Source organism: Orcinus orca, chromosome 1, assembly GCF_937001465.1.
Source record: "Orcinus orca chromosome 1, mOrcOrc1.1, whole genome shotgun sequence".
Taxonomy (NCBI): domain Eukaryota; kingdom Metazoa; phylum Chordata; class Mammalia; order Artiodactyla; family Delphinidae; genus Orcinus; species Orcinus orca.
Window position 1 is genome coordinate 154,254,481 of NC_064559.1, and position 288,358 is coordinate 154,542,838.

A 288,358-nucleotide genomic window follows, 5' to 3' on the forward strand; every position below is an offset into this window, starting at 1 on the left:
CTCAGCATAAAAGGGAGAAAAAAAAGAAAGAAAGAAAGAAGAAGATAAAATAAAATAGTTATTAAAATAAAAAATAATTATTAAGAAAAAAAATTTTTTAAGTAATAAAACAAAAACAGACAGAAAGAATCCTCGACAAACGGTAAAAGCAAAGCTATACAGACAAAATCACACACAAAAGCATACACATACACACTCACAAAAAGAGAAAAAGGAGAAAAAATATATATATCATTGCTCCCAAAGTCCACCTCCTCAATTTGGGATGATTCGTTGTCTATTCAGGTATTCCACAGATGCAAGGTTACATCAAGTTGATTGTGGAGATTTAATCTGCTGCTCCTGAGGCTGCTGGGAGAAATTTCCCTTTCTCTTCTTTGTTCGCACAGCTCCCGGGGTTCAGCTTTGGATTTGGACCCGCCTCTGTGTGTAGGTCGCCTGAGGGCATCTGTACTTCACTCAGATAGGAAGGGTGGGACGGAGGGGTACACATGCGGGGCGAGCCTGTGGCGGCAGAGGCTGGCGTGACGTTGCACCAGGCTGAGGCATGCTGTGAATTCTCCTGGGGAAGTTGTCCCTGGATCACGGACCCCTGGCAGTGGCGGGCTGCACAGGCTCCCGGGAGGGGTGGTGTGGATAGTGATATATGCTTGCACACAGGCTTGTTGGTGGCTGCAGCAGCAGCCTTAGCGTCCCATGCACGTCTCTGGGGTCCGCGCTGATAGCCGCGGCTCACACCCATCTCTGGATATCCTTTAAGTGGCACTCTGAATCCCTTCTCCTCACACACCACGAAACAAAGAGGCAAGAAAGAGTCTCTTGTCTCTTTGCCAGCTCCAGACTTTTTCCCGGACTCCCTCCCGGCTAGCCGTGGCACACTAGTTGCCTTCAGGCTGTGTTCACTCAGCCAACCCCAGTCTTCTCCCTGGGATCTGACCTCTGAAGCCCGAGCCTCAGCTCCCAGCCCCGCCCGCCCCAGCGGGTGAGCGGACAAGCTTCTCAGGCTGGTGAGTGCCGGTCGGCACCGATCCTCCATGCGGGAATCTCTCCGCTTTGCCCTCTGCACCCCTGTGGCTGCGCCCTTCTCCGTGGCTCCAAAGCTCCCCCCGACTCCCTGCCACCTGCAGTGTCCACCCGCAAAGGGGCTTCCTAGTGTGTGGAAACCTTTCCTCCTTCACAGCTCCCTCCCACTTGTGCAGGTCCCGTCCCTATTCTTTGTCTCTGTTTCTTCTTTTTTCTTTTGCCCTACCCAGGTAGGGGAGTTTCTTGCCTTTTGGGAGGTCTGAGGTCTTCTGCCAGCGTTCAGTAGGTGTTCTGTAGGAGTTGTTCCACTTGTAGATGTATTTCTGTTGTATTTGTGGGGAGGAAGGTGATCTCCGTGTCTTACTCTTCCGCCATCTTGAAGCTCCTCGCAAGCATCTTTTCTGACCACAAGCGTAAGAAAGTAAAAATCAACTACAAGAAAAAAACTGGAAAAAACACAAACATGCGAAGTCTAAACAATATGATACTAAACAACCAATGAGTCATAGAAGAAATAAAAGAAGAAATTAAGAAAATATTTTGAGACAAATGAAAATGGAAATACAATGTTCCAAAATCTATGAGATGCAACAAAAGAAGTTCTAAAAAGGAAGTTTATAGCAATACAGGGATAGCTCAGGAAATAAGAAAATCTCAAACAGTCTAACCTTACACCTAATGGAACTAGGGGGAAAAAGCATTAGTAGAAGGAGGCAAATAAAAATCAGAGCATAAATAAAATACAGGCCAAAAAACAATAGAGAAGATTAATGAAACCAAGAGCTGCTGCTTTGAAAAGATAAACAAAACAGACAAACTTTTAACCAGACTCATCAAAAAAGAGAGAGAGAGAGGGCCCAAATAAATAAAATCAGAAATGAAACAAGTTACAACCAGCACCACAGATACTGCATTTTTACAACTTGAAGGTGTGTGGCAACCCTGCATTGTCAGTTGATGGTTAGCATTTTTTGGTGATAAAGTATTCTTTAATTAAAGTATGTTGCACCCTTAACTACAGCATAGTGTAAACATAACTTTTATATATCCTGGGAAACCAAAAACTTTGTGTGACTTGCTCTATGGCAATATTTGCTTTATTGTGGTGGTATATAACCAAACCTGCAATATCTTTGAGGTATACCTGTAAATAAGTCAAGGGGATATATTGTACATCATAGGTAATATAGTCAACAATATTGTAGTAACTTTGTATAGGGACAGATGGTTGCTAGACGTATCATGGTGGTCATTTTGTAATGTATTTAAATGTTGAATCACTGTTTTGTATACCTGAAACTAACATAATATTTTATGTCACTTGTATTTCAATTAAAAAATAATGACTTCATCAAATCTCAAAAAAAAAGAAAAAAAAAAAGAGAGAAAGAGAAAGTATTAAGTGTCCCCAAAACACCTTTAGGGTAATTAGACCACGTCACCTCTGTGCCCATATGTATTATAGCCCCTGAGGGCAAGAAATTGCCTGTCTTATTTACCATTCAATCTCCTATGCCTAGAATAGGCCTGGCACAGAGAAGGCACTCAATAAATGGAGGCATTGAAGGAATATGTTTATATTATCTGTGTATTTCATCCCTGAAAGTCTGAATTGCATGAGGCATTGCAAGAACCATGCTCATCAAAGGGAAATTTAGTTAGGTTAATTTTATTGTGCTCAATAAGGCCTGAGCAAACTGTTCATCCTCTACAGAGCCCCAGAGTTATATCACTAAAGGGAAAACCCTACAGTCCCTCCTACACCTTAAACTCTCTAATACTTGTCTCAGGCCTACAAGCATAAACTCTGGAGCATTATACACACAGCTTTCCTGCGCCCCTGTGCCCCTGTGCCCCTTCTGATCACATATCCTGCATCTCCCCAACCCTCACATTAGGTTCCAGAAAAATGGCTTATGAGTCCCTAAATATGGAGGTTGTTTTACTCCTCTGTAACTTTGCAAGTACTGTTCCTATGTCTGAAATGCCATTTGCTCCTCCCCTTAGCCACTTAAAAATTTCATCTTCAAAATCCAGCTTAACTGTTAACTCCCCTGTGAAGTTTTCCCTGATCTCACCCAGCTGCTAGCCCAGTCCTTCAAATAATCTCTCTCCTCTGAACTGTGCACATTTGTGAGTTGCTGCATTCATCACATGTTGCTGTTTTTTCTTTTCTTTTTTTTGGAGTATAGCTGACTTACAATGTTGTGTTAGTTTCAGGTGTAGAGCAAAGTGATTCAGTTATACATAGACATATATCTATTCTTTTTCAGATTCTTTCCCCATATAGGTTATTACAGAATATTGAATAGAGCTCCCTGTGCTATGCAGTAGGTCCTTTTTGATTATCTGTTTTATATAGTAGTGTGTATATGTTAATCCCAAACTCCTAATTTGTCCCCCCCCCCGACCTTTCTCTTTTGGTACCCATAAATTTGTTTTCTAAGTCTGTGAGTCTGTTTCTGTTTTGTAAGTAAATTCATTTTTATCATTTTTTTAAGATTCCACATGTAAGTGATATCATATGATATTTGTCTTTCTCTGACTTACTTCACTTAGTATGATAATCTCTAGGTCCTTTCATGTTGCTGCAAATGGCATTATTTCATTCTTTTTTATGGCTGAGTAATATTCCATTGTGGGTGCCCCCACTATTATTGCATTACTGTTGATTTCTCCTTTTATGGCTGTTAGTATTTGCCTTGTTTATTGAGGTGCTCCTATGTTGGGTGCATATGTAATTACAATTGTTATATCTTCTTCTTGGATTGATCCCTTGATCATTATGTAGTGTCCTTCTTTGCCTCTTCTAACAGTCTTTATTTTAAAGTCTATTTTGTATGATATGACTATTGCTACTCTAGCTTCTTTTGATTTGCATTTGCATGGAATATCTTTTTCCATCCCCTCACTTTCAGTCTGTATGTGTCCCTAGATCCGAAGTGGGTTTCTTGTAGACAGCATATATATGGGTCTTGTTTTTGTATCCATTCAGCCAGTCTGTGTCTTTTGGTTGGAGCATTTAATCTGTTTACATTTAAGGTAGTTACCAATATGTATGTTCTTATTGCCATTTTGTTAATTGCTTTGGATTTGTTTTTGTAGGACTTTATTCTTCCCTTCCTCTTTTGTTCTCTTCTCTTATAATTTGATGACTATTTTTAGTGTTGTGTTTGGATTTCTTTTTCTTTTTTGTATGTATATCTAGGGTAGATTTTTGTTTCAGTTACCATGTGGTTTTGATATAGTAGTCTATATATAAAAAAGATTGTTTTAAGTTGCTGGTCTCTTAATTTCAAATGCATTTCCAATATCCTGCATTTGTACTCTCCGCTTCTCATGATTGCTGGTTTTGATATCATATTTGTATGTAGATTATTTCCTACCTTTACTGTATGTTTGCCTTTACTGGTGAGCTTTCCCATTTGTAATTTTCTTCTTTCTAGTCGGGACCTTTTCTTGTCCACCTAGAGAAGTTCCTTTAGAATTTGTTGTAAAGCTGGTTTGGTGGTGCTGAATTCTCTTAGCTTTTGCTTGTCTGTAAAGCTTTTGATTTCTCTGTCAAATCTGAACAAGAGCCTTGCTGGGTAGAGTATTCTTGGTTGTAGGTTTTTCCCTTCCATCACTTTAAATATATTGTGCCATTCCCTTCTTACCTGCAGAGTTTCTGATGAAAAATCAGCTGATAACCTTATGGGGATTTCCTTGTATGTTATTTGTTGCTTTTCCCTTGTTGCTTTTAATATTTTCTCTTTGTCTTTAATTTTTGTCAATTTGATTAATATGTGTCTTGGTGTGTTCCTCCTTGGTTTTATCCTGTATGGGATTCTCTGTGCTTCCTGAACTTGGGTGACTATTTCCTTTCCCATGTTAGGGAAGTTTTCAGCTATTATCTCTTCAAATATTTTCTCAGGCCCTTTCTCTCTCTCTCTTCTCTTTCTGGGACCCCTATAATGTGAATGTTGGTGAGTTTAATGTTGTCCCAGAGGTCTCTAAGACTGTCCTCATTTCTTTTCATTCTTTTTTCTTTACCATGTTTCACAGAAGTGATTTCCACCATTCTGCCTTCCAGCTCACTTATGCATTTTTCTGCCTCAGTTATTCTGCTATTGACTCCTTCAAGTGTATTTTTCATTTCAGTTTACTTATTGTTCAACTCTGTGTTTTCATTCTTTATATCCTCTAGCTCTTTGTTAAATATTTCTTGGGTCTTCTTGGTCTGTACCTCTATTCTTTTTCTGAGATCTTGGATCATTTTTACTGTCATTACTCTGAATTCTTTTTTGGGTAGATACCCTAACTCCACATCACTTAGTTGTTCTTCCGGAGTTTTATCTTGTTCCTTCATCTGGAACATATTCCTCTGCTGTCTCAGTTTGTCTAACTTTCTGTTGCGTTCTCCATTTCACAGGCTGTAGGACTGTAGTTCCTCTTGCTTCTGGTGTCTGCCCCCCTGGTGGGTGAGGCTGGTCTAGAGGCTTGTGCAGGCTTCCTTGTGGGAGGGACTGGTGCCTGGCCCCTGTTGGGTGGAGCTGGGCCTTTTCCCTCTGGTGGGCAGGGTTGTGTCAAGTGGTGTGTTTAGAGGTAGCTGTGGGTTTAGGAAGACTTTAGGCAGCCTGCCTGCTGATTGGTGGGGCTGTGTTCCTGATTGGTAGTGGCCTGAGGCATCCTAGCACTGGAGCCTACAGGCTGTTTGGTGGGGCCAGGTCTTCGTGTCAAAATGGCAGCCTCCAGGAGAACTCATGCCAATGAGTACTCCCTGGTACCTCCACCACCAGTGTCCTCGTCTCAACAGTGAGTCACAGCCTCTCCCCACCTCTGCAGGAGACCCTCTAAGACCAGCAGGTGGGTCTGGTCCAGGCTCCTACAAAGTCACTGCTTTTTCCCTGGGTCCTGGTGTGCATGAGACCTTGTATGTGCTCTCCAAGAGTGGAGTTTCTGTTTCCCCCAGTCCTGTGGAGTTCCTGCAATCAAGCCCCACTGGCCTTCAAAGCCAAATGCTCTGGGGGCTCCTGCTCCTGATTCCAGACCCCAAGACTAGGGAGGCTGATGCAGGGCTAGAACTCTCACTCCTGTGGGAGAACGTCTGCAATATAATTATTTTCCAGTGTGTGGATCACCCACTTGGTGGGTATGGGATTTGAATATATCATGAATGCACTCCTCCTAGTGACTCCTTGTGGCTTCTTTGTCTTTGAATGTAGAATATCTTTTTAGGTAGGTTCCAGTCTTTTTTTGTTGATCGTTGTTCAGCAGTTAGTTGTGATTTTGGTGTTTTTGTGAGAGAAGGTGAGCTCAAGTCCTTCTGTTCTGCCATCTTGTCTCCAACCTCTCTTCACACGTTGCTGTTCTATAAGCTTGTTTGTCTTCCCTTTTAGCAGATGAGCCACTTGGGGATAAAGGTCATGCTTGTTCATCTGAATAGTTGTGGTAACTAGTACCTAGTTTCATCTAACCAGGATAAGAAAAATCCCTCTAGGAGTTTCAAACAAAAGGACTGTAATGCCAGGAACTGGATACATGAGTGATAGAAGAAGCTGAGAAGCCAACCAGGAACAGTGAGCATTTTAGTTTGGATTTCCAAGAAGCAGCCTCTGAGACAATATTCAAATGCAGGCAATTTATCAGAAAATGCAAGGAATATAGGTAGATGGGGAGAAGTGCTACAGGAAAGGAAGGCAAGGCAACTTGCCCACAAGGGCATCTATTTAGCCAGATACCAAAGTGGGCAGCTGGAACTTAATTCCACATGGACACTCTAGAAAATAGCACAAAATACACATCTCAGAATTATCCTCACCAAGGGGTAAGGGAGCTGGGGTATTTACACTAGTCAGTCATTGGTTAAGGGCTATCTCCTGAGGAAATGTTAATAATTCTTAGGCACTTACAGCCTGCTATACACACCAAGGGGGTGTCAGCTGCTTGGGGGTAGCTCTCCAACAAAGATGCAGGCAGGAGATTACCTTTGGAAGTCAGGCTGGCTGACTAAAATGGTAAGTGGATTCTTAGAGATGTGGACAGAGCATTGATAACATCAGCTATAGTGAGGCAACTCAGAAGTTAACAGAATCAATAGCTGACCTTGATGTCCAGAGTCTGGGGCTGGAGTACTGGGTCCCAGAAGCCAGGAATACATGTAGAAGCTGGAATGCTCATTGTGGGCTTGTTCTTGTTTGGCAGACACTAGAGCCATAGAGGGCATTTAGCCTCTCCCAAAGACTCCCACAGGAGGCAAGCAGAGGCTTCTTCCTTCCTCCTGTCCTGCAGTCCCCACCAGTGCCTCCCTTGGCCAGAACCAGCTGGAAACCACTTGACAGGAGCTTGGGAAACTAGCCTGCTCTCCAGGATGCAGAGCAGAGTGGATCAGAGTAAGAGCAAACTGGCCCCAGGACTGGCAGGCTACCGTGACACTGTGACATACAGAGCTGTGTTCCCCCCCAAACCACCAGCGTCACAATTACCTGGGCAGTTTGTTTAAAAGGCAGATTCCTGGGCCCTAGTCTTGGCCTGATGAATCCGAACCTCACTGATGAGGTTGGGGTCCCAGGAGTCTATATTTAACAGGTCTCTGAAGAGGTTCTTATACATAACTAAATTTGGGAACTACTGTAGAAGTGACTCAACAAAAATGTTTTGGAGATGTAAAAAAATTAAAGTGAATGAAATAGGTAACAAGCTGAAAATTCGATTTCTTGCCAATCCAAAAAAATCAATTAACAAAAATCGTCCTTTCCAGTTAATCTAAGTTTAACGGCTTAAAAGTAAGTCTTTGATTTTCATTTTACAAAAAAGTAATCAAAGTCAAAGGATACTAGAAAATATATCCGTAAAAGCCTGAGGTAGCACCAGGGAGCAGGATCCAAACGGTAGATGCTTTTGTTGACACACTTACACTATATTGCTATTATCGTTGTTGTTGTTATTGTTGTTGTGTTGTCATGGCCACCTACCCTCTACTAGACTCTGAGTTGAAGGGGTGTGTCTTGCTACTTTCTGCACACCCAGCACAAAACATGGCTAATTACACAGGAGGGGTCTGAAAAATGCATGTAGAGTTGAGTTCAGAATCTAAAGCTTCCCCTTAGCCACTAACGTCTCTGAAGCTGGCTCTTTCAGCTACAGGTCAACTCAGAATGTGGCCAAAGGATTTCTTTTTTTCTTTAAATTTCCAAAACCCTTTCAGGTTTTCCATAAAATTGGCCTTTATAAATTTTTCTCTTGGTTTCAAACATTCATGTGGTAAATTTGTTCAGTGATGCATTACACATGATATATTGTGTTTATTTTGGAATAATTAAGCAATTGTTATCATAGAAATTGCATTACTCAGTTTTATTAAGAAAAAGCTCCCCTTTCCTAAAACAGTAATATATTCGATTAAAAAATATTCCAAGGCAAGAATCAGACAAAATAAGCATTCAAAAGCACAAATCCAAAATAAGAAAAAGATTAACTGTGTTCCAAAATGAGATGAACAAAAACAACTTATCAATTTTACTGTTTCAAGGGAGTGGATAAGAGGATGAAAACTGCATTAAAAAAATTTCCATTACCATAAAAACTCATATAGGGACAATTTATTTACAAGGAAATAAAATAGAAACACAATGCTGCATGTAAAATAGGAAGCCTGTGAGCATCAAACTAGATTCACTTAGGAGACAGTTCCCAGAAAGTAAGAGGACACACTGAAATCAGTCAGACATGGGTTGAAATCTAGGACCCAGCATAAAACACCTACATGAAATTATAAGATCTGTACCTTAATCTTTTCAAAAATAGTAACAATAGCACCTACTTTATAGGGCCGGTTAACCAGTGAGCTGTCTCTCTATTAACTGCTGTCTCAGTATCTATAAAGTCTGGAGCTAAATAAAAATACAAATTTCCCCCATAGAACTGGCTTCTGGCCATCTAACATACCTAATGAAATAATCTGGCATGGAAAAGGAACTTCAGGGACACATGACAGTGAAGGAGCATGGGTTTGGGGTCCACCACAGAGAGACATCAACTAAGGGGCAGAAGGGACGTAGGAAGGGAAGTTATTCCCAGATCAAGCAAGCTAGGGGGCTTGAGTTTGTGTATTGGTCTATACTGGGCAGTTACAGGATAGTGATGGGGATCAGGGACTTTTAAGTTACTCTGGGTCCTAATCCACTAACTAGCTGTGTGAAGTAGAAAAAGTTATATATTCTCTCTGTGCTTCAGCTTCATCATTAAAATAAAATAACGTAACTCATTGGATAGCTGTCAGAATTGTGTGATCATGTGTGTAATGTGTTTATCACAATGCTTGGCACATAATAAATGTTCAGAACATGCTAGCTAGTAGTAAGAGATGTAGTAGAGTTTGTTTCCTTGGTTCAGGAATAGAATGCCTGCTCCAACATGAATGAGAACTGAAAAGGAAAAATTACAGTCACAGTTCTACATAGACCGTGTTATCAAGGTATGCACTCCACAGATACAGAAACAAGGTACATGTGGGAGATCAGGTCATAATAACAGGGTAGAAATACAGTAACTAAAACTGGGACAGATAAGCAGCTTTGAACTAGCAGCAAGTGTGACACAATGGTTGGACCAAAGCTACTCACAGAGATCAAGTTTTCAGCTGGTGGTAGAGAAGACATCTGGGAAAGGCAGACAGGCAACTCATAAACATATCAAAACTGAAGTCAGTAACTCCGTATCTATCCAGAGTAGTCTTATTCAGTAGTCTCTTTGGCTCCATAAGTAAGCAGACAAGGCTTCTGAGCAATCTTATTCATTGTCATAAAGCCCGTGGAAAAAATGCTTATCTTTTACTCATAGGAAATTTTTCATCCCCTCATTCAGACCGTGTTTACTCTTTTTGAAACTTCTTAAACTGAAGTATAGTTGATTTTCAATATTGTTTTAGTTTCTGGTGTAGAGCAAAGTGATGTAAAACAGACCCTATTTACTCTTATTTTACATGCAATTTTTTTTTAAGAATCAATTTTATTGATTTATTTATTTTTGGCTGCATTGGGTCTCCATTGCTGTACTCAGGCTTTCTCTAGTTGTGGCGAGCAGTGCCTTCTCTTGTTGCAGAGCACGGGCTCTAGGCACGCAGGCTTCAGTAGTTGTGGCACGTGGGCTCAGTGGTTGTGGCTCATGGGCTCTAGAGCGCAGACTCAGTAGTTGTGGCGCACGGGCTTAGTTGCTCCATGGCATGTGGGCTCTTCCCAGACCAGGGCTCGAACCCGTGTCCCCTGCATTGGCAGGTGGATTCTTAACTACTGCGCCACAAGGGAAGTCCCTTTACATGTGATTTTAATGAACAGTTGTATTTGGTTTCCTAGCCCATGACAGGTTTTGGGAGAAAGGGGAAATTTCTTTGGTGGCAATCCTGTCCAAAAAAAGTACTATAAAATTATGTAAACTAGAAATAGCCTTATTTTTAATTTTGTTTTATAGTTTTGTTAGCTTAAAAACTTTGAATTTGTCCCACTTAGAGTATTTTGACTAAATACTGTTTTTTTTTTACATCTTTATTGGAGTATAATTGCTTTACAATGGTGTTTAGTTTCTGCTTTATAACAGTGAATCAGTTATACATATACATATGTTCCCATATCTCTTCCCTCTTGCATCTCCCTCCCTCCCACCCTCCCTATCCCACCCCTCTAGGTGGTCACAAAGCACCGAGCTGATCTCCCTGTACTATGTGGCTGCTTCCCACTAGCTATTTTATGTTTGGTAGTGTATATATGTCCATGCCACTCTCTCACTTTGTCACAGCTTACACTTCCCCCTCCCCATATCCTCAAGTCCATTCTCTAGTAGCTCTGTGTCTTTATTCCTGTCTTACTCCTAGGTTCTTCATGACTTTTTTTTTTTCTTAGATTCCATATATATGTGTTAGCATACGGTATTTGTCTTTCTCTGTCTGACTTACTTCACTCTGTATGACAGACTCTAGGTCTATCCACCTCACTACAAATAACTCAATTTCGTTTCTTTTTATGGCTGAGTAATATTCCATTGTGTATATGTGCCACATCTTCTTTATCCATTCATCCAATGATGGATGCTTAGGTTGTTTCCATCTCCAGGCTATTGTAAATAGAGCTGCAATGAACATTTTGGTACATGAGTCTTTTTGAATTATGGTTTTCTCAGGGTATATACCCAGTAGTGGGATTGCTGGGTCATATGGTAATTCTATTTGTAGATTTTTAAGGAACCTCCATACTGTTCTCCATAGTGGCTGTACCAATTCACATTTCCACCAGCAGTGCAAGAGTGTTCCCTTTTCTCCACACCATCTCCAGCATTTATTGTTTCTAGATTTTTTGATGATGGCCATTCGGACTGGTGTAAGATGATATCTCACTGTAGTTTTGATTTGCATTTCTCTAATGATTAATGATGTTGAGCATTCTTTCATGTGTTTGTTGGCAATCTGTATATCTTCTTTGGAGAAATGTCTATTTAGGTCTTCTGACCATTTTTGGATTGGGTTGTTTGGTTTTTTGTTATTGAGCTGCATGAGCTGCTTGTAAATTTTGGAGATTAATCCTTTGTCAGTTGCTTCATTTGCAAATATTTTCTCCCATTCTGAGGGTTGTCTTTTGGTCATGTTTATGGTTTCCTTTGCTGTGCAAAAGCTTTGAAGTTTCATTAGGTCCCATTTGTTTATTTTTGTTTTTATTCCCATTTCTCTAAGAGGTGGGTCAAAAAGGATCTTGCTGTGATGTATGTCATAGAGTGTTCTACCTATGTTTTCCTTTAAGAGTTTTAGTTTCTGTCCTTATATTTAGGTCTTAAATCCATTTTGAGCTTATTTTTGTATATGGTGTTAGGGAGTGTTCTAATCTCATACTTTTACATGTACCTGTCCAGTTTTCCCAGCACCACTTATTGAAGAGGCTGTCCTTTCTCCACTGTATATTCCTGCCTCCTTTATCAAAGATAAGGTGACCATATGTGCATGGGTTTATCTCTGGGCTTTCTATCCTGTTCCATTGATCTATCTTTCTGTTTTTGTGCCAGTACCATACTGTCTTGATTACTGTAGCTTTGTAGTATAGTCTGAAGTCAGGGAGCCTGATTCCTCCAGCTCTGTTTTTCGTTCTCAAGATTGCTTTGCCTATTCGGGGTCTTTTGTGTGTCCATACAAATTGTGAAATTTTTTGTTCTAGTTCTGTGAAAAATGCCAGTCGTGTTTTGATAGGGATTGCATTGAATCTGTAGATTGCTTTGGGTAGTAGAGTCATTTTCACAATGTTGATTCTTCCAATCCAAGAACGTGGTATATCTCTCTATCTATTTGTATCATCTTTAGTTTCTTTCATCAGTGTCTTGTAATTTTCTGCATACTGGTCTTTTGTCTACTTAGGTAGGTTTATTCCTAGATATTTTATTCTTTTTGTTGCAATGGTAAATGGGAGTGTTTTCTTAATTTCACTTTCAGATTTTCATCATTAGTATATAGGAATGCCAGAGATTTCTGTGCGTTAATTTTTTATCCTGCTACTTTACCAAATTCATTGATTAGCTCTAGTAGTTTTCTGGTAGCATCGTTAGTATTCTCTATGTATAGTATCATGTCATCTGCAAACAGTGACAGCTTTACTTCTTCTTTTCCGATTTGGATTCCTTTTATTTCCTTTTCTTCTCTGATTGCTGTGGCTAAAACTTCCAAAACTATGTTGAATAAGAGTGGTGAGAGTGGGCAAACTTGTCTTGTTCCTGATCTTAGCAGAAATGCTTTCAGTTTTTCACCATTGAGGAAAATGTTGGCTATGGGTTTGTCATATATGGCCTTTATTATGTTGAGCAAAGTTCCCTCTATGCCTACTTTCTGGAGGGTTTTTATAATAAATGTGTGTTAAATTTTGTCAAAAGCTTTCTCTGCCTCTATTGAGATGACCATATGGTTTTTCTCCTTCAATTTGTTAATATGGTGTATCACATTGATTGATTTGCATATATTGAAGATTCCATGCATTCCTGGAATAAACCCCACTGATCATGGTATATGATCCTTTTAATGTGCTGTTGGATTCTGTTTGCTAGTATTTTGTTGAGGATTTTTGCATCTATGTTCATCAGTGATATTGGGCTGCAGTTTTCTTTCTTTGTGACATCCTTGTCTGGTTTTGGTATCAGGGTGATGGTGACCTCGTAGAATGAGTTTGGGAGTGTTCCTCCCTCTGCTATAGTTTGGAAGAGTTTGAGAACGATAGGTGTTAGCTCTTCTCTAAATGTTTGATAGAATTCGCCTGTGAAGCCGTCTGGTCCTGGGCTTTTGTTTGTTGGAAGATTTTAATCATAGTTGCAATTTCAATGCTTGTGATTGGTTTGTTCATATTTTCTATTTCTTCCTGATTCAGTCTTGGCAGTTGTGCATTTCTAAGAATTTGTCCATTTCTTCCAGGTTGTCCATTTTATTGGCATATAGTTGCTTGTAGTAATCTCTCATGATCCTTTGTATTTCTGCAGTGTCAGTTGTTACTTCTCCTTTTTCATTTCTAATTGTATAGATTTGAGTCTTCTCCCTTTTTGTCTTGATGAGTCTGCCTAATGGTTTATCAATTTTGTTTATCTTCTCAAAGAACCAGCTTTTAGTTTTATTAATCTTTGCTATTGTTTCCTTCATTTCTTTTTCATTTTTTTCTGATCTGATCTTTATGATTTCTTTCCTTCTGCTAACTTTGGGGGTTTTCTTGTTCTTCTTTCTCTAATTGCTTTAGGTGCAAGGTTAGATTGTTTATTCGAGATGTTTCCTGTTTCTTAAGGTAGGCTTGTATAGCTATAAACTTCCCTCTTAGAACTGCTTTTGCTGCATCCCATAGGTTTTGGGTCATCGTGCCTCCATTTTCATTTGTTTCTAGGTATTTTTTGATTTCCTCTTTGATTTCTTCAGTGATCACTTCGTTATTAAGTAGAGTATTGTTTAGCCTCCATGTGTTGGTATTTTTTACAGATCTTTTCCTGTAATTGATATCTAGTCTCATGGTGTTGTGGTCGGAAAGGATCCTTGATACAATTTCAATTTTCTTAAATTTACCAAGGCTTGATTTGTGACCCAAGATATGATCTCTCCTGGAGCATGTTCCATGAGCACTTGAGAAAAATGTGTATTCTGTTGTTTTGGGATGGAATGTCCTATAAATATCAATTAAGTCCATCTTGTTTAATGTATCATTTAAAGCTTGTGTTTCCTTGTTTATTTTCATTTTAGATGATCTGTCCATGGGTGAAAGTGGGGTGTTAAAGTCCCCTACTACGAATGTGTTACTGTCTATTTCCCCTTTTATGGCTGTTAGTATTTGCCTTATGTATTGAGGTGCTCCTATGTTGGGTGCATAAATATTTACAATTGTTATATCTTCTTCTTGAATCGATCCCTTGATCATTATGTAGTGTCCTTCTTTGTCTCTTGTAATAGTCTTCATTTTAAAGTCTATTTTGTCTGATATGAGAATTGCTACTCCAGCTTTCTTTTGGTTTCCATTTGCATGGAATATCTTTTTCCATCCCCTTACTTTCAGTCTGTATGTGTCTCTAGGTCTGAAGTGGGTCTTGTAGACAGCGTATATATGGGTCTTGTTTTGGTATCCATTCAGCCAGTCTATGACTTCTGGTTGGAGCATTTAATCCATTTACATTTAAGGTATTTATCAATATGTATGTGCCTATTACCATTTTCTTAATTGTTTTGGGTTTGTTATTGTAGGTGTTTTCCTTCTCTTGTGTTTCCTGCCTAGAGAAGTTCCTTTAGCATTTGTTGTAAAGCTGCTTTGGTGGTGCTGAATTCTCTTAGCTTTTGCTTGTCTGTAAAGCTTTTAATTTCTCCATCAAATCTGAATGAGATCCTTGCTGGGTAGGGTAATCTTGGTTGTAGGTTTTTCTCCTTCATCACTTTAAATATGTCCTGCCACTCCCTTCTGGCTTTCAGAGCTTCTGCTGAAAGATCAGCTGTTAACCTGATGGGTATTCCCTTGTGTGTTATTTGTTGTTTTTCCCTTGCTGCTTTTAATATTTTTTCTTTGTATTTAATTTTTGATAGTTTGATTAATATGTGTCTTGGCATGTTTCTCCTTGGATTTATCCTGTATGGGACTCTCTGTGCTTCCTGGACTTGATTAACTATTTCCTTTCCCATATTAGGGAAGTTTTCAACTATAATCTCTTCAAATATTTTCTCAGTCCCTTTCTTTTGCTCTTCTTCTTCTGGAACCCCTATAATTCAAATGTTGGTGCCTTTAATGTTGTCCCAGAGGTCTCTGAGACTGTCCTCAGTTCTTTTCATTCTTTTTTCTTTATTCTGCTCTGCAGTAGTTATTTCCACTATTTTATCTTCCAGGTCACTTTTCCATTCTTCTTCCTCAGTTATTCTGCTATTGATCCTATCTAGAGTATTTTTAATTTCATTTATTGTGTTGTTCATTGTTGCTTGTTTCATCTTTAGTTCTTCTAGGTCCTTGTTAAATGTGTCTTGCATTTTGTCTATTCTATTTCCAAGATTTTGGATCATCTTTACTATAATTATTCTGAGTTCTTTTTCAGGTAGACTGCCTATTTCCTCTTCATTTGTTAGGTCTGGTGGGTTTTTATCTTGCTCCTTCATCTGCTGTGTGTTTTTCTGTCTTCTCATTTTGCTTATCTTACTGTGTTTGGGGTATCCTTTTTGCAGGCTGGAGGTTCATAGTTCCCGTTGTTTTTGGTGTCTGTCCCCTGTGGCTAAAGTTGGTTCAGTGGGTTGTGTAGGCTTCCTGGTGGAGGGGACTAGTGCCTGTGCTCTGGTGGGTGTGGCTGGATCTTGTCTTTCTGGTGGGCAGGTCCACATCTGGTGGTTTGTTTTGGGGTGTCTATGGACTTATTATGATCTTAGGCAGCCTCTCTGCTAATGGGTGGGGTTGTATTCCTGTCTTGCTAGTTGTTTGGCATAGGGTGTCCAGCACTGTAGCTTGCTGGTCATTGAGTGAAGCTGGGTTTTGGTGTTGAGACGGAGATCTCTGGGAGATTTTCGCCATTTGACATTACGTGGAGCTGGGAGGTCTCTTGTGGATGAGTGTCCTGAATTTGGCTCTCCCACCTCAGAGGCACAGCACTGACTCCTTGCTGCAGAACCAAGAGCCTTTCATCCACACGGCTCAGAATAAAAGGGAGAAAAAGTAGAAAGAAGGAAAGAAAGAGGATAAAAGAAAATAAAATAAAGTAAGATAAAATAAAATAAAGTTATTAAAATAAAAAATAATTATTAAGAAAAAAAAATTTTAAAAACGGATGGATAGAACCCTAGGAAAAATGGTGAAAGCAAAGCTATACAGACAAAATCTCACACAGAAGCATACACATACACACTCATAAAAAGAGGAAAAGGGGAAAAAGTCATAAATCTTGCTCTCAAAGTCCACCTCCTCAATTTGGGATGATTCGTTGTCTATTCAGGTATTCCACAGTTGCAGGGTACATGAAGTTGATTGTGGAGATTTAACCCGCTGCTCCTGAGGCTGCTGAGAGAAATTTCCCTTTCTCTTCTTTGTTCGCACAGCTCCCGGGGCTCAGCTTTGGATTTGGCCCCACCTCTGCATATAGGTCGCCGGAGGGCGTCTGTTCTTCGCTCAGACAGGACGGGGTTAAAGGAGCCACTGATTCGGGGGCTCTGGCTCACTCAGGCCATGGGGAGTGGGTGACATGGAGTGCGGGGCGAGCCTGTGGCAGCAGAGGCCGGAGGGACGTTGCACCAGCCTGAGGCGCGCCGTGCGTTCTCCCGGGGAAGTTGTCTCTGGATCCCGGGACCCTGGCAGTGGTGGGCTGCACAGTTTCCCCGGAAGGGAGGTGTGGATAGTGACCTGTGCTCGCACACAGGCTTCTTGATGGCGGCAGCAGCAGCCTTAGCGTCTCATGCCCGTCTCTGGGGTCCGCGCTGTTAGCCTCCTCTTGCGCCCGTCTCTGGAGCTCCTTTAAGCCTAAATACTGTGTTGTTGTTTTGTTTAATTTTCTATTTTAGATTAGGAATAGTCTTATAAAGCATAGCAGTCTTGCACTATTCATACTAGGGCAAATTACCCCAGGTGACTCATAAACAAAGAAAGCACAGTGGATAATTTTGAGTGCCCTCATCAAAATAAACGGTATCACCACCACCCGGTGGATCAAGCCAAAAAACCAAAAGTCACCTTCTTTGCCTAATTCTATAAATCCAATCCATCAGCAAGTCTTATCAGTCATAAGTTCAAAATGTGTTCTGGGTTTGTTCACACACCTCTCTTTACTTCCACTTTCACCACCCTAGTCTAAGCCACCACAGTCTCTTGCCTGGACCGTAGCAATGGTTCTGTTTACAATAGCCAGGTCATGGAAGCAACCTAAATGCCCATCGACAGACGAATGGATAAAGAAGATGTGGTACATATATACAATGGAATATTACTCAGCCATAAAAAGGAACGAAACTGGGTCATTTGTTGAGACGTGGATGGATCTAGAGATTGTCATACAGAGTGAAGTAAGTCAGAAAGAGAAAAACAAATATCGTATATTAACGCATATATGTGGAACCTAGAAAAATGGTACAGATGAACTGGTTTGCAGGGCAGAAATTGAGACACAGATGTAGAGAACAAACGTATGGACACCAAGGGGGGAAAGCGGTGGGGGGCTGGGGGTGGTGGTGTGATGAATTGTGTGATTGGGATTGACATGTATACACTGATGTGTATAAAATTGATGACTAATAAGAACCTGCTGTATAAAAAAATAAATAAAATTAAAAAATAAGATCAGGACTAAAAAAATAAAATAAAATAGATAAACAACAAGGACCTACTGTATAGCACAGGGAACAATATTCAATATCTTGTAATAAACTGTAATGGGAAAGAATCTGAAAAATAAAAAATATATATGTAAAACTGAAAAACAAAAACACACCATCCTGTAAGTCAGAAGTCCCACACAGCTCTCTGGGCTAAAACCAAGGTCCAGGCAGGGCTACTTTCCTGTCTGTAAGCTCTAGGGGAGAATACATTTCCTTGCTTTCTGCAGCTTCTAGAGGCTGCCCACATTCCGTGACTTGTGGCCCCTTCCTCCATCTTCAAAGCCAGCAGTGTTGTGTCTCCCTAACCCTAGTTCCATCATTGAATGTCTCTCTCTGACCACAATTGGAGAAGGTTCTCCACTTCTAAGGACACTTGCAGTTAGATTGGGCCCACCCAGAGCAACCAGGATAACTCCGCATCGCAAGGTCCTTAACTTAATTAAGTACATATGCAAAGTCTCTTTTGCCATGTAAGGTAATATTCACAGGTTCTGATGGTCGGAGTATGGACATCTTTGGGGGGCTGTTATTCTGACAGTTACATGAGATATCCCATAGATATTATCTATTAGAAGTAATGTTTTAAAATGGTGCCTACTCCCTGTTTTGTAGCTGGATTCTCCTAGTAGCTACTCAGTCATGGGAGGAAGAGAAAAATCAAAAACTTGACTTAAACAATTTTATTTTTAACTTTTTAGAAATGTATTTTATTGCATTTATGTATATCCCCAACTTGTTCTAAGAGGAATTTAAGGACCCTTAAGGGTCCTTAAGAATATGATAAGGTACAGGAATGGTAGCCTCCTGTCTTTCCCTATTTTCACAGAAACCATCCTGCACGGTAGAGCCTAACAGTTCAGAGCATAGACTCTGGGGCCAGACTGGGGCAGGGACTGGACCCATGCCCAGCTCTGTCACCTAATAGCTGTGTCTTTTTTTTTTTTAACATCTTTATTGGAATATAATTGCTTTACAATGGTGTGTTAGTTTCTGCTGTATAACAAAGTGAATCAGCTATACGTATACATATATCCCCATATCTCCTCCCTCTTGTGTCTCCCTCCCACCCTCCCTATCCCACCCCTCTAGGTGGTCACAAAGCACCGAGCTGATCTCCCTGTGCTATGCGGCTGCTTCCCACTAGCTATTTTACGTTTGGTAGTGTATATAAGTCTATGCCACTCTCTCACTTCATCCCAACTTACCCTTCCCCCTCCCCATGTCATCAAGTCCATTCTCTAGTAGGTCTGTATCTCTATTCCCATCCTGCCCCTAGGTTCTTCATGACCTTTTTTTTTTTTTTTAGATTCCATATATATGTCTTAGCATATGGTATTTGTTTTTCTCTTTCTGACTTACTTCACTCTATACGACAAACTCTAGGTCCATCCACCTCACTACAGATAACTCAGTTTCATTTCTTTTTATGGCTGAGTAATATTCCATTGTATATATGTGCCACATCTTCTTTATCCATTCGTCTGTCGATGGGCACTTAGGTTGCTTCCATGTCCTGGCTATTGTAAATAGAGCTGCAATGAACATTGTGGTACATGACTCTTTTTGAATTATGGTTTTCTCAGGGTATATGCCCAGTAGTGGGTTTGCTGGGCTGTACGGAAGTTCTATTTTTAGTTCTTTAAGGAACCTCCATACTGTTCTCCATAGTGGCTGTATCAATTTACATTCCCACCAACAGTGCAAGAGAGTTCCCTTTTCTCCACACCCTCTCCAGCATTTATTATTTGTAGATTTTTTGATGATGGCCATTCTGACCTGTGTGAGGTGATACCTCACTGTACTTTTGATTTGCATTTCTCTAATAATTAGTGATGTTGAGCCTCCTTTCATGTGTTTGTTGGCAATCTGTATATCTTCTTTAGAGAAATGTCTATTTAGGTCTTCTGCCCATTTTTGGATTCGGTTGTTCGTTTTCTTGATATTGAGCTGCATAAGCTACTTGTAAATTTTGGAGATTAATCCTTTGTCAGTTTCTTCACTTGCAAATATTTTCTCCCATTCTGAGGGTTGTCTTTTCGTCTTGTTTATGGTTTCCTTTGCTGTGCAAAAGTTTTTAAGTTTCATTAGGTCCCATTTGTTTATTTTTGTTTTTATTTCCATTTCTCTAGGAGGTCGGTCAAAAAGGATCTTGCTGTGATTTATGTCACAGAGTGTTCTACCTATGTTTTCCTCTAAGAGTTTTACAGTGTCTGATCTTACACTTAGGTCTTTAATCCATTTTGAGTTTATTTTTGTATATGGTATTAGGGAGTGTTCTAATTTCATTCTTTTACATGTAGCTGTCCAGTTTTCCCAGCACCACTTATTGAAGAGACTGTCTTTTCTCCATTGTATATTCTTACCTCCTTTATCAAAAATAAGGTGACCGTAGGTGCATGGGTTTACCTCTGGGCTTTCTATCCTATTCCATTGATCTAATAGCTGTGTCTTAGCACATGTTCCCTAATTCTCTGTGACTTAGCCTCCTCATCCATAAAATGGGAGTTCATTCATTTAACCAGTATTTATTGAGCACTTACTATATGCCAGCATAATTCTAGGCACTGGGGATTCAGCCAGAATACATATATACAGTGTCACTTGTTATTAAGAAATTCACCCACCCTCAGCCCCAACTTCATGTCTGCCTCAACCTCTACCCCAAGACCCTCTGGACTTCCCACAATCTAGTGACTAAAAGGATGAGCATGGTACAGGTTGGACCCTCCAGAAGCCTGCCCCAGTGCTTCTGTCAGCATCTTTGGGTACCTGTGTGGGAGAAATCGTTAATTGTGTTTTAATATGGCCTCTAGATTCGACAGTGAAAAAGGAGTAGCCAAAAATGCCTTTAGGATCCTGATAGAGAAGACAGAAAATAAGTACGGAATATAAGTGTGTCTTTATACGTAAGGCATGTAAGTGTGTGTTTATAAGTAAGGCATATAAGTGTGTGTTTGTCATATATATATCTTGCATGGTAATAAGTGCTGTGGAGAGAATTCTAGCAGGGAAGAGGAGAGAGAATGTCAAGTTTAAAATGTAGCAAGAGAAGACTCACTGAGAAGGAGACATTGGAGAAAAGACCTGAGGAAGGTCAGGGAACAGGGCATGTGGGCACACGTAAGGAGGAACAGAAGAGCAAAGACTTTCAGTGAGGAGCAGGTCTGGCCTGGCCTGGGCACCACGTGCAGCATAAGTGAGCCTGGAGCGATGGGAGATGAGAAAACATAACACTAGGACCTGCCTTAAAGGATAATTATGAGGATTAAATGAATTACATTTAATTAATTAATTGAATGACCCTAACCCTAACCCTTAGAGCAAGGACTGGCATATGAAAAGTTCTAAATTATATATATATATTTTTAAAAACCTATTATTTTTACCATTATTTCAGAAGTATGTCCCATTGAACAAAGTTCAAATGTTTTCCTCCCAGGGCTATAAGTTCATTCCTCAAAACACCCTCCAGGGGTGTTTCAGTACCTCAGGGTTCCACTGTGACCTGCGTGTCCTCATTCCTGTATGGCCTCGGCGTTAGCCTGTATCTCTGGAGATGTCCAGACTTGGAGTGGCAGAGATCCTTTCACACCCAGGACCTACAACATCAGATTTTGCTTGCTCGTCCACCAAGGAGAGATTTCATGATATTTAGAAATTAAGTTTGAGCGGGAATCCTTAATAATCACCTTCCACGTATTGTCTTGGAGATTGAAGTTAAAGCTACATCTTCTACCACTCTAGTTTGCTGTTCTTGTCTTTTCTTCTTCCCTAAATATCCTGCCCACCATTCTCTATTTACCCAGGGGTTTCAGAGCTTTCCCTAGGGCTCTTTCTAGGCTGTGCTCAGCACAGTACCCTGGAATCCTCCCTGTCAGCCGTGCCTTTTCCATGATAAGAGTGGTGGCCCTTATCTCAGTCACTAGGCGGCTCCATTTCTAGGAGAGGGTGATCAGTTTGTGATGCAGATATGGGGTGTCCAAAGAGTTGTAAAATCCCAGTTGAATCCCCCAAAACACACACACACACACACACACACACACACACACTGCAACTAGTATGTCCTATCCCACAAATTCAGAGTACAGATATGGTCACATCACCTTTCTTTTTTACTTGAAGACACCCTCATGCCCGACTAGCAAGAAGTGATATATAGGGATATTCTCAACTCTAACTAGTCCAGTGATCTCCCAGGAGCTTACACGAAGCAACAACAGTCAGACCTGCCCCTCCATACCAAGTTGAAACAAGTGGACGGATGTGTCCAGAGCTGCCATGTCTTCTACCCAGTGTCACCATGGGGGCTGGTTCTGCCCATTCCTTCCCATGCCTGCCCCCTTATTTTAACTCTGAAGTTACGGGTCTTTCCAATGACACCCTTGGTCTCAGGAATTCTCTCCTATATTCTTTTCACTGTGCTAGGATAGTTAGTCCAGAAAAGCCATTTGATGCACTGTGTAAGACCTAGCCCTATGTCACAGACTGTAAGGTCTTGGTCCCAGGTCATCAGCCTAGACGTCTCCTCTCCATAATGTTGATTTTATTTTAGGAATCTCATAGCCCTTCCCTGTCCTGGGTTAATGGGAGCCCTCTACCCACCCTTCTTCAGCAGCTTACCCAACCAGACCTCAGGGAGCAGAATTTGGAAACTTGGGCTCTTGTCTTCCAAAACACCTTGGGCTCATATGCAAATCAATTGTCATCTTCACCCCAAATCAATTTCCCCAAGTAGCAGGCTTACTGGATTGACAAAATTCAGACATGCCCAAAACCCAGAACAATGTCTGCTTCTTAGCTCTATATTAAACCACTAAAGGGGCCACTCAAGAAACAGCACAGCAGACAGACAAGCCTCGCTTGCTAATACATATATATATCCAGACGTTTCAGATGAAAGAGCAAAGGCTGAGGACAAAATCAGATAATGCAGTGTGAGCTATTTGTATCTGACACATTTTTATTTGATCTGTCTAAACATCATAATACATTTCATTAATCTCCTCTTTTGTCCAATTTGGGTGTGCTCTAGAAGGCTTAAATAATTAAGATGTGCAGATAGTAATATAGATAGTGTAACTCTTCTTTAAATACGTTGGTTACTGACAGAGTTTTCAGGAAGATATTTTGATATAGAAACTCTAAACTCTCCTTGGTGAAAAATATTTGTTAAAAGCCAATTGCTGGCAGATGGAAGCCCTCAAGACCTCCTGAAGCAAGAGGAAAGCATTGCTACTGTGGGTAAGTGATGCGCTAGGTCCAAAGACATCAACCTGTTTCCTCTCTATGCTGAAAGGAAGCGATAGCAGGATGTGTCATTACTCTTGATTGAGCATCACAGCACAGAGATGTAATGCTTTAAGATGTGCAATTTGAATAAGCTGGGAGAAACACATTCCACTCAGCAGAATTGTTAAACAGTTTACGAAACAACACTTTGGGAGAGTCTGATCCCTGGCCAACAATATCCGTGGCCGTCTTAATCTTCAGATCCGTCTCTGCATGTCTTTTAGTCTGGAACTTATTGAAAAACCTCAATTTCCTCTCAGAGGGAGAACTGATTAGGAGTCAGCTCTGTCAGACTCTGAATCATGTCTGCCTGAGCCAGGGAGAGCAAACAGATTTTCATCTAAAGGGCCAACTCTGATCAATAACGGATTCTGCATCTACCTCCAGCCGACAGCCAGGAGTAATGTCTGCGTAGGCACAGGAGGGACGTGCGTAGGCTGTGGTCTGACTCATTCACCTCCGTGCTCCCAGGGCCTCAAACAGTGCGTGGCTCACAGAAGGCGCTCAGTCACAATGTGTGAATGAATAACGGATGAACCAATTAATCTATCACCTCCGGCTCCTATCTTTGAAAAAGTGCAGGGTTGTAGAAATCACACTGAAATAGGAGATGTTAGTTGCCAGGCTACCAACTACCTGGTTAAGTCTCTTTACCATTGAGTCTCAATTTCCTTCCCTATAAGATGAACACAGCAGCATCTACCGTGATTAATAAGCAGTTGAAATAATGCACTCTGCTGAAAACAACCCAGCACCATTTTTTTGTAGCTGAATCCATCAATTCGCCACTTTGCCATCAACGTCTCAGAATGAACCTGCCTCTTTTAGCCTGTCTGATCTCAGGACCTCCTGGAGACATGATTATCTTTCAGGCGCAGCCCCCTCTGGGAAACCAGCCTCAGAAGGATGGAGAAGGGCTAACAAGAAGAATAGGGAATTTGCAATGAATAGATGCATCGGTGATGAAATTGTTAACTCCTGCACAAAATTACATGGTGAACTTTACAATAACATAATAAAAGGAGAACATGAAAAATCTAAGTGCTACATCGTGACATTTAGATACAAGAGGAGAGGTTTCCAGAGGTATCTCCTTGACAACCAAAGGCAGAGTGGAGGGAGTATAACCTTCTGTAGCTTGTTTCTGTCAAAACAAACCATCACATCATTACACCTGTTCTAGGTTGGGGGGCCTCTCTGAGTTCCACAAAAAAATCATAGTTATTCATTAGAGTAGATTTCATACTCTGTTTAAAGATCAGAAATGAACATTGCAGGGACATTACAGAATCACATTCAAACTTCTTAGAGCAGCATTCCAGCTTCTTCATGATCATGCCCCATCTATCTCCCATTCTCTCTCCTCTGCTCAGATCTTCCCAAAGGCTTTCCATCCACGTGGAATAAAACCCCAAACCCTTACAACACTGATAAAACCTGCAGAATCTGGCCAGGCATCACCTCCCTACCTGCATCTGCTGCTGCATTGCCCCATACCTACTCTGCTGTAGACGTGCTATTCTGTAAACAGTGATCCCCCCTCCACATGTTTGCATGTGCTGTGCCCTCACCCTGGTACACTTTCCACCTTCCTCCTTTCAGGTCCCTGTTGATGTGTCACCTTATCAAAGAGGACTTCCTTAGCCATTCTATTTGAATTAGCAATTCCCACCCCATCATCCTTGGTTCTCTAACCCTTCTAATGTTTTTTCTTCATTGCTCTATACCACCTGACATTTTGTCATATGTGCATACATACATATGTATGTGTGTATATATATATATATATATATATATATATGCCATCATGCACTGTTGCCCCTCCACGTAGGATACCTTCTCCCCTGTTCATCGTTCCCAGGGGGATTCTGTCTACCAGATACGAGTGGAACTGACAGGGAGGAAAGGACAGAAGGTGGGAAGGAGGAGCCTGCCAGAAAAAGGTTGCAGCAGAAAAGAATTGTGATAGGAAATGCAGGGAGAATTGGAAGAATCATTTACTCTAGAGAAAGAGAAGGCAGTGAGGAGGAGAAACTGAGCAACCATCCTCACTAACATCAGCCTCGCTCCTCAGACATGCGTTTAAACGTCTGCTTTGTTGCCAGCATCTAGAATATAGCCTCTCATCTCTCCTCTCTTCCATCTTTCCATCGACCAAGATCTTTCTTTTTTTTTAATTTATTTTTTATCGAAGTATAGTTGATTTACAATGTTGTGTTAGTTTCTGGTGTACAGCAAAGTGATTCATATATATATATATGAATATATGTAGTGATTCATATATATATGTATATATACATATATATATGCTTTTTCATATTCTTTTCCATTATAGTTTATTACAGGATATTGAATATAGTTCCCTGTGCTATTCAGTAGGACCTTGTTGTTTATCCATCCTATATATAATAGTTTGCATCTGCTAATCCCAAACTCCCAAGATCTTCCTTACCCTTTCAGCATCAATTTAGATGCCCACACAGAGGCTCCCCTGCCCAACCCCTCAGAGTTCATATAGCCCGGAAACCTTGGTTAGATCCTCTCTCCAGCTTTAGGGAGATTTTTCTTTTTCCACTTTTTTTTTTTTCCAACCAGATAGTAAACTTCTAAGGAAGCAAAGGTGTATAGACTTTTGAGATATGTTTGAATCCTAACTCCAAAACTTAGTACTGTATTTCATTGACTCAAAACTGACGTAAGACACAGCATTATTTTATATACCAATAAAAACAAAAATACTGCCCATTAACTACAAGACACCATCAACTGTAAAATGCATCCCGATTGCAGAGATCTGAGAACGTGAAAAGGGTGCATCAAAGAATCGGTGACAGATGGAAGCTGTGAGGTCTTAAACAAGAGGCTAAACTTCTTTGAACTTCAGACTTTCCATTTGTGAAATGAAAACCAGGCTTTTTCATTTATTCAACAAATATTTATTTGTGCTTACAACTTTTTATTAAAAGGAACAGGAACTGGCTCTGGTTAACTTAAACAATTGGAGATTTACTTAAGGGAGGGTACTGGGAGCTCAGGGCACTAAAGAGAGGCTGGAGAAGCAGGACCCAGAGGAGGACGAGGCCCACAAAACAGGAACCATGGCAACAGTCTCCCACCAGGAGGGGCCTGGTTAGGACAGAGATACTGGTACTTAACACTTGCTCTTGCATTGGGTAAACTTAGGAGCCTCTGATGGATGGAGCCTGCCCCCTGGTGTAGGGGTCCTGGCCAGCTTCTGCCCATTTTGACCTCCAAAGTAGGAGACAAGCGCCTGAATTTGCCATCCTATCAAGGCTACACACAACAGGACAGAGAGAATTACCCAGAGAGATATGGGACGCTAGGAGGAAGGCAAGAAAGGAGGAATGGATGCTTTGTGGCAAAACAAAAACCCAAAGAAAGATACATTTCACAATGAGTTCTTAATATGTGCCAGCTTTCACAGGAGTTACTATCCAGTGAAACAGGCAGGCATTACCATTTTTTTTTTCCCAATGGAGAAAAGAGACTGCTATGAGAGAGGATAACTCGGGAGACCTACTGCCTCATTTCACATGAACTGTCAACAGCTTTTTTTTTTTTTTTGGTACGTGGGCCTCTCACTGTTGTGCTGTTGTGGCCTCTCCTGTTGCGGAGCACAGACTCCGGACGCGCAGGCTCAGCGGCCATGGTTCACGAGCCCCGCCGCTCCACGGCATGTGGGATCTTCCCGGACCGGGGCACGAACCCGTGTCCCCTGCATTGGCAGGCGGACTCTCAACCACTGCACCACCAGGGAAGCCCTGTCAACAGCTTTTGACACAAGTGATGACTCCCTCTCTGTGAAGCATTTTCTTCACTTGGCTTCGAGAAGATCATGTCCTTGTGGTTTTCCTCCTTCCTCACTAGCTGTTCCTTCTCCTTTGCTAGATCTTTCATCACCCCAGCCCTCAAATACTGGCAAGCCCCAGGGTTCAGTCCTCAGACCCCTACTCTGTCTACACTCCCTTGGTGAGTCCATCTAATCTCAAGATTTTAAATAATATCTATACACTGAAGACTGATATATTTATTTCTCCAGCCAGAACCTCTACATTGGACCCCAGACTTATATATCTAACTGATGTCTCAATATCTCCATTGAGATGTCTAATCACAGGTTAAAACCTATTGGGTCTAAATCTAATTCCTCATCTTCCCTCTGCCAAGCCTGCCCATAGTCTTCTCCATTTCAGGCAGTGGAAACTCCATCCTCCCACAAACCATGGTGTCACCTTGGACTCCTGTCTTTCTCTTATACCCCACAACTAATCCATTGGCAAACCCTACTGGCTCCAGATCCGACCACTTCTGATACCTCCACCACCACCCTGGTCCGAGCCAACCTCGTCTCTGAACTATTGTAATAGCCCTCTAATTGGCTGGCTCATTTCTGCTCTTGCCCCCCTACATTCTAATTTCAGTACGATGTGTTGAGTAATCCTTTAAAAATCTAGATCAGATCATGCACCCCTCCTCAAAATCTTGTGACGGTCCGTAAGTCCTCACACAATGTTCCTTCTAACCTCTCTAAACCTTATCCCCTGGCTCTGTCTCATTTATCCGCTCTGCTCTAGCAGGATTTCTTCCTCCAAGTTTTGCAATTGCTTGTCTACTTCCAGAATGTTCTTTCCTTTAGGTTTTCACATGGCTTCCTCCCTCACCATTTCAGGTATTTGACAAAACACCATCTCACCACCAAATTTAAAATTGCAACACCACCACCCCCAAACACACACCCACACACAACCCCGTGCCTGATTCCCCACTGGATTTCCTCCATGCCTCTCATCACTATCTGGCATATTATATATTTTATCTACATGTATGTTCCCCATTAGAATGTAAACTGTGTGAGGGTGGGGCCTTTTGCTCACTGCTTACAACATTGCCTGGCATATAGTACGCTCTCAATAAATATTCATTTAATGAATCAAGTTGCCTAATCTATCTGAATATCACTTGAATAAATGTTAGAAATAACCCATGCCTACAATATAAGATTAACCTAAGAGGCCAGTGAAATACTGTGCCTTGTAAACTGAGCTATGCTGTATAAATGTAAGGAAGTATGAGAACCTGAGTTCCACGTGGCCACGCTTTGACACTCTGCTCATTTAGCAGCCTTTTACACGGACTGAAAACATAAAAATTGGTTTTGCTACCTGCAATACAAGTTAGAGACCAAAAAAATCTTTTCCTTCCCTCCACAAAGGTATATTTCCTATCCTCTTCTCACTACACCCTCATTACCTGTCCCCCCCAAAACCCCATATGAAATCAAAAGAAGCTGACAAACACCTATAAAGCAATGTTACTGGATAATAATAATAATAATTGGTAGCATTTCTGAAAACGTGTTTTTAAAACACACAAATATTTTAGGCTTTTATAAGGGAAAGTGAAGCATCTGGCAGGCTGAGCTAGAAGAAGAAGAAGATGAATACAGTGGGGGGTGGGTGCCTGGCTGACCCCTGCCAAAGAAATATTCCCTGTAGCTGAACCACAGGCACTAGCATCGTGCTGGCTTCCTTCCAAGACAAATCGGAGCTGCATTCATATTGTGTCAGCCTCCAAACAAAACGAGTGCTTGGACTTATCCCACCTGGCAGGCTGGGAATATATAATTATAAGTCCTCTGATAGCAATTGTACATGTTTCAGTAGATTAGGAAAAGCAACTAAACAGAGAGTAATTGAATTCAATGCAGCGTGTTAGGAAGGGGCTGATTTTCCGGCATTTGTGTTCCGTTCAGGCGCTTCCTCCCTCTCCATCTTGGTGGCTTGCCTGTCCAATCAGACAAGTCAATTACAGAAGGACTCTATCTTTCTGTAAATGCAGTGGGGAGGAAGGATTATCAAAGAGGAGCACCTGCCATGAGGCAAAGCTTAAGAGGACCTGGAAGGGAGTCTACCATCTTGCTGGGACTCACGTGCTTCCCTTGTGAGTTCATGCCTGGAAGCCTGCCCATGACCGAGGCTGGCAAAGGGTAGAGCCTTGAGGGAGGGAGAGAGGGGGTAAGGGTCACTGTGGGGATAATATGATAATGATTTGTACCAGGACTGTGCTAGGCACCTTGTAGGCATGCATTATATAATCTCATACTCGCCCTAACCTAGTGAGGTTGGTACTAATATGTTCATCATTCTACAGATGAAGAAGGAGGCTGGGAGAGGTGATGTGAGGCTTCCAATGTTACTCATGTGCTAGCACTTAGGATTAAGGGACTGTTTATGATACGAAGCACCTGGTCCCAGTTAGCCCAGGCGCCAGCCCGCTCACACACACACACACACACACACACACACACACACACACACACACACACACACACACACACACACACACACGTCTTTGTCTCCTTTTAAGAGGCCTCAGAAGGATCTGCCACTGTCTGTGCACATTACTAGAAGTCAGCAGGCAGGGCTTCACTTTCAATGATTTGGACAAGACTCTGGCTCTGTGCCCCCCCAAGAATCTACCTTGATGTAGTGGTGGCGAAGGTATGGTTTCTAAATCTGGGCTTTTATAAAGAAATATTGCCATCTGGTGGACACCTGCCCACACTTTAAAAAAATCTCCATGAAAAAAATGTCAAAAGCAAGGGGAAGGGCGAGGATGTATTTTGAACTTGAGTTGTTCTCTTTTAGCCTCAACTCTTTCAGACTCAGTTGTAGGTTTCTTGTATGTGCTATGCTATTAAATAGGCTTATTCTTTTTGTAGACACACACCAGTCTTCAGAATTCACATGCATCTAAAAGGAACATGACCACCATCCACTGCCTACCACCCCCATGCAAATCAAGTCCTCCTCTTGTTTTCACCATCTTGGTAAAGTCACCTCCATCAACCTGGAAGTTATTTTTGACACCTCCTTCCTCCTCACCTGTTCTCTCTGCCCCCCAACATACAGTCCCTCACCATGTCTCATCAATCCTATCTCCAAAATATACTTCAAACTATCTACTTCCCTCTCCATTCCCTTGGTTACAATGCTGATTCAAACCACCATCTCTTGCTTGAACTATATAGTAGTCTCCTAACTGATTTTCGTGCTTCTTATCTGGGTCCTGCCTACGTAGCTAAACTCATCTCACATTACTCTTCTGCTGTTGCTCTGTATCCCTGCTGCACTTGCCTGCTTTTGGAGTTATACAACATCCTCAGCTCTCTCCTTGCCTCAGGACTTTCCCACATGCTGTTCTCATGGGCTTAGTTGCTCTTGGCCCCAAAGTACTTGAATATCACCCATTCATTTTTCAACTACAAATTGGAAATACTTGACTCTCAATGTAAATTAAGTCTCCAGTATTCTTTTTTATGACATCTTTTTTTTTTCTTTTAGGGCACATCATTTGTGTAATCACACATTTGTGTATTTGTTTTTTAAAAAAACTTTTCCAATTCCTCACCCACCTGATGAGTATAAGTTCCATGAAGGTAAGAGCCAGATCTGTTTGGTTAACCTTTGTATCTCTGGTGCCTAGCATAGAGTTTTATGCACAGGAGGTTTTTTTTTAAAAAAAAGAAAGATTGAAACTTATTGTGACCAATATTACTACCATTGTTAATAAAAATATCCCACTTTCCTTTAGCACATGGTTTATTTAAAATGCTGTTGCCACTTCACTGAAGAGGATATACAGATAGTGCTATGGACTGAATATTTTCGTCCTTCCAAAATTTATATGTTACATCCTAACACCCAATGTGATGGTATTAGGAGGTGGGCCTTTAGAAGATAATTAGGTCATAGGATGGAGCCCCCATGATAGGATTAGTGCCCTTACAGGAAGAGGAAGACAGTCCTTTTTCTCTCTGTCATGTGAGGATACAAAGAGAAGATGGCCCTCTGTAAACCAGGAAGAGGGACTTTACCAAGAACCCAACCATGCTGGCACCCTAATCTCAGACTTTCAGCCCCTAGAACTGTGAGAAATAAATGTTTGTTGTTTATGCCACCCAGTCCCTGTTATTCTAGTATAGCAGCCTGGACTAAGACAAATGGCAAATCAGCACATGAAAAGACATTTGACATTAGGTGTTAATAATCTCTCTAATCTCTAATCTCCATATCTACTCATATCTTAATTGAATTATCTTTCACAGTTGTACCAAACTACGTCTTTGTCAGCCACTCATGTCCATTCTAGTCTCTAATTCCTGTCTTATGTGTAACCAAAGGGCTCACTGAAGCGTTCTACAAATAAAAGTCGTTCTTTCTTACAAAATTGTGTCAACAAACCTCCCAAAACAATGTTTTCAATTTGAGGGTCCCAACCCATTAGTGGGTCAAGAAACCCATTGGGTTGCAGCTAGCACTGATATAAGAATAAAATAGAAAACCTAGCTACAAGTGATGTTTAAAATAGTGGCATTTTTATCTCCACTAAACAGAAACATTGAGAAGAGAAACTATTTTTTTCTTCTCCCCACATTTCCACCTCAACCCACAGCAAAGAGAATGTTTTTTCCTGGCTTCCAGAAGAAAGAACATCTCCACCCACACTTCCAGGCCATTTCACAGTTGTCCTAAAGGAGGAAACCAGCAGGTGCTAATGCAAAATGTTGGAGCCTAATTCACATTGGGCCACTTCTTAATGGCTGCCTGATCTGTTACCAGCATTCTCATCTACGTTGTGTGCCCTTGCACGGTGGCAGTCACACCCTGGACACAGCTGTCCCCATTGGAGGTAGGCCGAGCAATACTTGTGCTTTCTGCCCAGGTTTTTGGTCTGCAGTGTGAGGGTGAGGCAGCCAGCCTTTCTCTCCTGCATAGCAGGTTAGGTGAGTGAATTAGAACCTGCTGCACTGGCCTCGCCCTTCGAGACTCAGCCAGTCTCCACTTGCGGGACCAGGAAACCCCTTGTTGGTTTCTAGGCCCAACCCTCCATCACAGCTAACCAGACATCCCTGCTCTTTTATTAGATAAATCTGGTACTTTGTTTTCTAATTGGCTATTGATATGTGGTTCCCTCAGCAGGGAGCCTTAGAGGTTTGGGGCACCAAAACCCCACTTCCGATTCCTAATAAAGGACTTCCCTGGTGGCGCAGTGGTTAAGAATCCGCCTGCCAACGCAGGGGACACGGGTTCAAGCCCTGGTCCGGGAAGATCCCACATGCCGCGGAGCAACTAAGCCCGTGTGCCACAACTACTGAGCCTGTGCCCTAGAGCCCGCGAGCCACAACTACTGAGCCTACTCACCTAGAGCCCGTGCTCCACAACAAGAGAAGCCACCACAATGAGAAGCCCGCGCACCGCAACGAAGAGCAGCCCCCCCTGCTCGCCGCAACTAGAGAACGCCCGCGTGCAGCAACCAAGACCCAACACAGCCAAAAGTAAATTAAGTAATTAATTTAAAAAAATTCCTAATAAGGAGTACCTGTGACTTTGATAATAAAGAAACCAGATTCATTTCATGAATACTTAAAAACTTCACTCATTTGCTGTTAAGACTTTAGGCAAGTTTTTAATCTCTCTTAGTCTTCTTTTTAATCAATTTTTATTGGAGTATTGTTGATTTACAATGTTGCAGAATCTCTTAGTCTTGCATTTATAAAATAAGGTGATAGAATCCAATATCTCATCCATAAAGTGGAGATGATAATAATATCTATCTCATAGGAGAATAGTAGAATTTCATAAGATAATGCATGTAAAACTCTTAGGACAGTGTCTTGCACACATTAAGAACTTCATAAATGTTAGCTACTAGTCTTCCTATTACTTCCTTCCAACTTTAAAAAAAAATACTATTTTACTGTATAACAATACATATATGGGATAACTAGGAATGTAGTCTGAAGTACTTTCTCACCATGGGTATCAAAGCAAGGAAAAGGTGATAGTCAAAGATAAGGGACTTCCCTGGTGGTCCAGTGGTTAAGACTTCGCCTTCCAATACAGGGGATGCAGGTTTGATCCCTGGTCCGGGAGCTAAGATCCCACATGCCTCGCAGCCAAAACAAAACAAAAAAACAAGACATAAAACAGAAGGAATAGTGTAACAAATTCAATAAAGACTTTAAAAAAAAATGGTCCGCATCAAAAAAATCTTAAAAAAAAGATAGAAATAAAAGAAAAGAAAAATATGATTTGAGGAATAAGAAAGTTAAATGAGACATGTTCTAAGGGCCAAGAGAAAAAGAGAAAGAAAATGAGCCATGATAATAGAGGCCTAGAAACAGTGTGTGATCTCATTCTAAATTCAAGCAATACAGCTTCACAGAGATGTGACTGTCAGAAAATCTAAACGTGATACTGCCACCGTCCAGGGTAGCACCATTTTTACCTGTCAAGCAAGCAATTTTATGCCTGTAGAGAAGAGCTGAGAAGAGTTGCTGGTATGTGACTAAACAAAGTTAGTCAAACACAGAATTATCTCTATTCCTTCCCAAAAGCCCCACTAAAATAATATTCAATGAAAAACAAGAAGGTGTAAGTCACAAGAAAAAGGAAAATGGGAGAGAAGACTAAAGCAGACAAGAAATAGAAAGTAGATGAACAAGTGACAAGGCAACCGGCTTAGCAGAACCAAGAGGTGGAAATCTGAATGTCTGTGAAGGGTGGAGGATGTGAACCTAAAGCTGGTCCATTCCACCAAAACCTAGAAAGGCTCAGAATTGGAGCCACTGAGCACTTTCGAAGATAGGGATGTGAAAATGGGACTGAAAATAGGAGGACTGGTTGAAAGTCTTTATAAGGAGCACTTAGACCTCCAAATCCCCCCACTTCCTTTTGCAGCCACCCTATCCCCACCCCCACTCTGACAGAAGACTGGAGATGTTGTTTCTATTAGAATGTAAGCTCCATGAGGGCAGGACTTTCATCTGATTTGATTACTGGTAGATCCCAAACACCTAGGATTATGCTTGGCACAAAGTGCTAAGGGGGTACTGGATAAATATTTGTTGAATGAATAAACGATCAGGCATCCAGAAAGTATGACATGAGTCACAGTTGAGGACAGGGTACTCAAAAAACAAGGTCAACTGAAAATCTAGATTTAAAAAATAAAACAAAACCAAAAAAAACATGATGAAACTTCCAGGCTCCTAGAATGATGGCAGCCAGGCTTAAACCTTCCCCACCCACAAGTGCAGTGTCTGATCCTTTCTGGTGTATCCGACTAGCCCAAGAAAAGGGGCCTACAGAAACCAATAGAGGTCTGTAGGCAGACAAAAGAGGCAGATCTACACTACATCACCTACTCCCCCTATGCAACAAGCCCTGCACACACACACACACACACACAGACGTTCTAATCAGAATCAGCTAAGGATCAGTAGACATTTGAGGAAGGCTGCCAACACAAAAGGCACAGATTTTAAAAAGGAAATAGAAATTTTTTTAAAGAGAAAAGAACAGAGACAATGAAAATAATAGAAAACACTCAAAAAAATCATTAATACTCTCAAAGAGATGAGCAGATATTGCATCCTTATAACCAAAACATTTATTATTAAAAAATAAGTGTGTATGGAAGGGGACAGGGTTGGGAAAGAAGACAGAGAATAAAAGAGTTTTTTTTTTAATTCCAAGAAGACAAAAATAACTGTCAGTAACAATGGACATAATTAGAATGTATAATTCTTAGAGGGGAAATTTATAACAGGAGATGCATTTTTGGAGAAAACTATGGCCCATCATAACATCTAATTGGAAAAACTTGTAAGTATTATTCATATATAAAAGAGTATACAATACCATCAATATACCACAGTAAAATACATGTAAAAAAATACCAATATATATTTTATAAGGACACATACAAATAAAAAGAAACACAACAGAATTAGAATGTTTGCCTGTGAATAGGAAGGGAATGGGAGTAGGAGTAGGGTAAAAAGGGTATGAATGAAAATTCAGTCAATCAGTCAAGTAAGAAGGCCCTTGAACGATTAATGATGAGAGTAAGTCAAGAACTGAGAATTATGATTAGCTGAAGCTTCTGCACCTGAGTGAAAAGACAGAGTGTCACTGTATCATTCACAATTCTCCTGACTGGAAATGACAGAAACTCAACATGTACTAGCAAAAACAAACTAAAAGGAATGTACTGGCTCACTGCAAAATTCAGGGGTAGTTCTGCTTCAGGCAGAGTTGGATCCAGGTACTCAAATGATGTCTACAACTCTCAGCTCTCCTGTGCCAAAACTTAACAACTGAACCATTTTACTCTGTTCATAAGCTTGTATGTTAGGAATTCAGGAAAGGCTCAACTGGACAGTTCATTTCTAATCCACTTGGTGTCAGGTGGTATCTAGCCAGGGCCAGAAGTTCCTCTTCTACAATAGCCTTCTTCATTCACATGTCTGGTGTGTTGGTAATCCTTGTCCCCCCTCCTATGCACTCACACACGTGTGCGCACACACACACACAAACACACAATGTGCTGGGCTTGGTTTCTACTCAGTTGCTATTTCTGTATACTTAGCACGTCTAAAGTTCATTATTTCCATCATCTCTTCAGTAATTCAGTCTGTTAACACTCACTGATGGAGTCTCGGGAAATATTCATGGCCTTGCAGTTATTGTTCTGGGTCCAGTCTCTAACTGGGCCTAACAGGCTTCATAGAGTAGAACTAATTATACACAAATCTTGGCTGAGAGCAGACCCATGTTCTGCTGAAATCAGAAGGCCTGTAGGCAAAGTTCAGTGCATTTAAAATTACGTGTTGTACAGATGTGAGGGCTTATTAACAGTTGTGGACTGAATGCGTCTCTGCATAGAAAAGCTCCCTTCTTTTCAACTGTCACTTACTATAAAAATTGTTTTCTTATATTGAAGCCATAGAACATTTGGGGGTTTTGGGTTTTGTTGTTTTTATTTGTTTGTATTGGTAGAGGAAAGGAGCACAATTAGAGGTGCCTTCTAGGAAGAGTAATCTGGCCTCACTTAGGGTGGATTGGGAGAGAGACTAGATCTGTGATCTCTAAACATTTTTATTGTGCACTCCATCAGTAAATATTTTGAGTATGCAGTCCAATATATGCGTTACTTATATATTTATCCCTGAACTATTGTACTAACAAAAGGAAAAAACACAAAATAAGTGTAGCTATAATTTCTAATTATTTATTTATTTATTTATTTTTGTGGTACACGGGCTTCTCACCGTTGTGGCCTCTCCCGTTGTGGAGCACAGGCTCCGGAGGCGCAGGCCCAGCGGCCATGGACCACGGGCCCAGCCGCTCCGCAGCATGTGGGATCCCCCGGACCGGGGCACGAACCCATGTCCCCCGCATCAGCAGGCGGACTCCCAACAACTGCGCCACCAGGGAAGCCCTAATTTCTAATGTTTTTATCCTGCCTCCAGCAGACTGTCTTAAAGACAAGTCAGAAAGACCAGAGGAGAGACTTTTACAATTATCATGTGAAATTTAAGAAAGTTGCTTGTCAAGCTTATTGTTAGGACACTAATTAATTTAAGGATGTTGGTAAAGATAGTACCCTAACCTTTCTCTTTTAGGAAGGAGGAATAAGCATGCTATTATGGGACAGAAGTGCTGAACACTGGTCTCGGTGATAGCAGCCTAAGAAAAAAGGTCAGGGTGGCAACTCCATTGTGAGACATAATTAATATTTGTAAAGGGCTTAGAGCCAATCAGATTAAGAGGCAGGGTCAAAGGCAAGATTCATTATGACTGCCAGGTTCCTAAGTTCCAAGCAGATTCCAAAAAATGTGACCTAATCTACCAAGAGCTTGGGCAGATTTACACAGAGAGGAGCTTGAGTGAAGTCACCAGCATTGCACCCCACAATGTCCTCAAATTGCAAATGAATAGAATTTTACTTATGTCATTCTAGTCTTGGAATAAGAGCCTCTGCGCTCAGCAAAACTTGTTCAGTTTCCTTGCTGGGCATTCAAAGCCTCCCATGATCTGGCTCTGGTCTAGCTTTCATTCATTCATTCAGTATTTAATGAGCATTAGAATACATCAGGCAAAGTTATTATAGCTGAGGACACAACAGTAAACCAAACAGACATAGTAAGTTCCCTCATATAGCTTATGGTCTGATGAGGGAGACAGACACTAAACAAATAAATGTGCAAAATAATGTGATATAATGATAAGTGGAAAAGAAGAATAAGGCATGGTTTCGAGTGACAGGGGAGACTGCTGCTTATAGTCTAGATGGAGTAAAAAACTGGTTTTATCCTCTTACCTGAAGTAACCTAAAAACAGACAAAATATATGAAACAACAATTTGCAAAACACTGTATATCAGGTGACAAAAGGACAGTGATCCCTGAGAGATGGAAAACAAATGGAGTCTTACAAGTCCCCTAATTGACTGCTTCGAAGGAGTTTCCAGGCAAAGCAGAGACGGGGGAATTCAGGAAGAGCTGGTGGGCTCCTTGGGTCGAGGAGATGGGGATGCAAGCTCAGGGAGATCAAGGCAACTAGGATTCACTGGGAAGAGCACCAGACAGAAGAGAGCTGAACAGAAAGAGAACCCAGAGACTAGCTGAGTGTCCCCCCTGAGTATGATGATGTGTATGATGAGTAAGGATGAACTCGTGCAGGTAAAGCAACTACTCAAGGCCAGGGAAGAACCAGCTGGAAGGGTTAGATGTAACGGTACCCGATGCTGACACAGGACCAGGACCAGAAATGCTGCCTCTTCCCACCAGCCGGACTGGAAAACCTCAAGATTTAGGGATCATTGGGTAGACAAACAATTTGCCTTCAGTAGGGGGAAAAATTAGCCCTAGAGTGATAACTGCCCTAATCCTGCCGAATTATCTTAAAAGCAAGACCTAAAAGGATAAATTTGGTTCCAGTAACTTAACTATATTCCAGAACAAAGATCAAGGCTATTTATAGCCATACAAAAATATCGAGCACAATTCATCAGAGACCTCTGGAAGTAGATCCGTGCCCAAATTGGTACTAGGACCACACATGACTAATAAATACAAGAAAAGATGCTCAGCCTTCCTAGTAACCCAGGAAATAGGAAAGAAAATAACAATAAGACACCTGGGGAGTGTTTAAACAGGAGAAGAGTGTGGTCAGAACACTCTTTAAATGAATGCACCTTTATTACATTCAAAATTTGAAAGTGTATGTAATTCGCAGGTTAGTCTCAGGATAGAAACAGTTCATATTTTTATTTTTAGAAATACTGAGATAATGGAATAATACCAACAACGATGCCAGGTTTTGTATTTAAATCCTGGTATTGTTGTTGGTATTATTCCATTATCTCAGTATTTCTAGAGTAATACTGAAATACTAGAAAAAAACAGCATTTTTATCACATTTTTCTGAGATTCCCCCACACTCTGAAAAGAACATTTTAGATATTTTGACAACCATGCAGTGTAAATTGGAGTCACAGAGGTTGCAGGCTTGGTTTTTTCCATTCTCACCAGAATATAAAGCTAAATGAAATTAACAGGTCTGTTATCAGAGTGCCAGAGAAAATACTTTCCATTCCCATCACAACTTAGCTCACAGGTCCACAGCTATTAGACTGTGTCTGAATCAAAGCCCTGTAGCATAGGCTATAGATGGACCAATAATCTAATCATCTACCAGGCTGCTTCTCTTTCTGACACTGCAGGGGCTTTATATTTTCTTCAGGGAAGGTCTGGGGCGAGTGGTTGACAAAGGGAATGTTTCTGTTGAACCATTTAATTATTTAGCATCTGAGCGCATCCCACATCAGGGCCACCATCCAGCTCTTCTGGCCAAATTCTGGCAATGAGCAAGGGCCTGGCATGGCCAGATTGGCACTAGCTACCCTTGCTTGTGTGATTTCAGTAAGTGAGAGTATTGATGCTGGGTACCACTGACGGTGAAGGAGAAACATCCCAAACCTCCTCTGTGTACCTGGAGACCAGATGGATTACGCAGGAAGGAAAACTGGAGCAGAGTGTGACGGAGGAATGTGGGGAGAGAGAGAGGGGATCTGCTCCGTCCAGTTCCCAGCCTTTCCCCTTGGAGCCTGGTAGTCTCCTATCCTCCACAACTCCCCTGACTTTTTTTCCTCCAAGTCTGGGTTGATTCTTTGGGAGCTTACCCTCCTCTCCCAGGATAGTTTATTCTGTCCAGAACTTCCTCAATCATTTTATCTTGGAGATACCCAGCCAGAAGGAGAGAGGAACCTCAGTCCTCTACCTAGTCCTCGCTCAGGCGGGACAGTGTCTGAGGGCAAAATGGAGAACACGTTGCTTACCCTATCTCATTGGAAGAATGGGAAGGAACAGCAAGAGGAACAGACAGAGAAAAAGGGGAGCAGAAGGAAAAGAAGAAGGAAAGGAAGGAGGGGGAGGAAGAAGGAAAGTATGTGTCGTCTCTTTGCTGCGCTATCCTAATCACTACTCAGAACTGGGAGGTACTTTAAAATATACAGACCATGTTTGGGTTTTGTCAGATATGTTAAAATCTGAAGAACTAGTAAGATCTAGGCTGCAATTTGCCATACTGAAAAAGTTTTCTAGTCTAATTGTCTGCACCAGGGGTTACCACAACTCTAACGAGGCAGATACATATTTTAGGCCTTGTGACCCATAAGGTTTCTGTCATAACCATTCAGCTCTGTAAGTAGAAACAGCCAAAGACAATAGATAAATGAATGGGTGTGGTGGTGTTCCAATGAAACTTTATTCACAAAAACAGATGGCCGATGGTCTGCCCCCCTTGGCCATAGTTTGCCAACTGCTGGTCAACACAATGCCTTTTTTCTTCTTTTTATAATACGAAAAGAGATATATTTCTAGTATGGGGAAAAACCTCACATTATTCAAAGAAAGGCTATACTTTCCTGGTAAAAAAAAAAAAAAATTCATGCAATATAAAAAAAGTGTAGGTTACCCAAAACCCTACCACCTTGATAAAATCACTTTTAACATTTTGCCAAACATCACTGCAGATATACTCATACAGACATTTGTGCTTGTGTGTGTATGCTTTTTTTATACATGAGTGGGAAATTCTATTCATGGTCTTCTGTAACTTGCTTTCTATGCTCAAAAATATATTTGGGGCATCTTTTCATGTGAATATATTTAGATCTACCTCTTTTCACAGAGTGCTTTAGATGGAGGTAATATATCTCCCCTGGTGAACGTTTGGGTTGCTTCCCTTGATAACATCTACATCTCTACTTCCTAGTTGACCACTGGTTGAACCCCTTCAATGATGGGAAATTTGTTCATTCTTGAGTCCACACATTTGACCTCTATACAACAGTGTCTGGGGATTTCCATTCTCCAGAGCTAGAGAGCCTAGCTCTGTAATAAGCCAGAAAGCTAATTTTGAGTTAGTAATCAACTAACTTGAGTTAGTGACTCAATTTTGGGCCACTCCCACCCAGGCCTCTGGAGGCTTCCATCCATTTGAGGGTGGAACTGCATTGAACTAACTACTGATCTGTAGTCGCAGTTTGGGTCATAGCTCCTGTCTCTGCTGATACGTGTTTCAACAAGTTACTTGGGGATTTCCAAGACTGTGGGTGCTTTTCCCTGACCTAACTTCTACATGAGAAGATGACAGCCTCTGACTGAGCAGAAAAACCAGTTTGTGAAAAACTTACCCAGGTAACCTATTCAAAAAGAGGAAGCTCTCTTCATAACTTTTAGGGCAGGTTCAGGCAAAGAGTGTGGCCATGTGCATTAGAAGAAATAAAATCCTTAGGAAGTAACGCTGATATCCCAGATAAATTGTTGTGAAGTCTGTGGAGACCTGATCGCCAACAGACTGATTGATTTGCCTCATTTCTTTCATTCCTCTTTCCCCATCTCCTTCTGACCGAGCCTTTAGTTAGGGTGTTGTTATTGACTATCGAGTAGAAGTTCATAGAAGAGCTTCACCAACGAATTGTAATTAATTTAAAAACAATCAGCTGTCCTGAGTTCTAAAACCATTTCTCTTGCTTGCTTTATAAGGGATTATATAGCAGAGAAAGCCATCTTTTAAAAAACGTTTAAATTTCATAGAATTGGGACTTTAGAGACCATTGTAAATCTCTTTATTTTAAGGACGAGCCACAGCCCAGTAAGGTGAAATGATTGCTCCAAATTCACACAGATTGTTAGTGGCAAAGCCAGGACTTAATCTCAAAGGTCTTGCCTCATGCATAAAATTTTACTTCACGACACCGTCACTCTTTCATAAGCAACTGATTGATTGATTGATTTGTCTCAAGTGCCATGGGAGGGTGGAAGATAGTTGGAGCAGAAAACAGAAAGGGAAAGAAAAAAGAATTTTGAAGAAGTCTGGAGAAAGAAAAAATTGGAAATTAAATAGATTCATAGTATAAAGAAGGCAAAATGCAACCAAGCATTGCCCAGGTGCTACATGGAAGACCAAGGGGTCAGGTCCTCCTGGGATGGGCTGAGAATGCCAGTTATGACTGACTATAAGCCCAAGTGAGACCTTGGAGATAACCCACCTATAGTGTATACTCTGGAGCTTCTCCCAGACCCCCTGTTCAGGGGTGACACACCTGTTCCCGAGTTGCTGGGAATATTGGTTCCTGACCACTCACAGCTGTGTCCATCAGTGCGCATTACCCTTAATGAACTGCTTTGCCTAATGCAACACCTCTTCCCAGGAGTACAGGATATGGAGATACAAAAGTCCAATACACTGGACTCAATACGGTCCATTTCTAAAGAACCACCTGCCTCCAGTCCCCCCTGGACTGCAGGTCCAGCTGTAACCATGTTGAGAGGCATCCTTGTCCTCTGCCCTATCCTGCCGGCCTTGCTTCCTTACAGGTGTATCTTTCTAACCACTCGCCCATAAGTCTTCTTCATGCAAGGTATGTTTCCAGGTAACTCAATCTAAGATACCACCCAAATTCACACTTTGTGTATCATTCCATGTCAGAATTGAGAAGAAAACCCACGTTTTCTGCCCCATCATTTGTTAACCTAAACCATTCTCAACGGCTATACCTCTTCCTGTAGCTCAAGCTCTTTTTGTTCAACTTGACATGACCCACCCTTCTACAAGGTGGGCTCCCAAGGTGTGGGATGCTGACCACCAGTGTATTATACAAGATAATTTTGGTAGTACTTGAATGCGCTGGCTTTTACTTTAATAGTTGTTATCTTAGCTTGGGATTCTCCAGAAGCAGACCCTGAGATAAGAACTTAAGTGAGGGCTTCCCTGGTGGCACAGTGGTTAAGAATCTGCCTGCCAATGCAGGGGACACATGTTCGAGCCCTGGTCTGGGAATATTCCACATACCGCGGAGCAACTAAGCCCGTGCACCACAGCTACTGGGCCTGCACTCTAGAGCCGGCGAGCCACAACTACTGAGGCCTGTGCGCCTAGAGCCCGTGCCCTGAAACAGGAGAAGCCACTGCAGTGAGAAGCCCATGCACTGCAACAAAGAGCAGCCCCCGCTCGTCCATCTCAACTAGAGAAAGCCCGCTTGCAGCAATGAAGACCCAACGCAGCCCAAAATAAATAAATTTATTTTTTTAAAAGAAGAAAAGTGAAAATGACTTACTAGCATCCAGGCCTACATCGTTGTTGTGCAGCCTGTAAAGTCACACACCTGTGTAGTCACACATGTCCCCCATACTTGGTTTAATAGTTGTTGCCATCTTGAAATTCTTAATGATTTATGAGCATTTTTAAATCTTGTATCAGGCTCTGCAAATTATATAGTTGGTCCTGATTAGGATGCGTTCCTAGGTGGGGGAGTGGGAAGTAGGTCCCGGAAGGGTAAGAAGGACAAGCAAGAATGTGGCATCAGTTCCCACAGAAGTGGGAAGAGAATTTCGCTCAATCTCGTAGGGAGCCCTGTAGACAGTGGAGATTCACCCTGAAGTTGTTCCAACTGAGAGCAAAGGAACTGGCGTATTTATGTGGCCATAGTCCTTAGTCACTGGTTAAAGGTTGAGGCGGGGATGGGGGAACATCAATTCCCAGGTACTTCCAGCTGCCCTGTGAGCCAGCAAAGTAAATCCTGCAGCTGAGGGTGGTGTTCTGACAATGACATGCAGGTGCCAGTCGATTCTGTAGTCTGTGGCCAAAAGATACAAACTCCAGTGTGTGATGGTCTCAGTCCCAGGTGCCAGGATCAGGTGATGGGAATGAATGCACACCTGGAGCCAGTGTGCACGAAACTGGAGAAGGATCAGAGGGGATATGGCAGAACACTGACAGCAACTGCTGGTGTTAAGCATCTACTTTGATGTGATCTAGAGTAAGAGACTGATGCTGGCTCATCAAAGTCATGATTTCACAGGTGAGATTACTAACAGCAAGCATCCTATGTGTAAGAAATAACAAAAGTAAGTCAATCAAAAATATAAATTAAAAAAATCATATAGGAGGCCCAGTGATATGTAGATGAAATGTGAATGACTGAAATTTGGACACAGCAGAGCAGAAAGAACGACTGGATGCAGGGTCGTGGGTAAAAGCACACAGTCTGGAGTCAGACCCCTTGGGTTGAATTCTGGCTGTGCCACTTTTGGATTGCATGGCTTAACCTCTCTGAGCCTACCTGCTAGGGTTGGATTAATAGAGTTAATATATGTTAAGCACTTAAAGCAACATCTGCCATGAAAGTGTTAGCTCTTATTGTTCTTGCCTTGCTCCTGACTAGATCAGTGCATCTCAAACTATCTGTGGGATTTTCTTTTCAATCTGTTGCAGGCTGATGCTTTTATCCAACATGATAAATACAAAATGGATAACGAGAAAAATGAACGAAACATACAGAATACAAGGCCATCTTTCAACAGGCAGAAAATTACTCAAATTGCTATAAAAGTTTTTACATGCTCACCTTCAATTTCTGTGCTTATCCCATTACATATGGGTAACAGTTCCCAGATGGTCATTGTTCCGTGGACCACACTTTGAATAGCACTAAATTAGAAAAGCTTCAATAAACCCCTTCAATTCTTGGTGCCTCAGTTTCCAGATGAGAATTACATACATGAAAGCATTTACTAGACGATAAAGGGCTCCAGAAGTGCAAATCAGTGGTGGGGCTATAGGAGTCGATTCTGTAGTCTGTGGCCAAAAGATACAAACTCCAGTGTATGATGGTCTCAGTCCCAGCTGGCATCAGGCTGCTCTGTTTAGAGTGTATTCCTGGAACTGTCAGTGTCTGTGAATCAGTCAAGCATTTCCTGCTACTGTACCAAGCGGGGAATAAAGAGCTCCCCTGGCAGCCTGTGGCTTGCACACCAACAGCTACCGCCATCCACAGGTTGCAAGAATCACAGTCCTGGGGCAAAGCATCCAACCACAGACTTCCTATACCCGCAGTACCCCTTCTACAGCCTGGTCAAAAGATTTCACCGAGAATGATACTTGAGCAGGGGTCAGGAGGGAAGAAAGTGAAGATAATGTCCTCACTGCAATCCTTGGCTCCTGGCTTCCCTAGGCCTCACTTCTCCTCAGTTGGTGAAACTCAACTCACAGACATCCTTCACCAACGCTTTAAGACTCCATTTCAAGTCTGGACTCTGCCCACACTGGTTTTAAGTGAGCTACTTTGGCCTTCTCTTCTCTTTTATCTCCACCCTGTCAAACAAGAAAGCAGATACCTAGGAACCTGCAAGAAGTCCACTGAGTGGTAAGATTTCTGCACATCCAACTTTTTGACTCTTTCTGGACTCTTTCTGGACTTTTTGAGGGTGAGTCCCCCGTCTGATTCATCGTTGTGTCTCTCCAATCACCATTATTGCAATGCTTGGCACACAGCAGGTGCTCAATGAGTGTTCGTTGAATGGCTCTATATACGAATAGTCAGAAGTCTGTGGAAACAGAAGTGGCTTTTCAAACTACCCCACCCTGAATCTATTCATTAAGCAGAACTCTACCAGGTACTGGGCGTTCGGAAACACAAATCTCACGGCGAGAGATGGAGGGGATGCACATGATGAGTGGATGTACTAAAAATTCAACAATCCGCAGTTATAGCTCCATTTTCTGGAAAGCAAAATCTCTCTGTGGCCCCAGGGCCCTTTAAATTTTACTGTGACTGTTTTCTTAAGAAATTCCTGGAGCAGAGCCTAACTTTTGTGTAGGGGGTTGGCGGCGTGCGTATTGGCGGCCTAAGGGACGGCTGGCTTAAGAGTTGCCGAGCGTTCGAGCGTTCGCACGCGAAGGAAACTTCTCAGGAGTCAGAGCGACCCGGTGGAGGGCTGTGAAGTGGGGCGGCCCGAGAATCCTTGAACTTCAAGGCTACGGGGAAGTCGGGGAAGGGAAACTGGGGGTGTCCAAGGCAGCCAGCCGTTTGCAAGACTTCAACGCTCCCAACTCTTGCCCTCTGCCGGCCCAGACCTGACGCGGGTTCGGCGGCCGAACCAGGGAACAGCCAGGGCGTCTGGGCAGGAGGGAGGAGGGCCGGGCCTGGAGGAAGGAGTCCGAGGCTGCCGCCGCCCCGCCCGTCGGGCTGTCCGCCCCGCCTACCCGAGCGAGGCGGAGCCGGCGCCCGCCCGGAGGAGCAGCAGGAGAGGTCGGAGTCGTCTCCAGGAGCCCTTAGAGACAGAGTCCCCGGCAGCGGCGGTGACGGCAGGGGCAGCGCACCGGCAGGCGAGTGAGCACCGAGCGGCGGGCGCAGGTGGCGGGTCCGGTCCCCGAGGGGACAGGGGCGCAGCGCGGGGCGTCGGCTGGCCAGTTCGGGAGCCGCCTCCGAGTTCCCGGTGCTGGGAAGCGAGATGGAGGGAGGGAACGGAGGAAGGAAGGAAGGAGGAAAGAGTGTCCCGGAGGGCGGGGACTGGTCGGGGCACTGGGCGCCGGAGACCGGGATGGGGGAGGGAGGGCAAGGGACGCCGAGACCCGGAGACAGACGGCGCTCTCGCCCTCGACGGGCGGCGGTCGGAGGGCGCAGGAAGCCAGGGGCCCTGCGGGGCCAGGGCTGGGGGCGCGGCCCCCGGGATGAGGGCGGGAGTGGGAGGAGAGGTCTCCCAGCTCGCTTGCTTGCTTCCTGGTCTGCCCGCGGCCGTGCGCCCCGCACCGGGTTGGGGCTGGAAGGCTCCGGCGTTCCCCGCTCGTGCTTGCGGTGGTGCCAGGTTCGGGAGGAGGGCGGACAACTGGGGGAGACCGGGGCGCCACGCCCCTCTTCCCTACTTTCTTCCGTTCTTTCTGGGGACTAGGCGGCGTGTGCGCAGACCTGGAACCCGCTCGGCGCTGGGGGTCTGGCGGGGAAATAGCGGGTCACAGCGACGACTCAGATCACACATCCCGCGAGGGACCCCCGAGCAGTGAGTGGCCTGGAGACTGTATTTGCGGATGGTATGAGGCGGTCAAGACTCAGACGTGAGTCTTGCGTGATTTTAAAAAGTACTGCCCTGACACTTATTGCGTGGATCAGAGTGACTTTTTTTTTAAAATTTTAACTAGGGCATATCAATTAAAGCTAATTCTAAAACGCTGTCACTGAAGTCGTCCGACACTCACTTGTCCCTCGCCTTCCGTTTGTGTCTTGTAAACTTGACTTAAACCATTCATAACTTTCGAAAAGGACCCCGTGATTCTCGTTAAAACCCCGCCGTGGAGTGAAACTTTGGGCAACTAGAAATCTGAGTGAAGGAACTGCTGAGGCCTGTCATCTTGTGGTCACCCCTGTCCGGGCGAGGTTGTATACAAACAAGTGCACAGAGAAGGAAATGGCCAAAAACCGGCGAGAAGGGAGGTCCCCCGCGCCCACGTGTCAGGGCACGTTTAATGGCTGCTTTGAGTGGAAACAAACCGGAATGTATTAGACCTTGTGGAGTTGGGCAAACTTCACATGATTAGCTTCCTTCCCATCAGTTGTTTCCTCCCCCGCCCCGCTACTGTCTTTGTGGACACTTTATATTTCCTGGGGCTGTTGTAGCTTCGTCTGAATAGACTGTCTATAAGGAATCTTTTGGACCTTGTCAGAGGTAGGGACTGTGTCTGTGTGTTCTCTACTTTAAAAGCCGAGTTTGGCTTTGTTTTGAAAGTGCTAGTCACCACACTGCACCATTGCTGGTGCTTCGCAGCCCTGCGTGTAAATTATCGCAGGATGGCGGCCCTCACCTAGGAGAACCAGGAAGGCCAGCAGCGCTAGAATGACGGGGTTGCGTTTAACTGTTGCCAAAACAGTCACATTCAAGTAAGGAGCTGTTTTGATTCTTTAAAAAAAAAAAAAAAGTATATGTGTCAGCAAGACCTGTTTTCAATAAACAAACATATGATTCACACATAATTTTTTAAAGTAATCAAACGTTTTACAGAGACTTAAGTGATAAAAGGACTTTGGGATCAACCGTTCAGTCTCTTTGCCTTCTCTAACGGTAAACTAACACCATAAAACCCTGGTTTAAGTCCAAAAAATGCTGAAGAATCTAAGGGCTGCGTCTTTAGGCCTTATAAAAAAAAATGCAGTTGTATTTTTACTGTTTTTAACCCAGGTAATTCAGGAAGGTGTTGAATCTGGACAGCATTTAGCTTTGTGTAGAAATACATAAAAATGTGGATCTGTGTTTCACAAGAAACCGGACAGATTAATACTCTAAAAATTTTCAATGTCACAAGCTCCAGTCTCATTTGAAAGCTCTCTAATGAGATTTGCGGTGTTGGGCTTACGTTGTCACTTGTTGAAGGACGTGGGTGGTCGTCATGTTGTGACAGCAAAATCTGCGTAGTCGAAACACTTGAAGAACTGGCTAGCTAATATCAGATTAGTTTTGTTTACCTCTTTCTGAGAGAAGAAAATTTCAGATTTGGAATTATGTCATTTATTGTGTTGGATTTTTATTGGGTGTTTTTTTTTTAAGTTTTATATGTCAGCTTAAGCTTAATTTAGGGAGGCAAGTTGTGGGAGTCAAATTTTTCTGGAGTCTGATTTGGAAGAGAAGCAGCCTAACGGTGGTTTGAGGTATGGTTTTGGTGTGACAGATGTGGATGGGAATATTAGTTATTTAACCGTTTTCAGTCTGATTTGTAAAATGAGGATGATAGTGGTCTCTGTCTTGATGGTTTTTATGAAAGTATATGAAACAGTATTTGGAAAACATTTTGCACCTAATACACAGATAATGTTCAGAATTATTAGATATTTTATCTACTGACCAGCAGCCGGCTATTGGATACATTAAAAGATGGCAGTTTGAACCTTCTGGAAACACTGGATAGAGCAAGTAAATCAGGTAAAGAAGGTACCTGATTTTATAGATAGATGGATAGATAGGTAGGTAGATAGATTGGTAGGTAGGTAGATAGGTAGGTAGATAAAGCTTCTGGAATGCTAGAACAATTAAATTCCAAAGAAGTTACCTGATTTTATAGATATACAGAGCAAGATGTCTATCCATCTATCTGTCTAAAATATCTAAAATAGTTGTTTACATATGTGTGTCATGTTTCTACCACAGTGGTATGAATAATTATGATTACTGGAGTAACAGTTTTAATGCGTTTTTAGTGTGAAGTTACAGTCGTATAATATTTTTAGAGCCAGACAATCATTTCATTACTCATATTTTAACTTTGAAGAGAATTTATATTTAAAATAGTCATGCTTATTAGCCCTGGGTAGGACGTTAAACAGAAACAGAAATATTTGTCTTTTACCTAGTATGATTTTTAATTAAAGTATGAAAAAAATGTGACCTGGAGTATACAGTTATTTTTCACGTACTGATGTCCAGTGCTAACAGATAAGCCTCAAGAAGTGTTTAGGGGGACTTACCTGGTGGTGCAGTGGTTAAGAATCCGCCTGCCAATGCAGGAGACACGGGTTCGAGCCCTGGTCCAGAAAGATCCCACATGCCGTGGAGCAACTAAGTCCGTGTGCCACAACTACTGAGCCTGCGCTCTAGAGCCCACGCCACAACTACTGAAGCCCGCTGCCTGGAGCCTGTGCTCCTCAACAGGGGAAGCCACCTCAATGAGAAGCCCGTGCACGGCAGCGAAGAGTAGCCCCCGCTCGCCTCAACTAGAGAAAGCCCGCATGCAGCAACGGAGACCAAAAAATAAATAAATAAATAAATATTTTTAAAAAAAGTGTTTAAGAAAGGACTAGCGGCATTTCATAAACGTATTGTAAAAGCGTTGTGACTGATGGTAAACTTTTGTGAGACTGGGTGTTCCATTAATTCAGGGAATCTACTCATCATGTCATTGACTCATTTGCAAAATTTAAAAAATGCTTCCATCTTGAAAACAAACCCTTTTAAGTGTCTGTTGTTTTCTTAATGCATGTCAGGTGCATAGGATTGGGCCAGTTGGAATCGTGGCTTGTGCCACAGATGACTTCTCATTTACTAATTGTTCCACAGGGACTCAGATCATGCTTATAATATTTTTAAATAACTGTAAAGGGTACAGTATTATTATGAATCATTTCTTGCCTATGACATTATACTCTGAAGCAGCGGAGGACTCGATTGAATAAATTATTGATTCTTTTCTCTCTTAGAACATCATAGCATAGTGATGGATTCCAGGCTCATGCTTCTAGGTGTGTAGCGTGTGGGCAAGTTACTTAATACCTCTGTGCTTCAGTGAGGTGTTGGGAGGGATAAACGAGTTAATCTCTCTAAAGCATTTAGAACAGTGCCTGACACATAGTCTATGCTCAACAAATATTAACATTAAATTGTTACTTACTGAAATTTTCTAAATGTTATGAGCATACATTACTTTTCTAACAGGAAAACAACTATATGAAATTTTAATGTTTCCCCCAAATCTAAAAAGGCTCAGTAATTTATATAGTCCTGTCAAGCAGTGCTTAAGAAGTAAGAGAATACAATCAGGCAATTCTCATTGTGTCTTTTAAATATGAAATGGAGTGCAGTGTTCATTTGTTCAACAAATTAATTCTCCTAGATCTCAGTCCCATTTTCCTTTCTTATTAGAAACTTGAAAAAAAAAATCGATAATCCATGAAGTCCACCCTAGGTTAGGTTAAGTAGGGGAAGGGTGGTGTGCCCAGTTACAGTGCATTATTACACTTACAACTAATAAAAAAAAAATTTATGGGCTTCCCTGGTGGCGCAGTGGTTGAGAGTCCGCCTGCCGATGCAGGGGACACGGGTTCGTGCCCCTGTCCGGGAAGATCCCACATACTGCGGAGCGGCTGGGCCCGTGAGCCATGGCCGCTGAGCCTGTGCGTCCGGAGCCTGTGCTCCGCAACGGGAGAGGCCACAACAGTGAGAGGCCTGCGTACCGCAAAAAAAAAAAAAAAAAAAAAAAATTATGCATAGAAAAGAAAGTACAGACAAATGGATCGTGGGATTGTGGTGCTTCTCCCCATATTTTCGCCAATGAGCATGTATAGAAAATAAAAGATAATCCATTGGTGTAACAATTACTCAGTAAAACCTGGTTTTGTTAGCTTCAAATAGCAGGATTTTGGTTTTGTTTTAGAAAAAACACCAGCTTGCATAGCAATCGAAGGTCTTTGAGTTACATGTGAGAACTATTTAGCAGTAAAAGAGAGGCCCTTTTGGAAGTTTGCAGGTTTATCTAATTAAGAGATGTTTGAAATTTGGGTTTGCCTGCAGACGCAGTTCACCAACCTTGACTTTATGGAAACTGTCACTTCCCAGATCCCTCATGTCCCAGCCCTGCATCGAGGAGCTGTGTGTATACAGCACCTGCCGCGTGTCAGAGGCCTCTAAGACAGTCACAAAGAAGACATACCTGCCATTAGTTTAATGGGAGAGTTCAATAGGTAAAAAAATATACCTTCAGCACAGTCGTGTGACTCCATTTATGGAGCTGTTCTACATCCTAGGCCCCAGTCTAACCCCTTTACATTTATGATCTTGACCAGTCCTCACAGCAGCCCAGGTGAGAAAGCTGAGGCTCCCTAAGCGGCAAGATGAGGATGTGACCCAGAGTTGTTCTGACTCCATATACTGGGCACTAAGAGCTCTGCCAGGGAGCTGCAGTGGAGGTGCTTCCAGCTAAAGGTGCTTCCTTATGGAGGAAGTTTCGTTTAGAAGCTGTAACTCAAACCAACAGAAACAGGAGGAGAGGGCTCCTCTTGGGGGTGAGATGGCCGGCCTGAGGAGTATTACCAGTGCCTTGCCATTGGGCTCATTGGGCTTCTTGCCCTCTGCAGCCATAGAAGTCAAATCGAAGCTTCCAGAATTGCCTCAGAGACCCAGCAGGCCTGAAGGGATCTGTAGAGTCAGTCTCTCCCATGCCTGGATTCCCCAAGAGGGCCTTGAGCGGAGATGGGGCCACCAGCTGAGTCCTGCTCTAGAGCCAGCTCCCACCGACAGGTCCTGTCTCCCTGCTTCTCTCTCAGGAATAAAGGGAAGAGCGGTTAGGCCGGTGCTTTGGACCCAGGGCAGAGGGTGGAGGTGATTTGACTGAAGATTACTTCTAGGTGGATTATTACATTTAGTGCCCAGTCTCTTGAAAATCATTTCTAGAGTCACTTAAATGTCTGGTTTATTGCGTCAGGCTTTATTGGGTGTCGTAAAAGTGAAATTTTTTTGCAAAATTTAAAAAATTTAAAATTTTTTAATTTAATTAAAAATTAAATTAAACCATGTCTGGTTGCCATCCCCTGACAAGGGGGGTTTTTGTCTTCTCTTAATGGGTCTGTATTTTGGAGGATTACTGTATAATAAAAACCAGGGTGTTGTAGACTGTTAAAAGACTTCTGATATTTTCACCTCTGCTGGAGAATTAGTAGCTCAAAGAAGATTTTCTTTTAGGTCTGCTTTAGTGAATCAGTTGCTAAGAGTCTTTTGTAATTTTTCACATTCATTGATTGTAAGCACGTGACTTTGGGGCCAGAGGGTCGGGAGGCCTTATATTCCATTTGCTTTCTTACAGAATAGACTACCATTCCTCTTGCAGTCAGTGTCACGTAACTGACATAGTATCCCCGTGGTTGACTGAGAAGAGGAGCATAAGTTCTGATTTAACTTGGGTTGCTGTCATCACAAATGCTCCCTGGGTGGGCTCTGAATCAGTGGTCATCGCCGCGCTTGCGTGCCACGTAGAGAGCATTGCCTTCATCCCCAATGGCCGTGTGCAAACCCACATGAGCCCGTGGGGGTAGAATCTTAACTTCACCCATGTAGAATAATCAGGCTTTTACTTAGATACAGATGCTACCAGCCAAGATGTCCCTGAGCACTGGACATGAAACCTTTAGCCCCCCTGCACTGGAGCCCTTTGACTAAGATTCCCAAGCTTGCAGTGACCTCAAAGTTTGCCTGCTTTTCAGAGACGAATGATGGCAGTTTAGCTCTCGGTGTGAGCTAAACAAATCTAAGGATGGAAAGAGGGATCAGGATCCAAAAGCTGCTTGGCCTTTATCGAGGCGTAGTGAGGACTTTATTGATATGAAACCATCACACCAGGTTTATTCAACCAGAACCTCAGGCAAATTGGAAAAGTGTTGAAGCCAGCAGACTTGGTGCCTGTCCTGTACCTGAACTACCCAGACCTTTTGCAATGTTAGACCGTGACCTGCACATTAGACCATGAGGCTTCATGTGGGCATGTAAGGTCATGATTGGCTGCTCAGACAAGTTGTCAGGGGAAGGTTGAATGTCTGGCCAAGAAGCAGAAGAGTTGGATTGTGACTTCTTGACAGGGCTGCTTTGAACTCTTGTACAGATTGTTCACTGCACAAGACTAGCTGGCCAAGGAAGTTAAGTGGGGCTCAGATCTCTCCAAAAACTATGTGTCCTGGGCTAGAACTGCCTCTGCCAGGAGGAGGGGGCACTTCATTCTGACTCCGTCAAGCCTGCAAGGCTGGGTGCACTTGGAGGGGTGGCCTTTTCCTAAGTCACACAAAGGCACAGTCTGGCAGCACAGATTAATAAGCAGCCACAATAACCCTCAAAATGACATGAGCCGGCTGAGTCTGGCACGTAGTAGGTACTTAATAAACGCCAGTGGAATGAAGGAATAAAACCACATTCTCTGTAGTGTGTGCCAGTGAAGTGGATGAGCCAGTGTTCTTTTTAATCAAAAGTAAAAGTGATGGTATCTACTAGGAAAGGCACATTCAGTGGTGCGTGTTCCCTGTGACAGGCTTCTTCCTCTTTAGTTCATCATTTCCTAAGGGGCGGGTAAAGCCCAGCACTTGAGGGGTCGTTGGCGTTGTTTACTCTGAGTCCAGCACCAACAAACGTGCTCAGCATTGCCTGGTACCTGCGGGGCTTCTGCAGTGGTGCCTCCTGGGAATGGACAAAGGGATCCATGGTGTTTATTGACCAGCTGTGGGCCCTCCTCTTGGGGACAGGATGCAAAGGACACTGGCTGCAGGAGCCTTTGGAATTTACCTATGAGTGGCTGCTTCTTGTGTAGAAAGACTTTTCTAGTTTAGGGTAAGAAGTGGGGAGCCTCGTTGCTAAAGCCACTGACAGCTGAGGAAGGGGGTTTGTCTGTGTCCCTTGCAGTGCCAGCTGCTGCTTGCATGCCTCTGTTTCAGGTTGATCCTTTAGAAAGCAGACTCTCAGAGTTAACCTCCTCTTGGCTCCCCTCCTGAGGGGCAATCCGCACAGCAGGTAGGATCAGCCATGTTTAGTGGGTCAAACTGCTAAGACAGTGGTTCTGTGCATAGAGGTGCTGGCTTGCACTTAGGACCTTGGCCTTCTGCTGTTTTATGTAGAGGCCACACCTTGTGAAAAATGCCCAAAGGTGCAGAAACGTGAACGCCTTTCCCATTTAGGCTGGTTAAATGCAGCTTTCTTCAGGCAAACTCAGATTCCCAAAACAGGACTAGCAGGAGATAACAATTCCTAATAAGGATTTCCCACAGAACTTCTTTCGTTCTTTATTTTGGCTGCGTTGGGTTTTTGCTGCTGCGTGCGGGCTTTCTCTAGTTGTGGCGAGCAGGGACTACTCTTCATTGCGGTGCGCGGGCTTCTCGTTGTGGAGCACAGGCTCTAGGCACATGGGCTTCAGTAGTTGCAGCACGTGGGCTCAGTAGTTGCGGCTCGCGGGCTCTAGAGCACAGGCTCAGTAGTTGTGGCACATGGGCTTAGTTGCTCCATGGCATGTGGGATCTTCTTGGACCTGGGATCGAGCCCACGTCCCCTGCCTTGGCAGGCGGATTCTTAACTACTGCGCCACCAGGGAAGTCCCTCACAGAATTTCTTGAGAGAGCAAACTTACCTGTTGCATTTATGATATGATTTGATTTTACAAAATTCCAGGATTCTCAACTTTTCAGGAATATCTCTCTGTTGAATTAAGCAGAATATTCCGGCACATGCTTTGCCCTCTTTTTTGACATAAATATTTGATGAGCAGCATGCTTCAGCCATTACTGTCCAAATCCAGAAAGCAAATAAATGTGCCTGGCATGCTGCCTGGGAGGGAATCCTCATGTTTCTGCCTTTGCCTCCCATTCACCTCCAGTTCTCTGACTTCTCCTGCTGTAATAAATGTCAAGGGGCTCAGGGACACCCACACCCAGCAGGTGATATCACACAGGGCAGAGACCACCTCTCCATGCGCGCCTCCTGAGCTCTGGATCCAGGTTCCTCTGATTTACTGATGCCAACGTGAGAATTCACCTGCCTCAACCCAGGTTTCCCAGAAGCCTCCTCAGCTTTGTCTCTTCCAAGCTGGGATTGTCCTATTCTTCACACTCCTGTGAAAAATGGTTTATACAACCTCTTCATTTTTAAAAAATTGGTAACGTATTTATATGGTTTACCCCCATATAAAAAGGTAAACACTGAGAAATCTTGCTCCCATCCAAGCCTTTTCCACATTCTCTGCAGGCTGCAACTTGTAAATACGAGCAAACGAGAGTGTGCATGTGTGTGTGCGTGTGTGTGTGTGTGTGTGTGTGTATTTAATGCTTCCCCTTTCTTTCACAAAAAGTGGTATATATACTGTTCTGTGTCTTGCTTTTTAAAATTAGCAGTCTGTCCTGGAGATCTCTATCAGCACGCTCGTTTTCCATTGTGTAGACGTAGCATGGTTTATTCGACCAGTCCCCTAAGGCTGGACCTTTGAATTGTTCCCAGTCTTTCGCTATTACCCACGGCACTGCAACAAATAAAGGTTTCATCTTGCTTTTGTGCGGGTGGACCTAGAGGATTGATTCCCAGGAGCGGGACTGCTGACTCGCAGGGCCCTGTCAGCCCCTTGGGAAGGGTTGGCTCATTTTGCCCTCTGCTCAGCAGCGTATCAGATGGCCTGTCTCCCCATAGCCCCAACGCACGGAGGGTGTCAGCTCTTTTTATTTTTGCTAATCTCATTGATGAGAAATGGTAATTAGGGTTGGTTAAATTTTTCGAATTGTGAGTGAGTGAGAGGATTGGGGCTGTTTGTACATCTTCTCCTGTGGGCAGTCCAGGCCTGCCGATCCCCCCGTGGGCGTTTATTGACCTTTCCTCCTGAAGCTAAGCCTCTTGCCTACACCACTGTCAGAATCTCTAAAATACAGACTTAAGAATGTGATAGCTCTTTTGGGCCCAAGGGTAGAGTGGGCTGCCAGATTGTCAGTGCAAATTCGAGAGAAGTGGAAAGTAGGGTTTTATGCCAGTTGCTAATGTCTGATTTATAAATAGTTTTCGGCTAATGGTATCATTAAACTGCGGCTTCTCCAAAACCATTATGAAGATGACCTTCTAGTCTAGAATTTCTCCCTCTCAAACAAAAACAAGAGAGATTGAGAATATATAAACTCCAATGGCATTTCCTGCAAAATCTTCTAAGAAATCTATATTTTTCCTTTCATATGCATCTCCTGAAAGGTCATACATGCCACATTTTTTTGTGTGTGTACCTGCTGACCTGCTGAATAGGGCTCCTGTTCGCCCTTTGATTTAACCATCAGAGAGCTGTCTACTCTTATTTCCAGGGTGAAAGAAAAGAGGGAAGTAAAAGTACAAGGTAAAGAGACTGGCCAGAGTTCAGGGTTCGACGAAGGGTGCAGGGTTGGAGTTCCACAGAGTCATCTTTCTTTTTTCTTTTTTTTTTGCGGTACGCGGGCCTCTCACTGTTGTGGCCTCTCCCGTTGCAGAGCACCGGCTCCGGACGCACAGGCTTAGCGGCCATGGCTCACGGGCCCAGCCGTTCCGCGGCATGTGGGATCTTCCCAGACCGGGGCACGAACCCGTGTCCCCTGCATCGGCAGGTAGACTCTCAACCACTGCGCCACCAGGGAAGCCCAGCCCCTTCTTTTTGAGGTGCTCTCTCAGTCAGCTCTTGGGATGCTTTTTTAATATAAAATTAATTTTCATCTTCTTAAAAATGAAATCCACCGAAAGAGAAATTTTGGTTGAGGGAAAAGATGACTGTGTGTGGCTTATTTTTTTATTTTTTGCTTTTAGAAATTCAAATGAGGCAGTCCTGTATAAAGTTAGCCTCCATCTCCATCAAAAAAAAGAGAAAAAAACCAAAACAGGCAAAACCCCAGCACCACAACAAATTCTCCTTCTCAGAATTCCCACATTTAGAAGAGGCCCATGAAATCTCTAGAAAGGACGCTATGATCTTCCACCCCCAGTGGAAGATCAAAAACCTCTCTTTTGAGCTCCAAAATGTGTGGATTATTACCTTGTGAAGTTGGGTTTTCAGCTCTCTGGATGCTTTGTTTTCCTTCCAGTGCTCCTGTCGCTGTGGTGCTGAGCTCCTGCACTGTAGTCTCAGCTCTGTAAGAACAGGCTCTTGGTCTGTTGTTCTAGCCCAGGACCTAGAAGGGTATCTGCACCTTGGAGCGCTCCATCAGTGGATAAATGAATGCTGCTGAGGGTAGCCGCCTTATGGACCTGGCTGGGTCTTTGTGGTCAGCCATGTTAGTGATCCCATGTTAGCCAGGGGCCCGGTCTGGGGGTCACGTTAGCCATTCCTTGGCCTTTGGGCAGGATGCTCCAGCCCTTGCGCACCCTCTGACGGTGTGCGTGATGGCTTAAGAGCTCAGGCTTGCAGTCTGATTCACCTGGGCAAGTCACCTGACCTCGAAGAGCCTCTGCTTTCCCATTTGCAGAATAAAGGTAATGACACGATATTTCAACAAATCTAAGGTGCTGTCAATTATGAGATGTGCCGTTATTTTATGAGCCGCTAAGAAAGAAAAGGGAAATTGCCGCCAATTCAGCTGTGGCTCCCATTAATCCTAAGAATGTGTTCGTTTTCTATGGCTGCCATAACAGATTACCACAAATTCAGCCACTTAAAGCAACACACATGTATTATCTCACGGTTCTGACATCACAAGTCATCACGGTTTTAGCTGGTTTCTCTGCTCTGGGTTTTACAAGTCCGAAATCTTATTGGGAGGTTCTGGGAAGAATCCATTTGCAGGGTCGTTCAGGTTGTTGGTAGAATCCAGTTCCTTGCAGTTGTAGGATTGAGGTTCTTGCCTCGTTGATGGCTGTCAGCGGTGGGCCACCCTCAGCTCTCAGAGACCTCTCCTGGGTCCTTGCACTTGGACCCTACATCTCAGGTGATGAGTCCTTCTCATGCCTGGAATCTCTTTGACGCCCCCTCTCCTCCATCCCTCTGCTTCCAGCCAGAGAGAGTTCTCTGCTTTTAGGGCTCATTTGCTTCGATTGGGCCCACCTGGATATTCCAGCCTACTCTCCCTTAACTACATCTGCAAAGTCCTTTTTGCTGTGTAACATAACATATTCATAGGTTTCAGAGATTAGGGCAGGGACAGCTTTGGTGCGCCATTCTGACTACTGCAGTCATCCTACTATCAGGGATGTTAAAATGTGAACAGAATATGTTTCTTAGAATTGATTAAATACTATCTTTGGTTTAAAAATTAAAGAGCTAATGTATGTAAAGCATTCAGGGTGTCAATAGTAAGTGCTCAGGCATTAACTATTATTATTATAATTAATAGTATGATCACAGTGCTCATATAATGCCCATCACCTTTAACTTCAGTTGAAGTTACTCTCCCAGTTAGATGCACTTGACAAACACTAATTGAGAGAGTGTAGTGTGCGGGCAGCTAATTTGATGACAGTGATGGTGATAGTTACTCCTTGAGTGACATCTATGTGCCGACATGTGCTAGGACCTTTACACACTTCTCAGGCCTTGCAGTAGCCCTCTGAAGTAGGCAGTACTGGCTCCATTTACAGGTGGGGAAGCAGGTTCAGGGAGGTTGAATACTGCTTAGGAGCTCAGCAGTAGTAAGTGGTGGTGGCGGCATCTTGCTTTGAATCCAGGTCTGCTGGCTGTGCAGTCAGTGCTCTTTGTGGCACCATATTACCTGTCCCGGTGTCCACCAGGTGTGTGGGCTGGAGGCGGTGGCCTCCTGGAAGGGAAGGGAACACAGGGGAAGAGGCATTGCCCTGAGATGTGTCTCTCTTGTACTCAGATGTTTCTTTGCTCTTAACTGTTTAGCTTATCAAGGAGAAAGGTCCTCTCTCTTCATCCTTTTTTCCAGTTTTCAATAAACACAAAAAAGATCTTTTTTCATGCAACAGGTATTTATCAGTTACCAACTCTGTGAGGATACAGCTGTGAACAGTATTGTGACTTACAATGAGAAATATATATACGATCTTTGTATAGTTCCTGAAACCTTTGGAATTTCCCAAGTGATGAGAGCGATAAAGGTGTCTTTTGATCTGTTATTGAGGTGACTTTGGGACCACACCTAAGGATGGGGGATGTTTTCCTGGGACACAACCATGTGATTAGAAGGGTGGAACTTTTGGTCCCACCCCTCAGACCTCCAGGGCAGGGAGAGGGGCTGAAGGTTGAATCAGTCACCCATGGCCAGTGATGTAATCAGTCGTAGCTATGTAATGAGGCCTCCATAAAAACTCAAAAGGACAGGGTTAGGAAAGCTTCCGGTTAATGAACAAGTGGAGCTATGGGAAAAGTGGTCCCCTCCGAGAGGGCATGGAAGCTCCGTGCCCTTTCCCTGCACCTTGCCCTCTGCATCTCTTCCATCTGGCTCTTCCTGAGTCATATCCTTTTATAATAAACCTAGTGATCTAGTAAGTATAATGTTTCTCTAAGTTCTGTGAGCCGCCCTGAGCCCTTAACCTGTGGAATCCGATGCTATCTCCAGGTAGATATGTCAAAATTGAGTTGAACTGTGGGACACTCAGCTGGTGTCAAGAATTGCTTGGTAGTTTGGAAGCCTCCACCACAAATTGGAATTGGTGACCAGAACACTTTTATATACTGTGTGTGGCTTTCAAAGGGAGGAGAGTTAGCACTGGGGAATTTCTGCTTTTTAAACTATTTTAAGTGTAACTGGGGCAAAGGGGAAGGGAGAAGAGGAGGAGAGTGGTTTAGCAGAACTGGAGTAAAAATAGTAGCTACCTGAATGCAGTAAACTACTCTAAGATTGCAGTCTGCAGCATTTTCCCAAGACACAACTGCAGATTATCTTAGGCTCTTCAGATTCAGGTAGACATTCTTGAAAACCAACCTCATCATCTTGCCCTCAAAGCCTGCTTTTCTTCCTGCCTTCTTTAAGTCTGTAGACATCCCCATCCACCCAGGATGCCAAGCTCTGGACCCCTGAGTCCTCTGAAACCCCTCCCTCCTCTTCCCCTCCCTCCAGCTCAGATGCCCCTGGCCTCCACCATACCCTGCCACATCCACTTCCAAACTAGTCCGCATGCCTGGTCTGCTCTCCTCTACCCCCACTGCCTCCCGTCCAGATTGTCACCGTGGCTTCCTAACTGACCTTTCCCCTGCACGCTGCCACCAGGGTGATTTTTCTAAAACATGGGTTTGAATATGTCACTTCCTGTCTGGCAGCTCCCCAAAGGCATCACAGGCTAGTGGTTAAGGCTTCACACTGTACAGGTTCAAGGCTGCCTGTGCTTCTTACGTGCTCTGGAATCTTGGAAGAGTTATTTAGTTGCCTTGTGCCTCAGTGTCCCCATCTCTAAAATGGGTGTAATAAGCACCAACCTCACAGATAGGTTGTGGAATTTAAATGAGTTATATGCATGGAGCACTTAGGACAGTGCCTGGCACACACAAAGCCCTCCATGAACATTATTAACCCACAGTCCTTGATACCACGACTGTAGCTCACCTTCCCTACTGCTCTGCACCTCATCCTCCCACCCTCTCAGTGCCGCACAAAGCTTGCTGTGCGGACAGACTCTTCGCTAATGGTCCGACGCTAGCTAAGTACCCACGTGGAGAGAACACATTTAGACATTTTCATAGCAAGTTTTACATCTCCTGAATCTAATGAAAAATTTGGCTTGCATTTTATATTTCATTTTTCTATCAGTTCTTTTTATTGCATCTTATAAAAGTATTGGTCGATGGTGAATTAGAAATAAAACTGAAAAGCTGATCTTTCGCCAAGGATAGTTTGAAAAGCACTTCCCTGTTCCCACACATCCCAGCTAGTTGATTCATCCTGGCCAGGTTACCCATATTCACTGTGTAGCCTTAAATCTCTCTGGATTTCTTCACGCTGTTTCCTCTGCCCAGAGTTTATTACACATTTACGCAGCACCTATAAGTGCTAGGTTCTGGGGATATAAGAGTGAGTAAGATACTGCCTCTACTTTGAGGAAGTTTCCCTCCAACTACCCAGTGAGTTTTTGCCTGTGTTTTGAAACCTAGAATAATTTTGTTCTTTCTTTCACCCATTAAGAAAACATTTATTAAATACCAGCTGTTTACGAGGCACTTGATGCATTCTGCTCCTGCCCTTAAGGACCACCAAACTAATGGGGGTGCGGGCCACGTGTGAACAGACACAAAAACAATGATAATAGGATGGGAGGGTTAGAGAGCTGTGTGAATAAAGACGTGTGAAGTACAGAGGAAGGTGTGTCTGACTTTCCCTTGGCCGGGCAATGACTTGGGAGCTGGGATATGGTTTCACAGGTACAATGGAGGAAGTGTCATCAAAAACTGAAGATCCAGGTCCTGAGGTCAAGCCCAGGTCCAAAGCCCAGAGCTACCACTCACTAGTCATGTGACTTTGAATGACTGACTCTCCGTCTGTCAGGCTGCTATAACAAAATACCATAGACTGAGTGGCTTATAAATGATGGAAATTTATTTCTCAGAGTTCTGGAGGCTGGAAAGTCCAAGATCAAGACACCTGCAAGTTCAGTGTCTGATGAGAGCCTACTTCTGGGTTCATAGACAGCAGTCTTCTCACTGTGTGGGGTCTATTTAATTTTTATTGAAGTATAGATTTACAATATTGTGATGATTGGCTTAAGAAGGTGTAATGTACACACACGGGAGTATTACTCAGCCATAAAAAAGAATAAAATATTGCCATTTGCAGCAAAATGGATGGAACTAGAGAATATTATATCACTTGTATGGGGTCTCTTTTATAAGGGCAGCAATCCCATTTATGAAGACTTCACCCTCATGACCTAATCACCTTCCAAGGCCCCACCCCCAAATACTATTACATTGGGTTTAGGATTTCAACTTGAATTTTGAGGAGACACATTCAAACCATAGCACTCTCTGAACTTCAGATTCCTCATCTGTAAAATGGGGATAGCAATACCATTCTACCTCACAAGACTGTTTTGAGGCTCGCCTGAAATTACTATATACATAATGTGTTTAGAACTGAGCCTGACATATACAGCTCCATAAATGTTAGACCTTATCACTCTTGCGGTTACCTTTATTCCCCTACCCTTCCTACCCCTATCTCGGGGACATATTTAAACTTTCCCTTGTCTGGGTTTCCCGTGGCAGGCTTTTCAACCAGCACACTGATTATTACATTGAATTGTGTAGTTTTACCTGCATGTCTCTGCCTCCCCTCCAGAATGTACTGTACCTCTTGAAGCCAGTGACATTTTTTCCTCTGTCTATTGCCAGTGGCAGACAACGTTCAACTCATAGAAGACTCAATGAATATTTAGAGAATTTATATTGTATTTAAATTTGAGCACTTCTTGTCAAAAAGCTTTGTGAAGAGTCTGGTTGTTATGGACTGAATGTTTATGTCCTCCCAAAATTCGTAGGTTGAAATCCTAATCCCCACAGTATGAGGATATTAGGAGGAGGGGCCTTTGGGTGGTAATTAGGTCATGAGTGTGGAGCCCTCATGAATAGGGTTACTGCACTTACAGAAGAAGCCCCAGGGAGCTGCCTTGCCCCTTCCGCCATATGGGGACACAGTGAGAGGATGGCCATCTGTGAACCTGGAAGTAGGCTCTCACCAGACACTGAATCTACCAGAAACTTGATCTTGGACTTCCAGCCTCCAGAACTGTAAGAAATAAATGTTTGTTGTTTAAGACACCCAGTGTATGGCATTTTTGTTATAGCAGCCTGAATGGACTAAAACACTGGGCAAACATTAGTTTCCACTTTGCAGATGGGGAAACTGAGACTCTAAAGTTTCTGTTACTTGCCTAAGGTCAGGGAGCTAGTGAAGGGCAGAGGTGAGATTAGAACCTTACGTCTCTTGTTTTCCTGTTTTGTGCTGCCTTGTCAAGTCCACCCTGTGAGCTGGGGGTATGTCTGGCTGCCGGCCAGACTCAGAAGCTCCTATCACCTGGTCCCACCTGTATCAGGATGGCTGAGTAGGCAGGAACCAGGCCTGGAGAGACCTCTAGACACACCCTCTCTCCCCACCCATCTCGCTCACTGCTGCCCCAATGGTATTTATGGGTCACACCGTTGGCAGTGAGCGTCCACCTAGAAACCTGGGGTGGAAGTGGGGGACAGAGGCAGCCTGTGGCAGGCAGGAGGCTGCTGGAGAATGGAGGAGAGAGGGAGGGCCTTGTCTAAGAGTGAGTGATTTGTAACAAGGCTACAGGGATGAGTCAAGGAGGAGGAGCCCAGTGAAGTCAAGAGGTTGGAGAGTTGGGAAAACTCTTGTAAGGCTATCCAAAGGCAGTGAAGCTTTCTTAGACTTCTTTTTCCCTCCAGAAACATCTTGATGCGTCTCCCTTCACACCCTCTATGAAAGGGACACCCTTTACGCTCTGCTGAGGAATATCTTCTGTGCTCTAATCACTTCGATTGGGTTGTAGTCTTTATTGTGGAGGCAGGGCAGGGTGGTGAATTCACAACGAGGACTCTGACCTCAAACTTTCTTGAGAAAAGTTTAAAATTTATGACTTCGTACATTTTTTTTTTATTCTTTCATTAGGAAAAAAAGGAAAAGAATTCACAAAGGGAATAGGATCTAGTGGCTCAGGTAGCCTGGAAAGCAGAAGAGCCCAGGGTCATGGTTTGCAGACTTGTCTGCATATTGGCATCAGCTGGAGAGTGATTTTTAACAATCAGAGAGGAGCCCTGGCTGCACCCAGACCTGTGAAGTCAGCCCCGCGGGCAGGGGACCCAAGGGTGGCCATTCCTGTAAAGCTCCCAGGTGGCCCCAAGTGCACAGTGAAGGGTTGGTAGGGGTGCCCCGAGGGTGGCCTTCTTGATGCCCGAGGTAAGGCTGGTTCTCTGCAGTGCGGATGATTGACGTGAGGAGAAGCCGTGACTTGGCTGTCAGTGAGTCTTACGGCCTCTGGCTCATTTCCTCATCTAACTATGGGGTCTGGGAGCAGCCTTGGCGATAAATCCTCTCTCCGCATCAGCTCGCAGAGCCCCTTCCTTGAAACATGCTGAGCTGTACCCTTGAGCTGTCTAATCCAGCTCTTCCCACTAATGAACAAATTATCGGTGTATCCTGTTAGGTGAAAACAGAAAGGAGCATCTTTGAAGGGACAGTGTCACCATTCCCATTTGGACACAGTCACCCACAGTGGAAGAGCACGGCACCTCTGGGTGCGAGAGGGCTCTCGGTCCAGGCCTCTCTCTCTGGCAAATCACACCACCCCATGGATAGTTTTCTGGAGAAAGGGAATCCGCTCAACTCATGTTACTCACGAGTCATGTTCAACGTGTGTTACTCATGGCCGGGTTCGTCACGTGGAGCCTAGGAACAATTTAGTGTTTTTGAGGAGCATATTGCAGGCTCTTGACTTTTGACTGGAAATGGCTTTAATGATCAACATTCGTTCTGTTTTATGTCCAGTAGCATATTTTATTTTTATCAGGGATTTAGTAAAGGAAAAATTGTGAGGGAAGGTGACCTGTAAAATTCACATTCACAGAAATGATTTGTGGGTTTGTTTCGCTGGATACAAATACAATTTCATTTTGAGAGAGAGGTTTTTTTGGATTGAATGTCCATTCCCCATAGATTTCCCCATTCCCCCTTGAGAGCTAGAAGCCTTCCGTATGGTAATGCTTTCCAGAAGCATCTGAAAGTGAGAGTCCCTCGGGAACTTTTATGGTCACGTGCCAAATTAAAATGAAAAATGGAATCTCAGGAGTGCTCCTTGGTTTTGAAACTAACTTCACTTTTTACAGCTTTGACAATGAGAAGGAGAGGGAAGTAACGTTCTTGTGTGCCTGCTTTTGACCAAGTGTTACAACCTTATAAAGGAGGTATAATTAGTTCACTTTACGGAAGAGGAAACTACAACTCAGAGAGGTTCAGTAATTTGTCCAAGGCTGCACAGCTCATGAGGAACAAAGCCAGAATTCAAACCTGTTTCTGTTAGACTATACCATGCTGATCTCTGGTACTAAAAAAAAAAAAAAGCAACAACAACAAAAAACGCACCTAACTCCTTAAGTGTTAATTTTCTAGTACCTTTCAGAGACTTTTCTTTTATCGTCCACAGAAGATTGTCCTGAGAAGCATATAAAACATAGAAGTGCATAAAAGCATTGTAAAACCTGAGGCTTAACAGAGTCCGCATGTATCGGAGGACAGAAAGTCCAGAGAAGAGAAAGTGGAACTGCTTCCTGGCAGGTACCATGTTTATAAAGAGCCCAGCAATCACTCATGTGAATTTGTTTTTAAACTGACTCATGACAGCTGCAAAGACTGGAATTATCAGTTCTCAGCTCAATTGTCTTTTTATTATCTGGGACTTGCCCTTGTTAAATATGGCGTCGTAATAGGTAGGAACAGCTTTGCTGATTGTTAATAGGCTTTTGGGTGACGGTTGCATTGAATGCGTGCGTTTTGGTTCTTTCACCAGAAAACAATGCTGAGGAAGTTTAGAGTAAATGTTGGAAAAGGACAGAATTAAAGTGTTGGCGTTCTCCAGAATTTCTAAACAGGAAAGGCTCAGGGCTGGCAGGCTACAAGGGGTATGAGGGGACAAATCTGGAAGTTGTGTTTGCTAAACAAGAACAATTTTTTTTTTTTTTACTTTGCATGTTTTTCTAATGTTTTCTAAAGATGTTTTAAAATTTATACTTTATAAAGTGAGACAGTGTTTACTGTCCATATTGAAAAAAGGGTTCCTGCAGTGGCAGAGAGGAGGAGCCTGACTGGCAGAGACTAATCCCAGCGCTGCCACTTGCTACTGTGTGACCTTAAACAAGTTACTTCACCTTTCAGTGCCTCAGTTTCCTCTCCTGGAAGATGGAGATGATATTGCACCTTCTTCCTGGGGTTGTTGTGAGGCGTAAGTAAGTGAACATATATAAAGTGCATAGAACTGTGCCTGACACTGAGTAAACTAGACGCCCAATAAACGTTTGCCATTGTTCTTTTAATTAATTGGAGTTTAATCTAATTGGAAGGTCTGATGGAGACAGTGGTAGGGAGGGGGATGTTAAAGTTCTTCCAGGCCAGCCTTTTGAGAATCCTGCCAGAATAGGTAATTCTGTTCAGCCCAATGATTTGAAGTCCATGTTTTTAATTCTCACAGTACTCCAAATTTGTATTTCTACAATATAGTATAGTGGGAAGATCATTAAGCTATTTATTTTTTAAACGTGTTGTAATTCCAGCTGTACTTTCAAAAAGTGTTAGATGCAACCTCTGTTGAAACTGTACAGTCAGTGGGGCAGAGCAACAGCCGGAAGCTGTCAGGACCTCTGTGCAAGAGACGTCATTGATGCAGGTGCTGGGCGGAAGGGCCCCAATCATCTGTTGCTCTGAGAAACCAATACCTCGCCACCAGCTCCCCCCAAGTCAGAGTGAACAATGTAGTTTTCATTCTGTGGTGCAATGAAATGTTTTCTGGAGAAATATGCTTTTTTCTGGCCCTAAACGCCAACAGATTTGCCATGTAGGTCCTTACGTGAGGAACACTGGAGATAGATTCCCGAGTATCTTCAGCAGTTATTCCTGGGGAACATTTGGAGAGACTGTTCTTGTGGCCATTTCTCCTGTTAACCCTTGAAGTAATTAGAAGGATGTTATTTAATTCTCATTCAGTGACTGTGCTTCTACAAGAAATAATTAAGTCCAGGTCCATTGTTCTCTTGCTCTAATTTGATACAGGTTCAGCCAGGAGGTCCTAGGGAAGAAGAGTGGGGAGAGTTAGGAGCCTACCATCGGGAGTTTTTGGTACAGAATTAAGGAAGGTTACAGTGGAAATGGGCCATGGTGATCGTGGAGCCCAACTCCTGCTTTTTACAAATGAGGAAACTGAGGGCCAGAGGTTGGCCTGAGTTTGTAGAACTAATTGGTGGCACCCCCTGGGACTCTTGGCTCCAGGTCCAGCTGCCTGGTCTCCCCAACTACACACCTGTCATAAGTGTGTCTTTAGAGCAACTCTGTGCAGTAGGACTTTCTGCAGGATGGAAATGTTCAGTCTGTCCAGGATGGTAGCCACCGGCCGCATGTGGTTCCTGAGCACTTGAAATGTAACTAGTGAAACCGAGTTGTATTTTTTTTGCTTTATTTCATTTTAATTAATTAAAATTCAAATGTTTATAGCTGCATATGGCTAGTGACAACCATTTTGGACAGTCCAGCCTTGGAGACATTGAGGAGGAGAAAAAGGCCTGTCCTTACCTCCTACCTTATTCTCACAGGGCGAGAGGCTCACCTTTCCGGTGGCTCAGGTGCACTTGGTCTTGTGCCAACCCCGGAGAGTCAGCCTTCGCCAGTCACCCCCTCTTTCTGGATGAAAGGTGGGTCCTCTGTGAAGTAGTGGCTTGGATTGTATCTCCCTCCAAAGTCTCATCGTGTGCAGACGTGGCTCTCCACTGATCAGCAGTGTGACCTTTGGAAGGGTACTTAGCCTACCTCTGCCTCAGTTTCCTCATCTGTCACCTGAAGTTAGCTGCTCCCTCATCTCAGTAATATCGGGAGAGTCTTAGAGTAGGAAGTCAGTGAGAAGAAATCCCTTTGAAAGCTTTCTTTTAAAAATGGTCTTTGGTGTCTGGAAATATTTTTGGCTTTGACACAAGTCGTGGGTGGGTTTTCTTTTCTCTAAGGTGCCGCAGGTGATGAACTTACTGTGTCGAGGTGATCCTCATGGCCAGAGTGGAGACAAATACCACGCAACCCCTATGAAATACAAGCTGGGAGACATTGTCCTGATGACAGATGACTGATTTGATCAGTGGGTGCTAGTTTTTCCTAATAATCTTGCTGAACGTGGCATTCCCTCATCTGTCTCTGCATAGTCAGCTGTTTCATCTGAGAAAACGAAGTGGATCCCCTCTCTTGGGAACTGTGGCTCCCCTCTCGGCTTCTCTTCCTTGTGCTCCTTTTCTCACGGCAGCCTACGTAAGCCCCGTGTGGAATATAATCGTCAGTAAACAGATAAAACCCTCTCAGGGCTCCTTAGTGATAGCCTCTCCATCAGTGGTTCTCAAACCTTGTTCCCAGGTGGTGATTCGCCACTGGCACGCCCACAGCTCACTGGCGGGCCTCGAGTCTCTTCAGAAGTGTGCCACCACATTTTGATCAAGGCATAAAATGTACTTGCGCTACCACGGGATAAGTAGGTCTTCTAGCCTGCTGTGAGTGGAGTAAAACTTGCTCTGAGTAGCAGGCAGTGAAACATGAAGCTGGGGCCAAAGAAAGACGGCTAGGTTGGTGATCGTGGGAAGTTTGCCCCCAAGCACATGAGACAGCCGGGTAGGGCCAGCAGTGCGGTCAGTGTTGGAGGGTGACTCTTGCGGGGGGGTGACCCAGGGCGAAGTGGCTTAGCTGCAGATGCCGTGGAAACCCCGGGAAGCATTATTTTACTGCAGCTGGGTGTGCCTTGTGATTATGGTTGAATGGTTTAGTGTCGTGTTGAGTCTTTTAATTCTTTCAGTGGTGCCACCCAAAATTGTAGCGTCTGTAACTAAGCCAGAGACCCCTGTTTCCCGCCCCTGAGGTCCCTCGGGATGGCTGCGGGGAATGAGGCAGGATCTTGTCGGAGCTCTCCCTACCCAGAACCTTCAGAGCTGTCTCAAATATTCATATTTGGGGTTTCCCTGGTGGCACAGTGGTTAAGAATCCGCCTGCCAGTGCAGGGGACATGGGTTCAAGCCCTGGTCTGGGAAGATCCCACATGCCACGGAGCAACTAAGCCTGTGTGCCACAACTACTGAGCCTGTGCTCTAGAGCCCGCAAGCCACAACTACGGAGCCCGTGTGCCACAGCTATTGAAGCCCGCATGCCTAGAGCCCGTGCTCCACAACGAGAGAAGCCACCACAATGAGAAGCCCACACACCGCAATGAAGAGTAGCCCCCGCTCGCCACAACTAGAGAAAACCCACACACAGCAACGAAGACCCAATGCAGTCAAAAATTAATACAAAATTAATACATAAAAATAAATAAATTTTTTAAAATATTCATATTTCACAAATCAACCTGCTGAAGAACCTTTTGTAGAAGGGATTCCTCGGCTTATTTTTTTTTAAGTTGAAAACCAGTACTGTAGAGCAGTGTTTCTCAAATTTTAGCACCAGAGTCACCTGGAGGACTTGTTAAAACACGTAGTACTGTGAGTCAGTGCGTCTGCATTGAAAATTGCATTTCTAACCAGTTGCCAGTTGGTGCTGATGCTGCTGGTCCAGGGACCACACTTTGAAAACTGAACCACTGGTTGATTGTAGAGAACTTACGTAATCATAATAACTACCTCTTCTGTGTCAGGTACTGTGTTACATGTGATAAATTCAGTCCCATTTGAAGCTAAGAACCTTATACGACTATCCCCATTTTACAAAGGTGAAAACCAAGGCATTGCAAACTGAAGTTTCAATCACTTACCCATCATTAAATTGCTGGGCATCAGAGAGCTGGAATTTGAACGGAGGTCTGGGTAATGCCAGACCCCTTCCCCATCTAGGATGTCACGTGCCTTTCTTGTAGACCACTTGTTCCCAACCTGTGGTCCAAGATGGGGATGGGGTTTGCAGATCCAGTCTGCATGGCCCGCAGACTGAATGTCTCACATATTGGATGTCTGTTGTACACATGCATTTTTGTGATAAAGGCACTGTGAAGTCATATTAAGTGTCTCAGCTGGACACAGTTAACGTGGAGCGAGCATTTTCTCACACAATGGGCCCTGGAACGACAGCTACTATTACTAATGGCCTGGGAAGTTGTTTTGTTTCTTGTTTCTGATGGCAAGAAGTCATCTAGAAAAGATTGGGAATTATTTCACTAAAGCAAGGTGTCCTTTTCTAAATCTGGGCCTTGAGGAAAGAGGAGGGAGACATAATATGAACAGATTCTCATTCGAGAAGATTGCTGCAGAGAGTAATGCAGTGGTGTGGATTGATTCCGCCAGGGACTCGTGCAGTCTGCCCTCAGCTGCCGGCCCCGGTGAGGACAGGATTTGTCCACTCCTTCTGTCCCCCAGGCCCTGCCCCATCACCTCCCCCAGCCCTGAACCCGCTTTCTGCGCTTCCTTCCTCCCGCCCTGCTCTGCTGCCGGAGGCTGTCACGTCCAGTCACCTGGATTCCTTCCCCGTCAATTGTCTCCTCTCCCAATTGCGTTTTCGCTTCTCCGCTGTCTCATATCAAATAACATTTTTTTGGTACACTCACCATGTAGCAGACACTTCTTCCCCTCTCCGCACATATGTGTCCAGTCCTGCCAGCTCTGCTATAGTTACAATGTGTCCAACCTGGGCTACGGACTAAACTTGCATCATTTACCACTGACCACTCATGGGTCCTTGGATAAGCTACCTACATTCTCTAAGCATCTTTAAAAAGGGAACATAACTTCAGAAGGCTGTTGTGAAGATAAAAGTAAAACACTACAGGTACAGTACTTCCTGCAGGGCCTGACGTGTTTAAGTACTCTGTGGTTATAGATCAAGAGGCTTACCCTCTTGATCTATCTTGAAGGGAAGGAGCAAAAGGGCATTATCACTGCAGTTTCCTCCACCGTTCCCTTCTGCCTTCAGTCCTTACAGGGTGCTCTCCTCTCACCCCTTTCACTGAATCACCTTCTAGATCAGTGCTTCCCAACCTTTTTTCATTATCACCCCATAGCAGAAAGAGTAAAATAAGTTTAAGTTCATTGGTTTAATTAAATTAAATGTTAAGGAACACACATTTTATTATGTAGGGTTGAGGTTTAGAGGGCCACAAACCATTGTCATATTAAGAATTTTTTACTCCCCCCCAAGAGCCAGTTTGCACCCACATTGGGGAGGGGGAGTGAGCAATACCCCTTCTGATGAGAGTGCATGCTTTAGATCCCTAATAGTCTTCTACTTGTGAAACCCACTAGCTTCCTCTGGACCTGCCATTCTTGGTCTCTCCCCACACCTCTGGCCTGTGGTATCCCGTCCTCTGCCTGCGGCTCCTCTAATGGGACCTTCTCTATCTGTTTTCCTGGCCCACTCAGCCAACTGAGTGGGACTGAGCATCTGAGACTTCCAGGACAGGGTCACATCTCAGGGAAGAGACACACCTCTTTCTACTACAGCAGAAGAGTGGTGGGCAGAAGGAACAAGGTCCAGCAAACCTAGGAAACGAGCCAGGAGAGGCAAGTGTGTGGTGGGGCTCAGAGGACACAGCAGCAGGGCGGAGAGAGGCAGGACTAACCCAGGGGGTGATGACGGAACCAGAGCTTCAAAAGTACCACTCTGAACACTGCTCTCCGTAATTGTTTTGTTTTTAATATTACATATGTAATATTAACATATGACCTTAAAAATCACAAGTACCACTCTTCGAGAAACTATGCTTCTGGGGAAGAGCAGTGAATGCCTTTCAGACAGTGAGGACAGTGTATGAGAAGTCTGGTGTTGTGAACGCGTCAAATGTCAGGTTTGACGGAGCGGGAGTGGCGGGCTGGAGATGGGAGAGCCTAAATGTGCCTTGCAGACAAGGGTTGGGAGCTGATGTGTGTTTTAAAGCACGTGCTTCCTTTTTGTGTCTCTGATCCGGTTTTCTCCTTTTTCCCCTTTGCCCTCATTTACCGAGCCGCATGTCCCATAGACATTAATCGATCCTTTACTCTGCCCTTCCCTGACTGTCTGCATCTTTCTTGGAAGTCTGGCCCTTCGGCATCCACAGAGCCAGCCTCCTTGGCACCTCCACTTGGATGCCCTGTGGTACCTGCCTATCAGCTCATTCTTATGGTCCCCCAGGCTTGAAACCGTAGAATGATCTTCTTTCTTATTCTCTCTTATTATTGTCTTAAGAAACCACAAGCAGGGCTTAATAGATTCTCTCTCCCTCTGGCACTGCCCACGTTCACTTGGGCATTCAACAGATACTTCCTTCTCCTCCCTGTTTTTTCTTCCCCTTCCTTTCCTCGCCCCACCCCCCGCCTTTTTCCCCTTCTTCCTTCTTTTCCTGCACCCACCCTCCCTCCCTCTCACCCTTCCTTCTTTTTTTTTTTTTTTTTTTTTGTAGCTAATACGGAGCCAAGAACTGTGGTGTTGCTTTGTGTGCTTCTTTTTCATTTAACACTCAAGATCACTCTGTGAAATTATATATTATTATTGGGTTGGCCAAAAAGTGCGTTTCGAACATGTCATGGAAAAACTCGAAGGAACTTTTTGGCCAACCCAACATTATTCCATTCTGCAGATAAGGAAGGTAAGGATCAAACAGGAAGAGTAACTTTCCAAATTCACACAGTTAAGTGTCAGAATTAGGTCATGCTTTTCACGTAGACCACTGAAAGAATCCTAATGTGTCTCTCCTCCTGTCCCTCTCCACTCCAAGCCTTCCCAGATCCCGCTGGGCTTGATCCTCTACAGCACAAATGTGATCATGTAAATCCTTTACTAAAAATCCCTCAGTTCATAAACCACTAGTACTGACATCCAAGCTCCCCATAGCAGCACGGCCCTGGTTTTTATCACTTTGAAGGCCTCAGGGTATGGCGAGAACAACGTGGAGTTTGGTGCCAGAAGACCTGGGTTCAGTCCTGGAGTCACCACTTTCCAGATGTGTGATCCTGAGCAGACAGTTCATTTCCCTGAGCCTCATTTGTTTATTTATTCAGTGAATATGTATTGTGTGCCTTTGATGTGCTGGTCACTGTGTGGGTTTTGAGTATTATTAGTGAAGAAAACATACATGGTTTCTGCCTTCAGAGAGCTTCCAGACTGACCTCAGTTTCCTCATCAGAACAAGGACGATGATGACACTTAATCTCACTGGGCTGTTGTGGGAGTTGACAGACATGATGGGCGTGAACATGCTTTGCTACATGGGAGGTGCTGGTCATCTGAAGTTCTATTTTCTTCTGCTTCTGTTCCAGGAAGGTTCCCTGCACATTTCTAGCTCTGAATCTTTGTTTGTACTCCTCCCAACCTTTAAACCTCCTATGTGGTCTTGATTGCCCAACTGAAAAGGTATCTTATCCAGTAAACCTTTCTAGAACCTCCCTGCTTAATATGAAGTTTTATTCATTCATTGATGGATTCAAGAATATTTAATCAAACACTTTTTAGAACGGTGTTTTCCAAGGTGGTCCATAGACCCTGAGGGGCTCAAGAATCTTTCAGGGAGTCCACAAGATCAGATTTCTTTTTGTAGTATTAAGATGATATTTGACTTTTTTTATTGTATTGACTTTGAAATAATGCTGCAAAAGCAGTGGAGGCTAAGACTCCTTGTGCCTAATTATTAATCAAGACAGTGGCACCAAACTGTATTAGAACCCATATTCCTCACCACTACACACCCACAATAAAGAAACAAAGCAAAATGCCATTTTCACTGAAGAATGTCCTCGAAGCAATACAAATTATTATGTTTATTAAGTCTCAACACTTGAATGCATATCTTTTTAAGATTCTGTGTGACACAGAAGGGAAAATAAAGCTCTTCTGCTAAAACTAAAGTGTGATGATTGTCTCAAGAGAAAACACTTGTGCAATTATTTGAGTTACAAGCTGAACTAGCCGCTTGTTTGAAAGAATGTCTGACAAACTATGGCTATCTAGACTTGAGTATTTGGCAGATGTTTTCTCAAAAAAAGAACAAAGTCAGCTTGTCACTTGAAGAAAAATGACTGGCAGTATTTGTTGCCAGTGATAAAATTCTAGCTTTCAAGAGAAAATTAGGATTTTTGGAAAACTTGTGTCTGCCCCCATGAGCTTGACAACTTCTCAAACATACTTTTAAGAAAGTATACTTAACGACTTCCCAAATGAGATCTGTGGTAATGTTAACGAGTATTTTTTCTTGGTATTGTGTGATGAAATGTGTCAAGATATGGAAAACCTGCATAACTCAGTAAACTGATGTTTTTCAAAGTCCAGTGTGTGATGTTACAAGCCCTGTATAAAGATCTATTCAAATGCAAGATGGACTAAGCAATTTTAATACAGCAGAACATGAAAAGTTCATTGAAAGGGTTTCGGCTAACCTTTAAGAAATCATCACTTGTGTAAGTCTTGGTGTAGTCAAAAGCATCCACCATTACCTGAAAAGGCTGTCCATCTATATCCACGTGAGGCCAGACTTTCTTCATATACTACAACCAATACAACATATCACAACAGATTGGGCTTAAAGGCAGAAATGAGAATCCAACTGTCTTCTATTAGATTTGCACAGACATGACATTAAAGAGATTTACAAAAAGGTAAAACAGCTCTACACTTCTCACTATATCTTCTTTTATTTTGGAAAACATAGTTATTTTTCATAAAGTACTGTTTTTGTTAGGATCTAATGGATTTATCATTGTTATATTTTTAGTCCATTAATAAATATTTTCAAAATTTCCGTTTTAATTTCCAGTAGTGTATGTGTGTGTGTGTGTGTATGTGTATCGATAGAGTAAGACAAATAAACAAAAGCCCTTTGGTTTTTTATTTATTTTTGGCTGCGTTGGGTCTTCGTTGCTGCATGTGGCATTTCTCTAGTTGTGGTGAGCAGGGGCTACTCTTCATTGCGGTGCGTGGGCTTCTCATTGCGGTGGCTTCTATTGTTGCAGAGCACGGGCTCTAGGCACGCGGGCTTCAGTAGTTGTGGTGCACAGGCTCAGTAGTTGTGGCACACGGGCTTAGTAGTTGTGGCTCACTCAAAAGCCCTTTGTGATCCTCAGTTTTGAAGACTGTAAAGGGATCCTGAAACCAAACAGTTTCGAGAGCTGCTGAATTAGAACAGTTCTAGTCGCTGGCATACATCAGTGAAAACTTAAATCCCTCCTACAATGAAATTTATCCATGAATATCACTGTGGTTCTGGGTTTTCTGGCACGATCTAACTAGGTACAAAATCACTTCAAATAGGCATGAAATGATTAAAGACTAGTATACGGTGCTCTGTCATCCATACCATGCCTGGAATGCATGTTAATATAAGTACATTAGAGATGTGAAGAAAAGCAGTTCACCCGAGACTAATAAATGTGTCTGCCATGCCTACAGCTCCTTCTAAAAATTCCAGTTTCGGCTGAGGGAAGCAGCCCGGACTATTAGTTAAAAATGGGTGGCCATGTTTCTAACTAGTATGACTTCTTCTCCCCCAGCCCTTCTTCCTTATTAGCCTCAGATGATTGGGTCAGGAAGAGGCCCTGATCGTAAGGCAGCCAGTCTAACAAGCATTCTGGTCTGCTGTGAAAATGTCAGCCCAGTTTAAAGGCACCATGTGCCCAATTGGGTTCTTTATAAGAATTTGTGAATGAAAGACACATAGGACTGGGAGAGTTGGCAGTTGGTACTCTAACCTGTGGCTGGGAAGACAGTCACAGAAGCCACATCACAAGCTCTGAGTCAGCAGAAACTGTGAAGAAGCAGAAGCAGAGAGGAGACCTAAGGTGCATGGCAGGAGCAATCCAAGCAGAGGAAAAAAAGGCTGAGTCATCAGTCTGGGGGATCCCATAATCGCTGCCGTCAATGGGAGACCAGGGAATTCAGTCCCCAAAGCTGCCCTGGCTCCTCTCAATTCTTGAACTGCTTTTTTTTTTTGGTCTCAGGGAGGCCTGTCACCATGGTCCTTATTGTTTTGTATATCTTTACAGTAAACCTCTAATATGTGAGGTCACCGGAGGGAGTCTGTTCCTTTCCGCAGCAGAGCTTAACGTATACGCAGTTGATTGGAAGTCAGTCGGAGTGGTGGGGTAGGGGAGACGCCTTAGAGGAAATGGCATCAGCAGGGCCTGACGGGACTTGAGTGGACAGAGGGCATTCCGGGCTGGGGCACCAGCATGACCGAGAGGCATGTGTGAAGAGAGGAAGAGGATGGCAGGGGAGGTCCCCAAAGTAGAGTAAGGAAGGGATTGGTTGGTTAGTTCAAGCTGGTTAGCTCAAGTGGCCTCATGCAGACAGCACTGGAAAGCACCAGAGGAGGGCAGACTGAGGCAGAAGGTGAGAGGGACCTCCTGTAGGTTCTTGAACAGAGGACTAAAAATGGAAGTGGGGGAAGATTAGACTGGCCTGGTGACTGGGGAAGGGTCTGAGGAGAGAGCATTTGAGTCAGGGACCCTGGTGTCGGTGCCATTGCGGTAACCCTATAGTGTCCGTGGACGTGCTGGTCGCCTCAGCCCTGCTTTCAATAGAACTTGAAGAGCCTGGCCTGTCTGGTCACCCGGGAAAGGTCTTGGTTCTGAGGGACTGGTTTTCTTGTTCAAAAGCCTTGTGGCCACGTGAGGAATATCCCAGAGACAGCACCCACGTTGACTGGAACGGGGCTGATCCTCCTCTTTTCCACCTCCCACCCCATTTTCTAGGTAAGAACTTCTTCGGGAAAAGTATGAAAAGTTTAATGGGGAATCATTTGAATACAGTCAGTTGGAGATTTTCCAAAAGGCAGAACGGTGACAGCAAGGGGTCCTTGGCCCGAAGCCGCCTACTCCCGGTTGGGCTCCTTGAGATTTCAGGCGTGAAATGTTAACGTTTTATTTTTGTGTTATGTATACTTGAGTTGTTGTTGTTGTTTTCACAGTCAATTTAATTTATGGTTTTGCGCTGCCTGACTCAACTGTGCTTATGAATTTAAGCGCTCAGCAAGCGGCAGGACTACCTTCCTCTATCTACGTGCTCCTCTTGTATGCGGTGACATCGTAGGAGAGCATTTCATCCTTCCAGTGAGGTTGAAAGGGTAGGGGGTCCCTGCCTTTCAAGGGCCTGTATTTTAATGGAAGGACAAGCTGGAGATGAGTAGAAAAAGAATCTTAGAGATGATTCTGGTGAGCATGACTTTTTGTGTTTTGCCAGTTAGTTTTTAACTCACAAAAGTGTGATATTCCAGGCTTCCCTGGTGGCGCAGTGGTTGAGAGTCCGCCTGCTGATGCAGGGCACACGGGTTCATGCCCCGGTCTGGGAAGATCCCACATGCCGCGGAGCGGCTGGGCCCGTGAGCCATGGCCGCTGAGCCTGCGTGTCTGGAGCCTGTACTCCACAACTGGAGAGGCCACAACAGTGAGAGGCCCGCATACCACACACACACACAAAAAGTGTGATATTCCAAGTTAGAATGAGCTGGCTTTTGAGTTGGGGTGAGCTGAGGCAGGAAGCTAACTATTTCATTTTATTAACCTTAGCAAAATGTTAGCTACTAAGCAATTGACTTCTCTGCATCCCATCTATAAAAAGTTGATAATTATAATACCTCCTTCTTAGTGTGGACATAAGAGTTAAATGAACTAAAGTGTAATTCAACTAGTAAACAGGTATTTATTGAGTATCTGCTATATGTCATATACTCTGTTCTTGGGGTTATAGTAGAAACCAAGATTGAATTCAAATGGGGCTCACAGGAAAGTGCTTACAAGTGTGCCTGGTACATACTAAAATGTTCAGTAAATGGTACCCATTATTATTACTGTTATTGAGGGAAGTGTACCCAAGTTCAGAAATTCTTGAACAAGCCAGAGTTAGCCAGAGGAAAGGTACAGCAATCCAGGCCTCAAGCAGAAAGCATCCTGAGTGTGCCAGTCTCAGCAAAGAAGGGCTGTCCCTGCAAAGAAAAGGCTGGGTTATCTGAATGTACAGTTTGGAAAGAGTCATGTATTATGCTTTTCACACACATACACACAGAACATTGTCATGTGGCCTTCAGGCACCGAGAACAATGAATATGTTTAAACTGGCAAATAAATGGGTGTCTTTTATCACTAGGGCATTCATTTTCATGATAGGAACCCAGAAGGCATGTTTTTCAAAATTGGTCACGTGTTAAATTGTGAACATGCATTTTGTAAGAATTCTGTAATATGGATCTTAAGAAGGGCTGTGGAGATAAAATAGAAGAGCCAATTGTGAGTGGTTTTATTAAATTCTGAATCTTCCTTGGACGCGTAAGTCCTCACATTCTAGTGCCAGTTTTCCCAACGTGCGTATTTTTGCATAGTTGGGTCAGTATGTACTTCTTCTTTGTTGGTCTACTTTTGCATCTAACCTTGGTTGATGTCGCCCTTTTCTTGTGTCCTTACACTCCACCTCTTTCTCCTTGGGATGGCAGTAAAATGATCTCCTCTACTGATAAGTAGCCGTGGGTTTACTTTTGTATCCAAACACTAGACATTTGGGTTGTTGCCAGCGTTCCACAGGGAGGAACATACTTGCTATAAACAGTGTGCAGATTGCTTAGTCAACGACTTATTATGTGCCTTCTGGAATGGCACTCTCTGGCAAGGTCTTGGAAGTGATATCAGCTCATTAAACTAAGAGTCCTAAGAACTGGCACTCAGGAATTCCTGAGACAGCATGGCTTATTTTTCTTTATATAATTAGGAGATATGTAGGGAGGACCTGTCATGTGCAATGGAGTACCAGGCGCTGGTAAGCAAGGTAGAAAAGGTCTCCAGCTGATGGTGCATACAGTGGCCAACAGATGCAAGATGAGTGCTGTGGAAGCAGGCGTCATCATGGTGACATTGCCATCCTGTAAGCACAGTGTCAGACTTCAAGGCGAAAAGTGGATATTTGGTCTGGGTGGGTCTAGATACAGTATACAGTGTAACTACGTGAGATTAACTGCAGATGGTGGGGTGAGAGACAATCAAAATTGTAGAATATTAAAAAGCAATACAATGTTTTATTTCTAAATTGGGCTAACAAAGTGATGGCTAGGTTCGAAGCTGCATGGTAGAGTGAAAAGCACAAGACCTGTGAATTCAGACAGTCTCGGATTTGACTCTGAACTCTGCCACTTGTAGACTTGTGGTTTTGGGGAAAACATTTAAAGCTGCTGAAACTCAAATGTCCTTATCTCTAAAATGGGTATAGTATTTTCTGTCTTTTGGCATTGTTTATATTTCCAGTGCCTAGTGCAGCGCCCAGCACTGGATAGAGGCTCAGCAGTTGGTTGTTGGCAGAAAAAAAGAAAGGATGGATGGATGGATGGATGGATGGATGGAGGGAGGGAGCCATTACTCTGGATTGATAAAAACTGAGAGCCTCTGTGCTAAATAATATAGGTACATTCATAACAAGTCATATTTGCCCTGTTGGCTTGAGGTTTGCCAAGCAAATTTTCTCACTTCTAAGTTAGTGGGGACCAAATTTAGAAGCCATAAACCTCTCTTATGTCATCTCATGTATATCGAGGCTGTAAGTAACAGAAAAGAAAACATGACTAATTGTGGCCCTGACAAGTAGGGGGTTATTTTCCACATATTCAGAAAGTGTAGACGAGGTAGTTACTTCTGCCATTTGCCTCTAAAGAGCTGTGCTCTTTTCATTCATTGGATCTGCCTTCTTTGCTGTGTTGTTTTTGAAATTCAGACTTGCTTTCTCATGGTCACCGATGGTGATCACAGTTCTGTGCTTTACTACCAGTTTCAAAGTTGAGAACCAAGGAGGCACCTGGCACATGTCTCATGTCTTCCGTGAGGAGGCAAAATCCTTTCCCAGCAGACTCACAACATGTCCCCTCGGGCCTTACTGGGTGGACAGAGCACACAGCCTCCCTTAGGCCAAGGCTCCCACTTTTCCTGAGCTCACAGCATCTCCACCCAAACAAACTGGGGTTCTGTTAGCAGGGAAATGTTGAGGGCTACGTTCATTTTCACGTAAGTGAACTGGTTAAAAAAAAAAAAAAAAGTTCAAGTTTAATGGAGATGATTTGCTTGTAAAACTGTGTTATCTGCGCCAGGAGATTCAGGATTTGCAAGCCCCCAGCTGGGGTGTAATGATTCTGCTGGTTCTAAGCTGGGTAGAAATGTTTTTGTCTCTTGGTTGTGTGTGTGAGGGTTTTTGTTTTGTTTTGTTTTGTTCTCTTCTTCCTTTTTGAGTGGCAGACGCAAAGAGGGGTAAAAGAGTTAAACTAGGAAAGTATTTTCTGGAGTTAGTGCTAGGCCTCTGAAATGCTGCAACCCTGACTTTTGCCAGAAGCCCTGTGCTGAAACTGGCCAAAAAGACTGTTAACAAAATACTTCCCAACCAAGCTAAGTGAAGAGAAGAAAATATAAAACAGTATTGGGGCGGGGAGGGGGGCAGATATTCTGAAAGGAGGGTTGTACAAGTGAAGCTTTGCAGGAGAGTGTAGGAATTTGAGGGTTGTACGCTAGTGTGTGGTTTACATTGGCTCTGCCCAGGTTCAGTGCTCAGAGAGCAGAGGAAGAAAGGAAACCACTTGCCTAGCCTGGGAAGGATGTAAAGACTACAGTGGGATTAAGTCCAGAGTTAAATTGCACACACACACACACATTCTAGGAATCCAGATTTGTGGTTTAAAAAATATATATATCAAAGTGTTTTTGTGGGAGCTTTTGACTCAGATGACAAAATGCTTAAGAATCAGTATCGGCCATTTTCCTCTTTGGAGAAGCCACCCAACCACTTCCATTCCTAAACAAATATTCCTAAACAAATAGGATTTCATGTCGCAGACATCAAAACTTTTAAGATTTAAAGAAGTACTCACACATGTCAATAAAAGTTCACCAAAGCTTGCGTTTCATTTATTGCATTTCATTTATTGAGGAGGTAAAGGGGCAGAACTGATACTGATCAATGCTTTCTATTTATCTTATCTCTACTCTTAGAATTTGACCGTATCCTTGAACTGTGCTATTTCTCAAATGACTGGAGATTAATAATATCCTGTTTTTATACAAGAATTTAAAAGTCTCACATACAAAAGCTCCAGACAGATGATGCTTTAAGAAGAGGAGAAAAGACACAGTAGATAAATGCCAGTTGACTAGACTCTGAAGCTGAGGTTTGCTAAGAGGCCAGCGAAAGGAGAGAAAGGTGGAATTCAGAGAGAGATACTGGTCTCTGTGAGGTTGCATTCAAGGCCACGCTGGGAAAATGCCAGAGGGCTGGGAGAATGGCCGTCCCCTCAGAGCTAACACTGAGCACTTGGTGCCTCATCATAACTGGGGCTCATTCCTGAAGGAAACACTGTTCTTCTGAAAAGCACCCATATTGAAGAAGCAACCGGAAAACCCAGATGTATAGGAGATGCCTGGCAAGAAGGCTCTGTGCCTCCTCCTTCCCTCTGTCTCTTCCAAAGAGTTTTCTTAATATTCCACAGTATTTCCTGTGGCCGCTGGACCCAAGCTGACTGGAAGCATACAGCAAAAGTAGTTTAGCCAACCACTTGGCACTAAAATCCGAGCCAGCCGTATTCAGAATTAACTGAAAGAGACACTGCCACTGCCATAAATAAGGCAGACAGTTGCTTTATGAGTTGAATTCTCTGAGCATTTTTTGAAGGCAATAAAGCATTAAGGCTTTAGTAAGAGGCAAGAGACTGTAAAACATGTCAGATGCTTAGTAAAAACTCAGGGGGGGACCACACCATTGACCCTCAAGGGGATGGGACGCCCTAGCCCACCCCCTGGTGCGGTGTTTCAGAGAGGGCAGACATATCAGAATCAAAAGTGCGTGTGTGTGCAGGGGGGTCGTTGAAAAATGATGTCTTATGATTCATTTGGGAAAAGGGGAAATATTTATTTTCATAACACATCCGAAAATCAAGTTCAACAAAATACTTCTGGTTAGTTGACAATATGCATTTATTCAGTAACAAAAAAAAAGATTATTTTATTGAATGCCTCGTCTGTGTCAGGCGTCGCCTCGGGCACTGGGGTACAGCAGAGAACAAACAACGTCCTTTTCTCGCGGGGTTTACAGGGGTAATAATTCAGTAGAATAGAAAAGAGAGTGTTAAGTACTATGAAGAAAAGCAAAGCGGAGTAAGTGAAGAGAGAGCAGGGCCTCTCTGAGGAGATTACACTTGTCAGAGACCCAGAGGAAGTGAGGCCGTAGAGTGTGCAGGCCTGCGGTGTCTGTGAGAAGAAGTCCAGCAGCGGGAAGGATCAGTGTCATGGCGTATCTGAGGAGACGGGGAGGTCGGTGTGGCCAGATAGAGTGACCCGGGCTGGTTCCTGTAGAGCCAGGTAGGCAAAGGGTGGGTGCGCTAAGCCTGCTGGGAAGCCATTGGAGGGTTTTGAGCGAAGAATGAGGTCATCTGAGAGCACGAGTGCCTCCTGCAGATGGGGAGCAAGAGGGAAGCCCAGAGATAAGCATGGAGGCTGTTGATGTCCTCCAGGTGACAGATGCTGCCAGTTTGGACAAGGAAGCGGGGAGGGGAGGAATGCGGAGATGTGATAGAATTGGGGAGATGTTTTGGAGGTGGGGCTGACAGAGTGTGCTGACACATTGACTGGATGTAGAGTAGGTAAAAATGGAGCCAAAGATGACTGAGGATTTTGCCTTGAACAAGGGGCATGAATGGTGGTGTCCCACTTTTAGCCCTAGGAACCCCAGGGGAGGAGCCGTGTGAGGAGATTATTAATTTGGCTGTGGCCATTGTTACAAGTTTCAGATGCCTAATAAGGCATCACTGGGGAGATGTTAAGTCAGATAAAAGACTGGGAATGGAGATGTAGATTTAGGGAAGAGGAGAGGGGGTGAGAATGCGTGTGGTAGTTTCCCAAAACAACTGAGGAAGGGCACATCAAAATCTGGTTGGGGAAGGGAAGGGGAAGGCTTTATGGTTATCAGAAATGAGTGTGAGTTTTAAAAGGTTAAGAAAGACTGTCTTACATCGTCAGTATCCACAGCTCTTCCTAGAATTAAGGGAGACATATTCATAGGAACAAAAGCCAGCTTTGCCAATAGAAGATAAATAGGAACTGAATTTCTGAATTAGCTGTTCTGTTACTCTTTCGCTAGGCCACTGTGAACATCTTAGGTATAGATAATTAGATATAAACATGTACATCTGTCTAAAAACATGTACAGATTGTTTTTTTTAATTTATTGGAAGCCTGGGGTATGTTAAGAACTCATTCTTGTGGGAAGGAAAACAAATACCTGGAAGTTTAAAGTACAGCCTGTGCTGTCAGAAGACCTAATAGTCAAGTTGTCCATGCAGATACATGAACAAATGAGAAGCATGAGGGTCCAAGGAGAAGGCTGGGCGTGGAAATGACTAGCTTCACAGTTAATGCCCTGGGCTGCCTTTAAAATCCTCCCAGTGGTATGGGGAATGACAGATTTTTTTTTTTTTTCTTGGCTCTGGGTGGTGGTTGTTGGTTTTTTGTTTGTTTGTTCTGTTTTTTCCTGGTGCAGTGGGTATATATTTGTATATTTCCCTAAGGAAGGGTCAGCAGGTTGTGTCATTCAGAATGTATGTAAAACGGGAAACTCCCTGAGAATATCTGGAGGGGGTGCAAACTAATGTTAGAATAGAGGCAGCAAAGGTGGCTTTACCCAGGAAGCAAGTGCAAGTGGTAGGTTTAAGTACAGGAAGGTTGTACCGATTTTCTTAGGCGCTATCTTCTCGTTGAATTGTGGCATTAAGTGGCTATATTGAACATAGTTGGATTTGTTTGTGTGTTTGTTTGTATAAGCTGTTCACCTCTTTCTTGATGATACAGGAAAAAGATGGACAATCCTTAGAAGATTCTGCATGCGCAGCCTTGTTTGGGTAGCTGCAGTGAAAGACTCTACTGAACCATCCAGGAGAGTCCAAGTCCCGAAACCAGGGTGATATATTTCATAGCATGTGCTCTAAGTGCCTGTAAACATGTGGGACTTGGAGGGAGCCACTTGAGGACTACTATTCATTGCCTTCTGCCTCTGAGTCCAAGGCCTGCAGAAGTATGTTCATCCACAGCAGCGGTCTGGCAGAGTGAAAATAAAACCTCTCTCTTGTTTTTCTGACTCAGGCTCAGGGCAGTGCCCTTTGCTGCATCCTGCCCTCATTATGCTGCCTGACTCTGTGCAGCGGACATAACCTGAATATTTCTGTGATGAATCTCTCTGTCTCAGTGTCTGACGGAAAGTGTGTCATGGAAAGGAGTGATACGATTAGAGAGCTAAGCCTCGTGGACAAAATGATTATTTTCAACATAAAAGCAGAATCTCAGTTACCCAGAATGCTCCCATAAAACTGGACTTTTTAGAGGGAAACATAGTTCTAATATATATTCCTGGTGATAAATGCTACTAAATTTTACTCTTTTTTTTTTTTAAGTTTTCTGAGGCTAATAAAATTCAACCCTATTGAATAGTTTTTTTCCAAACATGATTGGATCTTAAAAATACTTTTTTCCTTGAAAACTAATCAGAAATGTGTTGGAGATCATTGTCTGTTGCCAGAAAAAGAGTCTAAGGTCATATCTTCATCCATTCCTGCTTCAGGAGTTCTCACAAAGAGCACTGAGCCTGGCTAACATTAGCTGAGCTTTGGGGGGTGGGAGGCGGGAGCAGGGGTGCCTTTGAATCAGGATTTAACGGTGGGCCCTTGGCTTTTACCACTTTGAAGTCTTTCTGCGTCTTCTGCTGACTGCAGGCCACAGGGGCTGTCTTACTTATTACCCTGTTGCAAGGAAAAGAGTGCCCTTGAAGAGCTTACATTCCCTTTTATCAGACAAGAACCATGTGCCGCAGCTGCCCGAGTCAACAGCACTGTAGCAAAAGCTCAAGGACTGCCATCATCTCATCCACAAGCCCTGGTAATTTTCTCTTCTGTGGTTCTCCATGGCCCAATTTTTTTTACCGTCAGTCATTCTATAAAGATTTATCAGCTACCCTCTGCCTGTCAAGTATTGCCATAGAGTAATATCCTATTGGGCCTGTAGTTATTGGAAACTGTGTTACTATTTTTGTCTTCTCAACTTTCTTAACTCTCTATTGACCAGTAGGAATGTAAGCCATTGCAATGGATATGGTCCCTAGTTAACAAAGATATGAAAATATGTTTACTACTCTGGATAGGTAAGTAGATTCACTTATTTAAGGATGATTTTCAGTGTTAAATTTGAAAGGTATTTGGTTAATTCTCAGTTAACAGCAAGAAGCACAGAAATTAAATTCAGACCCTCTTTTGGCTGATTACTGTTTTCAGTAAGCGTTCGGTGAGTGATTCCCTTCAGCGTGACAGCTAGTGATCACTAGGCCCTAAGCTAGTCTTTGTGCTTTGCAAATATAATTCAGCACGAATTATTGCAAATGATATAGGACCCCCAGACAAGCCCCCAAGGTACCCAGGAGGGTCCTGAAGCTCAAAAGGTCTAGGTTAGCTTCCAGGGAGTTGGATCACACTTAACTTTGCACTGGTTCTAATATAAAAACCTAGGGCATACGAACTCTGAGTAGGTGACCATCCATCTTGGTTTGTATGGCACTGAGGGGATTCCTGGGACGTGAGACTTTCAGTGTTAAAACTGGAATGTCCTAGCCATACCAAGATGAGTTGGTTTCTCTAGTCAGAAGAAGAGTCAGTTAACAGAAAGGAATATCAATAAATACTGTCTTCTAAAACCAGCAACTTATCTGTAGGATGGGGATGATTCTCTCTTCTGCATGGGGTTGTGATAAGGCCTACTCACTACTCCTCTCTGGGATAGGAGTAGGGGTTGGGTAGCTGGCTATGTGTTTTTCCTTGGAATTGGGGACAAGCATCATCTCTGACGGGCAGTCTCTCTCCTTGCCCTCCTCTAGAGGCCTTTTGCCTAAGAAGGCATTGGCTGTTCCCTCGGGGTGAGACAGTGCCAGCTCTTTCTGACGTGAGGATGCTAGAGATCCAGGGTTCTTTCTATTGTCTTTATGTTTCTCACTGTGGTTACCCCCTTTGGGTTTTACCTGCTACTGCCTCTTAGGTAATAAGGCTTCTCGCTGATTTGAAACTCTTTACTCATTTTTTTTTTTAAATATATGAAGTCCTTAAGTATTTCAATTTACCACATCACTTGGCATGTAGAGTTGGGTTGAGAAATGCTCAAAGGTTTTTCAGATTTTTTTCTCATTTTTTTTAAAAAAGTTATTGAAATATAGTTGATTTACAGTGTTTCAGGTGTACAGCAAAGTGATTCAGTTATACATATATATAAATATATATATTCTTTTCTTACATTCTCTTTCATTATAGGTTTTTACGTGACATTGAGTATAGTTCCCTGTGCTATACAGTAGGTCCTTGTTGGTTATCTATTTTATATATACTAATGTGTATATTTTAATCCAATTCGAAAAGATACATGCACCCCAATGTTCACTGAAACTCTTTACTTTTAAAATTGCAGCCCCGAGCACACACAGGTACTCGCTTCCTCTCCAGCATTTTGTACAAGGTGTGTCATCTGCCTCACTCATGCCTCCCTCCTTTCATCTTCTGGCTAACCCTGGTCACTCTTCACACTTTAGCTTGGATGCCACTTCTCCCTGGAAGCCTTCCATGATCATCCCAGACTGGTATTGGTGCCTCTCCTCTGTGCTCTCAGAGCTCCTCATACTTAGCACGATAGACTATGTGCCTCTGGAGCTGTAATTGCCTGATCAGTTGTCCGTACGACTCACTGTAGGCTCCTTGCAGAGAGGGACTGTGTTTTGTTCTCTGTTATACCCCCAGAACCTTCCACATTGCCAGGAACATAAAAGGTATAGAGAGGCTTATAAGGATCAGGATAGTGGAAGAGCCGCCAAGGAGCAGACCATCTTCATGTACAATTGGCTTTGGCTTTGCGGTGGCCCTGACTATCCTTGCAGTCCTGCTTGGGAGACATAAGCCACTCTAGATCTTTCTCAGAAGAGCTCCAGCCTCTTCATCCAGGGACCGCCATCTAATTTAGTTAGGTCTTCGTTTGCCCTGTAAGACACTGAGCACATTATGAAAACACACGTGCAGTAAGCCACCCACCTGCCCAGCACTGCATAAATATCAGTGGGGAGACATGGGACCCAAGAATATATGTAGGGTGAGAGCCTTCAATTTCATGTTTATTTGTATATACATGACATAAAGATATCTCTACTCTCTCAAGTTTTAATAAAATGTGAAATCTTCCCCTCAGTTCTGAAGATGTGATGATTTGCAGGCTATACTGTATTAAATTGTGAATTTTGGATGTTTCGTTTCATAATGTGATCCAGATTATTTTTCTTTCTCCCTAGTGGACATTAATCGTTTCCTGTGAGTTTTCCTGATATTAGGAAACAGATGTTCCATATTTTTATCTGAGTTTTTTCCAGATGCTGAACCAGGACTTGTGTGTGTGTGTGTGTGTGTGTGTGTGTGTGTGTGGTGTGTATGAGTGTGTGTACGTGTACACAGTGAAGTTTTGAGGAATGAGTTATATCAGAATTTGCAAGTAAAACCATAACAGATATATCTACAGAATTGTACAGATGTGTCCAAGGCTGGAAATGCTTTTGGACCTTCTGGTTAATGTAGTGTAGTATTGTTTAGCTAATGCAGACTGCTGGCTTAAGACTGCATTAGAACTGTCCCATGATAGTGTGCTTGCCAAAATAACGAGTGGTGTAGCAAAAAGCACACAGTTCATGCAACCTATGATATTTTAACCGAACTGGAATTGCTTTTACCATTGTCTCCCAGCTGTATAAAATTCTTCCCCCATCTCCCCATAAAACACTGACTGAGTGCCACCTGTGTGCTGAGCAGGGTGCTAGGCTCTCTGGGAGATACAAACACAAATAATATATGGACCCTTGGGACCTTATCATCCAGTAGAAGAGCTGAAACGCATTCTGAAGCATCTGTAGTGACAGGTAGAAGGTGGTAAAGGTCGTAGCAATTCAAGGAGAGGAGTGGTTTCATGGAGCCAAAGAGGAAGGGAATATTTGGGGGAAGAAGTGGTACTTGAGCTAGGTTAAAAAAAATAGTATAAAACAACACTTGCTTTAGGTCTAAGTTATTTAACTTATTGTAACTACGTAAGAACTGTGTAAGGGTGGTCCGTTATGTAAGCCATGGTTTTGGTGGATTTGCTAAAATCATACTAACATTTCTTGAGTGCTTCCAGTGCAGCAGGCACAGGGCCCTGATGCTCCATATAAAGGATTTTTAATCAGAAACAATGTGGAATTGGTGCTTTGTATAATAATCTGTTTTGCACAAAATGCATCTCTTCATTTTACCTTGTGACCTTCCTTTCACGAGGAGGCCTTGGGTTCAGAGAGCAAAGGACTGAGGCCAGTCTTGGCCAACTCCAGGATTCGGGGACCCTCTGCAAGTCACCTGGCCTGTCTGGGTCTCACTTTTCTCCTCTGTAAGGTGGGGATTGTCATTCTCCCCAGCTCACTCACAGGGTAGCTGGGAAAATCAAAGTGGGTGTAAATGGAGGGTGAAAAGCAGTCAAAAGCCAAACATTTTGGCATGAAGCCATGTCATAGCTCATGAGGTTTATACAAAATACGGCTGTTGCTTATTATTAAAACACTGTATAAATGAAAAGATGGTTATCTTTAAATTGCCAAATATCAGTAATATATTTGTAGCAAATACATATACTCTTGATTATCATGCACTATAAAGAACTCATGCAAATTCAAAAGAAAAATATCAAGACCCTGCTACGCGAATAAGCAAAGAATATAGACTTATTGTTTCTCAAGGTAACAAACCATTAATAAACAGGAAAAAATGTCCATCCTCACTAATAATCTTAGAAATACACATTAAAGAAGCATTAGGAATACCATGTTATGTATAAGATGTCAAGGTCTCAGAAATTCTCCATTATTTTGTTGGTGGTATTATCATACATTAATTAAAAAGCCCCTTTAAAAGCAAAACCTACTAATTCTACTGTTAGGAATTTAGGGAAGCTAGGGAAATAAGTTAAAGGGATGAAAAACGCTGAAGCATGAAGGTTTCCAATGTAATCTTATTTATAGTAATAAAAACTGGCAGTAATTTAAATATCCAGCATTAGGGGAGAGATTTAGGTCCCTTAAACAGTCATTATGAATGTGTGTAGAAACACACAAAAAATATTTGAAATTGAAAGTAAAATGGAAAAAGAAAATAACAGCATCATATATAGGGTTTTTTCCTGATGGCTCTATCCTAGTGTCCTCCCTTTTTTTAATCCTTAGAGCAACAATGTGCAAAAGTCATATTAGTCCTACCTTACATGTCAGAAAATTGAGGCTTAGGGGTAAATTGTCCCAGGACTTGCAGGTCATTAGCTGAGGACCCAGCATCAAACCTAGATCTGTCCAACTCCAAAGCCTTTGCTACCAATAGCATATAAACTATGGCCATAGTCATATGACACATGTCTATCGAGGGTAACAGAAAAAAATAAATAGTAGCACTAGTATGGTGGGAATATGGGTCATTCCAAAGAATGCTATCCTTTTAAAACTGCCATTGGGGGAAACAAACCAACAAAAAACTGTCATTGCCCTTTCAATAGAAAAGGAGAAACAAAATATGTGGAGTGTAATATTTCACAATTAACTGTTCAATCTGACTTCTTTATATTCTCTTAAAGTTTGGCAAACTAGGAATATATGTGTATTTTTAAAGATTTCTCACTGGCATTGACATTATGAGGATACTTTCTCTCCATCTTATCCACAAATTAGTTGAGGACATATACCACCAAGCTCCTCAATTAAAAACAAATTTTAAGTCACTAGAAGCTCTCTGAAGATTAAGAACAGTGACCAGGTGGAAGAGTTTCTCCCAGTGAACAGCCCAGACCAGCTCTTTTGACCGGGACATAGTCTCAAGGTGGGGAAAATGGTGTGGCACCATTTGGCTAAAATAGGCCAGTTCACCAGCTCCAGGCGTGCCCTTCCCAGGGACAGAAGCCTTGCACAATAAAGGAAAATGTCACCATTTTGGTGACTGTTTACTGTCTTTTACCTTTGGGGATCAACACTTGATTCTTGATGCTTTAACCCATATGGCATTACTTTATCAAGTCAGTAGCCCTGCCAACGTGTCAAAACACACGACTTTCTGTGGTGGATCAAGGCACAGGGCATATTTCTTTTGCTCTGTCTTGCCTTTATGGAACATGTGCCTTTTATGCCTCCTGTAGGATCCTTTATATGTTTCAAAGCCCTTTTATATCTGTTTTGCCATTTGAGATAACATCATGTCAGTATTTGCAAGTGAAAACATAATAGACCTGACCAGAGAGAACAGTGGAGCCATCTGGAGAGCTGGAAACATTCTCCAACATACTTCTCAATATAATCCATTCCAGATCACTCCCAGTTTTGTAGTTGGGGAAATTGAGGCACATAGAAGTTTAGTGATTTTGCTGGAAATCACTGACAGTGAAGACAGCTGGAAGCCAGGCTTATAAATCTAGTGTTCACTCTCCTCCAGTGCCTGTATTATGTTATTTTCTAGAGAGTTAAAATGAGACTAGGAACAAATATGTTCAGACAGATCATAATCCAATTGCCATTCAAAGCTAAATTAGGTCTCCGAGGACTATCATTTTGTATTTTATAATTGCAATAAGCTTTATAATAATGAAAGGAGTCTAGCAGGTTATCATGTTCATTCTAGACAAGTCCTGTCCAATAGAGCTTTTTATGGTGATTGAAACATTCTACACCTGTGCTCTTCAGGATAGTAGCTGCTTCTGTGTCCACCTGACCACTTGGACGTGGCTCATGCACTGGGGGAATGAGTTTGTAACTGTATATATTTACATTTAAATCCCTACATGTGCTAACGGCTATAGTATTGGACAACACAGTTCTAGACTTCTCAGTATTTTTTTGCCATCTCCACTTGGATGTCTCCAAGTTAACAGGGTCAAATCAGAGTTCTTGATTTTCTTTCCTCTCTCAACCCGTTTCTCCCTCAAGGAAGCCATCATTGACCCAGTTGCTTGAACCAAAACCTATGTGTCATCTCAGCCCCTTCCTTTTCCTCATTGGCCACATCCACTTCATCAGCAGGTCCTAGTTGTTTTACCTCCAGAACCTGTCCTGAATGCATCCGTTTCTCTCCATCTCTACTGCTACCATCCTAGGCAAAGGTACCATCATATCTCACCTGCACAATTGAGTAGCCTCAGAATTGGCCACCATTGATCCGTTCACTCACTGTTGCCTTTTTGAAACTCCTCCATTCAGCTGCCAAAGAGATATTGTGAAGCTCTCCAGGGGGTTGCATCACTCGCTGCTTGTAGGAAAGAATTTGTAGAACTTATCTAGAAGTTCTCTTATTTTTCTTCTTTGTATACTTGTTTATTTTCTGTTTCCTATTAAATGTACGGGCCCCTATGTCAGGAACCTTATTTACCTCATTCACTGCTGTATCTCCAGCACCTACAACTGTGCCTGGCCCTTAATTTGCACTCAGTAAACCTCTCAAGAATAATTAGATTACTGTTCATTGTGGAAGGAGATGAGATAGCAAGATCAAAAATGCAGATTTATAATGTGGTGGTTAATATCTGAGAGGATGCTGACAGCCATATCCATGGGAAGTTGGTGGTCTCTCTTCTATTCTGGATGCAAGTAGGAAGGGTGGGTATTATGGCTAATTGTATTTATGTCTGAGTAGGTGGGCTGGGCGCAGTCCTGATGCAGTCTCTGACATGAGCCAGAAGGAGGTCTCTTTTTCTCTAGAAGTCTATGCATGTCCTAGATCGTGAAGCTTTTTTCTTTCCTACTGTTAGAGAAAGAGGAGAGTGTCCTCCTACAAGGACTTTTATATCCATCCAAGGGAAGTGTAGGTAGTGACGGAAGGAAGCATCTTATGGAACTCTGGGGTAGAAAGTGGCACAACCACATCTGAACAGCAAAAGGAGATTCTCAACATGAGGCTGTTTTTTTAAAAGAAAAAAAAAAAAAAGATGTTTGGAACATACTCATAGCCAGTTATTGGAAACCAAGAAAACTTTAGGAAATAGCATTTTCTGTCCTTTTTTCCTTGAATATTGCATTTTTTAAAGGAAAGTGTCTTTTCTGGCATTTCTTTATTGTGGCCAGCCAAGGCATGTTATTACGTAAATCCATGTGCAGTGTAAAATGAAACTGATGAACTTGTTGGGGGTATGATCAAGTTAGCCATGCCCTGGCCTGCATTGCTTCTGTTTCCACTGGTATTAAACAGACCTAGGAAATGACCATTCCCTCAGCACAGGCTGAATTTAAAAGATGAAGTTAAAGCTTGCTTTGTTGGGCTTCCCCAGTGGCGCAAGTGGTTGAGAATCTGCCTGCCAATGCAGGGGACACGGGTTCGATCCCTGGTCCGGGAAGATCCCACATGCCGCGGAGCAACTAAGCTCGTGTGCCACAACTACTGAGCCTGTGCTCTAGAGCCCGTGAGCCACAACTATTAAGCTCGTGTGCCACAACTACTGAGCCTGTGCTCTAGAGCCCGTGAGCCACAACTACTGAGCCCGTGTGCCACAACTACTGAAGCCCACGCGCCTAGAGCCCGTGCTCCACAATGAGAGAAGCCACTGCAATGAGAGGCCCACGCACCGCAACAAAGAGTAGCCCCCGCTCGCAGCAACTAGAGAAAGCCCGCGCGCAGCAACGAAGACCCAACACAGACAAAAATAAATAAATAAAATAAATTTTTAAAAAACCATTTTAAAAATTAAAAAACAAAATGCTTGCTTTGTTCAAGTGCATATCTGGAGTCTCTTTCTCCTGGTGTGTTTTTATTAGGCCCAAGTTTGTACCCCTGACCCCTGTCCTTCCAGTGCTGTGCCAGTGTTTTCATGTGTGTGCCTTTATGGAGCACCTGCTGTATACCAAACACATTGCAAGGTCCTGGAAAGACAAAGATGAGTTAGACACATTCTCAACCTCCAGAGATTCTGCAAACAAGTGGACAGAGAGACCAGTAAATGAAAAACTGAAACACAGGAGCCACTTGGATTAACAGAGGGAAGTACAGGGGCAATGAGAGTAGAAGGCAGTGGGACACAGAGGGAGTCAGGCCCGGTATAGCGTTAAAGAGTCCAGGCTCTGGCACAGAAAACGAATTTATGGTTGCCAAAGAGAAAGTGAGGGGAGGTATAAATTTGGAGTTTGAGATTAACAGATACATACCACTACATATAAAATAAACAACAAGGATGTACTATATAGCATAGAGAACTATATTCAATATCTTGTAATAACCTATAATGGAAAAGAATCTGAGAAGAATATATGTATATTCTTTATATATACAGTATAGAAAACTGAATCACTTTGCTATATACCTGAAACTAACACAACACTGTAAATCAAATTAAGTCAACTTAAAAAAAAAAAAAAGAGAGTGCAGGCTCTGGAACCAGGCTGTCTGGGTTTACAGTCTGGCTCTGCCATTTATAAGCTGTGTGACCCTAGGCTACTGACTTGACCTCTATGCCTCAGTTTGCTCACCTGCTAAATGTGGTAATAACCCATTTCATGAGGTTACTGAGATGATTAAAGGAGCACGTAAAGCGCTTGAAATGCTCCATAAAAATCAGCTTTTATTACTATCAGTAGTAGTGGTACATAATTATCAGTTGAGTTGAGTGAATACTACTTTACTACTGTTACTGCAGAGAAGTTGCCCCTAAGCCAGCCGAAGGAGTTCACACAGGCTCCCCAGAAGTGTTGAGTTTTTAATTGAGACTTGAAGGCAGGCAGATACTGTAGGGAAAAGACGTGCTTGACAAAAAGAACACAATCTGCAAAGGTACAGAGAAGTGAGAGTGGCGGGGGGGAGCATTTAGGGACCTGTAAATAGGTTTGTGTGGGTGAAGGGCAAGTGCTCACAGGAGAGTGCCTGAGGGGCAGGCACGAGGTCACTGGGGCTTTGGAGACTGGGCTAAAGAGCTTGGACTTAATCCTACCACCTAGAGGAAGCCACTGAAGGATTTTCAGCAGGTTCGGGGGTCGCCTTGGGAGACTGGGAGGCAGCACCCCCAGTGGCCTCAACCCACAGCCTGTTGATTCTAAATGATGTCCCTCACCAGCCTCCTTCCCTATCATTTGGGCAGGAAATTCATGTGTGTGGATTTGATTTTGCTCATTGGGTATGATTTCTTTGGAGGGGGGCACAGATTAATAAAGTGAAAGGATATGTTTATGTAATTCCTTTCTACTCCCTACCCCTGCTAAGACATACAGAGATGTCTAGCTTACAGACTGATTTGAGAATCAGATGAAAGTGATAGACTCTTCCCTCAGAAAAATCACAAAGACATGATTTTCCAAAGACCCCACCTTAACCTCTCCCTGCACCCCCATCTTGGTCATCCAGAATGGCCCCCTACACGTGGTACAGTCTTTTTGACCCCAGGCTTGCCTGTGGTTTTTGTGGTCCCACCCCAAATTATTTTAAATTTAATTTGCTAGTACATCCCATCAATTCTCCATCTGCCATCAGTGCTATTATCTGACCATGTATGATGGGAGCAACCTTGGATCACTTGACAGTTATAATTAAAACTGAAAGTAATTATCTTATTTTGACCCGTTCAAATTTAATTGAGAGTATAGTGGCTAAGGGCATGGGCTCTGGAGACCAGCTACGTAGATTAGAATCCCAGCTCTGTCAGTATCTTATAACCTTGAGTAATTACTTAACCTCTCTGTGCCTCAGTTTCCTCATTACAAAATGGGAATGATAATATACGTACCTCGTGAAGTTATTGTGAGGGTTCATTAAGGTAACATGGGAGCTTGCCGAGAACACATAGCAAGTACTATACAGTATTTGCCATTATTATGGTTTTTTTTTTAACATCTTTATTGGGGTATAATTGCTTTACAATGGTGTGTTAGTTTCTGCTTTATAACAAAGTGAATCAGTTATGCATATACATATGTTCCCATATCTCTTCCTATTATTATGTTATTATTTCTACTAAATGACATCATGGAATGCGGTAATTAATGATGAATTCCTAAGAGCAGGAAAATAGATAAACAAAATCTCCATGTGCATTTCACTCACTTTGGATCCTTGCCAGTACCTGAAGGCCAAGGATAGGTTCCCTAGGCCCATGCTGTCTGATACGGAAGCCACTAGCTGCTGTGGCTGTTGACTACTTGGACTGCTGCTAGCCCGAGTTGAAATGTACTGGGTCTTGAAGATTTAGTATGACCAAAAAAAAAAAAAAGCAAAATGTCTCATTAATCATTTTTTTATATTGGTTGCATGTTGAAATGATAATATTCTGAGTAAATTCAGTTAAATAAATATTAAAATTGTCGTCTGTTTCTTTTTGCTCTTTTAATGTGGCCACTAGAAAATTTAAAGTTATATATGTGGCTTGTGTTATATTTCTCTTGAACAGCAGGGCTTTAGGCTCACCATTATCAATAAAATAAAAAGGTGTGGTTATCTGTGATCACTATTGAAAAGCCTGGTACACTCCTCCTATTGCCCTTCAAGTTATACTGGACCATCCGTTTTTTAATCGGTTCCATAAAGGGAGTCATGGCTTGGTGCTAGCAGAAGGGAGTGGAGGGACCAAAGCAAGAGCAACAACCCAGGAGGCTTCCGCTGACTTGGAGGGGTTTGGACAAAAACACTACCATTTATAGTTATACTGGCCTCAGACTTTGAACACTCCCTGAAGGAGATGAGAGAATGCTCTCTGTTCAGGAAGTTGAAATATGTAGGCAAAAAACTCTCCCTATTCCATCAGGAGCCAGAAAAAGCTTTGCTAATCTTTAACTAAAAGAATAAATACTCAATGTGATGGCAGTCACTGGGATCGAAGGCACACCTTTCCAAATGTGATTTACTTACGGAATGCTTGTTTCATTCTATTTCAGATTTATTCCATCACCTAAAAACCTGGTAACGGTGGGCCACACAGAGTCTTACTGGTAAGTGCTCTTTCATTTTTAAAACAAAGCGACCGTTTGACGTCACTTTTGAAATGATACTCACACTGCTAAGTTAGGTGCATCTCTACTAGTACTATGATTAGATGTCTATTTATTTACTTTTTTTTTTCCTCTGAAATGATTTACGATGTTTCCATGCCTTAAAAAAAACAGATCAATCCATGTCCTTTTGCTAAGAACATGATCAGGGAAAAGATCTATGATTGCATGCCAAATACTATTAAAATAAAAACTTCTTTTGTGTGTTGAAACTATTTCCAGGCCCCTGTTGATAGTCTGCTTGTTTCAAACAGTATCCAAAACAACAAAGTGATATTTCAGCCAAGGAATTCAGACAGTTCCTTGCAGTGTGTTGTAATGAAGACTGGCTCATAGATGTAACATTAGCTTTCTTATTGCCCTATTTTTTCTCTCATCTCTCTTTAAACCTAAATGTGACTGTCATGAGATAACAGTTCTGTAGTGGTAGAAAACTTCCTTTAGAGCTGGGAAAGTAATGTACTTCTGAAGTGAAAAAGCTTCTGTGGCTTCAGGTGACACCACTCCCTGATATGTGGCGATCATGTTATTTGCATTGTGTATCAGTTAGCTTTTGCTGTATAACAAACCTCTTCAAAATTCACTGACTCAAAATAGCGATCATTTCTTTATCCCATAATTCTGTCGGTTGGCGATTTGGGCTGGGCCTAGGTGTGTGATTCTTTTGGTTTCAGCTAGGACCATTCATGTGTCTTCAGTCAGCTGCAGGTCCAGGTCACCTAGGCTGGGGGGTCACCTGGCTGTCCGCTGGAGTGATGACAGTGACTAAGACATGTGTCTCACTGTCCTGCAGGCTACCCTGAGCTTGTGCACATGGCATTTGGGCAGGGTACCAAGAGACACAGCAGATGCGTCTTGAGGCCAAGGCTCAGAACTGCCACAGCATTGCGTCCACCACATTCTGTTGGCTAAAAGAAGCTATGTGGCTAGTGTAGATTCACGAGGTACAGGAATAGATTCTACCTCTTGGTGAGACGAGCTGCGGAATCACGTTGCAGGGAGGATGGTTACAGAGAGGGGAAGATTTGCGGCCATTTTCACAATCCACCCTACAGTGTTTATGGGTCTCACGGAAACAGCTGTGATGGGATGAAAAGTGCCTGGAGAGTGAGAGGGCTCAGGTCACGCTCCCATCTCACAGCCCGTCCCCTCGGCCCGTTCTGATCGACAGACCCTGGGATCCTGGTCTTGCTGACTGCCGCCTGGCATCCCGGTCCGTTCAGCAGCATCCTGGGTGGTCTTGCCAATACCAGCTTTCCGCTCCCAGCCTCGCTTCATGGTACGCAGCACCGCCACACCAGTCTTCCTTCAGTTCAACTTTCAGGAAGTTCCTCCTTTGCTCAGAGACTGTCAGTGCCCCCATTTCATCCACCACACCAGCCTAGACTCCTCTCTGGCTTCTCCACTTCCATTATCTGGCCCAGTCCTCTCTTGTTCAGCTCCCACTATTCCTTTTCCTCTAGCCAGACTAGCCTGTTTACCGTTTCTCCCGAGGACACCTCATGCAGCTCACCCCTTCTCTGCTTGGAAGTCCTCCTCATTCTGCAGGGCCCAGTAGAATCTTCCCTTCTCTGTAACGTGGCCTTCCCTGCCTCTTCCCACCATCTGTGATCTTCTCTGCTCCGAATACTTCAAAGCCAAACACTGTCTTCTGTCACGCACCCTTCTTCAGCTTCCTAGTCTTACCTCCTCAGTACCTTTGTCAGTGCCTTGAGAGCAGAAGGTTCCATGTGTCTCCCTTGTAGTACTCAGCACAGGGCCGAGAGGACAGTGGGTACTTAGTCAGCCAGGACCCTGCACCTGGTCACCCACCAGCAGCTCCCCAGGATCGCATGAGGTACCTGTTGAAATACAAGTTCACAGTCCCTTCACTGGGCCGTCTACGTTCATTAGGTGAACCTGGGGACCTTGAAGCACTCAGATGATTCTGATGTAATAGCTACAGAGTTGGCAACCACTTGTTGAGGAAAGAACAAGAAATTTATATGAGACTGGGGTTTGAGTCCTGGCTCTGCTACTTCTTGGCTCTAGGACCTTATAAATGGGACCTTTCTGAGCTTCAGTATCCTCATCTGTAAAACGGAAATAACATTTAACTTGAGGATTGCCAGGAAGATAAAAAAGGATGATGGAAAAGGGAATGAAGCACTGATACATGTTACAACATGGAAAACCCCTGAACATGTTATGCTAAGTGAAAGAAGCCAGTTACAAATGTCCACATATAATGTGAGTCCATTCATATGAAAATGCAGAATAGGGGAATCCTTGGAGACAGAAGTAGATTATTCATTGCTTAGGGCTGGGAGGTGAAAATGGGGGACGTGGGGAGATAGCTAAAGGTATAGGGTTTCCTTTTGGCGTGATGAAGACGTTCTAAAGCTCATTCTGGCAGTGGTTGCCCAGTGCCTGTAAATGTACTAAAAACCACTGAATTGTACATGAAAATGGGTGAATTGTATGGTATATGAATTATATCTCAATGAAGTTGTTTAAAAAAAGAATAAAAAGAAGTGTTCCCTCTTAAAAAAAAAAAAGGATGATGTATACGCAAATGCTTTATAAACCATAGAATGGAATTAAAATACATTAATTGATTATGGATCTGTGGCTAGCAGTTACCTCTGTGGTGGTAGTCGTGGTAGTGATAGAGGAATAGGCAGCGAGTAATCCAGTGGTGGAAGGATTAATAATTATAGCAACAGTAGTCATAATTGGTGTCTACTGTTCATTGAATGCCGACTGTATGCTGGCCACTGTGGTAACTGCTTCTCATAGAATTATTGGAAATTTACAAGAAGATCCCCTTGTTCAGTTGCATCTGTATCATAATTACAGCCTATTCCACCATTAGTGATTTAGTCCTTTGATTTCTCCCTCTTCATTCCTGAGAGAAATAGTTGGTTGAGCCGCTATCAGCCATTGACAGCTTACCAGTGTCAAGTACAGGGACCTGTAGAAGTGTGATCTGCTTTGATTAGTGGGAGAAGTTGGGGAAGGGAGAGCAAGCAACAGTACTAGGGAGAGAGTAGGTGTGGGACGTGCAGGAATGGACCACAGGGCACCCAACTGCCTGAGGAAGGATGGAGTAGGGGGAGGGGAGTGCAGGAGGGTTGGAGGGCGTGGTCTGAGACATTTGCTGACGTGACAGTTTGGCCCAGGGCTGTCTCTGGTCTAAGGCCCACCACATGCTCACGCTGCTTGCTTGGAACTTCCCTGTAACAGCTATCACAAGAGGCAGCATTTATAAAACTGTCCTCTGTTCACTGTCTGATTCGTTGTACATTATTTTGATTGCTATTGATCTAGTGTATGTGCCTGTCTTCTTTCAAAGAGTTTTGAGGTAGCTTTTAAATACACATATATTAAGATTCAGACAAAGAAGGAAGGAAGGAAATTTGTGGGGAAGGAAAAGTAAGGTGAAATCCGAGATTAGGTTAGGCCCCCAGTTCTTAAGTGAGAGCCTGTACGCACACTAGCAGCCCCCATGGTCTGGCCTCTGAGTTCCTGAGCAGTCAGTACTAGGAAAACGTGCTCAGTTGGGAGTTCTTGGTGGCTAGAGGATAAAAGCACTCTAGTTACTCAGAAGAAGCAAGGTTGATTGTGATTCTTTCGAGACGTAGAGTAATTGCCCCCTGGGTGCTCAGGAGGAGGACGCCACCTAAGGCAGCGAACAACATCCCTATAGAAGTGACTGATGAGGACTGCCCTCCATGTAGACCAACGATGTGTGACACCTGAGTGCTGCCCAAGAAGCGCCTTCCAGCCCAGGTGTGCATTTCTCTGCTGGCCTTGCTTCACCCAAGTATAAAATGTAACATTTTCAGGGCTTCCCTGGTGGCGCAGTGGTTGAGAGTCCGCCTGCCGATGCAGGGGACGCGGGTTCGTGCCCCGGTCTGGGAAGATCCCACATGCCGTGGAGCAGCTGGGCCCGTGAGCCATGGCCGCTGAGCCTGCGCGTCCGGAGCCTGTGCTCCGCAACGGGAGAGGCCACAACAGTGAGAGGCCCGGGTACCGAAAAAAAAAAAAAAAGTAATATTTTCCGCTGTAATAACAAGCATATATATTCATCCCTCCTCCCTCCCGTGTGATGCATGTCACAGACCGTCATGGCTCTTGATGCTGAGCCCAGACGTTTGGCTATGGCCCAGGCTTGGCACACGAGTTGAGATCTCCTTACCATCCCAGTTCTAAAAGAATAATAAACAACTTCCTGGGAAGTACTCAGTGAAAGTTATTTCTCCCAACTCCAAATCGTGCTATGCCCTGACTCAGTCTGCGGAGTGGCCTTTTGATGCACAGAATTTACACGGACCCTGTCCCCTGTGACCTGTGTGGCCCACTTCGCTTGCTCCACGTTCATCTCTCCTTCTGTTTTGAGCCCTGTGGCTCTACGTCATTTTAGGTACCAGAGTGTTCTGTACCTTTTGAGGGAACCAGGGCAGTTTGAGAAGCTCACTGGAATAAGATTAGTAGACTCCAAGGATGTATTGGATGGCAGCAAACTATAAACTGAGCTACTATTGTCCACTTACGTGATTTTCTTCTTCTAGTCGGTGACTTTAATAATTTTTGCAGCAGTAGTGTCTGAGGGGTTGGCAGCACTGGTAAGGGAGCAGAGGGTGATATGAAAGTAATGTGCATAGGATGAAAAAAAAGTTAATTCAGTAAGGATCATTGTCAGAGAGGAGCCCAGAATTCCACGAGGACTGTCCATAAATGGGAATTTCCTTTTGGGCTTTGTCTTCATTTAGATCAGGTTTCTTAGTTAGAATTATTTTGGTAGCAAGTAACAGAAGTCCAACTTAAACTAGTGTCTTGACTTAATGACTAACATGTCCGTGTTGGCATGGACTTCAGGCATGGGTGTATCCAGGTGTTCCAGAAAACATCAGGCCATTATTCTTCACTCTCTCCATCTCTTGATTCTGCTTAACTCTGTCAGCTTCATTCTTAGGCAGTCTCCCCCTCAGTACCTTGCAGAGGTAGCCATCAGCGTTACACTTCCATCATCTTCACAGCTGTGGATCTCAGAGAAAAGAGAGTGCCTCTTTTGTCATTGTTCTAACAATAGTACCAAGGAGGTCTGGCCCAGTTTGGACTCCTTGCCTGAATCAACCTGGCTAGAAGTAGGCAGTAGACAATAAGCAGTATCTGCTTGGCCAGGGCTTGTTCATGTGTTCCTTGAAAGAGGATGAATCGTACCCGAAGCACATGGCACAGGGTCCCTAGGAAAAAGGAGGAATTTTGTTACCAGAAGAAAGGAAAGAAAGAGCATGCCAAGCAATTAAAATTTCTAGGTACCAGAGTGCACTGATTTAGAAATTCTTAATTTGGCGTCCATTAAACTTGAAAGGTTTAAAATTAGATTCAGCTTCAGTTACATTGACTACCTATTCCAAGTTTAGTATCATGATCAGACTAGCAACAGTGAGCATACTGAGAGGAGGAGTGTGGGTGACCCCACTGTGGGGTCACGTAGGCAGCTTTTGGCCTGACGACCTCAGGTCGTGTCCCTTGGATCTAGATTATTAACCTGAAGATGATGAATAGACTTCAGTGGATCTGTAATCCATTGAATGAATCAATGAATGGGCTTCTCTAATTATTTGCAAAATGCTGTGTATGTACTTTTTTTTTTACTGGAGAAAGGGATCATGCTTCCATGATTTTTTCATAGGACTCCCTAGCCCCCTACTGCTTAAGAGAAGACTTACTCAAATTGTTTTAGATTTGGCTAGCTTAATCTTACGTGTTCATTTCTTTTCTTGGCTCAGTGAGTAGAGTTTAGCGTCCATGATAAACACAGCTCCCTATGGAACAGACACAGTGATGTCAGTGGCTGAGTATGTTGCATCAAATTGCATGTTGAGGGTTTTAGGCGTATATGTAAACTTTTCACAGTCGTAGTTGCCATTTACCTAATGCTTTTACTCTGGTGTTCACCCTGTGCTAAGTGCTTTATGTGCATTGTCTGAACTGTATATTTATACACATGACTGTAATTCTCTGAACCTCAGGTTTGTTTTGGTACCACCTGCTGGAACCAGCTCCTTCGGCTGCCTCTCTGGGAACACAGGACACAAAGTCTGGCTTTTCCCTCTTCCCCGTGTCCTCTTTTGTGGGTCCACACCTCTCCACTCCCAACCCCCACGTGATAGAATCCTAGAACCCCAGAGTTGGAGGAGACTGCTGAGATCGTGCAGTTCAGTGGTTTTCAAACTTGGCTCTCTGCTTTTCTAGCTCAGGGACTCCTTAGAGGGAAGGATGGAAAGATCCCAAGATCCCTATCCTGCTTTTGTCATCACTGGCTGCTGAAAACTACTCATCTGGGAGAAGAGAGTCCAGAGTTCAATGTCAGACTTGTGGTTGAGTCCGAGCTACTACTCTGCTCACCTCCCTGTGTGACTCTGGGAAAGTTGCCTTACCTCTCTGAGCCACAGTTTCCTTTTCTGTCAAAGGGGTGATAATACCTGCCTCACAGAGCTGTTGGGGGCCTGGATGAGGTCATGTCTGTAGAGTGCTCGTCCCAGTGCCTGGCCCACAGGCACTGCTGCAAAGGTTAGCTGTGACTAGGACACTGTACAGCGCAGCTTGTGAGACATAATTAAGACACGGCTTTATTCTTGTCTCTCACCGTGCCTTTAAAGTTGATTCACTGGGGTGTGTCTTTCCCCATTTCCTGATAAAAACTTGATCAGGCCTATGACATTTCTGGTTACTCTTAGGTAACAAAAAGTCCTACGACCCCTACAAGTGACACACATACACACACACACACACACACACACGCCGCATACTTTCTGGAAATTGGAAATGCTCACTTTAATCTATGAACGGTCAGTGTTTACTCCAAGAGGAGACTTCCCTCCATCTTGCCCACCATTCCAGGCCTGCCCAGGTGAGGCAGAGAGAGAGGAAAGCTCTTACCTGACCACTGTTGTCGCGCCTGACACTGGGTTCTGTGAGCCTGGCTGGTGGGTGAATGGACTCTCTTTTGCTTTCCTAGCTGTTTCCATGGCTGTCCTGAGGACTCCCACACCAGCACATTCCACCAGGACCTCCCAGGATTCGGGCAGTGCCTCTCCTTCTGCTGGTTGCTACCATCCTCCATCAGCTTCTCGTTCCCATACAGATTCTCTCTTTGGGGTTCCCTCATCCTCAGTCTGAAGCCCTGGTGGGTAGAGCCTGTTTCAAAGAGACCAGAGCTGGCATTCCTGGTGCCCTTTAACCCCCCCATCAGGGGAGAGGGTGAGCAGGCCCTTTCTTCTACTCTGTCACCTTATATTGCTTCAGCTCCCCTCCCACATTTTGGTTCCTCAAGCAGGTGTCACATACCAATCCCCAAACTCGAGGAGCCCTCCAGGTGCTGTCTTTTGAAACTCTTGTCTCCAGGTTTGAGATGAAAAGTGGACTCCCACCACTCCACCCACCTTGGGGAGGCCAGGAATCAAAGCATTTCTGAGGAATCTGCCCCACAAAATCCTCCATCACTTTCCACTGTCCTGAACCTGTTAATATCCTCCTTATGGACCTTTGAACCAGCTAGGTCAACTTCTTAGGAATTTCCATATAGTGGTCTGGCCCCGGCTTTGGAATTTCCCATCTGCTGAATCGTGTTGCCACAATGGAAACTTCCACTTGAGCATCTTGTTATATTAACTGTTGGCCCAGTTCGAGGAACTCCTCTGCAACACCCTGAAAAGCGGTCCTTTAGCCTGTGCTTGAAAACTGTCCAGGCATGGCAAGCTCCCTCCCTCCCTCTCTCCCTCCCTCCCAAGAAGCATCCCATTCCGATTTTCAGATGCTTGGAGTTGTTGGAAAGATGCTGCTCCCATGAAGCCACGCCTGAGTCCCTGTAACCTTGCCTTTGATGGGATCCGAAGTGTGCACGTGAGGCTCGTCTGAGTAAATCTGCCTGGGCTGCAGGGATTCGAGTGGCAGCCAGGTTTGCACCAACACTCTGTTCTCTAAAACCACAGGGAAGCCTCTGACCTTGTCTCTGGGCCGGTTTTCTTTGCTGTCGCGCCAACAGCACATAACCCCAGCAGAAAGCTAGTATTGGGAAACTCTGTGCTCAAGCACCATTTCTCATGCTCATTACCCTAACTAATATCCTTTCTCTTGATCTGAGAGCTGATTTGCCTTGCTTCATGGGGGCATCTGGATCAGGGGTCCATCCACAGTTGATGAACTCCCCAAAATCAAGCCTTGCCGAATGTGCCCTACTGTCCTCCAAAGACACCCCATCCCTGCTTTTTTGCAGTTTTTCTCGTATGTTTAAGTGTCCTTTGGACTCAGCTGGTTGGTTTGCCTTCTCCCCAGCATCGTGAACTGGGCCTCTCTGCCAGGTGACCTTCTTTGTCATGTGCAAGTTGGGCCACTGTGACGGTGGATCCCACAACAAGTTGATCACTCTGTGTTTATGTTCCCCACCCCATGGTGAAGGCAGCGTCTCAGATTAGCGAGCGACATGTGCTAGCAAGCCTCTTGGGTCAGCTAAAGTTGAAGTCACTTTGGGGACAGTGGCCTAAGAAAATACTAAATGCGTTTTGGGTCGTTCCATCATGGACTGGTTCCCCTGGCAAGTCTCAACCTTACGTATCCAGATGTGAACCTGGTTTACATGCTAGTGTTACTTTTCATGCTGTCTACAAAGATGTGAGGTGCAGCTCCCTCCCTGTCTCCCCCGTCCCTGTGCCCTTCCTCCTGCCCCACATGATGCTGGAGACAGAGGCCCGGAGGGCAGAATTCATCTCCCCTAGCACTGCTCACCTGTCTTCTTCTCTTGGCATGAAAGAATATAGTGATTTTTACTGGGCCATTCAAAAATCTCTATATATGAAATAGCTTAACGGGCTGTTACTGAAAACAAACTTTCTATTAATATTTGTGTGCATTTTACAGTAGGGAGGTGGCATAGTATAAGCAGAGAGACTAGAGTTCAGACCATTCCTCAGCTGCTTGAGATGCTTTGGGCAGAGTGGTTTAGCATCTTTGCGCTTCAGTTTCGTCATCTGTTAAATGGGGATGACAGTTGCCTTGCAAGAGGGCTGTATTAAAGGAACCAATGCATGTAATGAATTCAGCACAGTGGCCTGTCACATAGTATATATTCAATAAATGGGCTGTTATCATTGTTTGCATTTGACGGTTGTGATGATTTCTAAAAAACTTTTAAAGCCTTGAAAACAAGTGTCAATCCTCCAGCAACAGTTGAGCAAGTCACTTACTCTTAAAGTCTCAAATTTCACATGAATAAGTGGAGGATAATCCTGTACCGGGTTACTGAGAGGATTAAGTGAAATAATCTATATGAAATGCTCAGCACAGGCCTGGCACATAGTAAGCACCCCAATAATGGTGGCCATTAAATGATATATTCCCATCACAATATTAGCTCCATTTTACAGATGAGAATTTGCAGGACACTTTTCTCCTTGTGATAAATGGCTTCATGAAGACACTTTTATATGTAAGAAGTTGTTCTCACTGTTTTGTTCAAGAAAGAACAAGAACATTTAGCAGCTGGTTTGCTTATAAATACCAAACTGTAGCATATATGAAAGTAAGCTATATAACTAAACCAAATGGCTTTCCATTTTTTTAGGCTTCGCCTCATTTCCTTTTAAGTTTCGAGTAAGTGATTTTGCCACTAGATTAGGAGAGTTTATATATTATTTTTACAAGTCCCGTGGAAACATGCAAGCATAGCTATATTTAGCTAGATACTCTAAATTCACATCAATTTATTTTGTGCTCTTGCAATAAAGATGCATGGTGGGCACCTTCCTGGCATCCAGGGAGGTCTTGGAAGGGGCCATGGAGGAGAAGACAGGGCCAGACTATAACAAGATGACCCAAACTGGAGATCGCGGCTTGGTCAGGAGGGTGGCTAGCTGGCCAGGGCGGAGCAGGGATTCCTGACAGGGAGGTTTTCTCCTCTCACAGGGCAACACCTGCACTCCGTTGAGCAGTTCGTCCCTAGGGTCCTCTTGGAGCAATGGGCAGTCCTGAGCAACAGAGCTCCTGTCCCCTTGCTTCCTACTGACCAGGTGCCCGTGCTGCACCAAGTAGCAGGTTTGCGAAGAATGATGATGACATCATTGTTTGTTGGGCTGATACTGAAGTTTGTGTCACTCATGCCTGGACACCTTCGGTGAGGAATGGTCCAGGTGAGCAGGAAACCTGTTCATAGGTTGGGTCTGACTTACTCACCCCTGCAGACAGACAGTTCAGCAGTAATCTTCCTTGATGTGGAAACTTGAAATGTGGCCGGGAAGCCAGAAAGAAGGGAGGGACGGGTAGGGGACCAAGCAGTGGGGCCACTTGAGTTGGTGGGTCAGCAAGTGTGTACGGAGCATCTGCCACGCGTGCGGGCAGGATGAAGAGGAAGCGGAACCGAACCTCCTGCCTTCTTCCCTGCCCAGCTCCGTAGCCCACTCCCTGAGGCAGGGACTGAACCAACGCACGTGGCCTTAGAGAAACCCCCCATTGCCGTTTTGTGGGTAAGGCTCACGAGAGCCCCCTGCCGCCACACATGCTCAACTCCAGGGCCCACGAAGGAGCTGATGGCGGTTATGAAGCTTAAGCCTCAGGATCTCTCATCGGCAAGGACCCCTTCTGATGTCCTGTAGCTCATTCCTAATTTTGCATTCTTTTTTTAAAGAGGCCCCCAAATTGTACAAGGCTCAGGATCCACAAAAAACTGGATCTGTCCCCGGACCTGGGAGAACTAGCGCAGCGCTCCGCGTCTTTCCCTCCACCCCATTTTGCCTTCACCAAGACACTAAAACTCCAGTTTGCTTCTGAACTCAGGAACAGGCTTTGGCCCTGTGTGTGTGTGTGTGTGTGTGTGTGTGTGTGTGTCCTCTGCTGTGGCTTGACCCAGCTAGACCTGAGTTCCCTCCCAGAGCTCCTAACCCCGTGAGTGAGGGGGAGGGAGGTCCAGCCAAGAATTGCTGTCTGGGCTTCTTCCTGGCCACCAGACACCCTCCCCCAGGGTGGAAAGGTCCCACCGTTCCTGCAGGAAGGCAGGGCGGGTGCTCTCAGCCCTCCCGTGGCTTTGTGGTTGCCGGGAGGGAGGCCCTGCAAAGGAGCCGGGCAGGAGGGAACCAGCCCCGTGTGAGGCATCAGCTGGCTAAAATACGCCTGGTGGAAAATTCTCCTTTAAGGAAAAGAAAAAAAGTAATATCCTTGAAACTGTATCAGCTTTGGCAAAACCATAACTCTGATCTCAAGTTTTGGGAGAACGGGCCTGCCAACCTACAGGACTGTGCAGATAATGTGTGGCTGGCTCGCTCTCAGCCATAATCATGACCCTTCCCTCTCATGCCGCACAAGGGCTGGAGTGCTTTGCTAATCAGTCAGGATTAAATGTACTGAGAAGAAGCGAAAGGAGGGGAAAGGCCCTTTTTGTATGTGAGCGTCTTTCTACCACTATGCAAAAGGATACCCAAGTTTGAAAATAATTTTCTCTTTCAGTCAAATGCTGGCCAACTTCACCCCCTGGTGGAGAGATAGAGAACTGTGTAAAATGAGCCATCAGGCATCCTTGTCATGACTGATAATCTGGAAATTCTCAGCCTGTGATGAGTTAGGACAGTGAAAGGGGCTGGGTGTATAAGGTTTTGGGGTTTGGGGGTGGCTTTTTTGCCTTGAAACTAACTGTTTCTAAACTTAGGGTTAAATTTTTTTTAATATCTGTAAAGAGTGAAATGGTTAAAATGCCACTGGGTTTAAGGCTCACACCTATTAAACTGTAGTGGACTTTTTTGCCAAAGCTCTGCCACCAGTGCTAGTTATGGCCAATCCTTACCGGTCTGTAGGCTTCTTTTACTCCTTGAGATTGTGGCAGAGACATAGAACCAACCAGAAAACAGGGATTTCAGCCACCAACTGGATATCTATTAGTGATCCTGACTTTCAGACTCCAGCTCACCACGGCCCACGTTGACGTCTTTTGCTTTAGTGCTGCGAGTTTAAATTATTTGCCTTAGTTCATTTATACTTACTGCTAACAGCTTCCAGAAAGTCAGATTTGGGCTAACTAGGTGATAGCCATTTCACTACTATTTCCTACATATTTTTAAAAGGAAAATGCAAAACAGAAGGATAATGGTTGAAATATAAAAACCTTCCCATATATGTCATCTTCTGTTGAAATATGATTTTATCCTGACACCTTTATCAATCTTTTGTTAATTACTCAACTGCTTTTAAATACCAGAACTGACCTGACTGTTTAGCTTCTGTTGTGTCTTCAATAATAAGAGCCTTCCTGATAGAATCTCATCTGCTACCTTTCGTTCACCAAGTGGTAGTTCGTGTCCCTGGTGAATGTTTATCATCTCCATTGTCCTGGATCTCCATCCCCCAAGTGGAGGATACAATCGTAGTGTTTATATTAGTAATGCTTTTAATAGTTTTTTTTTTTTTTAAAACCTTTCTCTGCTCTCAGAAACCCTTAGGTGCACTTCAGATTTGAGAGCCTGGCATTGTAAGAGGCTGTTTGTTACTCATACATCAGATTAACTGCCTTGGGGCTGTTTTTCCTCAAAAGAAAGATGTGAAAGAAAATGAATGTGCACACACACCTTGTAGGTTCATGTAATTGTTTTCAATATTTAATAGAGTTTTCTAATGATTATTGATCATATTTTTATATATATTGTCTAATTTTTTATCTCACGAAATTTTTATGTAAGAAAAACAATTTTTTGATGGTATCATCTGTTTGCTTTTTCCCCAGGTGTATGGAAACCAGTTGTCCTAAGCACTAAATAGGCATTATTTGGAGGTGGGGGGGTATGTTTCTCCCAGGATTAGTTCCTGGGAGAATCCTCTAGTTTCTTGCCTTTTGACTCACTCTGACACAACCCAGAGGAGGGAATGGGCCTGGGGAGCTGGACGTGCTGCTGGCCCAGCCTCAGGCCACAGCACAGCACAGACTGGTTGCTTTTCTTTCCTTGCTCGTGGCTGCAGCCACCACCCCAGTTGTTTGAGGAGATCACACACACACACACACACACACACACACACACACACACACACACACACACACACACACACACACACACACACACACACACACACACACACACACACACACACACACACACTTCTCTCTTCCTGGCCATCTGTCCCCTTTCCACTGTTAAAACTGGCCATTAATCTAATGTTGAGACAGCCTGACTCATTAATGATTCCTTGATGTCCAGGTAACTGCAAGGCTGAGCAACGTCAGAATGGTTTGTAAGTTCCCTCTAATTTCTGGGCATTTTCAAGCTTTCATTATTATTCACAAATGGCCGCACCCTGAAGTTCAGACTCTGCTGACCAGGACGAACAGGAAGGAGAAGGGCACACTTTAGAAATGCATATTTGGGTTTGGTCGATCTGGGGGTTCATGTTTTTGGTAAAGGGCAGGTTTTACAGACATTTTGAGGATAGTCGTGATAAGTATTATGGGATGGAACTGGAGAGGCTCCCTTTTTCCTCTGTGCGTCCCAGCTGCAGCCATAGCGCCTCTGTGTCTGTCTCAGAGCACCAGGCTCTGGCCTGCTCCATCTGGAGCGCCCCCTCTCGTTATTTGATACCAGGGTGTTTCATAGCCCTTAGAATAATCTGTATTACCATGTTTATTTCTTTACACGAGAGCTTGATGTCAGCACCTAGAAGAATACTAGCACAAAGCAGACACTCTGAAAATTTCGAATGAATGACGGAACACACAAACAAAAGAATGAACAAGTGAACAAACGAACACATGTATTCAGGGTCAATCATGAGAGGAGCAGTGCTGTTTGTAACCATACTTTAAGACAAAGCTTATTGAAACAGCAGTGCAATATTATTTTTTGTCTCCCTAAATTAAAATATATCTTATAATATGCCAGTGTGCAAAGCCGGTTATCAGTTGTGGGACTGCACATTGACAGCAGCATCTTAGAACAAGTTGTTAATATCATATCCTTAAATATAGAAGTGAATGGAGAAAGGCCAATGGATAGTTGGTAGGCAGAAAGAGAAAGAGCTTCACTTTGCAATTACAGCAAAATTATAAAAGAGCCCAAGATTCTGCAATCAGGAAATGCCTATGTAAAATGGAATCTTACTGAAATCATTAAAAATTATGTGTATTCACTTCTATGGGCTAGAAGTGCAAAACCTGAATCTGATCAGGAAGAAACAGCTGACAAACCCAAATTGAGGAGCGTTGTACAACATAACTGGACCTTTACTCTTAGAAATATCAACTCCGTGAAATATCAATACAAAGACTTAGGAACCGTCCCAGATTAAAAGAGACTAAAGAGGAAAGACAGTTGAATGCCGCATAGAATTTTAGATTTTCTTTTGCTGTAAAGGACATTATTGGGAGAATTGCCGGAATCTGAGTAAGGTTGCAGATTGGATAATGGCAGTATATTAATTGTAGTGAGGTTGTTTAAGAGAACTCCTTGGTGGTGCAGTGGTTGAGAATCTGCCTGCCAGTGCAGGGGACACGGGTTTGAGCCCTGGTCTGGGAAGATCCCGCATGCCGCGGAGCAACTGGGCCCGTGAGCCACAATTACTGAGCCTGCGCGTCTGGAGCCTGTGCTCCGCAACAAGAGAGGCCGCGATAGTGAGAGGCCCCCGCTTGCCACAACTAGAGAAAGCCCTTGCACAGTAACGAAGCCCCAACACAGCCATAAATAAATAAATTAATTAATTAAAAAAGAAAAAAAGAGAACTCCTTATTTGTAGAAAATACACACTGAAGTATTTAGGGGTAAAAAAACATCATCTCTCTCTCTTCCACCCTGCCCACCCCGCCCCGCCCTCAGAGGGAGAGTGCAGGGAAATTAAACTAAATATAATAAAATGTTGACATTTGAGGAATCCAAATCTGGGTGAAGGGTATCAGAGAACTCTTTGTACTATTCCTGCAACTTTTCTCTAGGTCTGAAATTATGTCAAAATAAAAGTTTTAAAACAGGATGCTTATGAAGAGATTATAATCACTTCAGGAAATGTCACTGCTGAAAAGGAGCAAAACATAAAATTGTATAATAGAGTGTGATTTCAGCTACTTTAAAAACTCATAGAGAAAAGATAAGGAAATATAGCAACATGTTAACTTTTGTTATCTTGTATCCATGTTAATGTATCTCACACGTTTTTCTCTAAGTAGCATGCATTTCTTGAAAAATAAGGAGGAAACCAAACTTCTCAAGAAAGATGATGGCTAACTCTCAAAGAAAGAAGACCTGAATGGATCTTGTTCTTTGTGTCTTTACCACCATGCGCTTCATTCTGGTAGAAGGATGCCGTATATGTATGAATGTACACACATACTTTTTTAAACTTTTGTTTTTCTTTAATGACATTTCAAAGGAAATCCTATATTGGGCAGGAGCTGAAACGAAATGACCTCTTAAGCCCTGGAATTCCTTGCTCTACTTTCCAGTTCTTTGCAAGTCGGTACTTCTGCAATCCAGACAGGGTGCTGGGTACTGAGTGCATAAGGATGGGTAAGCCACCCAGTCCATATTCTGCGTTCACAGTCCACAGACAGACAAACCAGTGATTTTGATCTCGTGCTAGGTACTATGGGAGCATAGCAGCTCTTACGATGGGCAGGCCTGGCTTGCGGCAGGGGTAGTGGTTGGGCAAGGCAGGCATGGATCTCTAGACCTAGAAAGTTAAGTGAGATTTTGCCATTCGGAGAAGGGTAGCAGAGCATTGCAGCCTGAACATTTCAGTGTATCTAGCATATGTCCTCACTCTGGCCCACTGGAGCGTCATTCTGGAGACCCTGGCCAGGGAGGTGAGGGTTTTACAAAACTGGGAAGCTCCAGGTCCCACAGGGTCTGCTTTCCCAGGTTTAGGAGGAAGTGGTCCTGCTGCAGGAAGCAGGAGGAGGCTCCCTGTGGCTCTGGAGCAAAGGCCCCCCATGAACCCAATGCCTCCATTTGCAGAATCACTGTGGGAGTTTGCCTGATCGCTCCCACCACAGATACAGCATAGATACACCAGGGAGGACAGAAAAAAGGTGATGGCAATACCATGTTGGAGAGTTTGCTGATCTCTGATGTACTCAGTGGAACTGCTGGAACGTGCTTTATTCATTTGGTATCAGAAAGAAAGCCAAGGGGTCGGTCTGCCTGCACGTGGCCTCACAGGCTCTGCAACTGTTTTTGGAGTCCCAGAGTTACGCCGAAAACAGTGTTGCTGTTGAGAAGTGTGCTCCTTATTTTCCTGGACAGTAACTGCTCTTTGAACCATCTTTTGCTTGGGCCCATTTTCCATTCTAGTCCTCAGAGCCTGAGGACACCAGTACGTAAGTAATTTTAATCCACTGTGTAACTAGATCAGAGACAAAATAGTGGTTAAGAATCCTACACCTGGTTTGGGTTGGAAGCTTCTCTCCATTTATCTTGGAACCTTTTTTTTTTAACCATTTTAGATCATGATTTTTTTTTTACTCAGGTATTATTTCCATTTTAAACATATCTCATAGCTTGGAAAAGGGATTGCACGAGCTGATATTAATTCAGGATGTAACATAGTAAGTATTTGATAACTACCAGTTATTATTAATAAGCATTGATTAGCACTGTGGATGAAGAGAAAGCCCTAGATTCTTGGTTAAGTGACATGGTTTCTAGTCTAAGCTCTACCCCAAAAGTCCTAGAAGTAAAAAGAAACAGCTGGAAGGAGGCCTTAGAAATTTTTTAGCATCTAGTCCAACAACCTCATTTTCAGAAACTTAGAAAGGTTTATTAATCATAGCTTACATGTTCTCCCACTCATTTTTTAAAAAAATATATTTCTATTTTTGGCTGCGTTGGGTCTCTGTTGCTGTGCTTGGGCTTTCTCTAGTTGTGGCGAGCGGGGGCTACTCTTCGTTGCGGTGCGCGGGCTTCTCATTGGGTGGCTTCTCTTGTTGTGGAGCACGGGCTGTAGGCGTGCGGGCTTCAGTAGTTGTCTCCCACTCATTTTTAAAGCGAGAGTAATAATCACAGAATAAGTCCTTGATTTATATCAACTAGTGTTGTCATGTTGATTCCCAGTTTTATTATCTTCCTCTCTCATTAGACTATGAAGATAGACTTGTCCTCCTTGCTTATTGTCATGTCCCCACCATCTGCCACAGCAATGGGCACGTAGTAGGTGCTCAGCCAATGTCTGTTGAATGATTGAAGGAAGCATCTTGCTGAAGGTGGAATTTAGGCAAAGTCTGAATCAGAACCATGTCCTAACTCTAGGGTGCAGGTTTTCCACACTGTTCATGTTGGCTTCCTTCTCTCTTTAACTTTAGGCAACGTGCTTCATTCATTTCTCTCTTTCTTCACCTTGGATTTGACCCGTCAGATCCCTCCTGCCTTTTGGGAAGACCTATGGTTGTGTGCTTGAATGGCCACTAGGTGGCAGGGTTGGACAAAGGGGGAAAAAAAAAGGACCGGTTGCCCTACCAAGAGAATAATGGGAGTGATCTTATACCCTTATAGCCTTGGATGAGTTGGGGGAACTTACCTTGAGAGGCAGGCAGGTATCCCAGGGTTTGTGTGCATGGATTTAGGTTAGCTCTCCTCCCACCAGCGGACCTCAGACACCCTGAAACTTCCCCAGGGCCCTTGTTTTAGCTATGTCATGCGTATAACATGCTCAGCACTTCGCCAGGGTAGAGGAAGAGCTCTGTAAGGTTAGCAGCTGAGTCTACTTCTGGTGTTTGATACCACAGAACAGCACTTTGCTGTTCCCTGCCAAGCCAAGTGGACAGGCCTTAGAAGCATTTGCAGGAGAAGCACGTGTGCCTTGCTCCCTGTTTTACAAAGCCAGAATTTTAAATAGCTGCTTAAAGGGAAAAGTGGATGGCATGTCAGTATCAGGTTAAAGGGAAGCCTGGAATATTTGGAGGGACATCAGAACTCCTGAGAGAGTCACTGTGGAGCTTACTCAATACAAAGCACAGTGTTTTGCGCATAACTGGGTGGAAGGGGGTGATGGGGGGATAGTCACAAAATGTCCTTTGCTCAAATTGTTCAAAGAAAGAATTTCTTTGGTGTCTTATTTTTATAATAATTCGGGGAGGATCTTCTAGGAATAGCAATGACTAGTATTCATTACACAACTTACTATGTGCAAACTATTATGCTAAACACCATACATTCATTATTCTATTTAATCCTTACAACAGCCCTATGAGGTAGGTTTGGTTATTATGCCCATTTTATAGATGAGGAAATTGAGGTGCAAAAAGAGTATAATAAGAATAGCCAACAGGTATTGAGTACTTACTTACTAGAGGTCAGGAGTTACTCTAAGTGCTTTAAGTATCATCCTTACAACCATCCTATAAGGTAGATGCTATTATTACCTTCATTTTACAGATAAGGAAACAGGCACAGAGAGGTTATATAACCTTGTCAAGGTCACACAGGGAGTGAGTGGAAGTCAGAACACAAACCCTGGCCCACTTGATTCCAGAGTTGTTTGTTTGTTTGTTTACCTCTGTACTATGCTGTCACCCACAATGCTTTGTATGCAGTAGGAACGTGATAAGTGTTTATTGAATTGAATAGTTCTCAGACTATAATTAGCCAACACAGAGAAGCCTCCCTAAGGAAGAACTATACAGGCCTTCACACCCCCACTCAAAACCACACCGGCCTCCATTAGTATTATGGGATACATATGCAGCCCCATGAGCTGGATTTTGCTCCTGACTCTTCGTTGGTAGAAAGATACTCTTTCATTGGAACAGTGAGGAAAAGGCTATCATTGTGGCAAATGTTTCCAGGAAACACTTCCACAGGGAGCATCTCAGCGCATTTTATCTGCTTCACGCTTTTCAGGCAGGTGTTTCTTGGGCTTGTTTGTTCTGGTAGAGTGGTGTCTGGCAGCATCTCTTTAGCCTCAAAAAGCCAAGGCTGGAGGGTTGCAGGGTGTCAAGCCAGCCCTGGAGGTTGTACCATCAGTGTGTGCACCCAAGCAACCCTCGGACAGGCCCACTCCCTGGTCCTGACGCCTGGCCGGTGCCAGGGGACGTGAGCAGCTGAGGGGACCCGCTGCCTCTGTTAGTGAGTTGACCGCTGAGACCGGCCAATATTTTCGGTCATCACGGTGCCGATGAGGCCTTAGGAAGAAAAGCAGGACCCAGGCCTCATAAATTATTCTATGGTTACAATAATTCAGTCCCAGGGCTTTGCTTGCTTGTTTTTTTATGTGTCCCTGCAATAGGAAACCCAAAAGAAGTTAGACTAAAACCTCCTCCTCAGACCTGTGGCTCTGAGCACGGAGACTTGGTTTTGGAACCCTCCATCCGCTGCTGCTTCTCTGTACGTGAACTGTGCCGTCTTGAGTCTTCCTCAGAACTTCTCAGCATCTCTGTGGGCATGTGTGAACTACAGGCCCCGGGTTCAACCTTCTCGAGGAAAGCAATGATTTCTCTCTGAATATTTCTCCCTTGAAATAGAAGATGTTTTTTCACTGTAACCAAAAGTATGCATGTCAAAGGAGACACAGGGAGAGTTTGGAGCTGTTGGAGGGGGAGGCGGTAGTCCATAGAACAAATTCCCCGAGCAGGCAGAGGTGGAAGGTTGAGGGCACAGGTAGAAGGGCTCCCATCTGTCATTGCTCCTTCGGCTGCATGACTTGTCACGTTCTGGCCATGCTGGTCTTGTGCTCACCTTCCCAGGGTATAGTTGGAAGTGGATGGATGTCTGCTGTGTGTCATTAACAAAGCTACTAGACACTTTCAAGGCAGAAGAGGTGGAAGTGAGAGGCCGAAGGTGATGCTAGGTTCAAGTGGGTATTTTCCCGTCTCCTGTCTGGAGCAGTGCTTCCTGCATGTTCTCTCATAATGGCTCACCTAGAAACGTCATACCGTGGTAGGGAGGAAGATGGCCCCAGTTCGAGGCTCTGGACAGCCAGGCAGGGCATCAGCCCCAGAACCTTAACCAGGGGGACTGGCTGAGAGGCTCTCAGCTAGAGAATCGTCAACCTCCAAGTGCAGATTACCCCTGTGCTCGGTTATCCAGGACCCTTAATTTACCAAACCCTTTTGCTGCCCAAAGTTGGAAGTTCAAGGCAGGTGTTTGATTTTAGAGATTCTGAGGTCCAGCCCCTTCATGGGACTTTTAAAAAAACTGAGGGTCAAAGAGGCCTGAGCTGGGTCACTGTGTTGGGACCAGGATCGTCCCTGCGGTGCACGTGACCATGGGATAGGTGTGAATGAAGGGGCATGACGTCACACACTCACGGGCATGTGTGCACACATGTACATCCATATACACACACGCCAGGTTCAACAGGGCTACTCTGCTTCTTTTAAAGTATCAGTTCTCATATTTAATTCTAACAAAGAGTTTTACCAGCAGGTAGAAATTTTAAACCACTAGTCTGTGCCATGTTGCCTCCAACTCAAACCCATTCTCTGTCCTGAATTCAAAAGATGGGAGGCTTGGTATCCAGAGCTCTCACCCTTTGGGCAACGTCCACAGCACCAGGAGCTCTTAAAGACCCATGCCTGATGTCATTTGTCATCAACCTGTTTCTGGCCTGAGAGGAGACCTCTGTTATTCTGCAGTAAATTACTGCAGTAGCCTCCCAGCTGGTCTCCCGGAGTCCAGCCTTGCCTCTTGCACCCCATAATGTAGCCAGAACGGGCTTGTTATAAACTACAAGCCTGATCGTGCTCCTCCTTTGTCCTCCTTTCTTTGTGCCCCTTTGATTAACTGGCTCCCCCGCTGCATTCAGATGCAGCATAAATGTTCCTCTGGGGGGCCTCCCCGACTCACCAAGTCTGGCCTGGGCATCCCTGTGTACCCTCTACCTAACCTCTTATAACAGTGACCACACTGTTTGGAAGTTGTCTGTTTTTCTCCACCCACCCTGCAGGTGCAAAGCCTCTTAGGACAGCGGGCCTGTCTTATCTGTGGTTGTGACCCCAGGGCCTGGCACAAACAAGATGGGCATTCAGTGCACACTCAGCAGGCACGTCTGCTGCTTGCACTTTAGTTTTTGCTTCATTCTCCAATGCCTGGCTCTGCTTGTTGTTCAGTTTTAAAGCCTTAGCATCTTGGTGGGATGAAGGCTCTCATATAAACAAACAACAACTTAACCACTAGTGATGTCCCAGGACCAGGATATATTTAGCACAGTTTGTTCATAATTACTGTTCATCATTATGAGCCTAGGACACTATAAAAGTCTTAAGTGCCCTCGACTCATCAGAGGCAAATTATTCATTTAGCAAACATTTTGAGTGTCTACCTTGTACTAAGCATGTGTTCGGCACTCTAAGGTGTATAAGGATGGATGAGCTAGGTTCTGCCTCCTGGAGTTGACCATAGAACTTTTATATTTTTTGTTGAACTTTCGAAAAACATAAGCAAAAACAAAACAAATTAAGCCCCTGAGGAAGGTGAGACCCATGTGAAGGGTATTGGCACCTCACAGTATGAGGCCCAGAAGACAGTGCTTTTGCTCTTCATTCAAGCAAGGAGTGGGATAACCAAGCCTGCCTTTGGGGGCTACAAGGATATATCAAATGCAAACATGGCCTTTAAAAAGCCCATGGTCTCACAGGAGAAACAAGATTTATACCTAAGTGCCTCTAAGACAAAATAGAAAGTGAAAATGCCCTAAGAAGCTGTATCTGTTTGGGCTACAAGTAATAGAAAATCCAACTCAAAAGGGCCTAAACCAAAAAGGGGACTTAGTATCTCACCTAAAAAAAAAGTGTCCAGATGTAGGCTGTCCCCAGTTGCCCAATTTAGTGCTCATTGACAACATCAAGTTCTATCTATGTGTCAACCTCAAAGCATCAGCTAGCTCTCCTCATAGGTACCGAAAGGCTGCAGGCATCCTATCCTCTCACACCAGTGCCAAAGCAGATAAAGAATGGTTTCTTATGCATCCCTGTTTAAGAATGAAGAGACCTTTCAAAAGCCACCAACCAACTTCCCATTATGTCTTCTTGGCCGGAACTGAGACATGCTCACCCCTAAATTCATCCCTGACAAATAGGATGGGGTCATTTCCGTGCCCTAGCCTAGACCCATCTAGATCTGCCCTAATCACATGAGGAAATGGTGCCTTCGTTCTGCCGCGAGGAGGAAGGGGGAGATGGCCACTGAGTGGCGGGCTGGAGGGCCTGCCAGAGGGAGTGATAAAGTAGCTCATGTTGTTCAGAGGAAAGCAAGGTGCGCCCTCGGTGGAGAAGACCAACAGGCATGCTCCTACAGGCGCCGTGGAAGCATATCATCGAGGCTTCCGGGAGGAAGCGACAGCTACGTTGGGGAAGAAGTCTGAAAAGGGGAGGACACGATCAGATTTTTCTTTCAGGAATCAGTGGCTGTGAGGAAGGGATTGATCGGGATTCGGAAGGCAGACCAACCAGCAAAGCTGTCACAGTGTTGCAGTAATCCCGTGGGGAGCTGCCCGTGGTCCCAGCCAGCGTGGTGGCAATGGGGATAAAAGCGTACCCACCTGAGAAGTATTGGGGAGGTCGAGCGAGCAGCACGAGGAGCAAGAAGCTGTGGTGCAGAGTGGGAGGAGGCCCGGGTGACTCCCGAGCGGCTGCTTGGGCAGCTGCCCGGATGGTGGATGGTGACGCCACTCCCCGAGCGGATCCCGGCGGTGGGCGTGAAGGATGAGTGGTGCAGGTGGCACCCGAGCTTAGCGTGGGCGGCGGGTGGGGTCGGAAGGAGCTGAGAGGTAGTCAGCCGGAAGTCAGCGCAGGGCTCGGAGGGTCCCCCTGGGAGGCTACGCCTGATCCTCCTAAGAATCCGTGCGGAGAGGTGGTGAGGAGAGGAGGCGAGAAGACGCCGTGAGCAGTGGTAGAAAGGCCACAGCTCCGCAGGCTGGGGCAGGGCATGGCCGGTTCTCACGGGGGACGGTGGAGCGGGCTGCACAGGGACTGGAGGACAGCGGGCCGGACCCGAGGGGGATGGGGATGTGCTGGTGACAGCCCGGGGCCCCGTCCATGGGAAAGGAGAAGTGGTAACCTGCTTTTCACCTGGCACAGTGCTTAAAGGCACTATCACATTTTCTGGGTGCCGCCGGGCCTGCTGGGGCAGGTGTTCCCTCGTGAACAAGCGCAGAAACCGCGGCGCAAGAAAACTCCCCGCGCGGGAGGGGTGGGGGGCGGTCCCGGAAGCAGCTCCCTGCTCTCCCCACTCAGGCCAGTGCTGTTTTTACTAAAAATCTCTGCAAAGAATCTTTATGCAGCACTGCACAAGCATGTTAGTAAGTGCTAGGATTACAGAACTGAGGCGAACACGATCCCATTTGGAAGGCAGAGAAAGGCACACACAAAAAATTGCAGTGAAGAGTGAAGGTAGAAACATAGGAGCAGAGAATGAGGGACCGCTCAGAGGATAGTGAGGCCAAGAGCAGATGCTAGCAGGCCACTGGGGGCTGCCCCGGACCCTGCCTCATTTCTGCCCCCACCCCCCTCCCGCACCCGCACGCCTTGCTGTTAGGATGTTAAGTAACCACCAGAGGTAGCAGTTGTCACGGATCATCTGTTCAGTGTAGAGCATGAGTTGGAGCTTATTTGAAAACAGGAGCTTTAAAAAAACACACAGAAACAAAAACATTCTTACAACATATTTATCAAACACCCACTATGAACTCAGCCACGTGCCGGAGGCTGTGCATCCAAAGGTGACTAAGACGTGGGTCTTGCCTTCATGAAGTTGAATAGAGAAGACGAAACAGCCACATGAGCTTGCTTTTGTAATACAACAAGGGCAGTGCAGTGGTGGCACTGGAGGAGGCTAAAGGGAGGCCACCAGCTCAGCCAGGGAGTCACCAGGGAAAGTTGCTGGAAGCTGTGATACAGATCAGGTTCAAGCTACCCTTGCCTGCTTTGGGATTTTTGTAAGGACACACAGACATAAGTTGGCACTTAGGCATTAAGTGTCTGGCACACAATAAACATGCAGTGACCGAGAGCTAATATTATTTGCAGCTCAGATTAGCAGAGGGATAAGCTGAGAATAGAGAGGTTGTTGCTAAAATAATGATACCTTCAGTCAACTGGTGCATTAAAGGTAAAAAATTAAAGTACTAAATCAACTAGAACAGGACTAGCTAATTGTTTGCAACTTATGTGTCACCTACAATTGATTGGAGCCGGGTGTTGAAAAGGGTATTAATTAACTCATGTCTGGGCCCAACAAGAAAGAGCACTGCGATCTATTAGTGATGTCTGCCAGGGGTGCAGGGGGGAGGGGCAGCATGCATGCCAACATCTGCCATCCTCAAATTAGAGTGATAGTTCAAATAACTGGGATCTGACTACATAAAACTTATCAATCCCACCCACGCACACTTGGCATTTTTCAGAGACAACAGTACCCTGTTCATGTGTGAAATTTTTAAGAGTAAACAATCATACTTTCAAAGTTGTCTGTTGGAATTCAGGTTCTTTCAGCCCAGTCTCCTATACTTGTTAGACAGTTGCCCTCTTGTCACTGATCAGAGCTGGAAGCAGAGCAACATCCGGAAACACCAAGGAAAGATGAATATTGGGTAATTAATCCCTGTCCTGATTAAGTTATATTTTTCCCAATGGTGGAGGAGTAGAGGAACATGTGTTAGCTTTTCTTTAAGTACTGATGTAAGGAAACGGCTGCTAATAAGAACATCCAGTTATTCAGAGCTTCCCATTAAAGGGTCAGCCCAATCAATCAATCAAGGATGAGCCAGGCGCAAAGGGGTGGAGAAGAGACCACAGTTCCTTGTGTCTTGGTAATAACTCTTGCTGAAAGACAGATGTGATACAAATGCACTGGTACTTCTCACACTTCACGGTCATTAACCTGACATCTCTGCTGTGCTGCGTTAAATGCTGATTTGGGTTAGAAAGGCAGCCGTGAATTCTGAAACCTGGGGAGAGGCACATTTAGTACGTGAGTTTATTAGCATGTGCGGTTTGGGAGAGGTTCCTGTTTGCCTGTTGTTTTGGTTTGGCTCTTCTAGAGTGTCCACAGGAGAACCCTTTCTACCAGTCTCGCTTTTCGTGCTGGAAAATCAATTAGGTGTATCTTTGGGGGATGCTGTCGTATGAGAACAAGGGCCAAGGTGTGGCTTTTTTGGTTACCTAAGTGTCCAGGGAATATTTTCGGGAGCAATACAGCAGCAGGCATTTGAGGCGTGTACTTTTTTTTTTTTTTTTTTTTGGTGCATGTACTTTTGTACTCATGGTCCCAAACACAGCAACCCTGACTGGCTGGAAGGCCCCGTCCTGGACAGAGCTGCCCCAGAGCACATTCATATTTATACAAAAACATAAATGGCCATTCTTGGAGGCTGTGATTCTTACTACAAGGGTGTGTGTGTGGTTGAATGTTTGTGTATGTGTCTATGTGTGTGAATGGTTGGGTAAGTCCAGGTGGCCCAAGTAATAAGCAGTTAAAAACTGTTGAAAAAATATTTTAATACAAAAGCAAAAACACAAGTGCATGCATCTTTTTTTTAATGATGAGCAAAAATATTTCTTTCCCTCTTAATGTTATTTTTTTAAGTATCTAATGTGTTACCTGATGCTACATAAAGTGTCATATGAAATACATCCAGTCGAGGTGGGAATCTGCACAAGTCCCTGATGCTTTACTAAAATGAATCATTAAATTGAAAGAACTGAAGTTTATTCGCACAGGTACTTGCCAGTCTAATGTGAGTCTGAGACAAATGATGTGGCTCAATAAGGAAGTCTATAAATATGTGTAGGATATTCTGAGAAACGAGTGGGCCTAGAAACCTAACCCCCAGTTATAACACTGTTTCTATGGGAAAATATGCTCCCTAAGTGCCTTCTTTGAAACCAACTTTTGAAACCCTGCCGATTTATAAGTTGGGGGTTAATGATATAAAGCGGTCACCTACTGATGTGTAGAATTCTCAGCCCGAGTCCATCATCAAGCGTTTACTGAGTAACTGCTGGGTGGATTACACTCTGATAAGCATGGCAGGGTAAAACAAAAGAAATAAAGGGGCGTTTCTGCCCTCAAGAAGCTCATACCTAGCTGGAGAGAGAAAGTATGCATGCAGAGCAACCTGAGAGCATTCCCGGTGCCTGAGCCACAAAGCAAGGGTCCTGCAGGCGGCAGCGTGAAGGAGGGATGTGAGACCATGTGGTTAATCAGGGAAATGTGGGGCTCCACTGGCAGAGCATGTCCCTATTCATTTGTAATCCCCAGAGGCACACCAAAGACTTTCCCATTCTTCCCCGGAGAGCCTCGCACAAGCGTGAAGCGATGGCTGCAGTGAATGTCACGTGATCCCAGGATGCTGAGCAATTCAAAACCACAACTGGCATGTGGTGTTACCTTATTAGGAAAGGTTTGGTCTTCTTTCCTTCTTTTTTTCTCCCTTCCTTCCTTCCTTCCTTCCTTCCTTCCTTCCTTCCCTCCTTCCTTCCTTCTCTCTCTCTGTCTCTCTCTCTCTCTCGAGAACATAGGTAGGCTCTTGGCAATCTGGGCAGTGGTGTACCTCCTGTGCCCCAAATTCCAGTTCGGAAGCACACCCTAGTGAATCAGAGTCTTGCTGAGATTTGGAGCCTGACTTTTTGTGTTTAGTGTGTCATTTTCTGGGAGACTCTTACAAACGAGGCAGGCCCTAAGCAGTGATTCAGTACCAGCAGGCAGTTTCCTGGCCTTATTTGTGAGGCAGAGCTATTGCTTTTCATTTAGCGCCAGCCTCGAGGTCACCAAGAGGGAGAAGGGACATCAGGAGGGGGGCAAATTGACTGTAAAATTCCTGAGTCTGGGGCTGTGTTATATCCCCCTGGGAATGCTGACAGCCTGCAGAGAGGGGGCTATGGCTGAGGCCGGCCTGTCAGGTAAAGCATTCAGAGCAACCGCTGTGTCCTGATTGGAAATGCCTAAAAATAGGCCCGTTGCTCCCTTCTGTACACTTCCTCTGAGAACTGCTACCCAGGGGCTGGATCAGCAAATAATTGTACCCAAGCCTTCCTTATGGTACAGTTCTTTAGCTTTTAGAAGTGCTGAGTCCTTGCTACTCTTTATGCTTTGGGGGAAGGGGGAGTGACATTCCCATCCAAAAGGTGTAAGTAATAATAATAATAATAATAATACAGCAGCAAACATCTGTTGAGTGTTTACTGTGTTCCAGGAACAGGAAGCATTTCATGTGCTTTGTCTCATTTAATTCTCCTTATAGCCCTTAGCAGGGTTTTTACATTATTATCTCCATTTTGCAGATGAGAAAACTGAGGCTTAGGGAGGTCATGTAACCTGTCCAGAGCCTTACTGCTAGTAAATGACAAAGCTGAGATACAAACTCAGATCTGTCTACCTCCACCACGATTCTTGCTCTCAGACAATTTTCTATTTACAGTTTCTTACAGATCTTACTCCTACTTAACTCTCCTGCATAACTTGGGAAGGAGAGGAACTTTTTTTCCCCAGGGTGGTGAGAAGAGGGAGAGGCCTTGGAAAAAATAAGTTAGAGATGAACTTATTTTGAAAAAGGAGGGTTTGTGAGAGAAGTGTTGAGTTGGCCGGCAGAAAGGGAGAGGCTATTCTGGACTCGGCGTGTGTTATGGAAGAATGCATGGAAATGAGTGGGAGAAACAGAAAGTAAACCAGGATAGGGCAGGACCCAATAGAAGGAAATGTGATAGTCAGCAAAGAAAGGGGCAGCCCTGCCTTCAAAAGCAACGTGTTAATGATTAGCGCTCTGCGAACGTTTCAGGCCTCACGTGCTCTCCGAGGTATGCAGAACTCCCTTGTTTGGGGGAGAGTTTTGCTCTCCAAAAAACAAAAGCATGACATTTAATTCTGAGTTTCTGCAGGGACTGGATGAAATCACCACTGGAAAAACAAGAATGGCAGCACATGTTAATTATTTCAGGAACTCTTGGAGGGTGCAAATAAAACACCCGCCATCCCAAGGAGAGACGCTGCAGCTCTTCTCCACCCTCTCTCCTTGCTGTGAGCCCCCTGCCCCACCCTTTCTTGGTTGAAGATCCCACATCCTTTGAGTTTCTCTGAAGAAGAAAAAAATGCATAAAAGAGATTTTTGTAAAGCAGACTCCATCTTCCCAGAAGCCTATGGTATCCTCCCTGGCCTTCTCTGACCTTCCTGTGGCATCGATCTTTGATTGGCAACCCGCCTCCTCACACTACTTCCTCTGCCGCCGTTGTCTGAAAAGCCAGGGATTTCTTTATTGATCTTTAACCCACTCTTAAATACCCCTCTTCAGAAGCACCATTTTGCAAGCAGAAGAGTCCTTTGAAAATTGAACTGTAGTCCACTTTGCAGGTTTTCTCCCCGTTTTTTCCTCCCTAAAAGAAAGGCTCTTGGGCTTCCCTGGTGGTGCAGTGGTTAAGAATCCGCCTGCCAGTGCAGGAGACACGGGTTTGATCCCTGGTCTGGGAAGATCCCACATGTCGTGGAGCAACTAAGCCCGTGGGCCACAACTACTGAAGCACGTGCGCCTAGAGCCCGTGCTCCACAACAAGAGAAGCCACCACCATGAGAAGCCCACGCACCGCAACGAAGAGCAGCCCCCGCTCGCCACAACTAGAGAAAGCCCACGCACAGCAACAAAGACCCAATGCAGCCCAAAAAAGAAAGAAGAAGGAAGGAGAGAAGAGAGAGAGAAAGAAAAGAAAAGAAAAGAGAGAAAAGAAAAGAAAGAAAGAAAGAAAAAAAGAAAGAAAGAAAAAGAAAGAAAGGAAGAAAGAAGAGAGGAAGGAAGGAAGGATGGATGGATGGAAGGAAGGAAGGAAGGAAGGAAGGGGACTCACTCGTCTCTGGTTTTAATATACCAAGTTCTGTAATTATTTGTCTTTTGCAGATTAGGAGACTGAAACATTGCAGCCACTCTCCGAGGGATCCCACTTGGCCCCAGTGACTAAAACTATGCCCCACCATCCTTGTCCTCATGGCCAGCAGCCTCAAGTCCCACAATATCTCTGCCTTGGCACAGGGAGCCGACATTGTTTGCATAGCGTACATTCCTGGACAATTGAACTATCCAATTTAACCTTCAGAGCATCCCTGTCGGTTTGTGGGTGTTTGTTCCGGTGAGAGGGGGAGGAGATGGTGACTTTCATGGTTCACACATGATGCTACCCACACACACCCCAAATTCCAAATCTTTATTCTCTAGAGGTTAGCTGCAAATTGCATCTCTAAAATTCACAAGTGAAATCAAACATTTAATGTACTTAAGTCTTTTTGTCCAGAAGCAGATAGCATTAATACTTGCTTCTTTATAACACTCCCCGATCACGCCTGTCCCATTATATGAAAGTCTTTTAGAAATAACCCCATTTCACGTGAAATTAATCTTCGTTAATTAAGATGCTATAATGACACATCGTTCTTGAAATATGTTCTGGTTATGATTGGTGCCTAATCAGGGAAACTTTAAAACTGTTACCCCCAAAACCAAATCTTGTACCACCCAACGTTTGGAACAATCTTTATGCTTTTAAAGGTGCATTTTTGCAGTTTTGTGTGCATGAAGTTTGCTTCCAGAAATGACGTTAGGAAAGGTATGAGTAAGTTGAAATTCACCAGTTTTTCTTCCATTTATTTTGAGTGAATTATAGGCCCTCCCCGCCCCTGCAAAAAAAACTTTTAAAATATGTTATTTGCTTTAGGGTTATCCAGCTACCTTCTGCTTTCAAACTGGAATTTAAGCCTTCTGCATCCTTATCACCTTCCTCTTATCTCCTTTCACCTTTGGATTCTAAGAGAAGAAATGTTTAGAACCTTGAAATCAAAATAAAATTGCAACCTCCCTGAATTACTTACCAGTACTCACTAGGGTTCAAGCATGATCCTCTGCACATAATTTAAAAATCAAAACACCAACTGGCGGATTTAAGCCAAACCCCCTATTTTTAGAACAGTATTAAAAAAAAAAACGGCAGATTTTATTTTCGGCCACACAGCCGAGTAGCAACGGAGGAGGCTCCTGGGCATTCCTCCATCCCTCAGTGCAGAGCTGGGCTGACCACCTCCTGGCCCGGGCAGCTGCCTCTCTCCGGATGCCTTCCCCAGCACAGCTACTTCCGAGCCTCGGTTGAACTGGTTACTGGGAAGAAAGGATGTTGCGGGCTTAATTTAAAAAAAAACAAACCAAGGGAAAAAAGTGTTCTGTAACTTTCCTTTTAGTTGTAGTGGATCTGTGTGCTCCTTGAGCTTAGGGGTAACATGGGACTTTTTTTTAATTAAGAATGGAGGAGAAAAGTTTCCTTCGGTATTCTTACAATTATGCCTTTGTCAGCAGGTAGTTTATAGGGGAGTCAATTTTAAAAAAAAAAAAAAAAAAGGAGAAGGCTGTAGCCTTTAATTATCCCAGTTGGTATTCAGCTTTACAAAGTCAGTGTACCTGCTGAGTATGTTAATTTAACCACTTTATAGTATCTTAACTCTGCCAGTCTCTCCCACCCAAATCACCTCCTCAAAGAATTCAGAGGAGTCTGGAGATACATGAGAGCTTTGTACCTGCGTATCTTTCTTTCTGTTTCTCAGTACTTTGGGCTTTAATTAAAATCTTTAGGTCGGTATTTTTTCTTTTCTTTCTGCTCCTCATGCCACTTCAAAATCATTTATTCATTGATTCATATGTTCCCACTTTCTACAAATTCAGTCAAATATTTCTTAAGTGCTTACAGGGATATTGACAGAGATGTCCTGCCTTCATGGACCTTAGATTCTAGGCTGACAGAGAGACAAGTAAACAAATAAGGTGGGTTTATTCCAGGTCGTGGTAAATGATAAAATCGTTTTCACAACTATTTGTTAAGTGTCCATCTGCTAACCAGAAATGAGATGTTCTTGTAGAACCATCTATGGAGAGGGGCTCTCAAATTTGTTTTCTTATCTGTCTGTAACCCTGTAAAATATGGGGAACAGGTTCTGTTTTCTTCCTCTTAGAGGAAAGGAAATTGAAATTCAAAGAGACGAAGCTATATGTTGAAAGTTACAAAATTCCTATGCAGGAGAACCAGAACCCAGAGCATGTGGACCCGTTTCTGTCCCCTCTCCCCTGTGACAGGTCACCTGGTCTCCATGGGAGGAACCGAGGCCCAGAAGAATGAAATGCCTTCTCCAAGTCACATAGCTGATTCATGTCCAATCTGGGACTAAAGACTAGGACTTTATTCCCAATGTATTCTTCAGTTCAGCAATTCAGATCAAAAGCCAGCCCCACAGCCAGTGTTTGTGGTGGGCTCGCTCTGTCGGCCACTGCGAGAACTAATTTAGGTATTTCTTCCATTGATAATATATCCACCACCCCTGCCTGGTTTGTCATCTGTATATAGGTACTCACTTAAGAGAGAGATTTGTCTTTTTGTTTATGTCTCAAACACTTACGTAAATAAACATTCTACAAATATTAACTCATTCATTCCTCAATACAACCCGAGAGGACACGTGCAATTATTATTCTTATCTTACAGATGAGGAGAGAGGCACAGAGAAAATGAGTGACTTACCCTCACTTATATAGCTAGTAGGTGGCAGATCAAGCCCTGACAGCCTGTGAATGTAGCCACTGCTCCCTGCTGTTGTTTTAAATGGGATCACGTATTCCCTTAGGCGAAATGCTAGGAGGACGGAGTGTGATGCTAGAGAGGCGTAAATTCAAATCCCGGGTCTACCCCTAGCTAGGTGTGTGATTTGCTGCAAGTGATTGAACCTCTCCAGGCCTCATTCTTCCATCTGTAACATTGGACTAATGCACACTTTGTAGGGTTGTAGCGAGGAAATGAGACAGCACTTACAGAGCCCCTCAAAGACACCTGGGTCCTCATAGCAGCTGCCCGTTGAGTAGCGGTTACACATTCGTGATTCTGGAACTGTGCCTTGCCTATCCGTTTCCATAAACCTGGACTAAGATATGTGGTCTCTCTCGGCAGACCACAGATTGGCCCCCCTTCTCACGAACATTCTTTACATGTCTGAAAATCAGTTATTTAGAGAGGTGCCTGCAAGGGTGTGGGACACAGTGAAGGAACACCACGGGTAACCCCGAGAATTTCAGCTCGGACCCTACACTTGCATACAGCAGCTGGCAGTTGCAAAACCCTGCAGCTTAACCTGGACCCATCTTGCTTAGAAGGCAGCTAAGGGACCAGCGTTGAAGAGTGAAGGTTTGGAGTCATTCTGTCTAGGGTCAGATCCCAGCACTGTGGATTTCTAGCTCCAATCTACTTAGTTTGCCCATGCCTTAGTTTCTCCATACATCCAAGTGCAGATGGTCAAGGTTCCCCCCATGGGATTAGGGTGAAGAGTAAATGAGGTAGTCCTTGTACAGCACTTAGCACAGTGCCTGCCACTTAGTAAGAACCCAGTAAACACTGTTCGGATTATTGTTAGTATTATTATCATTCAAGCAAAGCCCTTTGATGGTCCTCCACCTCCCTTCCCCACCTACACGCCTTTCTCTTTCTCCTGCCCACCACTCACACACACACACACCCCAAGTGGCTTCTGACATTATTATACTACTCACCGTTTTCAGTACTCTACTTACAGATAAATACCATTTTTTCCATCTTGATACATTTCCAGAAAATTATTTAGCACCTGACTGATGTTCCCATGCCTCTTTGGAACCAATACCTTTGAAAAAAGCTAAATGACTGGCCTGCCTCCTAACTTATTAGCTCCTGTTTCCAAAAACAAAGAATTCAGTTTATTGATAAATAGAAATATAAAAATATCTTAAGCATCACAGCAGCCTTTATTCATTGCTCTTTGAGTTTTCTGAGGTTTAAAAAAATATATGTCATACATTCAAATAGGGCTTTTTTTGGGGGGGGGGCGGGTGACAGGGTCAAAAAGCAAATTCAAACATAGGCAGATGTGAGGAAACCTAAATGTCTTCTTTCCCCGGGGCCTCACCTTGCAAAGTGTCTTTATATCCAAAGGCATTCTGGCCTGTTACCCTCCTTATCTAATCCAGCCATATCTAGGTTTCACTTTCATTCTGTTGCCTTAGGCCTTGTTAGCAGGAAAAAAAAAAACCCAAAAAACAAAACTGTCATCTGCTATATAGAAACATTTGTGCCATGGGATTAGGTACAGTTTTATGGTTTGTTAACAAAAACTTGTTGCATTTTGTGTTATTTAGCTGTGTTTTGACATTGTTTTGCCTACCTAGCTGACATGGTCAAGAAGAACCTTGCTTCTGCTTCAGGTACTAAGTACAATACATACTAAATCTTGATGCTGCAAATCCAAGATTCAAATTCCTAAAATACTAGGCAGCATTTTGTTTTCACCCAGCTTCCCCCATTCCTTCCCTACTTCGGGTCCCAGAAAGTAGCTTCAGTGGTAATGCTCTACCCAGAGATGCTATTGTTAGTGAATCCCATGTGGCTGTGAATTTTGCACTAAGCAATCAGAGACCTTTGTTCTTCCTGATTAATAAATAGACAGCTTATATCTTTACTCTTCTAATGAATATAAAACACCAGTATTTTGCATACCACCATCAAGAGTATTTATCATACCTGTATATCATCTGACATCCTGTGTTTAATGTTTTTCTTTAAATCTATTTTTAAACTAACTCACTTTTTAGTCTTTTCTCAAACGATATCATCAGTAAAACCACTGGTCTGATGTATAATTATCTTTATTTTTTTCTAACAAACATTAAAATAAATACTAGCCATTATTATTAAAATGAAGAATGTATGTCTGCCTACTACCAAACATTATTGTAAGTTCCAAAGAGTTGAAAATAGCACTCTTTGATGTACGGACTGATCAAATGGTATAATTTGCTAGCAATCTCACTGCAATGACTTTATTTATAATAAAAAATATTTCTTTTTTTTAAGTAGTGTGTGTCACTTTGCACACACTGTTCTGCACTATTTTTCTCCATTCTCTTTGGACTCTACCTACCATTTAAGGCTCTAAAATGTATTCCTCTTTTGAGATAATAATCATACTTATCTCATAGAGTAATTGGAGGATGAAAGCTCTGAGCACAGTGCCTGGCACAGAGTTAGGGCTATTAGTTCCTCTCTGGTCTGTGTGGGTGTTTTCTTCCCAGCTGAATTTATCAAATCCTAGGGATCAAACAGTTCCTGAATTCTTTGTGAGTATATAGTATACTGGTTTGCCTTCAGTAAATACCCAGCACATATTTATCAAATGATTAAAAGTTGAGTAGTTGTAGACTAGTGGGGGAAATAAACAGACACTGGGGTCATGAGGATAACGCACTTCTTGATGTAGGTTTATTAACGCACATTGTTGTGGATGAGTCTTTTTCTGTGACTACCCTTATTCAAGTCATCTCTGAAAGGGTATTAGAGAATCTGTCTCTGGCTAGTTCCCCCTCATTCATGCCGCCCCTAAGTGGAGAAGGAGAAAGAACTGAAATTCAGTCTCAGGACTTTGAGGTTTTTGATTCCTAAACTGTCATTGGTCCCATCACCCCTTGAAACATTGGAACAACTTTCCAAAAGGACGTTTACCCCACGGTCACAGACTCAGATACTGAAGGGGCCAGGCCGGCGTAGCAGTGAATGAGGCTGGGCTCTACCCCGAATCTGCATCCACATGGGAATGTGCTCTCTCTAAAAAAAGCCAGAAATCTGGGTTTTTATGTGAAAACTCCCAATATCTAAATGTTGGCTCCGTTGCTGGTTTTGTTTTTGTTTTGTTTTGTTAAATAATTCTCTGTGAGCCAAATAAAACAGGTCTGCTGCCAGCTCCAGCTCTCCAGCTGCCAGTATGTGACTTTTGACTTAGATTTTGCTTCCTTGATTGATTTGAGGGTTTATCTATAGACATACAATATTTTTTTTCAGTAATTTATTCTCATGTCAAACAGCTAGTTTAATTATTTTAAACTCTTAAGAATGCTGGAATCAAAGGAGGATTTGTAACTTTGGTGGTCAGTTTCTGTGGGGGAATCCCAGCTCCTCCAAAACAGGAGAATAAGCTACTGACCCTGAAGCCTGGGCTCCAGTCTTTCCCCTCTTTGCAAACAAAGGAAACAGATGCCAGGCAGTTAACAGCACAGGTAACTTGGTGGGAACTTTGCTTAGAATATGGTGAACGCTCTTCCAGGGTCAGTGCATTTTTATAGAGCAATAAGGAACAACTTGGAAGGAAAGTCCATGTTGGCTGCACGTGTCAATGACCTTACACCCAAGGTAGTGGCCTTGAAGTCCAGGTGTGCAATCAGTCGGAATAACCAGGAACTCTGACTTGTTTATTGTTCCCAAAAGCCAGAGAAGCTTTAAAAAGCAAACAAACAGCAAAAAAAATTTAAAGCATAAGAAACGCTTTTTCAGTTCTCAGCACTAATCTTTAACTTAAGATGCATTTCTCTGTCTCCTTTCCTCAGTGTGTATCTTATAAAAATGAATTGAAGTCCAAATTAGATAATAAACTATATGATTAATACAGGACCTTCTTATCCAAGTTGAAGCAGAAACAAACAGTAGGGAGAAGTATTTGGGGAGGTAGTTCATTTTATTTTATTTTTTTTTTAAAGAACTAATGGGTGAAAGTATAAAACAGGCAATTCCCTATTTATTTATCCATATTCATGGAGTACCTGTTAGGTTATATATGTGGTAGACTTGTGAATGGAGCCATGATTTTTCTTTACTCTAGATCAGAGGTTGACAAATATGTTCTATAAAAGGCCAGATAGTAACTATTTTAGGTTTGGTACATCATCCATTCTCTGTCACAGCTACTCAGTTCTACCATTGTAGCACAAAAGCAGCCATGGGTGATACATAAACAAGTGGGCGTGCCTATATTCCAATAAAACTTTACTTGCAAAAATTGTCAGCAGGCTGCATTTGTCCCATAGGCTGTAATTTGCAGACCCCTATTCTAGGTAACTGAGGAAGAAGTATGGGAGGGATAATTTATTTGCTATATTCTTTTTTTTTTTAACTTGGAAAAGTACTTTATTATTTTTAATCATTTTTTTATTAAAGTATAGTTGATTTACAATGTTGTATTAGTTTGGGTGTACAGCAAAGTGATTCAGTTATACATATATCTATATCCTTTTTTAGATTCTTTTCTGTTATAGGTTGTTACAAGGTATTGACTATAGTTCCCTTGTTGTAGGTCCTTCTTTTTTATCAATTTTATATATAATAGTGTATATATGTTAGTCCCAAATTCCTAATATATCTCTCCACCCCTGCTATCCCCTTTGGTAACCATAAGTTTGTTGTGTCTATAAGTGTATTTCTGTTTTGTAAATAAGTTTATTTGTATCATTTTTGTTTTTAGATTCCACATATAAGTGATATCATATGATATTTGTCTTTCTCTGACTTACTTCACTTAATATGATAATCTCTAGGTTCATCCATGTTGCTGCAAATGATATTATTTCATTCTTTTTATAGTTTTTGCATATATATATGTGGTGTGTGTGTGTATATATATATGTACAGACACAAACACACACCACATCTTCTTAAGCCAGTTGTCTGTCAGTACACATATAGGTTGCTTCTATGTCTTGGCTATTGTAAATAGTGCTGCTGTGAACATTGGGATGCATGTATCTTTTTGAATTAGAGTTTTCTCCTGATATATGCCCAGGAGTGAGATTGCAGGATCATATGATAACTCTATTTTTAGTTTTTTAAGGAAGCTTCATACTGTTCTCCATAGTGGCTGTACCAATTTACATTCCCACCAACAGTGTAGGAGGGTTCCTTTTTCTCCACACCCTCTCCAGCATTTATTATTTGTAGACTTTTTAATGATGGCCATTCAGACTGGTGTGAGGTGATACCTCACTGTAGTTTTGATTTGCATTTCTCTAATAACTAATGATATTGAGCATCTTTTCATGTGCTGGTTGGCCATCTATATGTCTTCTTTGGAGAAATGTCTATTTAGGTCTTCTGCCCATTTCTGGATTGGGTTGGATTTTTTCTTTTTTTAATATTAAGCTGTATGAGCTGTTTGTGTATTTTTGAAATTAATCCCTTGTTGGTTGCATCATTTGCAAATATTTTCTCCCATTCTGTAGGTTGTCTTTTCATTTTATTTATGGTTTCCTTTGCTGTGCAAAAGGTTTTAAGTTTAATTAGGTCCCATTTGTTTATTTTTGGTTTTATCTCCATTACTCTAGGAGACAGAAACAAAAAACTGTTGCTGCAATTTATGTCAAAGAGTATTCTGCCTGTGTTTTCCTCTAGGAGTTTTATAGTATCAGGTCTTACATTTAGATCTTTAATCCATTTTGAGTTTACTTTTGTATATGGTGTCAGAGAACGTTCTAATTTCATTCTTTTATGTGTACCTGTCCAGTTTTCCTAGCAACACTTATTAAGCATACGGTCTTTTCTCCATTGTATATTCTTGCCTCCTTTGTTGTATGTAGATTAGTTGACCATAAGTGCGTGGGTTTATTTCTGGGCTTTTTATCCTGTTCCATTGATCTATGTGTCTGTGTCTGTGCCAGTACCATACTGTTTTGATTACTGTAGCTTAGTAGTATAGTCTGAAGTTAGGGAGAATGATTCTTCCACCTCCGTTCTTCTTTCTCAAGATTGTTTTGGTTATTCGGGGTCTGTTTGTTTGTCTTACAAATTAAAAATTTTTTCTGTTCTAGCTCTGCGAAAAATGCCATTGGTACTTTGATAGAGATTGCATTGAATCTGTAGATTGCCTTGGGTAGTATAGTCATTCTAACATTATTGATTCTTCCAGTCCAGTGACATGGTATATCTTTCCATCTGTTTGTGTCATCTTCAATTTCTTTCATCAGTGTCTTAGAGTTTTCAGAGTACAGGTCTTTTGCCTCCTTAGGTAGGTTTATTCCTAGGTATTTTATTCTTTTTGATGCCATAGTAAATGGAATTATTTCCTTAATTACTCTTTCTGATATTTTGTTGTTAATGTATAGAAATGCAACAGATTTCTGTATATTAATTTTGTATCCAGCAACTTTACCAAATTCACTGATGAGCTCTAGTAGTTTTCTAGTAGTGTCTTTAGGATTTTCTATGTGTAGCATCATTTCATCTGCATACAGTGACAGTTTTACTTCTTCTTTTCCAATTTGGATTCCTTTTATTTCTTTTTCTTTTCTGATTGCTGTGGTTAGGACTTCCAAAACTATGTTGAATAGAAGTGTCAAAAGTGGGCATCTTTGTCTTGTTCCTGATCTTACAGGAAATGCTTTCAGCTTTTCACCATTGAGTATGATGTGAGCTGTGGGTTTGTCATATATGGCCTTTATTATGTTGAGGTAGCTTCCCTCTATGCCCACTTTCTGGAGAGTTTTTAATCATAAATGGATGTTGAATTTTATCAAAATCTTTTTCTACATCTATTGAGGTGATCATATAGTTTTTATTCTTTAGTTTGTTAATGTGGTGTATCACATTGATTGATTTGAAGATATTAAAAAATCCTTGCATCCCTAGAATAAATCCCACTTGATCATGGTATATGACCCTTTTAAAGTATTGTTGGAGTTGGTTTGCAAGTATTTTGTTGAGGATTTTTACATCTATATTCATCAGTGATATTGGCCTGTAATTTTCTTTTTTTGTGATACCTTTATCTGGTTTTGGTGTCAGGGTGATGGTGGCCTCATAGAATGAGTTCAGAAGTGTTCCTTCCTCTGCAGTTTTTTGGAGTCGTTTCAGAAGGATAGGTGTTAACTCTTCTCTAAATATTTGGTAGAATTCACCTGTGAAGCCATCTGGTCCTGGACTTTTGTTTGTTGGGAGTTTTTTTAAATTACTGGTTCAATTTCAGTACTGGTAATTGGTATGTTCATATTTTCTGTTTCTTATTTGCTATATTCTTAATTGTTCTTATTGCTCAAACAATAGCAAGAGTATTCATAGTCCTAGCTAGCAAATAAGTTCATCTTTCCATGTTCTGACCACTGATTTATGTACATAGACAGTTGACCCTTGAACCACATGGGTTTGAACTACACAGGTCCACTTCTTCACAGATTTTTTTCAATAGTAAACACTACAGTACCACATGATCCGCAGTTGTGCAGGGCAGAGACCTGCTGACCTGAGGTCACCGAAGAGGTGGACCTGCTGGAGGGACAGAGGTCTATGGGTCTTGCTGCAGCCCAGCTGAGCCGTCTCTCAGCTTTGCTTAGACTGTGTGCTCCCTACAAGGCCTTCCAGTGTCTCGTTTGGCACATTCCCTGAGACAGCTGATCCCATGGAGGGCTGCCCTGTGCGGTGAAGAGGGTCCCCACGGGTGTCTCTGTTTGTCTCTTTGAGCTTGATACGCATGTTTCATTCCTGAGAGGACCCCCTCAGGGGGCCCTGATGGTGGTTCAGAACCCGCCCAGCTGAGGCCTAGACCCGCTGGCAGGGTCCTTGCTGGGTGCTGCCCAGCCCAAGCACGCAGCAGGGTGGCTGGTCGTATTCCTTTGGGGCACTTCCTGTGACCCCTTCCACCTGCCTGAGGACTGTCACTCAGCCCTAAGGAGAGCTGGCCGTGTGGTCAGAGAATGGGCTGTGGAGTAAGGCAACCCCAGCGCCTCTTTATTAATAAGGGAGAAAGAAGCCATCGTGAGTGGGAGCTTGCAGGACAAGAAGACAGGACTTGCAGGAGAACCTGCGGATGAGTAGACTGGTCCAGCCACGGGGCAGCCAGGAATTCAGAGTTCCGGACCCCACAGTCACCACCAAGTCTATTTCAGGAGTTATTCCTACTTCTTCAGTAGCTGCCAGAATAATTTCTGTGATCTCCTTCTCACAGAACGCCAGGATCCCACTAACTGCAGGCCCACCCAGCAGAGTCACTGAACTACCCAGAAACACTGCCATTTCCTTGGCTCACACATGCAGCCTAAACCCTGGATCAACCCCTGCTTCACCAGTCGGTGCCTGAGACGCTGCAGACAGTTTACATACACTTTCTGAGCACATTTCGTCATCTATGGAATGTCTGTATTATACACCTTGTCAGGTTAGTGTGAGGATTAGAGATAATGTGAAAACAGAAGCCGGCATATAAGACACAGTTAACGGTACTTAGAGTATTGTATCACCCAGTCCTTCATGCAACGTGTACATACCAGGCCTTGTTCTAAGAGCTGGGCAGAGAGCATTGAAAAAGACAGACCTTGTCCTCATGGAGCTCAGATTCTGGGGGCAAAGACAGACCACACACACGTAGACTATAATGTCATGAAGTGACCACCCCGGTTCAGAAGAAAATTGAAGCAGAATAAGGGGAAGGAAAGTGACAGGTAGAATAGGGTGTTGGCTGTTTCAGGCGTGGCAATCAAAGAATGTCTTCCTGAGCAGATGATGTGAGCAGAAACCTAAAAAAAAACAACCGAGTATTCCGTATGCACATATCTAAGGGAGGAGTATTCCAGGCCAGGGGAACAGCAAATGCTAAGGCCCTGAGGTGGGAGCAGTCTGACATATTTATGAAAAAGCAAGTAGACCTTAAGGATTGGGAGAGGAAGGTGGGATATTGGCCAGGGGCTAGATCTAGGGTGTCCTAAACCATGCTAAGATCCTGGAGTTATTCCAGGAAACGATGGAAAACCACCGAAGGGTTTGAGCAAAAAGAACAATGTGATCAGATTACATTTAGAAAGCTTCACTCCAGCTGCTAATTATAAAATAAACTGTAGGGTAGCAAAAAAGAAATAGGAAAGGACAGCAAAAAAGCTGTCTCAGGCATCTAGGAGAGAGATGAGGGTGGCCTGGACCATGCTGGGAGCATGGAGGTGATAAGAAGCCACTGGGCTCAGGGTGTGTTTCTGTAGGTAAGGCCAGCAGAGCTTTCTCTGGGATTAACTGTTGGGTATGAGATGAGGAAAGGAGTTGATGCTCCAGGTATTTTAGGTCTGAGCATTTGGATGTTGCCATTTCAGAGACAGCAGAGGCTGAGAAAAGATGGATTTTGGCAGGCAGGGGGACCTAAATCTAGAGGTTGCTTTACACATGTTAAGTTTGATATGCATTGTATCGATAGGTATCCAAGTGCAGATGTTGAGCAGGCAGGTGGATATTAAAATCCAGAAGTCCACGGGGAGGTTGAAGCTGGACATAAATAGAGAGGGCTCAGGATCATGGGAAAGACCTGACAGAGACCAAAGCTGTGTGAGGACAGGGACCGTGTCTGTTTCATTGAGTTCTGTATGCACAGCATGAATATTCAGTATGTGTCTGGTGAGTAAATTAATCTGTGGCTATTAAACTGTTACATGATGAATGTGGTTTCGTGCAAAACAAAAGCACTAACTGAAAATTTGCTTTATTATTCCAAACCAAAAATAGAAACCTGGTGTGTAGTTTCTTAAGAAATAATTGGCATATGATAAAATCAAAGCTTGACACTGAAAGGAACCTTTGAGGCCATTTAATGCAAAAGTTCAAAATTTGTGGAGGAGAGGGTGGTAAGGGAAGTAGATGGTTTATTGCCAAGGGTGAGACAGTGTATAGGGCCTGCACACTGACAATAAACTGAATAAATAATGTCTTGACCATCAATGCACTACTCTTGTTCAAGCATATGAAGATGTTGCAATTAGTAAAATAAGAGAGAACAACATAAGCTCCCAAAGACCAACTGTCTTGGGCGGGGAGAGAATTTAGTGAGTGTTTGTACATTAGAAGGAGTCTTTGTCTTGAAATGGGAAACTCGGATCTAATCCAAGCCTTTTGTTTTACTGATACAGAAAGGGAAGGGGAGTGGGATTAAGTGATTTGCATAAATGACACAGCTAATTAATGACTGTGCCTAGATGGACTCCTAGGTCTCCTTAACCTGAGCCCAAAACTCCTTCCACCACACATGTGCTCTGAATTTCAGCACCAACTTTCTTCAGACCAGTAATTGAGGTATTGCCTTAGAACGGAACTCATTTATTTTTGGCCATGGAATTATTTTAGTGATCTATTTTGCCGGCAATTTAATATGAGAATTATAATTAGACTTTGTTTTAGCTAATTTCAAAATCCATCTACAATTCCCTAAGCATGTTCCTTTTGGCAATGCGAAAGAAATAAGTAGTCCAAGGAGGGTCGCTGAAAGTAAAATGTTTAATTTGCAATAGATAATTTACCAAGTGAGTAATTCTCGTGTCGAAAAATTAAAACTTGATTTGAGCTGCAGACATCATTTTAAGGAAGCTGAGAAGCCCGTGTAGGCCTTCAGGAGGGGACACATCTGAATATCCACAACTCTCGGTTCAAATCCTGGCTCCACAGCTCAGTTACCTGTACAGACCGTGTTGGCCAAGCTAACTCACTCCTCCAAGCCTCAGTTTACACATCTGCAAAATGGGGAGGGAGACACTTCCTTTCTAAAGAGGACATTAGAAAGCACACCCATCTGATGCCTGCACGGACGAGGCCCTGGGGAAAGAGAGGAACCCTTCGAATCTTACATGTGGGGAAACTGAGGCCTGTTAGAAGTAACCCAAAGAAACCATTGTGAGTTGAGTCCGCAGTCCAATCCCCTAGCTTTTAACTAACTACCCTCCAGCTCAGTCACCGTCTCCTGATGTTCCTGGCTCCTGACTTCCTCAGGCTGCGTTTGCCAGGAAATTGCCCAGCCATACTGCCTGGACAGCTTCCCTGGCGGAGGAGTGCCCACTGGGGGCGCAGGCCCCCAGGGCTGGCATCACAGTCTGAGCCTGTGGGCTGCTCCAGCGGGTTCTGCTGAGAGGTTGCCCCGGTGGCTGCATTACTCACACATCCCTGCCACCCCGCGCAGCTGGCCCCGGCCTGAGCACAGGCTCGTTTACATTGTGGCACAACAGGAAGCAGGGCCGGTGTTCAGAGCCGCGTTGGCTCACGGAGAGCCGTGGCTCCAGGTGCTCTGGGTCCTGCAGCTGTGGCTGTGTCCCTCGCCTCACGTTTGCCCCGGGGTGGGGGTGGGAGTAGCAGTCTTTCTGCGGCAGCTTGGTGGGGCTTTAGTGGGGGACGGTTGAGTGTTTTGGGGGGTGAGAGGTTGGTTTGCTTTTTGTCCGCTATCACGTGCTTGGCAGGCATGACCAGAAGGCGGGACGGGGGGGTACCTTTTGTGGAGTCAGGGTTCCTACACAGTTCTCCCACAGCGGCTGCAAGTGAAATGGCAGAGGCGTGAGTCACCCTGTGAGACGGGAACAGGAAGACATCCTGTTGATGCCAAAACATTTTCAGTTCAGTTGTGAGAATTTACACCCTGCCCCCCCAAAAAAGACAAAAAATCAGCATTCGGCATGCGTCTCCCCGGGCACAGTGGTCTGGCACTGGCTGTGTTCCCTGTGAAGGACGGCCCGGGGCCCAGCTTGGTTTAGTGCTCAGGAAATTGGCCGTGTCCTTGGTCTGCTTTGTCTGTGACGGTATCAGAGAACCCTCTTTGCCAGAGAAACTTTCTGTCTGAGGTTTTGTTTGTTTGGTTTTTGATTCTTGTTTTTATTCAAATATTTTCCCTTGTTTCTCTTCTCGGGATGGTAATGCACTGTATGGTTTCTTAGGATTTTCTTTTGTGTAAACATTTTTCATGTTTTTCTGACAGGAACTGTTGCTTATGAAGATCAACTAAGAATTTATAATATTTGAGGGATCCTCTGCTCCTTTTAATGGAATTCTCATAACCCCCTTGTTCTTAAATTATCCTTATAATAATGTATTGAATGCTTAGAGGCAGGCACCCTTTTAAAAACTTCACATCTACATTAATCCTCACAAGAGCTCCATGAGGTAGAGGGACTGTTGTTATTCCCAGTGTGCTGGGACTGAGGCTTGGGTTGAGCAATTTCCAAAGTCACAGCGTTAGTTGAATGGCAAGTGCCAGCCCTTAAGCCCCGTTTCTAATCACCCTCTTGGCCAGCACTTACTCAAAGTATGGTCAGCAGAGCACTGACCTCATGAGATGTTCCTAGAAAAATGTAGCTGTGTTCAAATAATTGGAGGAAATGCTGCAAACCGTATGCCTCTTGCAGATCATAAACGTATCTTAGTGTGGGAAGACCCTGTGTAGTCCTATGTGAAAGAAGCCTACTTATCTTTGTTTGAACTAGGACTCTCCAAAATAGATGTGACATGGACCCTTATTTCCATGTATACCTATTAAGTTGTAATGCGTTTTGAGAAACACCACGCTAGCATACAAAAGCATATAGCCAGGTGATTGAGAGCTTTGGAGCCAAAGTACCTGGGTTGGAATACTGTATCTGCTACTTCCTCTTCCTCACTTTTCCCATCTGTACAATGGCAAAATATAATAGCACTCTCTCACAGGGTGATGGTGAGGACTAAATTAGTCAGTGCATCTAGAAGACCTAGGAGAGTGTTGTATACATGGAGAAGTACTCGATGTTCCAAATGTAGCAGGATGAATCAAAACATTTGCTACTACCTGTGGGGTCTGGCCGAAGCCAAAATGCTATTTCATGGTGCTTAGAAAACACATGAGACAGGAAGCATTGCCCTCCCTCTTTCCCTTGGTGCTCTCTCTAGCTTCCCTGGATTCTCTCTGCCTCTCACCATCTGGTTGGTCCAGATAGCTCAGAGCTGGGCTCAGGTCTCTGCCCTTGAGTCAGGATTAGCGTGCACTCTTGCTGGGACAGGGGACAGCTATCAGCATTAACCACATGCCTGTGGGTAGCCCCAGCAGAATCTGCAGAGAGAATGTGCTGGTAAGAAAGGAACTCAGGTTCCCTGTGTTTAAACAAGGCAGCTGCCCTTGCACACTGTTGGCTCCTGGACTTCCAGAAGGGGAAACTGTTGCAAAGCATTGCACTTTCACTGAATTTGCTGCTCCCCCTGTCACCTGCCACTAACCAGAGCAGCTTCTCCAAGGGGGTCCAACGCTGGATGAGAAGCCTTGCAATTCTGCAGGCTCGGCTTCTGGTCCTGGTGTCTCAGCACCCAGCCAGCCTGAGCCGCCTCATGCAAAGTCCTGCAGCAGACAGATAGCACTTGGTGGGGCCCGGTTCTTCCCCTCCTCTGCATGTTCCAAAGTTGGTTGTGCATTGACTCCCGGGAAGGGTCAGAGAGAAGTCCACTGGAGAGAAGTAGAGCAATTACAGGAACTTACTAGTTTTTAAAATGAACGCCGTATGTTTACATTGCCCTTTGTGATTTTTCTCTAAATTTTATTTTATTATTTTTTTAATATCTTTTATTTTATTACTTATTTATTTATTTTGGCTGCATTGGGTTTTCATTGCTGTGCGTGGGCCTTCTCTAGTTGCGGCAAGCGGGGGCTGCTGTTTGTTGTGGTGTGCGGGCTTCTCATTGTGGTGGCTTCTCTAGTTGCAGAGCATGGACTCTAGGCACGCGGGCTTCAGTAGTTGTGGCACATGGGCTCAGTAGTTGTGGCTCGCGGGCTCTAGAGCGCAGGTTCAGTAGTTGTGGCACACGGGCTTAGTTGCTCCGCGGTATGTAGGATCTTCCCGGACCAGGGCTCGAACCCGTGTCCCCTGCGTTGGCAGGCAGATTCTTAACCACTGCGCCACCAGGGAAGTCCTCTCTAAATTTTAAATGTCTCAAAATGAGAAATTCAAATTAGAAAAATGCACCAACCCTCTATGTGAGCAAGGCTGGTTGCCCGTAATATATTTATTATTGAGTGAAAAAATGAAATTTGCAGAACTATATGTAAATATGGCCCCATTTGTTTGAAAATCCACATATATGTGTATGATGTGTGTGTTTGGAAAGGCCAGAGGAAGGTGTGGAAGGAAGAAGGAAAAAAACTAGGGACAGTAGTTACCCCTTTGCCCTTTCGAGTGAAATTAGAAGCAAAGAGTTTTAACTTTTTATTCGATTCACATGCCTATAGATTGAATTTTTCAGCATATTCCTTTTGTTATTAAAAAGAAGAAGAAAATAATAAAAGGGAAACACCCCGAGGTAGACTCCAAAAATAGGGCTAGACTAAATAGTAGTGGTTAATAATGGGTGTTGTCTGCCTAGGCTGGGAGGCTTTGCAGTGAGAAGGAAGGAAACAGACCAGACCAGAAAATGGGCCAATTCCAGTCCCAGTGAGTATGGTATAGGCTCGGCTCAGCAGTGCAGTGGGTGGCTTTGGAGCCTGTGCAGTTACAAGTGGTGCTAAGTTTTGTTTTCCCTTTCCCACGCCTTCCCTCCTGTAGGCCACCCAGGCTGCCCAGGTCCTCAGGGGTTCAGCTCCCCCTGTATTGCCCTTGGCCATGATAAAGCACTTTAATCACCCAGGCCCTGACCAAACGGAGGGGCCATTGCTATCACTGGGTCACCTCTGCAGAGTCCTCACTCCCCGTGAGAGTTCCACAGCCAAACTTTGGAGCCCTGCCCAGCGGGGAAAGATGCGAGTGGGGAGAGGACCTTGACTCAAAAGTCAGGAACTGGGGTCTTTTCCCAGTTCTGAGGGGTCTTAGACAAATCAAATTTCCTTCTGCCTCAGTTTTCTCAGATGCTAGACATACAAAGTAATTTAATTACAGGGTGGTTGTGAGATGTGATAATAGGAGTGAAAGAGCTTCAAAAGGTAAAAGGTGGTGATTTGAAAAGAAAAACTGGCCCCCGGATGTTACCATTAGCAGTACTATGCTGGGGGTGGGGCAGGCAGGGTACTCAGTGCCTGAGCTGATTTCTCTCCCAACACAGCATTCACTTTCTGCACTGACTTGGAGGCAGAGCCCCTTCCTTTGCAGTATTCAGAGTACTTGCTGTCCTAGGAATCCCCTCTTTGTTGATAAGAAACACACACGAGGAGGGCCTGAGAGGGTGAATGGTCTGTCTCTTTTTCCCACCTTGCCAGATCCCACCGGAAGCCAGGGAACAGGGCCCAGGGTGAGGCTGGACTCTCGGATTCCACATTCTAGGTGCTAAGCATTTAACTGGACTGTCCTGCTTCAACAGTCACTTTATGGTGAGGGCACCTCTAACTGACTGATGTCAGTGTTTGTTGAAGAATGACACAGAGTGGGACCCCACTCCTCACATACACCTCCTCTAGGGTTTAAGGAACTTTAAACATTCTCCTTTGTGATGACAGGTTTTCCCTCCAGATGTCAGTCATTCAGTGTAGTGAACAACTGGGCCCAGACATCAAATCGTACAGGTGAATGGCACACCTGAACTTGTCCAGCTCATTTATGCTATGCCCTGTGGTTTTTTTCTGTCCCACCTTCCCACTCTCTTTCCTCACTCACTCAAAACCCATTTTAAGGAGACGTTGCATATTCATTTATTAAGTAAATTTTCTTTTCTTTTTTTTTTTTTGCGGTATGCGGGCCTCTCGCTGTGGCCTCTCCCGTTGCGGAGCGCAGGCTCCGGACGCGCAGGCTCAGTGGCCATGGCTCACGGGCCCAGCCGCTCCATGGCACGTGGGATCTTTCCGGACGAGGGCACGAACCCGTGTCCCCTGCAGTGGCAGGCGGACTCTCAACCACTGCGCCACCAGGGAAGCCCTATTAAGTAAATATTTATTGAGTGCCACGTGCGTATGACAGTACACTAGCACTGAAACCATATCTGTCTTTCGTTAGCTGAAGTCCAGTGGGGTGAGGAGCACCAGAAGATAAGCACACAGATAACCGCATTACAAGACAAGAGGCAGTTAAGTGCCAGAGGCAGGACAATGTGTTCTAGACCCTCAAAGGAGAAACAGACCATCTCCATCCATCTGACCTACCAAGGAGGCACATCTCTGTTCATATCAGCCCCTGCTTAAAATTTTTCAGTGGCTCTCAGTTGCCTCCAGCATAAAATCCAAACTCCTGAGCCTGGCAGCCAACCTTTTGACTCTATTCCACACCCCTTCCAGCTCTTCTTCATGGTGTCTCTGCTCTGCCGAACCTAACCGCTACCTGCCTTTCCCTGCACAGCACCAGGGCTTTCATAGCCTTTGCCCCTCCACTTGGAATGCCCTACCCTCCCAGCTCCATAGCCTGCAGTGTGGTGCCGCCTCTCCCATAAAGCCTGCCCGGATTTCCCCCAGCCAGGAGTCACTCCCTCTTCTGAACTCTCCTTGTACTGACCTCTCTGTCTCTCCTGATGCAGCTTTTCTGCTTCAAGTTGTTTGTGGACGCACCAGTTTTCCCTCTGCTGGATGGAAAGCTCCCTGAGGGTTTATTTGTACATGCTCAGTGCCTACCAAAGCATCAGAGCAGCCTCCTGACAAACAGCTGTGGGATGGAGGTGGGGGGAGCTTTAGGTTGGAGGATAAACAGAGACGTGGTGATAGAGGCAACCTGACAGGACCTGGAAGCAGGGGTGGCATCTCAACGGGGGGCCTGGGAAGGGCAAGTCAGAGTTCAATTCCAGGGGCCATTTGAGGAGCTACAAGTCAGGTTATTTTCTCCTACCTCTTTTGGGTTGTGGGTCCCCTTCGATTAATGCTCTGGACCCTCTCCCCAGAAAATGTACATACCCACAGCATTTCATAGAGGGTACCTGGACCTTTTCGGGGGAAAGAATCCCAAAGCAAAAACATAGTTGACGACTGGAAATGTAGATTACAGCCATATTGTGAAGGGTTTCTGGGCCATAGTGAAAGTTGCGTTCACTTCAACAGTTAATCGGGAACAGTTGATGTTTTTTGTTTCTTACTTTCTTTTCAAGTGTTATATCTCTCAGCTGCTGACCCAGATCGTATGCGTAATGATTTTTTTCACAAGCTAAACACACACATGTAGCCAGCACTTGGAAAAGTCCCTTTGTGTCCCCTTTGCCACCTTCCCCTTCAGGAGTAACCACTGGCCTGACAGCCAACAGCATAGATTAGTTTCACCTGTTTTTGTGCCTTAATGGCCTCGTACGGTAGGTACTTCTTTTGACTCTTTGTGTCTGGCTCCTTTCACTCAACATTATATTTGTGAGATTATCCATATTGTTATACAGTTCCCTGGCGGTCCAGTGGCTAGGATTCGGGGCTTTCATCCATATGGTTGCATGTATTTGGAGCTTGTCATTTGCTATGGAATAGTCCATCGAGTGAGATATTATTCTCCTGCTTGGGTCGTTGAGGCAGTTTCCATCTGGGGGCTGCTACGAACATTCTAATGCATGTCTTTTGGCCGATATAGGACTAGAATGGCAATATGTAAATGTTCTGCCCAAGTGACTGTTGCCATATTTTGTGTTCCCTCCCCCCATCCAGTTGATGATTTTTGAGGGGCATCATAAGATTAGAGTTGAATTTTAGGAAGATTTATTTGGCTGTGGTATCTTTGATGTCTCTGAGCAGTGGTTTCAGAGAGCCCTGGGAATCTGCAGAGTCGCCTTAGGGGCTGCCACCGGGCAGAGAGAAGGGAGGCTGAGTTTGTGGTAGTGCTCTGAGCTCCTCGTTCACAGCCACCCTCCAGCAGAGCAGGCGCGCTCGTATCTGTTTCATTAGCTTTTGCCATTATCTAGGATTACTGGTCCATGGCCAGCAGTCTGACAAGTTGACAGCTGTTGGGGGAGAGCTCAGGGAAACCAAGAAAAGTGAGGCGGTTGTAGTCATCTCCAAACACATATCGAGGGAGGGCCTTAATAAGAGGTTGATGGCAGGGGCACCAGAGAGGAAGGTGTGGATAGGAAAATAGAACCTGTAGGACTGGTCACCTCTTTGGATGTCAGGGAGCAAGGGGGTGGTCTCAGAAACAGAACTAATGTTTTGAATCTAAGTTACTGTAATAAAGGTTGCTTTCTTAGCAGAGAGTTTGAGAAGCCAAGTCCAGAGAAGGGCCCCCGGGGAGAAGAAGAGGGGGAGCCTGACTTCTGACAAGTTTAAGGAACAGGCAGGCTATGTGGATGAGAGGGTCCCGCAGACAGCTCCGGGACCAGACACAGGTGTAAGAATCCTCTGTAAGGGGCTTCCCTGGTGGCTCAGTGGTTAAGAATCTGCCTGCCAATGCAGGGGACCCGGGTTCAAGCCCTGGTCCAGGAGGATCCCACATGCTGCCGAGCAGCTAAGCCCATGCGCCACAACTACTGAGCCCACGCTCTAGAGCCCGCGAGCTACAACTAGCCCGCATGTGTAGAGCCCATGCTCTGCAACAAGAGAAGCCACCGCAAGGAAAAGTAGCCCCCACTCGCCACAACTAGAGAAAGCTTGCGAGCAGCAACGAAGACCCAACGCAGCCAAAAATAAATTAATGAATGAATGAATTTAAAAAAAAAAAGAATCCTCTGCAAGCCCTTGGAGGGAGATGGAAGGAGGGAGGACAGAGAGAGGAAAAATAAGCACGCAGGCCAAGTCTTCAAGGACAGCTGAGCTTGGAGGACTTGGAGAGGGAAAGATGTCAGCCCGGGAGACAGAGCGGGACAGTCGGAGGCATGCAGACGCGCCCAGGGGAGGATCGGGGCTCAGAGACCGAGGGCAGAGTCAGGAGGGTGGGACAGTCCAGCAGTGTCAGTGTCAAAAACTGGACTTGTTCCAAGAGTTCTTCAGCTTTATCTGGAATCATGACATTTCACGGAAGTGCCTTCTTAACCATCAGTAATGTTCAGGGTTATGTGCGTCCTGTGCTGTTATCTCTGAAAACTGGCAACAGCGTGCCCTTGCACATGATAACTCGCCCAGAAATTTCAATTCACTCTGATAGCCCTTCCCAGAACATTCTGGCTAAAAAAGCTTACTGTATTTGTGAGCATGGCTTTATTTTAAAACATCCATGAACCGTATTTTCTCCCCCATATGCTTGCTTGCTTCAGAACCCACTTGGTAAGGAAAGCTCCCCTGCCCATCCCTCCCCTATTTGGGCTGATCCCCACTTATAAAGTCTTCTGGGGATTCAGAAGCAGCTCTGTGCTGACCACACCCCCCCCTCCCATGTGCGTAATTCTTTCAGGGCACTAGATTCACCTGTTCGTGTCCCTACACGGTTTACTTTAGTGACTTTGTCCCTGCCGTGATCATTATGACAATATATAAATATTAAGTGCTTAAACCAATGATCTGAGGAATTCTAAAGAGCAGGAAAGAGAGGACCACTCAGAGAGAAGGTGCAGAAGAGGTGCAGAGCGTGTACATTGTTGTCCTTTGCTAAGGATGAGGAAGCTGAGACCCAGAGAGGACAAATGACTGGCCACCAGTTCGGCACATGAGGAGTCAGGGAGTCCCAGGTGTTGTGCTGAGCAGCCCTGATGTATTCTAGTCCCTGCGGCTCTTTTATCCGAATGTACATCCAGATCACCCGGAACTTTTTCAGAACGTACTTTTCCCAGGACTTACCCTGATGTTCTGATTCTGGAGGTTTGGGGGTGAAATTCAGACCTGGGTGCACTGAAAGAACTGCCCAGGTGATTCTGAAAGCAACCCTGTTAGGAGTCCAACGTCTAGTCACTTTGTGGTTTCTGTGTTTCACTCCACGCTACCTCTTAAGTGCAGGTATAATCTGCGTCTAAGAAAATGTCATTAAACGGGTTGTGTCTCAGAGAGGAAAAATTTAAGAAGTATACGGGGGCTTCCCTGGTGGCGCAGTGGTTGAGAGTCCGCCTGCCGATGCAGGGGACACGGGTTCGTGCCCCGGTCCGGGAAGATCCCACATGCCGCGGAGCGGCTGGGCCCGTGAGCCATGGCCGCTGAGCCTGCGCGTAGGAACGGGAGAGGCCACAACAGTGAGAGGCCCGTGTACCACACACACACAAAAAAAAGTATATGGAATTACTAAAAGTGAATGTTACATTAAATATTAAGAAGGGAAGCACCTGATAGGCTACTAAGAAATAAGAGTCTTGTAAGGCAAAGGATTCTGATACTTTTCCGGTTATCTGCAAAATATCTTACCTGTTGACCATATACATTTGCATGCTAAGTTCAAGAAGTTCAACAAGTCCATAAGTTGAAATTAAGTATTTAGTTGAAGCTATCTGATATAGATGGTATATGAGAAAGCACTTCATAAATTGGGGGCATTATTGGGATACCAGGCTTACCCCATTAGAAATAGAATACCAGATTTCGACATTGGGTCGAGGCAGAAGTGACGTACAAACATATGGCAGCATCTGTATGTGACACATAGGTATGTTTCCCCAGAATTTAGATGGGGATGGTTTTCATTTATAAATGAAGGCACAAGCATCTGTGATCATGTGATCACTGGGTCAGTTCATTTATCAGTGTTGACACTGACAGGTCATGGCTGCTTATAAGACTTGAATATGTTTATTTTTTCAATCGACTAAAATCAGTCTCATAATTTCTACATGTAATATAAACACGTCATTTATTTTGGCTTATATTATACATAAAATTGTTCCGAAGAATCTCATGTGCTTCTGAAAATACCCCAAGGACAAACTTTTGATAGAATCTACTTCAACCTTCTGAAACTCGCATTTGGTCACAGACAACTAAGTGCTGATTTCTTATGATCTCTCCCAGGAATTTAGTCCCTGGACTCATTAAGTGTTAGAAAAGTTTAACTTTACAGTTAAATGCCTGAATAAATAATAGGCACTAATGTTGTCATATTGGTATTAGCATTTGCTGGAAGGTGTATGTTACTCCCAGTGCCACTCATAAGATGAATTACCCTTGGGAAGCAGCCCCCTTCCCTCCACGGTAAGCACCTGACCTGCAGAAGCAGACTTAAGCAATGGAGGCATCTGGGGGTAGTTCTTTCTTTCCACAGCTTGCAGCATCACAACTGTACTTTCCTATATTCGTCCTTAATATAAGGGGAAAAGTGCCACCGAGGCCAGAGTCCAGATAAGGAGCTGCTTCTGAAACCAAGGGTAGCAGGTAGCCTAAAACCAACATCTATGTCACCCTCCTTTCATAAGTACAGGAATGAGGAAAGTATATGCCCTAGTGTTCACTTTGGAAACTCAAGTAAAACTGTGCTTAAGACATAAGAAGGAGTTGTGTAAAATGTTATACTTCAGAGATTTTTGTTACGGTTCCTAATTGATATATAATCAGAAACAGAGCTAATACAGTGAGTTTCTCTGACTTGACCTCTTCATCCGGAGGTAACGCATCTGGGAAAGTATTACCTGAAGGAATCCTTTTGTAATGTGACATGATCCGCATTTGTTTCAGAAATTCTGAGTTTTATACATTGGGTTCAGGCCCTTATCATCGCTCATCTAAAATACTGCCACAGATCCCTGTGTCATAATTTTATTGGAGAAAGCATTGAGTTCCTGCCGTGTGTCCAGCCCCAGGAATATATTGCGCCTTCTGTTTGCTGAATTAGGAAAAGGAAAAATCGCAAAGCCATTGCTTCCTGCCAGGGCTATCCATGTGTCTCGTAACAAACCAAATCAGTGTGTGTTTATCTTGTGTGTATTGTGTATGGAAGAAGTAGAGAACTGTGTAATACGGGGTGGCTGGCCTCAAGGGCCAGCCATCAGAGAGAGAATTAGACTTAAAGAAGGACTCTTGTGGGTGAAGTAGATGCAAAATATTTGTGAGAAGTATGATGACTGTAGTCGTAAAGCCAGCCCTTGGGACGTGTGGTCTGGTAAGTTACTAGAACACCAAGAGAAGCAGAATATTTGAAATAGTTCTGGCCTGGAAAATCTGGGGCTGAGAGTGGCCATAGAAATGCTTTATCTGGGCTTACAGGCAGCATCCTTTCCCACTGCATTCCATTTGATGTTCTCGTTTTGTGAAATTCTCGTGTTTAAGAGAACAAACCTTAGCAAGCAAGCTGTTGGTAGTAACGTGCTGTGTATTTAAATTGATGTCCTCTTTCCAGTGGTCTTGAGTGTCATTCTGTCATGATCGATCTTTTGCTTGATTCAGCCCTCTTTCTCAAAAGTTCTATATCTCATTGAAAGAAAAATTTTAATGGATTTGAATTAATTCATATTTCTGAGGAATTTTATATCCCCTGTTAAGAGATATTCTGAAATTTTACAGAACCCAGTGAGCTGCGGTAGAAGTGTGCCTTTTGAGTGCCAAATTATTTAAGTTGCATTGATGTTGCTGATGAGGTTTGGACCTTAAATGACTTGGCTTGGTTTCCTAGTCCATGTTTTCCCTCAAGTAACTTACTTATTTTTTTGGAAAAGGAGGGAATCAACAAATTTGCTTTGGAAGGGAGAGCTCTAATCCTTTTACATAGAGAATGAGTTAGAACTACAGGAAGCTTCCTTGGGGACCCCTTGTATCTTCAGTTCTTTCCCTTTGAAAATATATGAACTTTTAGGTTCCATGAGTCTCAAAACAAACAGGTACTTTACCTGTGTGGGCCAGCATGGAAAGTTCATCTTGCTGGTCATTCCAGGAATTCGATAGACACTGCTTTTCCCCAATGCAGTTATCAAGTCCAGACGTGTTGGAAAGGAGGTGGGGCATATTCCCTGGCTATCGTTTCATGGGAGAAGGTGAGATGAAGAAAGAAAGAAAAATTAAGTATCCTGTTATGTAGTCGGTAGCATGTACGAGTTATGGGACCAGAGTTGGGCCTTTTTTTTTTTTTTTTTTTTTTTGGTCAGTGAATGCAAGGAGGGTGCAAAGCTTCCTGGCAAGTTAAACTTTGGCACCTGTGACTCAGGGCCTGAGTGCCACGTACAGTGGGCAGAGGGCCCAGATCATGGCTGTTTTAATCCCCTCTGTGCCTCCTAAAAAGGCAATTAAATTACTTCCTCTGTACTGTGGACATACTTGCTAGATGGTAACCTGGAAGAGGAAACAGTAGATAATAATTAACGTATCTTCCACTCTTTCATGACAGAGCTCATCTTATGGTGTTGGTCATTATCATGTTATAGGTTATGAAGTGTTTAGGGTCATAGAATTTTACTCAACTTTTTATCCTTGAAATTTTCAAACATACACAAAAGTAGGATGCACTCCGTGTACCTGCCACCGAGCTTCAACAATTAGCAACAAATTTCATAGCCAGTCTTGCTTCATCTACCTCTTCACCCACTCTCACTACCCTTCTCGTTTGGCACCATAGATTAGTTTTGCCTTGAACTGTAAGAAAATGGAATCAGTATGCACTCTTCTGTGACTGGCGTCCTTCGCTCAGCATGATGCCTAAGGGATTTGCCCACGTTGTTGGTGCGTCAGTAGTTGGTTTCCCTTTTTCCTCGCCTATTAGAAGGCTTTCAGCCACGTTTCTCTCATATTCCCCTGCGCTTACCATTCCTGAATCAATGCTTCTCTCTTGGTCCCTTATCCTTCGACCTCCCTTCCCTTCACACGGTGGAAACCACTCACTCAGGGGCCCCCCCATCACCAAGTTCCATGAGCAATGCTTGCTCTCTCCTTCCTTTATCCCTGTAAAGTGACTAATAACTGCCCCGCCTCCTGGTTTTGTGAATAACAATTACTGGGATTTTTTTTTTTTTTTTTTCAATCATAAAAGCATCACTTGTGGTTGAGAGTACAGACTCTGGAGCCAGGCTGCCGGGATCGCAGCGCTGGCTCCTGCACTTACCTTTGCTCTGACCTTGGCTGTGTTCTAAGCGTCTGCCTCCCTCAGTTCCTTTAATCCTAAACTGGGAAAAACAATAGTAACAACCTCATAGTGTTGTTTTGAGGATGAAGTAAGTTAATATCTGTAAAGCTCTTAGAACAATGCTTGGCAAGTGTAAGTGCTGTACAAGTATTAGCTATTAAGAGCAAAAAAATAAAAACGTACCCACTGCAGGAGTGCATAAAAACACTGAAAATTCCCTAAAATTCTCACCACCTATCTATAGCTACATTGTGAACTATTCCAGTGTGTTATTTGGATATATTTTAAGTAAACATATTTATAACTAACTGACTAAACATATTTACACAGCATTAACGTGCCCTTCCTGCCTCTCTTCCCCTAGCTTTTGTGACAGTGTCGCCCTGCCCCTTCTCTGCTCCTTTGAAGCTGCCGTTATTGTCCCCCGACACACGGGGAAGGCCCAAGGGTGCGCCCTGCTCTTTTCTTCATGCTCTCCCTCCAAAGTCTAGCGCTCAGCCACCATTTCCGGGCTGTTGATCCCCATCCAGCCCAAAGAAAGAAGTCTTGTTCATTCTTACATTTCCTATCTCTTGCATCCAGCTTTTTCTTTACATTCCAATTGCCTCCATATATTTGAAACATTATGCTCTAACTCCTAATGGCAGTAATGATGCTGATAGATAACATTGAGTGGTTTCCGTGTGCCAGGCTCTTTTCTATATGATCCCATTAAATCATTACAGTCCTATGAGGTAGGCACTCTTGTTACCTCATTTTACAGATAGAGCGCCTCGGGGTTCAGTGAGGCTAAGTGACTCATTCCACATACACACGAAGTGGCACAGCCCAGATTTGAACCCAGTTCCATCTGATCGTAAATATGACCTATACCAGGCTTCCCTGGTGGCGCAGTGTTTGAGAGTCCACCTGCCGATGCAGGGGACACGGGTTCGTGCCCCAGTCCGAGAAGATCCCACATGCCACGGAGCGGCTGGGCCCGTGAGCCATGGCCGCTGAGCCTGCGCATCCAGAGCCTGTGCTCCGCAACGGGAGAGGCCACAACAGTGAGAGGGCCACGTACCGCAAAAAAAAAAAAAAAAAAAAAAAAGACCTATACCGTATTGCCTGCCCTCTAGCCCTTCCATGGAAATACTCTACTTGTCTCTCTCTGTCCCCCACTTCTATTCCATCCTACAAAAGGTTTTTGGGTTGTTTTTCTGATAACACTTCCTATGCCTGTCATTCTGGTCAGAAACCTTCAGTGGCTCCCATTTTCACATAACAGAATCAGCTTTCATCCACTCTCTACTGCTCCCCTCAATAACCGTTCTAAATTCTCCCCAATCCTTTGCCACCACCTACCCAGTTCGTATCCTTAAGGGACTGATCCATTTAAGAACTGTATCCTTCGTGCACGTGTGCTTGCTCAAGCCCTCACTGGCTCTGTCTTCTCTAAGCTCCTAATGCTTGCGCTTGGCCTGCCTTATGGGCCCACTGATATTCCTTATTCATATTCAGGGCTTAGTCCATCTTGTTGGAGTCACAAGCCCCTTAATCACCAGTGTAACAGCCCACATTCATTGTTTGTCGGCCATGCCCAGCCCAGCTGGTGACTGTAAATGTCAGTGTGCTGCACACACACGTCTCAGTCCTTCTCAGCCTTTTTCTCTCTCAACGCCCCCCCCCCCACTCCTACGCCTTCAAGCAGCTGTGCTGTTCAAAGCAGGAGAATGACTACTTAGTTGCTTCTTAATCGAAAATGGATGTAACGGCGTTTACCTGTTGCCTCACTTTCAGCTCTCCCGTTAGGTGTTCGGTTGTTTGTCTTAATTCGCTCTGGGCATTTAGGTGAGCTCCTCTCTGCTTAGCAGGATTAGAAAGCACGTCCTCTGCTCAAAGTCAGGGAGATGCTAGGCCTTTATGACCAGAATCCTAAATATCTCTGTTCTGCTGCTTTGTCAGCCCACTAGGAATGAGGGTGGAATGGCTGTGTTGGGGACAACAGCCCGGGTAAGGGATCTCATTGCAGACAGCATCCAGCCCTGCTAGGGGAGGTAGAGGGGGTGCAAGGCAGATCCCTCAGGAAGGCTGATGGGGAGGAGGGGGCTTCCTCACGTCGTATAGCATCGTTTGCTCCCCAAAGCAGTGAGCCCTTTGAAGGCAGGAATTCAGTCTTCCGCTTCTCTGATCATTCCCACTTCCTCTCTCCAGCCCCAGCAAGCTTCTCCTGTAGAACCTGCAGACAGATGTGATGTGTGCAGTGATGGCTAGGAACACCAGGGTTGATTTCAGCCCTGGAGAGCTTCAGTTTCCTCATCTGGAAGATGGGCTAATAACACCACCTTCACCATAACCCCCAAATATATAGTTAAAATAAAAAAACAGGGTACAGAGCAATGCATGAGATGCTCCCATCTGTATTTTTTGGAACAGGTATGTGGGTAATCACGTTTGTGTATGCGTGTGATGTCTTCAGAAGGAAACACGAGAAACTGGTAACAGTGATTACCTTGGGAAGTCTAGACTAGAAGGACAGCTAGTTTTTGTTGCCTACGCCTTTCGACTGTTTAAAATTTTGACTATGCACATATATTCTTTTCAAAACTAGTTAATGAAATAATAGTAATTTCTTTTTCAGAGGTGCTGTGAAGAGTAAGTAAGATAACTTTACATAAAGCCCTGAACACAGTGCCTGGCACAGGAAAAGCACTCTGTTAGTGTCAGCCTTTGTCTTCAGTATTAAATAGTTGTGGAATTCATCCATTCATTTATTTATTCATTCATGAATAAACAAATGGGACATGCAGCTGTCCTCAGCCAGCCACACAGATATGAGCAAATCATTTCTCAGCCAGTCTCACTATGCTAGGTAGAGAGTAAAACTTGTTTGTAAAGGTCACTCTCAGTCTTGATGGTAAACACGTGCCTCTGCATGGCTGGACCCTAGCTCAGCATACGCGGTGGGGGGAGCTGGACCCTGCACCTCTGCAGTGCACATCAGAGAGCTGCTCCCTCGGCCCGCCTCCACTGGCTGTGAACCTGTTTGGGGCACAGTATGGGGGTGCAGAGCAGCATTGCCCTCAGAACCTGGGCACCACGCAAGTGGCCAGCCCACGCTGGAGGTGAATGTTCACAGTCCCAGAAACTGGCCCTGATCAGGTGCATTGGAGTCCCAGGGACTCCAGCCCAGCTCTTCAGAGCTGTGAAGGGTAACCTTTGGCTTGGAACAGGCAGTCTTTTGCAGGGTACATGGGGGAAGGAGCAGCAAGGTGTATCCTGTTTCTAAGAAGACAAACACTGTATACAATAACACCTCAGGGTAATAGGTTCACACTGGCTGATGTGTTGTATTGGTTGCTATATTGAGTGTCTTAACCTAACCCAGGTATTTATTGAGGCCCCATTCTCTGCATTAGTCACTACGAGAGAGAAGATGGCATGGATAACGCACCTGCCTGGTTAAGGGCGTGGCTTTGAAGTAGGAGAGTTTTGGGTTCAAATCCTGTTTCTACCACTTTCTAGCTGTCTGATCTTGGCAAATGATTTAACCTTCCTGAGCTTCAGTCCCAATAGGTATAATAAATGTGACCTCTTACAGTTGCAGGCAGTATTAAGTGAAGTATTATCTTTAGAGAGTACTTGACATAGTAGCCGGCACATAGTAAGTAATGAATAAATGTACTTGCTATACTATTATTATTGAGCTAAACTTCCCACAGTTTAGTGGGAAGACGATTTTCACACACAAAGTCAGTTACATGACAATAAGCATTAAATAACATACAGTTAAGCATTGAAATAAATAAATGGTGTTGCGGACCCTTTTTGAGAGCTTGATGATAGCTATAAATCCTCACTTCAGAAAAAATAAACATAGGCGCACAACTGAATTTTGCATGCAATTTTAGGGGCTTCCTTCACATCTCCCCCTGCCTCTCCATCTCATGCATGGGCCATCCCTTAGGGGTCCTTGAAACCCCTGAGCTTCAAGCATATAGCAAGAATTCGTAAGGGGAATTAGTCACTGTAAGCAAAAGTATTGATAGTTAGGGAGCCCTTCCTGGAAGAGTTAAAAATGTGAACTAGCCTAAAAGAAGAGAGAATTTAAATTGGCCAAGAGAAGCAGGCGGAGAACTTGGGTGGAGATTTGTAGATGGGACTTGAAAACGCAGCCCACAAAGCCAGAGGATGGGGTGACAGCCCCCTGAGGCTACAGCAGTATACAGCAGGTGAGGTTCCAGCTGGACCCCTGGAGTCAGACTGCCTGGGCTCAAATCCCAGCCAAGCAGCCTGCTAGCTGTTTGACGCTAGCTACATAGTTAACCCCTCTGTGCCTCAGTTTCTTCATTTATAAAATGGGGGTGAAACTACATAGAATTTCTCACAGGGTGATTGTGAGGATGCAGTAGGATAACGTATTGACAGTGATTGGCGTATAGGCTGGTGTCTGGTGTAAGCTCTGTGTAGCAATAAGCTGCTTTTATGAGTAGGATTTTTATTATGGGGCCAAAATACTAGGGAGGATCTTGACTGCAAAGCTGAGCCCTCTGGACTTTTTCTGAGTTCCTGGCGAATCCCTGGAACTTTTTTGAGCCAGAGAGAAATAAACTGAAAATGGTACTTTATCTGAGCATATGCTGGTCAGGATAGATTAGACTGGAGGAAAATAAGGGACATAAGTGGTTATGAGGCTGTTGCAATAGCCCTCACTTGAGGTGCTGGGAGCCAAGACCAGAAAATGGGGAGAAATTTCAATGCGGGGTTTGTCAGTGTCGGAATCAAAAGAATTTAGAAAGTGCCAGAGTCTAAGGTTACGCTGTTCAGTAAAGGCCGCTGTGACTGCTGCGCACTTGAAATGTGGCTCATCCACATCGAGATGTGCCGTAAGTGCAAAATGTATGCTGAGCTTCAAAGATTTAGAATAAAATATCTCGATTTTTTAAACATTGATTTACGTTTTAATTCTGGTCATATTGGGCTAAATAAAATATATCAATTTCACTTTTTAATTTTGTTTTCATGTGGCTACTAGAAAATTTAACCTCACATATGTGGCTCACATTTCTGTTGGACAAAGCTTGGTTTTAGGAATTGGAAGGAGGGCTAATGCAAAAGGATGCCTCGTGACCAGGACAACGGTGGTGTCACTCATTGAGAAAGGGACATGAGAAAGATTGGGGGCAGGCAGCTGTGTTGCATCGGGGTTTAGGTGTGTTGTGTTTGAAGCAGCTGTGCGGCATTTGAGTGTAAATTGAAATAGGCTTTTTTATTTAGACATTGGAATTAAGGTAAAGGGTCAGGGCTGTATGCACAAGAAATGTGTTGGTCTTAGCTAAAGTCCTTAATGGGTAAGGCATCTGCCGTCACTGAGGCCACTGCAGGTCAGGCAGGTGCTGAGTAATTTACGTATGTTCTCTCATATCCTCCTGGTACAACCCTGTTAGGTAGGTACTATTATTATCCCTTCCCATTTTACAGATGAGGGAACTGAAGGTCAGAGAAGTGAAACAACGTGGGGTAGTCCATGATGAGCCAGGATTCGAATTTATCTGACTCTAAAGGCTCTTGTTCGCTCTGCTACACCAGCCCTCCAGGACTGGGCCCCTGAGAAAACCAAACTCAGAAGAAGGAACAAGAGCTGTAGAAAGGAAGAGCGTTAGACAGGCAAGAACATGATGGTCTGGCGTCTCGGAAGCCAGGGAGGAGACACTTTCCAAAAGGAAGTAGCTGTTAAGGAAAACAAATTTAGACTTGAGTTACAAAGGATGTTAAATGCTAAGAACTGTTTCAAACTGAAGGAGGGTTAATCCTGTAGGTTAAGGTCATTAGAAGGAGTTAGAATTTTCCAGGACTTGTCCAGAGCTTTGAAAAGTTAAGCATAGGTAGGAAGTGGCATTCTTTTAAACTGACCTGTTCTAAGACCCAGGCAGAAATAAACATGGGTCGAACCAAGAGGCAGAGACTCTAATAATCATCACTGGTATTTCTCAGGAGAACCTGTATCGGAATCCTTTAGAAAGCTTGTAAATACAGATTCTTGGGCTCTGCATCAGATATAATGAATCAGATTTTCTTTAACAAATGCCCCAGGTGTTCTAGATACACAGTTAAGTTAGGAACCAGCTGCTCAGGCTATGCAGCTCTCTCCTCTGGATTTATTACCCAGGATTGCCTCATTCTCATGGCTCCCTGCCAGCTTCGCTAGGGCACAGGAGGATGATGGGACCATCCTGCATCTTTAGCAGTAGTCCTACCTGGAATCTGGGGCAGTCCTTCTTTTAAATAAGAGCAACCAGCTCTCCTTCGCTTAGATCTTCTCTCAAGGCCATTGAACTCCCCACTTCTACCGTCATTGCTATGGAAACCACCTATCTGAAGGAGCAACAGGCCCTAAAGGGAGGCCTTGTCTTCTTTGTCCAGTGCTTCTGGCTGACGCTTGGCCTTGCTTTCTCCCGATTCCTTCCTTGTGTCTTTGATGTTCAGAGGCCTGCAGTAGAGAGTGGCGATGGAGAGGATGACCTTGAGAGTCAGGTGGCCCTGAGTCCCAGCTCTGCTACGTAAATCAGCGTGATCTTCAGCAAGATCTTTTAACCTCTCTGTGCTTCATCTATAAAGCAGAAATGATAAAAGAATTCATCTCTAAGAAGATTAAATGAAATGATTCTTGGAATTTACTTACCTGGCACATACTAAGTACTCAGTAAGCGGTGGTGGTTTTTTGAATTTTATCATCATAACGATAGCAATAACATCTTCATCACCATCATCATTATTCAGTGACATGTGCCCTGGATGTCAGGTAAAATCTACTAATCAAAGATACCAGACAAAGACTTCAAAGGGTTATTAGCAAGTTTAAAAGCATCTGCTTTTAGAGGAAGTGCTCTGTTGAGGTTGTGAGAGAGAATTGTTCTCTTTCTTTTTCACTGCTGATTCTGAGCCCACACATACTTCTCTTAGAAAGGAACATCACTGTCACTTCGCTGTCTCTTCCCCACCGCAAAGCACGTCTTCCACCGTTCTATGCAGCCCTCCCTCATCTGTCCGTCTTATTTTCCATCCTCCCAGGCCAGCAACTTGTTCCTTGCGCTCTGTGTTCTCGGAACTGGACAGGAGCAGGGCAGGACATGCAGCCAGCCAGTCACAGGTTCAACTACCCTTGACCTCATTGCCTGCGAGCTTTGTTTGGGGTCGGGGTTAGGACTACACCTTGTGAATTCTGGGGGGATACAACTCAGCTGATAACGCTGGGAGAGGTAGTTTACTTTCCCACTCCAGGAGGGGGGAACACGTCAGGGCCTGCGGGTGCTCAGAGGGCTTCCCACGGGCTGTGATCAGCGGATGCAGCTACCAGGTGCTCCGCAGGAGTGTCCTCTGTGTTTACTACACTCACATGCTCATTTTATCTGATGCCTTAACAGTCCTTTGAGATAGAAAAGTATTATTATCCCCATTTTTCCCATGAGGAAGTTGAGGCTTAGATAGGCTACAGGTCCCGCCCAGGGCGCCAAAGGTAAGAAGGGGCAGGGCCAGGGATGAGTCCAAGTCCCCTGGCCTAATCCTTGAGCATGTCCCAGGAACTAAATATCCGAGGCACAGTGTAAAGGCTGTGCCACAAGTTCAAATAGAGGGCCTGGCAGGTGTGCCTCTGCTCAGATCCAGCCCACTTGTGTAAGATTTTCTGATTTTTCCAGAAATTTTTCTGTTTAAGGTGAAATCTCTTCATTTTTCAAGTGTTGACAATTAAAACACACACACATTCTCTCTCTCTCTCTCTCTCTCCCCCCCCCCCTCCCTCTCTCCCTCCCTCCCTCCCTCCAACCATACACACACACACAATTTAGTTAACCCTCTGTGGGACCCAGCCAAACACATCTGCAGTCTGCATTCAGCCTGCAGGCTCTGATAGAAAATAATAAGTGTTCATGAGAATAGAAAACCGGTTCTTAGGGGCCTGACTGTCCACTCCCTGAACTCCTGCCAAGACCCTATCAGTAGATGTTGCTACCTGATCACATTACCTTGAAACTCTTCTTTTACTGTCTGAATTTTTCCCTTGTTTCCCACTGAACACGTGGTTTTCAGTATTAACCAGCCTGGGGGCCCAGCGCTGGTTACATGTCTGTGTGTACAGGGTGCACCAGTGCCAGGTGCTCCGGTTTGTCTTTCCAACAAGCCTGTGAGACAGACTGCTGTCCCCTTTGGCAGAGAGCTGGGGTAGGACATTGATGGTTGAAGGCAGGATCAGAGGGTAAGTGGTAGCCTGCTGGCTTTTTTTTTTTTGCAGCCTGCTCTTTTATTACAGCCACAAGGGGTGTGTTTGCTCAGAAAGTTGGCGTCACTCCAGTGATTCAGTTACTGGCCGGGCCATGATGACTTGTGATTCAGATCCTGGGGCTTCCTGGTGCCTTCCCCGCAGAGTGTGCTCTGTGACACACTTTCCATCCCCACCCTCCTCTCCCTGCTTCAGGCCCCACTAGACAAAGATTAAAATGCCCACATTTCCCTAAAGTGACATCTTGTTCCTAGGAATTTCTAGGAAACTGAGAATTCAGATGAATAATAGCATTAAAACCAATGCAAAGTATTTGAATAGCTAAATACTACTTATGTTTATTCAAATCTCTCAGCCACATGTAAAAGTGGAAACAAGGCTGCGGACGCAATAGCCAGAGTTTTATCAAACCTGGGTGTCTGCACAGGCAGGCACAGGCCTGGGCCCTTCTGGGTGGGTTATCCAGTGACTCCAGAAGTTGACCTCAGTCCTTGCCTAATAGCCACAGCGAGAACATTCTCACTTAGCTTATGGATATGAGAGGGGAGACCTGTCTTCCAGGGCACTAGACAGACAAGCAGATGCCTTCTGCACCAGAAGGGGTGTTGCACAAACGTGAAGCCATCAGCAAGGCCACAACTCCAGGTCATGGAGTGTCAAGGTCGCCCTTGATGAGAACCACATCGTAGACTGTTCAGTGATGTCCAGAGTGTTTGCAAATCAAATTAATTGGAATTGCATCCTTTCCTTGATACAATAGGAAGTGTGGCTTCTGGGGTGGAGAGGCCTAAAAGCTAGTTCAAGGCTCTGAGCTGGATTAACTTGGAGCAAGTTTTTCTAATTTTGGTTGCCTCATCTATAAAACAAGGATGAAAAAGTAATTTACCTTTCAGGTTGAGAGTGAGGCTTCACAGACGAATGCAGATGAAAGCATGTGTGTGCTCTAAGGTTCTATACATCGGGCGCTGTTTGTCTTGGAAGCTATTTTTGGAGTAAGAATAACGCAAGTTTTTTATCCAAGTAGTAGCACAAACAAACAGCCAGACATCCGTGCATTGAGGGAAGACCAAAGACACCCTCTGAGGGTGCAGAGAGGCTCAGAGATGTTTGTGTCCCAGCCTCTCGGTCTGGTTCTGCCCCAGCCCAGCTGTTGAGGCAATGCAGAGCAGCTGCAAGTGGGGAGGACGTCCTCAGCAAGACCTCCTGCTCCTGTAAACACCACCCACCGCTCAGACGTCAAGCAGCCGTGACCCTGCTTTCGTACACGTGAGGCAGCTCAGCCCACCGAGTTCCTTGAAGAGGTTCCTTAAGTTAAAACGACATGATTTTGATTTGACTTCTCCATTGGACGTGTGTTATCATAAGTTGTTTTTTTTAATTAATTAATTTATTTATTTTTGCTGTGTTGGGTCTTCGTTTCTGCACGAGGGCCTTCTCCAGTTGTGGCAAGTGGGGGCCACTCTTCATCGTGGTGCGTGGGCCTCTCACTATCGCGATTTCTCTTGTTGGGGAGCACAGGCTCCAGACGCACAGGCTCCGTAGTTGTGGCTCACGGGCCCAGTTGCTCCGCGGCATGTGGGATCTTCCCAGACCAGGGCTCGAACCCGTGTCCCCTGCATCGGCAGGCAGATTCTCAACCACTGCGCCACCAGGGAAGCCCAAGAAATTATGTTCTTTACCAGTGGCCCAGTGTACAACTTTCTCTAGAGGGATCCCCAGCAGAAGGGAGCGGGAAGCTATCTGAGGGATAGGGAGGGGGCTCTCTGTGAAGGAGCAGGTCAGAACACAGATGTCAGAAGTGGGGAAAGCTGTAAGAGCCCCAAGCTGGCAAGCATGAACTGTGAACCGCTGGCTGTTTATAATCGTGACTATAATACAGTCAGGAAGTAAGTCGTCCGTGTACCAGATGCAAAGTTTCTCACCAATTTTAGGAGGACCTACCCAAGCATTTTATAACTAAAGCCAAATTGTGGTCTATTTCCTTACAGCTGTGTGGGTGGGAGGAGCCATGGCTGACCCAGTCCTGATACGTGTGTGAAATGTTCTGCAGTTACAGGAAAACTTGCTCAGGCCTTGGAAACTTTATGCCCTAGAGGTTGAGAAGAAGAGACTGCTTGGCGTTATTTTCCTGCAAAGGGAACATTTAGAAAGTCCTAAGGGTGCAGCCTGGAAACCACAGGCCACTCAGAAAGGGTGTCACGTTCTCATTCTGAAGGCTGGGGGCCAATCCTCAGAACCGGCGCCAGCTGGCAGGGGAGCCCAGTTTAACATGCTACAGGGAACAAAACGAGGACCAGCGCGCTGTGAATCAGGGCACTTCAAACTGTTCGCAGAAAGGCTGCCTGCTGCCTTAGACCCATTTCAAAGGCTCTGTTAACAGGTGCTTGCTGGGAGCGCAGAAGGGCTGGGCCAGACTGCTGGGTGTGTGCAAAGTCACCGGGAGGAGACCCTCAGCCTCTCCTTTGGGTGGGGCAGGATGAGTGCGGAATCTGAGGAGGAGGCAGCTTGTCTGGAAGTGTGTTGTAACCGGGTCGCCCAAGGCAAGGCCAGCGTGCCCTGCCACACTACGGCTCCTCCCAGTTTCCTGCAGGGCTTGGGCTCCCTTATACTAGGGGAATCCTCAGAGGGCTGTTTCCAGCCATTCTATTCTGCCCTGACACCAGAGTGCAGCAGAATTGCCTGGGGCCCATGCCCACAGCCCACCCAGAGCAGTCGGTCAAGACGCCTGGAGGCCCATTGACCAGGTGGAGGCAGGTAGGTACACAGAGGATTCCCATTCATTGTGCTGGGTGTGACCCCCAAGGATAAATTCAATAGCAGCTGCTGTGTATGGAGTGCCTTGGTCCTATGCAAAACACTGCATGTGCACCAGTGAATTGAATCCTCAAAAACAGTAGTATCCCTATGACAAATGAGAAAACATGGGCTCATAGAGGTTCAGTAACTGGAAGAGGTAGGGTCCAAACCAGGAACATGAAGCTTGCTGATTAGGCTGGACTTCAAAGTTCCGCACGCAGTGAAAAGCACAGTTTTATTTGGGCATTTGATCCAAAGCTGCCTCTGACTTAGAAGGTACAAGCCCTACCCGAGTCCTTGAACTCAGCATTCTGAGTGCAGTAGAACTCCGTGCACACCGCAGGAGCTGTGGGTGGCTGTTTTCGGCAGCCTTGTCTAACGTAAGCCTTTATGGCAGATATGCCTTGTGCACCCGCAGCCCCTCCAGAAGGTTGAGTCAGCCTGCGTTTGCTGCTGGTGCCACGGCGCCCTCAGACGTTGCTGAGTCCTTGCCTGGCGCCGGCGAGGCACGCCTACTGTCCACCTGCTCTGACTCATAAAACTGCCAGGGCTGCCAGCTCTGCGATTGTCTTCCGCCACCGCGCCGAGAGAGAACTTAGCCACATATGGCAGGGGCACCGGGCAGTGCTTTTCTCCAGCCCGCCTTCCCCTTGGACTATGCCATTGGGCAACTAGACCGGTCGAAGCTCAAGGTCCGGGATGTTTCCTTTGTTTTCACCGGGAGAGAGAGGCAGAGGGCAGGCCCACGAACATGTGATGGGGGTGTGGGATTAGCCAGTGCCCTGGCCACCAGGATGAAGCCAGAGAGGTCAGCAGGGTGGGGCAGGGGGGGAGGTGCTGATGTAATTCCATTAAATATTTCAGGCTTGAGGCTGTATCCTATGTGACTTTTGCTGTGGATCTGTCATTGAGAGTCTTTCAGCTGAAAGGTTCCCACTTTTTCCTGAATAAAGGCTTCCTTATCTGCCTAACTTTCTCCAAACGACTGCAAATCTTGATAGCACCTAAAAATGCACCCTTTGTGCAGAGTTCTCCAGAAGCACTCTCTTCTGCCCTTTTCTGTTGCCAGGATTTGTATCAGTGTAATAGTTGGGTAAGAGAGCCAAAATGAAATGAAATCAAACCTTCTATTAACGTACAGGGCAGTAATGTTAACCTGCACGTGGAGCACGGTCCGCGTTGGCCGGAGGCCTGGTAACTACCACAGATGTGTGTGTGTGTTTGCTTCCCCTTAGAAAACGCTACTTTATGCTGTATATGGGGTGCATGGATTAAACTACTAGTACTGGGTTTCTGCAGACGAAAGATTCATGAAGGTCTCAAAAGGATTACAAGCTTAGAAACTGAGGCCGCCACTCCCATTGCGGAGGGGCTTTGTGGTAGCAGCCTCCAAGAGGCTGTGGTGACCGGGAATGCATCCTTTTCCCCTCAAAGCATTATGAAGGTCTAAGCAACTTAAAGATGACTGTTCTTCACCTTTGACAAAAAAGTTCTCTTCAGATTTCAGGTGAAACCGTAACTGAAGATGTCGACCAAGACAGCCAGCACCAACAACATCGCCCAGGCAAGAAGGACTGTGCAGCAGTTGAGAATGGAGGCCTCCATCGAAAGAATAAAGGTAAGAGCCTTGAGTGGGTCAGACGTGTTTTCTGACCGGCTCCCTCTGCCCTCCCAAGGCCGGGCCACATTTCTGAGAAGGTGGATGCCATGTAATTGGGCCAGGTGCCAGGCTGTTCCCTGAGCCAGCTGAGAGCCTCTGAATCTTAACTTTCATTTCAACGTAGCACTGGCGATACAAAGTGTCTGTGTGAGGCTCTCTGTGTGGACAGAAAACCTAAAGCCCGTGACAGGATTTCCTGAGGACCTGCCTTCCCTGAGCGCACATGGTCGAGCCCCCTCTGTCACCGTGTTCTCCCTCGGGACAGGGCTTCCAGGTGGACTTTATAAACACCCTCGTCATCCCTCTGGAATGTATGAAGTGTTCTAGAGTTATCAGTGTATCCAAGGTGGCCTTGCATAAGTCAACACCCAGGTGTCCTTTTTAGGAGAAGGTGGGCTTTTCAGTGTGTGCAGACTTGGACAACCACAGTCTGCAACCCGGGGTAAGTATCGCCAGCCTTAGTTGAAATCTGGAGGAAACCAGAAGGCATTTGTTGGGTCACCTGACTTTGACGTCTTTTCCCCCCAGACCCTCAGAGAGGGCTAGGCGGTGAGTGCCTTGGAATGTTGTGAGTAATGGCCGTCTCCTAGATACTGAAGCAGTCACCTGATAAATTCCTCTGGGCCTAGAGATAGTCACCTGTCTTCAAAACAGGAGGCTGAAAAAAAAAAAACAACAAAAAAAAAACAAAAAAGCTTCCCTGGTGGCGCAGTGGTTAAGAATTTGCCTACAGGGCTTCCCTGGTGGCGCAGTGGTTGAGAGTCCGCCTGCCGATGCAGGGGACACGGGTTCGTGCCCCGGTCCGGGAAGATCCCACATGCCGCGGAGTGGCTGGGCCCGTGAGCCATGGCCGTTGAGCCTGCGTGTCCGGAGCCTGTGCTCCGCCAAGGGAGAGGCCACAACAGTGAGAGGCCCGCGTACCGCAAAAAAAAAAAAAAAAAAAAAATACAGGAGGCTGCCTGTGCCCCTGGCCTGAGGACACTTATCTGATTATTCTAACGAGTCTCCCACTCAGACTTCTGAACAGGGTGTGGTATTTCCATTTTTAACTCATGCCGAAGTAAGGTACTGCATCTTCCCGTGCTGGCTTTGTCCCTCTTTTTATTCCCCCAAGTCCAGTCTTTAACAGTAAATCTTGAAGCTCTACTAGAATTTGGCTCCATTCTGAGTTTTGGCTCCAAGCCCATAATTCGGTTCTTTAACTCTGTTCTGCATTCTAATCGAGTTGTTATTGGATAGAAACTAAGATTCAACCTTCCTTTGAATCACAGACACTTTTCTTGTTCCCCTCCCCACCCCAGCTTTTTATTTTGAGAAATTTCAAACCTGTGGAAGAGTTGTAACAAACACCCATATACTGTTTACCAAGGTTCACCAATTATTAGCATTTTACCCCACTTGTGTTCTCTGTCTCTACACACACACACACACACTCACAAAACTGACATAATTTTTTCTTTAAATTTGTTGCAAGTTATTTGCAAACATCGTGACGCATCGCCCCTAATACCTCACCATCTGTCTCCTAAGTATAAGGGCATTCTTCTGCGTAACCACAGTACAGGGATTACATTCAGATCAGCTGCTCATAGTATCTAACACATAGTCCAGTTTCGAAGATTCCAGGCCACTCACTTTTCAGAATGGCCTTCACGTTAGATGGGATTGTTTGCTGACGATCAAATTCAGGCTAAAAGTTTGGGCAGAAATACTAGCTGGCTGGTGGCAAGTCTTCTGCACTCACTCCAAGAGACATCTGATGTCAGTTTGATCACTTGGTTAAGGAAGGCCTTATCTGCCAGATTTCTCCATTTAGAAGTACCTTTTCCCTCTTTAAGTAACAGATAATCTGGGAGTGATACTTTGGTTATCCTGTTCTCCAACAGTCTTCCACCCAGTGGGTTAGCATTCAAATACCTTTCAAGTTTGTAAATATTTTTTTAAAAAATTTTTTATTGAAGCATAGTTGATTTACAGTTTTGTGCCAATCGCTGCTCTACAGCAAAGTGACTCAGTTATACACATATAGACATTCTTTTTTTATATATTCTTTTCCATTATGGTTTATCACAGGATACTGAATATAGTCCCCTGTGCTATACAGTAGGACCTTGTTGTTTATCCAACCTATATAGTAGTTTACTTCTACCAACCCCAAACTCGCACTCCATCCCTCTCCCTCCCCCGCTCCCCCTTGACAACCACCAGTCTGTTCTCTATGAGTCTGTTTGTTTTGTAGATAGGTTCATTTGTGCCAGGTTTTAGATTCCACATATAAGTGACGTCATACGGTATGTGTCTGTCTGACTTACGTCACTTAGTATGATCATCTCTAGTTGTATCCTGTAAATATTTTCTTTGTTTGCTTTGGTCTGTCTGCGCACCAGGTTTCAAAGGCATCAGCGGACCTCATGTCCTACTGCGAGGAACATGCGAGGAATGACCCTCTGCTGATGGGGATACCAACTTCAGAAAACCCTTTCAAGGATAAAAAGACCTGCATCATCTTATAGAGGAGTAGTGAAGTGGTTCCTCCCCTCTTCTCAACAAAGCAAACGATGAGCAGCTCCTTGAAAAGATTTACCTTCGGCTTATTTGGTAACCACTGCTAATAACTAAAATGCTCTTAAGTGACTTGGAATCATGGACTCTGAAGTCTTTGTTTTCCAAGCTGTCCTTTCTCTAAAATGCCCTTTAATGAATTAATAGAGAATAACAATCTTGTTTTCCATTCGTTAACTCTGGTGTCATATTGGGTTACTGCTGAAGGAAAGTTGGTCTGGCCTTTTAAAAAAACAAATATGTGAATGATCCAGTTAAGACCTAAATTACCTAAGGACTCGTCTCGATTAAAATGCCAAGAATAACTTGTCCTAAAGCCTTTCTCTCATAGTATATTCTTAGTAGGGTTATGCCAAGCTGTACAGTATAGGTGGGTGAGGAGTGTTTTGTGTATATATATATGTGTGTTTGTATATACACATCTCAAAGCTTATTTCCCTATTAAAATGTCTCTCTCTCCAGACCATCAGTTCAACTCCAGAAGAAGTTATACCTTTATCTTGAGCTGTGTGTGGGTAGAATTAAATTCTTTTCTCATAGTTATTGTACAAAAAGTAAAGAACACCCTGAAGACTGCATTCATTGTCATTGAGTAATGAAGGCATCTCTCTCCTCTTGAAATCGTGCTGACCTCTTAGGCTACAGTAAACTGTGCCAATTAAAATTTAAAAACTGAACTAAAAGCCCTTTTATGATATGACTATTAATTCACCAAGGGCTTTCGGGCTTCAGTGATCCTGCGTCTAGAAAAGGGGAGGAGGCCCTTGGGGAGTACCCTGGGCAGCTGTGCCCCAGGGCTCACGTTCTCTGGAGCAGGGGTAGACACCTCTGAAATTTCCACTCTAACGATGGGAGCGAGACAGAGCAGCCGTGAGCCGGGCCAAGAGAAGAGCAGGAATGCGTGAAAAACAGCTGCTCTCCTTGGCCCAACTTTGTGATTTAGCTCACTTTCTCTGCCTCCCCTCTATCTTTCCTCTGCCACCAGAGCATGTCCTCAGAGGTAATGTTCACCTCCCAGCCCCAAGTGGGCAGAATCATGATGGGGAAGAAACATACATACAGAAAGAACGTAAAGGTATCAGACACTTACACTTACTTACTTAAGCTCTTTTCAAATACCTGCAGCGTCATCGTCATCCCTAGCTTGTCCTCACACCATCTGAGAGAGGCTAGGATCCAGTGGTTCGCTACCTGGGCCCACGGTTCCAGCAGCTGGGTGTTGGGCTCCTTGGTTTTCCTCTGGGCATGATGGTCCTGCCACACATCCTCAGAATTTCCAGTGGGGATGCCAAAAGAAGGCATCTCCTGTGGCCAGAGGGTATGTTAACTTTATCAAAGAGGAAGAGAGGGTCTTTTAAAATGCTTATTTATGGGCCCAAACCATACATTAGACCTTTGATATTTTAATTCAGCTTCAGTTCATTAAAAACAACTACTAATGAACGATTTAAAATATTCTCAGAAAGGATCCCTCCCCAAGAAGGAATTATTTACGACGGTTTTCCCTAGTTCTGTACAGTCCTGCCCTGTAGTGCAAGCCCCTTTTAAAATCTAGTGTCTGAGCTTTGAGTATTATGCTGATTGTGGGTGAACAAATGCAGTACTGTTTCCAAACTGCTCAAATATATTCCATATTTCTCCAAGTCACCTGCCTATTCAGCATTGTGAACGGCCCTCACTCTGCCAGGACCATGTGGAAATCACGCCACCGCTGTTACCCTCTTGTCATCTATGCTTAGTTCTGCAAAACGCCCAGTTTCCAAGTAAATTATAGGCACCTGTTGGAGAGAGAACGGTTTTTCCTTTCAAAAGGTGATATTTGAAATGTACATTAATAAGACGACAACTTTACATTTACAGCTTCACTTAATGAGACATTCTTTTTTTATAAGTATATTTTTCTACTGATAGTTTCAGAACACTAATCTTATTTTCACTCTGATTTTTACCATGTTTCTTTAAATATTTATAATGTAGCTTGTTACAAAATATTTTCGTGAAATTACTTTTATTATACTGCTATGTACACATTTTTGGTAGCAAGCGTAGTTTATGCTTTAGTACTAAAACATGTTCTTTTACCTAACAGAAAACAAATATGGTTTGCTGTATATTTGTTAACATGCCTGTAGTGGTAAGGAATGGACTTGAGGTCCCAGGAGATTTCATTTTTATTTTTGCTGGCCAGATATCATAAAGGCTACGAGTATGAAAATCATGTAACTTCCTAACCAGGTATAGGGTATGTTTAAGAAAAGTGATATCAAATCCTTTGATGCTGGACCCGAGGGGGAGAAAAATTGTAGCTAAATGTTGATTTACTTACAACTAGACATCTATGTGAGAAAAATATAATATATGTATACATATATATGATATGCAGAAGTCACTTTTATTTATCAGGCTTTATTCTACTTGTAAAGCCACAGTTCATTCAGCAGCAACTGGTTTTTGATAATGACAGACAAATGCCCAGTGTGTGTTATTTTTTCCAACTACCACTATAATGACACACCTAATCACTTACGTGCATGCAACTCCTTGCCTTCATATCTATGAAGCTATTTAAATAGGTTCACTCTACTTTGTCTGTAATGCTGCTTCTGTTAACAGTGATCTCTTCTTCCATGCTTATATCTTCATTAGCGCATCGTAAATCTGTCCAATTGAGGCCTTTGGGACCATGGCAAGATATGCTAGACAGAATTTCATGACTCCAAAGTATTTTACAGAAACACTTTTTTTTAACTAGAGAAACACTTTCTATACCGGGTGGTTCACAAGCTATAGGTTTTTTTCTAAATAAGAATCAGGTTTTTACATTTCTTTACCTTATTATTAAAATGAAAAGTGCCATGCTTACCCTTTAAAGGAAAGACCTGATTTGCTTTCTCCCTATTGGGACTACTTCTGTGCTTTACTAATCTTTCAACTATCAGAAAAAAAAAATTATACCAACAATTTAGTAATTTTGAGGCATAAGGTAGTTCGTTTAGGTAGTGCAGGATGTGCCAAACTTTCCCTTCAGATTCCTTCTTCTCAGTCAGTTTGCACCTAAGAGAGTGTCATCTGAGTGATTACTCCGAATTTTAACAGCTATATAGTCCCAAGAAGTAAATCACAGTACATGTCAGTCCTTTCTCAATAAACATAATACCAGAGTGTGTTAGGACTTGTATTGACCTTTTATGGTAGATCTGTTAATAGGAAAAAAAATACATTGAATCAAGTAGAATTATCTGTATGTTAAAATAGAACACTTACCTAGAGCTGGGTGGCCTGGATCATTCGTTGTCTAGCCAATCCTGTGTCCCTGTGTTGTGTGACTTTGAACAAGGCACTCCATCTCTCTGGGCCTCCATTTCACCATCTGTAAAACGGGGCTTGAAGTAGATGATGGCGGAGAGTCCCCCGTTCCATCCAGCAGCCTGTTACCCCTCTACTGGTCCTGCCAACATGTTGGTGCTATATGCTGCTTCAAATATAGAATTGGTTTGTCTATTGTGTGTGCTCATTTAATAGCTTATGAAAGGCCTTTTTGTTATATGGCTTTTTTTTCTAGTTTTATGGACTTGATTACTGTAATAATGTCTTGTTTATAGCCATGTAACTATAAACATACATTCTCTTGATGTCTCAGTAAATTTGCATTTGGTATATAGTTGATGGAATTGTTGTTTTATAACATTCTTTGACTACTCATCTGTCCAGCATCTTATTAACCTAAACATTGTGATTATTCTTTGGAAATCTGTTCTGCAGAAAGAATAAAAGCATTTACTTGATAGCTAACGTGTTCACAGATTTGAAAGAAGTTTCATTAAAGCACTGTTGCTCTCTTTACTGGATCAGTGCCTCCTTGAATCTTCCTACTGTATTTTGCTCAATAAATTAACAGAAGACCAATTCTCTTCCCCTTTTCCTGCATTCATTCAGTTAACATTTTCTGAGCACCTGCTGAGAGCCAGGTATGGAACTCAGGCTCTGATTACACTCAGATGAATAAGGCTCACACCAGCCCGTGAGAAGCTCACAGTCTAGGGCAAGGAAGGGTGGGAATAACCAATATATAAACTAATAATTATAGTACCGTGTGCAAAGTGCCTGAACTCAGGTGAACACACAGTGCCGTGAGAGCCCAGGGGAAGGAGGGCTACCTCCGTATCAGCAAAGTCTGAGAAGGCTTCCAAGGGAGGTGGTGTTTGAACTAGGTCTTGAGAGACGAAGAAACCCTGTATGTGTTGGAATGAAGTCTTGGGAGGGAATGACAGGAGGAGGAGAAAAGTGAGCTCAAAGCTAGTGTGCAGAGCATCTCCCATACCACTTACCCTGCAAGCAACCGGAAGGCAGTGGAAGTTGTTAAGGAGGAGTGGCGTAGTGATTCACAATGTGTGGAAGGCTCTTTCCCATCCTGAGACCCGGCTGTGACCACAGAAACAGACAACAAATGGAAAGGTCATGAGACTTGCAGACTCATATTCACCAAGTGTTTATTGAAGGTACCCTGCCTCCTGCCCAGTCCCTTCCTCCAGAGCTGGGATTCCCACAGAGATCAAGGGAGGGACAACGTCATCCAGAAAGCCAGGGAGAAGGCAGCCAACAAGGTTATGGGCTGGGCAAGCTAAAGAGCTGCCCCCTGCTTCCGAAAACCAGCACACACACACTACAAAGGGTAGGGGCAAAAGATAGACAGCCACTCAGCCCTTCCTAGGAAAGGACTGAAGAATTTAGACACGTTGGTCATGAAAAACAGGCAGCAGCAACTGACCAGGACTTTCACTGGCTCAGACCAAATTACCAGAAGTCCCTGTGACTTTCAATGGAAGACGGGCTTGGGGGTGGTAGATGGGACCTGGGTAGGGATAAGGGGATGGAGGACAGTGAAGCTGAAATGGGTAGACTAAGTAAGTAAACGTGGCAGATGAAATGGTATGCAACCTTAATGGTGTGAACAAAGAACTCAAGCCTGCTGGTAATGTGGCAGCTAAATGTGGAGATGCAGGTCCAGCTCTCCTGGACATGCGCTGTGACCAGCTTCTCATCGGCAATGTTACACATATACATAAGGACATTCACCATAAGCCTTCTTACTTGGGGCTAGGTGGACAGTCTTTTGAGTCCCTGTGTCTACATTTATAAACTTTGGGCTCACGGCTCTGACTGTGTAGAACCTGTCCTGCCATCAGCTCTAAGCCATCTTTGCACAACCTGACATGACTATTGCCTCTAGCTTGCTTTCAGAGCATGGCCCTGCTTGCTACTCTACCCCTTTGCCGCTGTGAGCAGCAAATAACGTTTCCCTTCAGATGCTTCCCCCATTGCTGTTTCCTTATCTGAGTCAATCATATCTATTAAAGGCCATTTAGCTATAGGCCAGTCCTGGGCAAACATATATATACAGTTGGTCTCAGGAACCCTCACCTCAACGATTAATTTTTTAAGAAACCAATATTTTCTCTGCACTGGAAGAAAATGCAGTCTAAATAAATGTATCCTGAAATGCTATATGACTTAATATATTAATCTGTAGAAGACAACTGATGCTATAAAATAGAACTATGGAGAGAGAATGCTTAGCACAAAGGAGCAGAAGTTAAAGTTTGAGGTGTATTGAGAATTAGTTTTACATACAAAGCATTTTTATACCCTATAAATCCTCCTAGGTAATCTATTCAATAATGAAAGCAAGTAATTGGACTGGCTGAGATATATAATGGTAAGGTCTCGAATCTGCACGTTAAATCTGCAGCTGAGACATCTATGTGCAAATTGCTACTCCTGGTCTCTAGATCCAATCATGCCATCTTCACACACACATACACACACACAGCTTAGTGATAGAAGAGAGAGCTCCAGCCACAAAAGACCTGAAATCTGGTCCTGACATAGGACATTAACCATGTGACATCACAAAGACCCTGTGGATCTGTAAGTTGATATGCTGGGGGCAGGGGAAAAGCAGTCACTCACTGAGCAAGTTGTGATATAAAGTTCCCTTCTAAAACAGATTTAAGTAAAAAGTAAGCCAATTTATATTTTCAAAAATGTGGGTATATAATAACACAGCTTATACTTGGATGTGGCAAAAATGGTAAAGAAGCTTCACAGTATATCTGAAGACAAGCATCCCTTTGGAGAATCGTCCATGTGCAGCAGATCCTTCCTACTTTTAACCTTGAGACATTTTCCCATGGCCAACGCATTAGAATTGCTTTATTGTAGATAAACCCTTGTAGATCTGACATCAATGAAGTACATTTCAATATAGCTCATACATCTGTCGATATATACAGACATCTGTGTGAGGCCCTGGGGAAAGGAGGGACCAAACACTGACACTGGGCTGGACACTCCACATGTATCCTCCCATTTAAGCCTCACAACAACTCTTGAAAGGAAAGTAGACTTTATTTAACTGTATGCTACAGATGAGGAACTGAGGCTCAGAGAAGTCAAGTGAGTAATGCAGGATCCAACAACTAAGAAGTACAGACCCTAATTCCACACACCCACGTCAGCTAGATTCTACAGCCCATAGTCTGTCTTCATAACTGTAGCATGGTTTGAATGGGGGGGGGGCAGCAGGGAGGCAAAATAACTTCGGGAATTTTAAAATCAATCAAGTGAGAAATAAAACTACCATATGACCCAGCAATTCCACTCCTGGGTATGTATCTGAAAAGAACAAAAATACTAATTTGAAAAGATACACGCACCCCAATGTTCATAGCAGCATTATTTACAATAGCCAAGATATGGAATTAACCTTAGTGTCCATCAACAGACAAATGGATAAAGAAGATGTGGTATATAAATATAGTCAATGGAATACTACTCAACCATAAAAAAGAATGAAATTTTGCCATTTGCAAGAACATGGATGGGATTTGGAGGGTATTATGCTAAGTGCATTTAGAGAAAAGCAAATACTGTATGATATCGCTTATATGAGGGGTCAAACTAGTGAATATAACAAAAATGAAACAGACTCACAGATATAGAGAACAAACTAGTGATTGAGGGGGAGGGGCAATATAGGAGTAGGGAATTAAGAAGTACAAACTACTATGTATAAAATAAGCTACAAGTATATATTGTACAGCACAGAGAATATAGCCATATTTTATAACAACTATAAATGGAGTATAACCTTTAAAATTGTGAATCACTATGTGGTACACCTGAAACATAATATTGCATGTGAACTCAATAAACAAAAAAATTTTTTTTAATTTAAATAAACTTAAGTAATGTAAAGTGAGCAAACTGGTTCCTTAGTAATCAAGAGCCTAATGTACTGGACCTTAAATAAAAATAAACAATACTAGACTCCAGGCACTTACTATGGGCAGGTACTATTCTCAGCATTTTGCATCTCTTAATTCATTTAATTCTCACAACAAACCCATGAGGTCGCTACTATTATTATCCCTACTTTACATATGAGAAAATGGAATTTCGCAGAGATCCAAAAGTGCATTCGATATGCTTTTTTTAAAAAACTGCATTTTTTCATGAGTTGTCAGTATGAAGTAAGAGAAAAAACATCTTAGACTCAGGAAATGTGGGTTCTAGTTGGACTGCCACTAATTTGCTGTGCAACCTTAAGACTTTTATGACTCCTGTTCCTGTTTCCAGAAAAAAAAAAAAAAGGAATTTTTTAAAGAAGGATTTAGGCTAGGTAATTGTTAACATTTCTTCTAGCTTTAAATCTTATACAAATATGGGAGAGGAGAGCAATTCACTTTGGGTCACTTTTTTGCCATCTTTACCCCCAGTCATTTTACATTTTCCTCCTTGAATCGAAAATCAGGAGGAAAAGAACCAAAGTCTAGAGTATGGGGTCAGAGAAGGGTATGTGGGTTTGCCGAGTATAATTATAGATATTTAAAAGATATTTTAAAAATCACTTCCTGATACTTCAGCTACTGACTCATTATCAGGAAAGGAAAGAATTTTTAAGGAAAAATGAATTGTAGAAAGGTATTTTGTATATAAGCAATTAATAGAATTAAATGAGCAAAGTTCTTCAACAAAGTATCAACAATGTCTCATGAGTTATAACTACAAAAAGAAAAATACCCTACTCGACATTAAATGTGAATAACACAGCATTTGATTTTTAGAAGCAGGACAAAGAGGAATTCATTCATTTGTTGAGCTCCTCCTGGGAATATGGTAGCTCCTACTAGCTAAGTATGTCCTAGGATAAACCCAGAAAAGACTAGGATCTCCCAAGATAGTGAGGGTGGGGATTGGGGTGGGCATTACTATGCAATGTGATCAATGCTATTATAAGAAGTCGCCCTGCCTAAATGAGTCAAAAAAGGTTTCACAGAGGCGGCACTGTATCAGTTGGGCCTTGAAGGATGAGTAGGAGTTTGTTAGTGAAGAATAGGGAAAGGTTATTCTCAGCAGCACAAAAAGTGTGTACAAACGCTAGGTTCTAAAGAAGTCTGGGTTATCAGATAACAGATCTCTGTGGCAGGAGTATGGGGAGAAGAATGTTGATGAGGCTGGGAAGGAAGTTTGAGTAAAGTCAACAAAGGCTAAGAGTTTCTACTGATTATAAAAGGCAAGGGGAGGGAGTTGGTAGAGTGGTTTAAGCAGGGTCTTGACATGATAAGCCTTGTTTTCTTAAAGACAGAGTGAAGAAGGAGAATGAACTAGTGGAGAAAAAGTGGCAGTAGTGTTTCTAACCTCTGCTGAGCCTCCAGCAGCATTTTATAATTCTTTTATTGGTCCTTGTTCAACTCCTCCATTCCAAACCTTTAACACCCTACTCAAACCCCCCTATTTATCTCCTTCCCATCAAGCAAATAATCCTGCCTTCCCCATCAAAAACATGCTGGGGCCATTTGGCCTGAATTCTTAAAACTTCCTACCTTTCCACATCCAAATGTCTCCATCACACCCAAGCAAATAACTTCCATCAGTCTCACAGGTGAGCAGCAAGTCCTCCAGCTATTCCTGAAGCCGCTTATCCTCTTTTCTCCTTTCTTATCAAAATGTCCCAAGAGTAGTCCACCTTCCCTGTCTTCTCTTCCTCACCTCCCATCTTCTCAATCGACTGCAGTGTGGCTTTACTCACACCAACAGAGTGAAACTGATGTCATCCAATAAAACGGCCAGTGAATTCTTTTTTTTTTTTTTTTTTTGGAGGGGAGCTGTGTTGGATCTTCGTTGCTGCACACAGGCTTTCTCTAGTTATGGTGAGCAGGGGCTACTCTTTGTTGTGGTGCGCAGGTTTCTCATTGCAGTGGCTTCTCTTGTTGCGGAGCTCGGGCTCTAGGTGCACGGGCTTCAGTAGTTGCAGCACACAGGCTCAGTAGTTGTGGTGCTCAGGCTCTAGGGTGCACGGACTTCAGCAGTTGTGGCACACGGGCTCACTAGTTGTGGCCCACGGGCTTAGTTGCTCCACAGCATGTGGGATCCTCCTGGACCAGGGATCGAACCCATGTCCTCTGCATTGGCAGGCAGTTTCCCAACCACTGTGCCACCAGGGAAGTCCCAGCCAGTGAACTCTTAATTTCGAAATTCAGTGGAACATTTCAATCTCTGCTTCAGGGACCCCTCTAACAGTGGGAATTATTCTCTCCTGTAAACTCACCATTCTGCCCCACTAGCTTCTGTGACATCAGACTCATTTTTCCCCTCTGTCTCCTCTTCCTATGTCTGCCTTCTAAAATCCCACCCTCAGTCCCAGGTTTCTATCCTTGACCCACTGCTCTCTTCTTGGAGAGCTCATCCACTCTCACTGTAAGTATACACTGAGGATTCCCAAATCCAAACATCCAGCCCACCTTTTATCCAAGCATCCAACTTACCTATTCTACTGGACATTTTTAACAGATAGTCACACAAGGACTTGAAACAAAATGTGTCCAAGACTAAAGCCATCTCCCCTTGCAAAACTTTAACTGACATCAGTATCATCGTTAAATTGCCCCAGCTGGAATCCTGAGAGTCATTCAAGAATTCCCCTTCATTCCTTACATCTGATCACCCAGTCTTGCCTATTTCATTTCCCAAATATTTCTAAAATCCACCCCTGACTTTCCTCATCAACTGCAAGTTCAGGCATGTATCACCCCTTGACTGAACTACTGGAAAACGTCCCATCTAGACTCCAGCCTCTGTGGTTGCCCCTGGTATTAGGATAGCCAACTGTTTCTGTTTACTTGGGACTGTCTCAGTTTTGGCCCTGAAAGTCTCGCATCCAGGAAATCCCTCAGTCCTACTTCTAGTTGCAAATAAAACTAAAACCCAAGTTTTAGTTGAAAATTAAATTACGCATAATAAAAAATCCATGGGGCTCCCTTCAGGTACAGCTGGATTTAGCTCTGCTTTCAAATGTCACCTCTGCCCTTTACTCTTTAATTGACTTACTCTCCGCAGCAGGCAAGCGGCTGCCAGCAAGCCTAGACTCATCCATTAGCTTGGTGGCACTGCAAAGAGACTACAGACTTTTCTACTCTGGCAGAAAATTCTCAGGAAGATTTCTGATTGGCCCAGCTGAGTCACATTATCTATCCCCACACCAATCACCATGGCCAGGAAGATGAGCCAGGCCTATATTCCAAATCTATTTTTGAGGCTGGGGTGAGGGGTGCTAACAAGAAAGAAGGTTCATGGAAGGAAGGAGGGGAGCAGGACAGACACGAACAATGAACAGTTGTCCCTTTACATTACACTCCCCTCAAATCCCATTGCACTGATCTGGGCAATTAAATGCCTCTGAGAAGAGTAAACCATAGACGACTGTTAGCCCATTTTACTTTTCTATATAAAATCCTCGGCGTCCCCTCATTGCCTGCAGGGCAAAGCCATGCTCCTTAGAAGGACATACAAGACCTTCTATGAGCTGGTCTCTGTCTACCTTTTCAGCCTACCTTTCTCCACTCCCTTCCTTAACAGTTAATCCTGTAGCAAACACCACAGACTGAAAGAATCCCTCATGCACCGCATTTTTCTCCCCTCTCTTCTAACTGTGCTTCAGGATTCAGGTCAAGCATCACCCTTTCCTGGAAGGCTTCCTCACCACCACCACCCTAAACACACACACACACCATGCCCAAAATGCCAAGGTACCACACCACCTTAAATTCTCTGTGTCTGTCAGCTCCCTACACTAGACTGCAGGTAGAAACTGCACCATAATCATCTTTCTATAGTAAGTTCCAGCACAGAACTTGGCACACAGTTGAGCTCAATGTTTGATTTTGAACAGAAACTGCTCTGATAATCCAAATGGGTGATAAAGGACCAAATTAAGTTAATGGTAATGGAGAGGAGAAACTGGATTCGTGGAAATTAACAATTTAATTGGATAATGTCTTTCCATATTCAGTTCTGTTCAGCTATGTAGTTGGCTGGAGGGTTTCTTTTTCACTTAAGTCACCCTCTAATTTACAAACATAGAATAATGATACAAAATACATACATAACATACATGCATAGAAAATTACCCACTCGTGGGAGATGTAATTATCGTGGGAGATGTAATTATCATGGGAGATGCAATTATCGTTAGGTTACATATATCCAGTACTTCCAGGAACTGAGCCGAGTGCTTTGCTTTCTCTGCATTGTTTCCTTTAATCCCCACAAAAAATCAATGATATAAGCCTTGTTTATTTTCCCATTTTCTGGGAGAAATAACTGAGGCTGAGAGAAGTTACACTACTTTCCCAAGCCCTAGCTGGGATCCAGGACCCAAGCTCAGCTCTTTCTGGCTAGAAAAGCCTATTGTCTTAACTGCTGAACTCTTATTCTTGATCTTCTGCCAGCTCTGTCCTTAACAGTTATACAAAGAAGCAAAAAAATCAGAAGGCTCTTCTACAGATGAGCCGTTTTGCAGAGTGCTTATTTTGATGGTTGCAGTGTGATTACAGTGTGGTGATGTAATCAGGTATTAAGTGGGGATACTAGGGAACTTTGCAGCTTTTCTGCATAATAAGTTCTCAGACACTTATTTGTAGAAAATACGTTAGCATAAAGTACCCAAGGACACAAAAATCACTTCTTCTGTGATGAGGTTACAGGATGAAAGAGAACAATTCTTAGAATTCTCTCCTTTAGTTTTCCGAGGGCTCTCTCCCATTTACCGGGTAAGTAAAAGATTAGATGCAATTAGTTTCAGCCTCCCGGGTTAACCTGTGCTGTCTGGTTGGTGTCTTTGAGAGATGGAGTTCACAGTAGAATTTTGATTTTCACCTTCCTCTCCATGTGGCTCTGGACGGGTCTCTTGGCTTCTCTGAGCCTCAGGTGCTTTGGCAAGGAATCAAATGGATTAATAAATGTGAAAGCAGGGCTTCCCTGGTGGCACAGTGGTTGAGAGTCCGCCTGCCGATGCAGGGGACACAGGTTCGTGCCCCGGTCCGGGAGGATCCCACATGCCGCGGAGCGGCTGGGCCCGTGAGCCATGGCCGCTGAACCTGCGCGTCCGGAGCCTGTGCTCCGCAACGGGAGAGGCCACAACAGTGAGAGGCCCGCGTACCGCAAAAAAGAAAATAAATAAATAAATAAATGTGAAAGCACATTATAAGCCGGAAAGTGCTAATGGCTATAACAAAAATAGGAACTCCACTCACTCTCCGAGCTCCTTACCTTGTGCCTGATGCCGAGCAACACTCTGTACAACAGGTTGTTTTTATCATGCTGTCAGCTCCTTGTCCAAGTGCCCAGTGCTGTGTCGGGCCCATAACAGGTCTGTTGATCGGTCAGTTCAAGGCAGTGCTAAGAGCCAACCTGTTTGTGGACCTCCCACCTTTTGTAGTTCTTGTAATTTGTACAGTAATCACCTTAGTAAACTAGTAAATTCTAACTCTGTCCACACGTAGCAAATTGTTCTGGTTATACCTCTTCCCTGAGAATCTCTTCAACCTTTGCAGAGAAACACGTATCCCTCAGCTCCTGGTGGGCTAACATCAGGGAGACTGGAAACTGATGTGAAAGCTGCTCGCTGCTCCCTGCCCCTGCCCCCGCACCAAACTTGTTAAGCGTGATTCTGCTCAATTTCAGCTGGAAGAACTCCAAGAAAGCAGGCAGTGTTTCTCTTCCCTGATAATAAGAATTACCTGAATTTACTTGTTAAAAAAATAAATTCTGAGAATTTTCCCAGCCCCACTTAATCTGAAGCTCCTGGGAAAGGGTCTTAAAGGTGTATTTTTAACACTATCAAAAATGCTAGGTCTTCATTATGATCGGAACAATGTGAGAAATTCTGGAGGGCAAATCCCTCACTTTACACAGGAAGAATCTGAGCCCCAGACTGAGAGATATTTGTCATTGGGGGGTGAAGTGTGGACCTCACATGCCTAAAAGGATTAGGAAGGAAAGCCTAAGTGAGTCCAGCAGGCTTAAGTTAACAATAGGGAGGGGTGAGGTCTGTGGCAAACTGGAAATCTTTGTCTAAAAGGGAGGAGCCTCCCTCAGCTGCAGCCAATTGCTGCCATGCAGAATGTGGGCCCACTGTTGCCACATACAGCAAATTTCCAAGCGACAACAGAAATAAAGATTTTTCGAAGAAATTTCTCCATGTTTAAACGTTGGCAAGTGATTCCTCCCCAAAATTGTTTTTAAACATCACGTGAGCCAAATTTCTCTTGGCTACCAGTTTCCAACCTCACATTAGGACTTTGTGAGCCACAGTTTCATCTTTTCCTAGCCCCTGTCATGGTGGTAATAGCACCCTGCCTATTTTCTCAGTTTTAAGTTTTTAAATGGCTTTCTATCACCTAATGAAAAAAAGGCTGGCTTGCAGGGCCCTTCATGGTCCTCCCTACCACCTTTTCCCACATTATCACCTGTCATTGGAGAATATGGATTGCAGGACCAGACTTCTTCAGCGTGCATCCTGGACTTGCCACTTACTAACAAACTCTGGGCAGATTTCTCTCTCTGTGTATCAGTCTCTTCACCTTCAAAATAGAGGCAATAATAGTACTGATACTTACTTCCATAGAGTTGTTGTGAGGCTAATGAGTTACCATAAGGTTCTTAGAGCTGTGCTCAGCGTGTAGTAAGCCCTATGTGAGTGGTGTTGTTGCCTCAGAAACTCGCCCCAAACATGCCTCAAACATACACTCGAGAGCTGCAGTTCCTGTCCGGGAAGACGTGCCCTTCACAGTCCCCTGGCAGATCTCTTCATCCTTTGGGTTGCACTGGTTGCACTGGATCTGGCAAACCTTCCCGACCCCCAGGAACACTTAGGCCTTGAACATAGCACATCATCGCTGATCACCCTGCATCACAGGTGTCAGTCTTCTACACTAAACTGCACACATCCTTGAAGGCAGAGACCTTATTTTTTCACTTTTGTAGCCCCGGGACCTAACACAGTGTCAGGTACATGATGGGCTTTCAATAAATAGCATTAAAGAAGTGAATGTGCTAACGTTCACAATTTCCTTATTTGATGATAAACTTCTTAAGGACAAGTGCTCTTATAGGCTACATCTGTGTATTCCCCACAGCACTTAGCAGAATTACATTCAATATTCAATCAATTAAGTAATTTGTGTGGTTGCAAAATACGATGCTAGCTTCTGATCAAAGAACTTACAGACTTTTGGGCTTCCCTGGTGGCACAGTGGTTGAGAGTCCGCCTGCCGATGTAGGGGACACGGGCTCGTGCCCCTGTCCAGAAGGATCCCACATGCTGCTGAGCGGCTGGGCCCATGAGCCATGGCCGCTGAGCCTGCGCGTCCGGAGCCTGTGCTCCGCAATGGGAGAGGCCACAACAGTGATAGGCCCGCGTACCAACAACAACAACAAAAAAAGAACTTAACAGATTTTTCTACTTGTCATCCCCATGTGCCCTCCAGAAATCTCTACCCTTTGAATTCTCATAGCATTTCTCTGGGCCTTTCTTATGTTACTGGGCACTTTTGCTTTGGATTACATCTATTGATGTGCATGCCCTAGTTACTTCACTAGGCTGGGAACTCCTTGAGGCCAGAGGAAGTGTCTGATTTTTCTTAGATTTCAATATAACCAGCATAGCCCCTTGCCCATAATAAGTTCTCACTAAGTACTTCTTGGTGATCTTCATGAATATAACGTTTTACACAGTTTCTTATGTTTATCTAAGTATTGTTAAAAAGGAACAAAAAAAGATTCAACTCAACTTGAGGGACACTGGCTTGGTGTTAAATCATGCCATTGAGAGTTTTGTTCATTTAAAGGAAACGCACCTCACTGCTTACAGCCTTCTACCACATATCAAAGAATAAAATTTAACGCATATAGTTGAAAATTGGGAAACTGATTTTAGAAGGGTTACAGTAAGGCATCTCAAAACAAGCTTTGAAAATACTTCCTATTAACAATATACAAACAGTTCTTTCCTAGTCATGACCCTTTTTTCTTTATTTGGGAAATAAAACATGTATTATGGAAGATTAGTTACCTTCATGAGTCCTTTCATTATATAAGTTTAACTTACTGAGGGCCTTGGTGAACTGTAGGCAGGAGAAGTCAATGCTATTTACGACACTGAGGTGAAGCTGCCAGTGGAAAAAAATAGGTATTTTCCACAAACAACACACCGTAGGTAGACGAGGGGATTTTTGTCCCTGTTGTAACATTTTCACCTACTCGCAATAAGTAGGCATTTAAAGCACAACTGAAAAGTATTAGCATCATTTAGAGGCAGAATCTGCCCTGGTAATTGCACACTTGTTTACAATTAACTCAATTGTTTCAGATTGGATTTTTCAATGCCTTGTTACTTTTGGGTTATGTTCAATCAGGAGCAAATAACAACAGTTAAAACTTAAAAACCAAAACAACAACACTGAATTAATTGTTGAGATTTTTTTCTGAAACCAAACAACCTGAAGGATGCATACTACCACTTCATATCTCTAAGTACTACGAATTGAGAATACAGATTCAAAACACTTTTCTTAAAATATATATACCATGTTATAAGCAACAGATTTCTCTGATGCCTTAAAAGTTTTTCTATTGCTATCGCCTAAGTTTTAGTAATAGACACACTGTATTGGCACCTATCAGATGCCAGGTAGTTTGCATCTATTATTTCTAAATCATTTAGTCAACAATTTTTTTTTTTGCCATGCTATGTGGGATCTTAGTTCCCTGAGCAGGGATTGAACCCACACCCCCTACATTGGAAGGGTGGAGTCTTAACCACGGGACAGCCAGGGAAGTCCCTAGTCAACAAATATTAATTCAACACCTACTGCTTGCTGAGAAGTGTGCTAAGTACTGGGCTACAATTATGAACCAGACATTGTTTCTTACCTTCAGGGAAGTTACAGTCCTGTAGGAGCGAAACAACTCTGCAAGATGGTTAGTTTTATCTCCATTTTGCTGATGAGGAAAACGGGATGCACTGGGACTGATCCTGGCTGTACCCCATGCTCTTTCCGCCAAGCAATGCTGCTTCTCCCCACTCTGCCTTCCTACTTTAATTCACTCATCTTTGCAGAAGCGTTTTTAATCAAGTAGTTGTGGGAAAGAATTGAAAATATTTTTACTTTAGTGGGAACGAAAAGAAATTCTGTTTAAAACTCACTGCTCTCAATCTTTTGATAATATAAGAAACAAAATATTAAATACCAGTTATGTTTTGATCAGGCACTAGCTTAAATAAGATACAAGTCTAAACAAGGCCTAAAAACCCACATTTCTAGTAGAGGTGAAAAACAGAAACTTAATTGCAAGGTGAAGGGCTCATGGGCCTATGTTATTCCTAAAATATGCAGAAATGTGGAGCTTTTAGTTACTGTTAGCTGGTTTTCTCTCCTCTGACTTCTACTTTTTCCTGATTGTATGTAGTCATGACAAGGGTGGGAGACAGATGGCAGGGGAGCCATGGGGGCTTATGGTTTGAGAAGGAGGCAAAGAAAAATCATGTAGACCAGAGCTATATTAGGCTTCGCCTCAGTAGGCATTTTTGCTTTCTTTGGCTGTATCTACAGGAGGTTATTGCAGTTAATTATCAAGTGACTGTTCCAAGTCAAAGATGACTGTTCTGCTGAAGCCTTTCATTTCTTTTGCTCTTTTCTTCCACCTCTCCCATCTAATTTAACCAAACCCCTCAGAACCATAGCAGACATGTTCAGCTGGAAGGCACACAGCTCTAGAAAGAGAATAAGAGTACCAGAGTATTTAGCAGGCCACTTTCCTGTTTGTTCCCTGAATATGCTTCTGCAAAATGCACAGCCTTGGACTGTTCCAGTCACTTTCTAATTGGCCTTGTTACCTACAGTCGATTATCCCAATAACCCGTCTTTCAGTCTCCAGTGTTATCTTCCTAGAACACTGATCACGTCACTCCCTGCGTGAAGGCCTCTGCAGACTGGCCAAAGTTTACAGAAGGAAGCCCAAAAGCTAAGGGTGACACAGAATGCCCTTTACAGTCTGGGTCTAATCGCCACTTACCTTTCAGCTTTTTCTCTCCCTTATCTTTCTACACCAGAGGTACACACAGAATCACTTTGTTCCCTGAACAGGTTTTGGTCTTTCGGGCCTCCACACCTTTTCAGAAACTAGTGTGCTGCTGCTAGCAATATCCTCTTCCTGTTTTAAGATCCAAATAAAATAATCTCTCTCCAGGAAAAACTTCACTGGTCTTACAGGTACCTTTGGTCACTCTCTCCCCTCTGCTTCCTTAATATGTTGCATATAATCTTATTACAGCACTAGTATCATTGAACTATAAATATTTATTCAGGTTTTGCAAGTGCAATTTCTAACACTCCTGTTCCCTAACTCTAACCCCAACTCCTCTTAAATCTTCGTTTTTCTGACTTTGGATGTAGGGTAGAGCAGGGCATCACTAAAATGTCCACTAAAGAATGAATGAAAAGCAATATTATGCCCCCATGTCTGCCCCAAATGTTTAAGAGTGGAAAAGAATTATATATACATACACACACACATCTATATATACAGACACATATACTATACGTATATGATTTCACAAGGGTTTTAATTTTTCCATATTAAAAAGAAACTTCTTTAAAAGAAAGTCCAAGTTAAAAGAAACAAAACACACACAAAGAAATGATGCAATTATTCCATACCAGTTTATTGTTAAGTATTGTGTTTCAAAAAATTTATAGCATAAATAACCTTTCATGTCATAAAATAACTTAGTACAATTTATAATAAAACTTTGAGAATTTAACATCTCATCAAAATACAATAAAATATGGTTTTAAAATATGATTAACCCTTTCTGCTTTTTTCTTTTTTACTTGAGGGCATATAAACCAAAATTACCCAAACTACTGCCGCACATTTAAACTTCAACAAAGCATATTTGGTTTATTTAAATGTAACTCAACCATCCTAAATTTAATACATAGTTTTGTTTTCCTTCCTGCGTGGTTCTTTGTAATTTTTGTTCCTTTTGACTTGTATTTCTGTTTCCACACAGCTTCCTTCTTCATTTTCACCTCTTTCCATCTGCAAAGTCATCTATCTCCGGGCTCCCAGAACATGTAGTTGAACTCACTCAGCCCCTTGACATCAGTTTCTGTAATCCTTGCATCAGTGTAGGGAGTAACTGCTTGAGTAACTACAAAGGTATTTCAAAACTTCAGTGCAATTTGGTTCAGTTATTTTCATTCAGATGCCATCACCGTTCAGGGAGATTAATCACTGGAACCCACTGATCCATGTAGCGACTTTCCCGGCAAAAACAAATAAGTTGACTTAAGGCAGGATCCTTCCACTGTGATGAATGTGGATTCTGGGAACAAATTTAGAAAAAATAAATTTACTATTAAAAAAGTCAGCCTTTGCTACTTATTACAGCACTTTTGAGGGGAAGACACTCGAACATTCTATACTTTGGCTGTGTGACACAGAGACCTGTTACAACCATAAGAAAGAAAATTTCTTCTAGGTAGTTGGGTTTCCTGCAAAATCATTCAGGGTAATTCTCTACTAAGCTGTGCTCTTCAAAGTCTGAGTATAGTCTGAGTACATGAAACCCACTGAGCCTTATACATATATATATGTTTTCATAATATTTATTCAGTTTTGCATGAAAGTATTATTCACAGGCTTGCCCTACCAAACTTGTACCTTGGCAGAGACCTGAGTGAAACAACTGTGAGAAATATTTCCATGCTGGGCTACCAGGAGGTGAGAGCTGCATAGCAGTTAACTAGAACTGCCACCTGTTATCCTCCCAAAAGAGACAGTAGTATTTTTTCAGGAGTAGCAAAATAATTAGGCTGCCACTTAAAGAGATCAGTCAAAAAGTAGTAAAATGTAAAAGACAAAACGATCACATTTACCTCTGTAAACACAAGTTATCTACCTACCAAAGGTTTTTATGGGGGTGGGGGGAGCTCCATTTTAAAATATGCAAGATTGCAAAGAAAAAATTTCCACTCTATCCTCTCAATACATTTCTAGGGAATTAATAAGGTCTGTCTCCCACACCATTTCTATTTTTAGCTCTGACTGGCAGAGAATGAAGCTGACTCCTTAATGAGGGTGAGCCAGGAATTTATTTGGCTTTATCTAATCTGCCCTGCTAAAGGAATTAGTCACGGGAGGTAGTGCAGATGTAGGTAGGGAGTAGCTGGGCTGACAATGCTGACTCACAAGGATCTCTTCCGCTTCTGGCAGCCTCCAACGTGCTTAGACACGTTCCGTACCAGAGAAAATCCCCAGGATGAAACTAGCACATCTCGGCTGAAAGTCCAGCCACACTCTTTGATGGGGCAAAGGCGCCCAGCTCTTGACCCTCAGCCATTCCAGATCTGGAGTCAGGCGACTTTCAGCCGTTGCGGACTTCCTGCCAGGACTCTAACCACGTCCTGCCCGCAGTCCCCTTCTCCCTTACCGTCACCAGCACGCAGTGCAAGTCCGGGGGCTGCTCCGCGCCCTCGCTCAACGCGGGGCCCGCGTCACTCTCCAGGAGCAGGAGCTCGGCCAGCCGGCCAGGGTTGCTGACGCGCAGGATGTCGATGTCGTTCTCGCAGCAGAACGCCTGGATCAGGGTGAAGTGGATCTGCAGAGCCACGTCCCTGTCGTCGTCCTCGTCCGCCGCCAGCAGGCACAGCACCACGTTGTCGGGGTCGCTGCGTGCGGGCAGGGACGGGGCTGATGAGCCCAAAGGCAAGACCCGCCGCGTGGGCGCCCGCATCCCGCGCCCACGTCCCGGGGGGTCGCGCCCCGGCCCGCTTGCTCCCCTTGGGACAAGCAACCTCAGGGCAGATGGAAAGCGGCAGGAAGTGGCACTGCTGGCCGAGGGGTCGCCCCTGGAAGGCGACCTCTCCGGGCTGGGGCGGGAAGAGGAACCACGAGGGACACGCGAGGGTTCCACTTACACGTTGAGCAGCTTGGCCGCCTCGTACACCCCGACGGTGATGGTGCGCTGACTCAGGGCTTTGCTGAGCACTTCCTCGAGGGCATCCCCCACCTTATCCATCCTACACGCAGGCAGAGCAAGGGGATCCCGTCAGCCCGCCGCCCCTCGGGGCCGTCGCGGCCCCCTCGCCCTGCGCCGCGACCCTCCCTCCCGAGTGCACGCGCCACGGCGCACCTGGGCCTTTGCAAACCCGGGGTTCCCGGCCTGTCACCCCCCCCCCCGCCGTAACCCCTCGCACGCCCATAGGCCGGGCGTCCAGTGAGAAGCCCCGACAGTGCCATCCGCCACCCTCTCCCGAGGGCACTGCCAGTCCCCGGCGCTGGGCGAAGCCACAGGCTGCCGGCCGCAGGAGCCGCACCGGCAGGGACGGTCACTTCTGCCCTTTGCAAAGGCTCGAGGGGCTCGACCGGCGTGGCGGGCACGCTCTTTCTGTCCACGCACGCCTCTAGTGTCCCGAGGAAGAAAGGCGGGATAGGAAGTACCCTCTGCAAACTTTTAACCGCTCGCTCCCCGCAAACCTTGCACAGCCTGGCAGCACTGGGGTGCGCGCAGTGGGCAAGCGGAGTTCAGGGAGAAGCTCCGGCTGACTTGCCTTTCGGTCTTCTGCTCTCCAGCCGAGAATTCCTCCAAAGTCATATTGCAACTGCAGGTGCCCTACAGAGAGAGAGCGGCTTGCGGGCTGCTCCTGCCACCGTGGGCGCGCGGGTGCCTGCTTTCTGCACTCCTTCTCAGGCTCCTCCAGCGCCCGCCGCCGCCGCGCCGTCCGCCCCTCCTGCCCCCCTCGCTCGCTCGCCCGCCGGCTCTCGGCGCCCCCCCCTCGCCACAGTCCACTATAGCGACGCGGCAGCTGCCTCACAGCCACTGAAGGACAAAGGCACCCCTCGCCGGAGTTATCCTGCCAACCCCCAGCCAACCACCACCCGCCTCATTTGCATGCGCGCAGGCATTGGGCTATGCAAATCAGCCTGCTCCGACAATTTGACCTCAGCTCCTGGAACCCGGCTGAGAGGAGCGGAAGAGGGAGGGGCCACGAGGAAGGCGAGCCTGGGGCGGGGGCGGGGATGGGGGGCGGGGTCCCGAGCCTACTCTCATCCTGCTGGCAGGGCGGGTAGGAGAGGAGGTCTTTGTGCGGGGAGTGGAGGGTGTCTTAGCTTGGGCGGGAGCTGGCTGCCAAGTGTTTTTCTAGTTGGTGCACATTTGTTTTTTTTAATTGTCGTTTCATGTCTTTTGTTTTGGGGGCCTGCTATTAAAATCTATTTTCAGGGTTAATGCACCCAAGTCTAGTAATTATTAGTAAGCTGGTTACATAAAAAGAGTGTGTCCAGACCTCTGGGGCAAAGTTTACCTCAGAAGTGTTGTTTATGTAAGTCTAGGCAAAGCTGCTTATTAGTAGTAGTATTATTTCGGTCCCCTGATGGCTGGTTTGATTTATTTTTGGAAGGTTGCAAGGGTTGGGAGCTCAAAAAAAGAAAAATCAACACATTTGTGTTTGGTGGTGGCAGGGAACCAAGTTGGAATCTCTTCCACAGAAAGCAGAAAGGCTTCCCACCTGCCCAGGGTAACTGGAAAACCGTGTGCACCAGGAGCTGGTTACCACATGTGTGTATCCTAGTGTATCCTAGCCGTACAAGCCCAGTTCACCTTTCTCAGACAGCCTTTCCCGAAGGAGGATCCTTCTGCAGGGCACCAGCTAAGAGACAATTGTCTGACACCCACACAAGCTACATATCTAAATTCAAAATGCTCTCAATATGCCCTCAGCTTCCTTTCATAAGGCAAGTATGTCACTACCTTCCACAGGGGGCCTGTGATCTCACTGTGAATTATTAATGTTAGATGCTGAATCATGAAGCAGCAGCTATCGGACCTTTTAGTCATATGCTAAAATTTCAGCTTTGAGATAATGGCAACTTGTGGGTGTAAAGAAAGCAGTAGTTATGCATTTTTGAAAAGCAAACTTCAATGCATAGACTTTCACTGAATAGGTTGAAAGTTCTTTCCTTTGTTTCATGAGTTTATGCAATAAATGCAAAAATATGTGTTAAACCTACTGAAGTCACCAAAAGTGGTAAACATGCTCCCATATGCTTGCATTCAAAACAATGCTTGCATTATTAAGGTTACTGTACAGACAAAGGTCACAGAAGTAATTTTTTGCTAAGCTACCTGGGAGTTTTTGCAAACTCCCGTATGTTTGTATCATTCTAGACCAAATATTCTCCAGCTCTCTTGATCTTAATTTAGTGGAAAAGAAAAGTGATAGGTCAGTTTTCTGGCTCATTTATTTGAGCTGCCATTTTGCACTTAATCCCTAACTGCGTTGTCAGCAAGGGACAAGGTTTGAGTAAAGGAATGGTGCTTGTCAATGCATAACTTACCCAGGAGTGTAAGGTATGTTTCATATCTATATTTTAAATTCTAACCTGTAGTGTCTTTGTTAAAGAATTCCTTTACATTGAAATTTAGGGAGATGCTGAAGCCCGTTCAACTTTGCAAACAAAACCTGAATTATGCAATCTGGCCTGAGTCATCATTTGGAGATTGTTGAACTGTGTTCTGTGGAACTCCAAGGTTCTATCCACTAGGTATTTCTTAGAAGCTCTTTGGAAGGAAGTGTGATCACAGCAAGCTGACGATGAATTAGGGAATCGAGTGAGTTTCTTGACAACAGGGACTGTGACTTCATCAACTTGGTGTTCTTGGCACGTAGCACCATTTCTGCATTTAGTAGAAGCACAGTCAATGTTCACTGAGTTAAACAGAATCTGAGGGTTGAACAAAAAGATCTCCGAATCCTGCAGTCCTGTGTAATGATTGAATTCTCTCTAAGGTATTCCATATTTAAATTTAATTCAAAGAAAAAACTTCTTTGATGTCCTACAATATACCAAGAATGGTACAATTCCTGGTCCTTTGCCTTTAAAGTGCTTACCATCTAATTGGTATGTCCATGCTTGAACTGGATTTTGGGACAAAATAGTATGCACTGTCATCAGCCAGCTATGCTGAAAGTCCCATGACTTTGGTCATCTGAACAGAAACTGTAGGACAGTAGAACCCCTGTATTGTTTTTCCAATTCAAACGAACCACAGCCCTAATAATGCCCCACCCAGGTCAACTACATGCAGTAAAAATGCAGTATAAAAGGATTACTTCTTAATATAGGCCTGGTCCCTCACTCGAAAATTATACTGAATTCTATATTTGATCTATAGGGAAAGTGATTTGTTCATGTGTTGTTCGGTTGTTCCCTATGAGATAAGCCTAGCCTTCCAGTATTCAAAAATATTCATTTGTCATACTTTCTGACTCAGATATGTTACACCATTTTGCCTCATTGCTGAGTCTACCTAGATGGTTTCATCAGTGATTATTTTCAAAGCTGGTGTTTCCAACTGGAAGTAGAAGCTGAATTTAGCTACAGCTAGATTGCAGTTATACAATAGGATGATCGTAGATGATACATTTCATAAGTGCTTATTAGTCCTAGGAGAGGATGGTCTCCAATGATAAATCAGAGGAATATCCCTAGATCAGTATATATGTGTATATATACTTTTTTCATGTGTTTTAATATATTTGTATTTTAAAAAATAATTCCAGCATAGAAAATCATTTTTAAAACTATCCCCGGTAACTCCAGGTACTTCAACTGCACAGGACTGGAATGACCTTCTAGTAACATTTATAAGGATGCTAAATGGTTATATTTGGAAATCAGATGAAAATATATACTCAGAAATTGTTAAATTATTTTAGCACTGCTACCTGCTTTGCATATTAAAAGGCTTTTTTGATATTTTCTTCACTATTATCATACATATATTCCTACTACTGGTTCTATAGTTTAGAATGATAACTTTTCTTTCTTTCAAAAATTAGTCAATCCTTTAACATCTGAAAGAAGTATGATGCTTATTATTACTGCATTAAACAGATCATTGTTCACATTGAAGGAGATCAATTAGTCTATGACGGGTGTACTAACTACCTATCTACAACTGTATTATATTTTATTGTTAAAGATCATAAGGTTCCTGATGTATCTTTTGTGTAAGTCTGGTGAAGTTAGTTTCTAAAGGCAGGCTCTAAATTTCCCTCAGTTTTTTTCTCAGAGAAGATCATTCAGACAAGATTGACTTTACACCTAAAAACGTGTCATTTCTTAGGATCAATACTTCCATTTTGGAATTTAACGTAAACGTTTAGTTTCTTGGACTGTCTGGTGGGCACATTCTGAGATGGCCTCAATGATATGTAAACCCAGGTGTTAAGCTCTGTATAATCCTCCTTCTTTGAGTATAGACAGAACCCATTCCTTGTTTTTAACCAATAGACTATGGTAATGGTTTTGGGCTATCACACGCACGATTATGTTACATTCTATGGCAAAGATAAAAGGACTTTGCAGGTGTAATTAAGGCCCCTATTTCATTGACTTTGAGTTAATCAAAAGGGAGATTAGGCTTGGTGGGCCTGACCTTATCAGATGAGCCCTTTAAAAGAGGGTCTTCTCTGAAGAGAGACTGGAAGCATCAGAGACTTTCTCCATTGCTGGTTTTGAAGAAGCCAACCTCCATGAAGCTGCAAGGAAATGGATTTTACCAACAACCTGAGGGGGCTTAGAAGTAGATCCTTCCCCACTCAAGCCTTCAGATGAGAATGTAGCCTGGGAAACACTGATTTTAGCCTTGGAGACCCTGAGAAGAGAGCCCAACTAAGCCACTCCCAGACATCTGACCTGCAGAAACTGTGAGATAATGGATAAGTGTTGTTTGTTTGTTTGTTTTTGCAGTATGTGGGCCTCTCACTGTCGTGGCCTCTCCCATTGCGGAGCACAGGCTCCGGACACGCCGGCTCAGCAGCCATGGCTCACGGGCCCAGCCGCTCCGCGGCATGTGGGATCCTCCCAGACTGGGGCACGAACCTGTGTCCCCTAGCATTGGCAGGTGGACTCTCAACCACTGCGCCACCAGGGAAGCCCAAGTAAGTGTTGTTTTAAACCACTAAGTAATTTGTTATTTGTACTTTGTTTCATAGCATCAAGGCCTAATACAATACCCTTAATGCCATCTTGTTGTGTGTTCAATAACTTCTTACCCTAAGGAAATTTTCTTTAGCTATTAATATTCATGGCAATAGCTGCGTGTTGTTGCTTTGAGCTTTAGGCTGACCTCCTTGTGTTGCCATCAGCTGTTCACATTTCACCAGCCATGCAGGGGCCAGCTAGTTGAGGTGTCAGATAAAGAGACTCACTAGGGCACTTTTCAAGGACCCCCTCACTCCATTTCCCCACCTCCCCACTGAGTTAAGTGTGTGTCAGGAGGTTTCTATTGTTGTAGGAATGTTCTCTCTGTGAATGTCTCTTCTTGGTGGGCTAATCAAAGGTGAAAAAGGGCTTCCCTGGTGGCGCAGTGGTTGAGAGTCCGCCTGCCAATGCAGAGGACATGGGTTCGTACCCCGGTCCAGGAAGATCCCACATGCTGCGGAGCAGCTGGGCCTGTGATCCATGGCTGCTGAGCCTGCGCGTCCGGAGCCTGTGCTCCGCAACGCGAGAGGCCGCAGCAGTGAGAGGCCCGCGTACCGCAAAAAAAAAAAAAAGGTGAAAAAGATAGGTGTTTGGGGTTGGTAATTGGCCCTTTGTAGTTTGTTCTGGTACCTTGACCAAGTTTCTAAATTTTCTGTCTCTGAAATAGAAGAGGTGATTCTTTTCACCCATCTACTTCATTGTAAAGTTCTCTTCTTCCTAACTCTTAACAGCTTAGTTCTTCTCTATCTACACTCACTCTCTTGGTGACTTCATCCAGTCCCATGGCCTTAAATATTTATATGCTGATGACTCCCAAATATACTTCCAATCTGGTCAGTCATCTCTTCTGAATCTCAGGTTTACTCATCATCTTTGTGTTGATATACAATAAGCATCTCAAACTTAAAATGACTTAAGGCCACTTAAAAGGTGGCCTCCTGATTGTCCTCCTATAGGTCAATGGCAACTCCATTCTTCCCATTGCGCAGCCCCCAAGCCACGGTGCATCCTTGACTTCTTTTCTTCACAACCTACATCCAGTCCATCAGCAAACACTATTGGCTTACTTCAAAATGTAAAATAATTCAACCATTTCTCAGGGCTGCCAACACCACCACCATCATCTCCCACTTGAAGAGCTGCAACAGCTGGTTTCTCTCTCTCTGCTTTTGTCCTTCCTCTAATCATCTCCAGCAGACGAAGTATTCTATACATTATAGAATATTATAGTACTTTATATACTATAGAGTACTATAGTACTATAGATGCTATATAGTGCTATATATACTATTTATACTATTTCTATAAAAAGCAAGTCAAATCATAGTCACTTTTCTGACCCAAACTTACTAATGGTTCCTTTTTTCACTTAGAGTAAAAGCCAACATCCTTACTAAGGTTTAAGAGACCCTGCAAAAATCTGTTCACTGGGCTTCCCTGGTGGCGCAGTGGTTGAGAGTACGCCTGCCGATGCGGGGGACGCGGATTTGTGCCCCGGTCTGGGAGGATCCCACATGCCGCGGAGCGGCTGGGCCCGTGAGCCATGGCCGCTGAGCCTGCGCGTCCGGAGCCTGTGATCCGCGGCGGGAGAGGCCACAGCAGTGAGAGGCCCGTGTACCGCAAAAAAAAAAAATCTGTTCACCATGATGAAAAGGTTCTAATATTGATGGTGGTGATAACTGCACAACTCTATTAATATACTAAAAACCACTGAATAGTACATGTAGGGTGAATTGTAGAGAATGTGAATTATATCTCAATAAACCTGTTATTAAAAAATATTGAATCCCTAATCCAATCTCTTCTTTTACTATCCTCTGCCATGCGTATTACTCTCAAACCACATTGGCCTTCCTTTTGCCTCTGGGCCTTTTTACTGACTGAAAGCCAGGAATAATCTTTCTCCTGATCACCACATTGCTCGCTCCCTTCAAGTTCCATTCTCAATGAGGCCTACCCTGCCTACTCCTGGCATTACTGATCCCCTAAACCCTGTTCTCTCTCTTTTTTAAAAACTTTCTAACATACATATTATATATATATATACATACATATATATATATATATATATATATATATATATATATAGTCTGCATTATCTGGCTCCCCTATCCTACCCACTCTACTCTCCAAGTATAAGTTCAATGGAGTAGGATTTGTTTTGGTCACTGGTTGATCCCCAGTAGTTAGAAGGGTGCCCTGCACAGGGTAGACACTCAATATTTATTGAGTCAGATATTGTTGAACGAATAAGTTGTACAGATTTAGAGACGTAATTAATGAACTAGAACATAAAACTGTACATCTTCTGGTCTCTTCTTATATAGAAGAGAATAGAAACCATTATATAGAAACCATTTTTGATTGAATCATAGTTTTGTTGGTTGTACTTTTTTAATTACAGAGGGTTATACACCCTTATCTACATATTATATTCTTCTTTGTACACCTTTCACACCCACCCCAATGATTTTTTTTTTTTTTTCCCCAGTATGCAGGCCTCTCACTGTTGTGGCCTCTCTCGTTGTGGAGCACAGGCTCCCGACGCCCAGGCTCAGCGGCCATGGCTCACGGGCCCAGCCTCTCCGCGGCATGTGGGATCTTCCCGGACCGGGGCACGAACCCGTATCCCCTGCATCGGCAGGCGGACTCTCAACCATTGCGCCACCGGGGGAGCCCCCAATGATTTTTTATATATTATTTTCAGGAGCTATAAAATGGCCCATTGTGTAACTACGGACTTGTGACCTCTACCAGTCTGTACTGTATACACCTATAAAACCCAACAGATGTAAAGGTGCTTAATTGCCAAGCTTCAAGTCTTGTTCTTTGGGTGTAGCATAGAAAGATTATAAGGATGAGGGAAACAACCTTGAAAGGTTTTTATTAAGGTGAGTTTTGAAGTGGGAGATTTAAAAGAGCAGAGATGGGGTGTTTTGTTATAGAAGCAACATATAAGAAACACAAATGGAGATGAAGTTGAAAACATTGAGTAATATTTAGGATACTGCAAACAAAAGAAATAAGGCACAAAGGAAAATAAAAGTCTTCTTTACTAGTATTTGAACTTTTACCTCTTTCTCTGGCTTTAGTGCTTATAAGCATTTAATCTCTGTTCACTGGAAATTTCTGCTGGGAGAGCTTATACTCTGAAATTGCTTGTAAGATCTATTCTGTGAATAATATGCATTTTATATTTTGCTTTGGTCCTCCTTTACTTTGGCAATGAAATGTCAGTCTCCAGGTCTGGAAGATATTAAATATTAAAAAAGGATAATTTACGATTAAACCCTATAAGGCTGTGATCTTTTGAAGAGGGTATGGGACACAGTCTTTTGAAACACCTATTTCTGTGGGCTGGTCTGGAGGATGTCTGACAGTACTCTGTCTGGCTACTGTTTGACTTTATATTCTAAAGGTCCAAAGTAGCCTCATTTTTAGTAACCAAAGAATGCAGTAAGCACACTGTTATCTGACGGTCCATTATGAACACTTTACTCTTGTGCTTCATGGACCATATCAGTTTGTGGCAAAGTGATGGATTGTGTTTAACATTCTGTTGTTGACCTATAAGGATTTTTGCCATATGTTGTAGCTCATCCCCTTTAAGATAGAGGAGGGGGAGGCCCTATTAGTATCACTGGCCACTAAGCAGAAATGTGTCAGGGATTTTGCTTTCTCAGCAGGAATATCACCCTTGGCAAGCCGTCCTCCCTATTTTAGGGAAGTGTCACCACCAAATATAAGTCCTGTGTATAGATTCATTTGACTGTTTATATTTTATGTCTGTATCTTAGGGATGTTTTGAAGTGATGCTATAAAATTAAGATCTATGTGGCTACTTTGCATGCATAGCCAGCATGATAAATCTAACTTGATGTCCTTCTAAGAATGTGGACTGAATGATGCATGATCTGAGGCAGGTGGTTTACCCTTTTTGTACCTCAGTTTCCTCATTTATCAAATTTTTTTTGTGGAAGAGAACTGCCTTTTCCGCAAAGTAGTAGGTATAATCCCACACATAGATAAATAAAAGCAGAAGTGTTCTGGCTGACATGGCCAGATGGGGGTGGGGCTGAGGGACAGAGGACTGCAGGTTTAGGCCTCCTCTTACCAAGGCCCCAACACCCCAGCTCAACTCACAGTCTTGGAGACACACACTGGTCACAACTGGAAACTGAAAACTTTGTTCTATAAGACCCTTCCAACCCTGACATTTTTTGCTTAATAATTTTTGTATTCTAATAATCATTCTATAATTTTCAGCAGCCACCAAAAAACGTTTAATATCTTATTTTACCACACAAAAACACGTTATTTTTCTGGGCCTTAAAAGCTTAGTCACCGGATAATCTGTCTAAAGAATTAAAAACACATTCATATCCCTCTGCTGTGGTGTCAATTTTTTAAAATCTCAATTCATTTCAATAGGTTAGTCGAGATTATGTTACAGCTTGCCTTATTAACCTTAATATATTGCCCAGTTACCAAGTGCTAACTAACCAAATGGAGTATGATTTGGCACTGTGTCTTAATAAACAGGTCGCACCTGGGAGCTAGTGGGAACTCTCCCATCTGAGAAGAAACAGCCACAGCAGATGGTAAAACGACTGAAAACCAGGTGGGGTCATTGTTTAATGACCATCTGAATTAAGTTTGGTTAATTTGGCGTGTCTCTCATTATCCCTAGCAACTGGACCCTCTACTCCATTTTATAAGTTTGGGTTTGTATCTTTTACATAAACTATCAAAACAGGTCCATCTGTGATCCGGAAGCTATACTCGCCCCAAATCCAACCACAATGTAAATCCTAAAGTCTTTGGGTCTGGCTGTGGGAGCTCTTAAACGCAGGCCTTTGGCAGTACTCTGCAATTAACTTTTTCTCAAATGCCTTCTTGTCATCCATGACATGGATAAATATCCCTTTACTGTTTTCTGAGTGTTTATTGAGAAAAAGAACCTCCTCGTAACCTAAAACACTTATTAGCAAGAATTTCCAACAACCTGAGATGTCAAGATTTCAACCCATGTGCAATGCTTTAGAATTTCTCCTAAACTCTGGATGTGACAGCAAGTTGGCTTCCGGGGATGTTTCAGAAGATTTCTAACTAGACTTGTGATTTATTAATAAAAAGAGCTGCTTCGTTAAATGCTTGTCATTTGCTTGGCACTTTTTATTTATATGATATCACTTGACTCTCACGACCATCTTTGAGGTGGATACTGTCATCTTTACGTTATTGCTGAAGAAGCTTTGGCCTATTGGAGGAGAGTTAAGCTAGTTACTAGCTCAGAGGACACACAGCTAAGGGGCAGAGTCAGGATGCAAATGCACGTCTGCGAGACTCCAGATCTCACCTCCTTAGCAGCGGATCATCTTCCTCTAGAACAGCTCTCAGCAACAGAGCATGGTATTCAGAATGCAGACTCTTGAGTCAGGCTTGGGCAAATCACCTAACCTGTTTTGTCTCTTTCCTGAGTAATCATAGTACCTATTTCATGAGTTTATTATTATGATGAAGTGAGATAATATAGACACAGCACTTATAGTGTGCAGCACAGAGAATACCATAAGTGTTAATTATTTGCCACCCATTTTCCAATTCCTTCATCAAAGTAAAATGTTGTATTTTCATTTTCTCTAAACTTTGGGGCATCGTTGCTGATGGTAAAAGTACTGGGCTTCCTGGTCTTCAACTAATGCTGTGAAAAATTTCACTGAATTTTATTGTAATACAGTCACAGATGAATCCAACATACGTGTTCCTCTCTAGCTACAGAGGAAGCAAACTTTCCCCGTTTGTGCACTTTAGATCTTTATGCAGTTTTGATAGCCTGAATGATGTATTTCTGCGTGCTAAGGAACAGGGCTTGATGTTGTTCAAAACCCTCCTCGTATGTGTGTGTATGTGTGTGCATGTGTGTGTTTTAATACAGAACAATGTGTTCCTCAAACTATAGAATACTCCTAATGTTTCTTTTATCCTCTGAGAGCTTCCTGTATTTGTGAACTCCTTTCAAATCAGCAAGTGCAGCCCCAACACCTGGCTCCTTCCTGCTGCAGGGAACATAAATTAACTGGTAGCGTCCTGTAAATGTTATGAGCGGGAGCTCGGGGAGCACACAGAGGCAGGCCAGGGTGCTTTCAGTATCTAGCAGTTGGTCCTGATGTAGTGCCTCAGAACTGGTTTTAGTTGACGTCAGATAACGCTGATATGCACCAGATTGACTTGTAGTACCAGTAAAGCTGATCCCTCCCACTTCCCCTACTGCCCCTGTGCTTGCCAGGACGCTGGAGACCATTATGAACTCACAGTTGTCATTTGATCTCCATCTGGCTGCTGTCACTAAAGCTGCCTTTTATCGCTTGCCAAAAGTGTAACGCTAACGACATTTCTCTTTCTCACAGATCTTTGCTTCTAGTCCTTGCTTTTCTAATTTTCTGGGTAGTTCCAAATAATTCTCCTTCTGTCTACTATGCACCACCATCAGGAAACTAACAAAGGACACACCAGAATATTTACCCAGATGTCTTCTTGGTGAACAAGATTTAGCAATAGATTTTTTAGGAAGTGTTAGAGGTGGGCTGTGGCTTTGTTGACTTCAGATATTATGTCTTAAGTTTGATGTGGTTTGAATTTCTGATATAAATGTGAGGTTTGTGTGTATGATCTCATGCTGTGGTAAATTTTATGGAGCTGTAGATCACAACAGTCTAGCCATACAATTATATGGGTCCCTGTATTGGATTAGAATCTACACAAATTAAACAATAGATATGAGTAACATGCCATAAATTGGATCTTGTAACAGCTTAATAATCTGAGGAGGATAGAAGAATGGATCCTGAGGTGATGTTTAATGTACTTAGTTACTAGACTGTTCTTAGTTAAATGATCATAAATTTGGAACCAGCTTAAAGATTTACTGTTAGTGATCGTCTAGCAGCTAAGATTTAGCAATCTTAGCACCACAGACTGAAGAACATTCTTGGTCAAGAAACCTCTTTAGGGATGGCCTTTCACATCCAGTAAGTGTTGTTGGTGGTGATGATGATGGAGTATCATAGGCTTTAAAAGTTTTGAAAACAAATTTAGGACCCTGATTTTTACTCAGTTTAGCAAATTAATCCTGTAAGAAGTAAATATAAAGAATCTTTTATGTTTGTTCTCAGTATACTGTTCATTAAAAAAAAACAAATTAGGAGGCACTACATTCTGTATGAATCCATCTTGTGTGTTGATGTGTAAAAAATGAAATAATTTGGAAGGACATATATCACAATGTAAACACTGTTCCTCTTACTGTCCCCTACCTTGTCAGTGAGGAGATAAGAAAAATAATAGAGCAAGAGCTTAGGAGAGAGAATTTAAGAGTGAAATCATGTAGCTCAAGAAATCTCAGAGAAGAGCAAGATTGTATAAGATTTTATAAGATCTTAGATCCATTATTTCATTCAAGTAGACAAAGGGAGAAAGTCTACTGGACTATAAGCTCTAAGAGGTCAGGGACTATATTTATTTTGTTTCATGTATCCTCACTGCTTTACACATTACCTGGCAGAGCTACTGACTCAAGAAATATCTGTGAGCTGAATAAGTGGATACTATTATTCAGTTAGTCAACAAATATTTACTTACTCTTCCAACAAATATTTATTGACCTCTTGCTATGTGTCATGGATTGTGCTAAGCTCTGGAGATAGAACGGTAGACAATGGCCCTTAAAAATGGTAGAGATGGTCCCTAACTTCACAGAGCTTACAACGTGTCTTGTCAGGAAGACTGATATTAACAGAGTTCTAGAGGCAGAGAAAATGACACAAGTGAGGGATTAGAAAAAAAGGAGCTTGGTAAGCTTGGAGACTGAGAGAAGGCCGTACAGTGAGGGGTGAGGAGGCAGGAGGTGGGGCTGCAGAGTTAGCCAAGGACCAGATGATACAGATAGGACCTTGCTGGTTGTCAGATGGATTGGGGATTTTATCCCAGGAAAAACAGGGAGCCATTGAAGGATTTTAATCAGGGGATGGACCTGATCGATTTTGTGTTTTAAAATATTATTCTGGGGACTTCCTTGGTGGTGCAGTGGATGAGAATCCGCCTGCCAGTGCAGGGGACACGGGTTTGATCCCTCATCTGGGAAGATCCCACATGCCGTGGAGCAACTAAGCCCGTGTGCCACAACTACTGAGCCTGCGCTCTAGAGCCCATGAGCCACAACTACTGAGCCCACGTGCCACAACAACTGAAGTCTGCACGCCTAGAGCCTGTGCTCCGCAACAAGAGAAGCCACCGCAAGGAGAAGCCTGCGCACCGCAACGAAGAGAGTAGCCCCCACTCATCGCAACTAGAGAAAGCCCGTGCACAGCAACGAAGACCCAATGCAGCCACGAATAAAAAATTAAATTAAATCTTTAAAAAATATATTACTCTGGATCTTGAACAGAGAGAGGATAGCTTGGACAGAGGCAACAGTAGACAATCAAGAGGCTGTTATAATGTTGTAAGAGGGAGTTGAGGGCCTTGGGGAGGGCGGCAGTAGAGGAAGTGAAAAGAAATGGAGTGAAGGCCTATTCAGAGACAAAACTGAGCCTTAACAAGTGATTGGCTGTGATGAATAAGTGAGTAGAGGTGTCAAGAGTGACTCCAGGTCCTGGTACGAGCACCATCTTGGTTGATGGTGGAACCATTTACTTTTTTTCTCTCGGATCATTATGCAAAAGATACCATGGTGAGGGTCAGACCTCTGTTGAGCAGAGCTCAGACCATGCATCTAAAATGTGTCCATTGCAGACCTGAGGCGCACAAGTAGTGATTTGGAATGGCTGGTGCAGGCAAAATGGTGATGGTGGAAGGATTTTGATGCCCACAACCTGTTCTCTTGGGTATCTTTTCTTGATCTTGTCCACATTCCTCCTTTTCTTTTACCAATCCTCATATCCTTTTCAGATATCTGATAATTCATCCCTGCTAAGGTGACTTCTGATAATTGTGGCTTTAAGGTGGGCCGCCTTTGTACCACCTCTTAAACTGCACATACCTTGAGTTTTTGCCTTTTAAGAGTAGTGGGGAGATCGGACGGGTCACAGTGTCAGTTGTTGCCATTGTAATTTCTTAGAAAAACGAGGCTGCCCTTAGCCTGTGTAGGCTGGGCCCATCCTATTTCTCTCTATTTCCCCTATTATTTTCTTCCTTGTCCTTTTCCAGTATTTTCTTTGCACTCCCTGTCTATCAGTTGTCTTTATTTTAGATCCTAGCTCTGTGTCTTTGGAAAGTTTACTTAAGGTCTCTGAACCTCAGTCTCTTCAACTCTAATTGGGGGATAATATCAATGTCAGTGGATTCAGTGTCTTCTACATGGCAATTTCTCACTGCTAATTGCTTTCCTCCACCACCCACTCATTGGCTCCATTGCTGGGAGTCATCAGGAAGTCACTCTCCGGTGTACTCAATTTTAATAGGCAAGCTTAAATGTGCCACCACAGTGCATTTAGAAGGTCTTTCTTTCATTTCTATTCCCCTCCTCACTTGCCCATTACATGAGGACATGCCAGATTTGTGAGATAGTCATTTGTCTCACCAACTTGTTAAGTGTAAGCCACTGGACACTACAGTTATTAAGGGGGAGAGTATGGCTGGAACTGCACAAATACCTCCCCACCATGAGAAAAGCAATTCAATAAGTGCACTGTACTGGCTGCCGCTCACAAACATCCTTAGGTATGAAGCCTAGTCCTCTGTTCAAGGTGTACACATACGAATCAAGCAAACTAACCCATATCATGTATAACTATGAATACTATTTGTGTTTATCAGTTAACAAGGACCCAACACTCACTCATTCATTTAGTCATACGTGGTTGTTAAGCACCTACTCTGTGCAAGAGGGTGCACTGGGAGCGGGCCCACAAGTGATGAACAAAACAGAGTTCCAGTGGAATCCATGTGCTGTTGAAGGAAATGCACATGAAACAACTAATTACAGGGTTAATTGCTCAATTATAATTGTGCTAAATTCTACAAAGAACCATTTACAGGTTGTTAGGCGAACTTATAGCAGGGGATCTGATGCAGTAGAGAGGTCAGGGAGGTGGGGGGAGACTTCTGGGGAAATTAATGAGCACTGAATGTGAAGGCTAGAAAGCAGTTCCTGGTAAGGAAAAAGAAGAGTTCCCAGCTGTTTGGAGGATAAAGATTCTGAGTTTCCCAGTGCTGCTGGTGGGTTGTCTCAGGTTCCACCCTGGCAGTGTATTCCAGCCTTGGTGACTGATTGGTGTTCTGAAGCTGGGATCTGTAAGGATCTTCCCACCTGGTTACACCCAAAGGAAAAAAACCTACTCAGGTATCCTCAGAACCAATCAATTAACATTGGGTAGAGAGGGAGTTCCCTGGTGGCCTAGTGGTTAGGATTCCGGGCTTTTACTGCCGTGACCCAGGGTTAATCCCTGGTCGGGGAACTGAGATCCCACAAGCCATGGGGCACAGCCAAAAATAAATAAATAAATTTAAACAAAAATAAATAAAATTGGGTAGAGAATAAAGAGATATTAAATATCACTTAATTTCCCTTACCAAACACACATACAGGCCACTCAGGAACCTCACTTTATTGAAGGTCTTTTTTGGGACAACCAATTTATACCTCCATGAGATCACTCAGTCCTCTATTAAGCTTGCAATGCAAATATAAACTCCACTTTACACCCCAGGTAACACCCAGGGTCAGGGAGATTAAATAACCTGTCTAAGATCACACCTGTACCAACCCTTGTCCCACGAAAGCCCATGTCCTTTCAGCTACACCAAGCTCCCCAATTGTTGGCATATTGTCAGATGATTGCTGTCCTCTCTAGGGGCACTTAGAACATTAAAGAAACATTTTAAGTGACAGTCCTGGAACTAGAGAGTAAACCCAAGTACAATCTGCAATGTTGCCATTTTAAAAAAATTGTTATTTAACAAAGATGATGATGACTCGTGAGCAGGTCCATGCTTTGACTACTTCAGTTTGTGTCTGCTGATAGTACGGTTCGCTAATTTTTATCAGCAAAGAGGTGAAAAGGAAGTTAACATGATTAGGAGAATTTCCACAAATGGGCTGAAAAACTGAATAAAAGAAAAGAGACTCAGAGGATTCAGGAGAAGCAGTGTGAACACATTAGTTCTGTGAAGCACCACCATCGTCCCAGGATCTGGGTGTTTTACCGTCTTCACGTAAATGAAACTGATATTGCTGTGTTTACATTGACCTTCTATTTCCAAATACTAATGTGTTATTTAATTTTATCCTTATTGTATTGGAGATCACATTCAAATAGTGCCAGAAAACCAAAGAGAACTCAGGAAGATTTGGGGAACAGTTTGGCAGTTGAGAAATCACATCAGCAGGGTTCAAGGATCATTTCTTTTAGTATTTCATAGGAAAAACTTGAGTGACCCAAAAAAGCCATGGTTCTTTGGAAGGAGATCAAGAAACAAATAAATAGACTCTTCATGTGCCTCTTTGCTTGTGGGAGTTGCAGAAGTGGAAATCTGCGCAAGGATTTCATTCCTTACAGTTTGTACAAGGATTGGGGGTGTCCCTGATATAAATGATGCAAAATAATTATATGAAGCACGGCTTTCAGTGGGTCTGGTAGGCCCAAGCACAACAGTGATGTGTTCTCTTGAACCCCACTCACTTGGTTGAGCCTTTGGTCCACTCCTCTTTCCTTACAGGCTCCTTGTGCACCGGGAGTGTTAACTCCGGCCAGCTGTACCTCCTACTCATCTCTCAGATCTACCTTTCTCAGACATCCCCACTGGAAAGGCCAAGTTCAAGACCTGAGCCTCTCAGGCCCCGTATAATTGCTACTGTTGCCATGCTTTTCCTCTCATCCTCCATCTGCTCCCAATAGGAGTCAGAAGAATCTTTTTGCAAATGAATCCAATCTGGTGGCATCAGTGCTGAGAAGCCTTCTCTGGCCTCTTGCTAATTATGGGGCAAAGTCCAGGGTGCTTAGCAGGGCATACCGTCTGACCTCTGCTGACCTCAGTAGTGTCATTTCCTGCCTCATAAAGTACTTCTGCCCCAGGTACTTCTTGTTCCAGCAAGGCTGAAGCATTTATGGTGCCCAGCAGTCTGGCTTCATGGGCAGGCAACCTGTGCCCTGCACTTACAAGGGCTGTTTGATTTAATGCTCTGCTATAACCATTTTGAAATTCTTAATAATTTGTGAACGAGGGGCCCTGCATTTCCATTTTGCTCTGGGCTCAGCAAATTACATAGCTGGTCCCGGCACCCAAACATCACATTGTTTCCCGCCTCTGGGTGTTGCATGTACTCTTCTCTCTGCCTAGCATATCCTTCCCTTCGTCTCCATCTCCTGTGCTCTTCTTAGTCTTTCAAAGCTAATTTGAGGGCTTCCCTGGTGGTGCAGTGGTTCAGAGTCCGCCTGCCGATGCAGGGGACACGGGTTCGTGCCACGGTCGGGGAAGATCCCACATGCCATGGAGCGGCTGGGCCCGTGAGCCATGGCTGCTGAGCCTGCGCGTCCGGAGCCTGTGCTCCGCAACGGGAGAGGCCACAGCAGTGAGAAGCCCGCGTACTGCAAAAAAAAAAAAAAAAAAAAAGCTAATTTGAATACCACTTCTTTAGTGAAACCTTCCCTGAACACCTGTCCCTCTACCCTGACCACATTAACCCCTCCCTCCTCTGTGCTACCCCTTTATGTTACACAAACGTCTATTATAATCCTTCCAAGCTATATGGTGATGAGTCACCTATCTGCCTGTCTCTCTACCAATCTTTGAACTCCTTGAGGACAGGGTCCATGCAGGGCCCAGGCAGTGGAACATAATGGTTAGGAACTCTGGAACCAGACTGTCTGGCTGGGGATCACCTTGGAGAGGTCAGCTGGTTTCTCTGTGTCTTAGTTTCCTCATTTCACAACAGGAGGATACTCATAATACCTACCTCGAAGGGTTGTTGCTGTGAAGTTTGAATAAGATAATCCACATAAAGTGCTTGGAACAGGACCTGGCGTATAATGATATTCAATAAATGTTTCTATTCTTATACCTTATTCTCTTTTGTGTTCCTGGAACCTGGTACAGTGGCTAGAATATTTGTTCTTTGAACATTTATTGAATATCTAGCGTGCACCAGGCACCAGGCTCTGTGCTGGCTGCCTGAGATACAAAGTGAAATAAATCATGACCTCTGCTATCAAAGAATTTAATTTTAGTCAGGGAGAGACACAAGCAATTAACAATCACAGTCCAACATGATAAAATCCTAGGTGAAAGTTACTTTAAGAGCACAGAAGAAAGGCATCCAGATCTTGACGTGAAGCTTGATCTGAATTGTGCAGAAGGGGTAGGAGTTAGCAAACACTGAAAAAGAGAAGATTATTCTAGGGAGAGGGAATAGCACACGCAAAGACACCCAAGTGTGGAAGTCTCACATGTTTAAGGAGCTACATGTCATGCGATGTGGCTGAAGCAAACGGTGTTTGGTGATATTTTGGGAGACTAGAGGGATAGATTGGTAGGACTAGCAAATAGATTTCAACTCTGGTCTATTGGTAGTGGCTGCCTGGAACATTGTATTAAGAAGGATTCTGAAGCCGTGCCCAACCTCTGTGGGAAAAAGTGATGGGATACAGTAGCTCTATGTGTTATGGGAGCAGACGAGGGGAGTGGGAGCCTGCATGTCACATATCTGCCATTGTTGATAGATTAGGTAGGGCCTCATATGCTGTATTAGGAGGTTGAATTTTATCCTGAAAACCATAGGGAATAATTGAAAGATTTTAAGTATGGGAGTGACATGATCGGATTACATAATAGGTGTTCCATAAGTGCTGGTTGAATTGAACTGACTACGAGCCCCACTTCACTTATTAATGATTTAGTGGATCAAATGCACTGAAATGATTGGAACCCAGCAAATAAAACATGTATAACTGAGCTGATCGTGCTCGGAGGCACTGTGCTAAGTGCTGAAAGAATTGGAGCAGCATCTAAAGGTGCTTAACGTGCTCCTATGGTATGGTTTACACAGTAAAACGGTCTGGTTCACACTGTAGTTTCAACAGAGGATTAAAGTGGTATTAATAATTTATGCAGCTATAATATTTCATGCTATAAGCTGGATGTTTCCCAAAAGAAAGACCTCCAGCGGGCTTTTTGCACCTTTAACCCTCCTGCTGGTTACAAATCAAACAGTACAGAAATGATTGGAACAGATTGGAATGTTTTAAAATATAAATCTACTGATATATGTTTTTATACATTTTTCTAATAGGTATTTATTTGTAGCCAGGTGAAAAGGGCTCTGAAATTTGGGTTACTGTAAAAAATAAATTCCCTGACCTATTAGTCTTATTAAGAAAATAAATTAAAATTCTATAAAGTTAGCGTTTGTTATTGCAATCATTGTCTTTTAACTGTGACAGGTGAAGAAAATCTTGCGACAAGAATACACAAAGAGGGGGGTTATCATCTACAAAGATAGTATAGTAGCCAAAGGCACGTATTTCTATTTATTTTTCCTTGATTCCAAAGGGGTTTAAGGTAGCATAGAATAATGCAAACAATATAGCAAGAAAAATGAATTTAAAATAACTACGAAATATAGGGCAAAGGGAATTTGAATGATTTGAATGCAACAAGATCCAATGGAGTCCACCTGTGGGATTAGAGCACAACACAAGAAAGCGTATGTATCTCAACACACTCAAACTGAGCAAAACTGGGGTTCTTATCATGGACCAAAAAGAAAACAGAAGTAAGTGACATTTCTGATTTAATGATTATAAGCAAAAAGACAAAAAGTAGATTTTTCAGATACTGCCTAGAAACGATGAAAAGAATCGATGAAGATATCGAGATTAAGAGGAAAATTTGTACCACGTTGACTCACCACGTCACTCCTTCTTGTGTGTCTATTTGTTTTGTCTTTGTAGCTTTCTGGTGTTTCCTCCCTTTGACTTCCTATCATTATAAAGGCTGACAATGGTCAGAGATCAGTACGGGAGAGTTTTGTCTTTGTATAAATATTCTTCTCTGCAGTCCCATTTCAGGGGTTGAGGGTAAGAGGAAAGGAGTTGGGCTGCAAACAAACTGAACATGCAGTGTTATGTCTATATTAGTGGGATCTAGGGTAGTTACTAATATATAATTGATACTCTATAACTGTGAGTTGAAAGAAGAAATGAAGCTTCCCAGAATTTATCAATCCTTACAAAAATGTATAACCACTAAAGGTGTATGCCTATATGATACCTTTATCATAGCTTCCAAAACTCAGTTTTTAGTTTGTATGGTCATCTTACCTGGACATTTTGTTCTAAAAGTCTAGGCTACAATGAAGGCTTAAGAAGAAGGTACATTAGGAAGACAGAAATGGAAGAGAAAAAAAATCAAAGAGAGGGCACACAGCAATTCGTCTTCCTTGCTACTCCGTTATTTGTTGCTTCCTTTTTTCATGCTTTTGTAAAAACAGGAAGACCTTCAGGGCCTCAGACAACACTCTCCCACTCCCACCCAGCTGCCCCTTATTCTCAAAAAGGATTTTTTTTAGCTTCCTTTCACTGAGACTTTAGAACACTTGAGAGATTTGGGAAGGAAAGAAGAGATCACTTTTTTTTTTTTTTTGGTAGCTACTTTGTGCCAGGTGCTCCACTAAGCAATTTAGCAGTGATTATACTGTTTAATGCTCACAGAAATTTTTATAGGCAGGTATATTCTCACTTTATCAATGAAGAAACTACTGCTCACAGAGCTGTCTAGCTTCAAGCATCATAAATAGTGGGATGGAGCTAGTATTCAACCACATGTCTACCCAACATCTTCCCCCTTTACTGTGCAGAAGTGCTTCTCCCACTCTCAAAACTTTCTCAGGGTCTTTCTTGTTTTAATTGTTGATCAAGATCCTCTATGCTCCATGATCATGGGGACGTAGTATTCTTCCCCTGGAATGGGCCTTAATGTTGTTTGTATTTCTAATACATTTGGCATTAACTGTTAACATAACAGATTAATCCAGTTAGCCAGGTGCTTTACAATGATCTATTGTTTGAGTAGAGGAAAAGGAGGCCGTGGCAAGTATATAGAAAAAATACTTTCTGTACTGTCACTAACACAGTGGATCTCCTGTTCCATGAGTTGACCATTAGAGTGTGTTACTCAAATTACCAATATGATATAATGATGATGATGAGAATGATGGTGATGATAGTAACACTCTTATTTACTGAGCATTTAACATGTGTCAGGGATTGTTTTAAACACTACTACTGTGTCATTTAACTTTAACAATAATCCTACGAAGTAGGTGTTATTGTCCTCAGTTTACAGAGGAGAAAAATGAAGCTCAGAGTTGTGACTTGCTGAGTTCTTACAGTACTAAATGGCAGAGCTGGGTTTGAACCCAGATTTGATGTTCATGCCCCTATTTTTAGTCATGAAGCCAAATAGCCTTCTACGATAACAACTGGCACTATGTTGCTATCCTTAGATTTTAGTTTTGCTTTCGTGTCTCTACCGAAATTGCATTTGCAGGACTTTTTTTCAAGTATACTCTGTGTGTGTGCATGTGTGTGTGTGTGTGTGTGTTGTGCGTGTGTGCACGTGTAGTATGTGGTAGTAGTTAATTCTGCCATAATGGATAATTTACTAACATTTCCACAGCTTCAAGAGTCTTCTTGGCCAGGATATGCTGGTTTTGTCAAGTAGCTTAATTTTACTATAATTTATAATTCTTATTTCCTATAATAGTAACAGTCTTCAGAACATGCTATTATATTACTTTACTTTCATACATATGTATATATATACACTCATATACAGACACACGTCATTTTATTGTGCTTCACTTTATTGCACTTCATAGATACTGTTTTTTACAAATTGAAGGCTTGCAACAACCCTGCATTGAGCAAGTCTATAGGCACCATTTTCCCAACAGTATTTGCTTACTTTGTGTCTCTGTGTAACACTGGTAATTCTCAAAATATTTCAAACTTCCTCCTTATTATTATATTTGTTATGGTGATCTGTGATAAGTTATCTTTGATGTTACTACTATGACTCACTGAAGGCTCAGATGTTTATTAGCATGTTTTAGCAATAAAGTATTTTTAAATTAAGATATGTACATTTTTTAGACATAATGTTATTACACACTTATAGATTACAGTATAGTATAAACATAACTTTTATATGCACTGGGAAACTAATTGTATGTGACTCACTTTATTATGATATACTCTTTGTTATAGTGATCTGGAATCGAGCCTGCAGTATCTCTGAGGTATGCTTGTATACAATATGAAAGACCTGTGCGTAAATCTCAGTGACATTATTTTGCCCTTAAGGTAAAATGATGTCCCCTCTCACAACCCAGCTTCTTCCACTTCTCACTCATCTAATATGTATTGAGTACCTACCATAAGTTTGTTACTCTGCTCTATATCCAGGACACAGAGATCAAAGGGCATGTTCCTCTACTCAAGGAATCCATAAAAATTTATTCTAGTTTATGTTTAAAGCACAGATAAGGTTGATCTTAAGTCAGTGGAATAGTCCAAGTATAATTAGTGAAATATATCCTGGTTGTCCCTCTCCCCACTCTCCACAGAAACTCTTTCATGATACGGCAACAATTTATAAGGTATCTCTCTTCAGTGTGCAGAGTAAGAGATGCCCAGTAGCCTATGGATACATTCTAGTTAGTTCCTGCTCCAGAAGTTCCCCCAAAGTCCTGGAACACTAGATAGTGAAGGGGTTCCAGGAACTGAGAGATCACCTTCATAACTATTGGAAGATTCTGTTATTTTAACTCTGTTACCCAAAGCCTTGAAAAACATGCCCTATAGTTGAATACTGGCTTCTTCATCCACTCTCTGTCTCATGTTGCTGTGTTACGTAAGCCTTCCTGAGCCTCTCCATCCTTATTTGTAAAACAGATAATAATGTCTTTTTTTTTGGTTTGCTTATATATTCATTCATCCAGAAAACATTTTAAAAAATATCCACTTGAGCTAGGCACTAGATAAACAATGTCCAGCACGATAGATGCTGTTCCTGCCCTCGTGAACCTTACGGCCTGGTGAGAGAAAGAGGCAATAAATGAACTGGGTGCTATGACAGAGAATAAAGAGAGGAAACATGCTTTGGAGTGGGTGGTCAGAGAAGGCCTCTCTGCAGAGGTGACACTTAGGCTGACATCTAAAGCATACAAAGGGCATGCTTTGTAAATGGCAAGTGGCAAAACTGTCTTGGGTAAGGGAAGTAATTTGTGCAAAGGCTCTGATTTGATAAAGAGGAGTTGAGAAACTGAAAGTAGCCTAGTAGTTCGAAAAATACAAAGGAGGGCATTATCCTAAAAAGTGGATATTGTCTACCCCCAAACCCAGTAATTCTACTCCTGGGTATATATCCTAGAGAAATTCTTGCATTTTTCTACTAGGAGACACATATAAGAATACTCCTAAAAAAAAAAAAAAAGAATACTCCTATTAGCACTAACCTTTGTGATAGTACAAAACTAAAGCCATCAAAACATTGACAGAAGGAAAGAGAAGTAAATCTTGGTACAGTCCCATGATGGAATGTTATACAGTGGTGAAAATGAGTGAATTGTAGCTACTCAAACCAATAAAGATAAATCTTATAAACCCTACTTTGAATGGAGAAAACAAATCATTAAAAAATAGCTTACCGTATTATTTATTTAAATAATCTTAGAATACCCAAAATATTTAAAAAATTTTATATACATATTATATTGTAAAAGTATTTTTAAAAAGCAAGGAAATTGAAACTTTTGTTTCTAGCCAAGGTGTTGGAATGGAGAGTAAATTTACCTTTCTGCCTTAAACAACTAGGAAACTAGAAAATTATATGAAACAATGGTTTTCAGAAATTGGACAACAGCAAAGCAGGGCTGTAATGCTTGAATGAAGGAAAACAAACAAGGTGAGCTCTGTAATTGTACCAGCTATCCCCTGGAAGGAATTGCCATGTGGTAGCACAGAAAGGGGAAACCCAAGCAGAGCCTTGTTGAATGGGAAGCAGAGACTGGAGTTAGGGGAGAGCAAAGCAGCCACAACTTGCTGGGCAGAGTACTGCAGAGGAGGGAGCTGTGCAGAAAGAGAGCTCCAGAGATCTGTAGAAGGGTCAGCTAAATGTCTATGGCTGAGTACTTACCTACGCTTGAGTGAGACAGACTTATCCGAGGCCAGGGAAAGACCACTCAGAAAAGAATAGGCAGAGCAATTCCTGGACCTAACAGGACTGAGAAAAGTTCTTGCTCCCACAAGTAAGAGTGGAAAGATCTCATAATATGTGGGGCATCAGGTAGGAACCTTAAAGATCAAACATCTTAGTAATGGGTCTAAAACTATACCAAAGGCTGCTGTGGACCCATAATAAGAAGCTTAAAAGCAAGCTTGGAGAGATCCAGGTGTGATCCAATAACTTAACTGTGTGTCAGAAAAAGCAGTACAAGAAAATCTAGCAACCAACAACATAAATTCACAATATCTAGTATCTAATAAAAACAAAAAACACTATAAGACATGCAAGACAAAAAAAAACAATCAATAGAAACATAGACAAAAATGATCTCAATGATTGAACTAATAGATAAGAACATTAAAACAGCTACTATAAATATGCTCCAAATGTTCAGAAGGTAGAAGAAAAGCCATGTAGCCATAATGAGAAGAGATTTTGAAGATATGAAAAAACCCCAAACAGAACTTCTGGAGATGAAAATTATAATATCCAAAGTGAAAAATCCCCTGGATAGCATTTGTGTCATTGAATTTAAAGTGCATCTCTGGTAGAAAACAGATACTGAATCTTGCTTTTTAAAGTATTATCTGGCAATCTCTGACTTTTGGTTGGGGTATTTAGTCCATTTATATTAAATGTAATTATCAATATGGTTGGATGAGGTAGGCCATTTTGCTATTTTTTTCTATTCATCTCATCTTTTTTTTTGTTTTTGTTGCTCTTCTGTTCCTCCTTTACTACTTTTTATGCTTAAAAAATATTTTTTGTATTCCATTTTAATCCCTGTTAACTTAATAGCTATATTTCTTTGCCTTATTTTTCAGTAGTTCCTCTAAAGATATAATATATATATATAAAAAGATATAATATGCATCTTTAACTTAGCCTAATCTACCTCAAATAAACACTTACGTACTTATGTACTACTGATAAAATATAAGAACTTATCACAAGTCTAGTAGCATGCCCCTCCCTTTTGTGCTATTGTTGCTATATATATCACATTTATATATGTTGTGAACCCTACAATAAAGCGTTAAAATGTTTGCTTTAAAGAGTCATATGACTTTTAAAGAAACCAAGAGAATAAAACAGAAAATACATAAATATGTATAATCTTTCATATATGTCCAAATATTTACCAATTCCCATGTTTTTCATTCTTTCCTGTGGATCTGAGTTACCATCTGGTGTCATTTCCCTTTAGCCCAATGGACTTCCTTTAGCATTTCTTATAGTGCAGATATGCTAGCAACAAATTCCGGCAGATTGTTTACTTGGAATTGTCTTTATTTTGTCTTCATTTCTGAAAAATAGTCTAGATATAGAATTCTTGGTTGAGAGATTTTTCTCTTAGCTTCTGAATCATCATTCCAATGTTTTCTGACTTCTATTGTTTCTGAGGAGAAGTCAACCATTAATTGCATTGTTTTCACCCTTTATTTATTTATATATGTTTCCTACCCCTTTCTCTTTCTTCTCCTGGAATTTCAACTACACGTAGGATAGACTGCTTCACATGATCCACACAACTCTGAGGTTCTGTTCAATTTTTATTTATTTTTATCTATTTTTTATTTTTGGTTGCGTTGGATCTTGGTTGCTGCGCACGGGCTTTCTCTAGTTACGGCGAGCAAGGGCTGCTCTTCATTGCGGTGCGTGGGCTTCTCATTGTGGTGGCTTCTCTTGTTGTGGAGCACGGGCTCTAGGCACGTGGGCTCAGTAGTTGTGGCTCACAGGCTCTAGAGCGCAGGCTCAGTAGTTGTGGCACAGGGGCTTAGTCGCTCCGCGGCATGTGGGATCTTCCTGGACCAGGGCTCGAACCTGTGTCCCCTGCTTTGGCAGGTGGATTCTTAACCACTGCGCCACCAGGGAAGCCCTCAATTTTCTTTCAATCTTTTTCTCTCTCTATTCTTCAGACTTATAATTTCTATTTTAAAGCTTGCTGACTTTCTTCTGTCAGGTCAAATCTTCTGTTGAGCGCATCTAATAAATATTTCCTTTCAGTATGATACTTCTTAGCATTTCTCTAGAATTTCAGCATTCTTTAGAATTCCCACTTGGATCTTTTTTATAGGGTCTGTTTCTCTGGTGTGTTTCCCTATTTTTTCACCCTTTTTTTGTTTGTTTGTTGTTTTTTTTTTTGTGGTACACGGGCCTCTCACTGTTGTGGCCTCTCCCGTTGCGGAGCACAGGCTCCGGACGCGCAGGCTCAGCGGCCATGGCTCATGGGCCTAACCACTCTGCGGCATGTGGGATCTTCCCAGACCGGGGCACGAACCCGTGTCCCCTGCATTGGCAGGCGGACTCTCAACCACTGTGCCACCAGGGAAGCCACACCCTTTTTTTCTTTTTTTTAGCATATTTTCTCTTAATTATTTGAATACAAATATTTTAAAAATCCTTAGACATATTTACATAGCTACTTTGAAATTTGTGTGTGTGTGCTAAATCTAACACCCAGGGCAATTTGGAATGATTTTTTATTGACTGGTTTTCATTTCCTGTGCATGGATCACACTTTTATGTTTCTTTGCATATCTCATAATTTTTTGTTGTTGTTAAAAAGCAAAGATTGTAGATAATATGTGTAGTGATTTCAGATTTTGTTTTATTCTTCTTATGATTGTTATTTTTGGTTTCAGTAGGTAACTAACTTGTCTGCCCTCAAAATTGCAAAGTCCACTTCCCTAAAGTGTGCAGCTGTTGATGGCTCTGCTCAGTTTTGCTGTTTTGTTTTGCTTCCCGGAGGAGGACTACTGGCTCCCGAAGGTCTCTCCCACACCTACATAACTTATTGGTACACCAGTGATTTGGGCAGAGGTTATGTTTAGATACCTCAAGCCAGCAAGGCCTTCACTCTCTGCTGTCTGAGTTGTGGGTAGGCCAAGGAGCACATTTAAAGGTACAGCAAATTCACAGATTTCTCCAGACTTTCCATTTTCACTGGGTTCTTTGGGGTGCACATGTAGTTTGGCACCCATCCAGACTTATGTGATTTTATTATGTCAGCCCTTCTATGGCTCTCTCGCTTCTAAAATTTCCCCATATTAGTCCTTCTGCCATCCTCCCTAAACCAAGACAACCATTTTATCCAGCAGATAAAACTGTAGGCTTTTGCTACTCAACACGGGAGTGGTGCATGGGAATGCCTCCTGCCCCCTGACCAGCATGAAGGCCACAAACTTGTTCTTATTTAATATGGTGAAGTTTTTGTTAGCAAGACTTCTTAACATTGCTGCCTGAGTTTGGTCATCTTCCAGGGTTATGAAGTGTTTGTTAATCGTTTTGTTCAGTTTTATATACTTGTTCTCTCTGGAGAGGAACTTCTCTAACTCTTCTTCATGCCACAATTATAGAAAGTAGAGTCTCCAAACTGGCTTTTTTAAAAAATAGAAATTGATAAGTTGATTCTAAGATTCATATGGAAATGCAAAGGACCTAAAATAGTTAAATGATTTTTAAAAAGTAAAAGAAACCTACTCTATATGACTCTGAGACTTATTATACAACTCATGTGGTATTAGCACAAGAAGAGGAATATAGGTCAGTAGAAAATAGACCCGCTCATATATGGTCAATTTGTCTTTGACAAGCGTGCTGAAGGAAGGGACCCGACAAATGTGCTACAACATTTGGCTGTTACCTCACAACACACACAAAAATTAACATGAAATGTGTCATAGACCTAAATGTAAGATCAAAAACTATTAAACTTAGGAGAAAATCCTTGTGACTCCAGAGCAGGAAAAGAATTTTTAGATGGGACACAAAAAGTATAAACCATAAAAGAAGAAAATTGGTAAATTGGATTTCATCAAAATTAAAAACATTTGCTCTCTGAAAGACATTGTTAAGAAAATGCAAAGGCAAGTCACCAACTTGGAGAAAATTTTGCAAAGCATATATTTGATCAAAGACTTGTATCCAGGATATATAAAGAATTCTTACAACTTAATAATTAGAAGACAAAACCAATGTAAAAAATGGGCAAGCAATATGAATAGATATTTCACCTAAGAAAAGATATGGGTGACAAACACATAAAAAGATGTTCAACATCATTAGTCAGTGGAGAAATGCAAATTAAAACCACAAGATACCACTAAATACCCACTGGAATGGCTAAAGTTAAAAAGATAGGTCATACCAAGTGTTAATAATGATACGGAGCAACTGGACTCTCACATAGTACTGGTGGTGATGAAAAAGTGGTGCAACTTCTTTGGAAAAAGCTGGGCAGTTTCTTATAAAGTTAAACGTGTACTTTCCGTAGAATCCAGAAATTCCATCCCTGGGTATTTACCCAAGAGAACTGAAAATGTATGTTCACACAAAAAAACCTGTACCTGAATGTGCAAAGCAGCATTAATCACAGTAGCCAAAACCTGGAAACCACACAAATGTTCCTCCATTGGTGAATGGATAAACACATCGAAGTATATCCATACAATGAAATACTATGCAGCACAGGAAATAAACAATTTATATATATATATATATATATATATATATATATATATAACAACATGGATGAATCTCAAAAGTATTATTCTAACTGCCAAACACAAAAGACTACATATTGTAGAATTCCATTTACAGAAAATTCTAGAAAAGGCAAGACTGTATTACAGAAATAAGTGGCTGGTAGAGGCTGAGGGTTGTGGTGGAGGTTGACTGCAAAGGGAAAAGAGAGAACTTTGGGGGTTAAAAAGTGTGCTAGATCATGATTATGGTGGAGGTTACATGACAGTATATATTAAGCAAAATGCACTGAATTGTACTCTTAAATTATGTGAATTTCATTGCACAAATTATTTGACAGCATATCCGATAAGGAAAAAAGCAAGGGAAGGATAAAAACAAAATTCAGATAGTGGTTACCTTTGAAAGGGATGCAGGGAGATGGAATATGAGAGGTGCACATAAGAACACTGAATGGTGGTGATTTTTTAATAGTTCTTCTGTATATTAAGTTAAAATTAAAAACAATAGGGGGGATGAGTGAATAGGGGAGAAGAAACGTGGACACATATGCAGACAACTTTAGAGAATTAAAGCAGTGGCTACAGAAGAATGTGATGTCAAAGCTTTTTGGTTGTTGTTTATTTTTAAATATATGACACATTAGAGCATGTTTTTACACCAGTGAGAATGACTCACTAGAAAGGGGGAGAATAATGATGCAAGAAGAAGGGAACAAAGAAGGAGCAAAGTCCTAAGGGGAGGGCAAGATGGGATGGCTTCTGGAGCCAAGTGGAAGGATTGGCCTTTGGTCATGGAAAGGTCTCTTCCTCCATGGTAACAAGAGGGAAGAAGATGGGTACAGATTCAGCTAGGCTTAGGAACTTAGTGGTGGAAAGGAAGCAATTTTCTTCTGAAAATGTCTATTTTCTCAATGAAGTATGGTTAAGACCATCAGCAGAAGTGGGGAGGAGCAGGAAATTTGAGGACAGCGTTTGAAATGGCCAACTGGAGAGTGCACTGAGGATCCCACCATGAAGTATATGTTTAATGCCTGCTATATACACCTCTTCCTGCTGCATCGTGTACCCACTTTGGCTAGACTCTGTGCCTCCATTGGGTGAGGGATATTTACTCCTGTGACTGTGGTCTGGAGGAGAGAAGTGCTCAGTAATGAGTAAGAGTCAGCAGAGGAAGCAGCTGCCCTCCTGGCACCCTCCTTGTCCTGGATCTGTAGTCGAAAACATTGCTAGAGATCTGTTTACAGCCTTTTGCAATCCATGGAGGGTGAGGGAGTCCTCTTCTGAATGTTTTGCTTGCTAATCTAATGTTTCCAGCTAGGCCCCTGCTAAACAGAATGTTTTCTAGGGTAGTTTTTGTTTTGGGCATTTGTACATGGTATTTTTGTTGTGTACTGAATCAATCAGGTGATTTCTCCTTCTGTTATGTTCCCACTCTCCATATTATACTATAATATAAATTATACATATGTGTGTATATATGTTGTATGATATACTATAATAGTATTTCCTACTTAGGATATAACTTGCACTTTGCCTTTCTGCCTGTCTGACACTGTACACATTCAATAAACGGGGAATGGACTAATCAATCAATCAAAATGTATTTATTGAATATTTATTGCAGTGCCCTGCGAGACAGGCTCTAGTAAAAAATGCAGACAGACACTGCCCTTATGTCACCTACAATCCGGTTGGTAAGACATATACTTGTTAAGGCGATGGCATAATATAATATCAAGGTACAGAATTTGGAGTTGAAGTCTACAGAAACCAACTAAATTTATGATTTGGGGAAAGTTGCTCTACTTTCTGGGTGTCAGTTTCCTTGTTTATAAAAAATGGGGACTTGGATTTTTGTGAGAAATAAATAAGATAATGTAGGTAAACTGACCAGCGTGGTACCTGAGTGTAGTCAGAACTCAATAAAACTAACCCTGCCATGGTGGGGCTCATATATCTAAGGCCTTAGAAGGGACAACTGGGCTGATTCGGCTCAGCTTCACACGGTCTCTCATCCTCCAAGAGGCTAGCTTATGCTTATTGGCATGACAGAAGTAGGCGTTTCAAGTAAGAGTAAAGGAACATAAAGTCTGTTGAGGACCAGGCCCATTACTAGTCCACCATCACTTCCGCATTTTAGGTGGTAAGGCCAGCCCAGATTTAAGAGGTGGGTATATAGGCACCATGTCTTGAATAGAGGAGCTGTTGAGTCACATTTTTAAAAATGTGGACTCAGAGGGGCTTCCCTGGTGGCACAGTGGTTGGGAGTCCGCCTGCCGATGCAGGGGACAGGGGTTCGTGCCCTGGTCTGGGAGGATCCCACGTGCCGCGGAGCGGCTGGGCCTGTGAGCCATGGCCGCTGGGCCTGCGCGTCCGGAGCCTGTGCTCTGAAACGGGAGAGGCCACAACAGTGAGAGGCCCGTGTATCACAAAAAAAAAAAAAAAAAAAAAAAAAATGTGGACTCAGAGAATGGGACATTTGTGGCCACTTCTGTAAACAGTCTACTACAAAGTATTACAACCATTCATCCTACACTTCCTTGTTTTTTTAGGACCTTTTTCTATTTTAACACTAGTTAATTTAAAAATATATATGTAAATTGTGTTCCTGTTTATCCAGATTTGAGAAATGGATCTAAGTGCCAAGAAGTCTATTAAAAGCCAGATTTTTTTATTGCTAAAAAAAGCAAAAAAACTAACCCTGCTGCATGAAATTATCTTGTTAATTAAACGCCACCTTAAAGGGCAGACAGTTGTTTTCTCATCTGTAAAATGGAGACTATAGCAGCATATACTTCTCAGGGTCATTATGGGAATTGTGCTACAACAATACGGAGTAGATTACCTGTAGCATTGCATTTGGTTCTTCATAGTAACTCTATGAGGTGGGAGGATTCTTATGACTACTTTACAGATAAGGAACTAAAATATAGAGAGATTAATTAATTTTCCAAAGAACATACAACTAATACATGGTAGAATCAAGGGACACAAACCCAGGCAGTCTTTTAACTACAGGCTAATAACAGTAATGGTAAGGGACTTCCCTAGTGGCGCAGTGGTTAAGAATCCATCTGCCAATGCAAGGGACACGGGTTTGAGCCCTGGTCCAGGAAGATCCCACATGCCACGGAGCAACTAAGCCCGTGTGCCACAACTACTGAGCCTGCACTCTAGAGCCCGCGAGCCACAACTAGAGAAAGCCTGTGCACAGCAACAAAGACCCAACACAGCCAAAAATAAATAAATAAATAAATTTATTAAAAAAAAAAGAAAGAAAAACAGTAATGGTAATATTAGAACGAGCAGTACTATCAGTAGGAGTAGTAGAAGTAAGAGTAAAGAGAGATCACTTTGAAGGGAGTGGGCACAAAAGACCTCTTGGCAGTGGGATCTGAGATTGGCTTTTAAATATGGCAAGATTTCTACAGGCAGAGAGGGATAAAGTCTTCCCAAAGCAGAGGGCAATTGCCAGCAAAAGCTTAGAGTCTGGGCAGGAGCAGACTGGCTCGTGAAATTAGGCCCTTTTGACCCCTGCAAAGGGTCTGCCTTACAGGGAAGTAGTGTAAAGTGAGGCCAGAAAAGATGGTTAGGGTCCGATATGGAGAGAACTCAATACTGAAATAAGACATTTGCTGGTCAGTTTCTGTGTGTGCCAGCCTGGAATTCCGGACACAGGCTAGGGGAGAAATAAAGATTTGGGATTTGTGTGCCCAAAAGTGGTAAAACTATAGCTTACATTTTCACAGAGCTTTAGAGTTTGCCTAGTGCTTTCACACCCCAGGTATTTGCTAATGCTCACAATAACCTTATCCTTGGGGTGGGCAGATAACTCCCATTAAGTACATTACCATGTGTGAAATGCCTACTTTAAAGTGGGTGCTTAATTAAGGTCACTTCCTTTTTTTTCTTTTAACATCTTTATTGGAGTATAATTGCTTTACAATGGTGTGTTAGTTTCTGCTTTATAACAAAGTGAATCAGCTATAGGTATACATATATCCCCATATCCCCTCCCTCTTGCTTCTCCCTCCCACCCTCCCTATCCCACCCCTCTAGGTGGTCACAAAGCACCAAACTGATCTCCCTGTGCTATGCGGCTGCTTCCCACTAGCTATCTATTTTACGTTTGGTAGTGTATATATATCCATGCCACTCTCACTTTGTCACAGCTTACCCTAGGGGTAAGACAGGAATAAAGGTCACTTCCTTTTGATAGACAAGACAATGAGGGTCAAAGATGTTAAGCAACTTGCCCAAGTTCACAGAGCTAGTACTGTTGGAGCTAGGACTGGAACACAACTTCTTTCTCCCAGCTTATTCAGTTTTCCAGTTTACGTTGTCAGCCCAGTTATCAGTTCTGTATAATTCATCCGACAAACAGTTGAGCACCTATTGTATGTCTCATAAAGTATCAAGCTATAGAGATGCAAAGACAAATATGTGTCATGCTCGCAAACCATTGGGGAAAATAGACTTAAATTTTTTTTAAAAAGCAATTTGACAAGTGCTGAGATGGCAGTGGGTGCACAAGTGTTACGGAAGGGGTTGCATGGGGGAGAATGGCCTCACAGAGAAGACCAAGTTTGCGCTGAGCCACGTATCCAAATTATGCTCTCACAGATGGTCTGAGTCTTGCACTTAACCCTCGTAGAATGTCAAGTGCTAGTGGACCCGCCAGAACCAGGGAGCCTCCAAGGGGAGGGACAAGAGAGAGTAGAGGATGTAGCAGCCAAGGGAGTGCACCCTCAGATCTCCCTCCAAGAGAAAAGGATGTGAGGACAACACAGCCGACAGCTCCCAGCTGCTGCATCCCTGTCCCCGGGGGGTGCACGCAGCATTCACATAGAGGTGACATTTCCCGGGCTGCTCCCTGCTACTGTCAGAGTATGGCAAAGGTACTACAGCCAGGACATTCCTGCCCAGCACAGCAATCCTCCAACAAATCCTCCAGAGCTCAGAGCTGCACAGCAGCAGCCCGGTCCTCCTTCCTTCCTCTCTGCCTTTACAGGTGTCAGATCTGCATCGCGCTATGTGCTACGGGGCTCTCCCACCTGATCCTGTTTCCTCTCCTTGAACTGACACACTGAGTTAGACAGGAAGAGACACCAAGGGCAAAACGATTGGGAAAGGCCTTCATCTTGAGTAAAGAGAGGAGGAGAATGAAGGAGACCATGGAAATAAGAGGAAACGCAGCAGAAAGCCCTGTGACCAAGCCTCAGAGAGCAAATGTCAAGAGGATGATCCCCAGTTGTATCCTGAGGAGAAAATAAGACTAGTGAGAAGACTCATAGCTGCCTGCCTGGTACAACAGTCTAGAAGAGTGTTGACTGAGGGCTTCCCTTCCCTGGTGGCACAGTGGTTGAGAATCCGCCTGCCGATGCAGGGGACACGGGTTCGTGCCCCGGTCCGGGAGGATCCCACATGTCGCGGAGCGGCTGAGCCCGTGAGCCGTGGCCGCTGAGCCTGCGCGTCTGGAGCCTGTGCTCCGCAGCGGGAGAGGCCACAACAGTGAGAGGCCCGCGTACCAGGAAAAAAAAAAAAAAGTGTTGACTGAACTTAGTGAATAGAACGGAGAACTATCAAGGTATTTAAAGTCAGCAGCTGCAACAGAAAAATCCCCAATTCTCAGTTGGTTTAACCCCATAAAGGTTTGTTTTTCACTCACAGCAAGACGGGTGCTGTGGTTTGTCCACGTAAGGCAGGAGTTGCTGGTGATGCCAAGAAAGGTGGGGTGGGGGGATTTTTGAGGGTCTGACTTCGGAGTGGCTGGCGTCACTTCTTCTTATACCCCGTTTGCCAGAGCCCAGATGCACGGCCCCAACCTAACAGGAAGCGGGGGGCGGCGGGGGCGGGGGCTGGAAGATCTGTTCCTGAGTGCCTGGGCAAACCCATAGCGTGATCCAGAGATGATTCCACGTGGACTATGCCAGTGTTTGTCAGTTAGGAGCTCAGCAGAAACCTTCAGAAACGTGAGTGCATACACGAGGGGCGGGGCAAGAAGTGCCCGGGGCATTTAAACCTGTGAAAGGTTTTAGCAGAGTGAGCAGACAGTCCAATTGCAAGGAGTGAGTGACAGGGGGGATGGGTGTGAGGAAGTGGAGGTAACTCAGCGCTGCCTCCCAGAATACTTCTGCTCACCTCCACCCTCCCACCCCAGGGTCGAGAGCTGCCCTCTCATCTCCCACGCACGTTTTGCATCTGCCCATCCTGCAGGAATTCACTTCAATGGGCCGAGAGCTCTGTAAGGAGCGGTGGTGTGTGCTGTGTGTCTGGACTCGCAGCCCCTAGCACGGTGCCTGGCACAGAGTCACTGTCTGTTGGATGAATGAGAAGTGTTCTCCACCTGGAGATTCTGACATCGGGCATCTGGGCTGGAGAAACGGCATCCTTCCTTTCATTATTATTATTTTTTAAATTGTGGTGAAATATACATAAAATTTACCATTTTAACCATTTTTAAGTGTACAGCTCTGTGGCATTAAGTACATTCCCACTGTTGGGCATCCATCACCCCCAGCCATCTCCAGAACTCCTTTCATCTTGCGAAACTAAAACTCAATGCCCATTGAACAATAACTCTTCCCCCTCCCCGCTTCCCCTGACAACCACCATTCTACTTTCCGTTTCTATGACTTTGACTATTCTAAGTACCTCATATAAGCAGATTCATACAGTATTTGTCCTTCTGTGGCTGGCTTATTTCACTTAGTGTAATATCCTCAAGGTCCATCCATATTATACAGCTTATGTCAGAATTTCCTTCCTTTCTAAGGCTGAGTAATATTCCATTGTATGCATATAGCACATTTTGTTTGTCCACTCAGCTGTAGACGGACTCTTAGGTTGCTTTGACCTTTACTATTGTGAATAATGCCATTATGAACATAGGTGTACAAATATCTCTTCAAGATCCTGTTTTCAATTCTTTTGGATATATCTACACTTTTTTAAGGTGGTTCGGGTGATCTGAAGTACAGCCAACGTGGAAAACCTTTCTTTCATGCAAAAGAGGAGAAGAGGGTTAAAGGGAATGATGAGGAATGTAGGAGTTTGGGAGAATGAGTGACCATGCAAGAGTCAGGAGGAGATGGGCATGGGTAGGATCCTGGCTACAGTGGAGGAGTTTATGTGGTCAGGAACCATGGGAAGACAAGGAGGAGAGTCACAGGACTCTGGAGAGGAGAGGATGTCAGATGACCTAATTCCTTAAGTACAGGTGATGTCATTTGCTGACTAGAGCAGGAACGGGGAGTGAAAGTGAGGCTGGGGCTGGAGGAAAGAAAAGATTCATAGCCATCGTGGAGAGGAGTGCAACTGGGAGATGATACAGGAAGATGAACAAAGGCCAGAGACAAGGAAAGGACCCAATGGCGTGTGTGTTGGAGGAGAGGGGCTGCAAGTATCAGGAATTCCTTTTTATTAAAGGCAGGGAGTGAAGAAAGTTGGTGGCAAGTGTGCTCAGAAACAGAGGAGAAATCTTTAGAAGGATGGCAGGATGTCTGTGAGGCAGATGGACATATGGCAGGCCAGGTCACATGGTAGGCTCAGGGATCCAGGGCAAGGTGGATAAAATGGATCATGGAAACCATCCAGGTTTGGAACCCGGCCAGAGGATGTGGCAGAAGGTCAAGGGAGGCTACACGCCAAAGAAGTGCTGAGCACTGCATACCTAAACAGGCCCATGCTCTTACAGAGGCTTCCTGGTACAAATAAGGAGAGTCACTGTCACACACACAGACAATATTATTTAATCTTATCCCATGAGATCTGTCGCAATGCACCGCAGAGCCTGCCTTTGAGGAGAGCCCTCTCTACCCCTAGACCGACCGTCTTCCTAAGCAGTGAAAACTTGTCGCATAGATCAAGGTCCTCCTGGCTGCATTCGGGAACCAGAGTTCTCCCCTTGTGCCTGCCTCATTGCTCCGTCACTGCAGCCAGTGGCCTAATCTGGGGCCACCAGCAGTAGATATCTAAGACCTCAGGGAGTCCCCTCAGTGAGTCAAGACAGTGACTTTGCACTTCTAGAAGCCCTTGCCCTTTTACTATGGCAGCTGTGGGCTGCTGTGACAATGTCCCCAGTGATCTCATTTTGAGCTCATCATTGTAAAAAGGAAAAAAATCAGAAGTTTTCTAAGCAATTGTACTAGAAAATCCATTCCCACCCTCCTCCCTTCCTCCCCCTCCCTTCCTCCTAGAGGACCCAATCTATCTTTTTGATCTGGAACTTTCTTTATCTGGTATCCTATGGCAAATAGGAAGCTTTGTTCATATTTCCCTCTGGTGCCCCCATTTACCCCCACGTCTTTGTCGGCATTGTTCCATCTCTTTCCCTGCTCTGTGGGTCTCCGCTTCATCCCTGTGTAATTGCTCAGACTTCCCCCCTGCCTGCCCCGAGAAACCATCAGTTGCTGCCTGCTGCTTGCTGTCTGTTATCTTTTACTTGCTCCACTGGGCTTCTGGCTGCCCTCTGGACATGGCCGCTGTTCTAGGATCAGATATGGATGTTTGTTTTTCTAAGCAGTCTCTTATATGAGCATTTTGCTGTCCACATTTTATAGCCTTTCTCCCTCCCCACCCCTTGCCTATTTCCTGTTGAGAGCAGGCATGTAAGAGGCTCTCCGGGAGGCAGGCAGCCTCGGGAAAACACTGTCCTACTGAAGTCCTTGGACGTGTCCAAAGGGACAGTGTCCTTCAATTGCAGATGTGTAGGCAGCCTGGCAAGTGTCCTGTCGACTCTGGTCCAACCCAATCATCAGAGGGTATGGAGGGAATAAACATCGTTTAATAAATAGAATAGCCAGACAAAGTTACCTCTAAAAGATGTGAGGCTGGGAAAGGAAAAAGATGAAAAGGAAGTGTCCCTTCATTCTTCTGTGTGTAGCATGAGGCTTCTGATTGATAATGGGAAATGAGGCCCCTCCAGGCTCTCTTTGAAATGCCCAGGACCCTCTTTGCTCCATTTCTAGCTTGCTTCTACTTCTTTCCAGCTCCGGCAGAGCTGCTGAAATTTGACCTTTCTGTTTGCCTCTAGAAACTAGCGCTGGCCCTTGGCTTCCTGTGTTTGTACCGACAGCATGCCCTGGGGATTTAGGCTGTTTCAATTCTTGGTTCTTCAGGCAGAACATCCCACACTAATTTTGGTCCCATTCTAACCTAACACCAGGTGTTAGAGTCGGGCTTTCCCTCTCTGTCCAGGCCTTCAGAGGCTGTCAAGTTCGGGAAGCGGACGGGGTGGTGGAACACAGTTCACAAGGAAAATTTTTTTTTAATAATTTTAAAAAATTAATTTATTTATTTTATTATTTTTTTGGCTGTGTTGGGTCTTTGTTGCTGCACGCAGGCTCTTCTCTAGTTGTGGCGAGCGGGAGCTACTCTTTGTTGCGGTGCACAGGCTTCTCATTGCGGTGGCTTCTCTTGTTGTGGAGCACGGGCTCTAGGTGCACGGGCTTCAGTAATTGTGGCATGCAGTCTCAGTAGTTGTGGTGCACGGGCTCAGTAGTTGTGGCACGCAGGCCCTAGAGTGTGCGGGCTTCAGTAGTTGTGGCTCATGGGCTCTAGAGCGCAGGCTCAGTAGTTGTGGCGCACGGGCTTAGTTGCTCCGTGGCATGTGGGATCTTCTCGGACCAGGGATTGAACCCGTGTCCCCTGCATTGGCAGGCGGATTCTTAAACACTGTGCCACCAGGGAAACCCCCAAAAGGAATATTTGAAGGATGCCCTGGGTGGCAGAAATGTGAGAGGAGAGAGTTTCAAGAAAGGAGTGGAAAGAGGTTTAGAATAAGTTCTTTGCAATATGAGTAAAAGAAATATAGTGGAAAAAATTAGAGCATCAGTCAAGTGGTTAAGAATATCATGAATACAAAATTGGCAAAGGCCTTAAGAAATAGGGATAAATATTAAGTCAAACATTTGAGTTAAATGTAAGAATCTGTATAAGAATCAGATCTGTGTAAAATGTAGTAATAATCATCTAGACCATCAATTCACAACTGGCTTACACTATTTAAGTTAATTACTGTACCACTCCATGATCAACATAGTGAGCATACCTGGCTTTGCTCTTTTGTTCTTTCACTGACCTATTCTACAGATTTTTTTCTGAACACCAGCCAAGTGCCTGCCTGGTACTAGATGCTGTGAGAGATACAAGAAGTATAACACCTCGTGCATGCCCTTAAGATAGCTAGATGCATATATATTTAAGATACAAAAAACAAAAGGTGCTGCAAGAGAATATAATTATCTATTGGATAAGTACCATAAGTCCTCATAAGGAAGCATCCCTGGGGGTTGGATGGAATCACAGAGGTTTCCTGGAGAAGGTGAGCCTCAAGGGACCTTGATGAATAGGACTGATAAAGGAAAAGCGGAATCCTTATGCTTGGTGATGATGTACTGAGTTCTCATGATATATGACAAACTATAGAAGAGCTGTCTCAGGTTAAAATCAACAAAGGACATCTTTACTATCTTCCAAGACCTAGAATAAGAGAAGGCGAAGAAAACTCAATGGCAAACACCTGCTATCTGGTTGTTGGGGTGACTGGTCGGGCGTGTGTTTCAGAGGCTGTATGGTATCTTCACCATGGTACACACCTGGAAAGCACGTTCTGTAATGTGGAGAATACATGTTTAGAATGCATTCAGCTTCCAGTAACAGGATGCTTGATTAACAGTGGCTTCAATAATAAAGATGTTTAATTATCACACAAAACAAGAGGTCCACAGTTGCTATAGCTGCCCACATATACCCCGAGGGGCCCAAGGTTTTTTTTTTCTTACTCTGCCATCCTCAGTGAAATTGTTTTGCATGTCCTTAGGCTAATTTCCCTATGGTCACACGATGACAGCTGTGACTCCCACAGAACTTTATTCCAAGCGTGAAGAAAGGGGCAAGGGCCAAGGATGCTCTCCTCCTGAGGCTTCATCTTTCCAAGAAAAAAGTCTTTGATAGAAGCTCTTCAGCAGATTTTCCCTGAAATCTCCTTGGCCAGAGCTGAACCATATGCCTATCTCTGTAGCCACTTACTGGCAAAGATTTAAGCCACTCATGATTCATCTCCTTGGTCTGGGGTAGACGCCCGTCTTCCATGAGATTAAGAGATCTCTACTCACTTTCTGAATAGACCCAGACTTCTTTTTGGCAGAGAAGGGAATGAAGATGGTGTATAAACAGACAGTCATTCAGCAGCATTAAGGGTCTCTGGCCCAAGTGTCTGCTCCAGTGGCTACGGCCAGCTTCCTGCTTTGCTAACAGCCAGCCTTTGACCTTGGCCTTCATTCACAACTCTGAATTTTTTCCCACTTGTTGAAAATTATTGTTCTTGCACAATAGATCTGACTGATCACCACCAACAGGGGTGGTAACTCAAAACTCCAAGCAGCAAACCCTTATTCAGAGAAAACCTCTTGACCATACCCCATAAAATTGCTGAATGAATGTACTTTCACATGTTTTAAATTTAAGAAATGTTAAAGTTAGGTAACACTCTCACAACTCCCTCCTTTACTAGACTGGCTACAATGGAACCAGCCAGTCTCTAGACCCAACTGCTTTAGATAACAGGGCTTCTCATACTGTAATTGTTAGGGTTTTTTTTGCCTGAATTCCCTACTGGATTGAAATCTAGAGGACAGGATTCAACGTCAAAGAAGTCTGCACCCCGAACCCTAGAACTCTGTAGTCCAATACAGTAGCCACTAGGCACACATTTGAAATATGACTAGTTTGAAATGAGACAGAGGAACTGAATGTTTAATTATATTAGACTCTAATGAATTTAAATTTAAAACTGAATTCAGTAACTGGAGAACTTTTAAATATGCTGGGAACAATTCAGGAATGTGAATCTACTTTTGCAACTGTAAATTTTATGAAATCTAGATATAGATTGACTACTTCCAATGAGAACATAGCATCTGAATTGAGAGGTGCCCTAATATAAGACATATACCATATTTTGAAGACTTAATATGGAAAAAAGGATGAAAAAATGTCACAAATAATTTTTATATTGATTGTGCAATACAATGGTAATATTTTGAACATATTGGGTTAAGTAAAATACATTGAAATTCATGTCACCTCTTCTTTTTACTTTCCTATAGTCACAGCTAGAAAATTTTAAATTACATGTGTGACTTCCTTTAGATTTCTCTTCGACAGTGCTGCTCTAGGACACAGGGATCATTCGAATGTTCCCCGAGTGAATACATGAGTTCAGTGACTTGACCAAGGTCACTCAGAAAGACTGAGAGTGGAGTCTTGGGTTCCCTGGATCCCCACTCCCTCTTTCTTCCTACCGCTCGCTGTAGCCTCCTTTTTCCCACTCCATGCTTGTGGCTCACATTCTCATGCCACCTGTAGGACAGAAACTTTCCTCGTGGGACTGAACTTTGCAAACTCTGAGGACGGGGAGGAGCATCTGTGTTGAGGTCCTGTAAAGGCAACAGCTTATGGGAAGCAGAGCCCTCTCTGATGGAGAGAGGTCAGTGATCTAGGATGCCAAATCTAGGAGAACCCTTTTGTTTCACATTGTGCCGTTTCTGGCTATCTTTTCTGAGGTCGCCAGGCATCTCAAGGTACCTTCTCATTCTGAAATTTCTTTCAGTAGAAGGACGGCTTTATACTTCTGGGCAGATCGCTTGCCATCCCCAGGGCTCTGGTGACACGAAACAGGCAGGAGTAACACAGGCTGTGTGCACACAACTGGAGAAGACCAAGAACTTCGGCCATCCACCCTGCTCGCCAGAGAAGCTCAGCACTGCCGTGGGCGGGAGAGCGGGGCTTTCTCAGACTCTGCGCCAGATGATTGGCTCCAGCTCCTCTGAGTCCAGTCCATCCTCCCAGACTGCAGTCGCTACGGAACGGCGCTTCTCCCGCAAAACATGCACAAAGCCGCCTGGGCCTGCGAATCATACACCGAAGTGAGAGCACTGTCATTCCACATTTTCAGTTTTACGTCCTCATGTTCATGCTGGAAATATCTTTATTTATAAAAGATTTCATTCAGTAGACAGTCATCCAACAAATATTTATTGAATACCTGCTATGTGCCAGGCAATGTGAGTTGCTGAGATAAAATAACACATACGGATTTACTGGTCGGAACTATACAAAAATTACTTATTTAGCTGAACTATAAATAAATTGTGTATAAATTTATGTGAGCTATCAGAGGCACAGATAATTTTTAAGGGCATAATCCAAAGATGCATCTTTACATAAAATAGTATACTCTCCATCCTGATTCAAAACCAGAATCTCTCTGAATGAATTTTTTGTCTCTGACAGTGACATTAAAACATTTGGTGTACTCCTAGGAATCTATTCTAATGAAATAATTAGATACATGGTCGAGATTATATACATCGGTGGATATTACACTGTTATTTAAAGGAGAAAAAAATGCAAACCCTCTAAATGTTGAATAAGAGAGGTTTGATAAAATTTGGGCCTATCTATATCATGACCAGTCATTACAGATCAAGTTTTAAAGAATATTTAGTGATGTGAGAAAATGTTTCCCTTTTATACTAAGATTTAAAACTCAGGATATTAAAATATACATGGTGGGGCTTCTCTGGTGGTGCAGTGGTTTAGAGTCCGCCTGCCGATGCAGGGGACACGGGTTCGTGCCCTGGTCCGGGAAGGTCCCACATGCCGTGGAGCGGCTGGGCCTGTGAGCCATGGCCGCTGAGCCTGCGCGTCCGGAGCCTGTGCTCCGCAACGGGAGAGGCCACAACAGTGAGAGGCCCGCGTACCGCAAAAATAAATAAATAAATAAATTAAATATACATGGTAAATGTTTTCAGTTTGGAGGAAGATCTATAAACGCAGGGAAAAATAAAAGACTGGAAAGATATATACTGAAATTAACAGGGTATCCCTGGGGGTGAGATTATGCATGGATTTTATTTTCTTCTTTACACTCTATATTTTTAAACTAGTCTACATAATTGTTTATTATTTTTGTAATGAGAAAAAAGTAAACTTTTAAAAGAAATTTGGTGTAGTAACATTATTTTCCTCTATGGAATTAACTTTTAAATATAAAAAAAATACTATCCCTCTAACATTTCTACATTTTCTTAAATATTCATTCTGGATCTGGCATGCTTATCTCTATTAAAACTTTTGAGTCAATTTGTAACACTGTGACAAATTGTGTTTATGACACATCCTATGGCAATTAACTCCATAAATTTACTTCTTGCTATCACATGGTATAATACCAATTACCTCCCTGGGCTATTGGGAAGACTGGATGATACAAAGAATGTGTGGAACCTCATCCAGTGTCAGCGCATAATGAGCCCTCACCACTGGTTCCATCCCCCTCTGCCTGGATTTATTCCCCTCACTACTCTCTGCCTTGTACAGTGTTAATTTTTTAATAATGAATAATTCACTTCTTTTATCATTGTGGTAAAATGTACATAAAATAAAATTTACCACTGTAATCTTTTTTTAAGTATACAGTCTGAGGCATTAAGTACATTCACATTGTTTTACAACAATCACCGTCATCCATCTCCAGAACTTTTTTCATTTCCCCAAACTACAACTCTGGACCCATAAAACAAATAAATAAATAACTTCCTACCCCCTTCTCTCCCCAGCCCCCAACAACCACCGTTCTACTTCCTGTCTCTATGAATTTGACTACTGTAGGTACCATATATAAGCAGAATCATAGAGTACTTGTCCTTCTGTGACTGACTTATTTCACTTAGCATAATGTCCTCCAGGTCCACCCATGTTACAGAGTGTGTGTCAGAATCTCCCTCCTTTTTAAGGCTGAGCAATGTTCTACTGAGTGTACATAGCACATTTTCTTTATCCATTCATCCTTTGATGGGCACCTGGGTTGCCTCCACTTTTTGGCTCTTGTGAATAATGCTGCTATGAACATGGGTGTGCAAATATCTGTTTGAGCAATTCTTTCGCTTGAAGTAGAGATTGCTGGTATGGCATTTTAAAATTCCATTTAAAATTTTTCATGGAATGGCAAACTGTTTAGTTTTGTTAGTGGCTGCGCCGTTTTACATTTTCTAGTGTCATTTTTATTCATGTTTCTTCCTCAGATTAGGTTGATATCATCCTGTGATCAAGTGCATTCACATCCAAACCACCAGGAGCAACTAAAAAATTGCCACGAGCTTTGTAGATACTCAATAACTACTTGATGGGCTCACAGATACAAAGAACAAACTAGTGGTTACCAGTGGGGAGAGGGAAGGGGGAGGGGCAAGATAGGGGTAGGGGATTAAGAGGTACAAAGTGCTATGTATAAAATAAATAAGCTACAAGGATAAATTATACAGCAAGGGAATATAGCCGATATTTTATAATAACTTTAAATGGAGTATAATCTATAAAAATATTGAATCACTCTGTTGTGCACCTGAAACTAATATAATATTGTGAATCAACTGTATTTCAAAAACAACTTACCATTAAAAAAGCTTTTTTTCTAACTTCTAGAAACTCATTTCCATTCTTAATGTGTTCCTTCTTCTCTTCCTCATCCTTCCGTCAGCTCTCATGTACTGTGATTGAGTAGACCTCTGCTAATAATTTCCATATCCTTAATGATTTATAAACTTTGGTCATGTTGCTCCTTCTTTTAGTATCATTCAGCCTTTAAAACCTCAGACAAAGGAGTGAGAAAGACCTGGCCGCAAGTCCTGGCCTTCCCACTTACTTATAAGTTACATGACCTTGGACAAGATGATAACCTCTTGTTTCAGATATTTATTGCTGTGTAACAAAACACTCTTAAGACTTAGTGGTTTGAAACAGTAACCATTTTATTATTCATTTCAATTCTGTGGGTCAAATTGGTCAATTCTTGTACAACACGGTGGTGTCCGCTAGGATCACTCACACGGCTGCATTCATCAGTGAGCTTGGCTTGGGTTCAAGTGACCAAGAGCGCCTCACTCAGATGTCTGGCACCTCAGCTGGGGTGGCTAGAATCGCTGGGGGCTTGGCTGGGCCTTTCTTTCTTCATAGCTTCTCATAAAAACTGGCCCCTTTTTCTATGAGGCCTTTCTCTCTCAACAGGGCAGTTAGACTTCTTTCCATGGCAACTGGCTTCCAAAAGAACGACGACACACATTGCCAGCTGTCTTAGAACATGGGCCAGAATCAGCCCATTGTCACCTCCAATGTATTCTAGCCATGACGATAGCCATGAGCCAGCCGAGACTCAAGGGGAGGGGAAATAGACTATAACACTTGGTGGGAGGAGGGCCAAGTGTGTCCTGGGAGGGGAGGAATTGGTGGCCATATTGGCAAAAACCCATCTCTAAGTCTCTGTTTCCCCATCTGTAAAACCGAAGATACTAATAGATGCTCTCATCATAAGATCATAGTGAAGATTCAACGTGATAATGCATGCAAGATGTACACTAATCATGACTCCAGTCATTATTATTATTATTGCTATTTTATTCCAATCAGGGTGGAAGTTGTTCAGGCTTATTCTGAAATTCACTTCTCTTTCTTTAATAAGATCAACACCATACTAATCATCACCACAAAGAGGACTGAAACCAACATAAAAACCTCTATCCTCCCTGGCACAAGTCAGACCTCCCTGGGAATCTTCAGCGTTTCCCAGTCTCCACGCCTGCTCCCCACTTCCCTCTTGCGGTGTGGCTCCTGGAGTGAAAGGTCATCAACATTTTGGGGGCCCACTTTCAAAATGCAACCGCTTCTGCCATTTATTTTTATGAAATCAGCATTTTGCTTCTTGGAAGATCTTAATGCCTTTCTCTCTTTGAACTCTGAGATTTCATTATGTACTTTCATGAAAGAAAAATAAAAAACAGAGGGTAGCACAAAATGCACTGACATCGTAACTCAGATATGCAAAGAAACATGTCATTTCCATGCTGATTTGGTGTTCCTCACCAAATCGTATCCATTGGTGAGTGGGAGGAAAGATTCACTCAAGAGTGCATCTGAATTGAAGAGTAGTCTAGTATGATCATTTAAACAGTTCCTTTTAGATGGGGTACCATGTCTCTTAGACACTCTTTCCCGCCTCCTGGTTTCCTCCCTAAACTGATCCCATATAGATATTGAGCCTTCCTGGACAAATGGAAGAGCCAAGGAAAAGAACTTGCCCATAAGCTTTTTGAGCCTGATGCCCTTTGCGGGGGCTGGAAGAAGGTACATTTTGAAACAAGTATTTATTTATTTACTTATTTGACTGTGTCGGGTCTTAGATGCGGCATGAGGGATCTTCATTGTGGCACGAGGGATCCTTCGTCGTGGAGCAGGCTTCTCTAGTTGCAGTGTGTGGGCTTCTCTCTAGTTGTAGTGCATGGGCTCCAGAGTGTGGGCTCAGTAGTTGCAGCACGCAGGCTTAGTTGCCCCATGGCATGTGGGATCTTAGTTCCCCAACCAGAGATCGAACCCACGTCCCCTGCATTGGAAGATGGATTCTTAACCACTGGACCACCAGGGAAGTCCCAAAAGGTACATTTTTAATAGTTCAATTTCTTCCATGGTTATAGGTTTAATGTTTTGACTTCTTCTTGGACAAATTTTGGTTACTTATATTTTCCTAGAAAATCATCCATTTCATGTGGGTCTCATATTCATTGGTATAAGTTGTTCATAAATGTTCCCTTCAAAAAGTATCCTCTATATGTGTACATTTCATATATTTTCATGGCTGATGTTACCTATCAAGTATTTTCTCTTTTTTATCAATCATTCTAGCCAAATAATTTTTAACCTTAAAAAAGCAAACCTGTGGCTTTATTGATCAAGTTTGCTGAGTTTTCTCCATTTCATTATTTCTTCTTCTATATTCATTAATTCATTTCTGACCACTTACTTTGGCTTCATTTTGTTTTTCTTTTCAATCTTTTTTTTATGTTCTAATAAATAAATGTAGGGCTAGCGTTTTCTTCTGAAAATTGCTTTGGCCATATCCCATTGGTTTTGATGTGTGTTTTCATTGTGGTCCAGTTCCAAGCAGTTTACTTCCTCTTTAAACCAAGAGATCTTTAGAAGTGTGTTTTTATATTTCAGGAGTATAGATTTTTTGTTGTTGTTGTTGTTCCCTGTTTGTTAATCTCTAAATTTATTGAATTCTGGTCAATGAATGTGGCCTGGATAATAACAGTTTTTAAAAGTGTGTTGTTATTTCTTTTGGGCAAAGAACAGAGTCAATTTTGCTGAGCTCCGCATGTGTGCTTTTAACTTAAAAAAAGGGCTTAATATTGCATTATTTTTACCTTCCAGTATTGTCATAACTTCTGAGAAAGGCAACAATTTAGTTGCGTTGATAGCATTGGACTCATTTGTTCAACAGATCTTCACTGAGTGCCTGCATATTCTAGGCACCATAGGCTTTGGGAGACAGAAAGATGAGCAAAAACAGACGCAGTCCACCCTTGTGAGTTCATGGTCTAGTGGGAGAAGTAGGTATGAACCACAGAGTCCCTTTAGTGAAACAGTGAGCCAAAGGAAAAAACATTTGGTTCTGTGAATGCATATCACAAAAGATCCCATCCTAGGGAAAGCTCTCCTGATATTTAAACAGAGAGCCAAAAGGGGAGTGGAAACTAACAAGGATAAGGACTGGGGAAGGGAGAGGAAGAAGAGTGTATCACAACGCTCTCTGTGGAATGTGATCAGGTATATGTGGTGGGGACCTGGGAGTAGGCCAGGGTGGCTGCAGCACCCATGGTGCAACGCAGTGGCCAAAGCTGAGAAGTGGTGTGTGTGTGTGTCTGTGTGTGTGTGTGTTTGTGTGTGTGTGTGTTTGTGTGTGTGTGTGTGTGTGTGTGCACGCGCTGGCAGGAAGGGTGCAGACCATATAAGGCCTAATAAAGAATATTTATCCTAAGGGACTTCCCTGGTGGCGCAGTGGTTAAGAATCCGCCTGCCAATGCAGAGGACGTGGGTTCTATTCCTGGTCCGGGAGGATCCCACATGCCACGGAGCATCTAAGCCCATGCACCACAACTACTGAGCCTGCACTCTAGAGCCCGTGTGACACAACTACTGAGCCTGTGTGCCACAACTACTGAGCCCATGTGCCTAGAGCCCGCAACAAGAGAAGCCACGGCAATGAGAAGCCCACTCACCGCTACAAAGAGTAGCCCCTGCTCGCCACAACTAGAGAAAGCCCATGCGCAGCAACAAAGACCCAACGCAGCCAAAAATTTTTTTAAAAAAAGAATATTTATCCTTAAGAAAAATGGGAAGTCAGTAAAAGAATTTAGATAGGCTTATGGGACCTTATTTGTGGTTTTAAGAGATAGTTTGTAATGTTTGCTCCAGGAGATTTTTATTCCTTGATGTTGTGCATATAGGGGTCCCACTTCCCTTCTTGCCCTTTAGCAACATTGATCTAAATATAGTTAAGAAAACTAATCCCCAGGTGCATTTTCTATTAGAGGCCTGCAAGTTACCCTGTACCTTGGGAAACAAGTCTGTACTGCTAGTATAATAGATTATAATAATCATAACAATAAGAATCATATAATAATAGCTACCGTTTTTTGAGCATTTGGTCTGTGCCCTAGTTCTGTGCTAGGTCCTCTACAAGTTTTATCTCATTTGATCCTCACAACAACCTTACGAGCTTTTTTTTTTTTTTTACCACATGTTAATCACCATGTCTGTCACCCTTTTTAAGGGAAACTCCCTGCCTACAACCTTCCTTGAATGGGGGATGCCCTCAGTGGTTTTGATTTATCTGATGTGATTATCCTCCAACACACACACACACACACACACACACACACACACACACACACACACTCATTTCTGATTGGATCAGGGGTGAGCCTGGGACCCACCAGCAACAAATCCAATGGCCAGCCAGCAGTTTTTAGGCCTTATCCAAATAGATTCTTGCTTTTAGACATTTCAAGTTGGGATGTATAAAGCAAATCAGTTAATTGCAGAAACTGAAATTGAAAGATGAAAGGCCAGCAAGGCCATGATGGGCCTGAGTAAATTGAGGGCATAAGTAATTCAAAGGTACAAAGAAGCAGAAGCTGGAAAAACTGGTTCATAGAGGGAGGAGAAGTAGATTCAAGAAGAAGCCAACTCTTGGACAACAGCTGAGCCACGTGAATGATGGGCACTAGAGAAAAGATCCACACATTCCTGCCTTGGCATCCAATTCCAGTCTCTGAAGCCCAGCTGCAGTGTGGTTCCTCCTCCCAGCTGTTCATGAGATACCTGCCTCCCCTGTCAGGCATCCCCAGAAGCTCATTACCAGAGTGCACCTGGAGGAATCTCCGCTCCATGAAACACGAGAAACTCAGCATTCTCGGGTGCAGATGAAGAAACAGAGGCTCAGAGAGGTTAAGTAACTATCCCAAATTGCCACAGCACATTGGCAGAGCAGAAATTCGAACTGAAATGAGCGTGACTGTAAAGCCCTCATGCTTAAGCATAGTACTGTTACTATTATAGCAGCAGGAATTATCTGCTTAAAAATATTTGCTCAGACCTTTAGCTTTTTACCTTGACAATAAACACCGGGGGTACACTACTCTCAAATTAGTAAACTAAGTGACCTGGCATTATTGGCCTATTGTTAAATACCACAGCTTAATAATATTTAACATGAGATGATCATTGCTTTTGAGTGGACTACACAAAAGCAGTGTTTTGACCTAGTCAGCTATTTGGAGAGTGGGGCTGGGGGTGGGGGAAGGGACACATCAAAAGATGGGTTTATAATTTCTCTTCCAAGAACTGTGTAGAGTCTTGCAGGTCTGAGACCTGATGATCCATTTAACTGGGGAGTGGCCATGTAGAACTGGATCATGTGAAAGAAACTTCTAGCAATCACTGAGAAGCAGACAGCTGCTAATCCAGTTTTTGGTTGTGGAGGAACAGAGCTGGGCACCCAATCAACCCTATTTGTGGTCCTCTAAGTGGAATGTCCTCTTCATTGTAAAAGGGTTTCCAGGCGAAGTGGCAAGGGGAGTGAGTCCACAATGAATTTACTGAGCGCCTAGTAAGGATGAGGCCTTGTCTTCAAGGAAAAGTTCAGAGTCATAGGTCCGCAAAGCCTTAAGTAGGTCACCTTTGCTGTGACACAGCAGGAACTCTCTGAGATTGCAGCCTTCTGGTAAACCACCAACACTTTCTCTCCCAAGACTCTTCTCGCATGTGTGCACTGACCCAATTGCCTCTCCAGATGGTCCCAGGTCCCGTGCTGAGGGCCGTGGAGATCTTCCTCTTTGGTGTCCCTTCTCAGCAAGGCCTTATGTGTCCTGAGCTAATTGCAGTTGAAAACATTTCCTTTTCTGACCTTTGCCAAACCACCTTTTACCTAATTCCTGGTGTTTACCCTGTCGAGAGGGGGTGTGGCCAGAACCCAGAGACCAGACAGACCCACAGAGGCAAGAGAGATTAGGAAAGTCCCAGTGGGATGCCGCAAGCCCCAGCTACAGGTCCCATGAGTGTCAGCCAACAAACTGAGTCACAGAGTCCAGTGGCAAAGATCAAAACCAAGCCTTGAGGGCAGCCACCGGATTCCACAGATTGTCCCTCGGGTCCACCTTCACTCATCTTTCCTTCTCCATATACCAACTATTACTCACCAAGTGTTTTTCTTTTTAAAATTCATTTTCATCTTTTATTTTTTTAAATAGGCAATCACTTTTATTTATTTTTTTAATAAATTTATTTATTTTATTTTTGGCTGTGTTGGGTCTTCGTTGCTGCATGCAGGCTTTCTCTAGTTGTGGAGAGCGGGGGTTACTCTTTGTTGCGGTGCACGGGCTTCTCATTACGGTGGCTTCTCTTGCTGCGGAGCACTGGGTCTAGTCGCGCAGGCTTCAGTAGTTGTGGCACTCGAGCTCAGTAGTTGTGGCACACAGGCTTAGTTGCTCCGCGGCATGTGGGATCTTCCCGGACCAGGGCTTGAACCCGTGCCCCCTGCATTGGCAGGCAGGTTCTTAACCACTGTACCATGAGAGAAGCCCCTAAAAGTCATTTTTAAACTTAAACAAGTAAAACTGTATATCAGTAGGGTAAATGAAGAATGAAGGTCACTTGTCAAAAATAAAAAAGGAAGCCTTAAAAACAGATTTAACTGTCAAGGTAGAAATCATCTGTCCACGTTTTACCTAAAATTGTAGGTCATGGCCATGGCAGAGTGCCTGCCTCACCTTGGCCTGCCTTGGGCTGGAGTGTCCAGGCCTGACCCAGAGTCAGTCTTGCACATGGGGCCTGTTTCCACCACCTGTGGCTGACAGACTGAAGTGACTTCAGCTAGCTGGACCTGTTTCCTTCCCCATCAATGGGGGACCACAATAGTACCTGCTTCGTAGGGCTATTGCAAAGATTAAATGAAATAATGCAACGAAAGCTCTTAGCACAAGGCCTGGCACACATTATACACTCCACAAATGCTGTCTATCTTTTCCAGAGCTCTCCCTATAAGTGCACTTGTGATTTTCAGACCGTTCATCCCAATGTTTGTTTGGGAAGCATGGTTTTTAATCAGTAAGACCAAAGTTCAACTTGAAATAGAAGGCATCTAAGTTATGAAACAGCGAGAAAAGTATAATTATAGTGCTATTATTGCTCAGGATGAGAAACAGTAAACTAGAACAATGGCTCACGAGGAGCAATTGGCCAAGATTAAACGCATCTTTATGAAGGCGGTCAGGACTGCCTCCAACAGAAGGGGCTGGCCCCGCCCCCTGGCTCCACCCCCTCACCCAAACAGCCCTGTGGCGGAACCTAACCCTGGTTTCTTGGCAGCACTGGGAGCGAATCAGGTCAGCCTGAGTCCAGAGTCCTGAGCCCCACTTGGCACAGCTTCAACCACAGGCAGGTCTGGGGTCACAGTCGTGCCCGCTCCAGGCCAGAGGCGTGGCTCCCTGCACTCAAGGTGCCTCTCAGCTCGGACCAAAGGGGCACAGCTGTGGCTAGTTCCCAGCCTCCAGCACAGCAGCTTCCAGACATTCTGCCCCAGAATTTTCCCAAATGAAACTTCCCCCCTTCCTGTACAGCTTGGCTCTGGCCACCTTGAACTCCTCTCACTTTCAACCACTTCCTTTCTTTCTCAACACGAGCTTCCCTCCACATGCCCTGAGTTTCTTCATCATGTCACTTCACCCACCTTCCAGGACACTAATCTACCTTCCTCCCCTCCTCTCCTCTCTCCCCTCTCATTCTCTTATTCTTTCTTTTTCACCCTACCTTCTCCTCCCCTCCCTTTCTTCTTTCCCAAATGTTTTGAGAGCATTTACTAATGGGCTAGGTATCGTGTTAGCGATTACTGTGGTAACAGGATCCTTGTCCTTATGGGATGCTTTCTCTAAAAGGAAAGACTAACACTAACAAATAATTTCTTGAATAATTATTTAATTACACCCATAATAATGCTGAAGATAAGGGATCCAAGTGGACCAGATCGTACAGACCTGACTTGACATTGTCCACAGCCAGCTGGCATATCTAACGTGCTAGACGGGGACTGCCCTGTAAGGCAAAGATTATGTCTGCTTCACATTATATCTCCAGGGTCTAGTACAGAGCCTGGCACGAACATAGTAGACACTCAACAATTACTTGTGGAATCAATGAGTAAAGTGCTTTTAAGTATAACCTGTTAGTGCTCATTTAGACATGGGAATCATGAGGGAAAGTCCCCTTTCTCAATCCCATCTCCTCCCCTCACCCTACCAACAGCCAAGTAATTAATAGCCAATTTGATGCTAAAGGACTGAGGTGTCAAGGAATAGAGGAAGGCCAAGTATTCTCCTAGATTCTCTGCCCTCAGCTCTCCCACTGAGGAAAATGTACCCAGAACCTCCCTTCCAGGAACCCCCAGCTTTGGGGACCCAAAAGGGGCAATGCCTCTGCCTGGCTTCACAATTTCTTTGGTGTGGAGTCATTTCGACTACCCTCACCATGGCCAAAAAAGTGTCTTTCAATTCACATCCACTTTGGGACTTGTTATTCCGACTGCCTCAATTATGTAGGAAGCAGTGGGTTACTGAAAATCATGCTAATGTGAACAGCTATGAAAAGATATTAATCCAAAATGAGGGGCAGGGTACAACTTCCAGTAATAAGTGAAAGGAGAAAATATCCAGAACACTTCTACTCCATCACAGTTTCACTTCAAAGTGGAAAATAATAATAAGGTGTTAAAAGATGGGAGGAAACAAACTGACAAAGTAAACAAACCGTCCAATTACAGCACAGGCACCACTGAGAGGAGGGCAGAGTACCACTGTGAGCCTCAGGCCCTCAGGGAGACGTGTGGAGGTCACAATGTGTGAGAAGGGAGGAGATGGGTCATGGGGCAAGAAATAACCAGCCTTGGGCTTGACCCGAACTTGACCTGGCTCTGATAGGAATCTGTCCAACTTGGCAGTGATGTGACAGTAAATTCCATGGATTTGAAAGCACAATTCACAGCAAAAAACTTGATTGCATTTTGGACAGAATTATCCTCATTGTTACTGAGCTGGACAAAAAAAAATGTGCAAGAGATGCAGCATCTCTAACTGTCTGGCCTGGGACACAATTGGTCCCTTTCTCGCTGGTACCCAGGGGAAGTAGGCTGATATAAGGGCTGGTGAGGTCACCTTCAATGCACCGTGTGTGTGCCGACAGGCACGTCAGTGCGGAAGAGAGACGGATGCTCAGCCTGCCTGCTTCATAAACTCAGAATTTAATAGCTGTAAAGGATGTTAGAAACTGCCCAGTCCAAAAGTCCTGAAGAAGTTCAACCCCATTGTTTCCAGGGTGAGACTGAGGTCAAGACACAGGAAATGACTTACTCAGAGAGCATTGCTAAATTGGTAGCAGAGCCAAGACCTGCTCACAAGGTGCCTTCTTCTACTTCAATTTCCTCATGTGGTAGAGGTCAGTAAATGTTGGCCATCATCACCTCTGTTACTGTTATATGCACTTTTCACACCCTGTGGCAATTAGATTGTACCTTCCTGCCTTGTGAAGGCAGAAACTGAGAGGCACACAGCTAACGAGGAGCAGCCCTGGAACCCTGGTGTTCGGATTCCACTGCTATGCTCCCCCTGGTCCTCACACTGTCTCCGTGCACGCTGTGTCCCGTGATCCGTATACTGCGAAGCTCTGAGCCTAGAAAGACCCTGTGATTGTTGGTTCTAGAAAATCGTTCTGCTAACTTTGTCTGCACAGCGGCTGGGCTGTTGGGATGCTCCCCAATGGGGACAAACGAACAACCTCTTCAGGATGACTCTTTTCTTTCTGGTGAGTGTACAACTGGGGACCGTGCCAGAAAGCAGAAGCAGTTCAGACAGGATGCTGGACAAGCAGTAGATCCCAGAAGGGCCCTGTCCAGCTTAGGGTGCTTGGATTTTAGTTTACCTATGGAAACGCTGGTGCGGTTTAGCGATCAGATGCCGTGGCAAGATCTGTGCTCGAGGTATTTCGTGCTGGCGGTTGGGCGAAGGATGATTTTGAGAGGGTTGGGGGAGCGGTGGGGAGATGATGGTTGTAGGGGAGCAGTGGAGGGGCAGCCTGAGGCCAAAAAGGGTGGAGTCGGGGTGAGCCTCCAGTTTGAAGCTTTGATGGCTGAGTGGGATGAGGGAGGAAGACACATGGCACCGGGGGGAAGACTAAAAGTTTGGATTTAGACAGTTTGAGATAAAGATGCCCAAAGGATATCTGAGCCTGGATTCCTCCAAAGCAAGACCTGGCACACAGATTCATGCACTGGTTGTTTATTTCAGAAGTGATCCCAGGGAACAGGAGTGAGAGACCGGGGAGGCTAATATAAGACAGGATGGAAAGTCAATCAAGGATGTGGATCGTGTTGGCCCCTCCATGGGACACTAGCACTGGATCCTCCCAGGGCTTCCTGGGGGAACTTACACTACATCTCAGGATTGGCCACCAAAGAGACAAAAGGGAGAAGCATTATCCACTGGTTCTTGTACCTCATTGGTCCAGGGCTTCTCCATGGAATGTTATGCCCGCCCTCTGCCCCCATATCTGAGTTGCACATGTGTAAAGGTCAAGCACTTCCACAGGTGGCCGGGATGAATGAATAGGTGTCCAGGGGCATCAGAGAGGCTCCAAGGCAGGAAGCAAGGTGTAAGCTACTTGCTGAGGTAAGTCACTATGTGAACTAAATCAAAGCCAGGGCAGACTGCCTGCCAGAGCTGCTTCTAGACTTGGAGGTGAGACCAAGGGTCTGTGAGATGGTGCACAAGAGGCATCCAATTCATGAGACATCTCGGTGGGACTGTCCAGTGGGCAGATGCATAAATCATCTAACCACTTCCCTGCTGGCGCAGTGGTTAAGAATCCGCCTGCCGATGCAGGGGACACAGGTTCAAGCCCTGGTCTGGGAAGATCCCACATGCCGCGGAGTGGCTGGGCCCGTGAGCCATGGCCGCTGAGCCTGCGCGTCCGGAGCCTGTGCTCCGCAACGGGAGAGGCCACAGCAGTGAGAGGCCCACCTACCGCAAAAAAAAAAAAAAAAAAAAAAAGCGATGCACTTTTAGACTGGGGGAGCACATGAGCTAGAACTGGCCATTTTTCTTTTCCGACTGTGATCTTCACACCTGAGGATCACAGGAAGAGTCTGCTCTAGCACTTAGTTATTGCTATTAGTCAGTTAGTATTTATGAAGCCTCGTGAAAGTAACTGAGGACAATACAAGAGAGACTTGGATCCCGTCCCTACTTGTCAGGAGCACTCAAGCTTAGAGCGTGGGAATTAGCTACACTCCAGAGGAAGTTAGAAACTGATCTGGGGTCCAGGAGTCTATTCATTCTTTCAACAAATTTGCTGAGGGTCTACGATTGGCCAGGCCTGATCTAGGTGCTGAGAATACATCAGACAACCAAACAGACCAAAATCTTGCTCTCGTGGACCTTATATCTTAACAAAATGTATTAGTCAGAAGGGTCTGCAAAGCATCAGTGGCTTAACCAAGCAATGCTTCATTTATTTCTCCTTCACACAAAGTCCACTGTGATTCTCCAGGGCAACTGTCCTCCAGGCAGTGATTCAGGGGCCCAGAAGGCTTCACCAACTCAGTCTGAGGTTCCTTGGTTGCTACGGCAGAGGAACAGAGGAGAGACGGGAACCTGCCATGGGCTGGTCGGTACAGCAGGAAACACCCACCACACTTTCCTTCAGGACTCGTCACATGGCCTCACCTAATGACACACGGGCAAGAAACCTGGAGGAGCAAATGGAATAATTGGTGAACCCTATCATTTCTGTTCCTTGCGAGGAGACAGCCTATAGACATAATAAATAAAGAAGTTATACACTATATAAGAAGGTGGTTAAGTACCCTGGGAGGAGAGCAGGGTAAGGTGGATGGGCAAAGTCTGGGCTGGGGGGGAGCATTTTTAAAGAGGGTATTCATGGTAGGTTTCATTGAGAAGGTGGCATTTGAGCAAAGCCTTAAAGGAGGTGAGGGAGCCATTTGAATATCTGGGAGAAGAGTGGCCTCAGCAGAGGGAACAGTCTGTACAATGGCCCTAAGGCGGGAAGATGTCTTGGGGAGGAGACAGCAGTAGTAGGAAGTGAGGTCAGATGGGTAAGGGGTGGGGGGCGGACGGAGGAGAGGAACAGTGTACAGATTGGGTAGGGCCTTACAGGCCATTTGTCAAAGCTTCGAGGGGAAAGGAAGCCACTTACAGGATTGGAGCAAAAGAGCGTGAAGCTTTAACGTGACCCCTCTGGCTGCTCTTTGGAGAATAGGCTGTAGGGCAGGGAGGCTTCCGGGAAACCAGACAGAAGGCCGTGCTAGTCACCCAAGCGGGAGACAATGGTGGCTGGGGCCAGGAGGGTAGCACCGATGAGAAGCAGTTCAATCCTGGACATATTTGGAAGTCCGAGCCATGGGGCGGAGTTTCCTGAGCTTTTGTGCTTCATCAGCTCTGACTGTGTACGTCACAACAATCCAGAGTCCCCGAGGTGAAAGTGAGTCCGGGGTCGGGGAGAACGAAGGTGGAGGGAGGGGTTAGATAGGGAGTCCAGTGACAAGGCTGAGAACTAACTGGACTCTAAGCCACGCCCTTCCCTGCGCAGGGAGCCTGCGGAGGGATTTGCCTTACGAGCACACGGAACCTGCTGACTGGATGGTCATGTCCATTTCCCACGAGATCCCAGCCCTGCAGTCTGGCCGCTTGTCAGTTATCACAGATACACATTAAAGAGCAAGGCGAAGAGCCTGAGGTCTGCACAGTCAAGATGACCTTAAAAGCCAGGGTCAGAGTCAGAAAAGGAACACTGGTGCCCTGCCTCCGGGCTTAGTGCAGCTGCTTCCTTCTCCTGCTCTTTTCTCTTTTACCCATTTTTACCAAGGTCAGAAGAATTGGGGCAGCGGGGAGAGACGATCAGAGCGAGTCTTTCCGACCTATCCTCTCATCCCACCTCACTCCTCTGCACTTGGCACAGGCTTTGGGAGTCCCCGCAACAGCAGAATGTTCAAGTCTAGCCCTGTGAGGTGGATGGAATGTATCAGGAAGCACAGCAAAACAGCCGCAGTCTATGTAGTGGTTGGAGGTGAAAAGCAAAACTCTGGTATTAGAACTGGTTCCAGTCCTAGTTTTGTCACCAGTTATGGTACCTGGGACAGTTACTTTAGCTTCAGTAAGGTTCAGTTTCCCTATCTGAGAAATGGGGATAAAAGCTATGTCATAGAATTGTTATAACAGACATTATTATATGTAAAGTGTCTGGCTCAGAATAGGAGGATATGACAGATCCAGTACGTTGGTTCACTCAAAATCTTTTCTCAAACATCTTCTGCCTTCCTCTACTAGAGACGGTAGAAGAGGGACAATACTCAAACTCCCAGCTCTTCTGTAGCTAGGGGTGGCCATAAAACCCAGTTATGGCCAATGGGATGTAGGTAGAAGTCCTTGACTTTTCCAAATAAAAAGTCAGGGCTTCCAAGCAGCAAGTCCTTACTCTTCTCTCCACCTCCCTCCCCAACCTTCTTGCCTGGAACTCAACTGTGAGAGTGGAGGTACAGCAGCCATCTTGCAGTCATGAGGTAACAAGACAAGAATCATAAGCAAATGATGATGGGGTGGCAAGACAGAAAGCACTGGGTACTTGATGACATCGTGGAGCTTCTATTTTAGTCCATGGCTACCTGCCCAGAAATTTATTGTTGTGCAAGACAAATACCTCCTCACTGGTATTCACCAGTGTTTGGTGGGGTTTCTGCTATGTGAAGCAAACACAATATCAATAGCTATCATCATTATCATCTCTGTTCTCCTGTGTCTATCACAACTTCCAGTCACAGATTTAGATTTTATTATCTAATTGGGGAGTCAATTAGGGTTTATTAAATGAACCTCTAAGGTATCATTTCCCAGGGAGTATTCCAAGAAACATTGGTTCTTCCAGATATTAATAGGTGTTCTGAGAAAAGAAAACTCTCTACTGTCAAGTGAACAAATGGTGGTACCTGGCAGAGATATTTTAACAGTGATTTCAAGTCGATGTACTATCTGAGGGCTTTCCAAAGGATATGTGTAAAAATAAATTATTTTAGAGAATCAGGTTCAGATCCTCAACTACCATAAGTACTCTTTGCAAAAATTAATATGTCTAAAGACTCCTCATTAGGGTTCCTCTCTCCCTCCTGTCTTTTCATCACGTCCATCTTCCCACCTTACAAGAGAAAGGTGCATCTCCCGCCCGGCCAGAAATTACCCTGATGCATTGCACTAAAGTTGTAGAAAGCTCTGTGCCACAAAGAGACGATTCCGAATATTGCTACTTAACTGGATTCTAATGGCCAGGTCATCCTTTTGCAAGCCTTGTGGTTCCCAATTCTTTGCTTTCAACAGAATTGAAGGACACCCTAATTGAACTGTCAGCTGATAAATCATTAAAATCTTTTCTTAACGATGAATCACCATGTGATCTTCATTTTATATCTTTGAAATAGAGCAGACGTGAGTGGCAATGCTATTAAATCTATTTTCACCTACTTATTTATGTGAACACAGTTTCTCAATGCCTATATCTGTAAAAATAATAAATAGGAATAGAATGGATGCTGCACCCTGTCTCATTCTAGCAATAAATAACTCACCCATGGATACAAAAAACAATTGAGAAAAAGGGATACTCAGCTTATTAATGAATGCAATTCCAATAAAAATTTATTTTTACGTTTAATAATTTTGTATCATAATGAATTGTAATATTTGTCTGTTGTTTTGACTAATTCTGTGCTAATGATAACTAAGTCCAGAAGAAAAACTTTTACAACACTTTGTAGCCCTCGACTTACATTTGTGTGTGTGTGTGTGTATGTAGGTACAGAAGTATGGTAGAGTGACCAGTAAAGGCCTTTAAACATTTAAACACTATTTTAGAATAAAATTCTGTGGGAGGGACTTCCCTGGTGGTGCAGTGGTTAAGAATCTGCCTGCCAATGCAGGGGACATGGGTTCGAGCCCTGGCCCGGCAAGATCCCACATGCCGCGGAGCAACTAAGCCCGTGCGCCACAACTATTGAGCCCGCATGCCACAACTACTGAAGCCCACGCACCTAGAGCCCGTGCTCTGCAACAAGAGAAGCGACCACAGTGAGAAGCCCGCGAACCTCAACGAAGGGTAGCCCCCGCTCGCTGCAACTAGAGAAAGCCCGCGTGCAGCAACGAAGACCCAACCCAGCGAAAAATAAACAAATGATGAATAAAAATTAAAAAAAAATTCTGTGGGAAAAGTGGAAAGGAGAAAAATGGTGACCATGTGTATTAAAGAAAAGCTTGTTCATGTACTTTTAAACTAGATGGTGGTGGATATCAAATTCTCGTAGCTGGTGTCAAATTGCTGTGGTATTTAGAATTCCTTGGAAAATATTTAAGAGAGCAATGTAAGAGCTTTATTTTTAAATGGCAATATTTATAATGTCAGAAATCATATCCTTTGCAACTATTTAAACTTATTGTGAAACTTTTTAGATGTTTATTTTTAAAACGGATGGGGGTATACAGTTTTCAGAATTTTGGAGGAGTATACAGGCAAAAATTTGAAGATCACTGCCTTAGAGGATCTGCTTTCATGGATAGATTAAAATGCCAAGTATTAAGAATGATATTGTGGAACTAGTGCTTCTATAATCATTTATTCTTCTGAAAAAGGCTAATTATAATCACTGCCTTGCATATTATACTGTACCCAGCATCCTTTACACATAGATAATGCAAAGCTAAACTTTACTCCTCTCTCTCTCCTACTTAATCACAAAAGACAGCTGTTTGGAATCCAAAGTTATTAATCTATTAATAAGATTTCATCTAAATTGTGAGGACAAGAATATAGTCTACAATGAAGTAGCTTAAAAGAGAAATACATTTGGAGGACAAAATACCGAAAAAAAAAAAAGAAGATAGGATTCATAACAAAAAGCAAATTAAATATGTTGTCAGTGAGGGCTGAGTAGGAAAAACAGGCAGTGCCAAGGGATGAGAGTTAACTGCTCTGCCCCAGCTGTCTTTTGAAGAATGTATTGTCTACTTTTATGGGATGCATATGTTGGGACCCAGTAGATCTAGAAAGAGATGGAAAAGGCAAAGAATAGCAATCAAGAACAATGAAGATCTGATTTTATTGAAAGGCCTAGATTCACTTTAAAGTAGTTAACTTATTAAAAGATTTATGTTTCTGTCTAAATATAACAGGAAGTCAAATGGTAACCCAGGGGATGTTTTAGAGTCAAACCTCTCAGAAGAAGAGAATTACTTAGGGTGTATTAAGGATACATTAATATTTTTTTGAAGGGATATTTGTTTTGGTAAAGAATCTTTGGTGATCAAAATTCCTGCTTAGATTTCTTCCACTGTATAAAAGGAAAAATGGGATAAAAGTGAAGAAAATAAAACTTCAGATTATCACAACTATTGTAAGATGATAGAATTGTAGCTTGAATCAGTTCTAATAACTAAAGCCAACTTTTGGTTAATAATCATAAGAGATGCTATGAATAATATTAACTCAATTTATTGGTTATTAACTAGTACTTATAACTGAATAAATTATTGTTTCATAACTAATTGTCAAGCTTCATTTAAGCCAAAAGTCCTAACATCTCCTCTGGTAGAGGTGTCAAAATGATCTAAAGACAGGAGAGATGTAGAAAAGACCTGACTGATTCACAGTAGGGACTCTTGACATCTGAAAATAAGGAGCCAAGAGAACAGGGCTGTTCTTGCCAGCCCACCCAGGAGAGAACAGAAGACCTGCTTTTAAGAAATCAAAACAACAACAAAACAATTCTCTCATTTTCAGTCCACTCCAACATCACATATCAAGTGTTAGTTATTTTGGTATGAAGAATAAGACTTTTCCCCAGTGAATTTGCTCCTTCTCCTGCATTGCCTTGCTCATTGTGAGTCCACAACCTGTACACCTGCACATGGTAGCCTTGATTCACCATCTACCATTCTCCCACACTAGAAACCTGGGAATCATCCTTGGTTTCCTCTAATATTTCCTTCATCCACTTCTCTCCATCTATCTGTCTCCTAGCAAAGAACTCAAATATGTATGGAATAAATGACCTGATTTAATATGATCTATGATTGATCTCTTTCTTCAAGGAGTGCTCTGTGAAAAATGAGGAGATGGATACAAAAACCCCTTGCCCTTTAGCTCTTTGGGTGCCACCTCCTCCAGGAAGCCTTCCAGATCCCCTTCCACCAATCAGACTCGGGTATGTGACCCTCCTCTGATCTCCCAAAGCACCCTGTGCTTACATTTGCCGAAGAACTTATAATTCTGTTTTGCAACCATTAATTTACTTGCCTGAGTCCCCCACTAGTTAGGAACTTTTATACCTGGATCCCCAGTGCCTAGAAGAGTATCTGGTACAAAATACAAAGACAATGAATGTTGTTGAATGAATGAATGAATGATACAAGGAATAAGTGCAATAAGAGGTAGCCACAAATCAGTCCTATAGGGAGACATAGGAAAGAGCAGCTAATTCTGCTATTAGGGTGAGTCAAAATATGAGTTGGAGTTTCCCTAGTGAATAAGGCAAGGAAAGGTGTTATAAGCAGAAAGAATAGCATGAACAAAAGCATGTGGGCAAGAAAGCACATGAAATATTTAAGAAAATGGGAGCCTGGCAAAGCTCAAGAACAGCTTTGAGTGGGAGGAAATGGGGCAGATGTGGCTAGAAAAGTTGTTTTAAACAAGTTGTAAAAGATCTGGAAGAGATATCAAGGGGATTGAAAATTATAAAGTCGAAAGTCACTGAAGTTTTTAAGCAGAGTAATAACATGATCAGATCTCTAAAAGAGAAAAAAATACTTTGTTTCCTTTTTGGTAACTAAAAGCCATAGATCTACCTTCCTCCATCTTTATATTTCTTGCTACTTCATGAAAGTAAAAAAACAAAGCCCAGCTGAAGCAATTCCTTTCCTGGTCTGAACTAGGCACTTTTTTTCCTTTTCCTTGTTTTCTGACCAGTTGCTTGGTGAAGTGAGTGCATCATACAGCTGGGAAAACACGAGCTTCTCGAGTTTGTTTGGCTTCAGAGCTATGTGGGTGAGCGTGAGTCTGGGCAGTGTGTCAGCTCCTTCCTGAAAGTCTGGGTCAAGGAAGTCCACGACACAACCTTGTTTACTTGATTTTGCTTTCAGTGTTGAGAACACTGGTTCTGATGACTACAAAGGTGTATGTGGTCGCTGTTGGCTCACAAGCCTGCAATTCCTTTGAAAAGATGATCTGATTGGGACAACTGTGACCTTATTTTAATACCTCAGTTCCTTTTGAAATGCCCAGATGGAACTCGATGCTTTATTTTCCTAGTGGATTTTGTTCCTGGCTAACCATCATAGTTCAGTGGGTCATTGGGAATAATTCTTCGGGACTGAATAGCTGGGCTTGCAGATTTGGAGGTGGGGGACTCCCACTTTGAGGGACCAGTCTGCTAGCCCAGATATACGGAGTTACAGTTAATTGACAAATGTTCACTGAGTGCCTGCTTTGTGCCAAGCACTGGGATCCCAAGACAATGAAACAGTTTCTACCAGAGTCCAGTAACTAGACTGAAAACTCATCAAAGGTAAAGCCAATTCTTATTTCTCTTATATCTCCCAAACTGCCTAGTGCAGTTAACTCAAGGCAGAGCCTCAGTAGAAATGAAGGTCTTAAATAAACAGGTATATTTCAATTTTTCCCAAAAAATATTTACTAAGAACCTACTGTGGGCGAATATCATGTTAGGTAGTGGAGAGACAAAGATGCCTTTACCCCCAAACTGCTCACGGTCTGGCGGGGAAGACAGACATTAAAACAATTATTCAGCCTATTTGAATCTGAGCCTCCAAGGAACCCCAAGGCCCCTAAAGAAACTTTTGCCACCTTGTCCCTCCTCTGGAACCCCAGGCCTCCCTACAAAAAGGCTGGCCGGGATGCTGCCCAGCACAATGTCCAGTCTGATACTTTTGCCTTTTCAGTTGGTATTTTACTATCATTCCTACAGGCAGTAATAGAGGCACAAGCCTCTCTTACTTGGGGCTCAGAGGAGGGAACAACTTGACAACATGACATGAGACGAGAGCCTGATTAGATCTAGAAGGGGATTATGCAATCTCCAGCAAAACCCAACACAGCAGGTGATGTTTTGCTTCAAGGAGTCTACTCAAACCAAAAAAAACCCCTACTCCCCCAAGCATGGGTTGTGCAATCCAGATAGAAGGGCACCTGACCATTATTTCATGTTGGAAATGATGGATTCCAGATATAGAAAATCATTTTGAAATGGTATTATAAAACATTTTAATTTAAAAAGTTAATTTAAATAGTCATGTCTTCCGATTCTACACCCAACATTATCCACAAGCCTGGTTTTGTAGCCATCTTGGTTCAAATAATCTTGCTACCTGCTGAATCCTTAGACTCACTCATGAGCCACAGTGATCCGGAGAACCTTCCAAGGACCAGTTTAAGAATCTCTAGAGCTAATCCTCCAGGCAGAGGAGAAAGGAATGCTTTTGTTTCCTTTTCATCCCTTGCAAAGCTGATATTTAGAGCCTAGAAATGTGGAATCTTCAACATTCTGAAAAACGAAAAGAAAGCGATGGAGAGAGAGTGAGAAGGAGAAAGGAGGGAAAGAAAAAAGGAACGAAAGGGGGAGGGAGGGAAGAAAAGAGAAAGGGAGAGAAAAGAAGGAAAACCATTTACCCAAACCTCTCCTCAGATTTTCAAAATATAAATTCATAAAATCCTAAAGCTGAAAGGGCCAATTTCCCACTTGTAAAAGCATCAAACATCACCTGAGCCAGTTTTTCAATAAGAACCACAATTATTCTACAGAAACATGTCAACAGTTCTCTGCTCAATTTTATGAGCAAAAAGCAATGAAGCGAATTACACCTGTCTGTGTTCTATAGAATTTGGCTTCTTAAAATTCAGGTGTTGGGGCTTCCCTGGTGGCGCAGTGGTTGAGAGTCCGCCTGCCGATGCAGGGGACACGGGTTCGTGCCCCGGTCCGGGAAGACCCCACATGCCGCAGAGCGGCTGGGCCCGTGAGCCATGGCCGCTGAGCCTGCGCGTCTGGAGCCTGTGCTCCGCAATGGGAGAGGCCACAACAGTGAGAGGCCCGTGTACCGCAAAAAAAAAAAAAAAAAAAAAAAAAAAAAAAATTCAGGTGTTGGACTGTTGAGCAGAACATGCTAGTTCCTTTGTTAATGCTTTTGTTTTTACCTCCTTTCACCCAAAGCAAGATTTCATAATTGGATTATTTAAAAATAAATTACTGGCACAAGACCAGACTAGTCTCTCGTCACTTTTCCAGCTTCATCTTTCTCCACTTCTTGCTGTGCCCACAAACTAGAGCTCTCGATTCCCATGCAGACACCACACCATTTCGCCTCCAGGCATTACCCACATCCCCTCTCCACGGAATGGCCTCTCCCGCAGTTCTCCCTGCACGCATGGGCTTCTCCAGGATGACCTTCCTCCTTGCCCTTCCTTTGCGCTCCTCTCTCACGCTTAGTGCATCTTCACCATCCCACTTACCACCTGGCATTGTAAGGACCACATTTGTGCACACACCCCTCTCCCCCTCTCCCCAAACACGGTGACTATGCATCACTTATTTTTCACGCTCTTATGGCCTAGCATACTATCTGAAAATAGTAGGTACTGCTATCAGTTCTTTATTGCTGCCTAACAAATTGCCTCCAAACTTAGCAGCTTAAAGCAACAATATTGATAATCTCACTTTCTGTGGGTTAGGAATTCAGGTGCAGTTGCAGCTTAGTTGGGTGATTGTGGCCCAGGGTCGCTCACGAGGCCACAATCAAGGTGTCAGCCAGGCTGCCATCATCACAGGAGGACTCTGCTGCCTAACTCGCTCCTCAGGCTGTTGACAGTCCTCAGAAGACCGACTTCCAAGCCAATCACGTGGCTGTCCTGCAGGCTTTAGGTCCCTCTGGGCTGTCAACTGAAGATAGTATTTCCTTATCGCGTGAGGCTCTCCACAGAGTTACTCAAAACATGGCAGCTGGACGCCCCCAGAGTAATGGCTCAGAGAGAGACAGAGACAGACAGAAAGACAGAGAGACAGAGAGTTCACGTGCGTTAGAGCACGTGAGCAAGATGGGAGTCTCTGTCTCTTTGTAACCTAATCTCAGAAGAGACATTCCATCACTTCTGCTGTGTTCTATTTGTTAGAGCCCAGTCGCTAGGTCTAGCCCACGCTCAAGGGGAGGGGATTGAACAAAGACGTGAATACCAGGAGGTATCAGGGCCGACCATAGTGCTTAGTAAATATGTTGAACAAATCGATGCATCTCTCTAGTCAGAATGAGTTTTTCCCTCCCTGGAGATGTACAGCATTGAATCTATGTATTAAGGAACACAGCACAGTGTGTGTGACTTTTTAGCTGAGCATATGCTCATACGCATCATAAGCAACTGCATAAAAACAGTGCCAAATATATGGCTGAAATGAAATAAATAATTATTGATCGGGTGAGTAAGGGCAAGAAAGGTTGACAGAGACTAGTATGTGTCCACCAATATTTGTTCTTCAGTAAAGGAATTGTCTTCCTTTTAGCTGGGCACATAGGTGTTCCACCGGAGACTATATTTCCCAGTGTGCCTCACAACTAGAGATTGGCCATGTTACCAGTTTTTGGCTAGTGGGATATGAGTGGAAGACTGGGTGAGCACTTTTCTTCCTTTCTTCCCCGGCTGACTGGGGAAGACAGAGGTTTGGGTGGGTTCCTAAGAAAGAAGATAAACAATGAGGGTGGCAGGACCACCCTATCAGACAATTTCCCTATGGACTAATACCTGAAGCAGAACTAAACTTTTACCTTATAAAAGCTATGTGCTTTATACATATATATATTACTCAGCCATAAAAAAGAATGAAATAATGCCATTTGCAGCAACATGGATGGACCTAGAGATTATCATACTAAGTGAAGTAAGTCAGACAAAGACAAATATCATATGATATTACTTATACATGGAATCTAAAAAAAGTGATAAAAATGAACTTATTTACAAAACAGAAACAGACTCACAGACTTAGAAAACAAACTTATGGGTACCAAAGGGGAAAGGTGGCAGCAGGGGGAGAGATAAATTAGGAGGTTGGGATTAACACACACACATTACTATATAAAAAATAGATAATCAACAAGGACCTACTTGTTGATTATAGGTCCCCTATAGGGACCTATAGTTCCCTATAATACAGGGAACTCGATACTCTGTAATAACCTATATGGGAAAAGAATCTGAAAAAGAATAGATATATGTATATGTATAACTAAGTCACTTGGCTGTACACCTGAAAGTAACACAACATTGTAAATCAACTATACTCCAATATAAAATAAAAATTAAAAATAAAATAAAAACAATGTACTTTAGGGTCTTGCTGTTATATCAGTACAGGCTATTACCTGTCTGGTACAGAGTCTTTAAAAAATCCAAAAAGAAGTCTCCCACGACCCCGCCCCCTACCCCAGAGCTTGCCCCATGCTTTAAGCATGCTCTAGGAACTCCACAAATATTTCTTAGATCAAATTGTGCCCGAAGGCCCACTGGGCTGTGCTGGTGAATAAGAGAGGAGTATTAAGGTCACCACCTTTCCCTATAGTCAGGCAAGTACAGGTTTCTTGGGTCAACTCTTGTAAAATCCAGGGGCTATGAGGCTTCTCAGTGAGGCAGCTAGAGCAGCATGGAGTGGCCTGAGCTTTCAAAGGTCGGAGGCAGAAAGCCAGCAGGGAGAGGCTTACGTCAAAATGGATTCTTCTCAAGGAAAATCTGTCCAGATTGAGGTTTCCTCACAGGATGTTGATTTGCTTTCCCCAAAAGGAGAAGAGTTCTCAGCCCAGCTCCTGCAGAGGGCCAGGCCAGCAGCTCCTCCAAACCCCACAGCCATCAAGGGCAGGTGTCCCACTGGGCAGCAGCGGCACTGTCAGCCTTGCTTCCCCCTCTGCTCTTGGAGAGCCAGCCAGCTCTCCCATCCTGGAGGAACAGGGCCTCTGCCTTAATCTGGAGCTGGAAAGGATCCGTGGCCTCAAACTGAATGTTTTTGTTCGGTTTGTGTTCTTTTACAGTATATGGACAGAAGGCTCCAACCAACACCATCCGCAGATGCCAAAATAAAATGCTCACCTAGCCAAATCATCTCTGCTGAGGCTGGCTCAGGGAGATGACAAACCCTTGTTAAAATACAGGAAGGGGAGAGGAAGGAAGTGGGATACACTTGCCTGGATTGAAAATCTGTTAATAAGATAGCTGTGTGCCAAGCGCAGAGTAATTTGAAGCTATTTCTCTTTTATGGGAAGGCAAATTGGAGAAACCAGAAGAGGAAGAAGGGCTGAGGAACTTCAGGTTGAAGTCTACAGATTCAATGGTCTTGAAACATGGGGAAGCCTTAAAGAAGCATTCAGGGTGCTAAAGATGACGGCCAGGTCCATTACCGAAGGTGATTCCGAGTGGGCAAATGTTTTCATGCTGTTGTTCTCAGAGGACGGAGATGGTCAATCTGACCGAAGGGTGGTTTTATGCAAGGGGACTGAAGGGACTCACCCTTGAAGGATGATTAAGGCTTTCCAGGTGGTCACTGGCATGCAGTGGAGGGCATGTCAGGCAGGGAGAGGCTTGAACCACACTCCAGAGGTCTCAAAGGGCAAGGTGTGTTTCTGGAATTCCCCATAACCTAAGAAGGTAGAATCATAGGACACCTGAATTAAGTCTTTGATAAGAAAGAATAGAGATGACTTCAATTAAAAATATGGAGACTATATATAAAATAGATAATGAATAAGGACATACTGTATAGCACAGGGAATTCTACTCAATACTCTGTAATGACCTACGTGGGAAAAGAATCTAAAAGAATCTAAAAAAGAGTGGATATATGTGTATGTATAGGTGTAGGTATAACTGATTCACTTTGCTGTACAGCAGAAACTAACACAACATTGTAAATCGACTATATTCCAATAAAATTTTTTTGATGTTAAAAAATATGGAGAAAATAGTGCAAAGGAGATGGGAGGGGATGAGGAAGGGTTAATAGAGCAGAGAGAAAAGAGAGACGGAATCCATTCCCTAGGATCCAGCTATAACAGGAGTAGGTTCAGCAAAATGGTTGTAAAACTTGGTGGTTTAAAAGTCAGAGGCTCTTGAGTCAGCCACTGCATTAGTGTCCTTGGGCTGCTGTAACTACGTACCACACACTGGTGGCTTAACCATCAGAAACTTATTGTCTCGCCGTTCCAGAGGCTAGAAGTCCAAGATCAAAGTGTTGGCAAGGTTGGTTCCTTTTCAGGCCTGTGAGGGAGAATCTGTTCCATGTCCCTCTCCTAGTGGTGGTTGGCTGTCAATCTTTGGTGTCTCCTGGCTTATAGATGCAGCACCCTGTTCTCTGTCTTCACTGTCACACAGCATTCTCCGGGTGTCCATGCCTGTGTTTGTGTCCAAATTTCCCCCTTTATAAGGACACAGGCATTTGGATCAGGCCCACCTTAATGACCTCATTTTAACTTGATTACCTCTGTAGAGACACTCTCTCCAAATCAGGTAACATTCACAGGTACTGGGAGTTAGGACTTCAACATCTTTGCAGGGACGGGGCACTCAGTTTAGCCTATCACAGCCATCTAGGTTTGAATCCCAATTCTGACACCTCACTGGCTGGGTGGTCTTACAGAAACTCTTATTAGCCCCATTTTATGGGACTGAGGGCATCCTTGGTGCAAGGATGAGCACGAAGCAAGCGCCTGACCAGCATCAGTGGTTACTACCGCACGCCCTGAAGGACCACATACGCAAGTCAAGCCCTGGCATCCTTCTACTTCAGGAATGGAGACTGAGGGGCCACAGACAGGCCCCTATTTTACTCAGTACTTTCCCCCCACCTCCACTGCCTATCCTAGTGCCTGGAATCTTAGGGGCTCAGTAACTACTTTCTGCAGTTTATGACTCTCTAACTCAGTTTAAATTTTGAGCCACTGTACCCCCAGGGTGACAGTAACAGAACCGATCAATCTGGGGTTTCCCTCTCCTTTTTCTTGGGATTGTGGCTCCATTTCAGTGAATCCCATGGTGCCGGGACCCAGGACAGAGGCGTGGGAGCTCGTTGTTGTCTCACTGGTCCACCAGGCCTCTGAAGAGGCTCGGTTTGTCCTGGTTGGTCCTACAGCAGCAGTCTGCACAGGCCTTGGTCCCATCTGAACACCCCGGCCTCTCCCATGCCCGGCCACCATGTTTCCTCCATACCAGCCCAGAACACAGAAGTCTTTCTGAGTCTGTCTGAGGCTTCATCTCTGCAGCCACCCACTCATGGGGTCTCCGTTTCCCCCAGGCAGAGCACTCCTGCCCCCAGGCTCCCCAAAGTTTCCTGAGGACATGCAGCCCCCCGACCCTGCGTCCTGGGACCCCCCCCACCAAGGCCCTCATTAACCCTCCCTCTACCATCCCAAAGCCAGCTGGACTGGAGGAATATTTTCTCTCTCTTTACTGTATTGTCCTCAGGCATTTGAGGGATACCCCCCCATCTTCTCCGTCCACTGAAGAACTCGGGTTTGGAAAGCAAAGCCAGGAAGAGACCTGCAGGCTTCCTCCCCACTCACCCTCCCAGGCATGGACCCAGACCAGTCTATTGACTCAAGGGGGAAATACCAGGAAAGGGGGAAAAAAAATAAATTAAGATTGAAAAAATATTATCCAAGCTTGTTTTGGTGAATCAATAAATGAATACATGGCACGGGCCCACAGAGCTTGGGGGAGATCCTAGGCCAGCTTCATGAAAATCCTCTCTCCTGAGGCTCCACTGAGGCCTCTGTTCCCAACGAGAGGGCCCAAACCCCCTCACAACTCTCCCACCCAGAGGTCTCAGCTCAGGGCTGAAGCGTCTACAGTTGAGGTGCTGCCTGGCCACGTGCCTCAGATAGAATCACAGGTTTCTTCCCCCCTGTGCCCAAGTGTGGCTGGCAGTTCTGATGAGCACTTAGCCCTGCTGCCTGGTATTATTACAGTTAATATTTGACATGGCTGACCTCCTTGCTACCTGGAACCGGTTCTTACTCAACCTATGCAGCAAAGTGAAAGTCTTGCCACTTACTACCCAGGTGACCCTCTCCCAGCCTCATTTTCCTCATAGGTAAAATGGGGATAAGAACTCCCACCTGCCGGATTGCTGTGAGGATTAAGTAACGTTACCTAAATAAAGCCCCAAGCCCATGGCCCTCTAGGCGATGTCTGCCTCTGCGAATCACTGTGGTTGTGGCTATGGCTGTGTTGACCGGGCTCTCCTGTACCTCACCTGTGCGGAGAGCGAGGGACGGTCAGGCTACCAGTGTTACCACAGCACAAGGGGCCCTGCCTGTGGACTTCACCCAACAGAAGGGCCATCACTAAAACCCACTCATGCCTTAAACCACCCCAGATTAAGATCAGCGTTGATCCACTCAATAGCTAAGCCCTTATGAAACATCAACTATGAGCCTGGCACTTGGATACATCTGAAAAAGGGCTCCACAGGGAGATAGATACACATGGGCAGAATAATAATGAAATGAGCTAAAACAACTGGGTTTAAATGGAGGGAAATCATTTGTTTGCTTGTGGTCATTGATTTATTCATACCACCTTCGGAGCCTCTTGTGTTTCCAAAAAGGATATAAGGAGGCCTGGGAGAAATAAGGAACTTTACCCAGGAAGTCATCTGTGAGCTTGGCCTGGAAGATTGTCACTGGATAGCAGTGAGAACAGAGATACTCTGGAAGCAGCAAGTGCAGGGACGTGGCTGTGTGGACACGCCAGGCCCAAGATGTTACTTTTCCCGGGAAGGAAGCAGAGTGTTCATCCTCAGATATCCACACACCTTCTCCCTCACCTCCTTCAGGTTTCTGCTCAAATGTCACGTTCTCTACCAGGCCTTCCCAAATCACCAGCGGCATGCTGGAGCCGGCAAGTACCAGCTCAGAAGAGCTGACTTAAATGTTCAGGAAACTTGCAAGCTGGTTAGTATACACGGTGATTAATGAGAATTAAATTATGTAAATGTATAATTAAATGAATTGTATTCGAAATCAAGATTTAAAATATCCAAACTCATCACTTCTTAATATTTTTTGGCTCGTTTATGCCAACAAACAGTATTCTTTACATATATATATACATATAGATATTCTTTTTCAGATTCTTTTCCATTATATTGAATATAGTTGCCTGTGCTATACAGAGGCCCTTGTTGTTCATCTATTTTGTATAGAGGAGTCATCACTTATTAACTATTTTACTATTATCTCTACTCAAAGTTATTTATATCTACTATATTGGTTTGGTAGAAATTGTGTATAATATTGTACTACTGTGCACTTCTTCCCAATTTCGTGTTTAATGATGTCACATTCATAGCATGCAATCTGCCATGACAAGAATATTTACACCATTGAAATTGGCCATCGCTACAAATCAGGACTTTTTCCACCCGGAAAGCCAGGTATTAGACATTTCCCAGCACCCCGCTGCTGGCCACCTTCCCGCTTCCCACTCCCAGCCGCATTTGCTCTGATTTGTTGTTTCCATAGACCGTACTACTTTTTAACATGTTGCACAATTTGCTCGGTATCGTTATTTTCTATCTCACCACATCAGAATTAAGCTCCATGAGGGCAAGGATTTTTCTTCTATTGTGTCCTTCACGTATTTCCACACCCAAAGAGTGCCTGCCACCTGGCTGGTGCTCACTAAATCTGTATCAAATAATGCTGGCGAATGCTGGACTCACCGTGGGGTAAGATGGGTGGGCATGGGGCTGTGGATGGGGCAGGAGCCCCTTCTACCTCTCTGCCTTCGCCCAGCAGCACACAGCCGCTGTTTTCCTGAAACTCAGGCTGACCTGAGTTTTGGAAGCTCTCTTTCCCTCCCTCCATCCCTGCAGTCCCTGTGCTGCCTGCAGCCTGAGGTGTGTCTTATGTAAATGTGTCTCCCAAGGGCCCAAGTCTGAGGATTTCTCTTCCCCCCCCACCCCGCCGCCAGCTCTAGTCACAGGCCAGAAGGTGCTCAGCACATGTTCCTTAGTGCTCTGGAGACCAGTGCTTTGCCATCTCTAGGGCCGTGGTTCCCAAGTGGCCCCGGGCCAGCAGCATCAGTAGCACCTCATTGGAAATGCAAATTCTGGGGCCCCACCCCAGACATTTTGAGTCAGAAGTTCTGGGGATGTGGCTGTCTTAGTTCGTTCAGGCTGCTAGAGCAAAATACCACAGCCTGGGTGGCTTATGAACAACAGGAATTTATTTCTTAGTTCTGGAGGCTGGAAGTCTGAGATCAGGGTGCCAGCGTGGTGGGGTGAGGGTCACAGACATTTCACTGCATCCTCATGTGATGGAAGTGGCAAGGGAGCTCTCTGGGGTCTCTTTTATGAAAGCACGAATCCCATTCATGATGGCTCTGCTCTCAGGACCTAATTGCCTCCCAAAGGCCCCACCTCCTGATACCAAGAGGGTTAGGTTTCAACATATGAACTTTGGGGAAACACATTCCAACCCTAGCAGAGGCCCAGCGATTTGTGTTTCCAAGATTCCAATGCAGTGGCTTGAGGACCACTGATCTAAGCCTGAGTTCTCTAAAGCAGTGGTTTTCAAATGGAGCTATGTTTTCATCTGCCCTCCTCCCCACCGAGGGGACATTAGGCGTGTCTGGAGACATGTTTGGTCAACAAACTCTGAGAGTCGGGGTTCTACTGGCATCCAGTGGGTAGAAGCCAGGGATGCTGCCCACCCTCCTACAATGCACAGGCCAGTCCTCCACAACAAGAATTATCTGCCCAAAAGGTCAATTGTGCGGGGGTGGAGAACACTGCTCTAAGGTAGCCTCACTCCCCCATATCCATCCAGCCCTCCTTTGCTTCTTTCCTATCACATGTTCCTAGCACCCAGCAGCTGATTAAAACCAAGATGCCAGCCTCTGACAGGCATCTGTGAGGAAGACAGATGGGACTGGGGACCTGCTTCATGCAGAGTCCCTGCACCAAGGAATACAAGCACTGCAGCTGACCTTTACAACCCAGCATGTAAGTGTTATGATCAGAGAACTATCAAGGAGATGCTCCCAACCCGAGCTTGGAGCATCAGGGAGGACTTCCTGGAGAAAGTGTCTTCTGTGCTGAGACTTAGAGTTAGGATTCATCAGGGAGGGATGGATGGGGGATAGCTTTCCTTACGGAGAACTTACTATGTTTCAGTCACTATGCTGTGTGTTTTATTATCTCATTTCATCCCTGAAACACTCTCCAAGGTTGATACTATTATTATCTCCATTTTATAGATGGGGACACTGAGGTCCAGCTACACTAAATAACTTGCCTAAAGCCACAGAGCTGGGAAACATTGAAGCAGGGATTTGAATCCAGGTCTGTAGATTTTAAAGCCTGATAGGAGGTGATTGCCTGACAGAGGGCAAAGAAGGTAGACTGGAAATTTTTTAAAAAAACACCACTAACTCTCGTGTTAAGGGGTGAACTGTGTCCCTCCCACTGCCCCAAATTCATATGCTGAGGTCCCAACGACCTCTAGTACCTAGAGAATGTGACTGTATTTGGAGATAAGGTCTTTAAAGAGGTGATTTAGCTAAAATGTGACCATTAAGGTGGGCCCTAATCCAATATGACGGGTGTCCTTACAAGAAGTAGAAACCTGGACACAGAAAGGGACATCAGGGACATGCATGCACAGGAAAGACCCCGTGAGGACACAGCAAGGCAGTCGTGCACAAGCCAAGGAGAGAGACCTCAGAAGAAACCAAACCTGCTGACACCTTGATCTTGGACTTCCAGAACTGTGAGAAAATGAATTCTTTTGTTTAGGCCCCCCAGTCTTCTGTGCCGGCAGCCCGAGCAAACTAATACACCTTGTTTCCTCTCTGGGCACATTGCTTTGAGGGTGAGAAAACTTAAGGCATGTTAAATCTTTTTGTGTTTTCTGTTGTAAGATAAAAGAGAATGAGAAATCTAGGTCTGTGTCCCCTTCTCTTCCCAACCTGACCCATGCATCCCCTGCCACAGGGACATCTGTTCAACCAAAGCGGCTAGGAGACACTTTCTCTCCCTGGCTTTTGTTAAGAGCCAACATTCATTCATCGAGGAGATTGTGCAGAGCGTCCTAGCAGGGGAGGAGAGCTGGGAGGGTCTTAAGTGGCAGAGGCAGATTCTCTGAGGTGAAGAGGTGATAGAGATCTGAGGGTGCCACCCAGGGGGACCCAAGCCCATTTCCTTGCAGTACCACAGGGAGTGGCCATTGGGCAGCTGACACGGCAGACCAGGCCTAAATTCTCATGCAACAGAGCACTGGCACCTCAAGGCATAGATCACGGACGTCTCAGCCGCAGCCAGGGTAGACCCAAGACTGTAGACAGGGACCGCTAGGAAGTTTTCTTTCCGGTTGTGAGCCCTAGAACTTATACTGCTTCTGAAGGATGTGGGGTGCAGTCAGCACCAACACAAGCTGAGATCGAGTCTTCCATCAGCCCAGAGGGATGGAGGGTCCAAGTTAGACTGAGATGAACTTAAATGTGATATTTTTGCACATCCAAACTTGTGCGTTAAGATCCAAACCGACTAAGCTTTATTTTCAGAATTGGGATACAGAAAAGCAGGGCAGAAGCCAATTCAAGGCAAACTGAAAACACTTCTGTCAGCAGGAGAGACAGTGAGCCAGAGGGGAGGAGTAAGCGACCCAGTGTTTTTCTTCTGGCTCTGCCGCTGTCTCCTGGCTCTGTTTTGTCTCCTGACTAGACCTAATTACGCTTGTCATCCGCATCAGAAGGATGGGGCTAAGATTAACAAGTTAATGTGGGTAAAAGCTCTTGGAGCTCAGTAGATGAAAGGAGATCTAATTAGCAAGGCCAGCAATGACCGCAGGCAGGCTGGCCAGGGTGGGCTCCACCCCTGTACTCACCAGAGAGCTGGTTATAGCTCCTGGGAGGGTCTTCTGCAAATTCCACCCAAGCCTTCAGCACTGAGAGAACTTTCTGCACTTTCTTTTCTTTTCTTTTTTTTTTTTTTGAATTTTATTTACTTTTTTTATACAGCAGTTTCTTATTAGTTACCTATTTTATACATATTAGTGTATATGTGTCAATCCCAATCTCCTAAATCATCCCACCCCCACCTCCCCACCACTTTCCCCCCTTGGTGTCCATACGTTTGTTCTCTACATCTGTGTCTCTATTTCTGCCTTGCAAACCGGTTCATCTGTACTATTCACACTTTCCTTCAGCCCTAGAATTCTGTGACTCTTCATGGGTAGAGGCAAAAATGTGTGCACCTCCCTAAACTGACTGAGACCAGGAAAAGGTACAACTCTCATCCTTTTTTTCCCTCAACATGGGCTGATCTGCCTGAACAGGCGTTAATGATTGCAGAGAAGTCGAGTGAGTTCTGTAAGGGGCATCAGAGGGGTGTGGGTTCAATCCCCATTGCCATTTACTAGATACGAGCATTTTGGCAAAACACTCAATACCCTCGAGGCTCCGGTTCTTCCCTTGCCCAAATGAGGATAATACTTCCTACCTCAGAGTTGCGAGGCTTAGATTTGTTCATGCTGGACCCAAATAAGTGCATTTTAAAAAATTAAAGTTAATAATAGTGGTGCCTGGAACATAATAGCTGCTTGAAATATTGGTTGGAGTTAACTCTTTCATTCAACAAAAACTTGTTGAATTATCTATTACGGGCCAGGGAGAATGGGCATTGTATATCCTGGGTGTACAATGATGAGCCCCAGAGACGACTCTGCCCTCACAGAGCGGATGTGTGTATCAGACAGTAACCTCCATAAACTCTCAAATCTTCCCCCAGTGCCTTGCTTCTACTCTTAAAAGGCATCACTTGAGAACTTTTTTAAATTAAAAAAAAATCCTAAAACCGGCTCACAGGTATATCTGCCTGAAAGAAAAAGACAATTGATTCTACCCTAAGAATTAAAGGGGATGATTACTTTAAAATACCCCAAATTACCCAAGAATTTTTAAGTGCAAATGCTGGAGCAAACCTTGTAACCTTTCCCCTTCAGCTGCATGATGTGTTACCCAGAGTTTCACCTGTTATGTAAATGGAAGCCTGGCAGGCTTGGAAATGGGGGAAGAGTTTGTCCTTTGACTGTGAAAAGGACTGGTTCCCACTGGTCTCTCTCCTTCTGGGCACTCACTTATCACCATTGCTGCAGAGCACAGGTCTGTGTAAATATTTAGTTAATGGCTATCTCCCCCACTGGCCAGTGACCTGCAGGAGGGTAGTGACCCTGATTGGGGTTCCTGGTTGAACCTCCTGGGCCTGGTGCTACCTTGTACACCTGGGCTCGGGGCAGGCAGTATTCCCTGAAGTTCTCCTGCAGGATCCTTATGAACTGGTACTCTTATCAGGTACTTTTTGCACATATAGAGTAATGTGGCATGGGAGGATTGCTGACTTGCTAGCAATTCTACAGCTAGGGAGGGGCAGAGCCACGAATCAGAGCATACAGGCACGCTCACCCACTCCACCATGCTGACAGATATTAGGTGGACATGTGTAGGATGGGAGGAGGGGTGTGAGGGCTGTCTGGAGAGCTGGGTGCTCAGGTGCAGCAGGGCCCAAGAACATTATGTGGTGCAGGCTAGTCTCTACCCATTAGCTGAGCAACCTTAGGAAAGTTACCTCGTATTTCGAAGCCTCAGTTTCCTGTTTGCATAATGGCAATTTAAAAACACAAACCAGGGGCTTCCCTGGTGGCGCAGTTGTTGAGAATCTGCCTGCTAATGCAGGGGACACGGGTTCGAGCCCTGGTCTGGGAAGATCCCACTTGCCGCAGAGCAACTAGGCCCATGAGCCACAATTACTGAGCCTGCGCTCCGCAACAAGAGAGGCCACGACAGTGAGAGGCCCGCGCACCGTGATGAAGAGTGGCCCCCGCTTGCCACAACTAGAGAAAACCCTCGCACAGAAACGAAGACCCAACACAGCCAAAAATAAATAAATAAATAATTTTTTAAAAAAACAAAAAAAACCCCAGCAAATCACAAGCAAATGAGATACTACCTCACATTCTTTGGGATGACTACTATTAAAAAAAAAAAAGGAAAAAGAAAAAGTATTGGCAAGGATGTGGAGAGCTTGGAAATTTTGTGCACTGCCAGTGGGAATGGTGCAGCCGCTATGGAAAACAGTTTGGCATTTCCTCAAAAAATTAAAAATAGAATGACCATATGATCCAGCATTTCCACTTCTGAGTATATACCCAAAAGAATTGAAAGCAGGCTCTCAAAAAGATATCTGTACACCTATGTTCATAGCAGCATTATTCACAAGAGCCAAGAGGTAAAAGCAACCCAAGCGTCCATCAAAGATGAGTGGATAAACAAAATGTGGTCTATACATACAATGGAATATCATTCAGCCTTACAAAGGAAAGAAATTCTGACACACACTACAACATGGATGAAAACTCAGTACACTATGCTAATTGAAATAAGCCGGTCACAAAAAACTAATACCATATCATCCCATTTATATAAGGTACATATAGTAGTCAAATTCATAGAGACAGAAAGTAGAAGAGTGGTTGCCAGGGGCAGGGGACAGAGGATGGGGCATTGTTTAGTGGGTACAGAGGTTCCGTTTTGCAAGATGAAAAGAGTCCTGGACATCTACAGTGTGAGGGTCCTTAACACTACTGGTCTGTACACGTAAAAATGGTCAAGATGGTAAATTTTATTTTATGTGTATCTTACCACAATTTTAAAAAGAAAGAAAGAAAAAAGAAACAAGCCTGGGAATCTACCTGGGAGGAGTAGATGAGATAGAGTCTAGCACATCAACCATCTGGAATGAAGAGGTTAAGGGCCCAGATACCTTAGGATCTCCCTCAGACTGCATTTTAAGAGAGAGTTTCTATACTTTTAGCCCTAAAGAAGTGACGAGCACTGCAAGACTTTCATCCGGTGTGGCGGGCCACACAGAGAGGTTTATTGTTGGTGGTTGTTAGGTTGTTTTTTTTTAAAGCAGAGAGGACTTTGGGGGCAACTGCCAATTACAAAGCAGACACCTCTCACCATCTGCAGCCCACAGGCCTAGGGAGGGTTTGGAACTAGCCTCCAGACAGGGTAGGGCAAGCACAGGGCCTGACGGGGTGAGGTCCCATTTTTATGTCTCTGCCAGACACTGGTGCCAGGTTGCTACCAGCTGCCGGCATCTTTCAGTGCTGCCAGTAAAAGTTTCAGCAACACTCACCAAGCCAGAACTGCCAGGCCTAGTGCCCCGGTCAGCACCCAGCACAGCCGTCTGCACTGACGCTGCACTGTCTCTCTCTGCAGAGCAGGAACAATAGATTCCATTTACAGAGCCCTGGTGTTTTGCATATATGATCTCATTTAATCTTTACAGCAACTCAATAGGGTGTTATTATATTCACTTTTTAGGTGTGCAAACTGAAGTTCAGAGAGGTAAAGTGACTTGCCCAAACTAGTAGGTGGAAGAAACTAGACTTAAACTTAGGTCTGGGGACTTCCCTGGTAGCGCAGTGGTTAAGAATCCGCCTGCCAATGCAGGGAACACGGGTTCGAAGCCTGGTCTGGGAAGATCCCACATGCAGCAGAGCAACTAAGCCCGTGCGCCACAACTACTGAGCCTGCACTGTAGAGCCCGTGAGCTCCACTACTGAGCTCACGTGCCGCAACTACTGAAGCCCATGTGCCTAGAGCCCGTGCTCCACAACAAAAGAAGCCACTGCAATGAGAAGCCCGTGCACCACAACGAAGAGTAGCCCCCGCTTGCCGCGACTAGAGAAAGCCCACGTGCAGCAATAATGACCCAACGCCAAAAATAAATAAATAAATAAATTTTTAAAAAGCTAAAGAAATGGCCAAAAAAAAAAAGAATCCTAACCAGTTTCCCGGCTTTCAGTCTAAGTCCTCCCCACAACAACACCTACAAATCTATTCTTTTAGATTGACTAAATAGTTTTAAAAATTATTTTTATCTCTTTACTAGATAGGAAATTATGCACTTTTTGTTTTAATGGTTATCTTTAAAATTTTAACATGCTTACTTAACAGTGTCTAAAGTTTATTAATATTTTTAACTTCTCAATATTAAAAAAACTTAAAATGCTTATATTTAATCACTCCCCTTCCATCTTGATATTGTTACCAATATTTTATTTCACCTTGTTTTGCTACCAGAAATTAGTAATTACTCATTTTTTAAAATATATATCCAAAAAAGATAAATAAATTAAATAATTAATTTAAAAAACTAAACTTAGGTCTGTCCAAAGCTGCCATCCATTTCATTATGCTACATTGGAACAGTGTGAATGAATGGATGGATGAGTGAATGAATAAATGAATGAAAGAAAACTGTAGGGGTTATTTCCAAATGTCTTTCAGCTGAGGATTTCAAAGCACTTCTCAAGAATTCAACAGTGATTTGTTGAATATCTACTCTGCAGGCACCTCAGAGCGCTGGATTTATAAAGTCAGGCCATGGTTGTCCTTGTCCTCAGGGAGCTTGCAGCCAGCTAGAGAGACAAACGTGTGATAACTAGTAATAGCTAATATTTATTGACATTGCTGGGCTAGCTTTCACAGGGGTTATTTTATTCAATCCATACTGAAAATAGCCTATGAAGGAGGAACTGTTATAACTCCATTTTTCAGATGAGGAGACTGAGGCTTTGATGGGCTAATAAACTTATTTCTGGTCCTATAACTCAAGGCTACTCAAACGATTGTCCTTGGCCCTAACTGCTTATCAGTGATCAGCTACAAAATTAGTACAGAAATAGAGTATTAGTGTATTGTATCAATCTAATAGAGCAATTTTATGTCTGCTGAATAAAATACTTTTTAAAAGTTGGTCTTGTATTTCATATATTCATTTCTTTTTATTTCATCTCATTTGTAATGAATTCCCCTCAGTATTTGAGGAGAATTGGCTCTATGACTCCCAAGGATACCAAAATCCACAGTTGCTCAAGTGCCTCATATAAAATGGTGTAGTATTTGCATATAACCTACACACATCCTCCCATAAATCATTTCTAGACACCTAATACATGTAAATGCTATGTAAGTAGTTGTAAATACAATGTAAATGCTATGTAAATACTTGCTGGCATGTTGTAAATTCAAGTTTTGCTTTTCGGAAATTTCTGGAATTTTTTTTCAAATATATTTGATTCACAGTTGGTTGAATCTACAGATGCAGAACCCACAAATACAGAGGGCCAACTGTACTTCATTTCATTCTATTTTACAAAAGCACTGATCTACTATGGACTGAGGAAAAACAACTGCTCCTTTGCCAGAGGTAGCTGGAGAAGCAATGAAACAGTTAAGCAGTAGCAGACGTGGGATTTGACTTGTGCAGTCTAACTTCATAGCCTATGCTTGTCCTCAGGGTTGAAAGATGGCTGCCGCGCCTCCAGGCTCTGTATCTGCATTCCAAGGAGGAGAAAGGAAAGAGAAAGGGAAAAGGCACATGCCAGCTAAGTCATATGGCTCCTTATCCTTTGTCTGTCAGGCCAAATTTACTCCCTAACTCATGGCCTTTGTTCTTCGTATTTCTCCTCTCCAGATACCCACATGGCTTGCTCCTTCACTTCATTTCCCATCTGCATTTGAATGTCACCTCCTAAGAGAAGAGGCTGTCTCTGGCCGCCCTGTCTAAAATAAGGCCACTGTCCATTCACTCCCTAGCTCTGTGCTGTCCAATACCATAACCACCTGTGCCTAGTGAGCACTTGAAATGTGGTTGGTCCAAACTGAGATGAGCTGGAAGTGTAAAATACACACCGGATTCAAAGGCTGTTTAAAAAATAGAATTTAAGAATCTCATTAATAACTTTCATATTTACTACATGCTGAAATTATAATATTTTGAACATACTGTACTAGGTTAAATAAAATATATCATTAAAAATGAATATCAGGGCTTCCCTGGGGGCGCAGTGGTTGAGAGTTCACCTGCCGATGCAGGGGACACGGGTTCGTGCCCCGGTCCGGGAGGATCCCGCGTGCCGCGGAGCGGCTGGGCCCGTGAGCCATGGCCGCTGAGCCTGCGCATCCGGAGCCTGTGCTCCGCAATGGGAGAGGCCACAGCAGTGAGAGGCCCGCGTACCGCAAAAAAAAAAAAAAAAAAAAAAAAGAATATCACCTGTTTCTCTTTACTCTTTTAAATGTGACTACTAGGAAATTTGAAATTGCAAATTGTAAACATGTGGCTTTCATTATATTTCTATTGGACGGAGCTGTTCTAGCCCCATGCTGCTTTATTTCCCTTCATAGGCGTTATTACCACCAGACGTTAGATGACGTATTTCTACTTCGTTTATTATTAGTCTCTCCCACTGGGATGTAAGCTCCGTGATGTCAGTGACTTTATTTCCTGTTCACCACTCTAACCCCAGTGCCCAGAACAGTGCCTGGTGCAGAACAGTTACTCCAGATCTGTTATATGAATGGATGAGAAATGAACAAAACCAACTAGACTAGAGAGTCTCTCAGACCCTTTCATCTTTGTGATTGTATCATTTGTATGTCTGACAATTGCTTAAAAATATGTTTTTGTAAAAAGTGGAATCTATGTGTGTATTCTAACTTTAATCTATACCCTCCAAGTGGTTAGATAATATTCAGTGTCCTACTTAGAAATCCACACTCTAGTGGAGACTGCTTAAGCTTTTCAAATACAGAAATCTGTATCAGGGGTTTCTTAATTAGCAACAGGAATGTCAAAGATAATTATTCATTGTTGGAGAAAGAGCAGCGCTCCAAGTAGCTTATCTAGAAAGACTATACAGTCCAGCTTGCTTGCAGAACAAAGTAGAAGAATCAGCAAGTTTGGCAGCATTGTACCATGCAGCGTGCTTGTGGGATTCACCCCTCCTACCTCTCAGAAGAATTGATTGTGCCTAACTTGCTAATAAATACAAGTCTGGCAGAATTTGGTCTCAGACCTGCTTTCATAATAGCATACCCCTTGGTAGCAAGGTAAGGGGGATCGAGTGTATGCCCCCAATCCCACCCTGTCTACCTCTGATCACTGGGGGCAGCTGACATTTATGAAAAGAAACTGACGGTCGTTAAACCAACAGACTGGCTTGGGCCTGGTAGTCAGAGACTGTTAGCCCTCATCCCAGATGCTATGTAAATACTTGCTGGCATGTTGTAAATTCAAGTTTTGCTTTTCGGAAATTTCTGGAATTTTTTTTCAAATATATTTGATTCACAGTTGCTTCATCTTCAAGCTCTCCCTCTGAGTAACAGAGCCCTGACCCTAGCTCAGACCATGCCTATCTGCACTTTGGCTGCAGTGCTTCTGGTCTCTTCCATGCCTGTTGCAACAAGCTGCTGCCAGGGTGGCAGGCAGCACGTCCACAGCATCAGAGGTCAGGGTGAGTTGCTCAATCTGAGCTAAATGTTTAAAGGCAGCCGACATTCACACGGCCAGGCCTCTGGAATTAGCTGTGGGCCTTTATTCCCCCTTTGGTGAACGCAGAGCTTCAATCTGTATTAACTCGGGATAGGCCTGGCTCCAGGTTCCCAGCCCATCTCAGGGTGTTGCAGGTGGGCTGTGAATACACACACACACACACACACACACACACACACACGCACGCACAGAGCATTGTCCAGGGGCTAAAGAAAACAATATGTTTCTCCCAAGCATTTACCATATTTTGTATGCATATAGATAAATACGTTTCCTTTTGATTGTGTTACTGACTTCATAAAAATTTCTCGTCAATATCTGAATCCATAGATCCTAAAGGAACAAATGCTATCCCTCAGGGTCCCCAGTACTCAAAGGCTGGGTGCTACTGAACTAATGATAAACTTTTGAGCTGGAGGAGAGTTTAAAGAGCGAAAAAGTCAGTGATTTTCAAAACTGGGGGGCGGGGGGCGTGGGGGTGGGAGGGAGGCAGCATCTTTTATAAAAAAACTAAAATACAATTTTAAAAAGAGAAAGAGAGCAATGACAGTCCCAGAAATCTCCTACACAAGCAGGTATATAGGGGACGGGCTTACCCCAGATGTACCCTTGCAGATCTGAGCTGAGATGTCCTGTCACTCATGCACCACAAATGTCTGCGAACCCTGCACCCCTTCAACATGAGGTCCGCTACCTATCGCTCTGGAGGAGCCATCGTTCATTCCATCACTCCACCAACATTCATGAGCACCTGTGTGCGCCAGGCAGAATGGTGGGCCCCGAGAAGAGACTGGCGTACAAGTCAGCAAGGTTCATCAGACAAGGGCACAGCGGTGTCATGGTGGAACAGGCAGCCATAGGAGTACAACGACAGAGCCTGTGATCCCTCAAGGGAGGCAAGGAAAAGAAAGGATTCCTTAGGTGACCCTGGAAGGTGGATGAAGGGAGAGGAAAGAGTGGGGATGGGGGCAGCAAGGATGGTGTGAGCTCTCCAGGCCAAGGGAATCACATGCAGAGGAAATAGTTATTACAACTAATCCATGTGACAGAGATCTAAGTGCTTTTGCATGTATATAACCCACTAAGGTAGGTACTATTATTTGCTCCATCTTGCAGATGAGAAAATGAAGGCACAGAGCAGTTAAATAACTTGTCCAAGGTCACAGAGCTAGGAAGAGGTGGAGCCAGGATTTGAGCCCAGATTGTCTAGAACTAGAGTCTTTGTGCAGAACCACTGTATTGTGCTGCCTAAGAGTTCAGAAGAGCAGAAAAAACAAGTCAGTCGGGTTCAGTCAGGTTCAGTCCGGTGCTGCAGCAGACTCAGAGGTAAGGCTGGGGAGGGAGGACTTTGCTTTTAGTGCTGAGGAGCCAGAACTTGATCCTAAGGGCGATGAGAGCCCTTAAAGGGTTTTAATCAGAGAAGTGAAATGAATAGATTTCACTAAATTTCCTGCTACAAAACCAGATTCTTATAAGATTATCAACACTGCTCCCACAATCTCCCACCTCCTTGTTCACCTCAGTCACTTCCAGAAGGTCAAGGACCCTTCTAAGTCAACCACCAACACCCTAACCCTTATCTCCATGGCGCTCTGCACATCTATTAATCTGACCAGTTGCCACCCTGCCCGTCCTTTCAGCAGCCTCCCCTCCTATATCCTTAATCCCTTCTCAGAAGGCTTCTCTCACCTCTGGCCCTGTCTAGTGCCTGAATTTGCCTGAAAACTTTGCTTCCATTGCTGCTACTTGAAAGTAGTTGGCTTTTTTCTTTCTCTCAAACCCTGCCCATGCCACACAACCCGGAGATGGGATGGGTATGTGCCTTGCTTCCCGTGGCCACTTCCAAATCATTATCCCCTTCTCCTTCAACCCTTCTTCCCTGGAAGCTTATTTCATTAGACTTTGCCCCACCTCTTCTGGACTGCCACCCTCTCCGGTCCATCCTGTTTCACCCTTTCTACTAATGACTTTTAGCGTCTTCTCATTTCCTTCAATTGTAGCCATCCTTGGTTACTTCAGAATTCCAATGGCTTATCCATCTAATACCTTGGCTGCTTGTTCTTCAGCCAACTCATGCTAATGACCCTTTCCTCCATCCTACCTAGCTTTCCTCTTCCTTGGTCCTATCCTTTCATGTTGCAAACCCCACTCACTGTACCACCTCTGAAATTTCAACCTCAAATATCCTAGTCTCTGTGCTTCTAGCTCACTTTCTCTGATCCTCCAGTCCTGTAAATCCTGAAGGTCATAAAGACCTTCAATGATTATTCACTTCAGAACTTTCTCATCAGTCACCTCACTCTCACCTTGCTCAGCTTAGATTCATGGTTCTTTCACTTCCCTGCAAACTCCCTCCCACAGCCTTGCCTGCCAAGTTCCAACTTGGAACTCCCATCTCAGGTCAGGCAATCCCTCCCCTCATGCCCATGTGGAATCCCCTTTCGCCTTCTCTTGTACAGCACTTCTGTAAGTATCTCCTCTCTTTCCTGCATCACTTTCTCCCTTTCTACTGGCTCACTCCACTTGCCCTTCCTCCCCTCCACAGAGGGTCAAAAATCAAGGTTCTCAAAAAATAAAAGGAAAAGCACAACAACAACAACAAACTTTTCTGAGCTCCCCATTCCCCTCCAACTATGGTTTAAAGCTCTATTCTCCTTTACTGCAAAACATCTTAGACGTGGTTCTCTACAGCTGCTGTCTCCTCTCTCCTACTTCAAATGTTCTACGCCACCCATTCCTTCTGAGGTTCTATCTCTCCACCTTGGTTGAGATGGCTCTCAAAGTGGCTGGTGACCTCTGGATGACCAACCCAATGGTCCCTTTGCCATTCTTACTAGAACTCTGCAGCAACATTTCACAGTTTACCAGGCCCTCCTTCCTGGAAATGCTTTTTCTTTTGGTTTCTGTGACACCAGATTTTCCTGGTTTTACCCCCACTTCACTGGCAGCTCCTTCTTCATTTCCTTTGCTGGCTTTCTTCTCTTTGATTTTAAATACTGGAGCTCTTTTCTATATTCATTCTCCCCTTTGGTGACCTAATTCAACCCCATAGTTCAAATACCAATTTAAGACTATGTTTCCTGAATCTCTGTCTCTAGAACCAACCTCTCAGCTGATTCTGAGACTCATATCCAGCTGCTTTTTTGACACCTCCATGTGGATAACAAATAGACCTTTCAAATTTGATGTGGTCAGAGCACGACTCTTTATCGCCTGCCACCCTGAGCTTCAACAGGCTTCTCAACCATGGTAAATGACACCGCCACCCACTTAGTTACTCAAACCAGAAACCTAGGAGTTATCTTGATTTCCTCCCACTCCTTCATTCTCACGAGCCAGTGCTCTTCACTTTCTTCTCCAAAATATTTCCAGTATCCATTCACTTCTTGTTCCCTCTACTATTACCATCCCCAACCAAGTCTGCAGTTATCTTTGAACTTGACTACAGCAAAAACATTCCTAATTATGCTCTCTGCCTCTTCTCTTGCCCCTCCCCTATAACCTATTCTCCACACTTCTGCCAAATTATCTTTCTGAAAAGTAAAGCATAATATGTCTCTTTGCTCCTTAAATCTTCCAATGTCTTCCCATCTGACTTAGAATAAAAGCAATACTTCCTGTTCCAGCTCACAGAGTCCTCCATGACCTGTTCCCCACCCACTCTCCCCTTTGCTCACTCTGCACTACTTGGTGACCTTTGTGCTCTGGACTTGGAAGGTTGTTCCAGTCTTAGGACCTTAGCTCTAGCTCTACTCTGCCTAGACTGTTCTTCCTCTAGATCTCTGTATGCACGGATCCTTCTCAAGTCTCAGCTGAAGTGTAGCATCCTCAGAGAGGATTTCCGCATCATCCAACCTAAAGAATCACCCCACCACCATATACATGTCATTTCTCTCACGCTATCTTGTTATATTTTTATCATAGCTGGTGAAGGAAAAAATAACACCACTTGACATTCTTATGTTTATTTGTTTGCTTATCTAGTGTCTGTCTACTTCCATCTCCTCACCCCTGTCACACACACACTCTAGACTGTAATCTACACCTTTTCCTGTTCACTAACCTAGAAGAGTACCTGCACTGGTTGAATAAATGAGTTATAAACTATGTGTTTTACATTCCAAAGTCCAGAATCTGCACCTGTAGCTAGATGTACTGTGAGAAGGAAGCATGACCAATCAAGAGAAAAATTTTCAGGTAAAATATGAAAAAGCCTGCAAATAAGTAATTTAAAACCTCCCAACAAACAAAAGTCCAGGACTAGACAGCTTTACTGGTGAATTCTACCAAACATTCACCTTAATACCAATCCTAAAACTACTGCAAAAAATAGAAGAGGAGGGAACACTTCCAAACTCATTTTATGAGGCCAGTATTACCCTGATAACAAAACCAGTTAAGGACACCACAAGAAAAGAAAATTACGGGCCAGTATTCCAGATGAACATAGACACAAAAATCCTCAACAAAATATTAGCAAAACAAATTCAACAGTACATTAAAAAGATCATAACCATGACTAAGTGGGATTTATTCCAGGGATGAAAATATGGTTCAAAATAGATAAATTAATCAACTTGATATACCACATTAACAAAATGAAGGATAAAAATCATATGACCATCTCAATAGATGCAAAAAAAGCATTTGACAAAACTCACCATTCGTTCATGATTAAAAACTCTCAACAAAGTGGGTACTGAGGGAATGTACCTCAATATAATAAAGACCATATATGATAAGCCCACAGCTAACATCATACTCAACAGTGAAAAGCTGAAAGCTTTTCCTCTAAGATCAGGAACAAGACAAGGATGCTCACTCTCACCACTTTTATTCAACATAGTACTGGAAGTCCTAGCCAGAGCAATTTGGCAAGAAAAAGAAATAAAAGGCATTCAAATTGGAAAGGAAGAAGTAAAACTGTCACTATTTGCAGATGACATGATACTATGTAGAAAACCACAAAGACTCCACCAAAAACTTGTTAAAACTAATAAAATCAATATATGGAAATTTGTTGTGTTTCTATACACCACTTCAGAAGGAGAACTATCAGAAGGAGAAATTGAGAAAACAATCCAATTTACAATTGCATCAAAAAGAATAAAACACCTAAGTATAAATTTAAACAATGAAGTGAAAGACCTGTACACTAAAAACTATGACATTTTGAAATAAATTGAAAAAGACACAAATAAATGAAGATATTCCATGCTCATGGATTGAAAGAATTAATATGTTAAAATGTCCATACTACCCAAAGCAATCTACAATTCATTGCAATCCCTATCAAAATTCCAATGGCATTTTCCAGAGAGAGAACAAACAATTCTAAAATTTGCATGGTACCACAAAAGACCCTGAATTGCCAAAGCAATCTTGAGAAAGAAGAACAAAGCTGGAGGTATCATGTGCCCTGACTTCAAACTATATTACAAAGCTATAGTAATCAAAAAAGTATGGTGTTGGCATAAAAATAGACACTTAGGTCAATGAAACAGAAACAAGCCCAGAAGTAAATCCATGCATATATGGTCAATTAATTTACAACAAAGAAGCTAAGAACATACAATGGGGAAAGGGCAGTTTCCTCAATAAATGGTGTTGGGAAAACTGGGCAGCTATATGCAAACGGATGAAACCAGACCACTATCTTACACCATACACAAAAATTAACTCAAAATGGATTAAAGGCTGGAATGTAAGACCTGAAACCATAAAACTCCTGAAAGAAAACAAAATAGGTAAGCCCTTTGACATTGGTCTTGGCAATGATATTTGGGGTTTGACATCCAAAGCAAAGGCATTAAAAGCAAAAATAAACAAGTGGGACACATAAAACTGAAAAGCTTCTGCATATCAAAGGAAACCATGAACAAAATGAAAAGTACACCTACTGAATGGGAGAAAAAAATTGCAGAGCATATGTCTGATAAGGTGTTAATATCCAAAATATATAAAGAACCCATACAATTCAATAGCAAGAAAACCAAACAGTCCAATTAAAAATGGGCAGAGGATCTAAATAGACATTTTTCCAAAGAGGTACAGATGGTCAACAGGTATGTGAAAAAAGTGTTCAACACTAGTAATCATCAGGGAAATGAAAATAAAAAACATAGTGATATATCACCTCACACCTGTTAGAATGGCTATCATCAAAAAGATACGGAATAACAAGTGTCTATGAGGATGTGGAGAAAAGAGAAGTCTTGTACACTGTTAGTGGGAATGTAAATTGGTGCAGCCTCTATGGAAAATGGTATGGAGTTTCCTCAAATTATTAAAAATAGAACTACTATACGATACAGTAATTCCACTTCTGGGTATTTATCTAAAGAAAATGAAAACAGTAACTTGGAAAGATATATGCACCCCCATGTTCATTGCAGCATTATTTACAATAGTCAAGATATCCTAAGTGTACATTGATGGATGCATGGATAAGGAAAATGTGGCATATATATATATATATATATATATATATATATATATATATATAAACTTCAGCCATTAAAAAGAATAAAATCTTGCCATTTGTGACAACATGGATGGACTTGGAGGGCATTATGTTAAGTGAAATAAGTCAGACAGAAAGACAAATATTATATTATCTTCCTTATATGTGGAATCTAAGAACAAAAACCCAAAATGCAAGCTCATAGATACAGAGAACAGATAGGTGGTTGCCAGAGGTGGGGGTCAGGGGTTGGTAAAATGGGAGTCAAATGGTACCACTTCTAATTATGATATAAATTTCATGGGGATATAATGTATAGCCCGGTGACTACAGTTAATAATACTGTATTGCATATTTGAAAGTGGCTAAGAAAGTAAATCCTAAAAGTTCTCATTACAAGGAAAATAAATTCTCTAGCTATGTATGGTGACAGACGTTAACTAGACATTTATTGTGGTGATCATTCCACAATATATACAAATATAGAATCATTATACTGTACACCTGAAACTAATATAATGTTGTATGTCAATTATACCTCAATAAAAATACACGGAAGAATATTTATTGCAATAAGAAAATATACTACTTATAATATAATTAAAAATCAGTGCATATAATGGCAGTGCAAATAATGGCACAATGGTATGGTAACTATCATTTTGTAAGAAAAACAATATGTAAGAAAATATTGTCAATTTTTACTATGTTTCAGATTTAAAAATATTTTTAGGGCTTCCCTGGTGGCACAGTGGTTGAAAGTCCGCCTGCCAATGCAGGGGACACGGGTTCGTGCCCCGTTCCGGGAAGATCCCACATGCCGTGGAGCGGCTAGGCCCGTGAGCCATGGCTGCTGAGCCTGTGCGTCCAGAGCCTGTGCTCCGCAATGGGAGAGGCCACAACAGTGAGAGGCCCGCGTACCGAAAAAAAAAAAAAAAAAAATTTAGTTTATTGTTTTCCTGTGTTCCTGCATCAAACTTAGATTCTCAGTGTAATAAGGGAAAAACGGTATTTTTTGAATGTTAAAAAAAAGGCTTTTCAAATAATTAGAGCTAAAAGGATTGGGCTCTTCTAGAAAGTGGAAAAGTTTCAAGGAACAATTATTTAGTACCTATCACAAAAGTTTCTCTCATTCTCACAAGAATGCCTTGAGGTACATATCATTATGTACCCCATTTACTTATGGAAAAACAGGTTCAGAGAGGTTAATTGGCCCAAAGTCACACAGAAGGAAGCAGGAGCTGAACCACGGATGTTTAATTCCATAGCCTATGCTTTTGACTACCACACTAACCTGGCCCCCTTACTTTATCTCCTCAAGTCTCAGGGTCCTCAAGTGCAAAATGATGACAATGACATGCTTCACAGGTTGTCATGAGTATTACAGAAGATAATGCATTGAGAAGAGTTTAGTCAGTGTCTGGCACATGAAGTACACTCATTACCTATTCGCTATTATCAGTATCAGTGTTGTCTAATATTACAGAATTAGTGGATGGGAGAGCTAAGAGGTGAAACCAGTCCTAGCTAATTCCAAAGCCTGTGATTTTCCCATGGAGTTGGGTGGGAACTAGTCAGATCTGCTATAGAATGAAAGGTATTCAAGGATAGATGATCTACATAGTCCCACCTGATTCCAAGAGTGTATAGTTTCTGCCTTTATTTTCATGGGCCAATAGCAGTTAGAGTTAGGCTGGGTAGGAAAGACATTCCTTCATCCTTCCCTACTTCCAAGTGGCCATGGCATTATGGGAGCACAGGTGAGGTCCCTTGGCTTCATCTCATTAGTCAAACCCAGCTGGGTGTGGATACCACTCCTATATCAAATTGGGTGAGCAGGCAAGTTCCCTTGTCACCTAAGGCCTTGGTTCTTTTATCTATAAAATGGGGATAATAATAGGAGTTAGCCTCATGGATGGTAAGGATTAAAAGGGTTAATACACGTAGAGCACCTGTCTCCATGTCCACAGAACCTGGCTAAAGTTCAGAGCGGCCTCCTCTAGCTGGTGGCTCTGTTTATTATTCTCATCCGGGAACCGAGGGTGAGCAGGGCATTGTTTAAGGACCCGGGAAGCCATGTTTTGCAAAATTCACTTCCTATTGTTGGACCTGTCCGACTTGTAACCGGCTGATTTAGCATTTGCTCACATGTGTAAAAGCCAGGACGTGAAAGGGCTTGGATCCCTGTACAGAACACATAATAAGGCAAACAAGTTTTGCTGTTCCTGTTTTTGAGCTGCAGGGAAAGACCAAGGGCTATTTTTAGCTGTGGTAGGTGTGGGTTCTGGGGAGGGCACTGGGGCCGTGTTTGTTACGTTTTAACATAATACAGAGTCACCAGGCTGAAGGGATCTGTTACGAGTTGTTTTTATTAATCAAAGAGTGGTTCCCCCCCTACCCCGAGTTGAGATGTTCAGACTTAATGGGCAGCAAGCAAACAGTGCCTGACACACAGATTTAACCTAACAAAAATAAATCCTTTGTTCTATCAAGTTTCCATGAGGTATCCTAAAAACAGGAAAAAGAAATATGTCATAAACACAGCATTGCCTTCATTTGAGTAAGTTGTTCTCTCAGTAAAAAAATATTTTGTAATTATACTATTGTGTATCTCACACAAATAAACTTTGGAAGAGGGTTCTGTGATTCAGGAACGAAGCACGAGCAAGACCTTCCCTTGGAATTTTCTTGAGCTCTTTCAGGTACAGACAGCACATCTATCCTTCTCCTGAGATGAGAACCAGCACAAAGTGGGGGAGGTGGGAAATAATTACATCAAGTACAGATAATTTGGGTTTGAGATATTAGAAACAAAATGCATATTGCTGGGGTATAATAAATGATGTCCTCCAAAATCAGACATCACGAATTCACTTAAGAAACATTAGCTGAGTGCCTGGGATGGGCATGCCGCGCGAGATGCAAAAAAGAACAAGACAGGGCTTCCCTGGTGGCACAGTGGTTGGGAGTCCGCCTGCCGATGCAGGGGACACGGGTTCGTGCCCCGGTCCGGGAAGATCCCACATGCCGTGGAGCGGCTGGGCCCGTGAGCCATGGCCGCTGAGCCTGTGCGTCCGGAGCCTGTGCTCCGCAACGGGAGAGGCCACAACAGTGAGAGGCCCGCGTACCGCAAAAAAAAAAAAAAAAGAACAAGCCAGATTCGGTTCTTGCCTTAAGGGAACCCGCAGTTCAGAAGGGAAAATATTATAGATAAGAAAACGGCTTGACAGGTGCTCTCACAGGGGAGACACCCTCCTAGACTGACTGGACCATTTCCAAGTTGCTTAATATTCCTGAATTTCAATTGCTTCATCTCTGACATGAGGCTAAGAATTCCTGTGAAAGACGGAAAGTTTGTGCGTATGTGGTGAAAGCAAACAAAAAAACGCCCGTGTCCTCTTTCCCACACCACAAAATGAAACATTAAGAAAGAGGTAAGCACAGGACACAGAAATAAGGAGTTTTAACCTAAGAGAGAGGCACAAGGAAGGCCCAGGATGACAGTGAAGGATCCTGGGATGACAGCTGTATACTAGGCCCAGGGGCTACCTGTCCAGGTCAGAGCCGGTCAGAAGGCGCCCAGAGGGATTGCTTCAAAAAGATAACACTGATAGAATCCCAAATGTATTTGAAATTTTTCAGAAAAGATTTATGCAACTGCAGACAAGTTTGAGGTTGAATTAGAGCTAAGTACACAGAAAATTAAGCAAGCTTAGATAAACAGGAAAATGACTCCATCGGAAATTAAAAATTGTGCAGGAAAAGTAAAACATCTAGTGTGCTAGATGACACAGTTGTGAAAATGCTGATCTGGCTCAGATTAAATTATACCTATACTGGGAAGATAGGAAAACTGGGAAAAGTGTGTGTACGTGTGTTGCACGTGGGGTGGTGGGTTGATGTCAGATAAATCCTCATCTTCCCATGGTGGAAAGCCAATAAATAATGCCTAAAACAGAGAAATCACCAATTAGCAACATAAGCATGTTATAGAGAGATATGGAGTTGAATAACAAAAAAGTCAGCTGAGGTGTTCAAAGTGGTTGCCTCTGAACCATGGGAAACTGCACTGTGTGGGTTTGGGGAAAGAGAGGGGAACAGGAGGTAATTACCATCTCTTGTATCAAAGCATGCAGAACTTTTTGACTCATTAACTACCTGCACATATAACTAAATTATCCAAAAACTAAAATTTAAATTATAAACTGAATTTTAAATTATAGCTACACAAGAACAGAAAGTGCTGGAATTCCTTGCTGTGTTTGTTGACAATCATAAAAGTCATGTGCACATCTCATGAAAACTTTTCTGAGAAAGAACTGTCATCACATGGTGTACCAGGCTGACTGGGCCTTCATATTATTTCTCAGATTTGCAAAGTCGGCGTGTTGATAAAACATCATTTGCTTAAAAACAGGAGGGAGGATAATAACATTATTTACCCTCATAAGGTAGCTGACAGGGTCAAATGAGAAAAGGCAGTGACTTAGCCCAGCACTCTGTAAATATTGGCAAGTTATCCTATCTGTCCTCCTCCTCTCTGTTCTAATTATATAATTATCCCCACGTGATGCCCTTAGAGCCAGGGGGAGAAGGGGCTTGCTCTCTCCCCCTTGTACTCATCTCTGGCTGCCATAAGAGAATGCCAAGGGCTGGGTGGGTTAACAATGTCTTTATTTCTCACAGCTCTGGAGCCTGGAAGCATGAAATCAGGAGGCCAGCATGGTCAGGTTCTTGGTGAAGACCCTCTTCCTGGTTTACAGGTGGTCAACCATCTTCTCATTGTATCCTTACATAGCAAGGTAAGTGGGGATAGGAGAGAGTGGGAAGGGTGGTGGTAGAGAGAAAGTGCTCTCATTTTTATTCTTATAAAGTCACTAATCCCAACATGAGGGCTCTACTTTCATGACCTAATCACCTCCCAAAAGCCCCATCTCCAAATGCCATCACGTTGTGGATTAGGGTTTCAACATACAAATTTGGGAGGACACAAAGATTCAGTCTATAGCAACCACCATACTGGCTGGATAGCTGGAATGTCAGGTGTGGTGGTGAGCCAACTGGGACCATGCCAACAAGGGTCACCACCCTGAGGATGGTGAAACAACAAAATAGAAGGAGACATGACCTGTTGCCCAGTCCCCAACCTCCAGTCTAATAATGAGAAAGAGATACACTTCTATCTTGTTTAAGCTCCAGGCAGCTGTCATATTCTAATACTTATCTTAATTTCATTCATATTAACAGTAGGAGTTCTAGTAGTAGCAGTTACTTACGGTGTTCTAAGGAGGGACACCTAGCTCAGACTGGAGACCTGAAGTGCTGATATGTATACAAAACTGAACGAACTATTAAGCAATCAGGCAAAAAGAAAGGCAAGAATATTCTGGGCAGAAAAAACAACATAGACACAGCACTGAAGATGAGAGACACATAGTGTTTGGGGAACAGAAAGTGGTTGAGGTTGGAGTGGGAGAGGGAGGATGCAAGAAGCAAGGCCCATGAAGTAACAACGTTATGCCCTCATAGGTCTTACTGAGGAGTTTCAGTTATCAATCAGGGACAACAGGGAGCCACGGAAGGAAAGTTGATGTGATTCGATTTATTTTTTTTCCCTGTGGACTAGCACTTACTGATCTTATTTATTTATTTTTTTTGAAAATTTTATTTATTTTATGTATTTATTTTTGGTTGCGCTGGGTCTTCATTGCTGCGTGTGGGCTTTCTCTAGCTGCGGCGAGCGGGGGCTACTCTTCATTGCGGTGCACAGGCTTCTCATTGCAGTGGCTTCTCTTGTTGTGGAGCATGGGCTCTAGGTGTGCGGGCTCAGTAGTTGCGGCTCGTGGGCTCAGTAGTTGTGGCTCACGGGCTCTAGAGCTCAGGCTCAGTAATTGTGACGCACAGGCTTAGTTGCTCTGCAGCATGTGGGATCTTCCCGGACCAGGGGTCAAACTCATGTCCCCTGCATTAGCAGGCAGATTCTTAACCACTGCACCACCAGGGAAGTCCCTGTGATTCAAATTTTAGTTGATGTGTTTGCAGTATGGAGAATGGATTGGAGTCAGACAGGATGGAGGCAAGGAGACTGTTTCAGTAATTAAAGCAAGAAATAAAAGGGGCCTGAACTGTGGTGGGGTACCGGGGGTGGAGACACGAAGGCAGATTTGGACAGATTCAAATGACAGGAGGTAGAATCTGACTCAACACGAAGGTAGAGGGGGAAATGGGTATTGAGAATTAGGACCAGATTTCTGTCTATTTCCCTGGAAGGATGACTGGGCCGTTCATGGAGACAGGCAACAAAGGAGGAGGAGTGGTTTTGAGGAGGAACACAGAAGATGCTGATCTTGGTTGCAGGAACCTGCAAACATCCAAATGCTGAAGTTCCAGGGGCTACTAGATATTCAAGAGAGAGTCTGGGGCTACCCATGGATTTGGACGTAATCCAGAATTAGTCTTTTCAAGCATTTTTGAAAAGTGAATTAGGAAGGTGATAGGGTAATCACCACCACCAGCAGAGGAAACTGAAGCCCAGAAACATCCAAAACCTGCAGCCAAGAAAGTTAATCCCCTAGTTTTGCTGAAAGGAAGGAAGGGAGGGAGGGAGGGAGGGAGGGAGGGAAGAAGGAAGGGAGGGAAGGAGGGAGGGAGGGAGGGAAGAAACCTAGACCGTACAATTAAATACAACATACAACCCTGGATCTTTGCAAAACTTCTACTCGGTACTACCAATCACTTCTCTCACTAAGTCAATTATTTATTCACCAAACAATAACTGAGGACCCAGCTGTGCTTTGCGCAGAACTAGGAGTCGCAAATATATAAGGCGAACGAGACAAAGTCCCACTTGAATGACTTCTTTTATTGAAGAGGCTATTCTGACTGGGGAAGACAGAAATTCAGCCAACAACAACCGGAGAATGTCAGGTAGCGAATGGTGAATACTACGATGAAAAGAAAGCAAGACGGGCTTCCCTGGTGGCGCAGTGGTTGAGAGTCCGCCTGCCGATGCAAGGGACACGGGTTCGTGCCCCAGTCCGGGAAGATCCCACATGCCACTGAGCGGCTGGGCCCGTGAGCCATGGCCGCTGAGCCTGCATGTCCGGAGCCTGTGCTCCGCAACGGGAGAGGCCACAACAGTGAGAGGACTGCGTACCGCAAAAAAAAAAAAAAGCAAGACAAGTATGATCAAGAGTGATGGGAGATACTTTAAACTGGGAGATCATAAAGACCTCTCTGAGGATGTGTTGTGAATAACAAGATGAGCCAGCCATGCAAAAAAATTCTAGGAAAAAAGGGACCTGCCCGTGCAAAGGCCCTAAGGTGAGAAGGGGCTTAGTGTGAAGGTGCAGTTAGAGGCCCGTGTGGCCAGGGTGTGGTGAGCCCAGGGAAGAGTCACAGGAGATGGGGTCAGGGAGGTGGGTGGGGGCCAGAGCAGGGGGCTTGCAAGTTAGAGTTTGGATTTTATTCTAAGTACAATGGGGAGTCATCAGAGGGTTTTAGCAGCAGAGTGACCTCAATGAACCTACATGACCAATGGTCCTGGCCGCTGTGTGGAGGGCAGACTTTGGCAGGAGTGGGAACAGGGATGAAAAGCCATAGCCCGCTCCTGTTCTAGCTCCACTTCTGTGCTGTCTGTCTTCTCAATCTGCAGTTCCTCACGATGACTGGGAGAGGTGGGAGTTATACCCCAGTTTTCAATGAGGATTTCAGCTTTATATCCTTCCACAAAGCCAAGTTCAGTTTGGGGCATGTAGCTGTCTCTTTAATAATATTGGATGTCTGATTAATAAGTTAAACAACCCATTGATTCCATTTATTCCAAGAATCAGACAAAGCAATTAAAAGGCCTAAAAACAAAGGCCAGACATAGCAGCTGTTTGCTGGCCCTGGTCAGTTGCTTGACCGAGAAGCCCTGTCAAACTCAATCAACAGGGTGAAGGCAAGAGTTCACAATGACACAGAGTTCCCAAGTCTGCCATTGTTCTCTCTCCCCAGGGTTAAGCTGTGTCTCTGTGCCTCCAGGAATCTGCAGGAAAACAAAAACATTCTTCCTAAACCTGGTGTTTTCAAGTCTTCCGTGGTGTGTCATTCTCTAGCCATCCTAGGAGCACCCCAGGTTCGGGTGTGAAGCAGCACACACCGGGCAGAGCGTGGCTCACACTTTATCTGCTTCCTCCCAGATTCACTAGTTAACACAGAATCTTTGGGCTTTCCTCGCAAACAAGGGCCTGAATCACCACAGAAGCCCGGGAAAGGCATGGTCATACTTCCTGCCCTAGCTATGCAGTTCCTGGGCCAGGCCAAGGCATCAACACCAACCATTGGATCACAGCCATTCTCACATAAAAGGCGCAGGGCACTAGAGCCGCCTACCCGGCACAGCCCCTCCTGGGGAGCCCCACCCCGCCCCTGCTGAGAAGATTCCATGACCTGATGGCCAGGAGTGAACCTTTGACCCAAAAGAATTTCCAACATAGAGTAGCCTTTATCTTGCAACCTGGCATGACAAGATGAATGAAGGCAATCAAATTACTCTCCTAGGATGTAAAACCAAAAAACAGAGGCTTGGTAGTCAAAAGTGGGCCCTGGGCTGAGAGGTGAGGCAGTAAAAGTAGAGCTAGTAACCGTGGTTGGCCACGTGTAAAGGATGAAGAGGAAGCCAGGGGGGAGTATTTGTGCCCCTGCACATTTGAGAGAGAGAGAGACAGAGCGGGAGAGAGGGAGGGAGAAAGAGGGAGAGAAGCAAAGTCAAGGACCGTGCTGTACAGTACTGTAGCTGCATATGGCTGTTCAATTTTATTTATTTGTTTGTTTGTTTATTTATTTGGCTGCGTTGGGTCTTCGCTGCTGCTTGTGGGCTTTTCTCTAGCTGCGGCGATCGGGGGCTACTCTTCGTGGTGGTGTGCGGGCTTCTCACTGCGGGGGCTTCTCTTGTTGTGAAGCACGGGCTCTAGGTGTGCAGGTTTCAGTAGTTGTAGCACACGGGCTCAGTAGTTGTGCCTCACGGGCTTAGTTGCTCCGTGGCATGTGGGATCTTCCCAGACCAGGGCTTGAACCCGTGTCCCCTGCATTGGTGGGCGGATTCTTAACCACTGTGCCACCAGGGAAGTCCCTCAACTCTAGTTAAATAATAATTTTAATTGATTTAAGTTAATTTGTTTAAATTTAAATTAATTTCTTTAAATAACATTAGAAATTAAAGATTCAGTTTCTCAGTTGAACTACACAGATATAGAACATTTCTATTATCGCAGACAGCTCTATTGGACGGCACTGGTCTGTAAGATCCACTAGGATAAAGAATAAAAGATCTTAGTGCCAGGTTTTCAATTCCTGATTCCAATTGACATGAAGCTCAACTATATATACCTCTTGCCCTGTATTCCATGAGATCCTTTGTATCCTTATAATTTGCATCTACCACCCTACCTCTCCCATCACTACCTTTTACTTGAGCTAGATTTTAGTTCTTATTATATTCAAAAGAATCTTAATTAAGAACATATTTTTGACTGATATTACTAATAGAAATAATAACAACCAGTACAATTTACTGAGTGCTTCCATGTATGAACACCATGCCTTAGCATTTTACATGCATGTTTTTATTTAATCTTCACAGGAACCTTATAAGATAGATTTTTATCTCTATTCAACAGCTGAAGGAACCAAGGCACAGAGAGGTTAAGCAAGTTATCCAAGGTCACAGAGCTCACAGGTGGTAAAGTAGGAATGGAATCAAACTTCCATCTTCAGTGATTGATGCATAGGTACCTGGCTTGACTTTTAACCATGGAAGCAGACTGCAAAGAGTGGCAGGTACCCCATCCTGGGACATCGTAAATAGAAACTAGAGGTCTGAAACTTCTTTAGAGATCTGTGGATTCTGGGACACCTACTTAGGGCAGCTGGTCTGGTTCCAATCATCTCTCTGCCTAGCATTTTTTTCTTCCACTAAAGAACAGGAAGTTTGAGAAGTGACAGGCCATGGGCACAGGCTGACCCTGATGCAAAATAGCCCCTCAGGAGCAAACTGCATGTCCTGTGAACCCGGGGACTGGCCAGCGAAATTCCCTGATGCTAGAACTTTGGTCAGAGGACCTAAGTTGTATGCTGATTGGTGCTGGAAGCCAAGTTTGGTGGGGGAAGGGAGTCAGCACATACTTCTCTGCTGAACTCCGTTTCCCATTTGGTCTGGCAGCTTGTTTTTAACGAGGCCAATCCAAAAATTCCGTGTCAACATTGCTCCTTTTACTGGAACCGCAAATGCAGCCCCCTGGGACCTGGCTCTATCTCTGGGCAGACATCAAAAACAACTCCTTTTTACTTTGAAATCATAACAGTCTTCTAAGAGCTACCCACTTCCTTACTTTCTTTCCCCTCTCTGAGAAAGAAAGAAAGGGCCAGGCTTTGCGGGGTGCAGCACCCCAGGATTTACGGTCGGCAGAGAAAGCCTCAGGGCTGGCCAGGCTGAGGGGGTTTTCCTGGACCCTGCTGTCAGTTTTCCCTTTCTTGTGCTTCCAAGTCCTCGCGGTTCCTGCCTGCCTGCTTGTCTCCTGTCCAGCCTGATGAGTAGGCATGGCTTTCCCAACCCCCTCTTCACCCTGCCACAGCTGCCTTCACGTTGTGACTTCTGGGGGTTGTAAAAGATGCTGCCACAACCAAAATCCTCTCTCCGTGGGTGACCGAAGCATGATGCATCCGTCAAACTTCCGTAGCTCCGTGGGGTTCCTCTGCTTTGGGGAGAGGGGCCACTTTTTAGCCGCTTCATCACTTGAGATCCCAGCAGGAGGTGGGAGGTGGGGAAGGGTATGGGGGTAGGAGGAAAGAAGACACGTTTTGGGAAGGAGAACACTAGTGATTAGTGGACAGTTAAACGTGGATTTGTTGGCAAGTGGTACGTACTGACGGGGCACGTCAACGGTGGGGTTTGCTGCATATAAGGTTCTCTCCAGGAGAGAGAAGGTGAGAGAAAGGCTTTTCATGCCCTGTCCCCTGGGCATGACCTGGCTCCAGGTCTCCTTTCTCTAGGAAGGCTTCTGCAACGCCTGACTCGCCCAAACACGGATATGTAGTCCTCCTCTGTGTCCTCATAACATCCTGTGTTTCCCTCCTTTGTGGCGCTAGCCACTCATTCATCACCTCTCCACTCTCCTGCCATTCCTCTTCACTGTTTCCTGCGGTGTTCCCAGCACCCCTGCATCTACGTAGTGAGGTTAGCAGACACCTCCACTATTTTGAGTGAATGAAGGAATACTAGCTGCTCCTTGCAGAGCTAGGAGAGGAGCAGCTGAGGGAGTGGTGGGGAGATTGGTGCTCTAACCGAAGTTGAGGCTGTGATTCACGAAGAACGTGGTGGTTAAGCGGCGTGCGTCGAGTGTGAACCTGCGCTCCATCACTTACTAGCTGTGTGCTTGGGCAGGCTGTTTCATCTCTCTGTGCCTCAGTTTTTTCATTCATAAACTAGGGATGATAATAATACCTATCTAATTTTTTGTGTGAGAAATAAATGAGTTAATATATTTAAAGTCCTTATAGATTAACACATTGTAAGCTCTTAATAAATGTCAGCTTAAGAAAATTTTTAAAAACCCTAGAAGAGTCAGCTCTTTAAGCTGTCATCATTCGTTGCTGACTTGCTTTATTCCCACTCGCTGGCCTCCTCCTGTTGCTTTAACATGCTGGCCCATTCTTGCCTCAGAAGCTTTTCTTTGGGACTCTATCTGAAAGAGCCCACCCCTTGCCCTCTTTGGGTTTCATCATGAAGCACTTACAGTATAGTGCCAGACACCGCATCTGGGCATTACTTTATTTGAGTTTTGTTTGTGTCCACATAAAAAAGTAAGCTCCATGAAGGCAGGGGCTTTGTTTTATTCACTGTATCATTCCTTGTGCCCAGTATACTGTCCGCCACATAGGAGGTGCTTAGCAACAGTTGTTGGATGGTTGGATGGATGGATGGGTAGATGGATGGGTAGGTGGATGGATCCACTGACCTCCTTTGGCAGACTTCTGGGACCATTTCTCCCGTCCTTCCCCTCCTCAATCTCCCAATCACACACCCTCACGTGCAGCCCTTTCTCCGACTCCCATCCTACCAAACTTGCTCTCTGGGTCCCTTTCCCCTCAAATGGCCATTTGCCCAAGCCATGCACTGTCTCAGGTGGTGGGGTTCCCACACAAGCAGTTTGGAATTTGCTGACTAGTCCAGAGAGGTCAGCTGCCCAGTGTCAGCTGTTAAGGGGACACAGTGAACAAGACAGTCCAATGGGAGAGGCAAATGAATGGAGAGATGATTACATCTGCATTGAAGCTGTTTCAGAGAGAAACCCAGGGAGTACAGGGCCACTGAGGAGGGGCCCATAACCTACACCCAGGCAGGAGTTCCCCTTAGACCCAAAGGTAGGCTCGACCATAGAGCCTCATCCTAAATAAAGCACGTGAATAGATGACACACAGCTAGTCTGTTGGATTTCTCCTGAGCTGAAAAAATACCTGGAGGACCAAAGTGAAACCGAAAGCTTTTATCAGTCACAGGAGCGCAGATTTGATATCATCAAAGAAATACTTTCAAGACGTGGGGAAGGGCAGACAGTGTAATTAGCTGTGAGTAGAATACTTCCCACTTTTGAGGGTGGAGAGAACTTGGGCTCCAGATGCTGTGGGCCCAGAATGGGGGGAGGAGTGACCCAACTCGACTCACAAATCCCTGCTGGGAAGGGAACATTTCACCAGCCTCCGTCATCTGTAAATCACAGACTCAAAGACGGTTTCGGTATTTTTTAAATTAATTTTTATAGTCCCAGAAGATTCCTGCTGATCATAGTTCCTTGATATGATTTTTAAAATAATTTTCAAAATTAGAGTGTTATGGGTTGAATTTTATCTCCCCCCCCCCCCCCCGCCAAATTTATATGCTGAAGTCCTAACCCTTAGTACCTCAGAATGTGACCTTATTTGGAGAT

The 288,358-nt window shown here is 43.7% G+C and overlaps 2 protein-coding genes across 5 annotated transcripts; one reads left to right on the top strand and one right to left on the bottom strand.

Moving 5' to 3' along the window:
* Positions 1-45,562: 45,562 nt before the first annotated feature.
* GNG12 (G protein subunit gamma 12) lies at positions 45,563-169,657 on the top strand. 4 transcript variants are annotated; one of them, XM_033407500.2, is made up of 4 exons: positions 45,563-45,664; positions 95,105-95,158; positions 163,093-163,210; positions 165,640-169,657. In XM_033407500.2, the coding sequence occupies exons 3-4, from the start codon at positions 163,118-163,120 to the stop codon at positions 165,763-165,765; spliced, it is 219 nt and encodes a 72-aa protein (XP_033263391.1). In that variant the 5' UTR covers positions 45,563-45,664; positions 95,105-95,158; positions 163,093-163,117; the 3' UTR covers positions 165,766-169,657. The 4 variants fall into 4 exon arrangements, with proteins under 4 accessions (XP_033263391.1, XP_033263390.1, XP_049555451.1 ...); XM_033407499.2 differs by having other exon boundaries at positions 45,577-45,660; XM_049699494.1 differs by lacking the exon at positions 45,563-45,664 and adding an exon at positions 64,710-64,777.
* Positions 169,658-183,857: 14,200 nt separating this feature from the next.
* GADD45A (growth arrest and DNA damage inducible alpha) lies at positions 183,858-187,093 on the bottom strand. Its single transcript, XM_004280755.3, has 4 exons — positions 186,772-187,093; positions 186,139-186,240; positions 185,652-185,889; positions 183,858-184,544 (listed from the first exon to the last, which is right to left on the bottom strand). The coding sequence occupies exons 1-4, from the start codon at positions 186,813-186,815 to the stop codon at positions 184,431-184,433; spliced, it is 498 nt and encodes a 165-aa protein (XP_004280803.1). The 5' UTR covers positions 186,816-187,093; the 3' UTR covers positions 183,858-184,430.
* Between the last annotated feature and the right edge of the window lie 101,265 nt (positions 187,094-288,358).

Coding starts and splice junctions, on each gene's coding strand:
- GADD45A (XM_004280755.3), bottom strand. CDS start 186,815: ATGACTTTGGAGGAATTCTCGGCTGGAGAGCAGAAGACCGAAAG. Junction 186,241..186,771: donor GGAGAGCAGAAGACCGAAAG/GCAAGTCAGCCG, acceptor GCCTGCGTGTAG/GATGGATAAGGTGGGGGATG. Junction 185,890..186,138: donor GCGGCCAAGCTGCTCAACGT/GTAAGTGGAACC, acceptor GCCCGCACGCAG/CGACCCCGACAACGTGGTGC.
- GNG12 (XM_033407500.2), top strand. CDS start 163,118: ATGTCGACCAAGACAGCCAGCACCAACAACATCGCCCAGGCAAGAAGG. Junction 163,211..165,639: donor CCTCCATCGAAAGAATAAAG/GTAAGAGCCTTG, acceptor TCTGCGCACCAG/GTTTCAAAGGCATCAGCGGA.